A 288,358-nucleotide genomic window follows, 5' to 3' on the forward strand; every position below is an offset into this window, starting at 1 on the left:
CCAAGATGCTAAGGCTAGATGACTCCTCCACTATTCTGGATTCCGCAGAAGAATTTTTGAGCATTAGTCCTACTGCTGTTGCTGCTGCTGGGGTTGGATGTTCATCCCAGAAACAGACCAAGAAGAAGACTACTAGTACTTTAAAACAATTGACTGTTAAGCAATCCTTTGCAAGAGGAAGCAAGTATGAAAGTTGTCACCCAGTCGGAAAGAGGATCATAGACGCCATGGCAACTATGCTAGTATTAGATCTGTGTCCAATATCCACTATTAATGCAGATGGTTTTAGACCATTACTTGAGGTCTTGTGTCCCCGTTACCAAATTCCATTACAACACCATTTTACTAAAAAAGCTATTCCTCACCTCTACCAGAAGGTTCGTAAAAATTAAATTTTTGGCCTACAAGATGCCATTCTATCCACTGTACACTTAACCACAGATATGTGGACAAGCGGAACTGAGCAAACTAAAGATTATATGACTGTGACAGCCCACTGGGTTGGTGATTTGCCTTCACCAGCAGGAACAGCAGCAGCATGTACCCAAGTACGTCACATTTTTCAGAGGCAGGCTGCTCTGTGTATCACCGGCTTCGCTAAGAGGCATACAGCTGACAATCTGTTACAAAAACTAAGGAATGTCATTGCAACATGGCTTATCCCGCTTGAACTCTCCACAGGATATGTAATTTCTTATAACGCCACCAATATTGTCAGAGCATTACAGCTGGGTGAATTTCATCACATTCCCTGTTTTGCTCACACAATAAACTTGGTGGTGCAGAGCTTTTTAAAAAATGACAATGACGTGCAGGAGATGCTGTCTGTGGCCCGTAAAATATCTGGATATTTCCGGCTTTCGGCAACAGCATGCAGGGCCATCTTAACAACATTATATGCCCCCGGGCAAAGCAGTGCACCGGGGCCCCTAGATATAGATATAGATATAGATATATAGATGTATACAGATACAGATATAGATATATAGAGATAGAGATAGATAGATGTACTTGCTCAGTGACCCTTGAAGGTTTTTTTTGAAGGTTTTTTTCTTTTGCAGGATTATTTATTCTCATTAAGAGCCGTACCTATGGGGCCCCCTTGCCCGTGGGGCCCCTGGGCAGCTGCCCATTGTGCCCAATGGAAAAGATGGCCCTGACAGCATGTAGGAGATTGCATCAGCTACAAGAGCAATTTAATTTGCCCTGCCACCAACTGAAGCAAGAGGTGTTAACAAGGTGGAATTTCACACTTTTTATGCTTGTGAGGATGGAGGAACAGCAAAAAGCCATCCACGCTTACTCCACAAACCATGACATTGGGAAAGGAGGGGGAATGTATTTTAGTTCAGCGCAGTGGAGCATACTTTCTGTGTTGTGCTAGGTGCTGAAACAATTCAAAGTAGTCACCTGTGAACTGAGTTCAGACACTGATAGCTTGACCAAAGTGATTACCTTAATTAGACTTTTGGAAAAGCACCTTGAAAAATTGAAGGAGAAGATTAAACAAAGCAATTACACCAAGTATGTCTGACTTGTAGATCAAGTACTGTATTCGCTTCGCAGGATTCAAGAGTTATCAAAATCTTGAAATCGGATCACTGCATTTTGGAGACTGTGCTTTATCCTAGATTTAAGAGCTATGTCTTCTGTTTGTTTCCAACTGAGCCAGATCTCAAGAGATGCAAGGAGCTCCTGGTGAGCAAGATGACAGCTCAAGTTTTACGTGACAGGACAGCGTCTCCTCCTTCAGTTTCTCAGTCAACTGCTGCTAGGAAAATCTTAGCCTTCCCAAGAGTGATGCACATTTTGACATCTGGTCTTGTCTACTGTAAAAGATTTGACCAAAATTAGTGACACCTCTGCTGTAACTCCAGCTGCTCCTACTATCAACTATCAACATCCAAAGAATGGTGGAGGATTATATAAAAAAAAATTGAACGGTATAAAGACAACAGTTTTAATAGCAAAAAACACCGTTGCTTGCAGAAGTAATGTAAGCATGGATGTCTAAATAGACGTGTATATATATTACTCAAACCTTGAACTTTGCTGCTCTTTCATCAGTATTGCACTAAGTGTTTGTAATCTGCACTTTATGTAAAAGGTACCTAACTATATTATAATTTTTTGGGAATTGGGCTGATTCGAAGCTCAGTGATGATCTTTCTTTTTGCTGAGAATTTCAATGGGTCTTTTTAGTGTATTGTCTGTCACCCCTGATTGGTCTTCCCGGGGGGGGGGTCAGCACTCATCGCCATGTATTAGCTGTAGAATTGCCACAGTTATCCAAGGAACGGGTGGAGCGATCAAATAAACCATAACTGATTTCATGATTCATTCTCAGTTTCACTGTACCGGCCATATGCTCAGGGTGACAACAATCTCCTCGTCTTCATCTTCCAAAGCTTAGTCTGCAGGGGCCAGTGACACACCCATTTGTTTTCTCAGATCTCTTAGCTGTTTTTTAAACTGGACATATTTATTGTCCTGCCCCAGGGCCTCCTCTGTATTATTCTTCTGAAGCGTAGTGTATCTCTCGTGTACAAGCTCTCTTAAATCCGGGATCTTATCTGGCGGGTCACGTTTTAACATAAGTACAGCCTCCTCTACTGCATCTACATATTGGTTTAAATCTCTGTTCAATGCAGCGTATTCCAATATGACAGATTCCATGCTGCCCACATGTTTCGAGTCACAGCCTGTCTCAAGCAGATCTAATGCCACTCCAGTTGTAATATCCATTCCTGTGTATATATAAGTTAAGCAGTTCTTCAGGGATGAGAGAGAGAAAGAGAATAAAGATGCAGCACAAGCAGACATGGTTTAATAATGTAGAATTCATTGACAGCACTGTTAGGCTTAAGGCAGCTAAGCTATTGGTAGCTTGTTTTGTGGGGGCCCAAATAAACCAAGCACTTCAGCCACAAAAGTGGCACTGCTGGTCGCTGGAGTGCTTGCTTTGTTAAACTGTACATGTCCTTTTCAATATCTTAAATAAGGATGGGTGAGAGGTCCCAAGGACAATTATATCTTGTACCACTTTTCTTTACTAACACTGCTGTGTGCCAATGTTTCCTAGATTTGCTATGAACTGCCGTGTGTTTGTGCCATTGCTCTGTCGGTTAGCATCCAGCCAGGTTGCTGCAGTCTTTGTTTGAAACTGTATGAAAATAATATTGTGACCTGTGAGGTGGTCAAAATTGACTGAAAATGACTTGAAATTAGTGTTATTGAGGTTAATAATAATGTAGGAAAAAAACAGCAAAATTATGTGATTTTAGCAAAAAAATAGTGATTTTAGAAAAAAATAGGAATCCAAAACCAAAACCAAAACACGCAAGGATGGTTTTGCCAAAACCAAAACACGAAGTTAATCCAGATCCAAAACCAAAACCAGAATATGGGGGTCAGTGAACATCTCTACTGATTTAGCAATCAGAAGAATTTTGACATTTAGGTTGTGTGAATTGTTATCATTTTTTTGGCAAGCTCTGTTTAGCATTGTAGTTAAAATCTGTTCTACATTTCTTCCTTCTTGATCTATCATGTAGCTAGAACTGAGGTAGACCTGGACACATACACATATACACTGATCAGGACGTGTATCTCTGTGCAATGGAGAAAATATTATATACAAATGTGCTCTGCATTCATTTGTGTACTACTCAGTACAGTCTATATTAGAGAGCACATGAACCTGCTCTGCCAACCTGTTCCAACCCTTTCGCCTGGAGAATGAAGGTGAAGGTGGGGGATCCTGGATAAAAATTGCCCTGTTTCATGTAGTCCTCAATAGGCACAATAAATTTGTGGTTAAATGTCTGAACCTGCGCATTTCCTGAAAAAGGGTTCTGGGCAACTAGAAGCATCCCAAATGTGCAACTGGAGTAAAAAAGGGATGAGAAGCCGAAAGGATGTAAACACAACGGGGTGAAAACAAAGGGACAGACATGGGAAGGACAATTGTGAAGGGATCACATAAAAAACCTACTTCTATATGAAGGCTCAAGTTCCCCTCACCCAAAAAGAGGTGGTGCAGGGTCCACTGTCTCCTCAATGGAATAGGCAGCATGTGGTGAATGGTGTAGAAGAAGGGGTTCCGCAGCATTCTGTTAGGCGGGAGGTGTGTGCACTGCAGAAATAGGCTGCACGACCCCTACTATGACATAAGGGGAGGGGTTAAAGGGGTAGTCCAGTGAGGTCTGCACTGTATATAATTAAATAAATAGTGTCAAGCACCTTGTGATAAAAGTACATTGTTTGAAGAACTAACCTTTGTGTAATGAACACTAATCATTAGAGAGAAAGCTACAAATAGACCATGGATGGTAGATCTTGCTACAGTATATTAACATAAATAGTGGTCAAAGTGGGCTGTTATATCAATTCACGTACACTTTCTATATCATCACTATTTCTAAGTTTCAACTTTGAGCACTGTGACTGTCATATATTATATATATATATATATATATATATATATATATATATATATATATATATATATATTATTTAGAGTTTATAAGTTCAGTTTAATTGGAAAGTTACACAATAGCATTATCTTCTAAAGGTCAAAATTCATGTGACTGAATGATTAAAGTGTGTACCAAGGGATTTTGTGCTATAGGACTGTTGAAATTATATTCAAATAAAGTCTTGTATAATTTTATTGAGAAACAGAAAGGCAAATACATTATTCTCTGAAATAAGTACTGAATATTAAATAAACATTCTTGTTCAGAACCATCAATGAAATTGCTATAAAACATATATTATAAATTATAGTTAGAGTTTTAAAGGAGAAAATACATATCACACACATTATATAACATATACATTTATACAATGTTTCTACAATTTTCAAGAATAGTGTGCATATAGTTAGTGAAGATATGTCTTTCCCTATCTCTATCTCACTTTTTTCTTTTCTTTACTGCTTCCAGTTATTCTTTATAAAATATAAAACCTCATTTGTAGTTAACTTTCGTGATGCCTGATGACTTTGCAATTGCAATTTCCGATCACTGTACAATAATTTTTTTTTATTTTTTTTTAAATATATATTATTAGTGTCCCAATGATCTGATATTAACATGTGAGAAGATTCACAAGATGTACTTAACCCACACATTGCCAGATATGTTTATTTAATGCAATTATCTCTTTGTGAGATATTGTGCTTCAGTCCATAAGTATTTTACAAGCCCATCTGATGTTTCAAGTGCTCTAGGGGAGTACTAAATTATGTTAAATAGCTTTCAGTAGTTGAATTGACATTGTTTGGGTTTTTGATCAATTCTATATTTAGTGACAGATAGTTTGTTGGTTTTAATTGTGCAGCCAAATAGTCAAAGTTTGTATTGCATTATTAAAAATAAACCCATTATGTTTTACAAGAGCATTTGGCAGTCACATTCCTAGCTACAATATTATCACCCTCCACCAGTGGCAGAACTACTGCCCTGCAGCCAATATAGTATCTGGAGAGATGCATGTCAAGTTGGGGGCCCAGAAGGCTGGAGCTGCATCACAAGGCCTTTCCCCAAATGATGTTATGTGGCAATTAAATCTCCTACCCCTGTTCTCCACCCTTATCAAGATTTGTCAATAAAAACAGTAGCCATTTTTGTCTCTTTGAAAGTCTAACTCAGTCGTTTACATGTAAAAGACACCCTACCTCTATCCAGCTGCATTTTTGCTCTACTGTAGCATAAATTGCAAGAAGAATGTTTTTGTCAGATCCTACATTTATGACTCCTTATGTCTGGAGAGGCGGAGTGGTTGAGAATGGCAGAAAAGTGTACGCTGAGTACAGTATGTGATTGTTCATGTAATTGTGACTCAGTAGAACTGGTTAGACACACATACAGCAGTCATGAGGTTATCTCTTATGAGTACTCAAGTGCTGGCACAACGAAATGCAATGATGATGACGACTACCTAGCTGCTTCAGCTTTGCAAATTGACCTCTTCAGCTGATAATACTGTAAACATTAATGTTGCAGCTATATTATATGACGTGTTTTTTGCATTTTATATATATATATATTAAATCAGGTGTATTTTTATCACATTTCGCAAAACCAAACAGACAAGCAAAAGGAAAACTTATACGACCCCTTAAACTAAACTTATTCACATATACACAGTGGTGGCATTAAATCTCAAAATTAACCGACAAGTCGCATAGCGTATCCAAAGCAGAAGCAAGAGTTCTCTCCAATAAAAACAAAAGAAAATGAAAAAGACATGCAACCATGTTGTTCACAAACTAAGAACATGTGCTAGTGTAACAAGAAGGATGACCAGTGAGCCTCCCCCACCTCAATCCAGTGAAATGCAATCTAAACCTGGGGAACCAGGTCTCTGAGCATGCATACATAAATCTTTCATGTTGCACCGTATCATTGACTAGTGGTCTCCATTTATGAAAATTCTAACTTTAGTTGTAGGATTAAATATATATTTAGACACACATGTATTAGTTATATCTTCCAAAGAGATACCATTAAAACACCACTTGTCATCCAAAGGCAGAGCAGTCGGTACATTATGAGGAACACAGTGCCAGACAGGAAGTGGTGGACCATCCGACACTCTCACAGTGCATGCCAAAAGCCACTATTGCCTGAGCCACATTTCAGGCAGAAGGAGTCAACTCTTCTATGGGAGTAATAGACCCTATGCAACAAAAATATATGTATTTGCTGATAGAGGAGGCACAGGGTAGTGTCTCTAAGACCTTTAAGCATTTAGGCCCAGTCCTCATCTATGAGAGGACCCAAGTCCACCTCCCATTTAGATTGGAATGCGTTCAAACTATCAGGGGCTAATTCAGAATTAAGGGTAGCATACAATATAAAAGTAATTTTGAAGGAGCCCACTGAGGATGACAGATGTTTAATCAGCGAAGATTGAATCAACGTGTGAAGGGGAAAATTGTGTGACAAGGGAATGTTGGAGCTGGAGTTGTAATAAAAAGCAGAGTTAGGGATCCTAATTCTTCTGCCAACTGAGCAAAGGACTAGAAACATCCATTTTTTAAACAGATGGCCAAGAGTAGTCACCTCCAACCTCCGCCATATTTTGTATTCTCGCCATGTAGCAAGCTCAGGGAGAGAGGAGTTATACCATAAGGAGAAGAGAATTCGCAACCATCTTCCCCCAACAGGCAGTTTGCAAATCTCCAGATCTCAACAGCCTGCCTAACAAGTGTGGCCAAGGTTTTGGTATACTTCCCTACCAACAGGTCATTGTAAATGGCCAGTATGGTCCTAATAGCTAACTCTTTCCTAGCCAGACAAGCAAAATAGCTCCCCCTTCATATCTGCCTAAGAGTAGTGCAAATGCTTGGAGAAAAGGTGGCAGCATCTGAAGTTATCAGAAAGGTGCTCAATCTACTCAAGTTGTGCTGCCAGCCACAAAAGTCTATCTTGTTTCATATGTGACCTGAGATATGAGCATTCTAAATTCCGGATCTTTGTTCCAGAACTGAATCTATCTGCCTGTGAAAGCTTTTTATGCCAGAGACTTGCTTAACAAGGGTCCCTCTAAGAAATACCTTCCACAAGCCAAATCTAAGCATAGGGGAATGGTCTGAGATACCTCTAGGAAGATATTCAACTGAGTTGAAAAATGGACACAACCTAAGAGAGGGTAATATCAAATCTATACGAGATAAGAAGGTATATGTAGTGGAGTGGCAAGAAAAGTTTTGTGCTTCTGGATACCAAATCATGTGGGAGAAGAGAGTGGGGCGGAAAGGATAAAAGCTCCCTAGCCTGGCGCTACCTATCGAAGCCCGCATTAAGAACATTATTAAAGTCTCCCAGGCACACCACCGAAGAAACCAGTAAGAGTGTAATAAATGTTATTGCTTTTCAAAGACCCTCGCTACTATACGCTACTATACAGGGGGGATGTACAAAACTAATAATTGGCCTAATGATCACAAATCACCCATACATAATAATCTTAATGTGCTCTAGTGTAGAATTTAACAGTTTCCTAATTAAAATAAAAACACCCCAGGAATTTGGACAGTGAACCGAATGGTATGTCCAGCCAACCCAAGGCAGCTTCAGAGCCAGGACCTTACTGCCATATATATGGATTTCAACTACACAGGCAATATCCAGGTTGTATTTTCGAACCTGGGAATATAGAAGAGAACATTTTACCTTATCATTCAGGCTCCTAATGTTCATGCGAGCAGGCGAAGCCTTCCCCCAAATACCCTACTCACAACCATACACGGTCACTAGACATATCTTTCACTGTTGCTGTTATACCATCTACCAATATACTATATTGCAACGCTACTATCATCTTCTGTGTTTTGTGCAACCTCCACCGTCCACTGCTAATAACATCCAAGTAGTGGCAAAAGGGATCCATAAAATATCCTTAGCCGTGACAATTGTAGGGCAGGAGCTCGGAGGCCAGTCATGTACACAATAAAGGAAAATAGCATACATAAACACATAGATATACATTTTCAAGAGAAGGAGAGCAGAGATAACATCAACATATTGTATAAAATAAATGCCAAATAGAACTGTATTACACCTACAAAATAATATAAAACCCCCCATACCCATTAACTAGCCTAGTGAAAACTAGGGACTACAGAAGCTAAATACCCAAATACCACTCCCACCCCATATACCCCAATAAAGGCAACAAAGCCCAAAAAGAAAACAAAAAAATCCTCCACCCTCCTACATAACTAAAAGAGTTGTGAAATAAAAAAAAGTAAATACAGGCTTGATGAGCATAGATCTCTAGCTATAATTATCAGCAACTCTCCTCCAGTTTGATTCAACTAACCTTTGCTACCAATCTTAAGGAAAAAAACAGAATAGTAATTCTACACTAGCGTTGGAGGTGAAAATGGAAGAAACAAATAACAAGTCATGTAAACCGCCAATCATAATCAGGCATCTCGGGCTCTGCCAGGTCTGTGCCGCTCAAGCCACTCCATAACCTCCTGAGGTGAAGAAAACAAGTGATTCCATCCCTCCACCTCCACTTGAAGCCGGTTTGGGAACAGCATAGATTCAGGTCGCACAACTTGAGCTTAACATGGACAAATTGGGATCTCGTTTTCTGAACATCCAAAGCAGAGCCCGGGAGCACAGAAATGTTATGATTTTGTAATTGAAGAGGCCAACATTGCCTGCCTAATCAGAGAACAGTGTCCCAGTCTTTGAAATGTAACAATGTAGCAATGAAAGTGCGAGGAGATACATTAGGTTGTGGCAGCTGTGTTGGAAGGCAATGTGCCATCTCCACTGCAAAGTGAGAAGGAAATGCCCCTTTACCAAACAGATTGACAAGTCAGGATTCCAAAAACAGTTCAGGATTAGTGCCTTCAGCACATTCCGGAAGGCCAAGAAACCGGAGGTTGTTGCGCCTTAACCGACCCTCTAGGTCTGTCATTTTTTACTTGTATTGGTTGATTTGTACAGCCAGATTGTTCAGTTCCCCTTTGAGAGGGGCAGTAGAGTACTCCCAAGGTGGAGATAAGATTTTCAGCCTATCCCATCTTTTCACGCATTTTTTGCAAGTTATGTCGGATTAATGAGAGGTCCACATACACTTCACTGATTTTATCAGTGACCCGTTTCTCCAAAGTGATGGCAAACAACACTTGCTGGAAAGAGGTCTGGTCTTCCTGCATTGAATGCTCAGAAACAGTTGCGGATTTGGAGAGGATAAACAGTGGTATTCAGGGGTTGATGAGCATATAGATCAAGTTTGGCAGCATCTGCCTGACTGCTTTTTCCATGAATAGAAGACAAAAAGTACAGCGGCAATGTCTATCGCAGAACAAACATATTGAGGGTCACACAAATAAAGGAGAGCACTCACATCTATTGTAGAAGTGCCACTGTACCAGTGCAGCAAACAGGCCTCAGACTACAGAGCCAATGGAGAGGGCACCTCAGAAGGGACAGGCAAGAAGGATAGAGAATGAGAGGTACAGTTTATGTATAGGTTAAGTACCCACTGTGCCCCCAGAGTATAATGCAATCAGAGCGAATCCAAAGAGTCACTTGGGTCATCCAGTGGAAGCAGCAGCAACAAAAAGACCAGAGGCCCACTACAGTATATTGCTTCCGGTTTCTCAGAAGCAAAATTGAGCACATGTGAGAAGCACATGGTCTCAAGATGGTAGCAGCAGGCAAAAGGGGTTCCCCCCGATGAAGGGAGCAGCTGACCTACAGGTCCACCTGCACCGGAGGACTGCCGGGAATCCCACTGAGAGGAGGTAGCTCGAAGCCAGGCAACAATCAGGGCCAAAGGATTATCCAGGGAGTTCAGAGCTGCAGCCAAGCGAGGAGACGTACAAGATGGCGGCCAGAATTGGCAGGTGCCGATGGGACCGAGCAGTTCAGTGGCACAGCAGGGCAGCAGGTGCACAGCCACTCAGTTCAGCACCAAGGTAAAGTCCTGGGTAGCCAAGCCACTAGCAATGATCACCCGGCACAGTCAGTCATGGTCAGTAGGGGAAGGCAGCTAACAGTAGATTGTGCTTCCTGGGATGGTAGATACACAAGCAGACTGTGAAGCCATCACCCAGCATCCAGTACCGTGAGACCAGAGCACCAGAGCCACAAGTATAGAAGGAGGACAGGATCGCAGTGGCATGATACAAAGGCAGCAGTAAGTCATTGAATTTCAAGTGGGTTGAACAGATACTGGAGTTAAGCAGGAGAAAAGCACCCTACTCCATGCTACACCAAGCCACACCCTAATTTAATATAATTTAATATACTTTGTATTTGTGTTTGCATGTCATTTCATTTTATCCTAAAAATGCAACGTCATTTATAAATAATTGTCCAGACACTATTCTCTCTTGTTTACATTTTTATACATTAGCATTTACTACTAACTGTGTCAAGCCACATGTCTACTTTATCTCTATACCATCGTGGGGCACAAGTCTGTATACACACTTGTACTCTTTAAATAAGCCTTGCACAAACGCTACAGTTGTACAGCTAGATGTATCTTGAGACGTGTGTAAATTAAGTTTTTCTTGCGCGTATCTTTTCCTGCATATATTCAGAAGATGGAGTTTGTGGCTGGAAAAATGTGCCTGTCTCAGCCAACATTATTTAAATGCAACCATTATCAAATAATGACCCTACTTGGATAGACATCATAAGAGTTCACAAAGTGGTAGATAAATAAATTGGTCCTCATAATTTTCCTTATTTTAGGAATGTTGACTTAAAATGGGTCAAAGTATGTGAAGTTTGCTTGTGTTATGGGCCTCTTAGAACACTCTATTCAAAAATATGCTGGGAATGTGCATTCATCCCTTTTTTACCCATGCCCCAACCAATGTAAGATTAGAAGTGCAAACTACACATTAACACCTGAAGTAAATAGTTTGAGTCTTCAATGGACTAGTAAAATGAAGGTAGTTGATGACTATAATTTTCCTGAATGGCATTTACTTTTGTAGACCTGAACCCACTGACGAATTCAGCCTTGTGCTGAACAGGCTGTGGTTGTTTCCCATTATGACAGGTGAATCTCACACTGCAGGTTTGTCTGTTATGGTGTGTACTGGTCTCTAGTGCTGCTTGCAGCTTTTGTAAGGGGAACCCATGCTGTTTGTCCACTCACATTAGCAGTAACCACATGGTGCTTGTTCACATTTGAGGTGTGGGGGACACAGTTATTTTTATCTATTTATGTATTTATTTTAAATATCAACTTTATGAGGCATGTCTAGTATGCGACCACATCATGAAAAGCATATATTGATGTGCTTTAAGCACTCTAACACACTATTTTGAGTATCTTAGGAAATGTGCTGCTCAAATAACCACATAAGTGTGTCATTTTTTGTGGCACACATTTTACAAATGCATCCAAATATCTCCCATAATGTGCAAATATTCAACCAGTTTTCAGACAGTTATATTTGCAATGTTAATGATGTTAGATTAATATTTTAGGATATGTATAGACAGGAATATCTTCATTATCTACAGTTTATGCATAGTCATGCAGTGCATCTTGCCATTAGTTTAATGTTCTTGACACATATGCCTATAGCTATTGACATTTCACAATGTACTCGTTATATTGTGCCTTATAGTGTTATATTTCTTTTTGTGAATTGTATACAGTGTCAGTCAGTGCTTGCTGCTATTTCCTGATTCACATTTTTACCCTATTCTACTATGTAATCATTTAATGTAAAGTTAGACATATCTAGAATTGAGAAGCAGGGCTTTGACTGGCTGTCAAATTACACTGCACCTAATGTTATATATTATATAAGGCGGACAGAGCTATCACACTAGAGTAAGTAGAGCTGAGTACTGTATATTATATTAGACATAGTCTGAATATAGATAATCACATAAATGTGTTACTTCTCTGAAAATCTGCTGCCTATGAAAACTACCTCTTTGTAGGCCAATAACTGTACACAAATCTACTACATGCAGTAGGATGCCTCATTGGCATGTATTCATAGAGAAAACTACTGTACAATAATTCATTAAACATGACCAGAATTCAATGTAAACTCTGCAGAAAGATTGCGACTATGCTTTGGGCAACACTGAAGTGTATGATTGGCATAAACTAGAGAGATTCATTGTAATATTCCATAAATGTCAGGTTATTCATTTTCACTATCATATTAATTCACTGCACAGATCTTTCCATCTGACATAATATGTATAGTTTCTAGAGGAGAACATGATGAGATTGGTTTGGACTTTGTTGTGTGGGTGAGCCTCTGATAGTGGCTCTGCCTAAGGATCTAGGACATGGTGTGTTACTGTCAAAGGCAATCTCTGCTTCAGATTTTTGTTTATTGCCAGTAAACCCTGTAAGGATTTTGTATGTCCTCTGAAGTTTCCACCTCGCCAAGTTTTAGTGCATTTATTGCACAAATTATTATGTCAGTTATAATGTATTTTTATAAGTAGAGGAAAAGTTTTTATTGCCAAAGATAGTGTGGTCAGAATTTTAACCATTTCTTATTAGAAAAGTGATTTTTTTTTTTTTGTAGTTTTACAGAAAGACAAATAGGGCTATATATAGTCTTCTAATGAATTGTTCACCTAGTCCGTTTAATGGTTAGTTTTCCTGGGAACTTAAAAACACTCCTGTAAATAAGGAATGCACATATATTTGTGGACATGCATATACTACAGAAAATGCACTTCCTGGAACCAGTAAAATCATCACATAAAAGTGTGCCAAGAAATGTGTTTTCCACCAAAGGTACAAATTATGTCCCATTAAAAGTATAGGATGAGGCCTGGTTTACTGAGTAGGTCATACTTGCCAACCTTTGAAAATTTAATTACGGGAGATCCAGGGCAAGGGGTGTGGTTGGAGGGCGGGAGGGACGAGGTGCGGTCAATTGTGTCATTTTGGACCCGTCCCACACGACAAAAAAGGCATTTAGATGCAAGGGGCGGGACCAAATTGACGTGATTCACAGCGAATTGCGTCATTTTGACAAGCAAGTTGCAGTATTTGGGATACTTGCCTGCTCTACCGGGAGTCCGGGAGACCTACACGAATTTCAGGAGTCTCCCAGACATTCCGGGCGAGTTGGCAAGTATGGGGTAGGTTCTTTTGTAAAAAGTAAAATTCTGTGCCCCTCCCATAAAACTGGGAATGCCTTCTTAAATGCCCCCATCTCCACCCCACCAACTCATTTAAATAATCCCATTCCACAATGCAAAATCATTTTTTTCACTTAAAACTAGGAACATGTGTACACCTAATCTGTACATAAGAATGCACATTTCAATCTACTAAACTCCTCCCATCGGAAAGTGGAAACATTTGCAACCCCACATAAGTGATCACTTTAGGCCTCATATCCACCAAATTTCCATAATAATTGGCAGAGTTGCGGAGAAGTAGTAACAGAACAATACAGAAGAGCATTTGCAATGCCTGACAAGGAGACCCCAGCATTCTAAAGTGATGCTATGCGCAGTCAGAGTTAAAACAGCTGCATGCAGTGCATTGACAGAGGACTTGTTGTAGGGTGAACAATGTTCCCTATCCACTTTCAGGTTATGTTGATTAAGCTAATAATTACTTTAGAAAGCTGCAGCTTCCTGGTCAGAAAACCAAGTCATTATAAAACAGCCATCTCACACTAATAAGAAAACCATCTTCATTTAATAATTATATATATATATATATATATATATATATAGGTGGTGAGCGTTAACACAATTACCACAATTCCGACACCCACGAGACCTACAAATACAAAATAAATGTATTAAAAACCGATGTAAATATTAATACACTTACCTGAAAACCGACTGTGCAGATCACTGATGGAGCAGCATGATGACCGCAAGTGATTTTGAATGAAGAGCTGTCCTGCACTACAGTTTAGTGTCACCGCGACTTCTATTAATGTTAATTAAAGCGGCAATGTTGGGTTAAGTGCTTAAACACTTAACCACACATATATATATGTGTATATATATATATATATATATATATATAATTAACTTCTCTAATTATTGATTATGATTATGATTTATTTATATTTAATTATGTAAAAATGATTTATTACATTTCATATATATATATATATATATATATATATATATATATATATAATATAATATTAATAATAATAATAATAATGATAATAATCATACTAAAAGTAGATATCTTACCTGTGCACTACTGATGCTTCTTGTATGGAATTTTGAATACCCTTTACAGCTAAAGCAATGAATACTATAAAATATTTATTTTTTGCAGTGCTTTATATTTTTACCAATATATAATGGGTCTTTAGTTTGTCTTTGGATTTGTCATTATTTTAAAATATTGTTTTTGCTTTATAGTAATATTTCTCTAGATATATAATACTCAGTCTAAAATTAGAGCTGACAAAAAGACCACAGATTTAGCAAAAAACAACAACAGTATTAGAATTGGAAAACATAAACATGCCATTTGGATAACATATTATTATATTTTCACAAAGATATTATATATAATATAATATTAATAATAATAATAATAATGATAATAATCATACTAAAAGTAGATATCTTACCTGTGCACTACTGATGCTTCTTGTATGGAATTTTGAATACCCTTTACAGCTAAAGCAATGAATACTATAAAATATTTATTTATAAATATTATCTATAAAATATTTATTTTTTGCAGTGCTTTATATTTTTACCAATATATAATGGGTCTTTAGTTTGTCTTTGGATTTGTCATTATTTTAAAATATTGTTTTTGCTTTATAGTAATATTTCTCTAGATATATAATACTCAGTCTAAAATTAGAGCTGACAAAAAGACCACAGATTTAGCAAAAAACAACAACAGTATTAGAATTGGAAAACATAAACATGCCATTTGGATAACATATTATTATATTTTCACAAAGATATTATATATAATATAATATTAATAATAATAATAATAATGATAATAATCATACTAAAAGTAGATATCTTACCTGTGCACTACTGATGCTTCTTGTATGGAATTTTGAATACCCTTTACAGCTAAAGCAATGAATACTATAAAATATTTATTTTTTGCAGTGCTTTATATTTTTACCAATATATAATGGGTCTTTAGTTTGTCTTTGGATTTGTCATTATTTTAAAATATTGTTTTTGCTTTATAGTAATATTTCTCTAGATATATAATACTCAGTCTAAAATTAGAGCTGACAAAAAGACCACAGATTTAGCAAAAAACAACAACAGTATTAGAATTGGAAAACATAAACATGCCATTTGGATAACATATTATTATATTTTCACAAAGAGGAAATAAAACAAGGCACTTAGAAAAACTGGCCATGCCAATGTGTCTGCCAATTTAAATCTCTTCATTTTCGCCATCTGTAAAAACAATTCCATTGCCATGTTTTCACTTTACATAGTTATGGGCAGATAAATGTAATTTAAACTGCCAACAAAACGGTCATTTGATGTCACCATGTTGCATGGCTTATCTTTCCAACTTGGACATTGTAAACCATCCACGTTATTATTACCATGTAAAGGAGCACATAAATTGGGTTGTGTTTTATACTAGTTTTATGTGCTCAGTGCAAAAATAATGTGAAAATCCAAATATAATGTGATAATATGAGAATCCAAATATCTGTTTCAATAATAGTTGTTTTTTAACTATTGCTCTTCAAATGGGAACCATCAGGATATTGTATTCAGCTTGGATTTAAGTTTGTCTTAGTGCTCACTGAGATTTTTATTAAAAAATGTGCAGTATTAAGGCATGTAATTGTGGAAATGCCAAATGGCTCAAGCCTAGTCTGAGAGTGTAGTGTAGGTGTCTGCTTCATCATTGTTTTTATTTTGTATTGCTATATTTTAATATGGGCTGAAATTGTGCAGAGATAGTTTATTGATTATGATTTATTTATATTTAATTATGTAAAAATTATTTATTACATTTCACGTATATTCATTATTTATTAACTATTATCTTTTATTTATTTTTATATTTATATATGGGCTGAAATATTGCTGACATAGTTTATTAATTATCCTTTATGTATATAGTGCCTACGCATCACATATACCAGCAGGTTTTTGGAACGTGGGAGGTAACTAGAGCACTCAGAGAAAAAACATTCTTTCGGGGAGAACATACAAACTCCACACAGATAGAGCCCTGGTCAGAACCAACACAGATAGAGCCCTGGTCAGAACCAATATCATAGGCCAGTGCTTTGCAAGGAATGCCTCCATGGAGCCTTATAAGCCTTATGGAGCCCTACGAAATAGATAGATAGATAGATAGATAGATAGATAGATAGATAGATAGATAGATAGATAGATAGATAGATACTGCTTTTCAATTGATAAGAAAAAGTCAAACCCTTGTATCTCTAAACATGATTACATCTGCAAACATGTAATTGAGATTAGCATAATAAATCACTGAGAACACAATCTTTAACTTTACATATGCCCAAGGACCTTTTATTGTTACATTTTCACTTCAAAATCACTATACATGGTTTAAATAGATTGGAATTTGTAAAACCCAGTTAAAAAACAATCTTAATGAAAATGAAAAGAAAGTAGTACGACAATTATATCAGGCCTTTAATATTGTTATCATGGTAGATGATAAGTGGTTGGGATATAATTTTATCTAGTGAATCTTATCATAGGGAGTGCCCAAATATATTGTCTAATCAAGGTACTTATAACATTTTGAATAAAAATCCTATTGAAATCTTCATGGGAAGTTAAGAATTCTTTCGGAAAAAGGCATTTAGCAGCAAATAGTCACACAAATTTAATTTTATATACATTAAAAGGGCAGTAATCGTTCTGTTTCACCAATTGCCAAAAATCCATAAAAGATTAACAGAACCCCAGGGAGTCCATCATCTTGGGGATAAAATGATTTACTTTGCATCTATCTAAGTGTTTGATTTTTTTTTCTACACCCCTTGGTATAATGGTATAGTGATTACTGTCTTTTACCAAAGATTACTTTATCTACCTATTAATTAGATAGATTAAATTTATACTATGGAAATCCCATTATGTACTTGTGAACTGTGACACTAAATCTTAGTATTCAGTAATTTACCACCAACATTGTATTAAAACTGTCCTTCTGTTTTTGAATCAATCTAATTCTTTGGAGAAACAGATAATGTTTTGATGGAATGTATTCACTACTGTTGAATCATAATTATTTCAAACACATGGATGAATAACGGCTCAATGTTGCCATGGGGACTTCTGTAATTCTCCATTTGGCCCCCTCTTTATTGGCTCCTGGAAATTCTTTCACATTTGATCTAATAATCCTTCATGTGTATATATTGTGCATATATTATGAAATAGAAACAATATATGAAAGATAGTTTACTTGAATAACAATATATTTAATCTAGTTTTTTCTCACCCTATGAGTTATAAATCTATTGTTTTTTCCAAATTGGGTTTTGCTTAACCGCTCTCTTTAAAGAAGTTGAGGCAACCATTTATTTGCTTGCACAAACTGGGCAGATTATTTGCGTTAATCCATTTTTATTTACAGCTACAAATTTATATACACCAGAGTGTGTAATCTTTAATAAAAAATGCCCATTTCCTTCCTAGGAGAAGGACAAACTCTCTAATGCTAATTGGTGGATGACTTGTTAAAAGTGCACAATGTTGGATGCAGCAAAAGGGATAGGTTTACATTTCATGTCACAGGATGTTTCTTTCATTAAAAAAAAGAGAACATAGATTGCCAGTCATAATTTTCCATTTATATACTTGTAGAATCCTCTTATTTAAATAAAAGATTGTCCACTGCGATTAATGTGGTTCCAGCACACACAGAAATTTAATTGCTAAATATAATAAAGTATAACCGATACATTACACTGTGCACTGGATCCAATTACAGTCATCAATCTTGAAGCCTGTGAAGAGAGTGATACTGTATCCAGTGGCCTGTTTTATACAGTTTTGTGTAAAATACAGTGATGATGTCTCAATGTACACAAAGATAACACTGAGATCATTCTTCATTGGTTCAAGGTTCAGGATAGTTCAGTACAATGCAGGTCATAGGTCAGTTCAAACGATGAGTCTCCAAAGGTGGGGAAACTCACTCCAACAGCTGTGTACGTGCTTTGCCTCAGGGAACCAACGAAAATCTAGTTTAAACTAACCTATTAACATATATTGTACAGAGTATTACTGAGTAATCTCATACTAATCATAACTAGCAATCGCAAAATATGCAATCTCCTCTCTGATGATACCGGATTTCTACAGGTGAAGTTTTCATTAATATAAGACCAAACACAATACATTTTATGTCCGTAAACCATAAATATCTTTAATGTAGGTTTACCATATTTCGATAAATCTATAAGTGCTTTATATTAATGATAAAAGAATGTCAGTTGAATAGAATTTTTAAAGTGAACTTTTTCCAAGTATAGATGTGAATGTAAGTATTTTCCTATGCGATTGTGTAATTGATGTTTATACGCCATTGCGTACTAATCGCAATCGCCCAGGAAACAATAACAACTATATTTATTAATTTAAACAACTTCATCCATTTTTCTGATATCGACATACTACATTTTCATTCTAAAATACAGTATATAGGCTGGACTATTAGAAAACTTTGTAAACATATCTATGAACATCAGAGGCACATTAGAATTACAAGTGTGACTCATGCAATATATTGTCATTTTAGTGAATAACATCATGCTGATCCATCCCATTTAGAATTCTTTGAGATTGACCATGTCCCTTTAAATAATCAAATGTGAGACATATATTTTATATATGTCTCACGTTATTTATTTATTTATTTATTTATTAAATGTATCTGCATAAAGTAAGCCATTTTTTGGTAAGTATAAATATTCATTATTAAGGAGAGTGACAATATCCCATGTACTGGCCAAAGCACAGTAAATATGAGAAGGTTCCTGTCTTAGAGACACACATGATATTTTGGTGTCAGGATACATTGTATGCTCTCAGCATGAAGTAATCGAAAACAATGACTTACCTTCTGTTCATTCAGCCCAGGTTGTTTGTCTTACCTAGGACATGTATTCTTGCAGATGGATAGTTTGCTAACATTTACACTGGATTAAAGTATGCCTTTGGGTTAGTACATAATTATGGTCAATTGTGGATACAAAGTGCTTTTCTCAAATATGCATGAGCACAAATTAAAAATATAAGGCAATTATTAGTTGCTTTACCACTACCCTATGCTCTTACTGTAAGAGGTATAAAGAAGGAGCTGTGTGGCAGAAGAAAACTGCACACCTACCACCTTAAGGTCTTTTTGTAAACTCACCAATTGATTTTATTCAAATAAAGAAATATTGTCATCTTGAATATGTATTGGTTATTGCATGTATGTGCTCAGGTAGAAAGTTATGCTTCTGCACAAACAGATACTATCACTCTGATCAAAAGTTTATTGGGAAATGTCCCATTTACAGATGCCAAAATAATACATGGTGATAAATATATTAACTTTGCTGAACAGATTACAAAAGAAGTTTGCAAAGCATTCAGCAAAGTTTAATTGCCTTTATCATCAACAGGCTAGGGCAGTGGATTCCAAACTTTTTCAGTTCAAGGCACCCATAGGGTCTCCAATTTTTTTTCAAGGCACCCCTAAGCCAAAATAATTACCAAGTAGGCCCCCGCCTTGCTTTCCACTGGCCCTGGCTGAGGCACCCCTGTGAGATCTCCAAGGCACCCCAGGGAGCCTAGGCACACAGTTTGGGAACCACTGGGCTAGAGTGTTACAAAACGTTAGCAAATAAACAGCTCCAATAGAATAGATCACCTTGAAAGGATAGAATGGCTTTGGAGTTTATTCTGGCTAGTGAAAAAAGTTCATGAACTCAGTCTGACAGTGCTGGTTGTTCCCAGAAGGGAACTACTTTGCTGGCATCAGCGATATTTCTTCAGTGGTCATTGATCAGATAATGTGTATCAGATTAATACGGCCAGCTTGAGAGTCAGTGAAATACACACAAGTCTGGTGTTGCAAAAACTCTGATTTACTAAGGCAAAGACATCATATTTTGAAGTTCAGATTACATAGACACATCACAATCGCGCAAGCGTATAATATAAGGCATCATGCGAACGAATACCAAAGTACATATCTCAAGGCTAAGTAGACTAGAGAAAAAATACATTAGATGTGAGTATAATGATATTTTAATGTATTTATTGAAATATCGCTAATAAGCAGATGTATTATATATGCTCCTCATTAGACCTTGAGTTTAATAAGTAACAAAGAGCTGTTGTGTGTCTTACCAAGCACTGAGCCAATATATTATCTATACAAACCTTAAGACCTTGATTTTAGCAAGTGATAAAATACAGATGCAGACTATGAAACTAAACTGCTTGTAGTTTCATTTCATACTTCATTTTTGAACAAGAAAAATGTTAACTCTTTCACTGGGGTAGCTATCAGAGACACCCCATGACCAGCCAAAGAGTTTAGCCTTAAGAGGATGGGTCATGAGCGACAAACCTGAAGAAAATAGGTAAATAGGTTAGAGAAGATAGAATTGTGAGGGAAGGCGTAAAAGTCTATAAAAAGGTAAACAAGACAAAACTCTTTAAAACACTGGCCGATAAACAAGATTTCAGCAATACTTGTGCAAAAGTGAGTACCTTATTAGGGCTGCATACAGGTGAGGTATCTACTTTTTGCAGTAAGTGAAAAAGAATGTGCATTGTCAGTGTTTTTGGTGCCCTACAACTTGCCATCAGTAGCTGGTATTACTAAAGATCCTCACAAATTGCAGTAAGTGAAAAAGAATGTGCATTGTCAATATTGAGGGTGTTGTGCCACCTGTCATCTGTGGATGATATTGCGGCAGATCGTCTCACACACTTATAGGTCAAGAATATTGTATATATATTCAAGATACTTCCCAGGAAGGGATAATGCTACAAACATAAGGGAAGAAGCTGAAAAGTTGCAGCAAAGCAATTCTTGAAGTGGGTTTAGTTGGTTAGATGTACTGGGAACGCAATTATGTTATGTAATCATTATGTGTGTTTGTATTCTTGTACTCATTTATTTGCTTATTGCTTTTGTTAAATGTTGCATCGCTCACACATGTAAAAGCTTGATTGAGGATGCTGCTGCTTTTAATTTTGTTCTACTGAAACAAATTATGACTGTGGACTTTAACATTTTGATATGGCATCAGAAATGTGAAAATCATGTAAATGGATTAATGAGTAATGAATATGACAATGCTGAGCTAAATATGCTCAAAGGGAGGGTGTTAAGAAGCTTAGACCCCATAAGGCCATGTTTCTGGAACCTGATAGGCTAAGAAAGAATGGCAACGGAAATAAGTGTGAGATAATATTTGCAGTTATCAAGATCTATTGAAAACTTATGGGTACATCCCTGTAACTTTTTTATTTTAGTATATGAAGTGTTTGTAACTATCAGGAAATGTTAACTTTCTGAGAAATGTATTGCTGCAATAAAGCATTATTTTTATGCTATCATCAGCTTGCTACTGGACTATGTGACTTGTTTACTTTTTTCAAACAGTACTATATGAACTATGTAATATTTTCTTTAGGGAGTGACCTCATTGTCTGTCCAGTGAATAATGTGTCATTTATAAGATCTATCCTAGAATTTGGTGTGTTTCAGTAATTATTAATATTGAGGTCCAGTCAATGCATCTATAGTGTACTAACAAAATATATATAATCTGGTTACTGGTGTGAAACAGATCAGGGGGTAAATGTATCAAGCTGAGATATTTCCTGCGTGTTTTAAAAACCGATCTAATTCTAGCTATCATTTATTTAGCACATTCTAAACAATGAAAGCTAGAATCTGATTGGTTGCTATAGGCAACATCTCCCCTTTTCATACCCGCCGGAAAACTCTAAGCTTGATACATTTACCCCCAGGTCTTGAAGGGGCTAATTTTGTAGTTGCCCTGGCATTACAAATGTTAAATAGTGGTGTTAAAATTGTAATTATAATTAGTAATATGTGTTATTGTTTGATTATTAGAGTATGGTACTCATGCAGCTCCTCTAGTGGATGATGCAAATAGGCAATGTTTTCCTGAAAAGGAGACTGTCAGTTTGTTCCTGGAGTCTGTATCCTTGCTTGATGAAACAATACGTTTACAATCATCCTTTGAGAGTTCAACCATAATGACACTTACCCGAAGCTGTAACCACAACAATCACCAACTTGCTTCCTTTTAACAAACACCTCAAATAGTTAAACATATCTGAAATTATCAATAAAAAGAAACAGAATCCATGAAGGCAAGGCAAAAAAATAAATGAAATAATTCCTCAAGGTAGATAGTAAAAAAAATCCACTGGGCTCAAAAGGCTTCATCAAAGAATACTTAAAAATGTCATCACCTGGATCCGTGTGTTCTCAAAGAAAATTGTAAATATTTAACTACAAGCAACAGTGAATTGCTGTATAAGCTGATTAATGCCATAGTGGCAGAAATACCTTGCATAGGAAAAGCAATGCCCTTAAACATCAGAATAATGCAATAATGTTTAAATAAAAATATAATTTCAGAAGCGTAACCAACGATTTTGAAATTGAAAACATTACTTATAAAAATCTGCTTTTAAGCCATCAAATGGACAGCTTGGTGAGGCCAACATGGATGTAAATTGCGAATCTCTTGTGTTGAGATTTATTTTCATTTTGTTAATCTTCTCTTGTGTCATACTGGACCCTTTTTCCTATTTCCATTTTATGCAGTTCACTTTGCAGTTCATATTTTATTGTAAGGAGTCCAACATCAATGGCCTTATCTGGGACTCAAATATAAATATTTTTGCTTTATAAGTTCTGTAGACTGTATAAATAATTTTGTTTAAAAAAAGGAACCTTCTATTTTATTGCCTATATTATTAATGTTGAACTTAGGGGAATCTGAATTAAGTGTTATTTTAGTGTTCATTTGTAGGTGATAATACTCTTATTTTATTTAACATTATTTGTTAACACCATTTAGTGAATTGACCTAAAAAATTAAATTTCACAGGAAATATTAAGATAAAATACATTGTTTAATGTTAGCCTTACTTTCCACTTCAGTTTCATTAAAAGCAAAAATTCGATGGAATATTTCCCTCACTTTCCAAACAGCAAAGGGCTACTTTTATGGGTCAAAGAGCAAAAAAGACTAAAGGATACATTTATTAATGAGCGGTTTGATGAAACCGACAGTTTTAGTCTGTTTTTCTAATGGTCAAACTGCAATAAAAACGGCTAGAATGAGCATTTTTAAAAACCACCACTTTACAGATCGCCATCCCGATTTTAAAAAGGGTGAACATAAAACAGCCAGACTAACGAAGGTGGGGTCTGCAAAACTTGCCGGAAAACTGCCATTTAAATGACCAAAACAAAAGGGGTTGCTGTGAGAGGCGAGATTGCACATTCTGCATGCTGTTTGAGCTATCTGGCCTTTCAGAACATAAGAGGAAGCACCACTGATATCTAAGTGGGGGCAATCATTAGTTATTGATTAGGGAGTAAAATTAATTAATAATTAACATATGGGGCAAATTTTATTTTTCATTATATTATGGGATCATCATTATTGTATTTAATTATGGAGAATATATGAACATATAATTATATTAACTGTAAATGCTAATGGTGGCAATAATTATTTCTGAATTTTTTATGATGCTCACATGCGGTACTATAAAGAACTATAATAGTGTTCTTCTGATAAAAAATAATTGGAAATGTGAGTGATTTACCTATTGAGGCCGGTGGTAGTCAGCATATCGATGCTGACTACCCCGACAAGACAAACCCTGATGTCTTCACACCGAAGGACACCCTCCCGACAAGGCTGCAGGTCGGCTGATGTGCCCACCGACTGCAAACAATTGCGATGAATGAAGAAGCGGCTGCGACTTGATGGGAACCGCAAAGCTGTTATCGGTGCTGTTAAAGGGGTAATGCAAGTATGCGGCCATGGACAATGTACTTTACAAAGTGTTGTACATTGTCCATGGCCACATACGAACATTACCCCTTTAACAGCACCGGTAACAGTGTCGCGGTTCCCAGTGACATCATAAAGTTGCAACGGCTTCTTCATTCATTGTGATTGCTTGCAGTCGGAGGGCACGTCAGTCGTCCTGCGAGCCTCGTCGGGAATGACCCGTTTGGTGTGAAGACATCGGGGTAAGTCTTGTCGGAATAATCAGCATCATTATTCCGTACCCCACCCATTGAGGTGACATGTTGCACTGGACTGTGTGTCTATTTTACCTGACATTGTGATTCCAGTTTACTTGCCTGTTCATTTTCTATCACTCTACACAATCATTTTGTTCACTAGTTGCTAACCATATCATAACATATTTTCTCTGTTAAGTCCCTAATAATAAGTGTGCTGAAGAGTTCACAAAGGGGCTTCCCAGGTGAACCTGTGGTGTGTGAAACATTATATCACCGACCCCTGTTAGCCTAAGTGAGAGCGATCCAGTGAGTTACATACCAGAAATACTCTAGAGTAGGTTGTGGGGAGAGCGCGGTGTAACAAAGGGGAAGGGAAGGATGGATTACGGGTCAGCCAGCTTACTGCATACATCCACAGATCATCCTGATACATCCCTCCTATTCCCTCTATGTGGGGTTTCCAGGCAACTGGTGAATGACCTTGGACTCACAGTAGCGCCTTCTGAGTTCACAATAATAAAACAGAAAGAAAGGCACATTTATTGGATAAATGTGAGCGCTGTTACATATATAATTTAAACAAGTAATTAGCCTTTAAATTACATGAAAAGTCAAAGAAGTTTGTAGATTTAACTAAATGAAACCAAAGTTTCTTAGATCAACAATCCTGCTCTATAACCCAAAAATTAATTTTAATTAGAAATGGTTGTAGATACAGTAAACAATTGCACAGAGAAAATTAGAAACTACAGAGTATTACTTATTTCAATATAGTGCCACTTATCTTGAGCCATTGAACAATTAGCAACATAATGTCTCAAAGGGTGCCAAAGAAAACGTTTAGGTATGACCTAACAAATCAATTTATGATAACTGTTGTTTAATCTGCAAAGTAAACAGTAGCAGCTCTGAATGCTGGTATGGTCTACTGTAATTGCTCTTTTTATGTAGAAGAAGAATGCAATTCTTCTACAGAATTAACTACAGCTTGGACAATGTTTTCTGTAATCACTGTTACTGTAGATGTTTCGAAATCATTTTCTCAAAAGAACTTAAGAGACATATTCATAGTTTTCTTGTATTGCTTTTAAAGACTATCCATTTTTTTACCATATTCAAAGTGATAGGGTGTCCAATGACCAACAGTATAAAGAAAATGTTGGTAGATCCTTTAAGCATTCCATTCTCAAAATGAAGTCGGTTCTGAAGCAATGTTTCTGAAAGTAAAACTGTTATAGGCACATAAATATATTCATGATATTTAAAAACAACAATAAAAATAACAAAGCAGGTAAAAACTGTTCTCAGAAAAGTATTTCAAGTCAACATTGCTAATCACTGTGCCACAGTGCTGACCACATAAATATATACTGTATGTGTATAAGGAAATAAACTTGAAATCCAGTGGTGGGGTTCATTAGTACAAATTGGTGTCTAGAAAATATAAAAACTAATTTTTCATTTTCTTTCAATAAAATATACAACATAAACATTAAAAAGTAAATAAAGTGCATAGATGAAGGCATAAAAGAGCAGAAAAAAGATCATAGTGTTCTTACAAGCAAATAACTTAGAGCAAATATATGAAAGACAATGTCTGTTGAGTCAAACGTTACAGTAGGGAACTTCCCTGTTACATTTAGCACTATTAGCAACTACCAGTCCTTGAAGTATTTCAACTCTGGGTCCTAGGCAACATATTCTAATGTTTACAATAATTATATTATCAGTCTGTGCTTGAGTGAAAACAGTAACAATCATAGTATCACTTATGACTCCAGAGAAACATCTGTTGACACACATTATATAGTAGGGACCATCCTAAGAACGTTGAGCTATATAATTACTAACTACTTGTCTCTGAATCTGTATAAAATATAGTGATGTCTGCATCAGATGTATATTAGTTTCTATTTGAATGACAACAATATCATTAATGTCTCCAATTATATGGCTTCCACCTTAAAGTATCCACCATGACTCCTGTTAGACCTTTAACAGTTGCAGAGCACACTCAGAGATTAAATGAAAAGACGTTCTTAAAACCTAACTTTTTGCATTCGCACTAATCCTTCCATCTGCCACCTCGTATCTGCTTAGATAATATACATTTTTCTGATGTTTTTCATCTGAACTATCAGACTTTGTCAAAGCTGATTATGTGTGTAAAATATCTAATTAAATAGTACGTTTACACTCCCCCTCATTAATTGGTTCATTAACCTAAACCTCTGGTATAATGCAACAACTGGAGTGCTCACCGAGCTAGAATAATGTATAATTGTCACACACAAGTAAAATGAAATAGATACATTATTTCTATATATGATACATATATTGTGATATGGTGAGTGGCAAAGTCTGTGGAAGGAGGCATTTTTCTCTCATGACATTGGCATTTGTGTTTTAGTCAGGGTTAATTAAGTTAGAGATCACCAGGGGGTAAATGTATCAAGCTGAGAGTTTTCCGGCGTGTTTGAAAAACCAATCAGATTCTAGCTATCATTTATTTAGTACATTCTACAAAATGAAAGCTAGAATCTGATTGGTTGCTATAGGCAACATCTCCACTTTTCAAACCCGTCAGAAAACTCTCAGCTTGATACATTTACCCCTGCAGTCTGTTCTGTTATAAGGAGGGTGTGTTTTTAGAACTGTGGTGGACAGGATTTGTAAAATGGCCTGTGTTATTGTTTGATTATGCACAGACCAGAAGCATGATAACTTTTGTTTTGATGCCAATACAAGCATTCAGTCATATTCTGTCTGTGAATGTCACTGAAAGCTGCAGGGCCTACATGGAAAGGAGCTAAAACCCCACAACATAGATGTATATTCAAATAAAACTGTGTGTTCTGAGATGGGCCGCATATGCGCAACTGACCGGGTCCCGGCTGTCACAGAACTACATCTCCCAGCATGCCTGGCATTCAGAGACACGCAGAGGAGATGCAGACTGGGAAAGTGAGCAAGGGATGCTGGGGAGAAGAAAGGCAGGAGGAGAGAGAAAGGAGAGAGAGAGAGAGAGAGAGAGAGAGAGAGAGAGAGAGAGAGGGGCCATGCTGCCAGTGAAAACCAGTCCAGTGGGAAAAGTAGATAGTGATCATTATTTTATTGATTTAGATAAGCTTAGTCTTGTATTACTGATAATTAGACAGGAAACTGTTAGGGAGGCCTGACGATTAATTTGTAAAAGCACTTTTGCAGGACTATGCTTTAGTAACCAGGGTATAGTGCAAGGAGAGAAAGCTAGAAAGTTTGGGACCGAGATATTAAGAAGAATGACTGTGTAAAACTCTAAAAGCAAACTTATTACTGGTGTGCAATGTGATAACAGTTTATTATCAAATTACACCATTTATGTGACTAGATTATTCTGCATGTTTTGAAAAGTTTAGATAATGTACCTCTTAGTGCAATAGAGTATAGGAAGTGGGAAAGAATACAAATTGTGTTTAAGTATTCATACACACTTTGCTGATGTCTTAGAATATTGCTCTGTTAATTTTTGCCCAAGGTTTAAAGTGATTTCATTGTTATATATCTACCGCTAAATTAACCTTTTCTATGGTGAAATATATTTTTGATAACAAAATTTAAAATAATAAAAACTTTAGTGGCTTTTAGAAATAAACCTGTCAGTGTGGCTTCAAAAGACCAGTTTGGAGTATTGAGATTTTATTTGTATGTCTGAGGTCATAAGTAGGTGGGAAGAGGGTTCCTTAGTCTCCCTCTGGTGTTGAAGATTCACTCAACATTACCCAAGTAAGATACAACTGAATCCTGACTAAGGTGGAGGCACTGCTCAGAAGATATTAAGGTGAAGATTGTTATTCAGTAAACGTAAAAGTACACACACTTCTTCCCACAGACACGCTGGGGAAAGGGTTGTTACAAGCCTAGTACATAAACACCTGGGTGCAAGTTTGATGGAAGTTTCTGTTTCATATGCTTGGTGTAAACTGGGAGCATGTGCTACTGATGCTGACCTTAGAATTCGTATTACTCAGCATATGTGTGTAAGTACACTATTTTTACGTCCAGCTTCCTTTAACATAAATTAAGCCCATTTTTCGTCCAACTCTGCATCAGGCTCAATGTCTCTACCTTAGGGGTAGATTTGATTAGATGAATGGTGTCTCCGGAATGTCCCAGAGACACCTCGCTGCAGAGATTTGACACCCCATAGGAGTGTGAGGGAAAATGTGCAGAGATTTGTACATTAATTGTTGGCAAGTTGGGTAGTGCGATGTCCACGCCCCACATTGCCGGCAATTGAATCTCCCCCTTAGAGTAGGGATATGCTCAGGAGCCTTTCTATAAAGGGGATAAATGGATAAGGAAACATACCGAAAAGCAGTGTCAGTTGCAACAGAGTTTTGATAATGCTTTCTTGTACCCACTTCCCAGAACAGGCTATATCTCACCTTATGTCAGTGAAACTTGATAACTGCGGAGCCTGTGTGGAAGCTGGACATCCAGCGAAAGAATGTCTACAAATGGACTGTGATTTTGCCATTCTAGGTACATCCTAAACAGATATAAACCGGATTCCTCCAATTTTGTGAAGGTGACAACATGGTGTAATGAGGTCTGTGGGATAATTGAGTCTGACCATGAGTCAGCAAAAACTTTGGTCCCTGGTACTCCTTGGAGAAAAGTTTCCTAGAGATATGTTAAATGTCACTTACATTTAGGGTCAAACAAAGCCATAACCCATCACATCTGTTGAAATGAAGATAAAGGGAAGCCATGTAAGGATAGAGGTCCTATCAACAAAAGGAAGTGACTGGCCTTAAAGACTTCGGTGTCTGGGGCCGAAGAATCAGCTTCTTCTCTGTTGGGAGATATGTTTCCCCTCTAACTCAGTTTGGTACCCAATTGCATGTTAAAAAATTTCTGAAAAGAATACAAAAGATGAGCAGATGTGGGCTACACAGTATTCCTCTAAGTTCTAGGTTGGGGAAAAACAAGGAGTGACAAAAGCTGTATCTTTCCTTGTGTTCTGAGTTTGATCGAAGAACTAAGAACTGTACAAGTAAATGATCTAGAGTTACAATACATGTATAGTAATCTACAAGAAGTTAATGGGTTCGAATTTTAGCTATATTTTGTATATCTAAAACATATGCGGAAATTGCAGATATTGTTTAGTCTTCCCTGATTGTCAACTTACCAGTGACAAAAGGGTTAGTACAGATCCTTTGGTGCCACATTATGACCAAACAGTGATAACTTGTGGGGCCTCTACAGCCTTCTTCACAAGAGCATATGTTTATGTTAGTTATTGTGGATTATGTAACCCTGTTGCAATTACCTTACCGTAAATTTTGAAGTCTGTATTCAATAAAAAAATTAGCCTAAAGCTAGAAAGCCTGTCTAGGGATTTCATGTTTTGGAGGAATTCTGGCACTTAGCATTTCACTGTGGATTTGTGAGTTTAAGATTGCATTAGTATACATTTTGCAGAAAAAGGGGCTAATTGATCCATAAATCATTTATAATATTTGTTAGAGAACCTATCAGGGTGAGAGAACTTACTTAGTTTCTTGGGCTCTCTCATCATTCTGGAGGATATGTGTAGATAAGCTATCAAGTTTGGCTTTATAATGTTATGGATACTGGGCCTGATTCATTAAGGAAAGTAAGTCAAAATATGAGTACGATTCTCCTGGACAAAACCATTTTGCAATGCAAGGGGTGCAACTTAGTTTATTATTTTTCACATAAGTTAAATACTGGCTGTTTTTTCATGTAGCACACAAATACTTGATTGCTTTATTTTTACACTGAAATTTAAAGTTGATCTAGGACATGCCCAACCCGAACTATAAATCTGCCATCACATTTTAAATTTAGCTCCTTCTCCATGGTTTTGCCAAGGTGCAAAGTTACTAATTTTTTTTGCTATGGACAGTGCCATATCCCCTACCCGGTGGTAATCGTTTTCGCGATGCTGGGAAATCCGACAGCATTGAGTCCTACAAAAGAACAATGATTTGTGAAAAATACGACTACATTCTAAACAGACTTACCTGAACACCGAATGAGCAGCTTTCCGAAGGATCCGCCATGCTGACAGCCAGGACTTCCGAACACACAGGACTCCGCCACTTGAGTTTAACGTCGGTACGACTGACATCAATGTTTATCTAAAGTGGCAATGTGTGGACCCCCAGGCTAAGTGTTTAAACACTTAGCCTGTGGCGTGGCGCCACATAAAGTTCTGGGGGCCCTATAATGCGATAATACGGCTTTGTACACAGGTATACGGCCCTGCGTGAAAGACAGAATACGTAAAGGAGTATATGTGGACATGTGTGCACTGACCTGGGAGATATGGTAATAGCTCACTCGATGATTACAATTGCTCTTTAGGCCAAATGGTGTACACCTCATTGTAGAAGGGATATTTATAGGTCACTTATACCAGAATTAGGGCTGCTAGCTAGACTTTTTGATGGCAGGATGGGGGTCCGTTAAAGGTTCCTAACGGTGGACAGCAGAGCGGTGCAGTCAGTGACTAATCGAAGGTGCTACCATTGATTGACCGCACGTCACTGGTCCTTTTGAAGTAACATGACTCTTGGTCCTTTTGTGTGGAGGACCCCTTGACTGGCTTTGTGTGGGCACGTCAATGTTGAGTACAGAAGGGGAGCAGTCACGCTGACACCAGAATTTAGCGCTGACCAATAGTAAAGATTTAGTCTTGGTCCAGTGGTAACAGCTATCGCCACTGTTTTAGTAAGAAAGAATTCAGAAAGAATAATACTATGAAATTAATAATAAACTGCAACCTTTTTGTTAACAACATATCCTGGTTTTTATATTTAGTTAAGTTACAGTGTGAAACATATATACAAGGGTCATTTAATGTGCAGGAAAGAAAATACATTTAAAATATGTGTTTTATTAATTTTTGCTGTTTCTGCTCTTCTTTGCCATAAAATGTAATTAGCGTTGTTAAGATCTTTTTTTCCTTACCTTTACCCATCAACAATAATTCTGACATGCTGTGACATGCATTAAGGCAAAATAATGTTATAGCCCGAATCACTGGAAATCACTGATCATGTCTTCTTGTAGGTGCACTTTAAATATGCTTCAACATTGTTTTAATGTTGTATTTCATTGGTATATGTGTTCATAGAAATGGGCATTCCATATAATCTCAGGGGCGGGCTGGCCTGGTGGGCAGGGGGACAACGGCCGCTGGGTCAGACGGCTATTAGGGCCGGGGGGTAGGCTGGCCGGCCGCCCCCCCCCCCCCCGATGCAAAATACATAATTTCCCCCCGCGGCCGCATCTGATGATATCAGATGCCACCGTGTCAGCGCACAGGCGGCTGCATCACATGACTGGGGATGCGGCTGCGTCATCAATGACGCGGCCGCTTCCCCTGTCATGTTATGCGACCGCCTGTCTGCCCCCCGGGCTTCCATCTCCCAGCCCGCGCCTGTATAATCTGCATCTGTATGCTGGATTTGTTTCTCTAAGGAATGTGAAAATCAAGTCATTTTGTGTGGGTATAAAAGCACCAATTGGCTAAAGCTCATTTGAATATCTTGACCTGAACACAAAGCCAAATAATTGCATAGGCACAGTATAAGGTGCATTACAGTATTGTGTTTGCTATCAAAACCTGCCGATATGTTTGTGATACAATTGGGATTCCTATTGAGGGATGACATTCTAGGATGCACCCAGCTCTCCCGCCTCCCTGTAGTCATCACAATTTGATACGCTAAACCATGGTTGTACTCATGAAACTAGGCTTAATCAGGCAAAAATAAGCACAAGATAGCACAAAATAAAATAAAATTCTACTTGTGCCGTGTGTCTGCAAATCTGCACTTTTATTAATGCCCTTTTATTAATGTCTTGTACTTGCTAGATTTGGCCATGCCCAAATTCACTTTCAGTCATAGACTAGGTTTATGGGATTTCCACATACATGTTCATTTTTTGGGAAATGTCACTTAGGCTCAACATGCAGGGCAGTATTGATGGTTACTGAGGAAATAAAACCTTTATTCTGTCACTTAAACGATTTTGTGTCTGATTCATCAAGGAACGTATCTGCCATTGTGCATAATTAACCTGCGCATGGCCAGAACCGGACCATATGCAACTACATGCAGCAACGTTCAATTCATCTCCGTACGCAAAAGACACAAAAGCATACGATTTCTGGGAGACAACAGGGCAAGGAAGGTGCATTTGCCTGTAGTTAATATACAGTAAGGGCAGCCACGAGATTCAAGCTTTGAACTAGCAAACTTACTTGTTTTTCTGCCTTATTTCTAGCTTCAGCTGAGTAATAGTGATGACAGCTGTGTATGCATGTTATAACATCTGCTTCCAATAAGGAGCAACCGTAAACATGTATTTTATGCTTAGTAGACATTTAGAACATCCTAATAAATGTATTTCATGGAAAACAAAATATGTAAAAAAGACTTTTTGGTTTTAAACTGTTTTGTCATTAATGCTGATATTATTAACAGGTGACATTAATTGAATAGTTTTTTTTATCTGTGTGATCATTGTAAATGTATATTCCACGTATGCATTGGACGCATCCTGCAGTGTCTTGTGTAGTAGAGCAGAGATGACCTACACCCGAATTTATCACTGCACGTATCTTCAGATCTGTTCCTTAATGAATTCGGGAATACACAGAGACGATCTATATGTGTTTTTAAACAAACGCACATTGAGCTCAGTATGCGTGCCTTGATGAATCAGGCCCTTTATGTGCATAACTATAATTTGCCCAGGACATCTAGGCATCCATGATTCCTGTCTTCTCTTTTTTTTATTTTAGCAGCCATTTTTCATCTTCCACCTTAGATCTATGCCACAAGTGAAAAAAAATAAGTCATACACATGACTTTTCAGTTGCCCACAAACAAGTATTTCTTTAAGGTCTTTCCTTTGTTGACCCAATTATACTGTCAAGGATTCTAATGTAGTAGAGGATAACAAGCAGAGTACTTTTCCTATTATATTAAATATTTCAAATTTGCAGCAAATACTAGATTGAGAAGCTGAGAATTTCTGGGTGTAGTATTATATTCTCTCCTTTTGTTCAGATACAGGCAGATTACATAATCTTCTTATTTCTGAAAATATGACACCATTTTGTCTTCACTAAAAATCAAATCATGTGTCTCTATTATATTGCAAAGTAGGAGATAGCAAAGCCTAAAAATGGTCTAGCACTGTTCTCTTTGCACTATGAATGGGCTCTGTCTTTTCATGCATTACTTATGTGCTAGAGAGAGTCCCTGCTGTCTAAGAAAATCCATTTCACAAAATAAGACATTTAAAAATACAATACAAATTGTAGCTGACATAATTCAAAATCTGAACAAGACAGAAGGAGACAGAATACATCTCCAGGATCCTCAGTCATATTAATTTATGATAAACACCCAATGCAAAATCAAGGAAACACTCTTGTCTACACTGCATTTCCTAAGTAAGTTTCCAATGCATTACATTTGTGTGTTCCTTTCTATTGCTCTCTTTTGTATGTAGTTTTGCTTTACTACTCTGCAGCAACATCTAAGATTTAAGACCAAGTATAGCTAAGCATTGAATTTTCCACCTAAGACATTTTTGTAAATGAGAAAAATAAAATGCATTTACAATGTAACCCTTCCCACCCATAGTAGATCTACTTCCATCATAACAGGACTTAATGCAACATAGATAAAGGGTCTGTACGTTTGGTGGGGAGGTGTTCTCCTACTCCCCATCAAACTGGAACCAATCTGTACAGCCTTCATTTCCAATAGTGTATTAGTGTGCTAGGCTTGGCTCTGATCAGTAAAACATAGCACCATTTTTTCTGGAGAGGCTCCATGGCTCAGGCGGTATGCATGCTTATTAGGTAATTTAGCAGGCCATTTACCGCAGCTAGCATGATAAATAGCCCGGCCAGAATTCCAATTGTCGCCACTGCCATTCACCTGCTCAACATCAGTACTTTACATCACAGCTACTTGGTATTCAATTCACATTTTAAACATTGGGAGTTTCTATCTCTCCTTATTGTGGCTAAATTGGGAGGAATGTGAGATTGCTTTTTTTTGTGCAACATGAACGTACTTAGCAAAGGAGAAACTGTCACACCTCTCACACTAAATTTCATCCACTGTAGGGTGTTTGAATGCTGCAAATTACCCTCAATAAATGCATGTTGTGAACATAGAGAACTTACAGTTATTTATAAGGGTTAACCCATCACATAATTGTGGGGAATAAGGCCTAAATCATAACTGCAGTGTAAATATGGTATATCAAATAAATCCATTGATAAGTTGAGCTACTAAAGTGTAAAATGTGAAGCCAGAGAGGCTGTGGTTGGGTGTATTTGACGGCTCTGCACATCCCAGTGTTAGAAGAATATACTTTTAGGAACCACTCAGCATGGTATCTGGCTCAAAGAGTCCATGTGCCAACTTGGCTATAGTTTATATAGACAAAAATAATTCAGTTTTAAAACATGCCACTTAAAATCAATAAAAGTAGTGATCAACCACATATTTCTCAATAGCATGATGAAGGGCAGTTCATATGTCAAATTAAGCATTCTGCCACACAGAAGTTAAGGAAATGAGTGTAAGCTCTGCTAATACACTGTATCTAGGTGTGTTTGGTATCAAAAGATGATCACATTCCTAAGGGATTTATAAATAATAAATTTGGGTCGGTGTGACGGTCCACAGAAAAGTTAGGTCACATAGTAGAATTGGGTAGTAAATCAGACAACATGCAAATGGTGATTGAAAAAAATATCACAGACCACAACCCCCAAGAGGTGGGGAGATGTGTAAAGGTGTCTTTAAAAAGCTGAGACCAGTTACAGCAAATTGGCAGTCTTTTGGGAAAATCAATCCAATTTGATAAGCTGTCCATCTTCCTAGCCAATTTCCCATGGCACAGATTAAACAACTCATGTAAGTTATACTCTGAATGTAACCCCTTTTATTTTAAACTGCTTTGTTTGTATATGTTATGTTAATTGTTTATTAATTGTTTTTTTTTATATCTGAATGCCCTGTACCTTTGTATATTAAATCTATAAATTTAGTAAGTGGCGTACTTGATAGTCTAACAAATCCATTAGCCTGATAAGAAGAATATAGCTTGACAAAGTTAACCCCTTGAATGCCGGTGTGTGATTTGGTAATACATTTGACTAACAAGCCTAGTGTGTGCTTGCATTTATGATTGTGTAACAGTCTGGAGGTGTGACGAGTTAACCCTTTAATTGCTGGTGTGGGCTTTACTAACCTGTGGGTAGCCAGAAGCCTTGTGTGCCAGTGTGGGACAGTATATTGGGGTCCTATTGCCCGTTTTCAATAGGTGGTGGCAAACCTGAAGAGTGTGGGGGGGGTGTGAGCGCTGTTGTGGGGGCGATTCAGTAGGTATATAACCTGTGTGATAGGTAGAGAGAGACTGCGGACTGGAATCGTGTGTAACTTTATACAGCAAACACCTAAAGTCACAGAGCTGGGAGCGTGTTCATTACAATGCCTCTAAATGTAAAGGAGAAATTGGGTTTACCGTATTAGTCAGGATATCCCAATGGTCCCCCAAGCATTAAACACCTTGCAGCATGACTATTAAAGTTATAAATAGGTTCTCGGTAGGAACTATAAGCAGACAGAGGGTGTATTTCCGTTTCCTCTGTTGAACTCTAAGAGGCATAGTATTCCTCATATTAACTCTACGTAGTATCATGTATGTATCATGCAGTAGAATGCAGTAGAATGCCTAGAATTCTCCAAAAGATATATAGAGAAAAATCTACACTGTTCTTGGTATGCTGCAGCTCTAAATAGGTATAGTTAGATCGAAGTATAGAATTAAAGTGCAACCTGTGTGGCATCTGGTTTTGAAAGGTATATGTTCCTAAAGAGATTAGTGTCTGAGTGTTAAATTATCCCCATATAGGGATCTGTGCAATTTATCCAGAAACGGGAATTATTGTTGTTGCTTTTTGTAGTCTTTATCTGCATAACAATGTATGTTTACTAATAATTATTGACAATATTTTAGAAACTAATAGAATGTAACATTTGGCTCATCTCTGTGATGGAATTTTTTATTATAATATATCATTTTCATTGATAGTTTTGAGAGAATAGTGCTAGACTAGCTAGTGCTGCCTATTCTCCATTTTTTTTGTGTCTATCTTGTTGAGGATTGCAGAAAGCTATCAATATCGGTTCACCCCACAAAAAAGCTGCCTCCACTGTGAGTTAGACATAGGTACACTTTAATTGCTGTGGAGAGAGTCATCACTATTTAAGCACATGTGATAGGCACTGTAGAGGCTTAATTTTAGGACAAGTATGCAAGAAATATGGTCAAATATCCTCTCTATAGACCCTCTATTGTGAGCCATATTTATACTATAAAGAATATAATTGAAATGACTTTCTAAAGCATGTTACATTGTAAGGGATAAAGGCAAGTAAAAATAAATTGTTTATTCTGGGTCTGGAATGAGCTCTCTCATAATAAAAAATGCTACTGAATAGTGATAATGTTTTTTTCAAATAAATAAGTCCTAGATCATTATTCAAAGCACTAATTACAGCTGTTTTGTGTGAGAGCAAAAAAAAATGCATAAAATTGAACCTCATTACTTTTTATCCTTTACAGTAATCATTATTCCTGGCATTCAGCTTTTGTCTGCTCATGGAATAATGAGTTGGCATTTAAGTTGGTAAATTAGGTGCAATGTGTTAATACCCCTAAACTGAAATAAATCTTTCTAGGAGGCAGCATATACTTTTGATCCTTCTATATTTTAAGATGATTTATGTATAGTAACTGTTATTAAAGGAAATGTGGTAACTGTTATTAAAGGTAAATCACTGGGATGTTCACATTGTGTACAGATCATCAGTTTGCTTTATAATAACAAACATTATTATGAACATTATGGGTCTGATTCACCTGCATGCAACTTGCGTTTGAAAAACGAGCACAGAACTTGAGCGTGATTCGACCTTATTCAAATCCAAGTATATCTCAAGATACATTTCAATATGAATCTGCATGTAAGTATGCTCAGCCTAAATCTTACTTGGCGTATGTTAACAGACAGAACAGACTGCAGGATATGCACATGCAAATGTGCAATACAAAGTCCCTTCAGAACGCATGCAAAAAAACTATAATCTGTAAAACTAATAAACGACTCCTATAATCATTAATAAAAATATGTGTTTTAAAAAAATATTTTTTTCTTCTTACATACATAAAAATCATTGATCTGTTTTTCTGTTATGCAATCGGACACGCCTGCACCGATTGGGATGAAACCAATGCGAAGTTGTCCTGTTGGATCCTGGCCAGGATTTAGGGTTGTTAGGGTCTCAGTTGGACCTCCCGTTGGTATAAGCTGGGCAGAATTTTGACCCAGGGAGCCTGTTCTGGGCCTTCCGCTGGATGGATTTGGATGACATTTAATATAAAAACAAAAAACACAGGACAGCCACCTCATTGGTGTGTTGGAAGAGCTGCTAAGCTGCTCATTATTATTATTATTTTTGAAAGGTTGATAGTTGATAGTTGCATCCAACTCATTGATAACTTAATAATTTATTATTATTTTTTAAACTTGGGCAATGCGGAATACTTCAACTAGTTAAATACATAAATTAGGATGTCCCTAATGTGTACTGTACATGCAACACTTTTTTTCTATTATTCCTTCCTGCATAGAAATGCCCTTTGTCACATATTTATTTATTTAAAGGATCACTAAATGACAGTGCAGGTACAATCTAGCGTGCTTGGCAAGGGGGATTATATGTGCCCAGAATTCAAGCCAAAAATATTTTCAAAAGTTGATATGGAATTAAAAAAACAAATAAATTGAAAACGATTACAAATATCTATGACCATTAGGTTGAGATGCAAAGCCTTCCCATTTAAACTTTATGTTTGTGCTACAATGTAGTTTGCAGACTATATTGAGGCAGGATTCATAAAAAAAACATATTTGTATGTGTGTGTGCATGTTATGTATAAAAAGATGCAGTTGTTGACAAACTATAAGGGTGCAACAGAGTCTATGAAAATATCTGTAAAAATCTGTTTATTTCTTCTATATCTGAGGTGTCCAAGTTCAGTCCTCAAGGGCTACCAACAGTTTATTTTTACAGAATTTCTTTAATCATGCACAGATGAGTTAATCTATTTGGCTGGATCAGTAATTATCCCACCTGTTTCTACAAACAGAAATCCTGAAAACATGAACTGTTGGTAGTTTTTGAGGACTGAACTTGGACTCCTCTACACTATATAATTATTAATTATATTATACCTTTGGAGTTTTCACCCCAAAATCATGCTTGTCCAATACAAATAAAAAAGTCTCATGCAGATGTTTCACATTGTATATACACTGTCTTGTAGTAGTAGCAATTAATGTTCTTTAGTCTTTAAAATTCTAAGGGGCATATTCAATTCTTGTCGGCATAGCCAAAAATCTCGCGGCACGCGCACTATTACCGTTATTACGGTAATAGTGCGCGTAAATACCGTTATTATAGTAGTTTTCTCGCTGGATTTCAGATTGCGGCTCAGGGAGCTGCAAGCTGGAATCCAGCGTACTATTACCGTAATACCGGTAATAGTTTTAACACCGCGGGGAAACTAAAGAATTGAATATGCCCCTAAGGGGGGTATTCAATTGACGGCGGGATCGCCGAAAATCCCGCGCTCGAAAAATATTACCGTTAATACGCTAATATCTCTGTGGATTTCAGCTTGTGGCTCCCTGAGCCACGAGCTGAAATCCAGCGAGTAAATTACTGTATTATCAGTATTTACGCACAGGATTACCGTATTAACGGTAATATTTTTTGAGCGCGGGAGTTTTGGCGATCCCGCCGTCAATTGAATACCCCCCTAAAAGTCTTAGTTAACTTTCCACCACACTTACAGATGGGGACGGAGTAATTTATTATCTGGTTAACATGTGGCTCCTCAGCACATTTAATTATGTGCAAATGCACCCACATGTCCACTTACTGCATACATAGGTGCTGTCCCCTATTCAGTTTTTGAGAATTTCCCCATAAAAGTGATCTGTTTAGATGGAAATGCACCTTAGGACCATCCCTTTTAATGTTATTTGTTCTACTTTTCTCCTAAAACAGTGCACATTCAAGATTGAATTATGTCATAAATAACTTGTAGGCATGAGGAGACATCAGCACTGTCATTATTAGATTGGTTACTATCACTTTCAATGTTTTTATTACATTGATAGAACTGCACCTTTAAATGTGCTTTCTGAAATAAAATGTGCCTGATATGTGTAAAAGGCATCCCAATGAATGTGTAGGCAGTGGCCTGATCCTGCCACCTCCAATAACCTGTAAATACCTGTAAGTACTGCAATCTTTCTGCAGTAGGAATAAGGCTCTGTAGCCATCCGCTAACCTGACCTTCTAAATGGACTCCCTCCACCTTAATTAAATGTCTTGCTCTATAACAAGACCTTGGGCTAGATTTACTAAGCTGCGGGTTTGAAAAAGTGGGGATGTTGCCTATAGCAACCAATCAGATTCTAGTTTCATTTATTTAGTACCTTCTACAAAATGACAGCTAGAACCTGATTGGTTGCTATAGGCAACATCCCCACTTTTTCAAACCCGCAGCTTAGTAAATATAGTAACTAGTATTTGCATGTGTACACAATACAGGGTGCACAAGTGCACCTATCTGTATTCAGCATAACATGTCCTGATCTACTCAGTTTCAGCTAGCTCCTCCCATTAGAAGATGTAAAACTGTTACACTCCATTGCAGATGTCGCCCTCTTGACTCAATAAAAGGATAACATTGCAGGATGTCATTTGCAAAGACCGAACATGCAGCTTAGAAGAGGGGCCCATATGAAGCAGCTGCACTGGGGCCTGGGAATTTTCTTGGTCACCCTGCTATGATATACATAGAAATGCCTTGTGATCATAACCATAATCTTATATATCTTCAGTCTCAATTAGTTCATAATGAGACAGCCTGAATGTCTTTAATATATATTAGAATATGTGATATATGCTACATTGCAGAGAAAAAGAGTTGATTTGCTGAATTTGAAGATTTGGTAACGCTTGCCAGAAAAAGTTGAATAAAAAATAAATATCAATATTCCCTGCTACCATTAGATTAAAAATATTCTTATTCAATTTCTACCTTAACTATAAGAAGAAAATAGAAATTATTTTATTGCTTCATATTTACACAGAACAGATGGTACATATAACCTGTGCTGCAAAGAGACTGTTTATTGATTGCCCAATAACCAGCCCGTAGAAAAAATATAATGACATAAATGTAATATATTACTTGATTATGTCTTATTTGTAATCCTTGAAGGTAATCTAGATCGAGCAAATAAAAAAGAAGGAAATAGGAGAACTCACTTTAATTGCTATGCATTTATTACTATTGGAAATTAGATTTTACTTTGCTGCCTTTTTTGTTTCAACACTAATAAAACTTTATATATAACAGAAGTAACCAATACTTCAGACTGAAACCAGACCTTGGTTAGAAATAACAGAGACTTGTGTTTCCTCCTATGAGTACAGAGTTATCTGAAATAGTTTATTTCTGAAACGTTCTTGAAACAGTGTTAAAATACTTGTGAATATTAATAATAACTACTATCCATTATTGCATACTTGCCAACTTTTCCTCGGCTTCAGGGAGATCCCGGGGAGGTGGGCGTGCGGGGGCGGGTCTTGACGAACTGCATCATTTTGGCCCTGCCCCTAAACGATTGTCACAATTTTGGTTAATTACAGCAGGGGACTAGACTAAGATGACACCCCCCTTATCTATTGCAGGGGTGAGAACCGGGAGGTTACCCTGCTAATGGGAGGTCTCCCAGAAATGCAGGAGTCTCCCGGACATTCCAGGAGAGTAGGCAACTATGCGTTAAAGAAAAGCAACTAATGAGTCTCTGGAGACTGAAGTGTCTTTTACATTTCTGTCTCCATTACTGAAGTCATGTTTCTTACCTGTCAGTCTTTGATTAAATCTTGGTCTCCAAGAAAATGGCCACCTACATAGGCATCAATACATGGACATCGGACACAATTTCTGAACTGAGTCATCATGCCACAGATGGTAAAGCCAACCATGTCTTGTACATGTCAGCATCAGGGAGAATGCCAGACCCTTCAGAAAGTGAGGGAGATCACCCCTATTTCAGGGAGTCTTCCTGACATTCAGGGAGAGTTGGCAAGTATGCATTATTGCAGTTTAGCTTAGTCAGTTAGGGCCGCAGTCTCCTACCTGTTTTGTAGAGTGTTCTGCAGTGATGGGACTACTGCCGCTCATGCAGGAAAAAGTGCAGATGGTAGGTGGAGCCGCCTGGCAATGCTGTTCCATCTGCATAAGGGGGCTGCCACTCTGACAAGCAGTTAAGGCCCTTTGGGGCTATCAACTTTTACATGAAATAATCCATCTCACAAAATAGACCTTTTTATTTTAGTGTTTGTGGGCCTGATTCATTAAGGAAAGTTAGCAAAGATAAGCAAGTAAAACAAAACCATGTTGCATTGGAGGGGAGGTAAATTAAAAATGTGATGGCAGATTTATAGTTGGGGTAGGGCATGTCCTAGATCAACTTCAAATTTCAGTGTACAAATAAGCTATCAGGTATTTGTTTTCTACATGAAAAAACAGCTAGTATTTTCCTAATGTGCAAAATAATAAACTCAACATGGTTTTGTCCAGAAAACTTGAGTAAGAAAACTTACTCAGTTTTTTGCTTAACTTTCCTTAATGAATCAGGCCTTGTGCTTAATCTTTTTTAACTTTTTTATAATTGTATTAATTTATTTTTGTATTGTTTTCTAACACATTTTGGGATAGCATGTATTAACATGTACATGGACCTGGGGGCAAATTTAGTGTGTTTTTTTTCTAGTGCTAGTTTTAAAAATGCTACATTAAATATCGCCATTCCAATTTGTTTGCATGGCATGAAATTATTAAATCTATCAAGCTGATGTTTGAGAAACCACCACAAGTTTGTACTATCTTGCCTATCAGAAAGTGTAACAATAAATAAAATAATTATGAATGTAAAAATCCGGGATTGGCCGTGGAAAAAGTGTGTAAGATGGGCACGAGAACAAGAGGATTCTTATAATCAAATTGACTAGACTGTGCACTTGAATTTAAAATCTAACTACCATGGGGCAACATCACTAGATATGAGACAGGATGGTCTTGGTGCCACACTCTCCAGCAACGGTCAGGAGAGAAATTGCAGTAACCCAGATATTGCAAGTGCAAACAGGTCAGGAAGCACGCAAGCTGTCATTAAATGCAGATGATATCCCCCATACAATTACGAAGCCCCACGTGTCCCTTCCATCCCTTCTTGAAGAACTGCATTTATATGCTGAGCTTTCAAATTTCAAAATTAACGCCGACAAAAGAGAGATACTGCCTCTGAACATGCCACCAGGAGTGCTCCAAGTCCTTAAGTCTAATTATAATTTCCAATAGCAATTTGATAAGCTAAAGTACTTACCTGGTCAGATCTTATGACTCACTTTAAGCCACCAATTACCTTTACAAAGCATATGGGAAAACCTTGTTGTTGTTACAAACAATATATATCCTAGGTTGGCAAATTAGTAGCAATAATGATGAATATGTTGCCAAGGATACATTACCTAGTTCAGACACTCCAATTATAAGTCCCCTCTACTACTTTAAGGTTATTCCGAAAAACATCTTCAAGTTCATTTTGTTAGGTAAAAATTATGGATGCAGACCCTGCACAGATATCCCAATAAGGGTGGACTTTGTCTCCCCAGCACTGGAATACCCACACTAGAATTATGGTTGAGGACAAAGCAGCCTTACTTGATATCCATGACCCATATTCGTTCTTCTGGATTCCACCCAAAAGAAGGGCCCTAGTGTGCCATCTACCCCCTTTCACTAGCTTTGTCACTGAATATCTGAAATCATTGCATTTGGTTGTAGTACAATCTGGCCTTTCCACCTGGCCTAGACCACAAGACATTTCAAAGGTGGACTGAGTAAATTATTAAATTCTTATGTGGATTTTCTATGCGGTTTGAAAGATTGAACAGCGATTACATCAGCCATCGAACTGCTTTTATCAATATCTTTAAATAAGGCTTCTATACAGCTTAATAGCATCATTCCACTCCTCTGACCACTTATCCCCTTTGGAATCACATTGCCTCTTCAGAGCAAATTTGAGAGGCTTAGGTGTATATTTACTAAACTGAGGGTTTGAAAAAGTGGAGATGTTGCCTATAGCAACCAATCAGATTCTAGCTGTCATTTTGTGGAATGTACTAAATAAATGATAACTAGAATCTGATTGCTTGCCATAGGCAAAATCTTGACTTTTTCAAACTCTAATTTAGTAAATATACCGCTTAGTCTCATTTCTCTACCAATTATTGATAGCCAGTGGTCAACCATCTAAAGATCCCTGTGACCTGAAATGGAAAGAGGACATATGGAGATTCTCGATCAGGATACTGAATCAAAGATGACCACTCTTTAAAACTCTGTGAAGAAAACTTCATTGGTGAAACTTTTTCCTCCATGGTGTAGCGCTGGAAAAATAAAGAAGAGCAAAACATAGTATATTGCAGACAAAATTGATAAATTAGTGAGGTATAAGTTACACTAACCTAGTCCCAGTAACAGCATATGTAAAATGAGTACATCCTCCAAAATGCCACAACATGTTTCGAACTTTAGATCTAACCAGTTACAAAATGTAAATTGTCACAGTGTGAAACTCTATAGATTTTGAAGAAACATGGTGGAATTAAATTGCATTTTCATTTGGGGATGTCTTTCTGTAGGTAGCAAGTTTTGAATAGTTATATTTATTGTTCCATTGCAGAGCTCATTTATCAGTTGTGCCTGCAATACATACTGGGCCTGATTCATTAAGGCATGCAAAATGAACGTATTGTGTGTTTTTATTAAAAAAAACAGTCACAGAATACTATTTATTTAGAAATTTTATTTATAAAATCAAACATTGATTGGTACAAAACACATTCATGATGAATAATTTCCATCTGCAAGGTCACTTTACTTGAAGAATCAGAGAGGTACTGCTCACTTATTGTAATGATATATTAGGACAATTTAATTTAGTTCAATTTATGTTCAATTATTTTAAAAATAATTATATTTTTAGTGGACACCTCACTGCTGAGCTCTGCATACTAATGTACAGTCAGAAAACAGTTGATCCATGTTGATAGGTTTAATAGTGGTGGAGATCTTAAAGAAGAAAAATGATGTCAGTTATTCATTCATTTAAGATGCATTTTTCATGTAATCGTTAACTTAAAAAAATATGGGTCAGTAATTTTGTCAAAAGAATTTGTTTATCAATTGACAAATCCAGGTCACATCACTCCCTTACATATAATAAATTCAAAACAACAATTTAACACAGTGTAATATAAAAAAGATAACACTATACTCACCATGGATGATTTATTTATTTTCTTACCCATTATCCAAAATGTTACAAAATATCCCCCTTGGTGACAGCTAGACAGTTGGGCATCATTCCTGTATATTGGATGACAAGGCCATATTTATATTATTTAACACTTCTGGTACACAAATATAACTTTTTGTTTTAAAATAGAAATTACTTACATGAAAAGAAATCTTCTATTACACGTTGACGGACATGATTTCCGAGCTCCACCATCTGTCCAACCTCAGTAGAAAGGTCCAAATCCAAAGAAATCTCTGGATCTATATCAACCTCCAATCGGTTTGCAATACAAATATTGTGCAGAATAGCACAAGCAATAATTATATCACAAACTTTAGAGGGTGAATATAAAAGCACACCGCTGGACCTGTCGAAACAGCGAAACCGGCTTTTAAAGGCACCAAAGGATCGTTCAATAGCATCTCTGGTACGAATGTGTGCTGCTTAGTACCTTTTTTTTTGCGGAAGATACAGGGTTGCTTAATGGAGTCAGCAACCAGGACCGGTTTCCATATACAGCATCTCCTAAAAAAAACAAAAAATACATTATTTAGAGGCACTGGCATAATCTTAACTTTTTTTTTTGTAATAAATATTACATTTGAAAAAAAAAATTAACTTACCAAGCAGCCAGCCATGTGGAAAGGATCTTGCTTAAAAATTTGGGAACAACAACGACTATTGCAAGATGAAGGAGTCATACGATGAACCTGTAAAACCAACAACAACATTGGAGATTTTTTGGTTTGCGTCACAAACCATCTGAACATTTATGGAATGGAAGTATTTTCGATTGCGAAAACTTTCTTCCATTTGGCGGGGTGGTGCACCCAGCACATTGGACATTTAAACCAAAGCATAAAAATCAGCTTTGACCTCACGCCACTCATTGGCAGACTATGGGAAAGTAATAAAAGTTATAGTGTGCTTTTTGAGGGCTTTTAGGACCTGGAACAGGATCCTTGAAAAGGTGGGTTGGTAAAACCCAGCAAAGCACCAAGTAGTTTGGCAAGTCCAGGGACTGCTCGGTTAGTAGTGGCACGAGGTTCCAGGTACTCTTTAACAATCTCATACAGATTGTAAATTGCTGAAGAGGATAGGCGATAAAGTTTTCTCACCTCCTCCTCGGGCAATTCATCAAGCAAACATCTGTTGCAGTACAGGCGTGGCCTGGGGATTCTAGTCCTACTTGCCGCAATTGACAATGCTGCCATTGCCTGTCCACCACACTCTCCCACAGGCTCTCCCTCTTCCATACTCACATTCACACCACATGCATCAACAGTCTCTCCAGCCACTCCCACATTTGCATCGCCTTGCATTGCAGCCAAAGCAGTCTCCTCAATACATGCAGCATACATGAACATCCACACTGTGTCCAGGAATGGCTCCATTGAAAAAGAGACAATAAACTATTACTAAAAAGGATAATTTTAAACTAAACTAAACTATTAACTCTTTTTAACCAAAAATGTACGGAGTAAGGCCTGTTTGTGCAGGGGAAGAATGGGCCCGTGAGAAGCACTACTTTACAAGGATATTACTTTGGTTGAAGTGATAAATTTATATGTTAATTTAGCTAAATTTTAGGACAAACAACACCAAACAAAAAACAATACGATATGTGTCCTTGGAAATCCTCTATAATCCAGCAGAAAACACTTCAGTCAAATGCAGGAGAAGGTTATGTGCACAAAAAAAAATCACTCAGCCAACAGTTCTTTCTCCACAAAGCTGTCCTTCACCACTGTCCACTCAAGTGATTTTGAAAAAAAATATGTGTCAGTTGAATTTAAAATAAAGGACTGCACCACTAACTTATTTTTTAAAGGGGAAATAAGTAAACATTAAATAATATTTTTACATGCTTTTTTAAAATATATTTCATCCTTTTTGATTTGGAAATGTAATTAAATAACTTCGTATCATTTTTTTAAAATTATTTACCTGTTTTTATGTACTTTAAACCAATTTTTAATTTTTAGCACACCCTAAAGAGGTGTGAGCTAAAACAGCATATTGGCCTATTTAGCCCGCCGCGTTAAAAGACAATTGAATAGCTTTTAACACGGCGGGTTCTCAACCACCATATACTTTTAATAGACCTTCTACTGGAGCTGAATTGCAGGTAACGTTAACCGGCTCAAAAATGACAAAAAACAGCGATAAAATGGATTAATGTGTTGTTAAAAAATATCTTGCTGTAAATTGAATACCCCCCAATTAATGCCACCTGTTAATAATATAGTTATTAATGACAAAACCTTAAAAAATAATAAAAACGTTTTTTTTGAGGTGCCCAAAGCTTGGATCTGCTGCATGTGCTCAAGCTTGGCACATCCTTACTGTACATTACATACATTGTGCATACGCCCATTCACCTCCATGTTCTGTCTCTGAAATTGTAGGCTGTGGTGAGGGTACTTTGCACTCAAAGATGAATTATACCATTTTCATACTGCCGCCCCGGCAATATCCCGGGTTGTTAACCCGGGATATTGCCGGGGCACAGGGCAGTATAGATAAGAAGATTCTCGGGTTGGGCGGGTTAATACTGCACCTGCCCGACCCGGGTTTTATAAAAAAAAAGTGTAAAAAAATGATTTTAATTAATAAAAAATACATAACAAATGTTTACTTACCTTATTTTCAGCCAGCGGTGTCTCCGGTGCGTTGCCGGCTGTCAGGGGGACCTCTGGGTACTAAAATTACGTCATTTCTAGTCCATTAGAAATTACGTCATTTTAGTACCCAGAGGTCCCCCTGACAGCCGGCAACTCACCGGAGACACCGCTGGCTGAAAATAAGTAAAGTAAACATTTGTTATGTATTTTTTATTAATTAAAATAATTTTTTTTTACATTGACATTATTTTTTTTACAGTATGAATGGTGAGACCCGGGAATTACCCCTCGCAAAATCCCGGGTCTAAGTCCCGGGATTTTAGACCCGGGATTTTGGGGTTGGACTATTCATACTGCACCAAGACCCGGGTTTTTCAGCGTGCCCCTGCAAAAACCCGGGTTTTTGGTGCAGTATGAATGGGGTATTAGACTCTGCTGCGTTGTCAGGCATATGTTTTTTTTTCTGGGCAAGTGCACAACGATTTTATGCAAACAAAAAGGGCACGTAGCGGTCTTTACCTTCTTTAATGAATCAGGCCCACTATGTTTTTCTTCTTGATATTTTTCAAGCACTTCTCCATGAACTAATAATTTTCACCAATTAAGTTTTCATCACAGAGATAGAAAAAGCTGATATCTCACCAGGATCGGGTGAATAAGATTTAAAATGATTATTTCCACAGGTACATCATAGAGGATATTATTTTATTCTTGATTTTACATATAAAGGACATGAGCAATTGCTTGGGAACAAATAATCTATTACCTACATTGGGTGACATTGATTTATAAGAATTCTTCACTTCCATGCAGTTCTCAGATGTCAAACGACATATTTTTTTTCTTATTGATTTGAGGTCCTCTTGTGTCTGAACCATTGAAAAATATGTTCATCTTTGAAACTACATTATGATCCCCTTGATGTTTTACCGGCATCCAAGGACCTATTATATTGAGTACAATATAATTATTTGTGATTTATACACACCATCCTGTGATTGGCACTGTCGCTCACTATTTCTAAATGTTACAAGATCTGTAAAAGTTCAATTTAGAGTCTGGAGTTTAGATCTATCATGTCAGAGCTTCAGGTTGAGAGACAGTGGTAGAGGGGCAGAAAAAGAGAGATACGATCAAAAGGTGCTCCTAAGATAGAGATCCAGAGAGCTACAGGGCTCCATTTACTAGCAATGAACTGTTAGATTGTTACAGTTTAGTTACATGTGAGTTGGAATCTGAGTACATTGGAGTGTGCTAATGTGAGGACTGTGTGTGTATGTAAGAAAATTCACTCTGCTGTAATCAGCGGGAACAGTCAGGGGCAGGCTGGGCTGGGGGTTAGGGGGGCATCTGCCCCCCCGGGCTGGTCCTGTAGTTGGCTACTTTGGGCTGGGTCACTGGGCCACTTGCATTTTTTTTCCATTAAAATAGGCTGCTGAGTTGAGTCTTGCCCCCCGGGCTAAAATTTGCCAGTCCTCCCCTGGGAACAGTGTGGTTCTACAAGCAGAGTTAGGCTGTACCAAAGTCAGTTACTGCACAGCTGCAGTGCAGGTGAAGTGAAGTAGAGTGAAAGTGATATTACCAAAGTGAGTGAGACAAAGGGAGTCTGTTATCATTCAAAGGGGCATATTCAATTGTTAGTTTTCCGCGCCGCGGAAAAACTAGTTCAGTTAATATGGTAATATGTAGCTGGATTTCAGCTCGCGGCTCAGGGAGCTGCGAGCTGAAATCCAGCGAGATTTTCGGCGTTTCCGCCAAGAATGGAATATGCCCCTAAGAGACTGATGCTGGGTGGGATTTTAAAAAAAAGTTTATGTTCTAGTACTTAGGGGGGTATTCAATTGTTAGCGAGACCGCTAAAATACTCGCACTCCAAAAATATTACTGTTAATACGGTAATATCTCGCTGAATTTCAGCTCGCAGCAAATCCAGCGAGTAAATTACTGTATTAACGGTATTTACGCGCGATATTACCGTATAACGATAATATTTTTGGAGCGCGAGTATTTTAGCGTCCTCGCTAACAATTGAATACCCCCCTTAGTGTACCATGAAGTAAAGAGGCTGTGAATGAATAAATAAATTAATCTATATCATTTATTCATCCAAAGAAAAAGACCATTGATTATTTCTTTTCATCAGTTGTGACCATGTGTCACTTTACCTGCTGCCTCTCCATTACATCTGCTTACGTATTTTCAGACTAATATGTGCAGTATTACCTATATCACTGCTTTAACCTACAGGATTCTGAGCTGGGAGCAACTGAGCAACAGTGAGGGAGGTTGCTCCTTGGTAGGAGCAATACTACCACAGCACATTGAGCAAACAGTGGAAATTTACAACAATGCATTTTACTTCCATGGATCATAAAATTTTCAGTTTGGAGTTTAGTGGTCCTGAGATAAATGCATGATTGCTGATAAACCATTCAGACATACCCAAAAGACAGAGAGGTTGAAAAAGAATAGTGGGGTTTTAGTCCAAAAGAGGTGGATGTTGGAAGGAATGTAATTCACTGGTCAGTTCTACAGCCATCTGTTCTTAGTGCTATTTAAAAAAAAGATCTATGTTCTGATTATTTTACAGCATCTGTTCAATCAACACACAACCTTATGTAATTGGAGCTACAGTATCTATCATGTATTTTGGGTCTCCTAGCAGTAACCTGCAGCCTGCTGCTAGATAAATGAAAATTTAAAGAGATTCTGAGAAACAAGCTATCATTCCTAACACTGGCAGATTTGTAATCTCCATATTTTTCAAGCTCACAAAGTGCAGGCACACTAGTCAGGGTAATTTGTAACTCTGATGACATTTCCCAGCGCCTATTATAAGATGATATACCAGCATTATAGCATTTTTCCAGGCATGAGGCAGGGCTTAAAATTAGATAATATTTAACTTTATCCACCTGTGACAGAATATTGTACGAGTTGAATTTTTTACTTTATTATTTTCATTTTATTTATTTTTAGCCTATTTGCATTACAATAAAACTGATTGAATTTTTCACAATACATGTATAAAACTGGGTGCCTCGGCTTAAGAAATGGGATAGCTTTAGATGAGCACAATACACAGGCATTTTATCTGCACTGACCATGCTACAGCGCATCTAGCTAGAGACAAGAGAAACATTTTACAAATATCAATATTTTGCAGCTGGGGTGAGACAGTTCGAGACTGGTGCTTTAAATTTGTTTTTATAAGAAATTCTATAACAAATGTTATAAATCATTGTTTTATGTACAGTTGTGTAGTTTAGGTGGATTTAATTTTTTAATTTGAACCATTAGTAAAGGATTTGTGAATCAATTTGCATAAAACAGAATTGTTGGTCCAGTATTTTTCTGAATAGAGGGAGATGTTTTGGCGTGATGTATTATGGAGCACAGTACAGAGAGAAACCGAACAAGCGTGAGGATTGTTCGTCTGTGTCATGGAAGCCATTTGATCAGATTTCTATACTCAAAGGAAAAGTCTATAAGTGAAGGATCTTATCAAATGGATTTTCTGCTAATACATCATATGAAAAGCATGATCAGCAGCTGCTATTGAAAGGTAGCCACCAAGAAAAGGTAGTGTGACACTACTTGCATGTCAATTGTGGATTGTACAGAGGTTTCGCCAGTGCTAATGTTTGCTAAACGCGCTAATCATTCGGGAATTTGGGCATTTTGGCACTATTATACTATAGAGCAGCAATTTTCATATGGGGTTATAGCCACAAAGTGAATTAGATATCCAGAAGTTGTGCTTATCACTGTTGGAAAAATTGTCTTCTTGCTAATGTTAGACTATATATTGTATACAGTGGTACTCATTAATCAGGTGGACATTGCTCACACAAATTAAAGTACAACTGAATTAAGAGGGTTTACTAGTAAAGTTTATTTGTTGTTTTTATATATTTTATTTGCATACGTTTTTATTAAATGCATTTATTATTGTCAGTACTTCCATGTTGTGTCACCATTATTTCTGACATGTTTATTGATTAAACACCTATCGCAGGGTTTGAGTTTCTAATACTGAGCACAGTAATGGTAGCTCTCCCTCACAGGAGGCATTAATTGAAAAGGCACCTCTCTCTTACATATAATCAGCATCTTCATATAGTGACACTTGGGCCTGATTCATAAGGAAAGTATAGCAAAAAAAACTAGCAACTTTTAACCTTGGCAAACCCATGTTGTTTTGAAGGGGGATGTAAATTTAAAATGTGAGGACAGATGTATAATTGGGGTGTCCTAGATCAACTTTAAATTTCAATTTGCAAATAAGCTATCAAGTATTTGTCTGCTACTGTATATATCTTATGTGCAAAATAATAAACTAATTTGCACCCCTTGTATTATTTATTGTAACATGGTTTTGTCCAGGAGAAAACTTACTCATTTTTTTTACTTAATTTCCTTAATGAATCATCTCTGACTAAAGAGGCCTTGTGTAGTGGAGGAATGATGATGAGATGGTGCATCCACTTCAACGGAACTCTAACTTATTGTAGCACACTATCCATAAATCAGATAGTCCACTTAAGTAGTTGCAACTTATAGTAGAAATCTGTGACTCAAATGGCACTATTGATAACTGTTGATTTTCCTAATCCAAATTCTTACAACAATGTGATTCTCATACCGCCAAACATTCCAGAATGTTGCAAACTAGGTAACACATCAGTTCCAAATTTGGTCTTACCCTAATTCACCTGGACTTTGATCCTTTCCAATTACATCATAACCCTGTGCAATAATTTAAAAATTGTAGACTGTTCCATGAAAAATGTGACTATAGGGCAGTATAGATTCATACTCTAAATCTCTGCCTATGAATAACATAAACAGGAATTAAAATCTAAGGAAGATGTGTGCCCATAGAAACAATGCTATCAAATTATGAATGGGTAATTTGACTGAAACATGAGTCAGGCTCAATTCCCAAAAAGGAGACATTCTTAATTTCATTGCCAGATGACAAGACTGCACATATTTTATGGTTTAACCATTTGTCATATAGTTAGTTAGTAATTTATTACCTTCAGAAGGAAGAAAAGATGTTCAAATCAAAACATATTAAAATTATTACCTAGTTTGAACTTAAAAAAATGTTTCAAAACCTTATTTTATTTCTCCTTGAAAATATATTGCCATATTTCATTAAAATGTTACTCTTTCTTTTCATTATACTTTAAATGAATTCCAGTAATAAGACCTAAACGTGAACGTTCCACAATTATATTATTATGTGCAGGGTTATGTTCAATGTCACAGAAAAGCTCTTTAAAACTTTCAAATGCCAGAGTATTTAAATAATAGAATAATCCAACTAAATGTGAATACTATTTCATCCTCACAATACATATAACTATCAGCACTGAAATTAATTTTTGCTCACTTTCAAAAGTTTTATTTCAAAGAGACCCAAGTAGTCTCAAAAGCTTGCAATTTAAGTTTATTGAATTAGACAATATAGGGTAATATTTTAACTCCATTTTTCTCAATGTCTCTGAGTGTATCAAAATACATACTGCAACAAAGCTTATAGGCTTACCACCTAACTGTAGGAAAGGGTGTCAGGTTACAAGCAGCAGTACTTAGCTGACTGGATTTAAGAAGATCACAGGTAGCACAGGTGTGATAGTTAAGAAAAATGCTTAGATTCAGGAGTCCCGTAAGTATCAGCCAGGAGAGAGGTGGGATGAGTCATTACAGAGGCAAAGTTCTTCCAAAATATGTTGCAATCCATTGACATGGATGTGTGCCTTTGAGTGGACAGTCAGGTCATCAAAATAGATAGGGAAACAGTGGGCCAGGGATCAACAAATAGCATATTTTAAAGATCTAAGCAAAGTGGAAACCGTTGATTAGGACTGATTAAAGTGAGAGACATTTGCAGGAATTGGAGTTATTTCCTTTGAGAGGACCCAGCACTTTTATACCTTGCACTACAATTACGTCAGCTGGTTGCCAATACCAAAAAAAGATGATTCAAGTTTTGATTATGAATCAATTTACATGGGATATTGATCTGGTGCTTCAGCAGTGGGTGGAACAAAGGGATCCTCACATTTATGACCAGTTAACGTTGGCAGCTGAAAGGTTTGGTGCTGAACTAAACATTGTATACAGAGTATGCTGTGTACCCATCCCCATTTCTCTGGAAACGTGACAAACAGGACAAGCATTACATCACTTGCAATGACTCCTGTCAAGGGGTGGGATATATAAGGCAGCAAGTGAACAGTTAGTTCTAGAAGTTGATGTGTTGGAAGCATAAGGATCTGAGCGATTTTGACAAGGGACAGTTTGTGATGCCTAGACAACTGGCTCAGTTAATGCTGGCTGTGATAGAAGGTGTCAGAACACACAGTGCATCACAGCTTGCTGTGTATGAGGCTGTGTAGCCACAGACCAGTCAGAGTGCCCATGCTGACCTTTGTCCACATTGTAGGCACTGAAAGCCCCTACAATGGGCACGCGGGTGCCAGAACTGGACCATGGAACAATGGAAAAAGGTGGCCTGGTCTGATGAATCACATTTTACATCATGTGGACGGCTGGGTGTGTGTGCATTGTTTACCTTGGGAAAAGATGGTACCAGGATGCACGATGGAAAGCAGGCAAGCCGGCGGAGCCAGTAAGATGCTCTGGGCAATGTTCTGTTGGGAATCCTTGGATCCTGGCATTCGTGTGGATGTTACACGTACCACCTATCTAAACATTGTTGCAAACCAAGTACACCCCTTCATGGCAATGGTATTCACTGATGGCAGTTCCTTTCAGCAGGATAATGCACCCTGACACACTTCAAAAATTTAAGGTAATCATAGTGATTGAACAGTTCCTATGAAAACCCTGTGTTTGGCTGTGTGGAAGGGTTCATCCTGCTATACATTTTACCTTTGCAATCTTCCTCTCATGTGTATTTCCTTGGATTGTTTATTTCAGTTCCAAACACACATGTGGCTCTGAGTGTGTGTGTGTAAAAGTTGGGTGATGAGCTTTCTATTTTAGATGTCAGGTCCTCAAACTAGAATAGGTTTATAACAATGTAGTTATATCATATAGTAAGTCCAAGAAATGCTAAACTTACAGGTGGAAAAAAGGCCACTGACACACTGATGAGAAAAATACCAAGCACTGAATAGCTGAAATGCTTTACAATTATAGCTGGATTGTTCAACAGTTAATTTTCAGTTAGTTTAAATGTGTTTTATGTTTAGTCTTTAAAAGACTGTGGTTTTATAAAGGCATTCAACACATTAGGAAAATGAACCTACATAACATCATCTTTTTCTAATGGCCTCATACACAGATGTAATGGTTATTCACATTCTTATACGATAGATTAAAGTGTCCCTGGTCAGGGAGTAATCTTAGTCCTGAGGTTTCTACTTAATTTCATATAGTCCCAGTGAGACCATCATGCATTCAAGTACAATGCACCCTAAGGGCTCTACACACTCTACGTTCTACAGGATTATGTTTTATTTTTCACACAAGACATTTTCACGGTCAGTTGCAAAAAATAACAAAACTGATAACAACAAATAAGAATTTTGAACAGAAAACATTACTAATGCATAAGAGTAGATTATTTTAGACTTCCACATAGTTACTAGAGAGACAAACAGGATAATGAAATGTGATTGGGTGAAGTACTAATATCACTTAGATGCACACAGACATATCCATTATAATTTATCAGCTCCCAATCTGGCACTTCATTTGTCAGTGCATGTTCAGAAACTTTTCCATGACATATTTAGGTCCTCTATAATTTCAGCCTCATCTCAGTAATATTTGCCTATACAACAGGTTTGAGTTAGTGTCTATTGTTTTATACTGATCTTGGATTGTGTATTTGACTTTGTGCCTTGGACACTTTGTATCTTGGTGGCATAGCATTAAGCACTAAAAGCCATGATAATCCGGTTGAATTAGAGCACATCAGCCCCACTTTTTCATTACAAGTATAAGCAAAACATGGACTTATCCAGACACACAGTGGGTTTTGTGAGGCTGACTGCAATAAAGTGCTAACTTTAACTTTACACCGTATATCAACACTCATCCGTTACCAAATACCACCGGCACAAAAGGGGGTGATTTAGTAAACATTCCATTAGGACCCTCAACAAAGGAATGAAGCCCATTACTACAACATAATTCACATATACACATGCAGTAGGCCCCAAGAACACAGCATCCATGAGTAGTTTGAACAAGAAGATTCCATTTGCATTGTAAAGATGTGAACCCTTCCTCCCTTGTCTAAGTATTGATAATAAACAACATTTTTTTTTATTCCTAGAATAAAATCGTGTCTTTGTCTATCTTTATGTGCACATGGTATATGATCTCATGAAAGCAAAATATTAGGGATCTCCACTATAGATGGCAGTTGGAAATTGGATTTTGAATTGACACAAAAATGTGAGAATTTGCTGTAATGTCTCAAACGTTTGCAAGCTCAAAAGATTAGGTCACATTATGACCTGACCAAGTCTATTCAAACAGATTATAACCTATTTGAGCTTGTCTGAGCCTTTTTCGGGCAGGAATAAGCATGATCTCTGGCATTTACCATTCTTTCAGTTACCAATTTAAATTATTCTGTACCAGCAGATTATCAGACTGTAGAGGGTAAAGAACTGGTCTAGGAGGACACAAAACTATTTTTTCTTTTTAAATAATCTTTTTTTTTTTGTTTTTTTATAGAGTGGGACTAGATGGAACTAGGCAGGGACACACTTTAATAAAAAAATATTTAGGTTAGACACTGAGAAGTGTGAAGGGGAAGGGCAGGATCACATCTAGGGATTAGTGCCCTAATGTGCCATTGAGGAGTGAGGCATACAAATGTACTAAGGTTTAGCAGAGATGCTGCACAAATTATTACATTGTCTGAGCTCGCGCCGGGTCCAAGTTGTGGAATCATCTCTTCCCACTCTGTGCTTTGAGGTAGGATTTATTGTCCATGGAGGAAACCTCCATGAGCTGAAAGTAGCACTGATAATGGCATTATGTCCAGTGATGCTTTGTTGTTTACTAGTTACTTTGTACATTTCTCCCCACATCAGCCATCACTTCCACAGTGCCTCCAGGACATGAAAGCCAGAGAAGTAGAAGAACTAAACGTAGGAGTTGGCGGAAGGCAAAGTTATTTGTTACAAACAGCATACAAGGTTATGTGACTTTCTTGTGTTAGCTGGTTGGAAAGCAGCAGCAGCAGCTTGTTGGGTAATGTGAGCTATGCTGACTGATTTTCCAGTGCAGCAGTAGCAGCTGCTTAGACTTTCTATTCAGCACAGTTGATTGATTCGATTGGTTGCTCAAACCTTACATAACTCTCTACATTCCACCTGTGCTGGTGATAGCTCTGTCTGACCATGTGTGTGTTGTTCCTGTAAATTTTTCTGAATATTTTACTGATTCTCTGTGTTTGACCCAGACAATTTACTAACACTGCTTTTGACTACTGCCTGCCTTTCGACCTTAGCCTCTTTCCTGGATAGTCCTTAGTCTGCTGCCAGCCCTGACCTTGACTGTTCCATGACCTTGATTTGGATCTCTGCAATCCCTGACCAAAGCCAGTACTGCAATTCTGTTTTAGTTTACTGATAGCCTCTGTCTTCAGCCTGTTGCCGTTGTTTTGGGAACTTGCCCCAGCACTCTTCACCAGGCTTCTTAGTGCCCATGTATTTATCTGTCTTTGTCCTGCTTCCTGCCGGTCTCCTGCGTTTCATCCACACCCATGAATACCGTAATCTGATAAGTGTAGGGGTTAACTGAGTATTGGTATGGGAAAAAGCAATGTAAAGGAGCTAGGTTTGTGTGCTGCCAAATCTTCCCCTTTGATTATTTTTGTCTCACTAACCTCAGCCTCCATTCTAAGGTGTTATGCCTCCCTGACTCTTCACGCTAAGGTTCAGAACAATCTGGTAACCATACCAGCTATCATTGACTCAGGGTCTATGGGGAACATCATGGACAAACCCTTTGCAAAACAGCACACGTTCTTGTTCTAGTAGGTCATGTAAACTGTCTAACACCACACTTTTGTGGCATATATATGCATTTGGAACAGCTTTTGTAAGAGGGATTTGCTCTAATAACACCATTGTTATTAAGATTTTGCTTGTCCCTGCTGTACTATTATTATTATTATTATTAACATAACAAATCTCATATCCCCAGGCTGTCCTGTGCTGAGCCCAGTGTCCTTAATAAATGCTACCCAGCAGTTATGGTCCACAATATTCAATCAAGAAGAATCCAGCTAAAGCAGCCAGCAAAGAGGTGACACATCAACCAAGAAACATAAGAGGTTCGTAATGCCAGTGCATACATCTGGTGGTTGCAGAAATTTCCCTTCTACACCACCACATTAGTTAGCACAGTTGACACTCACAGTCGATGTCTGGCCGGTTTCACCAAGCATTGCCAGTAGGAGTAATCAGTGATGACTAGTGGCTGTAATCTAGCAAAATTCCAAAAACCATGGTGAAGTGGGGTAACACGCACAGTCCATCCTAGCAGCCTTGGCTGGCTATCATTGGTGGCATAATCCCAGACAGCTGCTTGAACATTATAGCTGAAGGAGAGCTAAATTACCATGGAGAGGAATAGCTGCATTGACTAACTGCAGCACCCCAAATCTCTCCTCATTGACAACTCCTGTTCCACTTCTTTAACCTGGAGACTACAGAGTCTGATGTGTGTCTTATAACTTGTTCCTTAAGATATGTTTAGATAATACTACAGGTATCCTTTCTGTAGGCATCCTGCCATCAGAGCAATTTGGAAGGAAAAGGAACAGATTTATTTGGTCCACAACAGCAGGGCCTGATCAACCACTAGGCTGACCAGGCTGCAGCCTGGGGCGCTGGGTCCCGGGGTGCGCTGCACTGTGGGTATTTTTATTTTTTTTTTAAAAAAAATTATTTTTTTTTACATTTTTTTTTTTTTTTTTACATTTTTTTTTTTCTTCATTCATTTTTTTTTCGGCGTGAGGGAGGGGGGGATCGCCGCGGGGGGGTGGAGGGCTCGACGATCAAAAGCATTGGTGGTCAGTGGTTAGCAACGCACAGCCAATCGCCAGGCTGCCTGTTTCTGTGCAGCAGACAGGAAGCAGGACGTCTTCACTTCCTATCTGCTGATCTGAGGAGAGGAGCGACGCTGGCACAACTACAGGTAAGTGAAGGGGGGAACTGCCCTGCATATCTATAGGGAGGGGGGGGAACTGCCCTGCATATCTATAGGGAGGGGGGGGAACTGCCCTGCATATCTATAGGGAGGGGGGGGAACTGCTCTGCATATCTATAGGGAGGGGGGGAACTGCCCTGCATATCTATAGGGAGGGGGGAACTGCCCTGCATATCTATAGGGAGGGGGGGAACTGCCCTGCATATCTATAGGGAGGGGGGGGGGACTGCCCTGCATATCTATAGGGAGGGGGAGAACTGCCCTGCATATCTATAGGGAGGGGGAACTGCCCTGCATATCTATAGGAACGGGGGGGGAACTACCCTGCATATCTATAGGGAGGGGGGGAACTACCCTGCATATCTATAGGGAGGGGGGGGGGGGACTACCCTGCATATCTATTGGGAGGGAGAGGGGGGACTGTCATGCATATGTATAGGGAGGGAGAGGGGGGCTGTCATACAAATCTATAGGGTGGGAGGGGGGGGCTGCCATGAAAATCTATAGGGAGGTAGAGAGGTTGATATGTATGAAGGAGAGCAGAGGAGGGGGCTGATATATGTGACTGGGGGAGTTTTGATGTGACGGGGGGGGGGATAGCTAGCTAGCAGAGTGGAGGTAAGGAAAATAGCTGCAAGGGGGATGGATGCAGGGTGGGAGGTAAAGAAAATGGCTGCAGCAGGGGTTAAGGAAAATGGCTGTGCGGGGGGGGTTGTGGTTGAGGAAAATGGCTGCAGGGGCTTTTTAAAAAATAGAGCAGCTTTGGGGGGCATAATCTCATAATTGTGTGGTGGTCACATGGATGGTCTCAGCAATAACTAGAATACTAAATATTAGTGAGATGGGGCTGGTAGAGGTTTGTATTTGATTGACAACAAATATTCAGATATTGCTTATATATGCCTGTCCAATGGGGTACTTTTAGCTGGCCATAATTGGAGTGTTTTGTTTTAACTAAAGGGCCTAATCATTCAGGGTTTGCATTATAATACATTTTTGCATTTTCAAAAAAGGACGCCAACTTTCCAGAAGCCAATGAGAGGATAACAAAGTTGCAAGAGAGAAGAGCAAGGACAGGTAAGAGACAATGGCACAATCTGTCTAAATTTGAATGCTGGAGAATACACCTGAACATTCATATTCAGGAGTGTTCCTATACACCTATATATTCGGAGGAGGGGGGGGGGGGGGCGCTGCGGCTGTATTAGCCTAGGGCGGCCAGAACCCTTAATCAGGCCCTGCACAACAGCAACAGTTTAAAGTATAGTATAGTACACCAGTTTAGAAAAGGCAAGCACATGCATTCAAGACAAATAGACAAACTTAGAGTAATAAAGACAAGGGGTAGCCACACAGACTCATATCTTGTTTCATAGACATTGTTTTTTGTCTCTGCTGCAATACGTGTTCCAAAGTAGAACACTTGCTTCCTTTAAAACTCAGCACTTTTTATTTTGTCCCTTCTCTACATCCATATATAAATGATATAACTAAATTCTCTTTGGTACATTTTTAGAAGTAGTGCATATCAGACCTTTTCTTAACATTTTCTAAACTGCAATAGAAAACATATAGAATCTAATTAATTGTTGTTGGTTATAGTAACATTTTTCTGTGTACCCTCTCCTTCTCTTTCATGTATCAGTGGCTACAATCATACAATTGCAGTGGTAGCTTGCGATCAGCTGGCAAACCTGTTTCTCCAGAATTTTCAGCAAGTTCTGAGTGCTGAGTTTGTTCTTGCTATAGGGAATGCCTCTCTCAACTCAATTCCCTATTCGCTCATGACGGTGTCCTCTCTGAAGCTGTAATCATTGCCCAGGGTTACAGACATTAGCCAAATATTCCTGTAAAATGTCATCCTAATATGGGTATTGTCAATATTATCCCATTCTGGCATTTCCAGTAGACGCACACGTTTATTATAAATAGTCAACCATAACTCATTTAATTTGCTTACAACACAAAGAATGCAAACAACCATTCTGGCATACAAATGAAATTAGAAATTCAATGAGCAGCTATGCCTCAGGTATGTCTAATTAATTATTTGTATTACAGAGCTATGAGCATGTCTAAAGGATCATCCTTCACAGTGGGAGATAAACAAAATAAACTAAATAGAAACAGAGCAAGACTTGCTGCTGTATTATATTGTAAATAAATACATGCTGAATCTGTTATCATATTCCAAATGTACGGTCCTTAATACAGATGGCCTCTTGCTGACATTTCCATATATATAGCATAAGACCACCTTTTTGTGATGGTAAAATGCAGAGGCAACACTGATTCCAAAAGAACGAACAAGTAAGGGTTTATTAGGTGACTAAGCATACCGCCTCTTGCAGTTTGCTCAGGAACGAAATTATAGCCTTTTAACTCAACAAAAGTATTTTCCTAACGCAAAGCTATCAATCTAGAATTAAACAGGGGATGCCGTTCAGTAGATCTTGTCTTGCCTCAAAACAATTATAGGAGTAAATAACAGGTGCAAGTTCTATTAAAGGCAAGCTGTAGTGTTATTCTTGTGTTATGCCTTGTTTGTGAAGTTAACATTTATTCTACCCTATTGCATTCCTGCATAGTATAGTTTTTGTCTTTTGTCTCCAGATCTCCTCAAATTACCATTCAATTACGCATTAGAGACAGTAATGTATAAATTCATGGGAGCTATAGCATAACATTACAATGTCAAGTTATTGTTTACAACAGCACTTGCATTGACATCCATTTGCCTGCAATATATTTCTCTTCCTACTTGTTGAAAATTGAAAAAGAATTGTGAAATCTGCAGTCTTTGCTATTAGTGAGGTAAAGCTTACATCCAACTGATCCAAAATGAAGAATGTTGTTTCTAGACTGTATAACAGGAAGAGAAGATAGGTAACAGAAAAAAAAAATATTTTTATATGTCAGAGGAAGGTGACCATTAATGATTTGCCAATCCAGAGGAGAACAATCCTGATTTAGTACTCATTGACACATAAATATACATGAATTTCCTCATCTATGTCATATGGTCCTGCAGGATCCATAACTTAGTCTTCCTCTTAGACAGTGTCACAAAGCCATGCACGGTTCAGTGAGACAAGCCAGGTACTACAAAGAAAATGTAATTTATGAACTGAAGGAGCAGAGCAAGTGTCTTTCAGGTGCTGTTATGAAACTATGATAGTCTATTTGCAAGTCATGTGCCTCTTTTTTATGAAACTGCCTATGGATGCTGTGGATGAAATAGAGGATCACTAAACATGGGGTGAATTTGAGAAAATCCTGGATGTTCCTTAACTGTGGGATACATTCAATGCTGTGCTTGCTGTGCACAATATTTAAATAAACTGTCAGGGTTGGCGGTTTCACATATCCTGTGCTCCTGATTGGATGTGGTACCATAGAGCTTATGACCTGAAAAATTTTCTATCACAGAGCTGGTGAAAAGTAATACAGCGAACTGTGGACTGTTATTGGCCTGAAGGTGTATACATGTCCAGGTGTTTGAAATACTGCATTTGGGTCATGCAAGAGTTAAGGTTTAAGGTAGAATGTGTTTGCTAGGAGTTGGCCAATCACAAGAGGGGAGAGGATGGCTCACAAAAGGGGAGAGGATGGCAAGCACAACTCATATTTCTTCTGTTGTATGGTCATGTGCACAGGTACCAGCCTAGGTCCCAGGACAGTGGGGGCCTGGGTTATGGCTCAGTAATCTCATTGTCCTTGCGAATGGATCACTGTGTGGGTTCAGGAGGTCTGGAGGACTTCCACCTTCTCCTGTAGGTTCAGTGGATAAATTATACTTTCTAGGAATAGAAATGGATTCCAGAATGTTGTGTTGCAGGTTGATGACAGCCAAAGTTCCTAAATTGAAGTGTCTTTTGAACATATTTCAGGATTGCAGTAGGGTTACCTTAAAGCAAGTATAATCACTCCTGGGCCTGCTTCATTTCACTAGTAGGGATATACTGATGGGCAGGATCTTCTGTAGAAAACTCAAAAAGGCTAATGTGGGGGAGTTGTGCGCATCTTTTTGCAAAGTTACCTGTGAAATAAAGACAATAAGAGGCTTTTGGATGAGAATCTGTCATCTCAGGGCCTTCAGGGTGAGCGAGTTGGTGGTATTCAGCCAAGTTATCCTCTAGCACTGAATTGCTGTGGTGTAATGTAGTCATGAATGAGTGTAGCTTGGTTTGCAAAATCCACAGATCAAAAACAGATCAGCTCAGTAAAGGGCACTGGGCTTCTTTGTCTAAGAGGACTAGCAGAGCAGTTTTCTTGGTACTTCTAGAATGGGAATATTTGCAAGTGATGTCAAATACATGACTTACCTGGCTGATGCATAGATATGGGGATGCCTTTACCAAATATCTGTAAAGAACGTTTTTTAAAAGGTGTCTTCGGACTTAACCAAGGGGACTATGGTACTCATTCTTTCAGAATAGGCATTGCTCTCCCTTGCTAACCATTGATGTAATTCAATATATATGTGACCTTTCCAGGATCATGCTGGCAAATTTTAGCCTTGAAGTGAGATTCGGCTCAGCAGCCTATTAGGAACATTTTAAAGAAAAAAAATGCTGGCAGCTCAGTGACCCAGCCCCTTGTTATGGGACTGGTCCAGGGGGCAGATGCCTCCCTGTCCCCCAGAACTGTCTACCCCTGGTCCATTTCTCCACCAAGCAAGTCTGTTGTGTCATTATTTCTTGGTTATGTCTTGGTAAACACTTCTCAGAAGGCATCTATGCTGTGCAGGTGCAAGTAAGCAACAAGTTAGACACATTGCCCATATGCAGTTGCAATCTATTGCATTTAACAAAAAATAATTAAAATATGTGTCACTTGAAATTAAGGCAGCCTCAATGTGCCTTTACTTTCATAAATTGTATCAAACATCAATGAGGGTCATACAAGCAGTATACTGGGACTAAAACAGAAAGTTCAAAGGTTTAAATTAATGAGAAGAGGGGCAAATGTGTTATTAGGTCATACGTAATGATTACTTTTTAGCTGTGCAAAACATGTGACTGTGACCTTCCAAACCGCAATGATTGTGCACATTGGACTGCAGGTGGAACATGACAGTGCTGAGTAATGAACATACATGCACTCTGACCTTGCTCTTCATAAATGACTCTTAGTATGTGATCACATAATTATACTTGTCATTAAGTGGAAATAAATCATCCAGCAACGTGACATCATTTTTTTTCCCCAGGACGCATTACGTGAACAACTGAGTGTCAACAATACCTCAGGTCTAGAATAAGGACTGTTGTCCAACTGCTATAGTAACTGAAATTACTTCTTCTGTTGGATATTCATACTGTAATACAAGCATGAATAAATAACTGACAGAAATGAAGCCAGGATAATTAATGTTTTACTTTCTTTATCCACTATTATGTGCTGGAGGCTCATATTGTGAGTTTGTTATATTATTACAAGAATTCATTGCTTTAAAAGGCATACAATTATGAGCATGCAGAGACTTTTTGTCCCAACTCTCAGCATTACTTCTACTCTGCTGGCATTAGCAAAAGTTCTCAATTCACTGATGTATTGACAATTTCTCAAACAGCTTGTTGAAAGCAAATCAAAATTACAGTCTGTATTTTTCTACATTTTCTTGCTTAGAAACCTTTCACTTTTTCTACAAATTATTATTTTCCTGAATGATAAATTCACATAACATCAAGAGCCTCTTACAATGGTTACCATGGCACTTAATGCAAAAACTTAATAGAAAAGAACATTTTTATGCAGATTTATTTTTAACTCTTTCATTCACTAGGGTCCAAAAAATTGTTTTGCATCCCTTTGAAGAGTCTTTCTACAGTTAATGGTTTTTTGTGCCATCTATCAAACCAAAGTTTTTTTTCTTCGAGTGCAATAGCAAAGCCACAAACATGATTTATTCATTTGCATTTCAATTAATTTGCATGGGAGATTAGAAGTGGTATGAATTATGTGTAATAAGAGGCCCATTTGATATCTTGTTTGACATTTGATTTTATATTACACAATGATATAGTTTATTCCATAATTATATGAAATGCTTACTGAGAAAGGCAAATTAATCCTGTATGATTGTGTAAGCTATTTTAGTCATTAATCATTTACAAACTTTTTACTTAATCTATCTAAATGTATTATTGTATTCTACTAGCAAAACATCATCTTGTTTGCTCAGCTGAACCTCATTGAATTTTGCCTGGGTTGAAGCAAGATACCAGTGGGATACTATTAAAATGTGCAGGAAGTCATGACAAGGCAAGTGTAAAACCCTATCCCTGCCTAGACATTCTCTGCTAACATTCCTCCACCTAAAAATAATAAGTAGACAACTTTATTGTATGGAAAAATGGACATGCCAGGGAATACTATTACATGTAAGCACACAGTAAATAAAATCATTAGTATTATAAAATTATTAGATCAGTCGGAAAATATTTAATCTGGCACAATGAAAGATAGAATCAACAAATGACTGGTTTACTATAAGGGAAGTATAAAGCAGCCAGATGCATATTAATACAGATGTGGCCATTAGGCCATGAGGCCAGATAACTGGATGTGCCACCAATTTTGGATAAACTTTCAAATTACTTATTTACAAGCAAAATTTAAATCCACACATTCATAGTAAACTAAATTTATCTAACCCCACAATGACCACACATTCACTCTATATTCTTACGGAGTAGTTGTTAGACCTTGTGTATATTTTCACACGAAAACAAGTCACAAAATGCTAAAGGGGAGGGTGTTTGTTACTGTTGGACTTTTACTTTCTACTAGATAGAATCTAAACTGCTATTTGCTCCAGACACCACTGTTATTATCCCCCCAATCTTCCCTAAGTTAACAATTCAGAACTACCCATGACCAAAGCAACATCAATAGAATAATAATGTTTTTAACACTTAATACTTGACACAGAGGCTTGGGTTAGCTATAAAAGGGTAGCACAAATAGTTTATAGCTAACCCAACACTATGTACCAAGTGTTCCCCACACCTCTTAGTATGTAAGATCATTAAGGCAGAATCATTATGTTTATTTTGACGGTATACAAATTACTTAATTACTTATATCGTGATCCCCTCAATGTGCAACAATACATAACATCATCAACATCATTGTTTATTTATGGGGCACCACAGATTCCGTGGTGCCGGACAATCATCTCGGTAATGACATACATGAATACAATTAAGTATAGTTACACATACATGGATAGTTATAAGCTAGCAATTACAGTGAATTCCAACAGTAGAAGATTGTGCTTAAAGCATAACAACAGGGTCATACAAAGGAGACATACATGAGACAGGGTAGAGTGGTAGCTGCCCCTGACAGCATACATTATAGAAGGAGATGTAATGAGACACAATAGGTGCAAATAGAACTTGTGTGTATGTGGTGGATGGAGGAAGTCGAAGGAATGGACATGAGTGTCTAGAAGGGGGTAGGGTAGGAAAGCATGAAGAGGTTAGTTTTGAGGAAGTGTTTCAATGGTTATAGGTTGACAAAGCATCAAAGGTGTAATCGCTCAAAGAGAGGGACTATCATCTGTTTATTTACGGGTTATTTCCTACATTTTATACAGGTGAGGTGCACTCATAACAAATATATCAAGATCATAAAGACAAAGAAAGAAAGAGGCACTCCAGTCCACTGGAAGTTAGCTAATGCCAAAAAAAACTTTTTTATTTGATATTATATTAAAATACATGAAACTCAATTCCATATATGATGGTGATATATTTAGTTAAAATACATGTATATGTATATGTAAACCTAATATGTAGTGAACCCGTAAGTAGCGGTCCTGACTAGTTCCATAGCAAAGATCAATTGTTATTATCAAATCTTGTGGTGAAACACCATTTGTTCCATATATCGGAGTATACTATACAAGGGAAAACTACCTATAGGTTACATCCATCCACCAGATTTCAAAGGTATACCATATGTTTCACATATTATATGAGATCTAATCACAAAAAACATTTTTATATGTTTTAACACATTGGTCTAGATGGAATTTATTGGCAGATCCTCAAATAACTCTTAATATACGGTTATAATAGTGTCAGAGGCTCAGATCGTTCCTACTCAGAGAGGAGTTTATTGCATAAATTGGCCAGTATATGCCTTGCTAATGGGAAAACTGTTTATTTGTATTCATTTATTATACTGGAAATCAGATTGTAATCTCTCATATTTTATCATATATTTTTTTATTATTGATTGAAAACTTTTTATACTATCCAGTACAATAACTCCCAAAACAGTTTTATTCCCTATCCCTGGTAGGAATCATATGTTTATGTTATATGAAGCCTCGTTCCTAATGGTAGTATTTATGCTGTTCCATTCATATTGGTCTCACACAATTCTAATCATAGGATCTTACATAGATGACACCTATTATGGAGGATAGTATATACAATTTCCTCATGCCCCAAAATGAGTCTTTGCCAATGTGCATTGCAAAATTCAATTGGAGCAGTCATTAATATTTGCCAATACTCGCGACTTTCAGCGCCGCTATCAGCCGCTACTTCCGGGTTCAGCCACGTCAAAGATTACTTCACTTCCCGACGTCCGTTTTTACCAATACTTCTTAAAGGGAGAGAATGTGATTATAGGTTGAACTGAATTCTGGAACAATGTTGAGCCAATGATGCTATTTACAGAGTAGGGAAGCAGATGAGGAATGGTGGGAGAGGAAGATTAGTCTAGCTGCAGCATTCAGGATGTATTGTAGAGGAGAAAAGTGGATGAGGGGAAGACCAGTGAAGAGGAAGTTACAGTAGCCAATGCAGGAAACAATAAGCAAGTGGACCTTGGATTTAATTTGTTACTGAGTGACGAAGGGGCATATTTTGGAAATGTTGCAAAAAAGGAGGTGACAAGCAAGAGTGACTGGATGTGAAGAGTTGGCTGAGGACAGAATTGAGGATGACACTGAGGCAGTTTGTGTGGGGTACAGGGTAAAGAGAGAAGTTGTCAAATGTGGGGGAGATGTGGAGAAAGTTAGTGGCCTTTCACGGGGCAATGATGGTAAGCTCAGATTTGGACATGATAAGATTAACACAGATGGTTTAACATGGCTCAAAGGAGTGGTTCTAACAGTATTTTTACATAAAATTGACAGAAGTGTTCACAAAACCAGAAGATGGTTATGATAGGCAAAACCAACAAAGGGAGAACTTCCACCAAGCTGACATTCTTTTTAACCCAGCGACAGTACAACATCATGGGCTGCAAGACGACAAACTGCAAAAAAGAAAGGATGGAGAGGAGCTAGTATCTAATGTGGAGAATGAGGAACTAAGCTGATCCTCTACCACAAATACCAAAAAGGAGGAAAGCCTGATTACAAAACAAGTAATGAAGACCTGCTATCAGAATTCAAAAACATAATTTAAACAAGAACTGAGTAATTCTATTGCTGTGCTGAAAACATATTTTAAAGCTCTGCTATCCAGAACTGAGTTCCTAAAGTCTTCCTATATGAAAATTAATAAGGACCAGTGCACACTTAAGCAATATTGTGAGCACCTAAAAGAAAGATTAGCCCTTGGAATGTAAAGCCGCAGTCTAGAAGGATGGGAATATATATGGCTTAGGGTGCCACCAAAGGAAGTCGCCCACAAGGGTTGATGCCATTCATGAAGATAATGCTACAAAATCTCCTAGCAAGCATATCTAAAGTGGCATCAATAATAGAGTATATAGGGTCCCCAAACTCAGTCTCGTCCAAGGGATTTCCTGGCAAAATACTAGAGATGTGCGTTGACCCTTGTGTTTTTGTTTCGAAACTGGTGTCAGTTCTAAACCATGCTTTTGTTTTGGCATTGCTACCGGTTTTACCAAAAAAGCATGAAAGGTTTTGATTTGGGATCTGGATTTAATTAAAAATTGTCAAAAACAGTTAAAATAATGTCATTTTGAACTGTTTTTGCCCCTGTATTATTATTTATAGCATTAGCAATCATTTCCAGTCATTTCCCGTCTATTTTCTTATGATCTCTTCACAATTGTCCCAATTTTCAACAATTCTGACCAAAGTCTGCAGTGATCAGTCTGGCCAAAATTAGTGACAGAGCAGTGGCTCAAATATATGGCAAAAAAACATGGCAGTTTAATAAAAGATACAATCCCTAGACTAGAGGACACAATAGATGATCTGGCAGCCTTGCAAAAAAGCAATTTACAGATCATAAGTATCTTCATTAATGTTCCAAGGTGTGATTCAGGAAAGAAGGAACATGCATTATGTCCTTTAAAAATCAACTAGGCAAATCAATTGATTTCATTGATCTCATTAAGACCTCTGAGACTTTGCAACTGTCACTCTTTGGCTTTGAGCACTTACTCTTTGATACAGCTAAAACAGAGCATCCATTATATAGACACTTATGCTACAGAAACAGGCAGCATTTATTGGATGCACAATGGTAGCATTAGTACAGTTAGACATGGCTAAAACTAAATAAATGATGCTGGATTGCACCCATAATAATAATAAATTAAAAGACTATGCACACTAGTAGAGATTTAGTACAGATTTACAGAAGTAGATAGATACCCAATTGCAATGTGTACCATAATTTGATGGCTCTATATAAATAAATTTAAATAATGATCGACAAAGGTGGAGTGCACCCACAATATAGAACTTCAAAGACGAGGCATGCAATATATTTGGAATGTAACAGTACATCTATCATAGACACTTATGCTCCAGAAACAGGCAGCGTTCATTGAATAGACAGTGGTATGATTAATACATTATACATTGATAAAACTAAATAGACAAAGATGGCCTGCACTTTCATCTGTTTATTTACTATGCATTTATCATTAGGAAGAGTACACATCTGGAGCCAAGAGTAGAGCTTTCAAACTCCTTGTTTTACTATAAGTGCTTTTTATGGTATAAGGTAGATCTGGCTAATTAAAAATTAGTATGTGCCGTAATGCTGCCCTTGTGAATAAAAGAGGGGACTTGTCACTTGTATATATTTGCAAGTATATTAATATGTCATGTATAAAATATGTTATGTATATCAATATGGCATGTATATAAATATGGAATACAAATACATGTATATAAAACATATATGTTATATTAGTGAAGTGTAAAATATGTTAGTGAAAAGTAAAAAATATGTAAACTAGACAGTTCAGATTGGGCAATAGTCGGCCTTCCCAGAGTATGCATAACTCACACCAATGCAGATTTGGTTGCCAAACATTTGTCTTGACAAGACAATGCAACTGAATTTGAAAGTCCACATTTTGAAAAATTAAGAGGCAGAAATTGGCATATTGGTCACCCAACCAGCAGTCAGTTGACAGTTGGTAGCACTAGTAAAATGCTTAAAACAGTTAGGCATTGCAATGAGTTACAAAAAGCCCCCAAAAAAGGGAATTTTGATGCAAGAATATACTTCAATGAAGGCTTCAGAAGATGCTTGGGGAAATGTGAAATAGCGAAAACCATGCAAGATGGCATTGTCCTTGGGGCCACCCACCCACCCATATGTTGAAAAGGGTATGCACATAGGTTAACAAACCAAGCACTCTAGTGACAGGCAGTCTTTTTTGTGGCTTAAATGCTTAATTTGTTTGGGCCACAGCAAAAGCCAACCTTTTGGTTGTTGGTTTTTCAACTGGAGATTAAATAGGAATGTGTCATTATCCCTGTCCTTAACTCTGTCCATAGATCTGTTCCTATACCTTCCCATAGACCTCTCCCTATTCCTATCTCTAACCCTGTAATAATAATTCTCGACTTTTGAATTGTCTACCTAATCATACTGTCCATATCTGAATTCGCAACCTAATAATACTGTTGACACCTGAATTGTGGACTGTTACACAAGCTGATAGACCTAGGCCAAAATGTAAAATAGTGCAAGATAGAACTCTCCTTGGGCCCACCTACCCACCCATATGTTAAAAAGGATATGCACATAACTTAACAAACAAACAAAGCACTTAAGCGACAGTGGCTGCCACTTTTGTGGCTGAAGTGCTCGATTTGTTTGGGCCTACACAAAAGTGAACATTTTGCTTATTGGTCGGTGAACTGGATAGAATAGATAGCAGTTTATATTTTTTTTACAAATTACTAATGGTCATTTGGCTAAAAGTGGTATTTTTCCTCTATGTTGCTGACCATGTAATTAATTATGTCATGATCATCATCATTACACAATATTGATTAATCCCCACTGGAATCTACACATTCTGTTGGTAATTGGCAGCAAGAACGGTATTCTTCATACAATTTGTAGTTCCTTTTGATAAACACCAGTTTTTATACATTTTTGGGAAGTAGACTCCTACACACATTACTCACAACATTCCCAGCTGCACTGAACACTCTTTCTGAGTATACACTGGAGGGAGGGCAGTTAAGTGCACCATAGCTTGTTTGTACAAGGGGCTCCAAATTTTCTTTTTTCCCTCCCAGAATTCAAAGGGACTGTCTGAGATGCTAACTTCTACTTGATCATTAAAGTAATCCTCCACCATTCTACTAAGACAAGGGGGTAAATATATCATATTCCGATTTGTACAAGTCGTCAGAAATCGGCGAGTTGACAGCTAAAATTTAAAGCAGCGCTGCCTTGTTAAGGCAAGTTTCCCTTTACAAGGCAGCACTGCTTTAAATTTTAGCTGTCAACTCGACGATTTCCGGCGACTTGTACAAATCGGAGTATGATACATTTACCCCAAGGTTTATTCTACTGAGACAAGTTAGAGGTGTTAGTAGTACAATTGGTCAATTCTTTTAAGCCTGACCAGATGTCAAAAACGTTCATATTGGTGTGCAGCTGTGTTGTTGACTTATAATCATTGTGACTATCAGAAAAGGGACGTTTTTTTCTGGCAGTAGCATTCGGAAGAGAAGCTTGAGTCGACAGATTGCTCACAAGGAACTGTTTACATCTGTGAAGATTTGTGTCATTCTGAAAGAAAGACATGACATATGAATTAAGCCTAGGATCAAGCATAATTGCCAAAATGTACATATTCAGTATCAAAATGCTGCAAACTCTTATGTCCTGGCCATTTATTGTTTATTGTGTGTGCAAAGCATTGTATGTATTGCAATTCACTAAACTGTAATACACACACAATGTTGGCTCCGTTTTCAGCAATGATGAATCCTGAGGAGAGTCTTAGCAGAGTGAGCCATTTTGCTATCACATTCCTGAGTTTTCCCAAAAGATTGACACAAGTATGTTTCTTTGTGAAACCAGCAATACACAGAGTAGTTTGCCTGTGAATGACCTGGCATTGAGTGCTAGGTCTACTATGCAGAAAGAATGAGGAGGATGATGGTGAAGCTAACGGCGCTGCTGCTGATGATGATGGCAATACACATACCCAGTGAACTGCCACGGTTATATAGTCTTTGTGCTGACGAGGACCGCTTGTCCACATATCCGTAGTTAAGTGAACTGTTGGTACAGTGGCATCTTCTAAGGACTGAATGACTTTTTGCTTAACCTCACAGTACAGCAGAGGAATTGATGTTTTGGAGAAATGGAACCTGATAGCGTGGACACATAACCTAAACTAATTGTGTAAAACCCGATACATTGATGGCGGAAATAGGGTGCCCATCCAGTGCTAACATAGTTGTCATGGCTTTAGTGATCTGCTGTGCAACAGGATGCTGATTGTCATACTTGTTTCCTCTTGCAAATGCTTGCTTCACAGACAATTGTGTAAAATGCTTACTCATCTTGCTCCCTTTATGTATAGATTTCTCCCCCCTTAGCAGCAGTAGAAGCAGCAGCTGTAGCATGCAAGGATGTGTCTTGGGAATCACAGACTGCATAAGGGAAGGTATTTGGAATTTGAAATTTAGATGCTCGACTGGTACTGAGGAGGTCAATGATGAAGGTGTTGACACCAGTAAGGATTGCAAGTGTATATCCATTCAGCTGCTAGCCAATGCTGGGCTGAAGGGGCTTAGATGATCAATGTTCCTACCTCTAATTATTTTGATATGACAAAGGCTACAGATGCCTTGACAAATGTTGCCTGGGTTTAGATAAAAATATTTCCAAAAAAAAGATGTCCTTTTTGTCGTCTTCTGCACTTATTATGAGCATCTGCTGGGGGTCACACTGGTGACTATCTTACTTCAACACAATCATCATCCTCCTTGTCCATGTACAACCAGTCTTTTTCAGATCCACAATTATCCCCCTCATCCTCTTGCACATTCGTTACTTCCATAGTAGCCACCTCAGTTTCTAAGGTTAACTCATCATCAACACTAATACTACTATAACCCATCCTCACATTTCCAAATGGTTTAGGACTTTTCGAAGGAGGCTGCTTTATTATTACAGTGGCTGAATCTGAAAACTCAGACTCGCATATAGCAGTCATGGATACCCTCCTTATTATTATTATTATTATCCTTTATTTGTTAGGCGCCACAAGAGTTCCGCAGCGCCGTACAATGCACAAACAGTAGACAGTACAGGGTATTACATTACTGAACAGTAAACAAAAAATACTGACATTTAAGGAGCGCTAAGCAGGCTAATGCGGTAGAGATGGAGCAGAAGAGCTGGTAAGGACACAAGAGGGAGGAGGGCCCTGCTCAATGAGCTTACATCCTAAGGGAGGGTGAACAAAACACAAGTACAGAGGGAGTGAATTGGCGTATAAAGGAGGGGAGGCAGGGTTAGGTGGAAGGTGGGTAGGCTTTGAGAAACAGGTGGGTTTTTAGTGCCCGTTTGAAGGAGCTAGGAGTGGGAGAGAGACGGATGGAGCGAGGCAGGTCATTCCAGTGAAGGGGGGCAGCGCGGGAGAAGTCTTGGATTCTGGAGTGGGAAGAGGTAATCAGAGTGGAGGAGAGGCGACGGTCCTTGGCCGAGCGCAGAGAGCGAGCAGGAGTGTGAATGGAGAGGAGGTCAGTGATATAGGGGGCAGTGGACTGGGAGAGCGCCTTGTACGTTGTGGTCAGGAGTTTGAAAAGGATTCTGTAGGGTATGGGGAGCCAGTGTAGGGCAAGGCAGAGAGGGGATGCGGAGGAGGAGTGGCGAGATAGGAAGATGAGACTAGCAGCCGCGTTAAGAATAGAGCGGAGGGGGGCGAGATGGGAGACCCTCAGGATTCTGGGAGTGCCAAAGTTGTTCTTCAACCTCAGTGTTATCTTCAGGCACTGATTTGACTGTTTTGGAAGTCTCCATAACAGACAGACACTCAGTGGCAAGGTGGTCCATGCAAGTTGAGGAAGATACACAATTGCGTTGGACACTCTTTTGAAATGACCATTCTAATACGTATACCAGCAGTAGCGGGACCCCTACTAGCAAAATGTGGACATAATTTGAGCCTTGTCTGCCACTGCGGGTGTTTTATGGAATGTTAGCTATTTTCCTTTTTTTAGTCAATTCACTACATTCATCAGAAAATTCCCTTTTAATCCTCCTCCTTACATCAAGAGCTGATGGTTTCTTTGAGATTAAATTTGACAAATAGTGTTTGGATTTTGAGAACACTTTCATCAACTTTCATCCTGCATTATCTTTTTTTACTAGTAGAGGTCCTAACAGTAGTACTACTGCCTGTACTGGTACTGAGCTGCTCCTGATCTGTACAGTGATCCATGGTTGACAAGAGGAGAATTGCTACTTGTGCAGATTGAAGCTACTTGTTCTTGCCTACCGCCACACCAGTGGAGCGCCCAATGAGATAAGGAAAGGAAGGAATGTTATCTTCAATTCTTATGACACTGCTCCACAATATACTTCCAACCAACAACTTTTATATTTTATTGAGGAGTTGTGCTGTTCTGAGTCAAAGACAAGAACACCCATTTTACATTTATTGAAAAATAGAAAAGATAAGAATATTTTGTGTTTATTGGGGTGTACAACTGCGTGCTGACCCTTACACACAAACTCCCTTTTATAAATATAGATTCCACTGAATGACCCTTTCAAAACTGACAAGTATTGAAAATTAGAAAAGATTAGATTATAATAATTATGTAACCTATCTTTGGGGTGTGTAACTGCTGCTGAATCTCACATGCAAACACCCAGTTGTTTCAAAATTATTTCAGTTGTCACTGCCCCACACAAGATTACTTTCACTAGAAAATCTTTCAATTTTAAAAGAAATAAATCTTTGTTTTTTGGATTCTGCTAATAGACATCAAAAGCACAAAGTTTTTCTCCAAGTTATAAAAATATACTAGTTAGTTTAGAATGATATCTAACTCATACTGTATATACTGTCTAGTACTTGTATATATGCAATGCATTAACAACAATCAGTAGCCACTAGTTCGTGTAAAGTGTTTTTAAGATTGAAATTAAAAGCAATTAATCAGCAAAATATTCTGTCAGACTAATCTCTACTAAACTGCTTTACAATAATGACATGATTCTATTGCTTTACTATGTGCCTTGTTCACCATGAATGCTATTTTCTGAGCAGAGCACCTCTGCTAACTTCCTCCCCACATTATATCTGTTCATATCACCTGTTTTACAAACAAAAAATTGACGGAAATGACGTATTGCCTGGTTTTGAGATCCGTTTTGGCAACTCGGTTTCCCTCGGATCCCCAACATCTGATTTTGACGTATTTCACATAATCCGAACTACTCATCTCTAATAAATACCCATTTTCCATGTAAAATAGAACTTCTTTAAAGAACTGAAAGGCATGTAAAAAAATGTTTGAATATGAAGACATCATGCTGTTTCCAGATGTATCTGCCTATATTTTAACAGCAAGACACAGCTTCCAGTGGTGCACAGATGCTGTAAGAAAGCAGAGCATCAAACAAAGGTTGGGCTTACCAGTGAAGTTGAAAAATAACGATGAGAACTTTATTTTCATATTTTTATTAAGAAATGTACTACAGTTTAAATCAATACAGCTGTATGCAGAGAAGATCAAATGAAAAGATTAGGTTCTATGACACTATCCCTCAGCCTGAGTTATCTCTCCATTGTAAATTTAGAGGTAATAGAATAGAGTAGGGTATGGTAGAGTAGAGTAGGGTGCTATTATTGTTGTTTGTTAACAACTTTGTTTGCAGTTAATAATTTTATGAATACTTGGGAAAACATGATGGGCTATAGAAATAGCTATTTAATGAACTGTTATAAATAAAGACCGGAGACAACAAGTGAAAGTCTATCAATAAATTAAACAATAAAATAGTCTTTATTCAGGAAACAAATTTAAGATGGGGCAAGAACCGTGATTTAAAAATAAGGACTTCTGTTGTGTTTTTCATAATAGCACACACCAAAAGAAAATGGATGGAGGTGGTTGAAATATAGATTCACAGGCAAATTAATTTCACACTAGCACAAGAATATAGAGATAAACATGAAATATACATATTTACAAAGGTAGCATATCTGCTCATAGAATCATACTAGCATACGTCTACAGAACAAACTCAAATCAACACAATTTCATACCGATCATTCTCAACAATTTATTGTTATTCCAACAGGGATTAGCGACTATAGCAGGAGAATGAATGTGAGCCTTATCACCTTAACTGACTGTTCAAGTGGGAAACCCACATTAAAAAAAATCCCAATTATCAAAATTTATAAAGCTCTATAAATATATGGAGATTTGCTTACCCAGATGGCAAGAATTCTACTTTTGGTACATAGATTGTATTACCGAATCGACAGAATTTTTATTTATTTTCTATATCAAAGACTTTAATGTTAGAAATATAACTTGAATGGATCACAGCCTTGTTGTATTTACCTTAAACTTCCTGCCACAGTATGGGGTACTAGAGCCATCTCTCATTATAAACACCACTACCTAGGTTCACAGATCACACAGGTATGGAAGATAGGAAAGCTACACCAGTATATTTTATTGCAAAATCCAATGATATAAAGCAAAGTAGCAACAACACTATGTACAAACATGCTTAACAAAAGCCAAATGGATCACCAACCCTTTCAGTGGTACCTTTAATCACACAGTCTCTGAATGATGCGGCTTTACTTTTGACAGCAGTACAATCCTCATGAGTGATGTATGAAGTAAGAGCCCAGGTGTAGCACAAACAATCCTCCCAAGTGATGCCAATTTCAGGCACTTCCTTATGAAAAGAGTTGTCCACTAGTGGATCCGGGCTGCTTGGCCAGGTCATATCTACCAGCTTGCTATGGAACTGACACCCAGTCACCCTAATCCTGTAGGCATCCCAGACATTAGAACCATGGTTATGAAAGCAACACAGGATCAGATGTCTATGCACAGCTTGCACAAATAAGGTATTTCTCACGATCCTTCAAACAGAGTTGTTAGAAGCCGAAACTTCTTCACCAGTCTCCAGCATAGAACAAATGAGATCCAGTTGTCTGGGTTGACTGGGATGTCTTTCTTCACCAAGGGCCTGACTGGGTTGCCTCTCTTCATTACTTCCAATTGCTTCTACTTTCTGATAGGCAGGAAACTGGATGTCTGCTGGGACACCTTACAGAACAATAGGCACTTTATCATGGTAACGAAGGGAATCCGTCTCCTTGATGAAGTGAATCAGAGTTAATCCCTTGCAAACTTTTTCCATGTAAATGAAGCAGTTGCTGTTCTGGGCTTCCTGTCTGGGAGAGAAGGCAAGGGTATGGGGGATGCAACTTCTCTATATGGACTTGCTGCAAATCTTTCCCCGTACAGCCTGTCAGAATTACTGGTAACCATAGCCACATTTAAGTAATAATAAAATACAACATGGAACAAAATAATACAGTATCACATAAATGATACACCTAGCAACACCATAATCTACATATACATGATAATACACCCAGGCAATTGTCTCCTTTTCGGCACCCTGGGGTCTGAGAAGCATCCAAAAGGCCTATAAGAGTACCAGTTCTTTAGTACATATTATGTGAAAAGCGAGGTGCATGCTGGGTAAGCTGAAATCAACACCTTGTTTCATCATACTTCCCAATTCATGTATACCAAGAATGGCAGTGGAAGCTAGATGATTTACTACTAAAAGATATAGACATACTGTATGTTAAATTGTCAAATTTGAAAAGTGAGGAGTTCCTGGAAGATAACCCAGTCGAAGATACATCAGCACTAGTACGCTGGGTGACACATGTGTGATTAGAGGGGAATTTCCTAATATAAGTTCAAAACAGAAAAGAGATGGGAGAGATTTAGGTGAAATTCAAACCTTAGAAAATTTCCATAAAACCACTTTAGATTACAAAATTCTAACCCAGTTGAGAATTGTAAGATATAAATTTAATATGTCAATACATTCCAGAAAAGAAAAATATTTCAAAGCTGAGAAACAAAACTCTGTGGAGTAGGTAACAAATGGGGGAAGTTACTAGCAAATGTAGCTAAAATTAGAACAACTTCATACAATGCAGAAATTAAGGACTTAAATAATAAAATGCATTGGTATTTTATAGATGTAGCAAACTTTTTAAGGAATGCTATGAATCCTTATATAACCTACATCAATTTTTACCATCCAAGCCTCTGACATTTCAAATTACCTGATAGACGTAAGGTTTAAATAAATTAGTAGGGAAAATGACAAAAGACGAGAAAGCTCCATTCACTCAAATGAGATCAATAAAGCAATAGAAAAATACAACAAATGGGAAAAGTCCTGGCCCAGATGGATTTAGATTAAAATGTTATTCCACGCTTTAGTAATTTACAAGAAAACCTGCAAAATACCTATACTGAATAAATCACGAGAATAAATAAATATTGACAAGCTATATACGCATATACATTTAAGTATATATAGAGTTTAAGTTATAGTAAATGTAATTAAATGCCTTATGTCCTCTCTCATTATAACACTTGCCAATTCGTAAATATACAGTATGCAAATAAAGATGCCACCCCACTGGTCTTGTTGGGAGTCAACAAAGAGAAAGCATTCAAAAGGCTAGACATTTCTTGATCAAGTCTTAATTAAAAGAATAAAGTGGTGTGAACAGCATGTTCCAATGTGTGTCACACATGATATTCCCCGAGGAAGTCACATGACTATGATGAAGCGCATTGGCACATCCGTAAACAGGATCCGTAGGTATCTATAAACTGGAGAGTACTGTGGATCTGTAAAGAGTACAGGGGGTAAATGTATTAAACCCGAATTCAGCAAATCGCCGATATTCAGAGATTTTGACAGTTAAATGTAAAACGTCAACGTAAATGTATTAAACTGCGATTTCTGTGAATCATTGATATTTGGAGACTGACAGCTAAATGTAAAATGGCAATGTCTTAAAGACATTGCTGTTTTAAATTTAGCTGTCAAAGTCGCCAAATATCGTAGATTTGCAGAAATTGCAGATTAATATATTTACCTTCAGGCCTCACATTGTAAATTCACACTCTATAGTTAACAAGGTCCACAAAGTCCACAAACATGGTCCACAAAGTTAGCAATATTACATAAATTGTTCACACATGTCTACTCAAGCGCAGCAGTTCAGCTCTTCTCCGGCTGTCGTTTATTTCTTCACTGACATTGAGACACTGAGAGTCGGGGAAGGAATGAGAGTTCAGCTCTTCTCCGGCTGTCATTTAGGATGGTCAGACTGCGTGCCAGGACTCTGGGAGCTGCACCCCTGGCACACCGACCCCCATTATAGATGTTGTTCTCTGAAAATTGCATCCCCCCCTCCCCGGAATAAGTTGTACATTACATTTTTTCAAGCCTTGTATTGTTTCATTTCCCTTCCACTCCTCCCTCAAGTCTTCCTTCCCCACATCCTTATTTTTCAGTCTATCAACCTTTCTCAGCCACCCTAATAGCATTTTCTAAATTTCATAAACTAAGACAATATAGAAGCAATACAAACTCATTTATATTGATTGAAAATGTTCTTTATTTTGTATGCTGCTCACAATTTTACATGCTGGCCATGTTTTTGTTTGCATTTTCTTGTTGAAAAGAAAAAAAAGCAAAGAGCAGAGGGCCGCAGTTGAAGGCTCCCAGGGATTTTCCACCTTATAAGACTAAATAAAAAATATCTAAACTTTCTTACTACAATTATCTTCCAAGGGGATTAATCTCTTAGCATATTATGTGAAACATTTTAATGAATCAGAACTGGATTTTTACAATGAAAAAGACAGAGGGCACAAACTTTCAAGCAGAGAGAGTTAGAGGAACAAAACACTCTCAGCCACATTAATGCCAATCCGTTCATTCTCCATGGCATCTTCATGAATAAATGATCAAGGTTCATTACTATGCAAATTTATTACAATATATTAGTTGCTTTCAGGGATGCTATTAATAATAAAAAGTTAGCATGAAAATAAAGATAAAATACAGTAAACACAGGAAAGAAAGAACCCAATATATTATGCACTAGAAAAATAAGTTACATCTGCAAGATTTTAGCAGCAGGAACAGGGCTGTTACAAAGCTGGTAATGGTAATGTGAAACTATTATAATACTTGAAATCGTTGGTATGTTGGAATTAAGAAGGTTTATTAAGAAGGTGTATTAAGATTTACTTGCAATGCATGTTAGCTGAAGAATAGCAAACTCTTATCTGTCCTCAGGAGCCAGAAAATGGCTTAATCTACAATTGAGGCTATGGGGCCTTCTTATGCATACTTACCTACTTTCTTCAGCTCCCTTCCGGGAGCCAGCCAGTGGAGGTGGGTGTAAGGGGGCGGGGCAGCCGAAATCTCGTCATTTCATTGATGTCATGACGCAAATCGCGTCATTTGACAGCGGGGGTGGGGGCGGGGCCAAATGCTGCGATTCACCGGGAATCGCGGCGTTTGGGATCTAATTCTGCCCACTTCACTAGGAAGTGGGGCACTTCCTAGTGAAGTGGGCAGAATTCGGGAGATTGCCACACTCACCCGGGAGTCCGGGAGACTCTCGCAAAATGCGGGAGTCTCCTGGACATTCCGGGAGAGTTGGCAAGTATGTTCTTATGTTTTAGCTGGAGCTAGGGCTTATCCTATCTATCAAAGTGTTATCCCATGATGAGCGAAAGCAGAGGAAGATAAGGATAATAACAGGGGAAAACATTTTTTCTAAAGTGAAATATATTAAAATAATTGTTATTTTTTAAATATTTTTTTTTAATTTTCCCAAATTGAAACTGAAAACACAAGTCTGGAATTCATATTCCATTGCGCATGTCCGGTCATGTTCTTCTACCACCAGTGTCGGATCCAGGGCACATTGTGTGCAGCCGCCGGCAGCCTTAGAAATCAAAATGGGGGCGGGGCCTAAATCGCCCCCCCCCCCCCTAAAATCGCCCCGGGTATATCAAGAGTCTAGATCCGCCCCTGTCTACCACTGCCAGTTAGTATCGTCAGACAGCTGGATATCAATCAGCTGCTCTGCCTATATTTTAATGGTAAATGACAGTGATACATGATTTTCTATCCCTGTGATAATCGGTACTAGAAAATCTATGTTGTAGCTGCAAATTGATAAATAGGGGCTTAAGTGTCAGAAATTGAACACAGCAAAGGTAGTTTATAAAAGTGCAAAATATGTGGAAGCAGAGAGAGTAAATTTTGGGCAATGAACCTATCTGTACGCCTCACACATACATCTTTGTATGTTCACATTCTAGTTTTGGGAATTGTCCCTGGAAAGCTCAATCTACTTTTGTAGGATTGCGGGTTCAACTGGAAACACACATGCTGGAAAGTGTAAAAACCTTGTTTCAGAGTTCATCCCACTACTACCTTCGGATCACACTCTCCTTTTATTTTAACTTATCTTTTTTGCTTAAAACACTGCTTTGTTTGGCTTTATGCACATCTTAAATTAATCATGGGAATGCAGGAACATTTTAACTCTCTTTATTACTTGTCCCTTTTGTGTGTTTCAAATTTTTTTATTACCTTGGTCAAAATGCTCCTAGAAATGCATTTTCTTATATAAAGTGAAGTGTGTTTGTAAGGTGCAAAATAAATATCATTGAAATTATAGGCCATGGACTGGCTTCGGCCATCTTTGGGTATGTGTAAAATTAAAAGCTTTCTGCGAAAAGAAAATATTTTAATGCTACCCGTTAAACAGGGTATATCCCCTAAACATGCTGGGCCTGATTCATTAAGGAAAGTAAAGCACCTTGGCAAAACCATATTGCATTGGAGGGAAATGTAAATTTAAAATGTGATGGCAGTTATGTTGGAGAGGGGACAGCAGTGGCAATATCAGAGCTCATTAGACAGACAGCTTCAGCATCAGTAGAAATTATTTAACAGATGATGAGACAATAAGGGCACAATGTTAAATGATGCAAGATGGCATTGTACTTGGGGCCATCCACCTAGGTATGATATATATATGTGTTCGACAGCCACAGGATTGACATAATATGATTGGTGGTCAGCAGAATAGACAAGTCAAAAGTATAATGACATTGACAGAAGTACTAAGACAAAAATTTAAATGTAGACAGTATTTATTAGGTTGACAATTCAAATGTAGACAGTATTATGCCTAATGCTATCTCTGTGCCTGTCTCTAGACCTTTCCCTATCCTTAACCCTGTCCCTGTCCCTATTCCTTTTCCTAACCCTGTCCCTAGACCTCTCTCTATCCCTAACCCTGTCTCTACACCTGTTCTTAACCATATCCCTAGCCCTAGCCCTAACCATGTAATAATCAGGGCTGCCAAGAGGAATTCAGGGCCCCGGTACAAGAACATCATGGGGCCCACCTCATAGCCGAGCACGTTAAAAAATGTTGTGCCGCCGCCACCAAAATTAATAGTGGGTGCGGTCATACAATTGGGGACATGGCTATTCATCATTGGGCATGTGGCTAGAAGGTCAATTTCACTGCCCTGAATTTGCCGAAGCCTGACATATGTCCAGGCACTCCTGACTTTCAGAACATCTAGCACCACAGTGTGGTATATAAAGAATGCAGTATGTACAGAAAGAGTTCACAGTCTTGGCCTACAACTTAGATTGGGCACAACACTCACCAAAAATTGGCATTGTCCCTACTAGAATCACAAAATTTCACACACTCTCCTGCTCTCTCCTACCTGTTCTTCTCACTTTCACCACCTTGGCTGCAAGTTTCTTTAGTTGTGGCTTGTCTGGATCCTGGAATGCTGGGGGCCCTTTTTAAAAAAAAATGGGTACATTTAGATAATTCCAAACAGCCCCAGCGTTAAATCAGTACCACCCACGATTAATAATTAGGCCTTCCTCCAGCTCCAACATTAAAATAATAGTATTCCCATTTAATAATTAAACATATTTCCCTCCTTACAAACAGCCCCAGCAATAAATAAATTAATAGTATTTACATTTCATAAATATACCTATTTCCCGCAACCATCACTGCCATTAAATAATTAATTGTCACATTTAATAAAGAGACCTCATTCTCCCCAAACTCACCCCCACATTCAATAGCCCCAAACCAACCAATCTTAAATTAGTAGTCCCCACTATTACATTGCCCCACCATCACCCCACAAGCAAAATATCACCTACTTCACACACACTACATTTACAAAAGCTCCCTTTGCCATCACACACACATTATTGTGCCCCTTCTTCATCACCACACTATGCCCCCTTATGATCACACTGCGCCCTCCATGCTGCTTCTCCCCCCTTCACCTGGTCCCCCTTTATCACACTGTGCCATGCTGCTTTTGCCCCCTTCACACTCTGCATGCTGCTTTTGCCTCTCTTCATACTCTGCCATGCTGTTTTTGACCTTCTTCACACTCTGCCTTGCTGTCCCCCCCTTCATCACTCTTTGCAATACTGCTACCCCCTCTTCTTCATCACCACACTGTCATGCTGCTCCCCCCCTCTTCTTCATCACCACACTGTGCCTTTCTCTCTCTCCTCTCTTTTTTATCACCAAACCAAACTGTGCCTTTCTCTCTCTCCCCCCCTTCTTCATCACCAAACTGTGCCTTTTTCTCCCCCACTCTCTTCATCAAACTGTGCCTTTCTCTCTCTTCCCCCACCCTTCTTCATCACCAAACTGTGCCTTTTTCTCCCCCCCCTCTCTTCTTCATCACCAAACTGTGGCTTTCTCTCTCCCCCTCTTCTTCATCACCAAACTGTGCCTTTTTCTCCCACGCCCTCTTCTTCATCACCAAACTGTGCCTTCCCACCGCTCTTCTTCATCAAACTGTGCCTCTCTCTTCCCCCCTCTTCTTCGTCACCAAACTGTGCCTTACTCTCTCTCTCCCCTCTTCTTCATCACCAAACTGTGCCTTTTTCTCCCCCACTCTCTTCATCAAACTGTGCCTTTCTCTCTCTCCCCCCACCCTTCTTCATCACCAAACTGTGCCTTTTTCTCCCCCCCCTCTCTTCTTCATCACCAAACTGTGGCTTTCTCTCTCCCCCTCTTCTTCATCACCAAACTGTGCCTTTTTCTCCCACGCCCTCTTCTGCATCACCAAACTGTGCCTTCCCGCCGCTCTTCTTCATCAAACTGTGCCTCCCTCTACCCCCTCTTCTTCGTCACCAAACTGTGCCTTTCTCTCTCTCTCCCCTCTTCTTCATCACCAAACCGTGCCTTTTTCTCCCCCCCCTCTCTTCTTCATCACCAAACTGTGGCTTTCTCTCTCCCCCTCTTCTTCATCACCAAACTGTGCCTTTTTCTCCCATGCCCTCTTCTTCATCACCAAACTGTGCCTTCCCACCGCTCTTCTTCATCAAACTGTGCCTCTCTCTTCCCCCCTCTTCTTCGTCACCAAACTGTGCCTTTCTCTCTCTCCCCCCACCCTTCATCATCACTAAACTGTGCCTTTTTCTCCCCCCCCTCTCTTCTTCATCACCAAACTGTGGCTTTCTCTCTCCCCCTCTTCTTCATCACCAAACTGTGCCTTTTTCTCCCACGCCCTCTTCTTCATCACCAAACTGTGTCTTCCCACCGCTCTTCTTCATCAAACTGTGCCTCTCTCTTCCCCCCTCTTCTTCGTCACCAAACTGTGCCTTTCTCTCTCTCTCCCCTCTTCTTCATCACCAAACTGTGCCTTTTTCCCCCCCCTTTCTTCATCACCAAATAGTGCCCCCCCTTTTCTTCATCACCAAATTGTACCTTTATCTCTCTCCCCCCTTCTTCATCACCAAACTGTGCATCCCCCCTCTTCTTCTTCAAACTGTACCTTTTTCTCACCCCCCTTCTTCATCACCAAATAGTGCCTTTTTTTCTCCCCCTCTTCTTCATCAAACTGTGCCCTTTTTCTCCCCCCTTCTTCTTCGTCACCAAACTGTGCCTCCCCCCCTCTTCTTCATCAAACTGTGCCTTTTTCTCACCCCTTCTTCTTTGTCACCAAACTGTGCCTTTCTTTCTCCCCCCTCCCCTCTCATAACGCTATGCCTTTCCTTTACTTACTTTGTATTGCCATCTTTCATTTTTCTTTTCTTTTCTTCTCTTCTGTCTTCTGTTCTCTGTTCTCTTTTCTCTTCTGTCTTCTTTCTTCTTTGTGGCGCTACTCACTGAATGTTGGGCGTGATGACATCATCACGCCACGCCTGTCATTCAGTGAAAACTGAGGAGAGATGACCCCGTGCCGCGTCTACCTCCCAACCCCCCCAGCGCAAAAAAAATGACAGATTAAAAAATAAAGTTAAAGAAAGACAAAAAAAACGCAGTCGGCAGTGAGGGCCCGGGCTGAGCCCCCTGGCATGCCCAGGCCCGGGTAAATAGTACCCACCTCACCCTCTCGGGGGCCCTGATAATAATACTCGACATTTGAATTGTCTGCCTAATCATACTGTGCCTTTTTCTCCCCCCCCCCCTCTTCTTCATCACCAAACTGTGGCTTTCTCTCTCCCCTTTTCTTCTTCATCACCAAACTGTGCATTCTTCTCCCACCCCCTCTTCTTCATCACCAAACTGTGCCTTTTTCTCTGCCCCCACAGTTTGGTTCATTATGTGAATTGGCAACCTAATAATACTGTTGACACTTAAAATGTGGACTGTTACACAAACTAATAGACCAAGGCCAAAATGTAAAATAGTGCAAGATGGAAATGTCCTAGGAAAGATGTTAAAAAGGACAGGCACATAGTTTAACAAACAAAGCACTTCAGCGACAAGGGCTTCCACTTTTGGGGCTGAAGTACTTGATTTGTTTGGGCCCACATAAAAGAGAATATTTTTCTTGTTGGTAGATGAACTGGACAGAACAGGTAGCCATTTATTTGTTTTTTGGTTTTTGTTTACAAATTACTTATGGTCATTTGGCTAACAGTGATCATCTTCCTATTTGTTGATGACCATGTCATTACCCTCATCACTGATGTAATGATCATCATCATCACACAATATTAATTCATCCCCACTGGAATCTACACATTCTGGCAATGATTTATTAAGGAAAGTAAAGCAAAAGAAATTAGTAACTTTGCACCTTGGCAAAAATATGTTGCATTGGAGGGGGAGGCAAATTTAAAATGTGATGGGAGATTTATAGTTGGGATAAGGCATATCCTAGATCAACTTTAAATTTCAATCTACAAATAAAGCTATCAAGTATTTGTGTGCTACATGAAAAAGTACACAGTATTTAACTTATGTGCAAAATAATAAACTAATTTGTACCCCTTGCATTGTAACATGGTTTGTCCAGGAGAAAACTTACTCCTTTATTTGCTTACTTTCCTTAATGAATCAAGCCACTATATTTGCTCTTTCAATCTCATTAAAACTATCTCGTCCTGCAAAACAAAATCTAATTTTTATACGTGAGTGCATAATGAGGCATATTCAAGCGTCCAACCTGCACTCAACAAGGAGCGCCCTATCCACGAGCCCCTGCTATCAGAAGATGCTAAATATTGCATCCTCAGAGTCGCCAGCATATTGACTTGCAAAATATATGCTTGTTTCATAGAATAAGTTATTTTGCACAATTACAGTCGCAAATGGCACATACACAACCAGAGACGAATGTATGTACTTTTCTAAATGACCTATATTATGTGCAAAATTAACATAAATAAAAAAAATAGAGCTGAATATGTCAGCAAATCTAAACCATATATCAAAATGTAAATATCTACTAAACTTTGATTATGTTTTAACCCTAGACCTAAACCATTTATTTTATTTTATTTTTTACTACAGATGAGCAAAGCAATTTCCATATTAATGGCTTGGCAAAAAAAAAATACATTTGTAGAAAATATATTTGCATATTGATGTCAATCCAGATTTTCCACAGTGCTGTTTCAGATCCACTTAAATGTATTTAACTATTTAACTTAAGCAGTGCTAAAAATATATATGATATTTTGAACACTATTATTAGTTCTCTTTGTAATATGACACATGGAAATAAAACTAGGTAATTCATTACAACATGGATTTGTGAGTCCGCAACAGATTATACTGATTAAAATTGGGCAATTAATTGTGCTTTAGAGGATCAAGACCGTGCAGCTTAAATCTGGCTAACAAATAAGCCAGTTTGATGAACAGTTCGTTTTGAGGACAAAGTCACCATATCTATCAGTTATAATGCTGCTAGTTAAGTGTACAATAAATGCAAGAACACACAATTAAAACCTGAATGTCCATGATTGTAGCCTCTCTTGCAGGTACAGATGTTGATTGCCATTAGTAGAGTCAAATACACCCTTTATATACTATATGTTACTAGACAGAAAACTTATTTTAAGACTAAAAGCTATTTAATAGTTTACAGAAATGCTGTAACAGGTTTTGAAAGGTTGGAAAAGAACAGACCAATGTTTATTTACAGATACCACAGAAGATGATGCATATATATTTACGACACAAGGCAGCGTGACGCTTGGTTGCTTACTTACTCTCACCTGCCAGTCTTACCTGGGTATGGCGCGTTACTGTTTTGCAGCTTTGCATTGCAGCTGGGCCCTCTTCTCCTCTGCGGTGTCTGCTCCAGGTGGCCATGCCGGTTGTGCATGTGTGGGCACGCATACATTCCATTTTCTTAAAGACCGAATCACGTAACCAAACGGGCCTCCTCCCTGCCCGTTTTCCATAGAGTTCTCTATTTAAACTTGTTCTTTGCACCGTTTGGCATTAGTGTTCCTGCTGTTTCATATCCAGCGCTGCATACCAAACGCTGCTACATTCCTGGTACTAGTGTTCCTGCCGTCTCATATCCAGTGCTGCAATCCATCTGCTGCTACATTCCTGGTGTTAAAGAAGAAATGGATCTGCACTAGGTCAAGACTCACCTCTTAGATAATTTCTTTGAACATCTAACTACTAATGTCTTATATATAAGTTGATGGGGTCCTCTTCCAACATTCCTGGTGCTGCTTTTCGCTACCAAATTACAAGTGTTGCATTTCATCTGTTGCTATATTCCTGGTGCTGTTTTCCTGCTGCCATATTATGAGCTACCGTTACTTGCTTCCCTATTACTAGAGATATTTTCATCCCTGCACAGACCATCTGCACAGACACTCAGGATCCATCCCAGCGGCCGCGACCATGGTGCACACAGCCAAACCCATACCTCGTTGTGGGAGTCCTCAGTGAGGACTAGTGCCATGATAGACTCTGCATCCTGGGTTTGAGCACTGCGTATTTGAGCTGGTTCATATTTTTTCCTGTAGAGTTGCCTACTTTTCAAAACGCATTGCACATATTTAACTGTCCTAACTCTAGCAGTTGATACGTACCACAAAAAGCTTTGGTTTTGTACTGTGGGGCTTGAATAGTCTACCTATTACATATTGCATAAGGTGCACGCTTTTTTATATTTTATTGTCTAACTAAACTTTAGGTTATTGTATAAATTTTCATTACTATATTATACAGCAATATATAAGTAAGCCATTTCAATCTGTTAAATAAAATATTAAAATATTTTATATTCTTTGTTATCCCTGCTTTGTTTAATTTACATTTTAAGTATTTGTATATTTTCTAGGGGTGTGCACCGGCCACTTTTAGAGTTTTGGGTTTTGGGTTCTGATTAGCTTGAGGTTTTGGGTTCTGATTGGTTTTGCCAAAACACCTCACTCAAGGTTTTGGTTCTGATTTAGGGTTTTGGGTTCTGATTTTTTTTTAAAAAAGCATAAAAAGTGCTAAAAACCAGTTTTTTTGTTTTTTTTTCACTCCTACGCTATTATTAACCTCAATAACATTCAATAACAATCATTTCCACTAATTTACAGTCTATTCTGAACACCTCACACCTCACAATATTGTTTTTAGGCCAAAAGGTTGCACCGAGGTAGCTGGATGTCTAAGCTAAGCGACACAAGTGGGGGGCACAAACACGTGGCCCATCTAGTAGTGGCACTGCAGTGGCAGACAGGATGGCAGTTTGAAAAACTAGGCCCCCAAAGAGCACATAATGCCAAAAAAAGAGGTGCAAGATGGAATTGTCCTTGGGCCCTCCCACCCACCCTTATGTTGGTGAAATAGGACATGCGCACTTTAACAAACCAATCATTTCAGCCACAGGGCCTACAAAACTCTGTCTGAAATGATTGGTTTGTTTGGACCCCCACAAAACAAGCTGGCAAAGAAAAAAAAGAGGTGCAAGATGGAATTGTCCTTGGGCCCTCCCACCCTTTAGTGTTTGGAAAAGTTTAATATTGCAGTACTAATATTTCTGGACTGCAGGAACAGTGAACGTAGTTTAATATTGCAGTACTAATATTTCTGGACTGCAGGAACAGTGAACGTAGTTAAATATTGCAGTACTCATATTTCTGGACTGCAGGAACAGTGAACGTAGTTTAATATTGCAGTACTCATATTTCTAGACTGCAGGAACAGTGAACGTAGTTAAATATTGCAGTACTAATATTTCTGGACTGCAGGAACAGTAAACGTAGTTTAATATTGCAGTACTAATATTTCTAGACTGCAGGAACAGTGAACGTAGTTAAATATTGCAGTAGAAATTTTTTTATACTTTTTTTTAAAAAAAATTATAATTTTTTTTTATTATTTTTTTATAATTTTTTATAACAATGGACTTAGCAGGACAGAGCACAGGACACAGCACCACTGGACTCAGCAGGACAGAGCACAGGACTCAGCACCACTGGACTCAGCAGGACAGAGCACTGGACAAAGCACCACTGGACTCAGCAGGACAGAGCACAGGACAAAGCACCACTTGACTCAGCAGGACAGAGGAGAAGGACACAGCACCACTAAAAACCCATCCTCACGCTTCCCTGATCAATGCCCGACTGAAGATGGCTGCGGCAAGTGGGGAATTTATAGAATCTGAGTATCACGAGATCCGACGGCGGGATTTGGAGTCAGAGCCTCGTTTTCATTGTTTCTCTCCGCCAGAAATACCCGAACAGTGCTCGGATCGCCCTCGGATCCGCACTGTTCGGGTGGGCTCGGATTGCGATAATCCGAGCCCGCTAATCGTTAATATTTTCATGCATTTTTGTTATTTTTGTGATCTCTTTACTGTAAAATACTATACAAAATTAATATTATAAAAGGCAAATAACAAAACAAAACAAAAAGCTACCCCCAAAATCTATTCTTTGTGACATGTTTAATAGACTTGAGAAGATGATGATAAAATTATCTATTTACATTATCATGCAGCGCTCACTGGACTAGTACATATTTTATGGAATAGATTGAAATAATTGAATTGTATAATATAATAAAAATAAATAAAAGTAAGCTAAAATTGAATGGTACAATAATACATATTAGAATAATATTAACACTTTGATGAAAAATATAGCACTTACAGTAAGAGAAAGGACTACTTAAAAATTATACTCATCCATTTGTCTTTTAACTCACAGCATACTATGTATATATATATATATATATATATATATATATATATATATATATTCTTTTGGATTTTGGACATGTGGTCATGTGACTGCTGACATCAGAAGACTGTCCTCTTCAATCTGATTAACCTACTCTGTGCACAATTCTGTGTCAGAGTATTAGGTTCCATACCTGTACTCCAGCATTCGTGTGCATCTTGTGGCTGATTCCTGTGATTCCTAACTTGGGCTGTTCCTAACTTCTCTTCTGCCTGTAGTTTAGTACTGCATATGTTCCAAATTGTTGCTGAGCCAGATTGTTCTGATATTGCTTCCTGTTATCCTATTTGGCACAGTCTGTCTATCAGTCCAAGCTATGTCCCAGTCCCATTTTCTGTCCAATACCCAGGGCAGAGGGCCTGTTAGGATTTAAACACAGGGCTTCTGCCTCTGTGGACTGCTGCTCTACTGGCTGAACTATTCTGGCTGCTGGACAATTCCTTGCCTTTACCCTTTGTTCCAGATTAGTCCCAGTGATCTTCTAATGTTCCAGCATGCCTTAGCTCCACCACCTGACTTCTTATAAAAGTCTAGCCAGTTCCTGTCTCCAGTGCCTGATTTTTGTGCCCCTTGCCTGTGTTGTAGCTCCTGTTCCTGTTGCTTTTCCTACCTGCAGACATCTACTACTCGTGTACCGACCTCAGCTTGCCCTTGACTTTGCTTCCTCCGTAACCATTGGAACTTATTGCCTCTCTGTGTACCGTACTCGGCTACGTTTGACCATTCTTATCATCTAATCTCCAGGTAGCCAGCCTTCCTCCTTGCCACAGGGCTCCTATCCAGTTTATGGACCGTGACAGGGCCATGACTTGTGAGCCCACCAGCAGCAAAACCCAAACCCCCTTGCTGGTGTCCCTGGTGAAAACTGTGGGTTTGTTAAGCTATGTGCACTAATCCAGGTAGGTGTAAAGGGAATCCACTAAAACTGCTAGAATTGTAACATTTATAATGCGTTCCCCACCTCTTAGATTGTAAGCTTATTTGGGCAGGACATTCTCTACCTTCTGTTTCGTAGGATGCACTTTCTGTAAAATGGAACAAGATCCGAGGGAGTCTGCAAAAATTCAGTCTTTCCTTTAAGGGTGACTTGGAGGCTGAATGGAAAGCCCCATCTATATTTTATGTTCTGATTATGAAGAACATCTGTCATTGAGCCGAGCATACGGCGTAACTGGAGAGTTTGCCAGGAGAGGTCCTCAAATATCTGAATATTTTGTCCATCACAATCTATCCCATCCAAACACCTTGTTTTCTGAAGAATTGCTTCTTTCTGGATATAATAATGTAAACAACAAATCACATCTCTCGGGAGGTCCAACTGAGCCACCCTAGATTTCAGAGCTCTATTGCTGTGTCAAATTGGATGCGTACAGTCGGATCCTGCTCCAGGATTTCATTAAAGATTTTAGTGAGGAAGGCGATCAGGGGGTAAATGTATTAATCTTTGTTTCTAGCAATTCATTGATATTCAGCGACTTCGATGGGCAAGTTATAAAAACAGCAATGTGTTTAAAGGCAAAACTTTGGTAGAATCGCAGACTAATACATTTACCCCTCAGGTCTTGTGTTGAAATTCCATGGAGTCATAAATTATTTCTATGGCCTCTATTATCGAGATTGTGGACCCTGTGTTACAACAACTAGAAGTCCTGTGCCTATCACACCAAGGAGTCACAAAGTTAATTATGACAGTCCTCCGATTCCTCTCTATGGTCCCTCAGGGCTGACATATACTAGAGGCCAGTTGGATAAAGTTAACCTGAAGGTTAGCCATCTGGTTTTGCTGCCGGAGGCCCGCAGGTAGCGGCCCTTAGGTTATCCCCCTGACATAATAGGTGAGAGGCTGTAGATGAGAGATCTGGAGAGCAGACTCTGAAGCTGTAAGGCATGGCAGGAAAATTGACCGAGATAGATCAGCACGCACTGAAAATCCTGTCACATTTCAATAAACGTTGATTTAATCTCTATACAGAAAATTATCAATTAAACTGATTTTGTTTATATTTAAAATAAAAAATCTTTTTGTGGACAGGAGTGCCTCACATACTAACTCTGTTCAGTTGATATCAATCATCAACTGATCTCCCTCCCTTACTTCTAGATTCGTCTAGTTTGGAGAGCACCCCCTCACTTTATATATCACATGTACTTGAGGTTTGTCCTTACCTTAGAGCGGATTGGAAATTTTTCCTTTTTTCCTTGGCTTCCCCATGCTGTAATTTCAGGGGATAGTTTATATGTGCCTACCTTATTTTTTGAAGTTAAGTGAATCATTTTCCTTTATAATCTTTAGTGTCCGTGTGTCATTTTTACTTTGTACTACAATCTCAGGATTGTAATCTTAGTAAACTAGTACACTTGGTCAGATTTTTTCCAATTCTCCTTTAGAATCTGCATCTTCAATTATGGAATCTTTGTTTCCAACACCGCAATGTCATCTTGTGAATCTGTAAGCTCTAACTGTTGCAGCAATGGTACTCTATATCTCTGGATTTTAGCTGTCCTGTTGATGCAATCAGCTACTGTAGTTTCATATGTATGGTCAGAAACGACTTTCTGTTCATGTAACTCCTCTAGTTGTGTTTGAAGCAACTTGGGTTGCTTTACTGAATTGTGGCCACTATAAAACCTAGTCCCAAATTAGGTGGCTACTACACAGTACATATCCCAATAAGTGTTAGCTAGTGTAGAACACAGACCTGTCTCCCCTCTCACAATGAATTTGGGTACTGACTGTTGGCTGCTGCCCTGACATAGGTATTCATGCTAGTGGGAAGTTCCAGGGGCTGAAATACTGACCAATATTTATATGTCTAATGGTAAATGGTAAAGTTGAAATACAGTGGAATCTAGTTGAATGTCAGAGTGCACTATATAAGTGTCAACCAGCAACATCCCTCAATTAGAGTGCTTGGGGCTAAAGAGTTTGTCATGTATTTGTTACTAGCATTTTTACCAGCATATGGAACTCACTTGTAATTCTCTCTAGGTTTCTACAATTCATTTATCCATGATAAATGCAAGTGGATAGAATAAGATGTGTTACAAAACCTGGAAGGCAAATGGAGTTCAGAATAACTAACAAACATTAGTAACAGTTGTAGTGTCACCCCCATTTACATGTATTTCCATATCCTTTATTATCAGATTCAGCCTCAGATAGTTATAATTCACAAGAGTCATAACTGGTGGAAAGATCTCTTCTGTCTCTTCTTCTAGTATTTTGGATCTTATTCCATTTGAATATTTGACCCATGGTATAGTCTCTCTGGTCTCTAGAAAACTTCTAGAAGACCCTCTAGCACTAACATGTCATGCTTCAAAATGATTTGAATGAATTCTCTAGAGCACTTTAGGACAGCATTCTCCCATTCAAATTTAAGTTCAGATGTGGCAAGTACATACAACGGATAAACTTTAGGTCGCAACTCACATGGTGTTAATGAATGTTTGATATAACTCTGGTTAGTAGTCATATCCCACCAGATTTTAGTTTGTTTGCGGAGCAAGATCTGTAGCTTATTAAGATCTTCCTGCCACATATTATGTGTCAATGTCCTATTGACTGATCCTTTCTCTTGAAATATCAAATCTATATCATCCTTCCACTTCTCACAATGTTTGATTAGATCGGCTTTAATATTGAATCTCGTTAAAGCTGTAGACGCAACGTACGTCAGGTCCGTAATGATGTCATTGTTGACGTCACAGACCCGGAAGTAGTACTCGATAGCGGCTTTGTAGCCGCGTCGATTATCAGACAAACGTTTGTAAAATCTACCATCTCTAGCACCTCTAAACAACTCAGTAGTAGAATTTTGTCTATTCATTAGTGGCTTCATGAATTTACAATAGCATTAGGATGATGCACGATTATCGGGCACATTGAAAATCCTGTTGCTCTATTAATATCTGTCAAATAGGACTTCCACTTGGATTTCAATGGAAATGAGAGTGAATTTGTGTGACACAGTGTGGCCTATATTTATTTAGAATTTTAGACCAATGTACATCCCACATTAATAGTTCCATAATTATATATAAAGTACAATACCATCCATCTCCGATGAAATACAATGTAACATGCGTTCATTAACATATGAAACGATGGGATATGTTCAACTGAGATATAGGATGTCTGTCAATTAGGGAACAAAGTGTGATACATTATTGTTATACTCCTGGTTATTTCTAGCAGATGAAATTCTGGGAGAAATATGGTCTGATAGGGGCATTTTTGCTTTATATATACAAGAGCTTAAATCTATCTAATTATTATTGTATCAATCACGCACTTTGCAAGATGATTACTGTGTTCCTATGATTAGAAAGATCAGTATTACCAATATAGGTCACATTTATTATATAGGCTATATTCATTTTATCTGATAAATACAAGATATATTTCTGGTAAGAGGTCAGGTGGAACTAAGTTAATGGGCTCTAAACTCACAGGAACTGTACAAAAACACTGAAAATACCCACAACTGGATGTACAGTAATGTAATAAATATCAAATCCCAGTATTAGTGATATCAAGAAACCCATTATATTTATTTTACAGTACACTGAAGGGTCTGTGTAGTTTTTAAATCTTTCATTGTTTTGTTTGTATACTCTCTATTTTTGTGTTTTTAATATTTCACCAACATTTGATCTCTGGCATATTTGGTCAAGTAATTAGAATATAAATGTTGATTATCTATATGATATTTAATTCATACAAAAAAGATTAGTAGACTGGAGTGCCTTCCCTTTATATACTTAGACCTCACTCTGGCCTATTTGTCCACTTCTTTACAATTGTAATATTGCATAACAGTAATTCTACTAATAAATGAAAGGATTGCTGAAAAACACTTCATTATTTTCATTTCTGCTAAACAGCTCAAAATTGTTGCCCTAATTAAACTATTGTACTGTTATAAATAATTAAGATCAATATGCACATACTTAAAGATTCTGTAAGAGTTTTTTTTTACATATTCTGAATAGTTTAGCTAAAATATTATTTTCTGTCCTTTTCTACAAACAAGTTGACAAAGTGGAACAGAATTCAGTCTCATCAAAATCCAGAGCTCAGAGCATCATATTGCTCTTATTCTGTTCCAACACAGCAGGAAATAACTTCTATAGCACAGCAGGTAAGCAAAATATTTAGTCTGATAAAGCACATACTGTAAGTTTATCTATGTGACCAAACTCTGATTCAAATATACATTTTTAACCCTTTTCATTGAAAACACTGAGGAGTTTATGGCAGGCACTCTCAGTCAGGAATATATATATTATTTTTTATCTCTATCCTTAGAAATAGGTATTGGTGATTTAGAGCAGACTGCAGTTTTGAGGTCCAAAATTAAGTGTAAAATGATGGGCAAAAATTTGCAACCTAACGTGTATTTTGCGTTGCACATATCTTAAGGTAAACTGAATGATGAGGACTTGATCCTAATATAGCTGCAGCACAAATTATTGAGCTTAATTGACCCTGAGAGTTCAAAACACAAACAGCCAGAGCGGTTTGCCCACAGTCCAGCCAATCCGAGGCAAGTCGTTGTCATTGGCTGTTTGAGAATTGACCCAGTTAATTGATTTGCATCACTGCTTAAGGTGCTTTTTTACATTACTATTAGGTATATTTGTGGAATTAAATGTTCTAGTAGGCCCTCGCTACCAGTAGTTCTATAGAACCCAGCATGCCCCAGCAGTCAATAACTTACAGAGCAGGCTAGGACTTAGAACTGTAGTTCCACAAATGTACCTTAATGATTTTTTCTTTTAAACTATTACCCTTGTACCCATCCATCAAGTGGTTCAAAGATGAGTCCCAGTGCTATTCAGCACAGGTCTGGGTTGTCCAGGGCAGATTCATGTTTTTATTGCATAGCTTTATTTCCCTTGTTAATTTCGCCCCATGCTGACCAGGCCGAGGCTGATATCACATTACAACAGAGGAACCTCAAACAGTGTACAACCTGATATAGCCTGGTGCTGTTTGGTGTTTTTGCAGAGGAATCCCATCAACATCTTGGGCCCCCGGGGCACAGCAGTGCACCTGGGCCCCTATATATACAAAAAAAATAATAATTATTATATATATGGGCCCTGCAGCCCAGAGGGGCCCGTCGGGGGCAGCAAAAAAAAAAAAACCTGAAAAAAAAGAAAATACTTACCTTGCGGTCAGCTGGCCATCCGGCTCCCTCCATGGTCTCCTCCTCCATTGCGCTCTGGAATAGATATCGGGCGGGCGTGATGACGTTACGCCCGACATGCACTGCGAGCGCCACATGGAGGAGGAGACCATGGAGGGAGCCGGATCGTCAGCTGACCGCAAGGTAAGTATTTTCTTCTTTTGTTTCAGGTTTTTTTTTTTTTGCTGCCTCCGACGGGCCCCCCTGGGCTGCAGGGCCCCCGGGCACCTGCCTATTGTGCCCAATGGGAAAGACGGCCCTGTGCTTTAGGTGTAGTCAGCCACTACTATAGCACTGGTTTTGGTTACTTGTTTTAAGAGGGACAATTTTTACTTTTATTTTTAATAAGTAAAGATGTATGCTGATGATGATCATCATCAGCACATAATGTTACACTGGGGCTTCAGTAGCTACAATAGAGATACACCAACTCTAAATCAGGCCCCTAGTGCCCATTAAAAATATGACATTTTACTATTAGTAAAAAACTACACATAAATGCCATAAGTCAATAGTATATAAATTCCTCATTCGTAATTTTTGAGATCCATTTTAAACTTAAATTTATAATTTTAGTCTATATTGCTAAAAAATAATGTTAGAAAAAGTTGCTGATTGTCGTTATATTATTATTTATCAGCAAAAAGTAAAGAGTTAGCAACTGATTTATAGAAGAAGGGGATCATAATTCTAGTCCATGCTTTGCCTAGTAATGTCAGGAGGATGTTGAAAGCTTTTCTGATAAACAAATGGAGACTTGGGTAACGTTAAATGGAGACTTGGATAACAATACTGACAATTGTCAATAATATTCCATGACTCATTTTAATTTTACACTCTTCTCTTCCCCTCATTTCACCCACATCTTTTAACCTTTCTTTCTCCCTTTCTATATTCTATTCCTTCCATCATACATTCTCTTACTATAATTTAAATCCTTCTGCTCATACAGACCTGTATCCAAATGTAAGAATGTTTTTTCGCCTGCTGAATATCTTAAGGTAATTTTAGTTAGGGTTTAAGGTATACTTAAGTTGGGTGGAGTATACAGGGTGGGGGTATGGGTTTAGTATTAAAGTTATTTAAGTTGTGGGTAGTTTTAATATTATCGCAAATATATAGACAAGGATTATATGTGCTTATAAGTATGTCAATGTATGCTCTGCAGGGGTGTGGGATGCGGGGTAGTGAGATAAGAGGGACTACTATTATATGTATTCTGGTACATCTGATAAGGAGCTGAAAATTCTCTCCTGGAATGTGCGGGGCCTAAATAATGCTGTGAAACATTCTCTTGTACTAAGACAAATTAGAAAAAATGATCCTGATATTGTTTGTCTATTGGAAACTCACTTACACGGTGATAGAATACTCACCCTTAAAAAAGCATGGGTAGGTAGGGCATACCACTCTACGTACACGACTAATTCTCGAGGGGTCTCTATATTGGTACATAAACGTCTCTGCTTCTCCTTGGAAAAAATTCAAGTGGATGCAGGGGGAAGGTTTGTACTGATGAAGGCTGTCATTAATTGGGTTCCGGTGATTCTGTTAGCTGTATATATACCCCCACCGTATAATGGTGAGGTGTTAAGTAAATGTGGAGAATTCATGGCATTGTTCCCAGATGTTTCAGCCATTTGTATAGGGGATTTTAATAATGTGATAAATGGAGAGGTGGACAGATGGCGAGAGAAAAATGCTATAGTTGGCAACTCTAAATCGGCTTTTTCTGCTCTGGTTGAGGAAATGGGGTTAGTAGATGTATGGCGTTTGAGGCACTCAGAAGATGTCCAATTCTCCTGCTTTTCTACATCACATAATGCATTTTCAAGAATTGATCTGGCTCTGCTGTCACACTCTCTGGTACCGCTGGTGAGGAGCGTGGAATATAGGCCTAGTGGAATTTCTGACCACTCGCCCCTCTGCCTATCTATTGATTTTGCAATTGATAGAGGCCAGTCCTTTTGGAAATTAAATCCCTTCTGGCTCTCCTTGATGGGTACAGGAGCGACCTTGGTGACACAGTGGGAAGGCTTCTTTGTAGATAATCTGGAAACAGCAAGGCCACCTATAGTTTGGGACGCTTTTAAGGCTTTCCTAAGGGGGACATTAATTGCTGGCATAGCTGAAATTAAAAAGTCGTAGCTTCCTGTCTTATCTGACAGGGCAGATGCAGCAGTACCGGTTATCTGTGATGACAGTGGGGTTAAGAAGTATCTGATGCCTGATATTGTTGAGGTATTTCATAAATATTACACGAATACATATAAGTCACAGGTCAGATATGACATGGATACGTTACAGCAGTATTTGAATGGTATCTCCCTTCCTGTCCTCTCCGATGATAGTAGGGAGTTTTTGGACTCACCCTTTACTCTTGAAGAGATTGATATAGCTATTATGTCATTCCCTAATGGTAAAGCCCCTGGAGTAGATGGAATCCCAATTGAATTATATAAAAAACACCGGCCCTTTTTTGTGTCTAGGTTGTTGGATACATTCAGCGAGCTGGGTGAGATTGGCGCTCTTTCCCCTTCAATGGCAGAGGCAATAGTGGTGGTGCTGCCTAAGTCAGGGAAAGATTTGTTGTACCCTGAGTCCTACCGCCCGATTTCACTTTTGTCAAATGATGTTAAGATTCTAGCAAAATTACTGGCTTTGAGGTTAAGTAGAGTGGTGCTGGAATTAATTCATCCGGATCAGACGGAATTTATGCCGGGCAAATCCACGTCTATCAATCTTAGAAGGCTGTATACTCTCCTGCAGGTGTGGTCACCCTCTTCTGAGAGCGAAGTTGTGGTGTCCTTGGACGCAGCCAAGGCGTTTGACTCGGTGGAGTGGCCATACCTGTGGGAGGTATTGTCCCGATTTGGAGTGGGCCCGGAATTTATAAAATGGGTTAAACTTTTGTATTCACATCCAGTGGCGCGGGTCTGTGTCAATGGGCATCTTTCTCAACAATTTCAATTAGAGCGGGGTACTAGACAGGGATGCCCGTTGTCTCCGGCCCTGTTTGCATTAGCAATAGAGCCGCTGGCCTGTAAGATCCGGCATGATAGAGAAATTGTGGGACTTAGATCAGAGCACAGAGAGGATAAGGTGGCATTATATGCAGATGATATGCTGTTGTTCCTTTCAGATCACGACACTTCCCTAAAACATTTGCTGCGGGTGGTTGATGGATTTGGTTTTTTTTCCGGCCTAAAAATTAATTGGGATAAATCTAGCATGTTCCCTCTGGGATGAGAGTGTCCCGTGACAATGACAGAAGGCTTACAGTTAAAATGGGCATCGAAATTCAAATACTTGGGAATATGGATCTCTAATACCCCCGCTGAATATGTAGAACTTAATTTGCGGCCCCAGATCAAATACATTAAAGAAAAAACTCATGTATGGAAGAAGCTCCCACTTTCTGTCTCCGGTAGGATAAATTTAATTAAGATGATGGTGCAGCCAAAGTTTTTATATATACTCCAGCAGTCACCTGTATATATTCCACCCTCCATTTTCCGATGCATTGATAGCTATTTGATTTCATTGGTTTGGGGAGGGGGAAGGGCTAAGGTCAAGCTCAGCTCGCTGTATAGATCCAGATCTTCTGGTGGATTTGCACTTCCTAACTTGAAATTATATTATTTTGCCTCTCAATTGGTCCACCTTAAGGCATGGGTTTCGGACCCCGATTACCATGAGCTACATTGGGTGTTGGTACACCAATTTAATTCTAATCACACTCCCTTACAGTCACTGCTGGTGGGGCGGCTTGATATGCGGGCTCCTCCGCTCCTGATTCAGGCAGTTAAGATTTGGACAATCTGTAATAAAATAATGAAACAAACTGACATTGATCCATATACTCCTATCTGGGGGGCAAAGAAATTTGAGAAGTTGAATACAGTGAAGAGGGCCAGGGAGTGGTCTCGGTTGGGTGTGGTGTCGGTAGGTCAGCTTTATGATACAAATGTACTTAAATCCTTCGAACAGTTGGTTGGGGAATTCTCTGTACCCAGAACAATGTTTTATTCTTACCTTCAGTTACGACACGCCCTAAACACACAATTTAAAGGGGAGACTTTGGTGTTTGGGGTGGATCCACTGAGGAAACAAATACAGGCCTTGGGTTATAGAGGTCTGATCTCTCGAATGTATTCATGTCTTCTGTATGAATCCACTGCAGATGATTTGGATGGTTTGAGGAATCAGTGGGAAATAGATATTGGCTCTTTATCAGACAAGGAGTGGGAAATGGTTACAGACAGTACTAAAGGTTATACTTCATCATTAAAATTTCAACAAATACAGGTGTTTATCTTACACAGGGCCTACTTTACCCCTATTAGATTGGCAAAATTTCGCCCGGATGCTACCCCTAACTGTCCGAAATGCAATTCGATTAATGCTAACTTTTGGCACCTTCTATGGGAGTGTTCATGTATACAAATCTTCTGGCGAAGGATCAGGAGATGTATTCAGGTTACTGGAATTGAAGTGTCTCTTAGTTCACCGGCCACTTGTCTCTTTGGGCTCCGATTGAAGGGGAAAGTTAATAAACTGACAAAAATGTACATTTCACAGTTATTGATGTTGGCTAAGGTCTGTATAGCGAGGCTGTGGTTGGCCCCGACGAGTCCCACGGTTAAAAATTGGAAGGTACTGGTCAATACCACCATAAGGCACGAGAAATTTGTTTATACTAGCAGACAGGCTCTGAATGAATTTGAGAATATATGGTACAGATGGTTAGAGTCTCTATTCTATCCTATGCCATCTAGTACAGATGCTCTATCTACTTAAATGTATGGCTACCGCAGTTCTTATAATAAGTATCTGAGTCCATGTAATAAACCCTGCATGTGTAACATACTTATGTATAAGCATTTACGATGTATGATCCTGAATGAATATAGCACATTTATTATTATTATGCTTTAATGTAATCTTGTAAATTCCGTCATTTAATTCCGATATGTATGCGATTGTTTTTCTTTTCTTTTTGTTGTTAAGTATGTTTATATCTTAAAAAATGTCAATAAAAATACTGGATTTAAAAAAAAAGAATGTTTTTTCGAATAACTTCTTGTTTCTTAAGTGAAAAATCCTAAAGTAATTGTGAATTAATGTATTGTGTTCTGTTTGCTCCGGTTTGCTGACGGTCTATGTTTTCATGGTGGTGCCTCTAAGGTGGTAGTCAGGGAGAGTTTCTTCACTAGTACCATTCACTTGCACTTAAACATTGTAGTTACACACACTACAAGTTGTCAGTGTATGAGTGAAGCCATACACAGGGCTGCCAAGAGGAAATTGGAACCCTTGTACAGCAACATTCTCCCCACCCTCCACACATAGTAGGAGAAGAGATGTGGCGGGTGTGGCCACATAGTGATGAAGTCGTGACCAACATGGAGTGTGGCTGCTCCTCTTTTGGCATGATATATTATGTATCAAAATGATGTTGCTCTCACCTACCTGTTATTACAGCTTTCACAACCTAGTACTGGCTTCTTGTATGGATCTTGGAATGGTGGGACTTGTTTGGAAAATGTATAGTTATATTAAACATGGAAAATAATAAGTGAACACAGTACACAACACTGATAATCAGTATATCATCATTTAACAAGCAAAATATATGTGATAAAAATAATCACATATATCAATATGTCTGGAAATGGTCAGATAATGAAACACAATTGTAAGTTTATAAGAGGAATGGCTGCCTCTAGGAGCTTCCTCCCCCTAAACACCCCTACCTCACCCATTTGTGCCCCCCCTCCCCCTTCCACACAAAAACTTTTAAAAGTAAATAAATAAAAAATAATTATCAGACTGCAGGATCAGGGCTCTCCAGCGTTTGTACCTGCCCTCGCCCCCTCTTGGGGCCCCTGGCCATACAGCAAGTAGACTATTAAAGAACAAGTTACAGTAGGAAGCTAAAAAGCAACAAAGTGTACAAATAAAGTAAGAAATAGCATAGTTCAGAAAAAACAAAAACAGGCAGATTAATAGCAAGCTAAAGGAAATTAAGACGTACATATAATAAACAGCTGGTTTAGCATAGGAGGTTAAAAGGGAGGAAGAAAAAACTAAATTGTAAGTAAAAACAAAATTATGCTACAAGGAAATGTAAGTATGGTCAAGTTACAATTTCAAATGGTTTCACTAGCTTGCATAAAACAGGAAGAATTCTCAATGTTCTGGAGTAAGGTAGCATGTCCCCCTTTCACTATATCATGGCTTGATGTGAAGGACTTGATGGCTTGTTGCTGTTCTTTTAGTCGCCGAAGCATCTAAAGTGAAAAATTCCACCTTGCTACTACCTCTTGTTTCAGTAGGTGACATTGCAGATGTTATTTTTTTTTTGCAGCTGCTGCAATGTTCTACATGCAGTCACAGAATTTCAAAAATGGGCAGAGTTTTTATGAGTCACGGACAGAATCTCCTGCACTGACCTCTAATTTTTTAAGACATTCTGCACCACTAAGTTTATTGTATGTGCAACGCATAGTACATGTTGAAATTCACGCAATCGTAATGCACATACAATGTTCGCTACATTATCGACAATAAGGAAGTCAGAGACTTAGTGGGGTGAAACATTTTGCTATGACATTCCTGAGTTTTCCAATAGATTGACACCAGTATGTCTCTTAGCTGTGAATGACCAGGCATTGTGTGCTAGCACTACTATGCTGAAAGATGAGGAGGATGATGATGAAGTTACCGGCAATGCTACTGCTGGTGCTACACCTATCAAGTGGGCTGTCATGGCCATGCAGTCTTTTGTTTGACTAGTATCGGTTGTTCACTTATCCATAGTTAAATGGATAGTCTGTACAGTGGTATTTTCTAGGGACTGAAATTACTTTTTCTTTAACCTCCTGGTACAGCTAAGGTATTGCTGTTCTTGAGAAATGGAATAGAGATGGAATTTGGTAGCGTGGAATCAAGACCTCAAATAATCGGGTTAAACCTGATGCATTAATGACAGAAATTGGACACATTTCAAATGCTAACATAGCTGTCACGGCTTTAGTGATCCGCTGTGCAACAGGATGCTGACTGTCATATTTGGTCCCTCTTGCAAATGCTTGATTCACAGACAATTATTTAAAACTATGCTTACTCTTCTTGGCCCCCTTCTGTATAGAACTATCACCCCCAACAGCAGCTGTAGTGCACAAGGGTGAATTTGAAAATTGGATGCTGAATAATGATGAAGGTGCTGATAGTGAAGAATGCTTGAGGTGTCTAGCCATTCGGCTGCTTGTTGATGTTTGGCTGCTTGTTGCTATACACAATTTTCCACCTTTTGAAAAACTACTGGATGTAACTTACTGCAAATGATGTAACAGGGAGGTGGTGCATAGATAATCAATGTCCCTACCTTTACTTATTGTGGCATCATAAAGGCTACAGATGCCTTGACAAATGTTGTCTGGGTTCAGCTAAAAATATTTACAAACACAAGAGATGCTTTTTTGGGAATTAAGTCCTGACAATTCATTTATCAAGGGAATGAGGTGGTGGCTGCCTTACTTATCCTTACTACTCATCCTCACATTTCCAAATGGTTGAGAAATTGGTAAGGAGGTTGCTCCGTAATTACAGTGTCAGAGTCTGAAACAGAAAAAGCACTCATGGATACCCTAAGACTCTCCTCAGGGTTCTTTGAGTGCCCAAGTTGCTCTTCAACCTCAGTGCTCTCTTTATGCACTGATGTGGCTGTTTTGGAGGTGAAAGACTTACACTCTGAGAGTGAAGGTGGTGCATGGGAAGTAAAGGAAGATGTTTGACTGTGTTGAGCAATCTCTTTTGCAATGGGCATTCTAGTACATGTACCAGCAGTAACACGACCCCTACTAGAAAAAAGCGGGCATGGTCTAAGTCTTTTCTTGCTACTACGGATGGTGTATGGAATGTTAGCTATTTCCATTTTTTTGACAAATCACCACATTCATCAGGCACATTTCCCTTAATCCTTACATCAAGAGTTGATGTTTTCTTTGAGACTGACAGCACATGTATTTTGAGCATGATTTATTACACTTTCTGACCTTTTTTACTAGTAAAGGCCAAAAAAGTACTACAACTGCCAGTACCGGTGTGGTGGTCGAGTACTGATGGGATTTCCTTCCCTTACCTTGTCCTCCAGACACGAGTCAGGTTCTTTTTTATTCGGACATCCGGTGGTCAGGAGATAAATACTTCAATGAGAGGGACAAGGATTGGTCAAATAACTTGGGTTTAATAATAATGCGGTAAAGATAATTTTGGTAAGCCACTGACCCCTTCAACTCATTGGCAATGACAAAACACTCATTTGATCAACATAGAGCACAATAGTATTTAACATATAATAATAAATCAATTTTCAGGTAAATCACTTAACATTAATATTCAACTAAAACATTTGGTGCACCAATATTATCTTGGTAATGTTACCATATTTTACACTCAGTCCTGGGTTGAACTGTGCACAGGAATTTAGTAGAAGTGCTGCACGTGGTTGGGGCCCATAAATTACTTTTTCACGCCAAATAAACTGATGATCTTTTGTATTGCACAGTCTCTTTTGTGTGTATTCACAGACCTCTCTATTTTCTCTCCTCTCACACTGTTCTCAGTACATAGCTCAGTCTGTTTAGTGTGATGTCACAGATCTCTATACTGCTTATTTGTTTTCAGTACTTTCCTTTCTACTCACACCTCTCTTTGGCTCCCTTCTTATGTTCTTCTCTCTCAGTCTATGCAGACACAGGGATCTCTCTCCCTCAGAAGTCTAGAACTTTCCTCTTCCCACTGCCTTCTGGGAGTTCACAGTTATTACCAAAATTAGTGGACTTGTTGCTATGCCACACACTCCTCCTTCCTGTTACTCCCGGCAACCACCAACCACTCCCAACTGTCACTTCTCCCTCAAGAAAATATAAATATTTTTTTAAATCTTTATAAACACTTTTAAAAATTAACAAATTAAAAACATATAGAACACCCCAGGGTACTCAGATTTTGGGGCACCACACTGGTACTTGGATGCTCCTGATCTGCAGACTGATCCATGGTTGACAAGAAGAGTAAAGCTACTTGTAACTACCACCACACCAGGTGAACACCCAATGAGATAGGGAAAAGAGGGATTGTTACCTTACAATTCTTCTGACACTGCTCCGCAATATAATTCATATTTAGAAAATATTTAAAAAATTGATATTTTTTTTGGGGGGGGGGGATTGCTGCTCAGAGTCAAACAGCACCCTGTTTTTTGGCTGCTTAGTAGTAAAGATGTCACTGATACTGCCCCTCACACAATTGCATTCATAGTGAAACACTTGGGATTTTAAAAGCAAGAAATATATATTTGTTTTTTTGGGTGTGCTGCTCACAGTTATACAGAATCCTGCTTTTGTTTGTTCTGGTCAGAGTCAAAGATCACCCTGTTTTTTGGATGCTTAGTACAAAATATATCATTGATACTGCCCTCATATAATTGCATTCACATTGAAACACTTGGAACGTTAAATGCAAGAAATCTAATTGGCTTTTTTGGATGTGCTGCTCAGAGTCAAAGAGCATCCTATTTTTTGGCTGCTTAGTAGTAAAGACGTCACTGATACACAATTGCATTCACATTGAAACACTTGGAATTTTACAAGCAAGAAAAATATTTGTTTTTTAGGGTGTGCTGCTCACAGTTATACAGAATCCTGCTTTTTCTCTACTATATAGTAAATATATCAAATAGCGATTTTTGCAAATCAACGGTATCTGGCAATAGTGCCTGATAAATTTAAAGCGGCAATAGCTTTAAAGACAAGTTTTGATGATTTTTGCCCCTTAATCAATAAATAATGATTGCTTCATAATTTCTAAGTCAATGATGCCTCATGTTATGCTCTTAATGGCAAGATAACTCATGCCATTCAGAAGCAGGTGTAAAAAAAACTGTAATTTTTATGGCGGTTTTGACCAAATCACTGGCGGTGTAGCTGCTTTCAATCAACCACACATCGCCAGGTATTTTACATCGCCGTCTCATACCGCCCTATAGTAAATGCGGCAGTTTTGAGCACCTGGCGTCTGGTTACCCGTGATGTGGAAGACTGTGTAGAAAAAGCAGAGGTCATTGGGTCAGCAGAGAGTAGCTAGATTTGTGTTGGTAAGGGTAGTGGGGCAGCAGGTGAAAAGTGGGGACTATAAATAGGGGAAAATGGTGCAAGATGGGGCCAAGGGTCTGGTGTGGTTAAATCAGTCCGATGGCTAGGATAATTATTGAGATAATGGGAAAGAAGAGTAGACTTGGGACACATGGGTAGGAAAGTTGGAAGTGACATAGTGGCAAACCAGGTCAGTGAAACATGAAAAGATGTTGTGGCTTTCTGTCATCGTGAAATTAATAGTTGTGAGGTTAGTGTCCAACTTCTGGTGTGACAGGCCATTGTACTCACCAATAATATTGAAGAGGAAAGTACATAAATGTCAAAAATCTCATAAATATCTGAGCTTCTGAAGTCACAAAATGGCAGGACTGAATGAGTTATCTCCCCAAGGCATGCAGATGCGTTTTAATGTGATTTAATTCAGGTGCATTCACTAGCGAATGTCGGTGTATGATTATCAAGGGGACAGACACGCCCCTAATTGCTTTGAAACCAAAAATAATTGACAGGCGACAGGCATCTTACATACGGAATTGAAGGGATCCGCGAGTAATGTACCAACACCTATACGTGTACCGAGAACAAATCACAGTGCTGAATGTTGAAGAGTCATTCACTTGCAAACATAAGGTCTGCTACATACTCACTGCCACCATGGATGATTTGCACCGGCCTATGGGGCGGTACATCACAAATGAAGATAAGCTTTGTGCTTATTATTCTGTGAGGAGACGAATAAGGTTCCAGCTGAACTGTAGGCGCTCTGTCCTGCAGCTCCAGCATTGCTGGAGCAATCTGCAAAGGTGGCAGCCATGTCTATCAGAGGATCTCAGGGGTGAGATTCAAAGAAGTGAGATTGCTAGTAATGTCATTTTAAAAATTTACATGATAGCTTAACTTAGATTTGTTTAATGCAATGCTCTAACTGGTAATAGCCTTAATTTGACAAAGTGTATTCATTTCTTCTGACTCCCCCTGTCCTCCTCTCCCGCCCCTCTGCTTCAGACGATTCTTCGGTCCCCCCTACTTCTTCCACTCCTCCCCCACCCCTCCCTCACCTCACCATGCCTCCCTGTTCACTTGCCATGCCCATACTCTCACCTCGCCCAACTTCCCGCTCCTGTCCCCGCACTCCCCCGCGCACCGCTAACCTTGCCAACCTTTTCCCCATCTCCCCTCTCCCCTCCCTCCCTTTCTCCTGTGCCCTCTGGAATGCTAGATCCGTCCGCAACAAACTCCCCTCTATCCATGACCTCTTCTTATCTAACTCTCTTAACCTTCTTGCCATTACCGAAACCTGGCTTACCGATTCCGACACTGCCTCCCCTGCCGCTCTCTCCTATGGCGGCCTCTCCCTCACCCACTTTGCCAGACCTGGAGACCGCCCAGGCGGAGGAGTGGGCATTCTCCTATCCTCCACCTGTACTTTCAGACTCATTCCTCCTGAACCCTCCCTCTCCTTCTCCTCTTTTGAAGTCCACTCTATCCGTCTCTTCTACCCCATCCATCTCCGTGTCTCTGTCATATACCGCCCCCCTGGGCCCTCCTCCCTTTTCCTTGACAACTTTGCTGCCTGGCTCCCACACCACCTCTCCTCTGACATCCCCTCCATTATCCTTGCCGACTTCAATATCCCTATTGACAACCCCACCGACCCTGCTTCCGTCAAACTCCTTGCCCTTTCTTCCTCCCTTGGCCTCTCCCAATGGACCTCCTCTTCTACCCACTGCCTTGGTCACTCCCTTGACCTTGTCTTCTCTCACCGTTGCAGTCTGTCCGACTTCTCTATCTCCCTCTTTCCACTCTCGGACCACCATCTCCTCTCATTCTCTCTCTCCTCTACTCCTGCACCCCTCTCCCCACCCAAATCTTCCCGGTCCAGGCGCGATCTCGACACCCTTGATCCTGCTATTCTATCCTCTTCTCTCGAAACTCTCCTCTCTCCCCTTTCCACCCTGTCCTGCCCTAATCAGGCGGCCTCCCTCTATAACCAAACCCTCTCCTCCGCCCTTGATGCGCAGCCCATCCACCTTCGCTGGTCCAATCCCCAACCCTGGCACTCCAAACTTACCCGTTTCCTCCAAAAATGCTCTCGTACTGCCGAACGCCACTGGAGAAAATCTCGCTCCCTGGCTGATTTCCTCCACTTCAAGTTTATCCTCTCCTCCTACAGCTCTGCCCTCTCGCTCGCTAAGCAATCCTTCTTTAAATCCCTCATCTCCTCCCAGTCCTGAAACCCCTGCCACCTCTTCGCTACCTTTAACACTCTCCTGTCTCCCCCACCTCCCCCCCTCCCTTCCTCCTTATCTGCCACTGACTTCACCTCCTTTTTCTCCTCTAAAATCGCGGCCATCAGACTTGAAATCTCCTCCTCCACCCACTCTTCCGCCACCCCCCCCTTGCCCTTCCTCCCCCCTCCACTCTCCCCCCCTCTCCCCCCAGCCACCAACTCCTTCTCTCCTTCCGCCCCACCTCGGGTGAGGAAGTCCACTCTCTCATTTCTTCTTCCCCCCCTTCTACCTGCCCCCAGGACCCCATCCCTTCTCACCTTCTTCGCTCGCTTTCCACCTCCACCTGCTCCCACCTCGCTCACCTCTTTAATCTGTCCCTCTTCACCGGCATCTTCCCCTCCGCCTTTAAATATGCTCTCGTCTCAACCATTCTCAAGAAACCCAATCTTGACCCCACTTCACTCTCTAATTACTGCCCCATTTCCCTTCTCCCATTTGCCTCCAAAATACTCGAGAGACTTGTCTGCAACCGTCTCTCCACCTACCTCTCTGAACACTCCCTCCTTGACCCTCTCCAATCAGGCTTCCGCCCCCTCCATTCCACTGAAACTGCCCTGGCTCAAGTTACGAACGATCTCCTCTCGGCTAAAGCCATGGGCCACTACTCCCTCCTGATTCTCCTCGACCTCTCTTTGACACCATTGACCACCCCCTCCTGCTTCACACCCTTCAGTCCATTGGCCTCTCCGGTACCGTCCTCTCCTGGTTCACCTCTTACCTTGCCGACCATTCCTTCTCTGTTTCCACCTCTGATTCTCTCTCCCCTTCTTCCTCCCTTCCAGTCGGGGTCCCTCAGGGCTCTGTCCTTGGACCCTTACTATTCTCACTATACACCTCTTCTCTGGGTGCACTCATCAGCTCCTTCGGCCTCAAGTACCACCTTTATGCTGATGACACTCAACTCTACCTTTCCTCTCCGGATCTCTCTCCCTCCCTTCTTTCCAGGGTATCCGCATGCCTCTCTGCCATCTCCTCCTGGATGTCCTCTAGATTTCTTAAACTCAATCTTGCTAAAACTGAACTCATTGTCTTTCCTCCCTCTCGTACCTCCTTCCCCTCTGACCTCTCCATCACTGTTGACAACTCATCTATCTCCCCTGTTCCCCAACTCCGCTGCCTAGGTGTCCTCTCTCTCCTTTGCCCCTCACATTCACTCTCTCGCCAAATCCTGCCGTTTCCAGCTTCGCAACATTGCCCGCATTCGGCCCTTCCTCTCCCAGGATGCCACCAAATCTCTCGACCACTCTCTGATTATCTCCCGCTTGGACTACTGCAACCTTCTCCTTATCGGCCTCCCCCTCTCTCATCTCGCTTCCCTCAGATCTGTACTTAATGCCGCTGCTAGGCTTATTTTCCTCTCTCACAGTTCCACCTCTGTATCCCCACTCTACCAAGCCCTTCACTGGCTCCCCTTCCCCTACAGAATCCTTTTCAAGCTCCTCACTCTGACTTACAAGGCCCTCGCCAACTCCACTGCTCCCTACATCTCTAACCTTATCTCTATTCACACTCCCTCCCGCTCACTGCGATCGTCCAAAGATCGTCGCCTCTCTTCCTCTCTGATTACCTCCTCTCACGCACGTATCCAAGACTTCTCCCGCGCCGCTCCCCTCCATTGGAACAAGCTCCCCCGCTCCATCAGAACTTCCCCTAATCTGTCCTCTTTCAAACGAACATTAAAAACCCACCTTTTCCTTAAAGCCTTCCAGTCTCATGCTTGTGGCAGCAGAATGGCGACCAGGTGCAAGTAAGTGGGGGCGTCTGACATATATGAAGTTTTCATTCAAGTCAATCCATTGGAAGGCTCAGAAAAGGCTCTCCGGTTCAAAGTTCTGCCCTGTGCGACCGGGACCTCAACCCGCTAGTATGTGTTCTTGGATCCAATGTTACCAGTCTGTGAAGTTTACATATAAATCCATCCAGTGGAAGGTTCAGAACAGACTCCCTGGGTCAAAGTTACGCCCAGCATCCATCAACGGGAGGTCCTGCCGGGTCCCTAACCCCCCTAAAACCTGGCCAGGATCCAACTTAACCAGCTTGCATTGGTCTCATACCAATCGGTGCAGGGGTGTCAATGATATTCCTCCCCAACAAACAAACTTCTTCTTTTAAATAAGTATATATATATATATATATATATATATATATATATATATATATATATATATATATATATAGTGAGATTGGATGGGGTATTCATTAGGGAGACAGAGATTCTGTGCCTACAATGTACAGGTGGCAAATTCACTCTTGTACAACTTTTATTCTACTACTGTATAGGAAAACATTTTATTATGTACGGAAGTTTAGCATATTGGAGTTATTGTCATTACTGTTTATTTCATGGATCCACATGCCTTATCATACAGAGACAATTTTTTTCATTCAATGACTTATATTTAACAGGAAAAGTTTGAATTGCCTGTCATGATGCATAATTTCTAATACTTCCTAAACCTGGGTAAATAGCTCCCAGCTGAGTTGGTAACTGTGTCTATTTTCCAGGGACAGTTCTAATGTTTTCAAGATTTGTTCCTGGTAATGCTTCTACATTCAGTACTGACCAGAACAATTCCTGTTCTATATACTGTATAAACACACCACTTTCATTAACCTTCTCCAGGCTGTGTGAGATCTTCAGAAGATGAGTATTTTAAATACAATAAATTATAATTATGGATTGTGGTACATAAAGTCTACCTAGACAGAACACAATGTTCTTAGATGAACCTGCTTATAAGCAAAGTGTTAGCTTATTTTAAAATATTGACTCTCTTAACCAGACCCGAGTTTCCTTTCCTCTTTTACACAACCCTGCCTGAAATGCAGTGTTTTTATCGTGTTCAGTCCTGTTTCACACTTTATCAAATAGTTAAACAGCATAAAAAGTTCTTGTAGATATTGCCTGCAAACAAAAGTGCATCATATAAACCACATACTGTACATATTTCAGCAGCTCATACAAGCCTTATGCATAATCAAAGCTTGATAGCTACTGGTGAAATAAATAAAATTGTGTTTTAAACTTTATTATCAATTTTTGTGTAAGATAAAAATAGGATTATTTTTAAAGGTAGAAACAATCAGTACACTCTGAAAACGTCTTTTTTTGTTAGCAACCTGGTACCGTGGCAAAGACGTACAGATGGGTCAGTAAGAGCAGATTAATTCAATACTACAGAAAAATGCCACAAATATCTCCTAAACACTCTCTTCGAGTCAAACCCCTAGGGGTATACATACTAAACTGCGGGTTGGAAAAACTGGAGATGTTGCCTACAGCAACCAGTCAGATTCTAGTTATCACTTATTTAGTACATTCTACCAAATGACTGCTAGAATCTGATTGGTTGCTATAGGCAATATCTACACTTTTTTAAACCCGCAGTTTAGTAAATATACCCTCTAGATGGTTTAAAAAGCCTGATGATCAGACAGGTGTTTTTTATTTAGACCTAGCTGATAAGCTTGTCTGCTTATGAACAGGTCATATCCAGCGGCTGTATCTTTATTTCATATTCTAATATAACTATGATGGCATGATACCTGTAATATCTGTAAGTAACACCGAAATGTCAAAAATGGTAAATTGATCATTAATGTGAAGATGAGGGAGCTATGGCATTAGTCTTATAACTGAATTCAGTATACTATTATTAGTCATTTTCTCAGCTTGTATTGCTTCTTTTACCCTGTTCTTGTGGAGGGTTCACCACCCCTGTAAGTCACTGTCAGGGTAAAAAGATATGTAGGAAAGCAAATAATAAGCAGTGCTAGATCATCTGGTGACTTTAAGCAGAATTATAACTGACAGACTTATATTTGAACCCAATTATTGTTCTTTAACCGTTTCCCCACTTAGATCATGTGTCGGTCTTTCCAGGAATATCTAATTTTTTTTATTTTTCAGCTTAATTAAATGATTTTGAGAATGTGTGTGGGAGCTGGCCAGCACTTTAAACAATGAACCAATCACACAAGTCTTTTGCTACACAAACAAATCGGAGTACAGCCGATGTAATTATAGGTTTTTGAATATGTTTAAACTTACAATCCATAGATGGAAAGAGTGAATGTGTGAATAAGCAAAGTAAAGCAAGTAGACCAACAACCAACACAAAGGTTTTTACATATACACAAATGTGTATGCTGTATAAATTTAATTAGAGTGTGAAAGTGAATGACTGCAACTAATGAAATAATTATGGAATTGAGCAAATAGGAATGTTTACCTGTAACCTGGAGTGCAGCATGAATAATGACTGCTCAGGACACATAAAATAGTTTACAAAATGAACAAGTCGTTTGCACGTGGAATTTTGTATAGATTAATATATGCATAACTTGTAATTTGCATGATTAAAAAGTGAACATAAAAATACTTTGTTAATATAAGTAAAATAAAAACTGGAATGAATTGACACACTGCAGTTATTCAAATAACAGTAGTAAGTGCTTGAATAGGTATAATTATAAGAGCATTAAATCTAACTGGTCACAATGGGGAAAAACAATATATACTGCCAACTCCAAAAGTGGTAGTAATAAATAAGAGAAGCTAAAGCACATACTATTATCCTTCTCAAGGTGAGCCATAGCCATAATATATATAAAGACTCTACATGGCGATAATATATATAAAGAAAATAATCAAGTCCAACAGAGTTCTAGCATAAAAGATGTCAGTGGCAATTTTAACTCTCAAGCCCAAGGTAAAAAATATACAGTGATAAAAATATCACAAAAAGCAGCTTAATGGGATGTTTTCATTGAGGTTTTTTTTGTTGGTGAAATTGTATTTAAATGGCAAATGAATTTCACCTTTAATTGTAAGAGGACAAGACCCCTAAACCCTCTATCCCAGTCCCATTTGTAGCAGAAAGTGCCTAGAATATGTTCAAGAATTATGTGGCCACAGGTTGATCAGATTTCCGTTCTGTCTTCCCAACATAATGTAAGCCACATGGACAAAAGATCATATATACTACAAATTTCCTCATGCAATAGAATCCGTATTTAATTGTAGTCCTTTTGCTCGTATAGGGAAGATAGTCTTACTGGTGAGGCAGTAACTATAGATTATGCATCAAATACATTGAAAGCAACCCAAATCTGTGCAAGTAATAGTAAAGCAGGTTGGCATCTGGCAATCAGTGCACACAAGTGACCTGCAGTGGTTTGCTGTCAACGATTGGTGGCAATAACGGGTCAGTCTGTAGTATATGCCAGTGCTTTAGTACTGTACTCTTTATGTCTTTTGAAACATTGGTAAGTGTAGAGTTAAATAGAATCTGGTTACTCTTCTCACTGACTACATAATGGACACTATTCATATACCTGGTGGCCCTAACCATTTTATTGATATAAAACCCCAAAATGAAATTGCTTAATTCCAACTCAATTTCAATGTCATTGATAGTAATGTAACCATAGGAAATGTGAAAATGGTAATAACGACTGCAATACATTTAAACAAAAACAGCAGAATTACATGTTGGTGGGACAAAAAGTTTGGGGTCTCTTCGAATTTACTATTGTCAGTTATAGACTTTGCCAACCACTGGGAAACCCTCAAGCGTGTGGTCTTCCTGCCATAATGACAAATCATTTCCCAGGCTGGTCGGCACGATTGAGCCCACAAAAAAGGCAGACCATCTCCATTAGGGGTACACAATCCTGTGCTGAAAGCACAGGAATGTCCACACACCTGGGAATTGGGTGTGGTGTAATTAAAAAAGGTTTAATAGTTTAATAGTAAAAAAAAAATTGTCTCTGGTACACTACAGGAGACAGCAAGGCCAGGCTGCCATTAAGTACCTGGGCATGATGGCACTTGGGGAATCACAAGTGCCAGCATGCCCTGGTAACCAGGGCCCACTGGGACCTGTGGTGCACAAAACAAAAATGTAAATAAAACACACACCATTGTAAATATTACTTTAATTGAAATAAAAACATCTCAAAACATCCCTCATTCACCATATTTATTGCTCATCCACATTCAAGGATCTTCATCTGAAATAGATCCAAACGACCTTTACTTGGAAAAACAAAAACCCAAAAACATCCAGGGGTCTTCATACATGCATTGAGCCAAGTAATCCTTGCTTGGCAAAACAAAAATCCCTGAAGTGCGATGCTAAACTAGCTCTATTAAGCTGCTGATGCAAAGTGAGCTCTTAGCTGGTCCTATTGTTTACTCAGTTCTGATTTGTCCATAAATAATTTTTTTTAGAATAATAAAGCATGCTATTTGTGTACAAATCAATAGAAACAGGCTGAAAAATCTAAGTAATGGAATATGCCATGTGTTTGACATGTTTTTACATTACTGGTTAAATATTGATAACAATCTTCAAAAATTAATATTGTTATTGTTCAGCGTGAAAAACAAAACAATGACATCAAGGGCCTGATTCATTAATGCATGCATTCTGAGCGCAACCCGCGTTCAGTATTATACACACATATGTAGGCTTTGTACACTCCCGAATTCCTCAATGGACGAATCTCTAGATACGTACCCTGTTGAATTCTGGTGCTGGGCTGCTTTGTTCAGCCCTACTACACAAGACACTGCAGGTACGTATGTACCTTTCAGCTCCTGCAGAGCCACTGGGTTATTACAGCTGCAGACTCTATACAGTGGTGGTAAATATAATTTTTTTAAAAAATGCGTGGGGTTCCCACCTTAACATTTTTATCCCCTGTGCTGCCAGCCTAGTACTAGTACTCGCAAAATTGGGTGCGGTCCCCCCGATTATATGAAAATTAGCACAATGCAAGTTTCCAGAGTTTTTTTTGTGGAGCCCACTCGCTAGGGAATTCAGCCCCTGGGGCTGGTTTTCATTATGGCAAGAGGACCCCCTGCTATAGTGCCACCACTCCTTGCTGGCTTGCCTAGTGCTAGTAAAATCGGGGGGCCTTCATGCACGCCCCCCATTTTTGCAGTTACCAGCACTATGCTGGTAGTACAAGGGGCAATATCGATAGGAGGTGGGTGGGCAACCCATTTTTACATCTTTTTACCCTGTATAGAGGCTGCGGGTCCCGCTAACTGTACTTAGACTAGCCCTAGAACTGATGCAAAAGATACGGCAGAAAAACAAGTAACTTTGACGGCCGCAGAGCCAAATACGGCCGAGGCTGCGTGCGCTCAACTTTGGCATGTCCCTACTGTAAAATGGCAACAGCAACAGACCTCTTCCCCACCCAGTTTACTCCCCGTAGTGGGCTGTAGCATGTGTGCCATGTGCTCGCCAGCGCACAGAATTTATGTTATGGCCACATCTGCCTGTTCTAGGCATGTGCAGAGTGATTTCGCGTTTGATGGGCTCAAAATTGTCAGATACGTACCTTGATGAATCAGGCCCAATGAGTTCAGTTTTGGCCATATTAAGTTTAAGAAAGTGTAAGGACATCCAGGAGGAGATGGCAGAGTGGCAACTGCCACCCAAGAGAGTAGTGAATGGAAATGATCAGGAGATGAGAGGTAGAGTTGAGTGTCATTGGCATAGCGGTGGTACTGGAGGCTGAAGGAACTGATATTCTCACCCAGGGAGGAGGTGTACAGAGAAAAGAGCAGAGGGACAAGGAGAGAACCCTGTGGAACTCCTACGGGAATGATGGATGGGTTGGAAATGTAGGAAGTAACCACGAAAGGATGGTGTCAGAAAGGTGTGAAGGGTGTGGAGTGGGAGCAGGTGATCCACGGTGTCAAAGGCCACAATGAGGCCTAGGTGAATATGCAGGGAGAAGAGGCCCTTGGATTTGGCCAAGACAAGATCGTTGGTGACTTTGGTCAAGGCAGGTTTCTGTTTAGTGTAGGGGACAAAAGTCAGATTGGAGAGGATCATGGAGGGAATTATTATTATTATTATTAATTTTTATTTATAGGGCGCCACTAGGTATCCGTAGCGCCGTACAGGGACAGACAGAAACACGATACAGGGTGAGACAGCACAGTACAGTTAACAGAAATCACAGTAACTCAGAAGCTCAATGAACAGCTAGATTAGAGGTGAGAGCCCCCAGCGGGGTAGAGACAGGGGCCGGAGGACCTCGCGGAGGAGACAAGGAGCTGGAGAGCAGAGTTAAGGTGGTGGAGAACAGAAGGAGAGGAGGCCCTGCTCGGAGGAGCGTACAATCTAAGGGGAGGGTAGGACGGACAGAGACACAATGGTAGGAGGAGGCAGGGACGGAGGGGGGGGGGAGAGGAGAATGAAAAGGAGGGAAGTAGGAGGGGGACAGGAGAGGGAGGGGGGTAGGGGGAGACTGGGAGGAGGTCAATGGGTGGGGGACTGAAGGGCTTTAAAGAAGAGGTGGGTTTTTAAGGCCCGTTTGAAGCTGGACAAGTTGGGGGAAGTTCTGATGGAGCGGGGGAGCTGGTTCCAGTGGAGGGGGGCAGAGCGGGAGAAGTCTTGGATGCGAGCATGGGAGGAGGTAACCAGGGGGGAAGAGAGGCGGCGGTCGTTAGCCGAACGAAGAGGGCGGGATGGAGCGTGAATGGAGATGAGGTTGTCAGAGATGGAGAGATGGAGATGAATTGTCAGAGAGGTAGCTGCTGAGATGGTTGTAGACAAGCCACTCAAGTATTTTGGAGGCAAAGAGGATAGGAAAAATGGGGTGTTAGTGAAAGAGTGAAGTGGGGTCAAGATTGTTTTTTTCATTGTATGTTTAAAGGATGAGGGCAAGGTGCCATTGAAGAGGGACCGATGGAAGAGGTGAGCAAGATGGGAACAATCAGTGGGGGAGAAGGAGTGAAGGAGGTGATCTGGGATCCAGGGGGTAGTTTCAGGGTGGAGAGGATAATGTAAGAGAATATACTTAGCCATCTGTAGTGGGGCAGAGGGAGCACAAGAGGTGGTGACTGGAGGGAGAGAAGGGTGTAGTGGTATGGGTGGCAGAAGAGTGATGGAGGAGATGATGTCGTGTCTGATAGCCTCAATTTTGGTAGTGAAAAAAGAGTAACATTAGGGAAGGATGGGAGAAGAGTGCAAAGGAGTGTGTTGAAAGTGGCATACAGGCGGCGAGGATTGGAGGACTGTGAAGAAATGAGAGACTTGAAGAAGGATTGTTTAGCGAGAGAGAGGGTGGAATAGTTGGATGAGAGGATGAGCTTTAAATAAAGGAATTCTGCAAAGGAATGAGATTTCCTCTAGTGATATTTGGTGGTATGTTTGCATATTTGAAGGAACCGGGTGAATTTGGACTGCCAAGGATGGGGTTTAGAGTGATGAAGGTGGACAGAGAAGAGGTGGGGAAAGCAGAGTTAAGAGCGTTGGTGATGGTGTAGTTATAGATGAAGGCCTGGTTGGGACAGGCCAGTGTGAATAGAGGAGAGTTTCAAACGAAGAGGCGAAAAAGACAGGATCAAGAGCATCAAGATTACATAGAAAAGTACATTTTGGCATGGGGAGGGGCTCAGGAGAGGAGGAAAGATTGGTGCAGGAGAGGAGATGGTGGTCAGAGAGTGGGAACGGAGAGTTGGAGAAGTCAGAAAGCTCACAATATGGGAGAGGACAAGGTAGAGGGGGTGACCAAGACAGTGTGTGGAGGAAGAGGTCCAATGTGAGAGGCCAAAGGAGGAAGAAAGGGCAAGACGTTCGATGGACGTTGGGTCTGTGGGGTTGTCAATGGGGATTTTAAAGTCACCTAGGATGATGGAGGGAAGTTCTGAAGAGATGTAGTTGGGAATCCAGGCAGCAAAATTATCAAGAAATTGGGAAGTGGGACTGGGAGGTTGGTAGATGACTGAAAAATGGAGATTGATCTGGTAGAAGAGACAGATACAGTGGACTTCAAATGAGGAGAATGAAAGGATACAATTGGGGAATTGAAGGATGCCCACCCCATTGCCTGGATGGTCATCAGGTCTGACGAAGTGGATGAAAAAGAGGCCCACGTACAGGCGCGGGCTGGCAAAGTTCAGCCCGGGGGGCGCACAGGCGGGCCGCATTGCATGTCTTGTGATGTGGCCGCTTGTAGTATTCATTAAATATTGTTTTTAACAGGGGGGGCAGCCCAAATAGCTGTCAGACAGAGCGGCCCGGGGACCCGATGTCCCCCTGCCCCCAGGCCCAGCCCGCCTCTGCCCATGTAGAAGAGAGCAGTGGGGAAGCTGGATCAGTGGGAGAAAGCCAGGTTTCTGTGATGGCAAGAACGTTAAGAAATGAAAATGATGTGGATAGTGCACAGTTTGCTGGAATTACAGAAAGGACAGGAGAAAAGGAGAGAGGGAATTGAGGTGATCTTGTTGATATTGGGGAGGTAAGAGGTGCCTTTTATAGATGAAGCTATCCGGCAATCAATCAATGATTTGAATGAAGGAAAATTATAAAAGCCAGGTATGTGCTTACGTGGAATCGCCGGCAAGATAGCGCCCGCCAGTAAGAGCACTGTGCAGTTTACCGAGAGGTGAGCTGCTGCAGGAGGGGACAGGTAGGTGCACTGGACCCCAACTGCGGGGAAAATGGATCTGGTGCGTGACATAAGTTAAGGTAGGTTCCAGGTAAGTTCCAGTAATCTCAGGATATCAGGGAGGATCAGGGTAAGTTCAGGAGGGTCCAGGGGAGGGGACTTGTGTTCCAGAATTAGCAGTCTAAAGGATTTCCATAGGATCAGTGGAAGGAGTTTGTGCTATTTCCGGAGGTCAGAAATGATTGAAGGTAGACAGGGGTTGCAGTTAGCTGGAGTCCAGGGATTACAGGTGAAAGTTATCTTGGGAGATTCGAAGAGGATGTCATGAGAAGGTGGGAGGACAGCTTCAAGAGAAGGCTCAGTAGAAAGATATGAAAGATATCAGGAGAGGGCCTGTAGCTCTGTAACTGTCACCCAGATACTGCTGCTCTGTAACTATCATTCACATGCTGCTGATTTCTAACTGCCGCTCAAATGTTGCTAATCTGTAATTGTCACTCAGATGCTGCTGTCCTGTAATTATCACACAGATGCTGTTGATCTCTAATTGTTACACAAATGCTACTGATCTGTCACTCAGATGGTGCTATCTGTAACTGTCACTCAGATGCTGCTGCTCTGTTGCTGTCACTCAGATGCTGCTCTTCTGCAACTATCATTCAGATGCTGCTTTGTTACTGTCACTCAGATGCTGCTCGGACCTACAAACGGGTTGAATATATTTTAAATCACTAGGAGCACTTAATTTTTCAATCTTTTTCACTTTTATCTATATAAGTTTTAATTTTTCGCCTCAATAGGTTTAAGTATGTATAATTAACTACTTTGATGAAATTTAAAAAGATTGTATTAAAGTAATTTCATCGCTTTCCAATAACCATTGTCTATGCGATTTGTGTGGTTCCAAAGTGCAAGCAATTTATTTAGCAAAGGCAAAAAGAATAACAGTTCAATAAATAAGTACAGCCGATACATATGCTGCATGGTGCTGCGCTCTGCTGGATCCAGCTAGACAGTCCTTCAGTCTTGATGACTGTGGTCAGAGTGACTGACTAGCTGATTCCAGGGAGCAATATATATATACATTTGGTGTTACAGTAAATATAATACAGATGACTTGGCAAGTTTCCATAGGTTCAGGCTTCACAAAGGTCCAGTGTAATGCAGTCCATAGGTCAGTTCAAACGACACCCTCCAAGGCTGGGGGTTAACTGTCCAATGGTGGGGGTCAGCTCTCCAGAGAATGAATACTAATCTTCCCGCTAAGTACTAGTTTAAACTGGTCTATTAGCATTACACAGACAATACCATTCTAATAATTTATTCCTGTCTTCCATAACTAGCATACGAAGGGAGCGATCCTTTTAGCGAATGAACCGGACATCTGCGAATAAATAGGGGATTAGAATGATACCAGACATGACATGTTTCCTGTGACCTGAACCTTAGATCTAACTAATATGTACATATAACCTTATAATATTTCACTATAAACCAAATAACATCTTCTCCTAAACAACTGTGTATTGGAACTCCTATAAATATGAACTATATACAAGTGAATGTGTAAGTGCGAGTGTATGCGTGCGTTATTTATCGTGTGATTGTGCCATAACACGTGGCGTACTGATCGCAATCGCACGGTAAAACAATCTTCATCAATATTCTTTCTTTCATCCAATTTTTTGACTTTGACAATTGTATTTTAGCTATCCTCATGCCATATATTGTAAACCAAACTATGTATGCACAAATGTAGTTAAATATGCATAATAGTCATGTAGTTTGAAAAAAGTATAACACACAGACAATGGTAACTGAAAGAAGCATGTTTGATCGAAATTAAGTTAAAGAAATGCTGTGATATAAAATTCATTAGGAAGTGAAAACCTTCCACTTTACAGATCCACTTTTTTAATTTTGGAGTATCTGTTCCTTTAAATAACTACCTCTTTATACTTTTTCTATACCAATAACGTTTAAACATATGAGGCAGGATAGTCAAATGTTACAAATATTGGGTGATATAAAAACAGTTAAAGGAGAAAGGTCACCTGTTGATTACTTCCCTCTATAAATATGGGGAAATCAGTTTGCACAAAAAATACTGTATTTTTACCCTTATAAATAGCCTCTAAAATGTCTTTAGTGCCCTATAAAATGTCATCTGCTACAATAGATAACTATGCTGCTAAACTATCATTGCTCTTGAACTGTAATTCTTTTGTTTCTAGTTCACAGTTAATTTTGCAACAAAATTATCATGCAGCATCAATTATTCTGATTACAAAAGATGTTTATGTAGTGCTTACATTCCTAACTAAAATCTAATTGAGTCGGTCAAGTTTTAATAATACAACACAAAAAAGCTGTTTCCTCAATCACAGTAAATCTAATTGACTTGCAATAAGTTGAACATTGGTGTTGAAACCACAAGCTACATATTTAAGTTCAATTAGTTCCTCACAATAATTTGCAAGCAAATTAGGCAGACAGGAAGTTTAAGCAAGAATGTTTAATTCAAGTACAAACATTTACTTTCAAATTATTTGGCACTGCCCTTCAGAAAATTCAGTTTTAGCATCTATGTTCACCATAATCCCATGATAATACCTTTACATTAGAACTGTTAGTTTTTCATTATTTATCTCTGTAGGTTTTGAATTGTATCATTAGCATTACCAATTGTCAGTAGATTAATTATTATTATGTAACTCCCTTATACTCCCACTTTCTATTATCCCAACTCTTTATAGCATCCTATTTCCTATTGGTCACGTGATAACAACAAAAGTGCCACTCTCATTTAAAAGTTGCTCCTTCTGTTGCTCAATGTTAGTGTCCATGCTTCTGTACTATAAGTCACAACAGGGAAATTGTCTGATTCTGCAATTCAGCTAAATTTCAGAAATTGCATAATAATTGTCCAATTAAAACTGCTTAGTAGTTAATAGTTAGTCTTTTAGTTTCAATTGGCCTCAGAAGCAGATCCCTGTCCATTGAACGTAAAAAGACAAGCATCACCAATTGTTCCATGTTAATAGACCTCACTGCCTCTCACACATTCATTTTATCTGAATAGCATTAGGAGAAAGCATATGTGGATGCTGTCTGTGACTAACTACATGAACTGTGACTGTCTGTGGTCCAGAATTTTTTACATACTGCATTTGGTAAGGTAAGATTGCCCTTTACCTTCACAATCCATCCCCTTCTATTTAGTAGTGTCCTCAGTCCAAAACCCTTTTTTTTCTGTAGTTAGCTGTTCATAAGCATGGAGCAATGCATTGAGTAACTGGATGTCCTGGGTACGGATGTTCATAGAGAGGTTGGTGAGGTAGAGAAGTCGGATTGTTGAGATTTAGGTGTTAGCTGCAACAAAATACAAAAAAACATGAGACATAGGAAAAGATGTTTAGCAAGTATTGTGTAAACTGTGAGACTGTGATGTGATACAAGAGTGTGATGGGCAATAGTAGGTGATTATATATATATATATATATATATATTGCTCAGAACAGCGTTCCGGCACCTTTTTTCCATGGGTTTTGAAAGTTTGATGAACTTTTTACCATTTTTTATTTTTTCCCTGCGGTGCTGCTACAGTGCAGCACCGCATCTTAGTGTGTGTCCTGCTTCCGGCACCCGTAGCCTCGTGACGTCACGACTCCGCCAGTGAGAGGAGCCGTGATCAATCAGAGAAGAGAGAAAAGAAGCATAGAAGGTAAGTACAAACTACAGAAAGCGGGGGAGGGGCGCAGAAATAGAGGGCTACAGAAAAATGAGGGGGCAGAAAGAGTGGGCTACAGAAAAACAAGGGGGACAGAAAGAAGGGCTACAGAAAAACGATGAGGCAGAAACAGGGGGCTACAGAAAAATGAGGGGGCAGAAAGAGAGGGCTACAGAAAAACGAGGGGGCAGAAAGAGGTGAGTTCCGCCACCTTACAAAGAAAGCACTATATATATATATATATATATATATATATATATATATATATATATATATACATATTGTAACAAAGGGAGGCATTTATCTGACAAGATGCAGAGAAAGCATACAAGCAGAGTAAGACATTGGCGCAGTTATGCACCTAGATTGAGGTTAAACCAGGTAAAGAATTATGTATAGTTTGGTTAACTTACATGATTTGAAAGCTCCTTCCTATCAGCAAACAGACAGGGTGTGTCTGTTAGTGCAAACAGAGCCAGTGATGGGCGTTTCCTCTTAAAAAGAAGGTGGGTGTGTCATCTGCCCATCAAGCTAAGGCTGGGGGAGGAGTATCATGTATAAAAGCTTGATTGTGTCATTTGTTCACTGAGACCAACGCTGGGGAAGCTGGCTGGTCTTGAGAGAGCTGGTCTATGTCTAGCTAGCGTTTAGGGTCTCCATAATTGCTGTGAAAGTCATACGGTGTCAAATACATTTGTACGTGCATGTGTGTCAGAACCTTGCAGTCTATTGTGTGGTTATAGGTGTGTCCCAAACTTCATTGCAAGTTCAGCATCAATCATGACATTCACCATTTTGGCTCACCACCATTTTGATTAAGCTATCTCAACAAGTTTCCATATACTACAAATACAGTCTCATTTTTCAAAAAGCAGCTCTGTACCACCAAGTTGATTGTGTGCGCTGTACAGAGAACTCATTCACATCAGTCCCTGCCCCATTTGAGCTTACAGTCTAAATTCCCTAACATACACACACAGGCAGACAGAGACTAGGGTCAATTTTGATAGCAGCCAATTAACCTACTAGTATGTTTTTAGAGTGTGGGAGGAAACCGGAGCACCCAGAGGAATCCCACGCAAACACGGGGAGAACATACCAACTCCACACAGATAAGGCCATGGTCGGGAATTGAACTCATGACCCCAGCGCTGTGAGGCAGAGGTGCTAACCACTTAGCCTGATGATAAATCATTTTGAGTGGGATAAACCATAATGCAATGACATCCCTTACTTTTTCTAACAGGTTGCCAGCAGTATGCCTCTTAGTGAAGCCAGTGATGCACAGAGTAGCTTGCCATCAAAAAATCTGGCGTTGTTTGGTAAATGCTGTTGCTGTTCCTGCAGCTGAAGGTGGTTCATCAACCCAGTGGGCTGTCACAGACATATAATCTTTAGTTTGCCCATTTCCACTTGTCCACATATCTGTGGTTAAGTGTACAGTGGGTAGAATGGCATTTTGTAGCCCAATAATTATTTTTTTTACATTTTCTAGTACAGGTGAGGAATTGATTTTCTAGTAAAATGGTGTTGAGATGAAATTTGGTAACCAGGACACATGACCTCAATTAACTGTCTAAAACCAGCTGCATTAATAGTGGATATTGGATGCAGATCTAATACTAGCATAGTCGCCATGGCGCCTGTGACCCGCTGTGCAACTGGCTGACAGCGTTCATACTTGCTTCCCCTTGCAAAGGATTGTTTAACAGTCAATTGTTGTAAACTACTAATAGTCTTCTTGTTGGTCTGCTTCTGGGATGAAGATCTACCTCCAGCAGCAGCAGCAGCGGGCCTGACACTCAAGAGTTCTTCAGAGGAATCCTGAATAGGCAAGGAGTAACTTGGATATAGGACTAACTCCAATCACTAGTGAGGATATTGATAATGAAGGTGTTGTTGGTGTAAATTGCAGGTTGTCATGAATCGGGGTCTTAGTCCTGTTTATGGCACTCGGCGGTGTCTAAATCCTGGGACAAGGCATGACTTCTTTCTGCTGTTCTGGAGGCTGCCATCTTGGGTGAGACATTTGCTAAACATCCTGCTGAGACTGAACAGCTGATCTCATCCCCTAATTAGCTTCCTCTGCAGACTATAGGAGTCTCCTCCTATACTCACTTAATTTCAGTGCAAAACTTTCCGAGTTCCTGTTTCCAGCTTACCATTGTTGCTGTTTGTTTGCTGCTTCATTCTGCCTGCTATATATAGATTTCAGCCATTTAATCCTTTGTGTGAATTAATTTTCATTCTGCCTGCTGTATACAGATTTCAACCATCAACCCTTCATGTGAATTCAGCTTCATCCTGTTTGATGCTATACGGACTTCAGCAATTTACCCTTTGAACTTCATTCTGTTTGCTGTTATATGGACTTAAACCATTTACCCTCTGAGTGACTTTAGCTTCATCCTGTTTGTTGTGATGCAAACTTTAACCATTAACCCTTTGTGTTAATTTAGCTTCACTCTGCTTGTTGTGATACAAACTTTAACCATTAACCTTTTGTGTGAATCCAGCTTCATTCTGCCTGCTGAAGTAAAGACTTTGGCTTTTTATTCATCTTGTGGATTCACCTTCATTCTATCTGCTCGTGTACAGATTCCAGCTGTTAAGTCTGCGTGGATCCTCCTCTCATCAATCTTTTCCTGTCTCTCCTACTGGCTATCTGGGGTAGTAGGTTGATGTTCTGTGTCACCCACTCTCTGGAGCCAACTCTGTGTCTTGGGGTACCGACTTCCAGTTGCAGGCCTACCTCAGCTTCTGAGTTTTGAGTTGTTCCAGGCCAGTTCCAGGCTTATTCTGTTTATTAGGTTGCCACCCCTGTATTTTCACTGCCTGTTGTGTTGTGGTACTATATTCCTCTGAGTTCTGAGTTCTTGGGAGTACTGAGTCTCTGGTCATGAGTTCAGGTCCTCCCTTTTCCTACATCCTGGTTCCAGTCCATCAGTTCCAGATTCCAGTCATCTATTCCAGTACGAAGTCCAGTCCAGTATTTCTCCTCCTAACATCCGGTATACAGGAATAGAGTAACCACTATGAGCAAGACATTCATCCGGCTTCCTAGTTTCCACTACATTCCTGCCACAGCTAATCCCAAGGGTCCAGAGACAGATCCCAGAAACCCTATTGCCGTGACACAGGTGTTGCAATCTAGCTGAGAGAAGGGAGCTAGCTGATGCTGGACTGCTTGCTGTTATTTTTTTAGCATAAGTTTCTGATTTTCCCAAAAGCTTTGCATGAACTCTCTTCAAATGGTGTAACATGCATGAGATTCCTTGATGGTTAGATCCCCACTTCTACTGATTGTGGCTTTACAAAAGCTACAAATGGCTAGACAACTGTTGTCAAGATTTGGCTAAAAATAATTCCACACATAAGAGGTGGATTTTTTGGGCTTGTGCCCAGGCATGACAATGGTCTTTATCTTATCACTGGCAAGAACTGCTTCCACTGGTGCAGGACTTACACAAACACCATCATCATCAACAACATCCTCATTAGCGCTGTTGTCAACTACACAAATATCCCCCTCATCCTGTTGCAAATCCAAAGATGAATCCTCAGTTTCTATATCACCACCAGCTACACTTGGGCTGTTCATCCACACATTTGCCGAAATGGTGAAAGGAGGCTTCTTTATGAGTATAGTATCAGAAAAGTCAGGCCTAGAAATAGCGCCCATGGATGGACTCTCCTCAGGGATTTGTGTCATTTCCGATCATACAGTTTCTTCCTTACTGTTTTTTTCCAGCTCAGCTTTAACACATTAAATCTTTTGACACCTCTTTTTGACTCAGAATGACAAGGTCTTGCATCCTTAGAAGTAGATATCTTACTGAAAGTTGCAGAAATAGCACACAAACAAAAAGGTGAAGGTGTGTAGATTTTATGTTTTTCTACAGTTAACTTTGCCTTTATTAGCGGTGTTTTCTTCTTTACCAATGTAAAAGGTTGTTTTTGGATTTCCGTTTCCCTGACTTAAACACACTATGCACTTGAGCATAGGCTTTAGTACATGAAGTAGAGGGACAAGTATCATCTTGACTGGTGCCAACAGCTGTGGAGAGAGGAGATGTTTGTTTCAGCTCTGACTTCCAGAAGCCTTTTTTGCCTAACCCAACCTTGATAGAGCCTCCTGGGGCAGCATTCCAGGGAAGTCTCTTGCCTACCGAGCCTGGTCCGAGCCTAGTCCCAGATTCGTCCAGGATCCCTGATAATCAGCCTCCCAGGATGAGTGGTGCTACTGCTGGTGAAAATGCAGGAAAGGCCCCGGCTTCAACACCTCCGGGTGACAAAACAACAGACCGTGATCAGGATAAAGCTGAAGTTAAAGCTCCTGGCTCGGTGCAGCCTGTGGGAGTAAAGAAACCTGCAGAAAAGGTAACTCCCTGTTTTCAACTTACCACAGTAAAGGGATAGTATGGTTCGGGAGTGGGCTGGATCCTGGGGTGGAAGTGCCTGTTTCATCCAATCAGGGTGGTCAGGAGGCTGGGCGATGCCCGGTCAGTGCCTGACTCCAGAGATTATCTATCCTGGGGAGACAGAGTGGAAATAGAGGATGTGCAGGTAGAAGTGCAAAGGGCAGAGACCTCAGTTGCAAGATTGTGACAGAGAATTGCTAAAAAGAAGCTAAAGAAAAGTAAGTTGTTTAGCCGTGACAGAGTGGAAATGCAGAGGGCTATTGATGAATTGGCAGATAACCTAAAGTATAAAGAATCTCACTTGGAGACGTTGCATAAGAGAATGGCATATTACCAGCAACATGCCAGCTATTAACATCTACTGATTCTTTTACTACTGATCCGTCACAAGGTATGATACAGCTGACTGTGGGTACTGCATGTGAAGCTGTAAAGTGTGTGGAACTTGTCTCTAAATAAAACCTCACAATCTGCCTCAGTCCCTCTGCCTGCTAATATTCCTGTGGCAGAGATGGAAAATATGGAAGGAGAAAATGCCCTTTATTCATCCATAAGGGCATTGGAAGAAGGCGTGGCATCACAGAGTGTGGTCGTGAGTGCAGTGGGGTCTATAGGCCTTACAGTGTCTAAAGTAAAACAGTCACCTGAAGTCCAAGATGGTGGTTTGTCAGCAGCGGCTGGGAGCACTGAAGAGTCTATAGTTGGCCCTGTTATACCTCAGTCAGGGGTCACTCCTCTCCTTGGTGGTCCGGTGGTAAAATTGGAAACCCAAGATGGCGGCTTTGGTTCAAGCGCTGCGACCGGAAAGATGGCGCAGTCTGTAGTGGACTCTGTCACATCTGTGTCAGCAGCTAACTGTGTTGTGCAGCAGGAGGAGGCTCAGGTTGATCTTGCAATGAGTGAGTCTCCTGGAGAACTAATGTCTGCAGCAGCCAGCGTTGCCACCGGTGTAAATAAACTGAGTTCAGAGACTGAGGCACCAAGTGCTTTGGACACTGAAATAAGTGGTGAGAGACCTGCATTTGCTAGTTAGTGCAGGTACTGTGTCTGTGCAATCAGTCTTTGGGCCTGTTAGTATTGAAAAATTACCCAGTGGAGCTCAGTGTGTAAAAGATATTGCAATTAGTGTGGTTGAATCCATTTTGGCTCCTGCTATGCCTAGGGGTGGGGGTGGTGAGATCCCTGATCCTCCAGTTACTTCTTTAGAGCCTCAACCTGGAACTTCAGGTGCTATGGATAGGCCAGCCCTTGTGTCACAGGTAGTTTTTGGAGGTGATTTCAACACCATTATTAGGCCCAAATACAGAGGAGGATCCAATTCTACGCTGGGCTATGATTCCCTTTTTCTAGTTAGCATGGTTAGACAGGCAGGTCTGGTGGATGTGCACATTCGGCATTCCCCAGACCTCACAGGTTTCACTTTTTTTAGAGGTAGGGGTAGGTCTAGGATAGACAGGTTTTTTTTGTTAAGTAGGGCTCTGCGACTTCGGCACCTGTGCTGAGGCCTGTGGAGTTCTTCGATTATGTTTGTCTGTGTGTCAGCTTGAACGCCTCAAACACCCCTCAGAAAGGCAGGGGCCTGTGGCGCCTGAGTTCTCAGCTCCTAAAGGAGAATGAGATTAGACAGTCCTTTAGGATGGAGTAGGTCAGATTGGTGTGGGAGGTTTGCAAGAAGCGAACTCGGAGCTTCTTCCACCGCCTCGCAAATCACAGAAACTTGGTAAAAATGAATACCTACTCAGCTTTGAGGTGGAAACTTGCTTTCCTGATCTCTGAAGAGGGAGACGGTGGGGAGATCTCCCGGGTGAAGGCTCCCTCGGTTGAAGGAGTGTCAGTATGATCGGTATGCTTCCTTAGTTCTGGAGAGTGATTATGGTCAATACCACTCACCAGACCCCAACCAGAGCTGTAGGAACTCGATCAATGCTAAGGAGGTGAGAGGGCTGTGTGATTAACATGGTGTCTTTCAAGAGTCTCGAGAGGGCATTCTTGACATAATTTATTCTTTCTACTCTGGCCTCCTCTCTGAGAAGTTACTTAACAGAGGAAGATGGAGCAATTTCTGAAGGAAACTCCTGGTGTGAATAAAATGCATGCTGCGCTTGCCACCCTGGATGGTGATATAACAGTAGATGAGGTCAAGGATGCCATAGACAGTCTGTCTATGAAGAAGTCCCTAGGGCTGCACGGTGGCTAAGTGGTTAGTACTTCTGCCTCACAGCTCTGAGGTCATGAGTTCAATTCCCGACCATGGCCTTCTCTGTGTGGGTTTCCTCCGGGTATTCCAGGTTCCTCCCACACTCCAAAACATACTAGTAGATTAATTGGCTGCTATCAAAATTGACCCTAGTCTCCCTCTCTATCTGTCTGTCTGTCTGTGTGTATATGTTAGGAAATTTAGACTGTAAGCTCCGATGGGGCAAGGACTGATGATTATGATGATGAAGGACTGGATGGCTGGGCATCCGAGTTTTATAAGACCTTTGTCGACATCTTGGCCCCTGGCCTTATGGAAGTGTTTAATGAGTGCCTGGTCGAGGGTTTATTCCCTCCTTCTATGAGGACATCTGCTCTTATAGCATTGTCCAGCGGATCGGACCAATCCAAGATTGAGAACTGGCGCCCCATCACCTTTCTTAATGTGGATCGTAAGACTCTGGCAAAAGTGCTGTTTAACAGGTTGATTCAAATTACTGACCTGGTACTTTCTCCCTCTCAGCATTGCACCGTGAAGGGTTGTAGCACCTTTAGTGCTGTCCTTGGTGTCTGGGAGGCCGTTGAGCGGTGTCGTGCCGAGAAGTGGTGAAAGTATTTGCTGACACTGAACCAGTCGAAGGCTTTTGCTCGGGTCAATCATGAGTACCTCTGGTGCCTACTTGACATGTATGGGCTCCTAGAGCGGGTGGTCAATGGGATTAGAGTGATCTACAGGCAAGTCGAAAGCTTCCTGCTTGTAAATGGTTGGGTAGGTCCTACTTTCTTGGTGAGTTCGGGAGTCAGACAGGGATATCTCCTAAGCCCCATCTTGTATGTGTTTGCAACCGATCCCTTCATCAGGAGGGTGGAAAGCGACACAGTGAGAGGGGTGCAACTGAGCCTGGGGAAACCGTTGAAAGTGATGGCTTATGCAGATGATGTCACGATTCCTGATGTGAATGAAGCGAAAAACATGACGGTTGATATCTGTACATATTCTGAGACCTCAGGGTCCAGAATCAATCAGGATAAGTGTGAAGCTTTCTGGATGGGGGAGGAGGGTCGACATTTCGACCTTTCAAAACAGCCTTCCCCAGGCGAGCAAGGAGATTAAAATTCTTGGTATCCAATTTGGCCCTGGTGATTATGCCAAGCGAAATTGGGAGATAAGGCTTGGGACAGCTTTCGCTAAAGTGGCACACTGGAAAGGATGGCATTTGTCGCTTAGGGAAAGGGTGAACTTGATCAAGACGTTCCTGATTCCAGTCTTTTTGTATGTCAGCTATGTATGCCTTTTGCCAGAATCTTTATGGGACTGGGTGAATGCAGTGTTCTTCCAGATGCTTTGGGGGAACAGGCTGAACCTTGTTAAGCGTAGAATAACCTATAGATCTAGGGGGAAGGGGGCCCTGGGTATGGTAAACCTAGTGCTCTTCTTTATGCTCACCTTTCTTAAATTACATCTGCACAGTCTTGTCTTGGAGACTCCCACTCGATGGGTAGAGGGATTTTGTGCCTGGGTGCATCCCTTCCTCAATTCCTGGGTAGAGGGAGGAGCGGTAAAGAGCTTTCGAGTTCCACATGTTTACCTCCTGGCCTACGTGAAACTGGGTTTGAAGGTGACAAAAAAATGGCAACTGGAGGTGGGAGAGGTCAAGAGCTCCTCTAGAAGGGAGTTGGAGAGGAGAGTCTTGTGGACTCACTTCTGGGAGCCTCTGTCACTGAAGGACTGCCCGGTCAGTGTCTTCTCAGATGGCATAGCTATGATCACTGATCGGAGGAATCCACTGAAGCTCAGGGACATTGCCTGGCTCTCCTTCCATGGAAGACTCTATGTTAGAGGAAACCTCAAGGTAAGGAATGCCGATGATCGTGGCTGCCCACGGGAGGAGTGTCCAGGGGAGGAGGAGATAATGGGTAATTTCTTTTTGAGGTGTCCTTTTAACATAGAGGTTTATGATGGGGTCTCGTGTGTCTTGGGAACCCCTAGTCTTTCAGGGCTTAGTTATCTTGTGTGGGTTTACGGGGCACTCAAGAGGTTAAGGGCTTTTGATTTGGTCACTCTGTTTTTAGTTACATTAGTGGTTAGGTATCACACGTGGAATGCACGGTGTTTAGTGACAATCCGCAAGAAAGTTCTCCCTTGCAAAGAGGTGGTGGGAGATATTCTTAACAAGGTTTGGAATATACGGTATATGGAGAGGCAATGGATGGATGCTGCAAGCTGGGCCAGGCTTTGGCATGGCTTGAAATTCCCTTAGTGGGTGACGGAAATCTGGGGCCTCTCCATCTGCTGGCTTTCTATTACTTCACCCCCCAGTACCCCTGTATCTGTGTGAGCAATGGCACTGGTGAGTGACAAGGACACTGCTACCCCTTCTGTTTCTTTCTGTGTGAGCAATGGCACTCAGCAATGTCAATGGAGACTGGGGAGTGACAAGAACACTGCCACCCCTCCTGTTTCTGTGTAAACAATGGCACTCAGCAATGTGACTGGAGAATGGAGAGTGACAAGAACACTGTTACCCCCTTCTGTTTCTGTGTGAGCAATGGCACTCAGCAATGTCACTGGAGACTGACAAGAACACTGCCACCCCTCCTGTATCTGTCTGAGAAATGGCGCTGGCTCTCCGGTGAAGGGAGGTACTTATGGAATTCAAAACTCGCAAGACCCACTGATGCAACAATGACATTTTGCCTCAATTTCAGTTCCGAGGACGCGGTCATTTGGGATTTTTGAGTGGGCTCTGTTTCTGGAGAAGCCGATCCTGAGCATCCCTAATTTTAATATGGTAGTCTGCTCTGTGAGACTGGTGACTCTGTCTATAGAGTGTCAGTCTCTATGAGAGGTAAAGTCTCTCTACTCTCCTGTCTAGCTCCTAGATTCTCACATTCACAGTACACACGCGGTGTGTTGTTTTCCTCAGCAGCTCCAGTAGGTAGGTTCTCTGCAGGCTCTCTGCTCCTCTGATGTGCAGGCTCACTGCTCCTCTGAACATTTCCTTGACTCCTAAACATGCATAAGTCACATTTGCTAGGTGCTCATTTACCTTTTGCGGACTCAGTTGACTCATAGACACTTGCTTAAGGACTGATTAGACTCCCTAGGGAATGGGTGTCAAGCTCACTAGGCTGCACCTACTTTCTGCCACTGTCCTGCATATCTCCTCCCTTTCTGGCATTCTAGCACCCAAACCACCAATATCAATAGGCTCTGATGTCAGTCCCTTGCCCCTTTCCGCTTGGGGATGCTGGAAAATGTAGATCTATTAAACTGCCCCCCTTTGCCTGTAGCTCTGCGCTCTTGTCAATTAACTCCTGGGAACTGTGCCTCCCCCTGAGGTGTTATGCTATAATATTAAAAGATAATAACTCATTTTTATATACAGTAAATTGTACAAAGGTTGTGTGAACGGAAATAGCACATACAAGTGCCTATTATTAAAATTATAGCAATTTTTTTTTCACAGCAATAAAAACCACCAACTTGTCTTTCACAATCAATTAGAACTTGCCAAGATTGCTCAGATGAAAAGTGTCTGTCTAAGGGAGTTTATTCTTCTGTGAAGATAACTTTTTCCCATCCACACTTTCACTGTGACGAAGATTATCTCGTTGGCAGCTGTGTTCTCCCTCTAGTTTTTTATTTAGTGCCCTAGATAGGGCTTGACTCATTTTTTTTTTTTTTTTTAAAAAAAGCAAACATTTTGCTCTCTCCAAAGGTTAACGCCATTTTGAGATGGAAAAGAAGAAAATCTTTTTCACCACCTGATATACAATATATTTTTGATAGACAGTGAAAACTTTATTATCGCCAATGATAAAGGGGTTATCACCAGTAGTAACCCCATAAATATATAGGGCAAAGCAAAAATAGGGTGTTTTCTGACAGCAAAGGGACTCTTAAATATACCTCCTAGTGTCGCTGACAATTTTCTAAAAGTTCAATAAATGAAATGTTGCTCAAAATATCCTTCATATATAGTTTTTGGTACATCTGTCCATTTAAAACAGTAATGTGCAGGTATACATTGGACTGATATTGAAACAATTCAGTTAAAAGTCTACTGGTCTACCGCATGAAATGTAAAATACACCCAGTACTTTCTGTTCTGACTCAAAGACTAAATCACAAATTAATTATGAAAGACTGACAGGATATATGAAAAGAAAATATTATTTTCCTACAATCTTGACAATGTTTTCTCTATAGCAAGGACAAATTAAAATGAGTTTAGCAGCTCAAAGGCAAGTATATTAATGCTGGCAATAACTGTTCATCTATCAAGATTTATTGTTTTGTTTTGCTTACATATTTTATTTTTTCAGATGCATCACTGCATAGTCACCTAAAACCTAAGGGTTTGTTCACAGATCAAGTTCTTTTGGCATTTAAGTTTTTATCACAGTAATAATGCACATTTTTTAAAGCAGATTTATAACAGCTCATGCTCTAGCAATGATGAGCATATTTTAAGAGTAATTTTATGTTGTTTCTTAACAAGAAAATTATAAAACTGTGAAAAATACAGTAATAATATTATTCTTTTCAATGTGTTCATAGTGTACTAAAGTTGAGCTATGACCTGCAACATTATAGCTCCACCCCTTACCTGAAGTCCAAAGTGGTAATTTTCTGAGGTTCTGTGGTTGTGTTTGACATTTGGATGGGTGTGTGAGAGGTAGAGATGTTCATTGACCCCTGTGTTCTGGTTTTGGTTTTGGATCTGGATTAGCTTCGTGTTTTGGTTTTGGCAAAACCACCCTTACCTGTTTTGGCTTTGGTTTTGGATCCCGATTTTTTTTCTAAAATCCCTATTTATTTATTTTTTTGCTAAAATCACATATTTTTGCTTTTTTTCCACCTACATTATTATTAACCACAATAACACTAATTTCAAGTCATTTGCAGTCAAATTTGACCACCTCACAGGTCACAATATTATTTTCATACACTTACAAACAAAGACTGCAGATTTAGACCAATCCTGCCAGACCTATTATTTCTATTTCAGCAATGACAATTAGCAATGGAGCAATGGAACCCTCCTCTTTGTGTGTTACCTATATAACACAGTACAATGTGGCTGCAGATTTAGAAGACCAAGCCTGCCAGACCTATTATTTCTATTTCAGCAATGACAATTACCAGTGGAGTAATGGAGCTCTCCTGAATATCACTGGAGACTTTGAAGAACATTGCTACCCCTTCTCTTTCTTTTCTACCTATGAGGCTGCCCAACTGCACTAGAGACTGCCAATAACTGTGCTACCCCTTCAGTGTCCCTCTGTGAAATGGTGCTGGATCGCTGTGGAGGGCGGTACTTATAGAATCCAAAGCTCACGAGATCCAAGATCCGACGACGTAACAATGACGTTTTGCCTCCTTTCAATTCCGTGGACGCGCGAAAGTACTGCGCTGGCTCGGTTCAGTACTTAGATCTGCTAAGTTCGGGTGTGTTCGGTTCTCGGGGAACCGAGCCTGAGCATCTCTAGTGAGAGGTGACTACAAATGAGAAACCACAGTCATGTACATTGTGGCTTATGGCTGGACCTATTCCTGCAGAAATATAATTTTTCTTCTAAGTCCTAGATCTCCCGCTGACTACTAGCTCTCCTACACCATCTATTTTTATCTCTATTTGCACAAATTTTCTGAAGCAAGGAAGCATCTCTTTAGCACTATGCTTCCACCCCATGCAATTATGCTTTCTTTCTGATGGGCTTGACAATGCTCCAGGAGATATTAAATGTATTTCAGGTGGCCCTCAACCTATCGTTAACTTCCCAAGCGGTTGAGGGACTTCAGCAGGTGTTTGGATTCCAGAGGTGCCCATCACACATGAAGTACTTGGGTGTGCTCATCTCTAAATAACTGACCCAACTGTTTAACCTTAATTTTGGTCCTCTCAAAACTAGGCTCCATACAGATTTGAGAGAGTGGCAAGGGAAAGCCTATTCCTGTATAGGACGAATTGAATATAATCAAATGAATATCCTCCCATGCATTCTATATCTCCATTAGACACTCCCAAATATGCCCAACAAATGGTTCCTTGACTTACTGAGGCTATTGAGAGACTTTGTGTGTGTGAGGGGTAGACCTCGTTTCAAACATGAATGTTTGTATCGAAGTAGATACCTGGGGGGATTCCAACTCCCACACTTCCCTTCATACCATAATGCCGTCATGTTGGGAAGCATCCTGGAGTGGTCCTTAACTGTAAAACACTGTGGATTGAAATTGAGGGACCATATCTACCCTCTTCGCCCTGGTACACCCCGTGGCTAAGCAAATTACCTCATACCAGGCTCCCCACCATCTTAAGATGGTCCAGACTTCGGACTCTTACCGATTTATCCTCACTTATCTTACCAATGTGGTCCATATTTGAGAACCCACTGTTTCCAGCAGGTCTACAGGTTGGTCCATTTAAGACATGAGTTCAGGCGGGAATCACACGTCTTGGCCAGCTGATTAAACTCTGAGATGTGTCTTCCTTTGGGCAGATCCAGGCTAAATGGGAGTTACTGAACAAGGAAATATGGAGATATCTCCAATATTTGTACTTCTTGTCCCCCGGGGCTTCCTCGCAAGGATGCAGCTAGAGACCCAACAGTGTTTGAATCAATGTGTGCAGCAACCAGCTGCCCTCCTCATCTACTCTCTAATATTTATAAACTTAGAACTGTTTAGTTCTATGCCCAAGTTACCACAGCTTGGGAACAAGACCTGTGTGATCTGATTCAAGAGGCAGATTGGCTAGCTATCTTTGAGACCACCCATACATGCTCTACCAGTGTCTCTGTTGTAGAAACCCACTACAAAGTTCTGTCAAGATGGTATAGGTGTCTGGCCCGATTAGCAAATATCTACCGGGGAGTTCTTGACTCTTGTTGGAGATGTCTGAATGTCTCTGGCACCCCACTACACATCTGGTAGTATTGTGCTGCTCTCTGACCTTTCTGGAAACAGGTCATAGAGGTATCTACTGAATTATTAGGGGATGAGTCTGCTGATAAGCCTGCTTTTTAGCTCCTTAACAAAATCAATTCCCCAATATCTAGCTTAAAAAAATCCTTCCTGAAGCATCTCATTTTGGCCGCGGAAGCAGTGATACCGACCTATTGGAGATAACCTAATCAATTAGGGACTGGTGTCAGAGACTAAAATTCTACAGAGCAATGGACAAACTTTTACTCTCAATGGCCGATAATTTAACAGAGTACTATTCCACTTGGTGTCTCTGGATCGAATTCCATGACTCAGGAAGGCTTGATTCCATGAGCGACCCAGCCCCTCCATCCTCCCATCTTGCTGTGACATGAGTTGATCACTCTCTATATCAGATAACAATCCCCCCTCCCCCACCTATTCCTTCTTCTCCTTTTTCTTAATCTTCCCCTATGGTGTCAGGAGGGCACTGTCCCTCTCTCTCTTTCTACTACTCTGTTTATTCTTTCTTTTTATAATACAATATGTTTCTGATTGTTTTATTACAACATATTGCATTTATTATTTTGGACTTGTTATACGTGTCTATGCTTAAATGTTCTATTGATGAAATTGCCTCAACTACTCAATAAAGATACATTACATAAAAAAAAAGTATTTCAAATCTTATATCTACACCTTTTTATTGTAGTTTTGTAGTTTACAATTATATTAACTTAGTATTAGAAAAACCACATGCCATATACATACCGTATGTACACACTATACACAGAAAAAAACAAATACACACAAATTAAATTATAAATGATTGAATTTATTTTTCTCTCCTCTAAATAAATTTGAGAGTAGAGATGAGAAGCCCATATTAAAGTTAATGATAAAGAAATAATTAATTTAGTTGATAAACTGTAATACAATTAATAATTATAAATTATTTTAATGATGCAATCCTGTACTTGTAAGCCAATCAGCTTAACAAAATAGTTATAGAAACATTGTGAATAAAGTTGGATTCTATCTAAATAGGATGCGATATTCAAAACATGTCTGACTAAACTGGGGCACTTTGTGGACCACACAATGAGACAACTGGTTACCAACTTCTGGCTTAGAAGTGCAAACAGTGATTTAATCTAATATAACAATCATTGTCCCACAGCACAAATGTAACTATGGAAAACTAACTCCATGGTGTAAGCCTAATATAGGTCTAAAAAATTCACTATTGGATGTAATTCAAAGCAAACCCCTTTAATAAAAACATTCCAATGGAGCAATCATGTAGAAAATATGCAGTGTATCAATGAATGGGGTAATGAGATGAATACTATATAGAGAGCAAAGTGTCATCAGAATAGTTTGAAAAAGTTGGCATCAGTTCTGTTCCCTTTTCAACTGGATTCTATTTTTATTTCTATGAGAAAGCATCGCTACCATCTCCAAGGAGTTTTTGAACATTCTGCAGAAAGATTTTGATCACACCACCACTCTAAGCGTGTATGTCGAGCTGTTAACACAATACGAGACAGCTAATTAGCTGGACATTTGTTCTTCGGCAAACCACTTCTCACGCTAGAGAACCATCACCCTATCCAGCCACATTGTTTTGGATGTTTACGTATTTATCCATTAGCCGGGATCCAATATTACATGGTTTCACTCTACTGATTGACTCCACAGAGTGGAATACTTACACTTCAGTGTGCCTTATGTCGAGGAGGATCTCGGAGGAGACCGATTAATGCTACTATTTCAGGCACTGTATTAAGTGACGTATTATTTCCATATTATGGACAATGCTATATTATTCTAATATGGAATAGGAGACATCATACCTTCACGATACAGACATATTCTACATATGGGTGAGACCTTTTCCATTTATTATTACCTGTATATACAGGTTTAGTACTCTGAATTTATAAATACATATTGTGATTTATGGTGTACTGGCCAGGCACCTAAATCAATATATTCTACAGAGACTCTTCATTTCAGCATTGTGTTTTTCCATCTGTATATTTTTACTCACTCCATTTGGTGATAAGTTATTACATTTCATCGATGTTATACATGTGAGATCTACTATTTTTTACATTGTATTTTTTATGCATTTTTAATTATTAAATTACATTTACCCTTTCTGGACGCACCCTGTATATTCATTTATATTTATCTATGTTTGGAGATTGGCCCTCTCACACAGGAGATGCGACAAGAGGATAAGTTATATTTTATATTTTTATATCTTTAGGAGTATACATGGTTTCAGCACAATAAGCCTTTTTTGTCCTTTTGTCATCAGAATTGTGCCTTCTATTGGGTAAAAATAAAAATAAATCAAAAGTTCAATACCTACAAAGTCTATATCCAATGGTCCAGGTTCTAAGTAAAATTCCCAGTCTGCAGTCCCACATTGGCAGCTACTAATTCGCCGTTATTACTCTACACCCACCGCCCAGGGGTGTAGGAAGAGCCATAATGCTTTCAGCACTGGGAAGGGTGTCCCAAGAGGGGCACTCGCTTGTTTTTTCCAGTGGACCTCACTCCCTAGGGAATTCCGTTATTGCTGAACAGCCTGGGGTGGTTGTCATTATGACAGGGGGACCCCTGCTGCGTGTCCCCCTGCTATAGTGCCAATCACCCCAGGCTGGTTTGCCTTGTGCTGGCTGCGTGAAAATCAAGGGGACCCCATGCAAATTTTCCCCCGATTTTCACGCAACCAGCAGTAGGCTAGCAGCACTAGGGTTAATAGTGCTCAGACAGGGGGACCCCACACATTTTTTTTAGAACATTTATTAATTTTTTAAACTTTTGCCAGCCACCGGACCTCCGGTTGTATAAATAGACAGTCTAACAGTGATGTGTTTACTAATCACGCTGCTAGGATGCAGCATGTGGTATTTTGTGACTTGTATAGCTAGAGTGGAAAACAGTTGGGACTTTAATCTCTATCGAAATAGCGATTTTGACAGGAACACATCTCTGGCAATTTAACAGCAAATCTCACTTTGATACATCTGCAAGATGAAACACCCGTGAGACAATGACTGGATTTTCAAAATTGGAACTTGATACATTTACCCCAAGTTTTCTCCGATTTCTTTCCTTTATAGATACACAATCTGAGGATTTGGAGATGGGTTATTGGAGGCCTAGCATGGGTTAATTGACCAAATACCCACTTAAGTATCAGCAGAGAAATTTTCACTCTTGGATTGCAAATTTCAACCATAATTACAAACTGTAACTAAAGCTAGAAAAACACTTTTAGCATGTTTGAAATATTAAATATTGAGACAAAAAAAGATTTGGCATTCCATCTGTTACATGTTTCCCATTAAATGAAACCCACTCCTTAAGTATTACGGCACCAGTCTCCAGAATAGTTTGAAAATTGGGTAAAAACATTCAACAAAGATTGAAATTCCCTAAATTTCAGTGACTTGGAGCCAGTGTCGGACTGGGGCATGAAGAGCCCACCGGAGAATGCAACACTAGGGGCCCACCAAAGGGGGTGTGGTCAGACATTATAGAGGCGGAACCAGACACTAGAGGGGGAGTGGTCAGTCAACGGGCCTCCAGGTAAGCTCAGCCCACATCTAAAAGGGGGTGTGGCCGTAAGGTAGCCGGGCCTACCCGTAATTTTACCGGTAGTCCTGTGGGCCAGTCCGACGCTGCTTGGAGCTGTTAAATCACTTATTGAAAAATTAAAAGAATTTGGAACAAAATTGTCTTAAATTGTTCTTCTCTTCATCACCAGCCCCTAAAAGGCTTTAATAAAAGTAAATTACAAAAAAGAATAATGAACAAGCACAGGGACATGATTTGAGCTCTTGGGAGTTTTGGGCAACTGGAAGCTCCCCAAGTTAGCTCATGAGGCATAGATGTCGACAATCACAATGCCAACATGAAAAGACCAATGCCAGCATTATAATCATCATCAGCTATTTATATTGCGCCACTAATTCTGCAACTAACAGAGTTTACTCACATCAGTCCCTGCCCATTAGAGCTTACAGTCTAAATTCCCTAACACAAACATACACAGACCGAGAGAGACTAAGGTTAATCTAATAGCAGCCACTAAACCTACTGGTATTTTTTTGGGGTGTGGGAGGAAACCGGAGCATCTTGAGGAAACACACTGAAACATGAAGAGAAACTACTTATCTTTTTAAACTACTCACACTAATCCCCTGCTCCCTGCAATACTTTCACTCTAACTACTGCAACCCGTATCAACTTGGTCTGGGGGGGAAAGCAAACCTGGACTGGGGGGACGGAGTCTCTCTTCAGTGATATTAAAACCACGCCCACCAACCCACGTGCCATGACATTGTTACATGTGAATTTCCTGATGGGGACACCATTGAAAATACAGATTTGTGGCACTACATGTGTCAGCATGCACATGAGCACTGGTAATGCCACAAGTCTGTACTTTTAATGGAGTCCCCATCAGGAAATTTTAAGTGCTGACATATCATAAAAATATACCCCACTGCTCATGAAATAGTAAGCTACTGTTATTAAAAAAAAAAAGAAAAAAACAGTTACATTTAATCTATAATTAAGCTACTAATTTATTATTAAAATAAATCATCCCTCGTAAGAAAATTCATAATCATTTTTGACCCTCTACAACAAAAAAGATGGTTTATTTAAACTTCCTTTATGTCTCCTGTTATATTAACATTGCCCTGCAGTGTAACAGTGATGTGTTTGGCAATCTCACCTATAGAAAGCAGCATGTTGTATCTGACGATTTTGAATTCAAACTCGGGCGAGTTTGATTTTAATCTCCCGCGAGTTTGACTTTAACATCAGAGAGATAGGGGTTTCAAATCAAAACAAATCGCTAGAGATTGAATATAGGGAACTCACAATCGCTGGTTAATACATATAGCAATTTTGCACTTCAAATCGCCAATTATCTCCCACAATTTGCGGCAATTTTAGATCACCGTAAAAAATCGCAACTTGATACCCCCAGATGTTCTTTTTTCTTTTCTGCCAGCCAGGCCAGAGACTTGGGTAGCTCAGTAAAAAAAAAATGAATGGTGGGCAGGTGGGCCCCTATTCAGTCCAGTTGCTCTAGTTCAATCACTGGCATAATTGACTGGGTGTCGTCATCATCAACATTTATTTATATAGCGCCACCAGATTCCGTAGCGCTTTATATTTGGGAGCAAACAGTAATCAAACAATACTGGGTAATACCAACAGAGTGGTAAGAGGACCGGAGTAAATTACACAGCAGGGGTTTACATCATTGTTGGGATGTGGGACCAAGAAGCGTGAGGGTCTCCACTTGCAGGATAGGCTCTAGAGTAGATCTCAGGCTCAGTAACCAAGCTCTTTCCTAGAGTCAGCCCTAACAACTTGGATGTTTAATTAGTCAATGAATAGGAAACAGAGAAAAGGAGAGAGTGCCTGATACTACATAGATGAAATGGTGTACTGTCTGAACATGACACAGGGAAGTGAAAAGAACTACATGAGTGTGATATTGAGATGTATGAAGAATGTACAGTGTATGAGTATGAGACAGAGAAGCAATTAATTTGCCTGTTTTCATTTTAGTATCTAGGCTTGATGGGCAAAAATATTTTTGCACTAGGGCAAGTTTTGTTCTGCCAGCACCTTGCAGAGAGAGAAAGATAAACTGTTGTATCCAGTATAGGTGCTGCGCATGCACTGCATGACCACCATCACCATAGCAACTATTTTCCTGTCCCCTTACTGTAATCCAATCATTCAGCAGATCCGCACTAGATGGGAGGCAGAGCCAGAAGGCTAGATGTTAAACGCAAACTTCTTGCTGGATAGAACAGGAATTTGAGTCCACATAGCTCACTGTGACTGGTGGCCTAGAGGCTGTCCTAAACAAGGAGCAGACCAGAGGATAACATTCTGATAATCAACTGTCAACAGGTAGGTTCATTTTATTTTTAAGCACTAAAATGTATAGATAGATAGTATCATATGTGTAATTCATATTTATATAATATGCATATGAATTACCCATTATTTATGATGATGGCTGATTGTTAAATTATCTATTATAACATTTTTGAGTTTGTATATATATATATATATTATATAGCAATACAAATCTTGGCACTCAAGTCAATCCAAATATTTACTGACCCAGGTGCTCACCTCAAGCAGGATGAAAATCGTGCTGTATAAAAGTTCAATAGGGGTGTCACTCAAGGAATTAAGCCAGAAATAAAGTGTCAAAAATCATTTTTAATCCACAATTATGGATTAAAAAACATTTTTGATACTTATTCTTGTTATTTCTACTTATTTTCTACCCTCTTTTTACCACACATCCCTCCCCCTAGCATCACCAACCATGGTGCTGCAGACCAGTCAAGGAGTGCATGTTTCCTAGAACGGGTATCTGCATTCTGATGAGGAATTCCTGGCCTATGCTTGACCAATTTGAAAGGCTGAAATGTTAAAAACCAGCCAGTAAATTTGGCATTCACCTCTCTATTACTGTGCATCCATTGCAAAGGTGAATGATCAGAAAAAATTCTCTTCCCAACAAATCGGAGTGTTTCTGTAGCCCACTTGATTGCCTTTCCCAAAGTAGCACATTTCTGCCCTCCAGGGAGTAACTTATGGCATAAATACAAAACTGAGTTATCTACTCCATATTTCTCCTGTGACAACACGGCACCTAAACTGACCACAGAAGCACCAGTTTGGAGAAAGAACCTCCTATTAAAGTCAGATACCTACAGCCACTGAGGATAAATAAAGAGCTAGATGCAGATCTGACCAAGCAACTTCTACCAGTTAAGGCTTCACTAACTTGTCTGGGTAATGCTTTCTCAGTAAATTAGTAAATGAGTGCAGATGCTCTAGTGAAAATATTATTTATGAGTTTTCTATAACAGCCCATTAAGCGAAGAAGTCTCCCAAATCTATCCTTTTTCATAATTCATACAATTCAGCTTTCAATTACTCAAAACAGCTTCATGGATGTTTATCCTTTTATCACATGCTTGCTTTACTTTCCACATTTCTTTTTCAAGCCAGTGTTTTTTTTCTCTAGATTCAGAAACATATTTTCTCCATGCAGTCAAACTCTTCCCTGGCCACATAATCTGCTCCAGGTAATTACAGGTTTTTGCAGAGAGCAAGAGGTTTTTCAACTTTATCTTCCGCCTGCAAACTCAAGTGCAGGTTTTTTAAATTTGCTTCCTGGGAATGAGCTTCAGACACACCCATCTGCACACTTTCTTTTTCGCACACTTTACTCCTTTTTTTGCCCATGTTAACTAAAGTAAAGCCTTTAAACAACATGCTTCATCTTTACATACATCCGGCACTTTCCATGGGTAAATAGCCTAACTTCTTTGTATAGGTTTCTGGACCACACCACACTCACAACATAGTGAATCAGTGGGTGTGGCATTATAATAAACAGAAGTTTTAAAAACTTTTGCTTTCTTTGCAACACATTTCACTCGCACCAGTGTATCTGGTTGGTTAACGCTTTGGCTGAATTAAGTAGTCCCACTTCACACACCACTTTGACACTGACAACTGGCAGATGACAGGCGGATGACAGTTGTCAGTTGTCTCTTCAATGATGGCATCGGTAGCGTTGCACAATGCAATAATACAGGCTTAAATATAATCAACCCCACCCCTAATTACCTCATTATGTCTAACCTAGGTGTTTCACTGCGCAAGAATTTAATCCTATCTGTCACCTTATCCTGCAGATTGACAGTCACACCCTTCCAATCTCTGTAGAAATATGCCAGTCTATCCCATTATTTGCCATCTATAACACATATATATATATATATATATATATATATATATACAAGTTAACCCGTGTATGATACTCATGCATTCTAGTCAAATCAAGCTACTTAAGGTGTTAAAAGGTTCTTGTCATGCATTTGGGCCATAGCCCAGGCCTCCTCAGGGGAAGAGCGTTACTTCCCGACGTAAGCGCCCTTTTTTAACGTGGTTTTGTCCACATGTCACCACCTCATCATTCTTCTCCATCACCTCATCCTTCATTTTCATCGCCACATCTATCCAGATGTCTATCCAGACACAGGGATCTCTCTCAGCGGTCCTGAGTATCACACTCCTCTCACTCTGTCACCCCCGGCAACCACCAACCACTCCCAACTGTCACTTCTCCTTCAAGAAATATATATATATTTTTTTTAAATCTTTATAAACACTTTTAAAAATTAACAAATTAAATTAACAAATTAAAAACATCTTAGTATACCAAATTTCAGCCCTTTCTGAATTTTTTTCCCCACACACACTAAGAATTTAGTAGGTCAGTGTATAACTCCGCCCAGCAGGTGGCGCTGCAGCTTGGTTTTATTTTTTCCACACAGACACACACAGACAGACTAACACATGCCACTAAGCATTTATATTATATATATATATATATATATATATACATACACACACATGCAGTATAAATCAGGTTTCAAAATCTGAAGGCTGTTGCTCTGCTAACTGAACTATTTTAGCGGTTTGGCAGCTTCTTGCTTTTGGCCAGTGTCCAGCTCAGTCTGTTACCGTGATGTTCGAGCACCACCTCCTAACTATCTATATAAGCCAGGCCCTGTCACTTCCTCCTGCTGTTTTATGTGGCATTCTTTCTTCAGTCTTTTTCTACTCTTTACTGGCTTTTTCTCGACTTCACCTCTGCCTCAATCCTTTTATATTGATCTGACTTACTGTATACCAAACCTAGCTGCATCTGATCCTCCTTTGTTCTAGTGAACCTATTCCAGACCATTACAATATTATAAACAATCGTTTCTATATAGCTTGCCTTTATCAAAAATTGTATGCTTGGATGTTCAATATTTTATATTTATATATGTATATTCTATATATAAATATTTTTATATATTTAAATTAATGAATCAATTAAAATAACTTGATTTTAGATGATAGAAATATCACTTAGTTGGACTCCAAGGTTCAGACTGCACAGCGCTCTGTCAGACCCACAAAGAGTATAATTACTTTTATGATATCACACAGTAAGGTATGTGGTGGTAAATGTCGTAGTTTCTCTACAAACTGCACACAGATGCAAAACTACCAGGTGCACAGATCTTTAGGCCAGTGGTTGGGTGACTAAATGCTCTTTTGCAGGTTTGGGACTATATATTGCATGAGAGTCACAGGAGTGGTGCTGCAAAATAGCTGGTTCTGACAGGACAGTTATTCAAAGAACCCACTAGGGGTAATTGGCGCACACTAGAGACCACCCGGGGATAACTCCTAATAATAAATTGAGAAGTGAAGGGAAAAGGAATAAGGGAGACACCGCTAGTGATTACACTCCTCAGCTGCTGCAAACCCGTGGTGGATTGCTACCAGTCACCAATAATAGTCATAGACACAAAAAACAAAAAGTAAGGGTTGCGCTGCTGATGATCTAAAAATAAAAATAAAAAATAAAATGTAAAAATGGGCATATAATATATTACTAGATGTTATACGGGTCTCCTGAGATATAGAGAGAGGCACTCCACAATAGTACAAAACAAATATTTATATATGCTCATAAGCACCAATTAACATTTGACACATTTCACAAATTATATAAAAGACATAACAATTCAAATAACACGTTTTAAATACCAAAATAGGTATTCCAATAATGATTTAAAATAAAAAACAACCGTGGCTGTAAGCTAAAATGATATAGATGATTGAATGCGCAACCGGAGAAATAGTGTGCCCATCACTCATTTAATCCAGTCATAAGTGTGCATGCACATCCAAATGAAAGTTCGCTATAGAAACTATACTCTTCGAAAGTGAAATGGAAACTAGTGTCCTTGTATGTCGAGACTCCTCCGTCAATAGGTAAATAATAAAGCAAATAGCGATCACTTAGTCACCTGGTTCCAAGAAGTTCGTCACGGTGGTATTCTCACGGTTTATAGATCTTAATAATCCCTTGAGATATAGCCGGCTTAGCTCCACACAGAACTCCAGTATCAATTCACAGTCCTAACGGTACAATGTATCACTTCAGACTCTGGCGTGATCCATGCCGCAATTGGGCAGAGTCTTGCCGGATAAAGCTCTTGCTTGACATATAAGCCGGCAATAATGATCAGACGTACCGGACCAGCAATGTCGATGAAATAGAAAAAAGCTTTCCAGTGAAAGGACTCAGGTGATAATGAACCAAATAGGAGGAAGTCTCACATCCGAAACCAACACACTAAACCCCGCTGACGCGTTTCGTGCCTGTGCAAGGCACTTTCTCAAAGCTGTTAGGGGTTAGTGAGACTGCTTTAAATAGACATCCGGTCAACAGGTGAGACAGTTAATTACTTGAACATCTTAACCGTAGTCATTGAACATCCACAGTGTGATTCATTTGGTGAAATCCACTTCGATAACATATAATGTCTGTAAAACATATATACATATAATACAATAGGCAAGCCTGTCATGCCAAATGACACATTGCACAAATCAATGCGATAGAAAAATTAGAAATAATTAAAAATAATTATTAAATAAGCAAAAATACAATAAAATAAAAAAGAAGAAAAAGAAAATAAAATAGAAAATAAAATAAAATAAAGATGAAAAATGAATAACAAAAAGAACATAATTAAACAAAAAAATATATAATAATAAACATAAAAATAAATGTAAATAAAAATAAAAATAAATATAAAAATAAAGAAGATAAAAATGTGGATAATAATAAATAATAAATAAGTATGTCTCTCAGAAATGTGATAAATACATACAGAATACTAAACTAAGTTGGAATAGAGACACATAGACACTGCGAGCCCAATGACTAAGAGTCTGATAATAATATTAAATCCATATGAATATATAAAAAATATGAAATTGCCAAAAGGAGAAAAATTGCCTTATTCATGGAAAACCTACAGAGTCTGAGGCGCATAAACAAGTGTGGAAAAAATGTAACCTAATAGTGAATACATAAGTATACAAATAAAAACACATAAAAAACATAAACAAGTGTGGAAAAAATGTAACCTAATAGTGGATACATAAGTATACAAATAAAAACACATAAAAAACATAAGAAACTCTCTCTCATAACCCTAATATTGCTGACAGTAAATATCACGCTACATTAATCACCACACTTAAGAAAATACTGGAGGTGCTTTAGTTCAGACAGTAATGGTCCAAAGCTTCATTGAGGCCCAACGGACTTAAAGTCGCCAGTTTAAAAATCCAAACGGATTCACACAGACAAAGTTTAGAGAATCGGTTACCTCTCCTTTCTGTGTTCACAAATTGCTCTACCCCTTTTACTGAGAGGCTGCTAGGATCACCTTCATGATATTCTGCAAAGTGCCTGGAGACACCGTGATTTTGAACTTTGTTACAGATGTTCCTGTTATGCTCTCTAAATTGTGCTTTTAAAGATCTTGTGGTTCTCCCCACGTATTGGAGCTTGCATCCACACTCCAATACATAAACGACATACGTACTTTCACAATTGATGAACCCTTTGATCGGAAATGGCACCAGTATGGGTAGATGTAATCATTTTTTATTTATTGACAATGTGCTTACACGTCAAACAGACTGTCTTCCCACATTTGAAACAACCTTCAGGTGGTTTCGGTAGCCAACTCTCATTAGAGTCTCCCTTAACAGTTTTTAAAGAGCTAGGTGCCAAAATTCTTTTCAAGTCCATATTTTTCCTAACAATGACAGTTGGTTTCTCTTCTAAACAATCACATAAAATATTATCTATTTTTAGTAGATCAAAGTTATTTTTAATTATCCTAGTAATATGTGACGATTTAGAGTTAAATTTAGATATAAAAGTCGGTGTCTTGTTAGAACATATACCGTTCCCTATTGATTTTTCATTGTTATTTTTACTTATATTTTTATTTTTATGGGCAAATAAAATTCCTAAAGATAACGCATATTTTATAGTATTTTCTAATAAGTCTTCAGGATATCCTCTAAGCTTGAAGGATTCCAACATGGTCTCTAATTGGTGACTAAAATCTAGGTCATCCGAACAGTTTCTCCGGAGACGTCCTACCTGGCTCTTTGGAATGTTATTAACCCAGGGTCTGTAGTGTCCACTTCTGAAGTGCAGAAAACTGCAAACATCGACAGGTATATTATAATTATTTGTTACAATTTGACCTTCTTTGATAGATAAACTAATATCCAAAAAATTAATCCTGTGTTCACTTATCGAGTGAGTAAATATTAAATTAAATGAATTAAAATTAATAAAGTCAAGAGCCAAATTTAGGTCAGAATTCCATATTATAAATAGGTCCTTGATGTAGCGACCGTAGAGGACCAGTTTCGCGGCGAATGGGCCCTCCCATATGAATTTCTGTTCAAAGGCACCCATATACAAATTTGAAAAACTCGGCGCGAACCTGGTCTCCATTGCGGTCCCAGTGGTCTGTAAATAAAAACGTTTTTCAAATACAAAACTATTGTGTGATAAAATAAAAGCAATTGACTCTAGAATGAATTTCTTTTTATCATCAGAGATTGTGTTATCACCCTGTAAGTACCTCTTAGTGGCTTCAATGCCCTTTTCATGGGGGATGTTCGTGTACAGAGCCTGTATATCCAATGTTAAAAAGCTTTAGCCAGTATCCCATTTAACCGATTCCAAAAGTTTTAACATATGTAGTGTATCTTTGACATGTGACCTCAGCCTGGAAACATGGTCCTGAAGATAAAAGTCTACAAACAACGATAAGTTGGAAGTGAGAGACCCTACTCCTGATATAATCGGTCATCCTGGAGGCATTGTGGGGGACTTATGGACTTTGGAGAGGTGATAAAAGACAGGGACAATTGGATAATCACTATATAGAAAAAGAAATTCATCTTTGGTGATAGTTCCCTGACTATAATATAACTGAAGAAAATTCTTTAGTTCCAATTGAAAGCTAGGGGTTGGATCCCTATCCAGAATTTTATAAAAAAGGTTATTATTAAGTTGCCTATAGGACTCGCTGTATACATCTCCTGGTCCATCACCACAACCCCTCCTCCTTTGTCAGCCTGTTTTATGACTAATGAGGAATCTTTCTGTAGGTCTCTCAAAGCTGCTCTTTCTTTTCTGGTGAGATTGTCACCTCTGATCTTACGTGACACTTTCTCTATTTTGTTGGATCCGAGTCCCCTTTGTTTAAGGACTTTACGAGATGCATTACCACAAAAGGATCTAAAATCTTTAAGAGTTTTATTGTAAAATAGGGTTATGGCTGGACTCTTATGTTGGATAGGGAAAAAACTTGATTTATTTTTATACAACGGTTTAGCAATAGAGTGGTTATCTTCACTAGTTTTGTTAATATCAAATAACAGACTCGGTTCTCCTTCATTGGTACAGTTTTCATTAAACAAGGATTCCAATTGGGATAGACATTCTAAATCACCACTTTCTAAAAGAATGGGCATGGACTCCTCCCCTAATTTGGTCAATTTTTTATTTGCAAAGTATCTTTGGCAACACAAATTACGTACAAATTTATTGAGATCCAAAAAAAGATCGAACAATTCAGGTTCTCTGGTAGGGGCAAAGCTCAATCCTTTAGACAATAAGCTCATTTGATCAACACTAAGTGTTTTACTTGATAGGTTAAAAATGCCACCAGTTACCGGTCCCACCTCTTTCTCCTGGGGCCTTCCTCTACCTCCTCTCTTTCCTCTCTTTCTCTTCATGTCTCCACTGCACTTGCCTTTATGCTCAGCACACACTAATGTGAACAATGTGGAGTTGGATGAGTTTGTGCCCAAATATAAGCAGGAAAAGACGAAAGAATGTAAAACTGCATTTACGTGCTTATGTTCAGCCAGATTCATATTAGGATGCATCCAGCTGTACATCATTAGCATTTGCACCAGATGCATGTTAGGAGCAACAAGGGTGTATATGCACATCTCAAAATATTGCAGAGAAAGCAGTTAATTTGACAGTGCTAGCAGTAACTGTTAAAGTTGCATTACCCTATTTGTAAACAATATAATAAGTTAATGGCCCATATAAAATATAATTAAATCCAAAATGCAAACTAAATTAATTACAAACATGTGTTGTTTTTCGCTTTAAAAATGAATAGGAATCTTTTTTCCTGTAATAGTCCAAATGAAAAATCAATGATGTGATGCAAATAAATGGTGGTGATTTCATACAATATATCAGCAATTCTATTCATTTAAGTATTAACAGCTAAAGGGGTCAATTCGCAAAAAAAAAAATCAGAAGCAGTTAGATAGTATTGATGATGATCATTATTATCAATGCATTATGTTGCACCAGCCCTTTAGCATCCACCAGAAATATGCCGCCAGACAGCTGTGTATGCATCTGTGGTCCACAGACTTTGCCATTACTTTATTCGCTCTCTGCTCACCCACCCCTTATCTCCCCCATTCTACTTTGTAAGATGTGGTAAACTCTGCATATGTATATATGTGTATGTTCAAGTGGTGCACATGCGTACTATAGAAATGTGTGTCTTACACAAATAAAACAGATGTACGTCCAAATTTACTTGAGCCCCAATGTCTTTACAGCTCTCAGTGCCTTTTCAAATGTAGTGGCAACTTTTTTTTCAGCTGGGACCCCAAATGTCAATGTACTTAAGTTCTGGGACCCAACAAATAATGTCTGTCAATCAGGTTACTCCTCTGCTCTAGCGAAATAAAATGTAAGAAATTTTAAGGACGTTTTATGAAAGATTTTATATAAACAAAGAGTGCAATCAGCGTTTGGAGAATTTAATTAGACCAGCAACTCTGCACTTTCCACAACTAAGCATTATCAGCAGATACTATATAAGCTCATAGTTTATGTATTATAAATGTAACAAATAACATGAGACAAAAAAGTTAAAATATGTTATTGTAAGCAGGATTGAATTTGTGGAATATTGTCATAGGAATTCAGGGGCAACAGTCTCCCCTGTGTTCTATTATCTTACCGCATATTTTTTATTTATGCCTGCTAGCAGGAAAAAAGCAAGGACCATTTAATATTGCTTGTAGAATTATTGTTTCTTTTATACAGGTGATATATTTGGGAGGTTGGGGCCATAAATCTCTATGATGAAGGGGAGGAGGAGGGAAGAATTAAAAGTGGCCCAGAGAGACCACAAAGTTAAAACCAGGTCTAATTGGAAGACACAGTAATAATCATGACATGGCTATGCTTTATGTGTGTGTGTGTGTGTGTGTGTGTGTGTGTGTGTGTGTGTGTGTGTGTGTGTGTGTGTGTGTGTGTGTGTGTGTGTGTGTGTGTGTGTGTGTGTGTTGTTCTCTTTAGGCATGTGAGTTAATTGCAATGTAACCATGATTTTATATGTACGTAGTATTGCATAATTAAAGTTCTATAATTCTAAAACACTACCATGCTGAGCTTTACTATTTCTTTAAGTAAATGCACATATTTAACTAACTTTCATATATGCCTGCAGTCTGGATATGCCCTTTTAACCAAAACCAACCCCATCAGAACTACCATCTTGAATAGCTACTCTGAGTAATAAGTACATAATAGTGTTGAAGGAATTGGCCTCAACCCTTATTGTATAACATTTTTTTATTATTATTATTATTATTATTATTATTATTATTATTATAATTATTATTAATAATAATTTGTAAAGCACCACAGTGCTCTGCATTTGGGAAAGTAGGGCAGGAGTGTGAAGGTGAAAAAAGAAAAGAACTAGGGGACTTAGGGCATATATGTGAACATGCATGGAGATTACACACAGGACATAGGGATGAGTTAAGGAGAGTCTGTAAAGTTATCCATCTACCCCTTGATGATTTATCTGTCTTCAACCTCCTAATGAGAAAAAGCTTGATATCTGAGTCTCTAAGATGTCCCAGGGCAAATAAAATAAATGCAGACATGAATCACAGAGCACATCAGGAACATAAACAATCAAGTCACCAGACAGAGTTGGTCTTTGAGTTTTTATTTCCATACTGAGCATGAGCATCAAATATGGGTGTGCATATACCCATATATAGTCTTTTGCGTGTGACTGTGGTTGGTGCAGGAAACAAAACAGTTTATGGGTGCAGACTAGCAAGGAGGTAAATGATGATGAGAGAATAACAAAAAGGGAGGGAGAAATAGGATGCTAGATAGCCAGAGGAGATTGGAGTGAAGTGTATTAAAAGTGAAAAATAGAGAAGGTAGGTTCCACTGCGACAGGTTCCACAGTGCACGTGCGCCCTTTATTCGGTAACAGGACACGCTTCTGCCCCGGCCAGTCAGCAGATGTCTATGCACATGCGTACCCATTGCCAGGCAATGAGATGCGCTTCTCATTGGCAGGGTCGGCCATCAGTGATGTCACTGATAGCCTAATTGAGCTCCTGTTTAAGGAAGCCTATTGGGACTACTCCGGCTCAATCTTTCCTGTATGTTTTCTGATTGTCCATTGGTATTGAATTCCTGCTTGTTCCTGACTATTCTTCTGTTACCTGATTTGGCTCTTGTTTGGCTCTCCTGGTTTTACTCAACTCGCCTGACTACCCTCGTGGATAATGATTTTGCTACCTCGTGAACGCTCGTTACCGACCAGCCTGCCTGACTATTCTTCTTCGGTACTGCTATCAGCAACTGACTCAGAAGGCCGCAACCTGCACGTCCTTTGCAGCTAAGTTCAAACTCCTTTGTGGGGGACCCTTGTGAATACCAGAGGCATGTTAGACACTGCGTCTCCCCTGCTTGTTATTGGACCTGTGACCCTTCTCTTCTGACCTTGACCTTTTGCCTGGAATTCGGATTTTGCTTCTCTGCCTGTGAGTTTGACCCTTCGCTTGCCCTTGGATATTGCATCTGTGCCTGTGACCTTTTGACCTAGGATTCTTCTTATACTACAGTCCACCAATCACTCCACTCCTGGGAACTCCTTTAAGTCAGTTTACGTTACTCGACCCTCGGTCGGCCCGCAGCCCAGTCTGTCCCCACCACTAGGGGCTCCAGCGAACACCTGGCCTTCTGAGTAGTTCCCGAGTTTCACTGTACTGACTTGGGAGTTCCTAACAATCTCCTTATATATCAAAGGGAACATCTGCTTTCAGGAACGCACTTGAGAAGGAACACACACGTCATTTCACTCCCTGGCTGGCACCTCTATTCCAGAACCCAGTCTTAGTTCCTGACGAGCTCATGCAGTTCATTCGGTCACGCCTTAGTTCAGAAGAGTACGGTAGAAGATTCAAGAATAATCTCTGCCTCTATTGCGCCAATACAGGACATGTATTATCCAACTGCTCCAAAAGATCAGGAAACGTAAGGTTCTAGCCGGTGGTAGGGAGGCCGGTCTAGGCACTAAAAATATATCTCCCTATCTTTGGTAAAATACATCTTCTGCCCATAGTCATTCACTCTTCCAAGGGGCCACATTTGCTCAAGGCCTTCAGGGGCTCCTCTTCTGCCGGGAATTTAATTGTGGCTTCTTTGGTCTCAGAACTTCAATTGTCCTTAGAATCCCTTTATCAGCCTCTGTCCTTAACAGCGGTTGATGTAAGTTGGGTGGCCAGCGGATTCGTTCCCTTCACTACACGTTCTATGTGTTTACAAGTCGGACGCCTACATTTCAAGTGGTTAAGTTTCTTAGTTCTCCCTCAAACTACTAACAACATTATTTTGGGCCTAACCTGATTAAGGGTCCACTCACCTCAGTTCAACTGACAGTGTGCAACAGTCACTGTCTTGAGTCTGCTTTGTAAGCGTTGTTTACAGTCACCTTGCCATTGTCACTCCGTTAACCCAATAACTGTTCTGCCTTTTGCATACATATATTTCAGCCATGTTTTCAGCAAAACTGCAGCAGAGACTCTTCCACCTCATCACCCATGGGACGGTTCCATTGAACTTATTCCGAGAAAGAAGATTCCGAGAGCCAGAACCTATTCTCTTTCTCTACCTGAGACCCGGGCCTTGTCTGAGTACATTTCAGAAAATCTTAAGCGTGGTTTTATTAGGAAATCTTCTTTCCAAGCAGGAGTCAGGTTTTTTTTGGTAAAAATAATGGTTCTTTGAGACCATGCATTGACTACCGGCAGCTCAATGCTATCACCGTGAAGAATCACTACCCTCTACCTCTCATTTCTGAACTCTTTCAACATTTGTGGGGTCAAAATTTTTCCAAGTTAGATCTTCGAGGGGCCTATAGTTTGATAAGGATCCGCAAAGGGGACAAATGAAAGACTGTCTTGAACACAATAGACGGGCACTTAGAATATCTGTTAATGATCTTTGAGTTGTGTAATGCCTCAGCTGTCTTCCAAGGATTTGTTAATGAAATTTTCTGGGACTTACTCTACCATTCTATAAATGTTTACCTGGATAATATATTAATCTTTTCTGAAGACTTGGATTCTCATTGGTCTCACGTTAAGGGGGTTCTCCATCATCTTTGCAACAATCATCTATACTGCAAGCTGTAGAAATGCATCTTCGAAGTCCCCAAAGTTTCTATTCTGGAATATATTGTGTCAGGTTCTGGTCTGTCTATGGATCCTGAGAAAATTGTTGCTATTCTTAAGTGGCCTCAACTATTAGGACTTAAGCTGATTCAAAGCTCTATTGGATTCGCTAATTGTTATCGGCACTTTATCAAGGATTTTTCCTCTCTCATTTCTCCTATTAGAAACCTCACTCGCAAAGGAGCATCTCTTAAAACATTGTCTCCTGATACTCTCAAGGCCTTTCAGTCTTTAAAAAGGCCTTCTCTTCTGCTCCTGTGCTACGGCATCCAGATCTTTCTTGACCTTTCTTTTTAGATGTTGTCACTTCCTCCTTTGGAATTAAGACCATTCTTTCTCAAAAGGACTCTTCAGGGTAGTTCCACCCATGTGGGTTCTGTTCTAAGTGATTTATTCCTAGTGAGTGCAACTACGGCATTGGAGATAAGGAGCTTTTAGCCAGTAAAATCACCTTGGAGGAGTAGAAACATCTTCTTAAAGGGGCCTAACAAGCAGTCACGGTTTTTACGGATCATAAAAACCTTAATTACCTCCAAACTGCCCAATGCCTTAACCCCCACCAGGCCAGTTGGTCTTTGTTTTTTGCCCAATCAACCTTTTTGTCACTTTCCGGTCTAGGGTTAAGAACCCTGGTCCCACCACCATTGTAGTTTTCACAGGAGTTTCTCCTAAAACTCTTCATGCAGAATGCTCGTATCTGGGTGCTAGATTGCATATTAAGGTGCTTAGATGGGCTCACGATTCCAAATTTGCAGGCCATGCAGGTATCAAGAAGACCTACACTCTTTTATCTAGACATTTCTCTGATGTCCAATAGTACGTCTCAGCTTGTGAAGTCTGCGCCCGGCACTAGTCTCCGACCTCTGGTTCCCTTGACACTACTTCCTATCCCAGACAAACCGTGGGTCAGCATCTCAATGGATTTCATCTCTGATCTACCATTTAGTCATGGGTTCAATACCATTTGTCTTTTGTTGACCGGTTTTCTAAGGTAGCACATTTCTTTCCTCTCAAGGGTCTCACTTTTGCTCCGGTTCTAGCAAATTTATTCATCAAAGAGATTTTCTGTCTTCATGGGTGGCCCTGTAAAATTATCTCTGATCGAGGGGTTCAGTTTATTTCCAAGTTCTGGAGAACTTTGTAAAGAATTAAACATTGAACTTAAGTTTTCTTCGGGCTATCACCCTCAAACGAAAAGACAGGGAGAGGGTGAATCAGGATTTGGAGTTGTTTCTCTGGACTTATTCCTCTGAAAACCAATCTGATTGGAGCCATTTTCTTTATTGGGTGGAATTTCCCCATAAGAACCACATACTCGAGTCTACGAGAACTTCTCACCTCTTCATCATCTATGGATTTCATCCCTTGCTGCTCCAATTTTTTCCTCACTCAAGTCCTGCTCTCCCCACTGTGCAAGCTTTGGTTTAAGACTTTTCACAAATTTGGGCACAAGTCAAAGATAAAATAATTGAGACTACACAACAATGCAAGAAAAATGCTGATCGATACGACAGATCAGTTCCTCTTCGCCGAGTCAGTGATAAGGTATGGCTAGCCACCCAAAATTTGAGGCTACATGTTCCCACAATAAATTCACCCCCTGCTTCAATGGTCTCTTTCGAAACACACAAGTCATTAACCCAGTCACAATTGGACTCTGTCTTCCTTCTTCCCTCAGGATTCACAATGTCTTCCACAACTCGTTATTGAAACCTCTCATCTTGAACAAAGTTTCCAAAGACCCTTCTTTCCTCCTCATACAGTAAATTCAGCTTGTTTTTTATTGTATGTCTTTTAACCCAGCCATGATGTATTCCTCCAATTACAATGGTCAGTGAACCGTGCAGTATAATTGCAAACCTAGTTATTCTACATGTAAAGACATTGTAAATCTATTATTATTAAATCTACCATAATTATGGCTTTTCTTTTAAAATTTTAATATCTATTGACCATTCTGATGCTTATTTTAAAATTAATTACCAAAATATTCTAAAGCAATATTAATGTTTTATCACTAGTGTATGTGCCAAGTCATAATTCATGTCATGTTTTTCTAAGCACTGTTCTTTCAAGGAAATCTTATTATCTAATATTATTTCTTGTGGGTCCCTAGAGCAAGGGTGCCAGGAGGGAGGGGGTATGGTGGGATGATTGAGGCTTCCACCACTTGAACTGATTCATATTATAAGCAGGGGGAAATCCAAGAAAGTGTACCAAGAATCCTCTTCGTGCACTTTTGTAACAGTTCAAAAATACCTCATTACAGTAAGAACTGTTTTCGGTGCCTACTGTTTGCTGTTATCCTATTACCTAACAGTAAAATACAGTAGTTTATAGCAAGTATTCAGATACTTTATTTCATTGTCTTTGCTATGGGTTATTGAACTTTGAACTTTTGCCATTTGTTTTAAAATAAATCCAACTGAAGCACTGCTGACCAAGGAACTTTCACAGTTTCAAATCCTTACACTGTTGTATGCACTTTTAAATCCACCCATGTGACAGCTGTAGCAGGACTATATTGTTAATTTATTTGTATTGTATTGCTGTAATGATCAATATATTTTCCCACTTCTATTTCAGTGTTCTCTACCACTTCCATCCAGTTCAGTGTTATCTACCATTTGCCTCCATTAAAGTGTACCCTACCTTGCATGACACTGTATTTTAACAGTTAAAATTGATTTCATAACAATATATTGTCATAGCTGCCCACTATCACTATTTTCCAAGAGCAGTCCCAGGTTTTAAACATTTATAACTTACAATTTTTTGCCCTTGGAAATATTCCTATATTTAAAAAATTGGTCAGCTGTACGGTATAATTACTGTCATTTAGTCTATAAAATATCTATTCATATCTATTTTCTTGCCCTTCCTTCCTAAGTTAATATTTATTAAACAGGAGCATTTATATTGGCAAAAAGTGAGAGTATGATGGTTTATAGTAAATGAAGGTGTGTCTGGACTGCAACATGCAGATAACAGGATCACCATTAAGCAACCTTGACTCCTGCCTAAAGCCCAGTGGGCTCTGAAGAGCCCAGATTACCTAACATTGTTTTTATTTTGTCAGAATTTCGACAAATCAGAGATGGGGAGGGAGCCCTGGGGTTCTAATATGACTACTTGCATACAGCTGACCAGAAGCAAACAGTCACTGGAAATAATTTTCAAATGTAAGCAACTATGGGCTGTCTTTCAAAGCATCTGCACTATTACTAACAGTGTCTACTGATCTTATATCAGCCTGTGATTAAAATCACAACAATAATTGTACATGTCAGAACAAGCCAATGTACAGCATTTCCATATGCCAGAAAATGTAACTGTAGAAAATGTATTTGTTTATGCTCTTCAAAAAAATAGAGGAATAAACCAACTTGAAATGAATACTGAAATCTAAGAGAGGAATATTCCAGTTACGTTTGACTTGATGTAAATAATGGCCCTAAGCTCAAGTAGGGCAGCACAGTGGCTAAGTGGTGAGCACGTCTGCCTCACAGCACTGGGGTCATGAGTTCAATTCCCGATCATGGCCTTATCTGTGTGGAGTTTGTATGTTCTCCCCGTGTTTGCGTATGTTTCCTCCAGGTGCTCCGGTTTCCTCCCACACTCCAAAAACATACTGGTAGGTTAATTGGCTGCTACCAAAAATTTACCCTAGTCTCTCTCTCTCTCTCTCTCTCTGTGTTTGTGTGTATATTAGGGACTTTAGACTGTAAGCCCCAGGGACTGATGTGAGTGAGTTCTCTGTACAGAGCTGCAGAATCAGTGGCGCTATATAAATAAATGGTGATGATGATGAAGTACACAGTAATACCATGGGGAACTTGAGTGCAGTTTGTATGATGCTGATTGTACATGAAATTGGTGTAATACCAGCAGATTCATACACAGAGTAAATGTGCTAAGGTAGCCTTTGGTACTAGTGCAATAGCCTCCTGTATATCCACTGAGACATTTTGTCCCTATATTTAAGAGCAGTTTCAAGAGCTGAAATTACTAAAATTTGATTTTATCAGAATAAATGACATGTCAGTGCCAAAGCGCATATTTATAGGTGTTCCAGATGAAATTCTTCAAATCTAAGCACATATGGTCTCATTTAGAGTAAGGAGTAAATCCAGCTACAAGGTGTAATGTTGCTTCTTGAAAAACCATATGCAGTATAGGTTGGTGTCAGGAATAACCCCCTATAGCCACTCCCTGATTTAGTATCTTATCATATATTCACACAGTCAAACAATATATCACCTCTATTTTGTCAGGAAATCTCTCCTAACTACATTTACCAGTCACAAACCGCACGCTGCGCACTCTTGACTTGGAAGTTTACTGTAAGGTAGAGATGGTCACTGACCCCCGTGTTTTGGTTTTGGATTCGGTTTTGGATCTGGATTACCGTTGTGTTTTGGTTTTGGTTTTGGTTTTGCAAAACTGCCATTGCGTGTTTTGGTTTTGGTTTTGGTTTTGTTTGGTTTTGTTTTGCTATTTTTTTGGAAAATCCATGTTTTTGGGCCTAAATTAACCCAATTTAGTGCTCCAACTGTTTTAGAGACAAGTAATCTAATTGTTGAGGTAATAAACCATCCAAAAAAACAGTTTAATTCTTCGTTGGTAGGCCTATTCTACACACAAAACAGATTGTCTTCCTCTCCATCTATGCATATTGGCAATGCAGCCATCGTCTTTGAATGTATATTACACCCTACACTTATAGTTAAATATGTAAAGAAATGGAAAAAGCCAGTTTGGTTTCTGTCTCTCAAGGCCCCCCTCCACTTGTATAAAATACCAAAAAATTCAGCCATTATAGACTGTACAATATTAATTGACATGGAGAAAGCCAGTTTGGTTTCTGTCTCTCTAGGCCCCCCTCCACTTGTATAAAATACTAATAAACTCAGCCGTTATATACTGTACAATATAAATTGAAATGGACAAAGGCAGTTTGGTATCTGTCTGCATCAGATCCTCTCTCCACTAGGAGTAAAATAGAAAACTATTCAGCCGTTATATAATCTAGAATATAAATAGAAATTGAGAAAGGCAATTTGGTATCTGTCTGCATCATAATCATCAACATCATCATTAGCGCCCTCGTCGCCTACACAAATCTCCCCCTCATCCTCTTCTAATTCCAAAGTGGCATCCTCAATTTGGGTATCACCAGCTACACTCGGGCTATTAAGGCACACATCAGCAGAATGCTCACGATTAGACATCCCACTGTTGGATGGACTCTCCACAGGGATTGTTGTCATTTGTGAATCAGAGCAAATATTCTCCTGTAATGCCTCACTGTTATCTTGCAGCTCGGCTTTGACGCGTAACAGTAGTTGTGCACCAATTGTAGGCTGGGTAACTTTTTGGGATCTGCCACTAATAGCCAAAGGTAAAGGCCTCATTCTCTCTTTGCCACTGAGTGTGTAGAATGGCATGCTTGCAATTTTTTTTTTATCGTCACTTAACTTTTGCTCAGTTACACTTCTTTTTCGCTTCAATACAGTAAATTTTTTTTTGGTTTTTGTTTTTTGCACTAATTTGAAAACACTCTGTTGTTTGACATCGCCTTGGCCAGATGACGTACTGGGAACACTAACATCAGGACTGGTGACAGAACCTGGTTGCTCATTCAGATCATATGTGGACTGCTTTGAATCCATTCTGAGCGCAAACCACTGGGGAGTGCTAAAAATTATTTAGTAGATACTGCTGACAGATATGACTTTTGACAGCCAGAAATATTAATGCACAATTAGGGAGGACACCCCAAAAGCACTGAGGAGTGCTAAAAATTATTTAGTAGATACTGCTGACAGATATGACTTTTGACAGCCAGAAATATTAATGCACAATTAGGGAGGACACCCCAAAAGCACTGAGGAGTGCTAAAAATTATTTAGTAGATACTGCTGACAGATATGACTTTTGACAGCCAGAAATATTAATGCACAATTAGGGAGGACACCCCAAAAGCACTGAGGAGTGCTAAAAATTAGTTTAGTAGATACTGCTGACAGATATGACTTTTGACAGCCAGAAATATTTATGCACAATTATGGGGGACACCCCAAAAGCGCTGGGGAGTGCCAAATATGAAGAAAAAATAATAAACCTCTATCCTCCTCTCTGCACTAGCGATTTTGGTTAGAGCAATTGCAAGAACAATATTGTATTCTCTGTCCCTGCTCTAATTAGCCTATGACTACACCCTGCTCTCTCCCTCTGTCAAATGGCGATGGATTGCTGTGGAGGCGTGTATTTATAAAGTTGAAGTATCGCGAGAACCGAGCCCCGAGATCCGACGACGTCACAATGACGTTCGGCCTCGATTTGGATTCGGAATGGGCGGGAGAGTACCGAGCTGCTCAGCTCGGTACTCGGATACCCAAAGTTCGGGTGGGTTCGGTTCTCGGAGAACCGGACCCGCCCATCTCTACTGTAAGGGCACACAAATACCTGATAGCTTATTTGTACACTGACATTTAAAGTTGATATTTGTGTGCTACATGAAAAAACAGTCAGTATTTAACTTATGTGCAAACAGAATACTAATTTGCACCCCTTGCATTGTAACATGGTTTTGTCCAGGAGACTGAAATAAGAAGTTTCTTAAGTTAAGATCCTTAATGAATCAGGCCCCTGGTTGTTATCTGTGTTATATAACGTGTTTTTCCCTCTATATTGTGCAATATGTTTTTTGTTCTTTCCCTTAAAAGCACAGACACATAAAATTCAAGTTCATTAGTTAATTCATATAGGCTTTGTAATTGGTAATGTACATTTTGGTTAATTATTACTTCGACCCCCCCTCACCATCCCATCACAGTAAATATTCCGCTTCCTCCTTTTCATCACTGTAAATGCTTCACTTCCCCCATCTACATCCCAGTAAATGCTCTGCTCCCACCTCTCTCCATCACAGTAAATGCTCCGCGCCCCACTCTCCTATTATAATAAATGTTCTGCAGTTCCCCCACTCCCCTATAATAAATGTTCCACAGTTCCCCCCCTCCCCTATTATAATAAATGCCCCGCAGCCCCTCCCTCCCTTATTATAATAAATGCTCAGAAATCCCGTCCCCTATCATAATAAATGCTCCGCTGTCCCGTTCCCCTCCCCTATTATAATAAATGCCCAGTTAACTTACCTTGTTCTTGAAGTGTACAGACTAGGAGCGCGGTGCGCAGTGATGACGTCACTGTGCTGTGCACTGCCAGTTTAGTAGTGCCTGGGAGCCATAGCATAACAGGGGACAGGAAGATGGTTGATCAGACTAAGGGGCCCAGACAGTCCAGTGGACTCGGACAGATGGAGGTGTCTGTCCCGGCCCCCTAGTCTTTCCAAGTCAGCTGTACTGGCCGTACCCCCCGATGCGGCCCTGATTATAAAATAACAACCAGACTTCCTGGCTAGGACGCATGTATGCTGTTAAAATTGCGCTATTGCCAAAAATATTATATCACTCTTCAGTCCTTTCCAGCCCAATAGAAATACAAAGCCTCAACTCCCTCCAAAATGCAATCCACAAGTTTATCTGGAAAAACAATCACTCTATAATATCAAGTTCGACAATGTAGAAGCACAGAGAACAAGATTATTTGTCAGCTCGAGTAGAAAAAAATGAGAATTCCACAATGTGACAAATAATCAGCAAATCTGACATATCTTAGAATCATCTTATTCAAATTGCAGTACCATAACAGCGCTCTAAAACAAACAATATATAAATCACTATGTGTCAGCATATACATAAATAGAAGAACTTTGTACACAATATAGCTTTATTGGAAAAAGCTCACCTGCCAACATCAAGGCATCTCCTGTAGGTGAGTTCCTAGCAACCCTAGCATGTGAAACAAAAGTATATTCATGTTGTTCCATGTTAGGGATGGTAGAAAACAGTATGCAAATAACTTATGTAGGTATGTGGTTTGAAATGATATACCTGTGAGATTACAAGACAATTTTTATGTATCCCAGTGTTATGAGAGTAGAAACAAAAAAGTAAAACAATTAAAGAATGCAGAATGATAAAATCCTACTTACATATTCAGAGATATGTAAGAACCCATTACACATAAAACCTGTAATCACTAAGGATAAAGAGTAAATTTTATTATTAGTAACCAAAAAGGTATTTTAACTAGGGGTGTGCACCGGCCACTTTTCGTGTTTTGGGTTTTGGGTTCTGATTAGCTTCAGGTTTTGGGTTCTGATTGGTTTTGCCAAAACACCCCACTCAAGGTTTTGGTTCTGATTTAGGGTTTTGGGTTCTGATTTATTTTTAAGAAAGCATAAAAAGTGCTAAAATCCATATTTTTGTTTTTTTTTCACTCCTACACTATTATTAACCTCAATAACATTTATTTCCACTCATTTCCAGTCTATTCTGAACAGCTCACAATATTGTTTTTAGGCCAAAAGGTTGCACCGAGGAAGCTGGATGTCTAAGCTAAGCGACACAAGTGGGCGGCACAAACAGGTGGCTCATCTAGGAGTGGCACTGCAGTGGCAGACAGGATGGCAGTTTCAAAAGCTAGGCCCCAAAGAAATTGTCCTTGGGCCCTCCCACCCACCCTTATGTTGGTGAAATAGGACATGCGCACTTTAACAATTTTTGACTGCAGGAACAGTGAACGTTGTTATATATTGCAGTAGTATTTTTTTTATACTGCAGGAACAGTGAACGTAGTTAGATATTGCAGTAGAAATTCCTTTTTACTGCTGGAACAGTGAACGTAGTTAAATATTGCAGTACTAATTTTTCTTGACTGCAGGAACAGTGAACGTAGTTTAATATTGCAGTACTAATTTTTTTATACCTTTTTTTTAGAATTTTTTTTTAGAATTTTTTTAGAATTTTTTTATACCAATGGACTTAGCAGAACAGAGCACAGGACACAGCACCACTGGACTCAGCAATACAGAGCACTGGACAAAGTACCACTGGACTCAGCAGGACACAGCACCACTGGACTCAGCAGGACACAGCACCACTGGACTCAGCAGGACACAGCACAGGACACAGCACCACTGAACTCAGCAGGACAGAGCACAGGACACAGCACCACTGGACTGAGCAGGACACAGCACAGCACGAGAAAGAGCAGGACAGAGGACCACCTAACACACCCTCCCTCTTCCCTGATCAATGCCCGAGTGAAGATGGCGGAGGCATGCGGGGAATTTATAGAATCCGAGTATCGCGAGATCCGATGGCGGGATTTGGACTCATAGCCCCGTTTTCAGTTTTTCTCAGCGCCGGAAATACCCGAACAGTGCTCGGATCGCCCTCGGATCCGCACTGTTCGGGTGGGCTCGGATTGCAATAATCCGAGTCCGCTCATCCCTGATTTTAACAATACACATCACAAGAACCATAGAACTCCCAAACAAAAATGAACAAAGAATAGAAAGAGGGGGAGCCTTAGCAGGAACCAAAACAGAAGAAGTCAATCATTCGGTATTGATCCTAGCTTGATAGAGTCACAAGTTGCCTAAGATTACTAAAATGTACTTATGAAGTAGTGAAGAGACTATATGGAGAGTGAGGAGGGGGAAGGGTGGCAGACAGAGTTACTGTTAGAAGCCCAATTAATATATTCATCTTAAATCTATACTTCAGCTTGTAAAGTATCTTCACCAATTGAGGGGTCACTAAGTTACCGATATAGAAAGCAATCTGTGCTTTCAAACATTTTCAATATATTATTTTGAGTAGTATCTTCTAAACTTTCTATATCAGGGTCCTATTTAAAATATAAGTTAGTGACCCCTTCCTCAATGTTGAGGAGATTTGCCTGTCTGTCAAAATAGACTGCAGTGGACACAAGCACATCGAAACTGGACAATTGAAGAATGGAAAAATGTTGACTGGTCTGATAAATCTCAATTTCTTCTGTGGCATTCAGATGGTAGGGTCAAAATTTGGCATAAGCAACATGAATCTATGGTTCCATCCTACCTTGTGTCAATGGAGCAGGCTGGTTGTGGTGGTTTAAAGGTCTGGGGAATGCTTTCTTGGCACACAATAGGGCTCTTAATACCAGTTGAGTATTTTTTAAATGCCGCATACCTGAGTATTGTTTCTGAACATATGCATCCCTTTATAGCCACAGTCTACCCATCTTCTAATGGCTACTTCCAGCAGATTAACACATCATGTAAAAAAGCACACATAAGCTAAAGCTGGTTTCATGAACATGACTATGTGGACAGTGTACTCCAATGGCTTCCACAATCACCAGATCTCAATCCAATAGAGCACCTTTGGGATGTGGGGGAATTTGAAATTTGCAGCATGAATGTGCAGCTGACAAATCAGCAGCAACTGCATGATGCTATCATGTCAACATGAACCAACATCTCCTAGCAATGTTTCCAGCATCTTGGTGAATCCATAATCTAAAATAGATATAGAAAAAATAAGTCCTGCGCTGAGCTAGTCAGGAGCAGTATAAATAGAAATTACAGCAGCTGTAATAAATGAGGGGTTGATGCCAAACCGTCTGAAAGGAAAATACTCAAAAACACATAACAGCGCTAAAAATGTAATTACTTGGAGAAGTAAACTATTAGCTCACTATGGCTGAAATATACAATTCAAGCTGGGAATGGTAAATCTGATTATTTAATAATGCAAGTTATTAAAATTCCACAGATGCATAAAAACGTGAGTAATAACATGTGCAAAAGAGACCATTCTCAATGTAAATCAAATCTGAATTGTCCGATGTTTCACCGCATCAAAAATAGTTATATCCAGTGATTAAAAATATATTTAGGTATAAGTGTTATGATACCTTCATAAATTGTTGTAATATAGCTGAATAAGTTATAATGTGTGGCAAGAGCCCGCTACTGCTGAAGCACACGCGAACAACTTCTTCCTTTTCATGTAGTTTTATTGTTAGGATGGTAAATGCTTTTGACACCGTACAGATTTCACAGCAATTCTAGAGACCCTACATGCTAGCTAGACAAAGACCAGCTCTCTAAAGACCAGCCAGCTTCCCCAGCATTGGTCTCACTGAACAAATTATACCAGCAAGCTTTTATACATGATACTCCTCCCCCAGCCTTAGCTTGATGGGCAGGTGACCCACCCACCTGCCCTTTAAGAGGAAACTCCCATCAATGGTTCTGTTTGCACTGACAGACACACCCTGTTTGTTTGCTGTGAGAAAGGAGCTTTCAAACCATGTGAGTTAACCAAACTTAAACTATTGTTTGTCACACATACGTCTTTACCTGGTTTATCCTCAATCTAGGTGCATAACTGCACCAATGTTTTACTCTGCTTGCATGCTCTCTCTGCATCTTGTCAGCTAAATGCCTCCCTTTGATACAAATGATTATCCACTATTGTATGAAAAAATGATTGAGCAGTAACCATTTGGATAGAAACAGACTTCCCAATAGGGGTCATATTATCAGATCACGGTCTTGATATATTTGCAGCAGTTGGCACAGGTACAATGTTGTCAGCCCTAGAAAATAATCATAATGCTCACTTGCCTTGTAATCTGAATAATAAGTATAAGGCTAATTTCTACCGCTGTTTGGTGGTCACTTTCGATAGAGCGAATTGTTGCAAACATGATCTTGCTGTGGTGGGGCTAGTCGAACCTGGCTCTGCATGGATGTTTGTACACAGCAGCCAGCATAGACACAGTAACGTTGGCCCCACAAATCTCCACATGTATAGCGTGATAAATAAGCTGCTTGACTTGCTTGGAAGTGATTAGTACACCATCCAGTGACCTTAATAAAGGAAATCCAGTACCAAATAAACTCTTTTGGATTGATATGTTGATATTCCAAAATCATACAAAGATTAAAGCTTCCTCTTACTCCTCACTGTCGACATTTTTCATTGAGCTCAGCCAAACGTTATCAAAGACAAGGTACGGTAAGTATTAACAAAATGGCTACACTTTACCCCAAGTACAGGTCCTAATGTATTTGATCTTTTTTACGAACTCATTAGATTTGTGAGAACTTTGTGTCAGAAAATATACTTTTCTCAAAAGAATTAGATAGAGAGGATGAATCTAGTCTAAGTATTTTGCAGACCCTGTCAGACGAAAATAATGTAGAGAATATTGAGAAGGTTACTCTCCCAATCTTTTAAATTAATCAGGACCCTATAATCTACAAAGGTCCTGATAGAACTCATTTCAAGAACAAATCTAATTTTTTTCCTATCAATCAAAAGGGTTCATCTATACAAATCTTTTACAAAAAAAATCTGGATGAATTTTAAAAAAAATTGTGATTCTCACAATAAGAGATGTATAGGAGAAAAAAATGTATCAAAGGGTGATAGACTAGCCCTTAAACAACTGCAGAAAACTTATTCTATCACCATTAAGCCAGCTGATAAAGGTGGGGGAGTGGTGGTTATGTCTACCCCCTACTATATTGAGGAGTCAGTTAGAGGACCCCTCATTTTATAGGGTACTTACCAATGATCATACAATAGAGTACCAAGGGTTGCTGAAAAAACATTTGCAGTTGGCCCTGGCGGAGGGGGTGATCTCTAAAGATTAATTTTATTTTCTGTATTCGGAGCACCCTATTACATGAGTTTTTTATTTTTTACCTAAAATCCAAAAAACCAACCCCCCAGGCAGACCTATTATTTCTGGAATTGGTTCTCTTACCTCAAATCTTTCTTTTTATATTGCCTACTTTTTGCAACACCACGTAGTGACTCTCAGATTGTATATTCGTGACACTATTTCTTTTTTTATCTCATTTGGATACTTTGGTGTGGGAGCCATAATTTGCTTTTCTCACTTTGGATGTGCAAGCCCTCTACATATACCACATTCTAATTTGTTTTAATGTGTGTTTATTTTGTTCATCATGTCTATGAGCAATGTAATTAATTAGAAGAAGGTTTCGATAATATGAGAAAATATATGAACCATTTACCATCTTACAATATATATGAGGTGTGCCTTCCCCAGTTAGTAACCTTTTTTTCTCCTTCCTTTTTTCAGCACAATCTGACCCCTATTGGAAGGTCTGTTTCTATCCAACTGGTAACTGCTTAATAATTTTTTCATACAATAGTGGATAATCATTAGCTATATTATGACCATGTATGAAGGTATCATAACACCAATATCTAAAAAGACTTTTAATCACTGGATATAACTATTTTTGATGCGGAGAAACATTGAACAATTCAGATTTGATTTACATTGAGACCGGTCTCTTTTGCACACGTTATTATTCGAGTGTCTATGTTTCTGTGGAATTTTATTAAATTGCATTACTAAATAATCAGATTTACCATTCCCAGTTTGAAGTGTATATTTCAGCCATGGTGAGTTAGTAATTTACTTCTCCAAGTAATTACATTTTTAGTGCTGTTATGTGTTTTTGAGTATTTTCCTTGGTGAATCCATGCCACAAAATATCAGGCTTTTCTGGGGGGAAGGGGGGGAATTTGGGGTCCTACCCAGTACTAGAAAGGTGTACTAGAAAGATGTATCCAATAAATTGCCCACTATGTTTATGATAGATCTACAGGCGCACCAATATACAAGCCCAGTGATGCATCTTAGAATAGTTGCAATAATGAAAATTGCTGTCCTCTGAAGAAATCAATCAGCACAATCAGGTTCTTCTGTAGTGTATTAATAGCCTAGGGTAGGTAGGCACATTAGAATTGAAAATTATAAATGACAATAAGTTTAATAATATACAGTGCTCCCTCATTTTAATACACCTCCCAAGAGGTGTGTTGAAAGCATTTTTCGATTGTAAGCTTTGTGTGCCATGGGAAGGTATGTATAAATTGCTCCCAACATTGGTAAAGGGGCATTATTAGAAGTTCCTTATTGTATGTTGTTTCTATCCAGTCCATTTGAAATACAAAGAAGAGTCTGGAGGTATCCATGTCTAAGGATGGTGGGGCAATGTGAATCCACTGTTGGAGGATGACTTTGGGACCTGCAGCGGCCAAGATCATGTAGCGCTGGGAGGAATCATCATCATCATTTATTTACATAGCGCCAGCAAATGCTGTAGCACTTTAAAATTGGGAACAAACATTAATAAAACAATACTGGGTAATACATACAGACAGAGAGGTAAGAGGGCCCTGCTTGCAAGCTTACAATCTATGGGACAATGGCACTTTGAAACACAAGGGTACGTGCTACATCATATTGCACATTGCTCTAGCTAGAATTCATTAACTTAGATCTGACTTGATACCAAATTTGTAAAATGACCCACTGTGGGAAATTTATGAAAGGAATGCCAAGCTCAGTATTGCATTAGGCAATTAATGTGTTCCAGAGTGTTCTTATATGCTGACATTGTCACAAACAGTGATACAAGTCTGCTTTGGGTTTCATACATTTTGAGACTATCTAAGGAGAGGCTAATTCTGTGTTGGCGCTGACGGGATAGGTAGGCTTGGTGTAAGATCTTGTAAGTCACATCTTGGTAGCTGCTAGCTGATGTGGTTTTAAGCATAATTTGGAAGGTGTGAAGTATGTCTGATTTTCTTAAGGTAGGGAAGTGTCGTGACCATTTTTGAATTCCCGATATGTCATCTCCCAGGATAATTTCAGGTTTGATGGCTGCATAAATAGTGGAGATAGAATTGGAGCTATTTGAAATAAGAGAGTCTAAGGGGTTGGTGAGAACGTTTTGTTATAGATGTTGAAGGGGAGCCCTGAGATAGTGTGCAGCTTGCATCTACATAAATCGGTGATCTGAAAGAAAATTTTATTTTTCCAGAGCCTGTGGGTGAGTAAGGGGATGTTTAGAAGAATCAAGAAGGTCTCTCACATGTACAAGACCCTGCTGGGCTCACCCGGTAAATGGAAGGGTAGTTAAGCCATCCTGAAAGTCCAGGTTGCCCAAGAAAGGAAGAAGCAGCGAGGGAGTTTGGTGAAGTTTGTGGGATTTTCTAGCTATCTTCCAAGCCTGGTAAGTGGCATTAATGAGAATATTATCAATCTTAAGTGCATGTATGGTAAAACTAGAGAGGGGTGCAGAATAGGGAATTAAGGCGAATACCAGTGAATGTACTTTTGCCCCTGATCCAATCTAACGCAAAGCAAAGCTAGCAAGCAAAATTATAGTACTGAAGGTTGGGCAGGTTAATCCCACACTTCTGGGATGAATACTGCAGCTTATCCTGACCTTTTTCTTACGCCAGAAAAATTCCCTTATGCTTTTGTTCAGACTGAAAAGGTCTGATTTTGTAAGCAAAAGAGGTGTCATTTAGATGACATAATAAAATTTGTGAAAGCAGACATTTTAATCAAGTTACATCTCCCAAGGAAGCTGATATTAAGATCCTGTCAGTTATTTAGATTCTATTGGACCTTACTGATAAAACGTCTAGCATTGTAAGTATACAAGTGATCGTGATGTGAAGGGAAGTTGATCCCCAAATAGGTGATGAAGTTTTTGAGCCCTATGAAATGTGAAGGAAGTATGCCAGCCTCGGTTCTCAAAGCTATGCATCGCTAAGGCTTCGGATTTATCATAATTTATTGAAAATTAGGTGGCTCTGTTAATAGTGTTTATTAACAACAGTATATATCAGCGGGCATTAGCAGTGAAAAAGAGAAGATCATCAGCAAAGGCTGTAATTTTCACCTCCATGTTTACTACCTTGATGTCATGGATCGCTCTTTTGGAAAGGAGATGTCTAATAAGGGGATCTAAGTCTAGGTTAAAAAGAAGTGGTGAAAGGAGGCAGCCTTGTCTAGTACCTCTGTGTAAAGGGAAGGTGTTCGAATTGAGTTTGTTAACTGTCACGTGTGGAGGGGTTAGTGTAGATTGTACATACAGACAGGTCCACAATGCTGAAATTGCAGCAGTAGAGTGATGTGGGGCCATGCAATTTTATCAAACGCTTTTCGGCATCTAAAGTAATGATAATGTTATTCTGCTTTTGTATGTGGCATTGATAACAGATATGGCAGCTCTTATCCCCGTCATGACTGTCTGTGCTTGACAATACCTAACTGGGCTGGTGAAATCATATATGGCATAATGTGTTGTAATTGATTTGCCATTATTTTGGTGAGAATTTCAAAATCTTGCTTAAGAAGAGAGATTGGTCTATAGGAGGATAAGCATGGGGTCTTTGCTCGGTATGGGTAGGACAAAAATCCTAGCATCGTAGAAATTGTGTGGGGTAGTTCCAGTGGTAAGTATATGGTTAAACAGTGAGGTGAGTATTGGGACAAAATGGCTTTTCAAAAGTTTATAATATTCTGGTCCAAATCCAAAACCAAATAGTATGTGCAACCTCAGCTTCGGTAATAGGGTCCTCCAAGATTGACCTAACCTCAGGCTGGAGCTTGGGCAAAGCTGCATTTTGCAAGATACTGATGCCTTCCTCCTTGTTATCTGATTTGTAATAATGCATAAAGGTATCACAAAAGGTATCACAAATAATGGCTGGGTCAGATATCGATGTGTCATTTTGCTTCAAAAGTGTTACCCAGGTTTTGGATCACGGGCTAGGAGTGTCCATGACTTTTTACTCCATCTGTGAAATTTGTTCTTTTGGTAATCGCACTGATGCTATGCCTTCTCAGTGAGGAAGGTGTCATATATTTGTTTGGCCTGTAAACAATTGGTCTTGTTGATTATAGAGTATTGTTGTTTGTATAAATGATACCCTGCTGTGAGGCTAGTGCCAAGTTCAGAGAGCTTGCCTGTGAGTTCTTTGTTTTTGCTATGAACAAAAGAGATAACATGACCCCTAAGGACAGCTTTTGAGTCTCCCAAAACAGAATGGAATCATCTACATGGTCAATATTTTCATCGTTATGCCAAGTAGTTTGCAGGAAGTGATTAAAGGTTTCAGACTGGTACAAATTAAACTGTAAATCAAATTTTTTTTACTACTTGTCTATGGTGAAACTGAAATTGTACAAATCAAATGCACCAATTTTTTATTTTAGTAATACCAATAAGTAGCATAACTATTACTAATATACTGCCTATGTCTATGTAATCTCAAATCCTGTGTATCACTTTTGTAGAAGAAACAGAAACAATTTTTAATATATTTACTATTATTTATTTATTTTGCCAGTTGATCTGTGTCAGCCAAATATGTATTCATTTAAAATTTATGTAGAAAGCTGTGTTGGCGTTATATTGGTATTTACAATTATTAAATCTCTGGTCATCTAATACTTTGCGGTTATAGTCTTATTTTTTGGGTATCTTAACTTTGTTCTGAGGTTTTGGATGATAATTTTTTTATTATAAATTGAAATCTCCTGATATCAACTATTTGTATTGTATAGATATTTTGCAATTCCTAAACATTTCATTTTGATTATTTGAAAACTTACATTTAATTCAGCAGTTCATCTTAAAGGGTCACTAATTCACAAAATATACATTTTTTATATATGAATTAAGATGACAAGTAACATTTTTGCTACTCTACTTACTGACAATTATTTTTCTCTATTCCTTGTTCCTCACCATTATGATTTTCATACTTTCTCATTCATATTTCTTAATCATTTGATATTATTGTGAAGTTAAACATGCAAAGTAAAAATGGCCAATGAGATGAATATTCAAAGGGCAATAAAAAGAAAAATATACAAAAGGGGGGTAAAATGTATAGCCCTATACTGATGCTATTGATATCACAGTAATATGTTAGAGATCATTGTTAATGATAAGTATTAAGTTCCAAGTGAAACTAATCAAATGGAGCACTAATATGTGAACAGGTGAGGTGAAACCAGATTGTAGCTTGGGATGTTACCAAGCTCCCGTTTCATTTCAGGTTTTGAGGAAATCCATGTTTGTGCACAGATTGTTAAATCATAATAATTGAGGTACTAACTAAATTACACAAGGATATCCTTAAAATCTGGACTGTTCTACCCGAATCATCTCTAAGATACAATATAGTTTTGAGATGGAAACAATAGACACGCCCTATTCCTCATCTGCATCAGCTCCCATCATGAGATGGTTTAGGTGGCATGAATACATCACAGATGGCCCTGGGGCTCCTCAAGAGATTTCCGACTTCCCAGCAGCTCACTCTCCAGCGGCCCTCATAGAATCCCCCCAGCCTGTCGAGCAGTTCCAACCCCCCGATACCCCTTCCATGGTAGAAACATCTTGAGGAGGTCAAAATGAAGGTTGATATGTTTTGCTGTATCATTTTTTTTTTCTTTTAACACTAAATGTTAAATGTACATTGTTTATATAGTGTGCCTTATGTTAATCGAGTGATTACTTTCCCCCTGCGTGGGGACCCCCTATGTGCTCCCCTTTGTTTGTATTCTTCTCTTCCCCTCTTTTTTTTCTGTACCCCATATATCTTTAAAAATGTTCAATAAAAATATTGATGAAAAAAAAATAATGTGGACTGTTAAGTGAGGCTTGAGTACTGGAGTTGGGGATCACTGCTCTAGACCATAACACTGGCAGTGAAGATAAACATAGGAAAATTGCAGTATTATAGGTGGTAGAACAGTTTTACACTCACAGAGATAAGCTAATGAGTACTGTGTAGTCTACATGGGTAATTTCAGGTGTATCCTTACCTGTACAGAAAGTGGGGGAGATTGTAGGATCAATGAAATCAGAGCCAATTCCAAATGTCAGATTGAGAGCAGATTATGAATATTATTTTAATGGCATTTGCTTCTGTACATCTGAATTTACCCACCTGTGTTATTCAGTACATGGGACCTTATCTCTGTAAGTACAGTATCTACCTTAAATATATTTACTTCTACATTCCTTGTGATATTGCACCATTACTACTCTCCTTCCTTCTTCCAGATTCAAAAAAGAATGAGATGGTAACCTTCATAATACCTTCATCCTTGTTATGACCTTTTCCTCTTCACCAATATTATTTTCCAATGATATTTTCCCCTCGTAATTCCAAAACCTTTCCAAGCACAAAAAAAATTCTTATTACTAAGTATTTTAAAATATATTAAAATACATATTTCTTCTTTGTACTATATTTTTTTGTTATTGTCACCAGGTTAGAGATAGTGTAAGGTTCTAGTCATACATCTTTACAGTGTTTCTATTAAATAAGATTTCCCTGGTAAGACTAGAATTGTTAGTTATATTTGTTAATATAATATATATTGTTTTTATAAAATATTCTTTTTACGAGGATGAAATGGGAATTAAAAACATACAGTGAGAATTTTTGTTAAAAAATCTATTTATTTCTAGAAGAAAAGTCTCTTCCCACGGCTTACAATCCACGTAATAATTAAATGACCTAAAGGAATGTTGAGAAATACTTTTACACACAAGCTAAATTTAATCTCTAATAACTACTCACTTTAAGAGGGACCACAGCAGTAATATTCTTCTGAGTGACATAAGTTACATTAACTTGAAATGTTAACCAGAAAAAAAAGTATTACTAGAAAGAATGCTAACATAAAGAACTACAAATATAGTCCAGTGATTTAAATTACACAGAATCACTATATAAAGACTGTAATTTTAAACCACTTAACCTAAAATAGTTCAACATTTTTAATGTCAAGAGGAGATTAAAACATCCTACAACATTTGTAACTCACTTAAAATGGATAAAGCCATCTGTTCTACAAAAGAAAATATGTATTTATTCAGTAGTCACTGCACTCCCTTTGGTAAATATCTATTCCCAGTGTGGACATCTTTTCATGCTGATTTTCAGCGTAGAAATAAATCTTTAGATTCTTTGAAAAGGTTTTCCATTCATTAAAACAAAGTATAGCCCTTAGTGTTAAGTAGCTCTTATTCCCATTCTGTTACTGAAGACATGTAAATTAGCATTTTCATTTCTGCCTTTCAGAATATTGTATGTTGCCTTAGCTAGGTGAACTAGCTTGAAGCTGCACAACCAAAATATTTTCTTTTCTAAGGTTCTCCCTCCTCTCAAGTCTCTCACAGCCTGGCAGAATTTAGGTGGGACCAAGGGATTGCAGGTTGTGATTGGTCCTCCCACTCTCAACACACACATTCCGTGGCCATTTAAAGGTGGTTAACAAAATTTGCCAGTTCTGTATTATAGAGCCAGCAGGGGCCCCAAGAAAGATGGGTGCATTGTGGCTTCGGCTAGGTAGATGAGGCACCTTAGTTTCCTATGTGGTATGGCAGCTTTAAAGAGAAATGTCACTCAAAATGGAGTTTCTCCCTTAAGCAAACTTGCCTTTTGCATATATGTCCATGTTGAAAGAACTTCACAGGTTGTTTAACTTTCCAATTATTACGTATTATTATTAATAAAAATTAAAATAAAAAATAAATACATACATAATAATACAGATGGAGCCCATTGTTATAAACAGCATCAATTGCACATTTTTGTTTAGCTATGCTACACTACCATTGGTGTACAGTGGGCAGGTTATTGCAGCACATTGCTTACTATGGTAGCCTCTGGATAACATTGAAATAATAAAAGAAACATGCTTCTATATTGGTTCTGTGGTTAATAATTCAAATAATCAATTAGGCAATTGTTTCGCTAGCAGAACTGGAAAAAAGGTTAAGCCAAATCTCAAAATATGGTCGTCCGTGATCGTCTATTTTAACACATTATTTAGACATAAATACAGAAAATAATTTCACTATTAAATACTTGGTTTAAATGAGCAGACAAATGAGACAGATCTATGAAGTGCTGCTTTCTACTCATCCACGCAATATTGTCAATGTCATCATCTAAATCCAGGAGTGTTATGATTCCTAGCGAATTCAGGTAGCGGCAATAGAAGTATAAAAACCAAATGTCTTTATTCAGGCAAAATATATGAACAAGGATTCAGTTAGTGGAATATGCAAATTTCAGGTAGCAGGATAAACAAGTATACTCCAATACACAATTATGAACAAGTGTGATGAATGGCGGGAATAGTTCAAAAAAATTACAGGTTCCAAGCATTGACAAATGCAGTTTGGATGCAGGAACAAGTATATTGCGTTACCCATTTGCCAGGAGGCACGAGGCAGTCCAAGGAAGCAAACAGAGTAGCTGAGTCCAGTGACCAGGAAGAGGTCAGGGCAACAGGAGTTCAAGCAGAATCCAATATCCAGGCAGAGTTCAGGGCCACAAGCAAACAAGCATAATCCAGAAATCAGGCAGAGGTCACAACGGGAGATCAAACAGCAGAAGAACAAGACTGTAACAGGGAAAAACAAGAAGCAGCCAGGGATAAATGATGAACTGCACAGAGCACAGACTGAGGCAGGTATTTGAAGCTGTGAGACAGGTGCAGTTCTAATCAGATAAGGAGATTAACTCCTACAGGCATGGTGTAAGGTTCAGGAGAAGAACAGCAGCACCTCTGGTGGATTTAAGGTACTGCTGCCACATACAAAGTATAGACAGAGTCGCAACAAGGTGATCATGTAATGATAAAGTTATTCATGAGACGCAGACTATGGTCTGATCGGTGGGAAGGATCTCGTAATGTCTTGAACTTCAGTAAAAGTAGGAGAGAATTCAACTAGGATACATGCCTATCATTGATAGAAGATAACTTTACTGCAGGAAAAAGATGATATTCTCGCAGATACTTCTCTTTTTGCGACAACAACTCCAGGTATATGGGCATAATTAACTCCAGCCTGGATTTGCATCAAAAAGTCAGCAGCACATAGCCCTGGGGTTAAATAGAAGTCCCAGCTGTGAAGAAAAGCAATGAATTGGACCTAATCCAGATAAAGGACTATTGGCATGCTTGGCAGCAATATCTGTCTATCTGTCTGTGTTAAAGAACTCATCTATATTTTGGATGCATATTACATGTTTCCTGATGACGATACCTTATTTTTAGCCCTGCATCAAATCCCTACCTGCCTTGGCCCTCTGAAATGAAGCAGCAGAGGTTTACAGCAGAGCTGTAACTTTTAGTGTCTGGATCGAGAAACAAAATATAAATATAAGATATTCATAAACTCTGCCCTCCCTTCAGCATTGCACCCTGGGTGGTCGACCCTACCACATAGCCTTAGTAATGGCCCTGGTCCACAGTAAATGGAGTGGTGTCAGTGTATAGTACATGATAAGTTTAAGTACATTAAGTTTAAGTACATTAACCTTATATAACGGGAAAGGAAAGGAAAGGAACTGAAATGCATTGCTGTCTTTTATCTTAATAATATCTAAAGGAGAAGAGTATCCCAAGAGTAAGTAGGAAATATCCACCAGGAAAGCATTTAGTTATTTATGAAGATAGATTATACAAATGATCTTTAATAATGGTTCTGATGGTCCATTTTTCACATAATAATTATGTTTTTTCTTCATGGAATGAAAATATTCTTTGTGATTACAAATTTCATTGAAAGTCTCATCATCACACTAAGCACCCCATGGAGACACATGTACATAAAGTCAATGATAAAATAATGCTAGCTATTATCATTGGAAATGCAGAACAAGCACATAATGATAATACACAACTTCAGTGGCTTTAACGTCTTTACTCATGAAAATTGTTATTTAAATCCTGAAATCAATGAATTCAGTAAAATAAACTTGGTTGCTTTTATGTGAAACTTGTTCCCATTATACTTTTGATTGGCAGACCACAGTATCTACTTTTTTACTTCCTTCATAATAATGATAATCATTTGTAATAGAAAACGGTCACGAGGGATGTAATTTATTTCACACTTCACCAGGTCTAGAAAAACCTATGTGCACTGGTCACTCTTGCATGAAATACATATTTTTTCCATCTGATTAATCTACACCTCAGTATTCACATTGTGCTTTTAATATGATGCAACTATATATATTGTTTCTTTCTAAAAGGCACAATTTGTATATTTAATATTAATAAATGTCTATGAACACATGTATTTAAGGTCAATTGAGTGCACTCAATACAGCAGAAATACATTTTACACGGTAAAAGTACTGAAATGTGCAACAAAAAAACACAATGGGAACCCAACTATTTAAACTATTGTTTGTGTATATATACATGTGCTTTATATATTCAAAGTATATATATATATATATATATATATATATATATATATATATATATATACTGTATATATATCCTTTGGGGTGCTCCACAATTGCTCCCATTTCCATGGCAGCACAGACAAATTATTCTTTATTCTCAATCCAGTTCCTTTATATTGTAGTGGATGTTTCGGTCTCGCATCCAGACCTTTTTCAAGACAGATTTACATAGAACAGCAGACAGAACAAGCATAGACAAAACAATATTATAATTACTTGACTCTATGTTTTGCCAAAGGATTGTCAGCTGTTGGTCATCCTAGTAAATTGTCAATCCTCGTGCATGTATCGACCCCTCACTGTGTTACAAACAATATGTGTTCCACCCTGGAACGCATATGAAGGTCGTATGGTTTTTAAACTACTAGTTGATACTACATTCTACCACTACACAGTAAGTATCATCTCCCATTATTCCACTAATGAACATACCACCTTCTCCAGATTTCATTTCTAGCTGGACAAGAAATTAACAATAAATTCTTTAATGCAAGTTCATAATTCTAATTACATCATGCGAAGGCAGGAAGTGGATTATCATACTTCCGGTTAGTACTTATGCCAACCATATTATAATTTTTTAAGCTTCTTATTTATGCAGAATATTTCCCACAATAAAGCACATTTAATTGGGGATATCCAAGCCTAAGCATAACCTAAATAGGGCTCATGTATAACATTACTATGTGTTCCACCATGGAACGCACAGTAGGGGGCGGCACAATGCACTTACAGTACCAATAACTGACAATTAGTTAAGTTTGTGGCATTTGGCAAAATATATAGTATTATCATATTTCTTCACCAATATATAACAAGGTACCTTTATGGTTCCTACACTTTATTATTATATATTGCACAGCCCCAAATGTTATAGTAGCCAATAATTGGCAATATAGTTTATAATATCTATACTTCAAAAATTGCTATATATTCTCACACAACCCTAAGTATTGTAGAATTTGACAGATGACACTATATTCTCTGATATCCTTAATACATTTCATCATTCCATCTATACTCATATTAGAAACAAAACTTTTGTCAGGGAATTATTATATATAAAATATGTGTTTTGTTAAAAACAAAAGAACAAAATCTTGTGAATTTGGGACCCTATAGGTAGATCTAATATCCATACATAGACAAGCTTTTTATGTTAGAAAACAATAAAGCGTATCCAGATTTAAGATTCGTAATCCCTCAAGAATATATTTAGAGGATTATTTTCTTTAAATCATTTTGGCATTATAGTGTCCAATTGATGGATCCATCTAGCCTCTTTCTTTCTTAATATTAGTTCTCTATCACCTCCTCTGGATGGTTGAGGGACAAAATCTATAAGAATACATCTCAACGTTGACAATTGGTGTCAACATAGGGCATGACTACTAGGACATGTTAGAAAATAAATCACATAGTCCATTGTACAAGTTAATCTGTATTTAATTCTACTTTCCTTCCACTTTGTGGATGTGAGAATGTTGTTCCCATATTCATACTTCTACATTTTGTGCAATTTGTGCATCTGTGGCATCCCGGCTTTCCAACTCTCAACCAGTTTTTAGTTTTTTTCTACAGTAAATTTCATTTCTGGTCTCATCAATAATCGTTTGAGGTTTGAGCACTTACGGTAGGATACTAATGGTGGTTTTTTACATTTTTTTCTTTAAGTAAAGAATGCGTGGTAACAATTGGTCAGTATTGTTTTATGGCCTTTTTAATCCTATAAGGATTGTTTATTAAAGGCTGTTCGAAAGACTATCCGATCTGTAAGGTCTTTATTTTTATTATGTCTATTTTCTCCCAAATTATATTGTTTTTTGGCTATCATGAGGCACCTCTCTATCATTTTCTTGCTGTACCCCCTTTGGAGTAAATGTAGTCTCATTTCTTGAAGTTCTTCTTCTGCCATATCCATCTCTGTGTTATTTCTTAATACACTTATGAACTGTGAAATAGGTAGACTCTCCTTCAATGCTTTGGGGTGATGACTGGTAACATGTAACATTGTATTCCAATCAGATGGTTTTTGATAAAGTGTTGTGCCCAGGCCAATAGTTTTTCAAAAAATTGTGATAACCAAAAAATCAATTTTATGTCAATTCCCATTATTTGTAAATTTTACAGGTGTATCTAACATGTTAGTATCCAAACAAATCACAAAAGCATCCTCTATATATCTCTTGTAATATAGCATTTTTGAACCATAGTTAGGGTAAACTTGATTTTTTTCAAATTCTGACATATACAAATTGGCATGTGCTGGTGTCAGGTTAGACCCCATGGCAGTACCAGCTAGTTGTTTATAGTAAGTATTTCCATATTTGAAATAATTATATTTCAAAACTATTTTCAACAGATTTAATAAAAATTCAGTCAGAGGATTAGTTATTCTGCTAACTTTAGTACTGCTTCAATAACAGCTTCATGTGGTATAATAGTATATAATGAAGTAACGTCCATTGTAACTAGTCAGGCTTCTGGCGGAATGTCTATCAATTCATAGATTTTTTTAAGTAAATCTGTTGTATCCTTTAAATAGCTTGAAATCTCTTTAACATACATCTGTAGATATGCATCTAAATACAGTGCAATTGGTTGTAATATAGAATGAATTGCCAATATAATCAGGCGACCAGGAGGGTGATCCATTGTTTTATGTATTTTTGGGCCTGTATAGATGATCGGACACTTGGAGTGTTCAGTTTTTAAACATTCCCCAACTTTTTCATCTATCCAGCCACATTGTATACCTTTGTTTATGAGGTTATCTACATTAGTTTTTATCATTTGGGTAGGATTATATTTACATTTTTTATAAACTGTTATAGCTACCATAATCATTAATATCTTGGATCAGAATTGCACCTCCTTTGTCACTAGGTCATATCACTATGTGTTCATTATTTATAAGAGACTTTAAGGCCACTCTCCGCTCTCTAGTTAGATTGTCAAAATGATAAAATTTCTGTTTAGTCTTTTCCTGATCTAATAATCTAAGAAAGTTTTTTATACTTGGATTATTTGATTGGGGGTCAAATGTATTGTTCTTTTTGTTTTCTGGACTCAAATTAAGTTGAATGCCTTTTTCTTTCATATTTGATAAGAAATTGTTTTACGGTTCTAACGAACCCCCCGGTCTTCACCAAGAACCGCCGCAAGGCGGGATGGATATTGGTGCCGGAAGTCCGCAGCTCGATACCCTTAGGTTAGCCCACTGACGGGATAGGTGACAGACAGTAGGTAAGAGATCCGGCAGAATAAAGGAGAATATACTCTGTAGAGGTAGTGTAGTACGGCACAGAGGAACAGGATCAGTTGGCTGAAGAAACACAGCTCATACAAAAGAATCCAAGCCGTATACAGTGGAACTTCGTGTCGGATACACTGAGGATACACCATGCTCATAGACAGGTTGGATACACATGTGAACAGGCAGCAGCGTAGTCAGTTAGGATAGCCAGGTCAGATACACAGCTGCGTAGGCAGCAGATTAGTCAATAGGTATAGCCGGGTCAGATACACAAGTAAACAGACAGCAGCGGATCCAGAAGCAGAGACTAAACAAGCCAAAGTTCATACACAGTGAAACACCAGAAACAGCACAGGGAACACAGGGAGAGACAGACACAAAGTCGTAACTTATTGCTCTGACAAGGCTGCAGTGTTCAGGTGAGCTTTGTATAGTATGCAGATAGTATATGCCGGCTCCCAGCCACAATCACATAACCGCCCAAACCAGAAAGTGCTGAGCTGTACACAGAGGCAGGGAAATCAGCAGCACAGGAGCAAGTAAGTTTGTGAAAGAAATATTCTCTAAGTCTTAATTTCCTCCTCATTTTATAGTGATCCACTGCCAAAGACAGTAATGATGTCTCAGTCTTGGTAAAAGTGTATGTGGATAGATTTAATATTAATCCTGGGTCTTTTTCCTGCTGTATTTTTTTTTATATCCCCCTCTCCTTGTATGTGACCTCGCCCTCTTTTTGCATTTGTAAACTGTTTGGAACTGGTGGCTATCCCTAAACAAGAGCTAGAGGTTCCTGTTGGGGACAACATTTCTATTGAGTCTGTTTCTGGTGCTCTATGTCTTTGATTCCTTGATGTTCTAAAGTTTTGTCGGGCAGGGGTATCACCCATCAACCAGCTATAGACTCTATGTGTCTTACAGTCACTATTGACTGTTTCTATTTTTTTCTTTTTAAATATGATTGTCATGTTTATAATTTTCAGTTTGGGTTTTGATTTTATCCATCCACTTATCTGATTTATCCTCTATCAGGAGTTGCATTTTGGAACTAATAAATTTATCTAGTCTCTCTCTAGTATTAGATAGCTCATGGCCAACCTCTTCAACCACCAAAAGTATAAGGTCTAGGAAACATTTTTTAAGTATCCTACACCATTTACTACAAAATGTAGGATTTTGTCTACCAATTGTAGGTATTGTACCAATTGTGTATTCTGAAGCCCCTCGGGATCATTTTATTTCTATGATAATCAGAGAGAAACTGGCCATGTAATATCAGATCAATCTCTCTCTTTTCTAATCTTAGTAGTGTCATGCCTGAGACTGGGTTGTGCCTCTTGAGTTGGACTGGTGACTACGTGGACAAAGCTGAGTGACCTGATAATGTTGCTCTGCATGTAGTGAATGAACTGGTGTGGATGGTAAATACACTAGCAGAGAAGAGCAAACAGGAACTGGATTGCTGGACCAGACTGGAACCGGAATGCTGGACCGGACTGGAACTGGAATGCTGTAATTGGAATGCTGGAAGTGGATTGCTGTAACCGTAATGGAACCGGAATGCTGTAACCGGAATGCTGGAAGAGGATTGCTGTAGCCAGAATGGAACTGTAATACTGTAACCGGATTGCTGTAACCGGAATGCTGGAATGGAACTAGAGTACTGGAATCAGACTGAAGCCAGAATGCAGACTGCACTGTCAGAGCTGGATTAATAGCAAGGCTGAAGCAAGATAGATAGAAAGACTGCAAACTGCTGGAAACCAGGTTGGCTTCTGAAATACAATGTTGCACTGGCAACAGGTAAGGGCTGCAGGAAGTTCTTTTATAGTTGTTGCTGATTGGAGACTGCAATCAGCTGTTATCATCTGATTAGCTGAAAGGAATTATGTGACTGAATCCAAGATGGCCACACCCATACTCAGATTCTGGAGGGATCTCTGAAGTGGAGACAGACTGGACAGCATCTTACAGAGAGGTCTGAAACCAGCAGAGCCTGAGAACCGCAGGGACAACTTGGAAAGGCAGCGAAGAGGTAAGTGACAGAACCTGAGAGCCTGGTGTTTGTGACAAGTAGTTTATGGTATAGATCTAATGGAGTTTCTGCTGGTAAATCCAGAAATTCCTGTTGGCCAAAGAGAATTTTCTCTGCATCTGCTAATTTGGGTACTTTCTGCCTCTCTTAATGCATCCTCATCCAGAGATCTAGTCCTATTTTGAGACATTGTTTAAGCAGACTCAGTATAGACTTATTCAAAAACCACACCAATTTTACATGTACAGGGATAAAATTAAAAAATGTCTGCCTCTGCATATGTTAGTTGGCAATTGCAATCTATATTGACTACATATGTATACAGAAGGTAATCATGGTCATAAGGATAAAGTAATATGTATTTGAAAGTAGTAGTACATTTGGCCTCTAGTTACCTCTCAATGATTATACCACTTATTTATTAATTATCCACTAAAATTCCTATTTTAAATCCCGAAACAAAGGTTAGTATTTATCCCCATCTTTAGGGTTACCTCTCAATGATAATACCACTATTATCTCAACTGTCCATAATATTCATATTATACATCCTGAAAAAAGGTTGCTACTTAACATCATACAGATCTATTTATAAGGTATATAATAGATTGAAGGTCCTAAAGCCAATTTGCTAAATTAAAGGTAGATCCAAAGATTCAAAAATCATTTATCCACATATGTAACATAAATTATCATAGACCCTCATATATAACATATATTATCATTTATGGTCATATGTAGCATATGCTGTTACCATCAAAAGTGAACTTTAGGTCTTCCAATATACTCAATAATTGGAGTTACATCCAGATAATCAAACAATATTTATCATGATAAATTAAAAGGTATCATCACTTACATCTTATTTATGAAATGTAGTATTTATACTCAAAGAAGGCTTTAGATCCTCTGATATTTATGAAACTTAATAGTATGTCCATAGACCCAAAGAACATTTGTTATAGTAGATCACCGAAAATTCTCATATAAATGTTATTTGTAGAATTTTTGGCAAAATAAGATGCGATAAGACTTTAGGTGCTCCAATATTCATAGGCATTGCCCATAAAAATAGTTCTTTTAGTCCTTTCACTGTTCCACTGCTTTTCACATCCAGCAATCATATATAGATAAATTTATTTTCTTTCTTCATTTTCTTTAAACAAATCGATGGGTGCAAGTGAATATGATATCTAAATACCACCAGGGTTAATATCAACAATATAGATAATAATTGGAAAAGACTGCACTCACATCTTCAAGTAAATCCTCCTTTGGGGTGATCCACAATAGCTCCCATTTCCATAACACCTAATACATATTCAAAAAGTAGAGAGAGCACTCCCCATTTAAAACAAATAGATTCTTCTTTATTTTCAATCCAGTTCCCTTATATTCTAGTCGACTGAAATTTCGACTACAATATAAAGGAATACACACTTTTGCCTCTCCACTATCACACAGCAGCCTCCTTCATCACATTGTGCCCCCTTCTCTCTCATACTTAGCCACTCCCTCCCTCACACTGTACCCCCACTTTCAGCACATTGTGCCCCCGCCTTCATCACAATGTGTCCCTTCCTTCATCACACTTTTGTCCCATCATCACTGAGCCCCCCTTCATCACACCTTTGCACCCTCCTTAATCACAATTTTGCATCTTCATCACTGTGCCCCCTTCATCATACTGTGTCCCTTCCTTCATCATACTGTGTCCACTTCCTTCATCACACGGTGCCCACTCCATCATAATTTTTCCCCTTCATTACACTACTGCCCACCTCATATCACTTCTGCCCCTTCATCACGCTGAATCCCACTCTGTTATTTACTTACTTTTCTATGACTTTCTTTTCTTCTGTCTTCTTCTCTTCCTCTTCTGTTTTTTCTTCAGTGTGCTGGCTCCTGTCTGTGCTGCTCCTCATTGATTGAGTGTTGGGATATGATGACGTCACGACCGACAGTCAGAGATAAGTGAGGAGGGAGCTACCACTGCACAATTTATGTACTTACTGGGTCAGTGGACAAGCGGGGAAGGCAGGCGGACAAGAGTGCCTCTCAGGCATGGCGCACCCCCAGCCTTGCTTACCACAAGTTCTGCCAGCCCTGAATACCTGTAAGGAAATGCGGTTAAGAAGTGGTGGTGTGTATATAGTTCCTATTCATAGTAGGCAACAGGTAATTCAAGAAATATCACTGTAGATATGTCAGATAATCAAATAGTAATGAAAAGTTCATGCTGCTTGATACATAGAGTTTGTTATTGTAGTGGATTAAAAGGAATGCACTCATAGAACTGTTATGACAGCCAGGGCCGCCGAGAGGGGGGGGGAGCGGGTACATTTTACCCGGGCCCGGGCTTGCCAGGGGGCCCGGGCCGGGCCCTCGCTTTTAATTTTTTTATTTTTATTTTATTATTTCTTCACCTTACATTTTTTTTTTATTTGTTTATTTATTTATTTATTTTTCCCGCGGGGTGGGGGGGTGGGGGGGGTCGGTCCATCAAAGATCGTTGGTGGGGGGAGCTGGATCATAAAAAAAAAAAAGAAAGAAACAATACTCACGTGATCGGCGGCGCGGTCCTCCTTCCTCTCTTCTCCATTCACACTGACTGCCGGGCGTGACGTCATCAAGTCACGCCCGTCAGTCAGTGAGGAGCGCCGCAGCCAGGACACAGCATGAAGAAAGCAGCATGAAGAGAAGACAGAAGAGAAGAGAAGAAAAGAAAGAAGCTGACAAAAGGTAAGGAAAGAAACGGAGAGGCAAGGGGAGGAAAACAGAAGGGGACAGTACTATAAAGAAGAGGGAGTAAAAAAACGGGGGACAGAGCCTGACAGTAAAAGAAAAAAGGGGACAGAGCCTGACAGTAAAAGAAAAAAAGGGGACAGAGCCTGACAGTAAAAGAAAAAAGGGGACAGAGCCTGACAGTAAAAGAAAAAAGAGGACAGAGCCTGACAGTAAAAGAAAAAAAGGGGACAGAGCCTGACAGTAAAAGAAAAAAGAGGACAGAGCCTGACAGTAAAAGAAAAAAGGGGACAGAGCCTGACAGTAAAAGAAAAAAGGGGACAGAGCCTGACAGTAAAAGAAAAAAAGGGGACAGAGCCTGACAGTAAAAGAAAAAAGGGGACAGAGCCTGACAGTAAAAGAAAAAAGGGGACAGAGCCTGACAGTAAAATGAAAAAAGGGGACAGAGCCTGACAGTAAAATGAAAAAAGGGGACAGAGCCTGACAGTAAAATGAAAAAAGGGGACAGAGCCTGACAGTAAAAGAAAAAAGGGGACAGAGCCTGACAGTAAAAGAGAAAAAGGGGACAGAGCCTGACAGTAAAAGAGAAAAAGGGGACAGAGCCTGACAGTAAAAGAAAAAAGAGGACAGAGCCTGACAGTAAAAGAAAAAAAGGGGACAGAGCCTGACAGTAAAAGAAAAAAGGGGACAGAGCCTGACAGTAAAAGAAAAAAGGGGACAGAGCCTGACAGTAAAATGAAAAAAGGGGACAGAGCCTGACAGTAAAATGAAAAAAGGGGACAGAGCCTGACAGTAAAAGAAAAAAGGGGACAGAGCCTGACAGTAAAATGAAAAAAGGGGACAGAGCCTGACAGTAAAATGAAAAAAGGGGACAGAGCCTGACAGTAAAATGAAAAAAGGGGACAGAGCCTGACAGTAAAAGAAAAAAGGGGACAGAGCCTGACAGTAAAAGAGAAAAAGGGGACAGAGCCTGACAGTAAAAGAGAAAAAGGGGACAGAGCCTGACAGTAAAAGAAAAAAGGGGACAGAGCCTGACAGTAAAAGAAAAAAAGGGGACAGAGCCTGACAGTAAAAGAAAAAAGGGGACAGAGCCTGACAGTAAAAGAAAAAAGGGGACAGAGCCTGACAGTAAAATGAAAAAAGGGGACAGAGCCTGACAGTAAAATGAAAAAAGGGGACAGAGCCTGACAGTAAAAGAAAAAAGGGGACAGAGCCTGACAGTAAAAGAGAAAAAGGGGACAGAGCCTGACAGTAAAAGAAAAAAGGGGACAGAGCCTGACAGTAAAATGAAAAAAGGGGACAGAGCCCGACAGTAAAAGAAAAAAGGGGAGAGAGGCACAAAGAAAAAAAGAAGGGGGGAGAGCAGCATGGAGGGCGCAGTGTGAGCATAAGGGGGCACAGTGTAGTTGTGATAAAGGGGCACAGTAATGTGTGAGTAATGGCACAGGGGGCTTGTTGCAATGTAGTGTGTGAGGTAGGTGGTGGCTAATTAATGGGCGCTATTTTGTTTGTAGGGTTATGGTGAGGCAATTTAATAGTGGGGACTATTAATTTAAGAAGGGGTGGTTTGGGGGCTATTGAATATGGGGGTGAGTTTGGGAAGAATGAGGTCTATTTATTAAATGTGACTATGACTTATTTAATGGCAGTGATGGTTGCGGGAAATAGGTATTGCTGTTTGCAGGAAGGAAATAGGTTTATTTATTAAATCTGAATAGTATAATTTTAATGTTGGGGCTGGAGGAAGGCCTAATTATTAATCGTGGGTGCTATTGATTTAACGCTGGGGCTGGCTGTAATTTTCTAAATGTAGCCATTTTTTTTTTCCAAATAGGTCCTTGAACATTCCAGGATCCGGACAAGCTGCAACTAAAGAAAGCAGCAGTCACAGGTGGTGAAAGTGAGAAGAACAGGTAGGAGAGAGCAGCACAGTGTGTGAAATGTTGTGATACTAGTAGGGACAATGGCAATTTTTGGTGAGTGTTGTGCCCAATGTAAGGTGCGGGCAAAGACTGAACTCTTTGTTTACACACTGCATTCTTTGTATACTACACTGTGGTGCTAGATGTCTTAAAAGTCAGGAGTGCTGGGACATATGTGATGCTCTGGTGGATTCGGGACCTAGTTATTTTGATGTGCTAGCCACGCCCCAACGGTGCATTGCCATGCCCCCAAATGTATGACCAAACCCCTGTAATTCTTGGCGCCCCTGTTAGGCTAGCCACGCCCCAATGGCACATTGCCACGCCCCTGAATGTATGACCACACCCCCGAAATTTTTTGCGCCACTGTTAGGCTAGCCACGCCCCAACGGTGCATTGCCACACCCCTGAATGTATGACCACACCCCCGAAATTTTTGGGGGCTTGCTCGACTATGAGGGGGGGCCCCATGAATTTGTTGTACCCGGGCCCTGAATTCCTCTTGGCAGCCCTGATGACAGCAGATAGAAGCTGGAAGGCTGTACAGAAGCACAGCCCCATTACTTGCTGTAGAAGCTGCGATCACAAACAAGAAGCTGATGAGCTGCAGTATAGCACTGGTACTTATAACAAGCTGAACTCACGCAATCTGGAATGGCAACAATCGACTGAGAAGCTGATGAGCTGTAGTAAGTACAGCGCAGACATTGCATTAGAATGCACAGTGACAACCACAAAGTAGAAGCAGGTCCCATTGATGCTATTGATCCCAAAGATCTTCAGACAATGACCTCTGCTGGGGGGAATGATGAAATTGTGTAGTGCATATATTCAATGTTGTAGCAGCATATGTTTAAACAGGTGCCTGTTTAGCAAACAATCAGCTGTGATTCCAGCTGATACACAGGGCGGAAGAGATGTAGCGCAGTGACGATACATGGCATGCAATCAGTGGTTTCTTAATAATGAGCAATTTGGCAATAATACTTAGTTCCCCCAATAAATGGTACAGTTCTATTAAAGTTGGCATTAGCGTCAGGTGCAAAATGAAGTACATAGGAGTACAATGCCGGCACAGAAGCATATATAATGGAGGACCCAACTTTAGGCATGCAAGAGAAATTGTAGTCCAACCTTGCAAGGTCACAATGGCTGGCAGCTAGCTCAATACAAAGCTGGGTCAATATATAGGATACAGGCAACAGATAACAGGATTGCTGGACACTAGTCTAAGAGACTCAATCATCTGGAATGATTTCCTTGCATTGACCACTTCTTTTAGCTGCAGGTATGCACCCCAACCCCTGCATGACATCACTGCTCCTCAAGACACACACAGCATTAACCCTTCCTGTGTTTCTTTTATTTAAACCAGTTGCCAATTTGGAAAATATGAGCCATAACTTTTAGCATATTTCTTATATTGTGCTTCCTTAATAATATAAGTCACTTTAGGCCTCTTAGATGCCGTAATGGCAAAAACAGTTTGTGAGATAACTATTACCAATTAAACTAATAGTTACAGGAAATAATATAATGATATAGATAGATATAAATTTCCTAGGCGGGTGGTCAGTACACCCTAATTTCCAACTGTATTAAAGGTGCTACACTACTGTAACTGAAAATACAATGCACAATCCAAAATAGAGATGCAGGTGCACACTTAGGGCTAGATTTACTAAGCTGCGGGTTTGAAAAAGTGGGGATGTTGCTTATGGCAACCAATCAGATTCTAGCTTTCAGTTGTATAGTACCTTCTACAAAATGACAGCTAGAATCTGATTGGTTGCTATAGGCAACATCCCCACTTTTTCAAACCCGCAGCTTAGTAAATCTAGCCCTTAATGTACAAAGAACATATTTATACATTATTAGAGACAGATTCTTATTAAACTCTGCAGTAATATAAACTCTATAATATGACTTCTAGAATAAACATGAGGTTCCTAGTGCACATTTTGATCAAACTGTGGATGCACATCTACCATGACAAGGTGACCTCTTTCAGAGGGGTACCTACAATGACAATTTATAATTTTATAATATAGGACATTACTCATTTAGTACCTCTAAACTTACAAGTAGTATTGGTAGGAACCAGATTGCTCGGATTCAAAACAACTAAGGACAGATGAGTGGAGTGCTAGGCTAAAAAGTAATATTATAGAGTTTATATCCCTATAGAGTTTAACATATATCTGTCTCATATATAAATATGTTCTTAGTGCCTAAACTGTGCACCTGCACCTGTATTTTGGATTTTATATCTATCTATATATATATATATATATATATATATATATATACACAAGTTAACTCATGCATTCTAGTCAAATCAAGCTACTTAAGGTGTTAAAAAGGTTCTTGTCATGCATTTGGGCCATAGCCTAGGCCTCAACCACCAACCACTCCCCACTGTCACCCCCGGGCAACCACCAACCACTCCCAACTGTCACTTCTCCTTCAAGAAATATATATATATTTTTTTAAAATCTTTATAAACACTTTTAACAATTAACAAATTAAATTAACAAATTAAAAACATCTTAGTTTACCAAATTTCAGCCCTTTCTGAATTTTTTTTTCCACATACACCAAGCATTTAGTAGGTCAGTGTATAACTCCGCCCAGCAGGTGGCGCTGCAGCTTGGTTTTATTTTTTCCACACACACACAGACAGACTAACACACGCCACTAGACATTTATATTATAGATATGTATGTATATATATATATATATATATATATATATATATATATATATATATATAGCTGCTTACACAGGTTTGATGAACCACTTTGCTGTTTTATTCAGGCTTGTCCGGGTGCAATGATCAGGTACTGTATTAGTTTTAGAAATCAAACTAAAAAATATGTACAAAATCATGAGACCCTAACGCTAACTAGACAGATAGTCCCCTAACTAGACACTGGGAGTCGCACAACCCATAGCACAAGTACAGCTATGTCAGTGTTCTCCCAAGCATCAATTTCCTGGGTGTTCTACCCATCTGATTTGCTACCCGGCTCTTGAAGCCCAATAGAGTCCTATAATAATAGAATAGACCATTGCTTTTCCTATTAGAACAGGCTCTATGTGAGCACTACAGCTAGCAATGCGTGTTAGACTACTGACCACCAGTATGACCAGTCCTGACAGGTGTGAGCAATAACCTCCAACATTTTTAATTATTACAGTATTACACTGCCCCCACTCGACTGCTTCTTAATGTCACCTGGCTGCTTCTTAATGCTACCCAGTTAGCAAAAGTTTCTGGGATGAACACTGTATTTATGTTTCCTCTCAAGCACTACACTAGCTGTTCCATTAATTAATTACACCCAGGTGCTCCACCAGTGTTCCTGTGTTGTGTGTGTGGTAGAGTGTGCAGACTTAATGCTGTCTGTAGCCTGAGCCTTCAGATTCCCAGGGAAACTATTAGTCTCTTTGTCACGGGCACTAGGAGTCTTTACCCAGGGATCACCAGGTGATAGGCTTACCAGAGCAGTATAGGTGGTAATATGGTACTCTGGTAGCAGGGTGATCACGGAACAGGAAATAGCAGATGATGAGATGCTCAGGAAAGTCTATGACTAGCAGCACTGGCAATATGGAGGTAGTAATACACGAGGAACTGTATGACAAAGGACACGTGAAGGTAGTCAGTGGTCTGCGGTAGCAAGTTGTACCACTGCTATAGTGAGGAGGAATGTCCAACAGAAACGAGGGGGTGATGAGAGTCAGCGGTCTGCGGATAGCAAGTTGTACCGCTGTCTGAGTGAAGGAATAGAATCCAAGTGGAGGTATCCGGGGAGTCAGTGGTCTGCGTTAGCAAGTTGTACCACTGCTATGTGAGAGGATACTGGAATAGGTGAAACTGGAAACAGGGGTCAGTGGTCTGCCACCAGCAAGTTGTACCACTGAATATATATGTGAGGAGGTGCACGGGGAGAGACTGCAACACAAGATATACACGGGCACCTTGACTTTGATCCACAGTAATATGCACAATATAAATGTATAAATGACTGAACAACACTGCCAATATAGAAAGTCTCTAGAAGGAATCCAGCACGAGATAACACAGTCAATGATGGCAATAGACTCAGCGGATAGCACACTCCAGAGAAGAACCAACACAGTCCAGCAAGGTATGCAATACACAGCACAGTCAATGGGAAGTATGCATACCGTGGTTCAGGAGAAGGCAGTCAGACAGGAGTGCAGAGATACCTGAACGGCAGGAGGCCGGCAGGATGCAAAGTCCCTGGATGGGTGAAGCGGTGGTCTAGCAGGTGCAGCGCACAGGTAGGTAGACCAGCAGGGAACACAGGAAGGCGTGGAGAGCGGATCAGCAGTAGATGGATGAGTAGCGCTGAGGAGTAACAGCAGCGGGTCTCTGCGGGAACACGGAGGTAGCCAATAGCAACCAGCAGGTGCAGTAACGATGGGACACGGGAGAGCAGAGTTGAACTGGAACTGTTGATCACGGAGAATAGCGGGTAGCAATAGTGGCAGCAGACTCAAGGAAACACGGGGGAGTTGACAAGGACTGAAGACTGAAGCGCACAGAGGCAGCGGATAGGAATCAGCCAAACAGTCACGATGAAACACAGACGGGTTGCAGGTTGCAGACTGTAGTGCACGGAGGCAGCGGATAGGAATCAGCTAGCAGTCACGATGATGAACCACAGACGAGTTGCAGGTTGAAGACTGTAGTGCACGGAGGCAGCGGATAGGAATCAGCTAGCAGTCACGATGATGAAACACAGACGAGTTGCAGGTTGAAGACTGTAGTGCACGGAGGCAGCGGATAGGAATCAGCTGGCAGTCACAATCATGAACAGGTGAGTGGATGTGAATGAAAGACTGTAGTGCACGGAGGCAGCGGATAGGCATCAGCTAACAGTCCCAATAATACATGGTAGAGTTGAAGTGGTTAGAAGACTGTAGTGCACGGAGGCAGCGGATAGGAATCAGCTCACAGTCACGATGATACAGTAGATGGTAGAAGTGGTATGGGAACCACAGTAGTAGAAGTGGTTTGGAAACCACAGAGGTAGAAGTGGTTTGGAAACCACAGGAATCAGCTGGGCTGAATAAACGAGGAAACACAGGAACACCTTCAGAGACTCATGCGGAATGAGACTCCAAGATCAGGCAACGTGGTGTTGACCACAGGTGCTTAATATAGGGAGGTTGCCTGATCTGCCAATTAAGTTAAAGGAACATACACTGAAGGTTTAGAAAGGGCTGCGCATGCGCAGTCCCTCAGGATGGAGGACGGCCACGGTTCCTAAATGTCCGGGAAGAAGCACTCACAGTCCGGTGAGTGACAGTACCCCCCCTTTTAAAGGTGGGCACAGAACGCCTGGAACCGGGCTTGTCCGGATTTTTGGAATAAAACTTCTTCAGAAGGGCAGGAGCATTAAGATCTTCAGCTTTGATCCATGAACGCTCTTCAGGACCAAAGCCCTTCCAATGAACGAGGAAACGGAGGACTCCTCGCGAAATTTTTGCATCCAATACCTCAGTAATCTCGAAATCCTCCTCCTGATGAACTTGAACTGGCTGCGGTGCTGAGGGAGGAGTCGAGAAACGGTTGATGATGAGAGGTTTGAGCAAGGACACATGGAAGGCATTGGAAATCCGAAGATTCTTAGGAAGAAGAAGTTTAACACATACTGGATTGATAACTTGAATGATCCTATATGGACCAATAAAACGAGGGGCGAATTTCATAGATGGAACCTTCAAACGAATATTTTTGGTAGATAACCAGACACGATCTCCAATTTTTAGTGGTGGAATAGCCCGCCTCTTCTTATCTGCGAAAGACTTATATTTGTTAGATGTCTTCTTTAAACAGGTTTTGACCTGAGACCAGATATTTTTGAAGGTCTGACAAGCAGTCTCCACAGCAGGAACTTGGGTGGGCGGGAGGGCAGGAAATTCCGGAAAAGACGGATGGTGACCGTAGACCACAAAGAATGGAGTTTTGGATGATGACTCATGGTACATGTTGTTATGGGCGAATTCAGCCCAAGGGAGAAATTCTACCCAGTTGTCTTGGTCGGCTGAAGAGAACATCCTAATAAAAGTCTCAAGATCTTGATTGACTCGTTCCGTTTGTCCGTTAGATTGCGGATGGTAAGACGATGAGAGTGCTAATCGTATGCCCAAGGTTTTACAAAGGGACCGCCAGAATCTGGAAACGAATTGTACTCCTCTATCTGACACAATCTCAGACGGACATCCATGGATGCGGAAGATTTCTTTAATGAAATGTTCAGCCAGAGTAGACGAGGAAGGTAAACCGGACAGAGGGACGAAATGAGCCATCTTCGAAAATCTGTCTACCACTACCCAAATAGTATTGTGATTCTTACTTGGTGGCAAATCAGTAACGAAATCCATACTAATATGGGTCCAAGGCTTGGACGGAATGGGTAGTGGTCGCAGCAACCCTGCTGGAGTTCTGCGGGAGGATTTGAACTGAGAACATAAATCACAGGACGCAATAAACTCTTTGACGTCTCTCCTCATTGAAGGCCACCAGTAACTTCGAGAGAGAATCTCAAAGGTCTTGTGTTCACCGGCGTGTCCAGAAAAACGAGAGGCATGGAACCACGAAAGGATTTTCCTCCTCAGAGTAGGAGGCACGAGGGTCTTCCCAAATGGTAGCATTTTGGTGGATGAAGCAGCCAGAGAAATACATTTGGGTTCTAGAATAGCATGGTTGGGAACCTCTTCTACATCAGAGGACGTCACAAAAGCTCGAGATAGAGCGTCAGCTTTCTTGTTCTTAGCGGCTGGTTTGAAGGTTATAATTAATTCAAAACGGGAGAAGAAAAGAGACCATCTTGCTTGACGAGGGTTCAAGCATTGGGCAGATTGCAAATATGACAAGTTCTTATGATCCGTGAAGATCGTCACCGGATGGCGAGCTCTTTCCAACAAGTATCTCCATTCCTCTAATGCAGCTTTGATGGCCAGCAACTCCTTGTCCCCGATAGTATAATTTTTCTCTGCGGGCAGAAGACCCCGAGAGTAGAAGGCACAAGGATGTAATTTTTGTTGCTCCGAGCGTTGGGAGAGAATAGCTCCTAAGCCCACATTAGAGGCATCTACTTCTAGGAAGAAGGGGAGTGTCACATCAGGCTGTCGAAGAATGGGAGCAGACGAGAAGGACTCTTTGAGAATTTGAAAGGCTTGGAGAGCCTCAGATGACCATTGCTTAGTATTAGCCCCTTTCCGAGTTAGGGCCACAATAGAAGATGCAATGGATGAAAAGTCTTGAATGAAGCGTCTATAGTAATTGGCAAAACCTAAAAAACGCTGGATGGCACGAAGAGTAGTTGGCTGAGGCCAATGTAGTACAGCATTTACTTTGTCTGGATCCATCTTCAGGCCAACTCCGGAAACTATATACCCCAAGAATGGAATCTGGGGTAACTCGAATGAACATTTTTCCAATTTACAGAACAATGAGTTTTTCCGTAGTCTGGAGAGGACCTCTGCCACATGTTGGTGATGAGAAGGCAGGTCCTGTGAGAAGATCAATATGTCGTCCAGGTAGACAACGACACATACATATAATAAGTCCCGAAAGATCTCATTGATGAAACCCTGGAAAACAGCGGGGGCATTACACAGCCCGAAGGGCATTACTAAATATTCGTAATGCCCATCTCTGGTGTTGAACGCGGTCTTCCATTCGTCACCGGAACGGATTCTAATTAAATTGTAGGCACCACGAAGATCCAACTTAGTAAATATCCGAGCTCCCTTGATGCGATCAAATAGCTCAGTGATCAGCGGAATGGGATACCGATTCTTGATAGTAATGGCGTTGAGACCACGAAAATCTATACAAGGGCGTAATGATCCATCCTTCTTTTTGACGAAGAAGAACCCAGCTCCAGCGGGAGAGGTGGAAGGTCGAATGAACCCACGCTGGAGATTCTCCTGTATGTACTCAGATGTGGCTTGAGTTTCAGGTAACGAGAGAGGATAGACCTGACCCCTGGGAGGAGTCTTGCCAGGTAGAAGGTCGATCGGACAATCCCAAGAACGATGAGGAGGAAGACGTTCAGACTGAGCTTTATCAAACACATCGGCAAATGAAGCATACTGAGGAGGGAGTCCCGGGGAGGAAGATGAGATGGAAGATTGCTGTACTTTAAGAGGAATAACTTGAGAGAGACAACGATGGTGACATTCAGACCCCCAAGACGTAACTTGAGGGGTGCGCCAGTCAATCTGGGGAGAGTGACACTGAAGCCATGGAAGGCCTAAGACAATCGGACTTGTCGTAACTGGAAGAATTAAAAACGAAATTTCTTCATGGTGTAGTACACCAATCTGAAGGGTTACTGGAGACGTACTCTGGGTGATGAGACCATTGATGAGGCGTGATCCATCTATAGCCGTCACAGTAATGGGTGTTTTTAAAGTGATCACTGGTAGGGACCATTGATTCACTAGTGATTTAGAAATGAAATTTCCTGCTGCTCCGGAATCAATCAATGCCTGTGACTCAAAGGATTTGGTAGCAAAGGAAATCGTAACATCAAAAGCGCAGACTTTAGATTTCATAGACAATGGAGAGGACTCCAGGGACCCTAACTTCACCTCTCCAGAACTAGTTAGGGCCTGGCATTTCCCGATCTCTTAGGGCAAGAGCTGAGCATATGCGTGGAATCAGCACAATAGATACAGAGTCTATTCTTTACTCTTCGTTTCCTCTCCTCTGAAGATAATTTGGAACGTCCTATCTCCATGGGAATCACAGAGGATGGAGCTGGACGAAATTGAGGGTTTAAACGAAGAGGTGCTTTAACAGCCGTTGTTTTCTCAGACTCTCTTTCACGAAATCTCATATCTACACGATGGCAAAGAGAGATCAAATCTTCTAGTGACGAAGGAAGCTCTCGGGTAGTCAGTGCATCTTTAATTTTATCGGAGAGCCCCTGCCAGAAGGCGGCAACTAATGCTTCAGTGTTCCACTGAAGTTCAGAGGCTAAGATCCTAAATTGAATGACATACTGTCCTACTGTATGGGAGCCTTGTCGCAAACGAAGAATGCTGGAAGCAGCGGAGGTCACACGACCTGGTTCATCGAACACACTTCGGAACGTGGAAATGAATTTGGCACTATCTTGTAGAATAGGATCGTTTCTCTCCCACAGAGGGGAGGCCCAAGCCAGGGCTTGTCCAGAAAACAGTGAGATAAGATAGGCCACTCTGGAACGATGGGTAGAAAAATTTTGAGGTTGGAGTTCAAAATGGACTGAACATTGGTTAAGGAAACCTCTACAAGTTTTGGGGTCCCCGTCATATTTTGACGGAGTAGGCAGGTGAAGCGTAGGAGCTGTAGACACCTGGGATGGCACTGGGGAAACGGAGGAAAGCACAGGAGCTTCAATATTAGCTGTAACAGTCTGTCCAGATGTTCCTTGAGAGGTTAACGATTGGTAACATTGAAGTAACAGCTGTTGGCGAGCATCCTGTTGCTCCACACGGCTGACCAGATGCTGCAGCATCTCTTTAGCAGTAGGTTCCGTATCTGGGTCTGTCATGGCCTGATCTTACTGTCACGGGCACTAGGAGTCTTTACCCAGGGATCACCAGGTGATAGGCTTACCAGAGCAGTATAGGTGGTAATATGGTACTCTGGTAGCAGGGTGATCACGGAACAGGAAATAGCAGATGATGAGATGCTCAGGAAAGTCTATGACTAGCAGCACTGGCAATATGGAGGTAGTAATACACGAGGAACTGTATGGACAAAGGACACGTGAAGGTAGTCAGTGGTCTGCGGTAGCAAGTTGTACCACTGCTATAGTGAGGAGGAATGTCCAACAGAAACGAGGGGGTGATGAGAGTCAGCGGTCTGCGGATAGCAAGTTGTACCGCTGTCTGAGTGAAGGAATAGAATCCAAGTGGAGGTATCCGGGGAGTCAGTGGTCTGCGTTAGCAAGTTGTACCACTGCTATGTGAGAGGATACTGGAATAGGTGAAACTGGAAACAGGGGTCAGTGGTCTGCCACCAGCAAGTTGTACCACTGAATATATATGTGAGGAGGTGCACGGGGAGAGACTGCAACACAAGATATACAAGGGCACCTTGACTTTGATCCACAGTAATATGCACAATATAAATGTATAAATGACTGAACAACACTGCCAATATAGAAAGTCTCTAGAAGGAATCCAGCACGAGATAACACAGTCAATGATGGCAATAGACTCAGCGGATAGCACACTCCAGAGAAGAACCAACACAGTCCAGGAAGGTATGCAATACACAGCACAGTCAATGGGGAGTATGCATACCGTGGTTCAGGAGAAGGCAGTCAGACAGGAGTGCAGAGATACCTGAACGGCAGGAGGCCGGCAGGATGCAAAGTCCCTGGATGGGTGAAGCGGTGGTCTAGCAGGTGCAGCGCACAGGTAGGTAGACCAGCAGGGAACACAGGAAGGCATGGAGAGCGGATCAGCAGTAGATGGATGAGTAGCGCTGAGGAGTAATAGCAGCGGGTCTCTGCGGGAACACGGAGGTAGCCAATAGCAACCAGCAGGTGCAGTAACGATGGGACACGGGAGAGCAGAGTTGAACTGGAACTGTTGATCACGGAGAATAGCGGGTAGCAATAGTGGCAGCAGACTCAAGGAAACACGGGGGAGTTGACAAGGACTGAAGACTGAAGCGCACAGAGGCAGCGGATAGGAATCAGCCAAACAGTCACGATGAAACACAGACGGGTTGCAGGTTGCAGACTGTAGTGCACGGAGGCAGCGGATAGGAATCAGCTAGCAGTCACGATGATGAACCACAGACGAGTTGCAGGTTGAAGACTGTAGTGCACGGAGGCAGCGGATAGGAATCAGCTAGCAGTCACGATGATGAAACACAGACGAGTTGCAGGTTGAAGACTGTAGTGCACGGAGGCAGCGGATAGGAATCAGCTGGCAGTCACAATCATGAACAGGTGAGTGGATGTGAATGAAAGACTGTAGTGCACGGAGGCAGCGGATAGGCATCAGCTAACAGTCCCAATAATACATGGTAGAGTTGAAGTGGTTAGAAGACTGTAGTGCACGGAGGCAGCGGATAGGAATCAGCTCACAGTCACGATGATACAGTAGATGGTAGAAGTGGTATGGGAACCACAGTAGTAGAAGTGGTTTGGAAACCACAGAGGTAGAAGTGGTTTGGAAACCACAGGAATCAGCTGGGCTGAATAAACGAGGAAACACAGGAACACCTTCAGAGACTCATGCGGAATGAGACTCCAAGATCAGGCAACGTGGTGTTGACCACAGGTGCTTAATATAGGGAGGTTGCCTGATCTGCCAATTAAGTTAAAGGAACATACACTGAAGGTTTAGAAAGGGCTGCGCATGCGCAGTCCCTCAGGATGGAGGACGGCCACGGTTCCTAAATGTCCGGGAAGAAGCACTCACAGTCCGGTGAGTGACACTCTTCTTTAACACTATGTGAAAAACTGCCAATACTGCCACATACCCCTCCCCTTAGCTTTGTCAACCTTGGCGAAACGGATACTGTGGGGAGCGGAAAACTGAACTTTTTGTCCCATACCCCTCCATTTAGCTTGACGAATCTAAATGAAACAGATACTGCAGGGAGCGAATTTTTATAGGAGTGGGCATCGGCATGTTTATGTCTAGCTCCTGGTCTATACCCTGTCAGAGTAGTACACCTAGGGATGAAGAGAAGGTGTCCCTGTTTCAAGCCACCAACTCTACCACCTGTTGCCTCTCAGACAGTGTCAATGAGGTCTCAACAGGTACGTCACACCCTTCTGTTTTAACAGCTACCAACGCATACAGTAGAATTTCCACACGCCAAAGTTTAGTAAATTGACGTGATAAATTTGCTGTTTTCACCTTCTACCCAACTGACAGAGTCTATAGTTCACTGGGCCAGCTGTCTTTATGACCTCATAAGGTCCCTGCTAGTGTGCAAAGGTCTCTGTCACCCGGGTTGAAAACATTAACTAATGCGGGAGTGTCATAATGCCTTTTCTGATGCTCCTGGGCATTCTCTAAGTGTTGTTTCCCTAGAGGACCTATTTGTCTCATCCTTCTATACAACAATGGGGCCCTGTAATCGGGTTTCGGAGAGGTTTTCTGATGTACCGGGCAGAACATACATTATCTTTTTACTGCCATGCGTATTCCCAGGCAGTAAAACTGTAGTTGTACTCTTTCCAGAGACTCTTTCCAGAGACTTATTCTCTCCCAAATGACCCCTACAAAGATGTGTGTGTACGCCTTTCAAAACTAAAGGTACGTGTACCTGTGGTATCAACTATTGTTCAACATTTCCTCCCTGACCAACCCCTGCACTATACAACAAATCCCCTTTAACGAAAAAATAAGGTACACGTTCTGCCGGCCTGGCAGCTTTCCCCACAACATTAATTTCCACAACAGATTTAAATGCATTTTCTAGGGAGACATCATTAAGCTGATTCCTAGCAAAGTCCTGTAATGAAATAAGCCTTTGAATTGGGGAAAAGTCCTCAGTTTCCTCTGGTGGCCCCAAATTCAGTGTTACAGTGTTGACAGTGTTACTGGCAAATGATTGCCTCAATGTCTCCTTTGTTTCCTTGGGCGAGACTTGGGACATCTAGCGGTCGTGGACCTGGATTCAGAATCCTTGAGCAACGGTTTTGTTGTCTCTTTCCCGGGCCCAGTAAGAGTTGGACATGTTCCTTTAAGATTGGACTTTCAGCTGGCGTATCAGTTGCCGACATTTCCCAGCCGGATCCAGTCAGTAAGGACATTCTGGAACAGGGAATAGTCTCACCACCGGATAATGGGGTACAGTAGTTTTTGGGCTATGGTAGCCACTACCTCAAAATGTTTGGCCCTTTAGGATAATTGGAAGGCAAATCTGCTTGTATTCCTTCGTAGTTCCATGGATGCAAAGCACCTTTACCTTAGATAACCTTGCAGACACTTCTATTGTAACCACAGAACTGGAGACCAATGTCAACTCACTTCCAGAGTCTCCCAGGGTGAAAATAGCATGCTGATTCACCAGGACAAACAGGTCACCCAAATAGTAACGGATTACCCATGGAGGGGGACATGGTGCAGCAACTAGGAAAGTCTGAGCCCAGCCGAGCAATAGAACAATCCATTTGTTCATGTTGCTTTGGACATTCAACAAGGAAATGCCCAGGTTCACCAATTTCAGAATAGACAGGTGGAGAAATTTTTCTTACTGGCTCCACCAGCCATAGAGGCAACTTTTGCTTGAGCAATAGCTTTGGATTCCTCTCTGGAGCCTTACACATATGTTGCAGTGCTGAAAAAATGTCAATCGCTATAGCAAGCTCCTCGTAAGACTGCTCCTCGTAAGACTGCTTGTAGCATCCAAGTTGCGATCAAGTCCACCAACACAGTGGTTAATTGCTAGATCTCCACCATATAGCCAGGTGAATTGGTATTTGGCTGCAACCAGCTCTTTAACACTTTAGAGAGTTCTGCCTGCTGTGAGCGCACCTCTTTCCCCGGGAGATACCGCAAGTAATGGTAGCGCTGAGATCTCCTCTGTCCTATCACACCTATCCAGGCCAAAATTTCAGCAATTATTTGCTGCTAGACAGAAGCCTGTTCACCAGACATATTAACATAAGCCCGTTGAACTTCACCATTTAACTATGGGGCCAGTTTTTTGCCCAAACTCCTGGCAGCCATTAGTGCTACTCCTGGCAGCAGTGCTACATGAAAAAACAGTCAGTATTTAACTTATGTGCAAAACAAAAAACTAGTTTGCACCCCTTGCATTGTAACATGGTTTTGTCCAGGAGACTGAAATAAGATACCTCTTCATTTAAGATTCTTAATGAATCAGGCCCCAGGTGCACACTGAAGAATTTTTTTGACCGACGTGTTATCTACAACGACTTTACTTCGACCGAACGTCCGATCGCTCGGGTGAGTAATGTGTACACACTAGTCACGTTTTAGACGATTAATGAAAGACCGACCGTCTAGGCAGTAACTTTCCACAGCCATATTGTCATGAGCAAAGATTAGATTTTTGTACACACTGAAATGAATTATGAGATCCATGCAACGATATACCCAAGAAATTTAAATAAAGGGCAGAGCATGTTCAATAGTACCCACCCCAAACCTCATACAAAAGCGAAGGTAAAACGTTTTCTTCATACATTCTTTAGCACATGTACAGTGTACGTTCGTTCTCAATCGCACATAAACAATTTTTGTTTACTAATGGGGATATTATTGAAGAACAAGCAACTGTTCTTTGTCTGCTCGCTGTGGCAAGAAGACTGCAAGACTGAGAAAAAAAAGAGTATGATATAAAAGGCATGTAATTAAACTATTTCACACCTCTTTATATTTCAGTTTCCTGTAACAATAGAATAATGGCAAGTATTTGTGAAAGAATTTGAGAGGCAATGGAATTTTCTAACTGTGGCTCTGCCGTTAATGGGAAACATTTCGGAATTATGCCTCCATCCAAAAGTGGATCTTTTTATTATATTTACAAAGGAATTTTCAACATCATTCTGTGAGCTATGAATTCTTATTTGTGGACATTCGTAAAAATGTGAAAGTGTCTGATGGTGGTGCATTGGAGCAGACTCCCTTTCATGCAAAACTAAAAAACTATGAACTTAATATTCCAACTGGAAGTAGTACAAAATATGGACTAAATTTTGTGTTTATGGCTGAAGAAGCATTTGCATTGCACAACAATGTATTGAAACCTTACCCGCAACACAATCTGTCTAGAGAAAGGCAGATATTTAATCATAGATTGTCATGAGCTAGGTGTGTTGTTGAAAATGCATTTGGAATTCTCAGCAACAGATTAAGAGTTTTTCATTCTGCTATTAATCTACGTTTGCACAAGATAGACAAAGTGGTGATGGCCTGTTGTGTGCTGCATAACTTTCTAAGAGGTAAAACCCCCTGTGTACGCAGTTCACATAAGTATGAGTACAACAATGTAGAGGAAACGGAGGTAGTTGGATTAACACCTCTACAATCAGGGCACTTTAGAAATGCAAGTGCCAGTGCAAAATTAAACAGGGAGGCATACGTTCAATATTTTAACGGGGAATGTGCAGTGTCATGGCAGAATGATATTGTGTAACAAATTGTTTATAAGCATGTTATATGTGCAAACTTTATTGTTATGTATTTCTACTTTAATAAACCTGTTACACAGCAACAGCAAAACATACTGAACTTACAGTTCCACTAAGAGGTCATCTGCTTGGATCACATCAGTAGGTGAACTACTGTCTGTATCCAGGCTGCAGGTGGACTGCCGTGTAATTTCATTTTCACGGATGAAGGTCAAAGTACCACAGCTTTGGTACATAAACATCATCTGAACCTGCCCCAGATTTTTTTGAGGCCTCAACCTTTAGTTTTTTCTTGTATCCAGTCCGAAGGTTCTATATTTTGCTCTTTGCCCATTCCAAATTTGCTCCAGGGTAATGTGGCAGGCACGCTTTCATAAGTTCTTGCATAGCCACTTTACGTAACGTTCGGTTACCATATTCCTTTGATTTTATCTTCCACAAACAGGGGTGCACCCTTTATGTCTCAATGAAATCCTTCATCAGCTCCACATTGCGGTCATATAACATTTTCAGGTTCTCTTTAAAAATAAAAATTAAGAGTCATGTTAATCTTTTGTCCACTGATGATATCAAAGAAAATGTAAAATATATTGTAATATTTTTACCAAATATTTTCACTACTATTTTAGCCATTGTGTGTATCATAAATAAAACTAATAAGTATAACAAAAGTATTTTGCATATACATATTAACATTCACAAAATATATATTTATGCAGTTGTTACGATAAGCACAATGGTACAAGAAAACATTCTAATCTTTCCATAAGAAACTTACCTTATATGGCTATGGATGTAAGGTTTAAAACGCTCGTAGTATCCGTTCGTATTTCTTGGACCACTAGGGGTTAAATATATTTATATATTTGCCAAACACGAGTGTAGTATACATGAATGGCCTTCACCCACAATGCTCCATTCTGTACAGGTATCACCACTGATTGGTCCACAACTGAAACGAACGCCAATGTATGAGTGTATTAAATTACAGAGGAGCCTGTCTGGCGCCGAGGGACGCAAGAAAAAGGCGGATGAGGAGCAGGTGTCGGTAGGGATGTGAAAAGTTGAGAAAAAAATTGTAGAATTAGTGGTGGGGGGTGGAGAAGAAAAAGAAATACAAGGTGGAGATGATGGTAAAAGTACTGGACCAGTACGACTACGATTGCCAAAAGAGAAAATATTGAAGAGTGAATACCAGACAGGAACTAATAATGCAGAAATTACTAAAACAAATTAAGGAGAAACTTGGAAAGAAAAGAAATAAATTTCAAGTGCAGAAGCGTTGATCAGGCCTAAAAAATAAAGAACAAAGGTGACTGATGCGAATCTGTAGAAACATTAAAAAAAAGTGAGTTTGTCATGCAACTGTTTAAAGGACTTGTTAGTAAATTTGTAGATGAACGACTGACAAAAGTATATAGTATATTGAAAATGTTGTATTATTTCCAGAAAGCAGGACGCACATGTGCTGCGTAGGTACCAAAATTTTTTAAGGCTGAGCATGTACTTGTTAAAGCATAAAAAATAGATACCGAATTAGAAGAAAAAAAAGATGTATTAAAAGAAGGTATTTGAAGTCACATGTGGAAACAGTAAAATATTTTTGGGAGAAACATATACCATTATAATAAGCAAAATGGCGCCTGTTTTACAGAACCTATGGAGGTAAAGGGCACCTTCGCTGAGATGCAACAAGAGGGACCACAACATAAAGTTATTATGAGCAGTGTAGAAGGTGAGTAAGAACTTAACTTTATTAAAGATATAGAAGTCAAATGATAAACTTATTTTTTTCCTTTTCTCGTAGACACCATCATCATATTGGACAAAGGTTCTGAGGGAGAGAATGTTGGTAGTTCTTTGTAGGGTGTGGTACAGAAGTTGGGAAAGCTTGACGAATATTTTAAAGCAGGCCTGTCCAACCTGCGGCCCTCCAGATGTTTGTGAAACTACAAGTCCCAGCATGCCCTTCCAGCTATCAACAGGTTGTCTACTGGCAATGCATGCTGGGGCTTGTAGTTTCACAACATCTGGAGGGCCGCAGGTTGGACAGGCCTGTTTTAAAGAATTAAGAGAAAACATCAATAATGTAAAAAAAAAAATTTAAAAAGTTGAAAAAAACTTTACTGAGATCTTTCAGTTTTTTTCATTAGCTTATGCCACAAAGCACTAGCCACTTTCACCATTAAAAAGTCCAATGTTATATTACTAACATAAATATGTTGAAACTTTTTGTTTTTCCAACTGTTCATTTTTTCTACAGAATTCAACAATAAATCTGTTGGATGTACAATGTGTGGTTTATTCTGTGTGTTTTACAAATATATACATTAACAAGTAAAAAAAAAAAAAGTTTGATTATAAAACATGTTCATTGTACATGTAAATGATTACAGAACACAGGTGCAAGATGCATTGCCATTTACACTGGTGTACTAATATGCAATCAGACATATAAAAAATTCACATTTATACACAACTGTAGGAAACACAAAAACGTGTTATATACAAGAATTTATATAATTATGCACGTAGACAAATTTAATATGCATATTTTTCATTTTTATTTAATGTGTATTGAGTGTACAATAAAGTGACACATAGCTATAATTAAGGAGGCAGACATAAGCAAATGCTTCAGTTCGTACCCAGCCTAAGTGAAGCTGAAACATTCATTGGTAACAGTGACACGGTCAGTAGCAAACACAAATGTCACAAGGCCACAAACAAGGACAAGACCAGCACTCAGATACACCAATTCCACAACAGGGATAGAGGGTCAAGGGGTTAAGCCACAAAATGAGGTCCTGGGTTCAAAACCCCAGCAGACCCTTAAAACCATTAACATGTTCTTAACTGGGATGAATTGCCAACCAAAGAACAGCACATTAAAAATAATGTGAACAAATGTGTCTTCCTTTAAGTATCATCATATTCTCAGAAAGACCCCTTTGGATTCATAATGTGAAATCAGTACAGGGTGGAGTAAAGAAAAATGTACAGAGACCAAAAGGCAGCCCAGCACCATGGTAAACAGCTCCTGGACTTACATGGCACCATTGGTTAGTGGGTACCATGGTAATAGACTTTCCTTTAGCCTCCAAACCTTCAAGTGTTCAGTGACAACAACCTTATTCATGCAAGCTTCCCTCACCACCCTGTTTTCTCACTAGGATATTCTCCACAATTACCACCTTTCTACACTGTTTATGCAAACTTGTATTTTCTTTCTTTGCTTAATCAACCTACTGATCCTAAAACCAACATTGTTATGTGAATACATCATATAGCACCACTAAGCAAGTTTTTCCATTGCAATGTGGCTGGAACAATATACAATTCGTGGCATTGCTCATGTATGAAACACCTTAGGTCTGATTCATTAAGGATCTTAACTTGAGAAACTTCTTATTTCAGTCTCCTGGACAAAACCATGTTACAATGCAAGGGGTGCAAATTAGTATTCTGTTTTGCACATAAGTTAAATACTGACTGTTTTTTCATGTAGCACACAAATACTTGATAGCTTATTTGTACACTGAAATTTAAAGTTGATATTTGTGTGCTACATGAAAAAACAGTCAGTATTTAACTTATGTGGAAAACAGAATACTAATTTGCACCCCTTGCATTGTAACATGGTTTTGTTCAGGAGACTGAAATAAGAAGTTTCTTAAGTTAAGACCCTTAATGAATCAGGCCCCTTTTTCCTTTAGAGTGTAAGCTTGCAAGCAAGGCCCTCCTATCACTTTGTTTGTTTGTTAAATCTTAATATTGTTTCACTTATGTGTTTGTTTCCAATTGTAAAGCACTGTAGATTATAGTGATACTACATAAATGAATGTTAATAATAATCATAATAATAATAATAATAATAATAATGATAATAATGTCTTCTTTGCAGTAATACCCATTACTTGTTCTCTGCAGTTTTCTTCCTACTGTATGTTGAAAGATGACATTAGAAATATTTTAAAAGGTCAGTTTAGAAGTGCTGTTTATCTAAATACCCCAAAAATATACTGTGTGTTTCTAAATGTTTCTAAACTTAACAATTACAGCATTTTTGCAAAGAAAATTTTCCAATATAGTGATGACATGATTAGTGAAATAAATGTTTAGTTGCAATAAAAGAATTTTGTATTTTTGTGTTAATGCACTTAGGGGCCTATTCAATTGTTGGCGTCACAGCCTAAAGTAACGCGCCACACGCACTATTACGCGTAAATACTGTTATTAAGGTACTTTTCAAGCTGGATTTCAGCTCGCGGCATTGAATTGCGGGGACGGGGCTTAATTATGTGATTAGCCCCACCTCCCGATATTATAATTTCTGCATTTTTTTAATATCCGGGAGTTGTGCCTACTCTCCCGGGAGTCCGGGAGAGTAGGCAAGTATGCTCTAGTGACTGTCATCTTGATTAGCTCTTCAAGGCCCTACCGATATAAACAACCTGAACCCCGTAAAAAAAAGATGCACGTCACAAAACAACATCTGCACTGTGCAATCAGTATAAGTGGAGCATTCACAGACAGTCAATCACAAGTTGTTCACTAATGCTAGGGGTTGCCATCATCATCATCATCATCTGCTATTTGCACCTGCTTCTGATCACCAGAAAATAATATTCCCCGGCTCATATGCTTCTATTTGTAAGTGCACAAACACACCTTTACTCTACTCGGACTACATTAGAATGCCCCAAATCTGCATGGGTGCATAAGCTAGTGCTCACTTTTCTGGGCATATGCAAAACTATTTAATGCAGATTTGCTACGCAAACTGGCAACTTATTCATTCTGCACCAACCCCTAATATCTAGTTAAGGAAAAATTGTCTATACAAAACAAATTAATATCAATCATAAAGTTCAAGAGCAAAAATTAAAATTAACAATTGTCAGGCATGCAGTACTTAGAAGCAGGACTCAGTGTTCAACTTTCAATGCACAGCAAAGCAAACACAGATGATGCAAAATTATTGAGTTGGAATCAGGTGATTGCTGACATCACAGAGGTAGAAAGTTGAACTCCCAAACAGTATATAAACCTGCTCCACCTGTCATTCTCTGTCAGAATATCAGCTTTGCTATTCTGAGCACCTGAGCATGTTATCATGTTTACTGCTTGATTCCTAATTTTCAACTTTGCTTGTTACTGACTTTGTGATACCTGGATCTTGACTTTGTACTGCCAAATTAGTTTTGGCCTTTGGCTCTTCCTGGCTATTCTTCTGCTTTCTGATTCTGTTAATTTAATGTGCACCCTGCTGTCCTTAGCTTGTCTGACTATTCTGCCTTCAGAGCTACTTACCTGTAGTGCTCTGTCCACCACAGTAAATGCCAGTTCAGTGAAGTGCAACATGGTTACTACATGCAGCCAAATCTATCCCGATTTTCAACAGGATGTGGTGAATACCAATAATAGACTCTGCACCATTTCTCTCTGGCTTTGTCAATCTTAGCTGGTGCTGTGTCCAGAATCCCGTAACTGATAATAGTGAATATTAGCCCAATTGAAACCTCATATTTACTGCAATTCTTTAATTGTAACTATTTACAGAATGAATGATTTGGTGAGCCTTGTACATTAGAAAGTCTATGGATACTTGCTGTACATTGGTCAATAAGGAAAGGTCAGTTTTACAAAAGGGACATACACAGGAGAGAAGTGGAAGAGGCCATGTATTATTAGGTAGCCATAACTTTGAGTTTACAAGTTGACATCCCATTCTGTGAGGGAGAAATTACAGCAGTTGTATTGGAATTAAGTTCTTCCAACTGCCATTAGTCGAGAAGAGTCACTCTAAATAGTATGAGGTAGACATGGGGTAAATAATAACAATGTATAGATAAGTACAATTAAACAAACCAATTTTAGAATCTAGATTTAACCACAAAAAATATTAGAAAGTCTGTAGAATTCATATATGTACATATATATATATATATATATATATATATATATATATATATATATATACTAGGCATTTATATAGTAGATAGATATATATATATTAGAGATATTCACTAACCCCCGTTTTGGTTTTGGATCTGGATTAACGTCATGTAGAAATATCAATTACATTCTTATATTGCCATGTTAATGTATGAATGGTAAATTTTGTGTGTTTACCGTAAGCAATTTACTCCTCTGAAAGTAGATAACAACACCACTTCCTATGTGGTTGTAAACCAGACAGTTTGCACTATTCTTATGAAACAGAGGGGCAGAGGGCTTTCGGTTTGCAATTATTTGCCCTCAGCCCTTTATAAAAGCTAATGTCATAAAGGAGAAAATACCAGCTACCAATGTGCTTTTTTGAGCTTTGCCAGTAAACATAACCCCTAATGACTCAAATGACAAATATTCCTAATTATTCTAAACTGCCCTTTATCCAGTCAATGTCAAAAGATTAAAATTGAAATGCAAATTGGAAGTAAACTCTGTTAGATGAGTGCAAATGCAGCAGGCAGGTCAGGACACAATTGGCCCCTATTGTAAGTATAATAAAGTTAACTACATGATATTAATTCGACAACAGAATGTTTGATATTTATATTGTTGAATTCATGTCAGTATTTAGAGACTAAAGCTAGTCTATAAGTCTATTTTTATGTAATCAGTTATCATCCTCATTTTCCTTAATTGAATTATTAAACTGTTAGAATATCAAAAACTGTTTTTTTAAAGGGAGCAACAAGAAGCTGACAATTCTGCTTGTATCAGAATGCTATTATTTCTGATGATACATTTACCTATCATTTTTCAAGAGGGAGATTTCTGCTAACACTGAACATTCAACAAAAAAGTAATAGCAAAAAAAAGTAATATAAGTTGCTGCAGTCAGATAAACTATAATAGCATTATTTACATTTATATAGCAGCTTTTCAACGAAATACAATTTCCAAATATTTCAGTGGCATATATAGTAATGGTTACAAATTCAACCACTTTCATGGAATTTTTTGACACACACAGAAAAAAATTACATGGATTTCTTAGATAAACAAGTATTTGATTAAATATCAATATATAAATATATTCAAATATGATAAAAGCTATTCTAACTCCAAATAGTATATAAAGATAATCATAAATAACACACTAAATTCTACATTTCGAGTCTTCAGTGAATTCAATTCTATTAGAACCTCAATGAAACTCAACTCACTTAATAGGTTACTTTCAATCAGATTTTATTATTAATTCTTCTAATTATTAATTAATGATGTCACACCAACCAACAGTTCCAATTTAGACGGGACAGACACTATCGCCAATGGTAGAAATGGAGCTTCTAAATGTTTATGATATGTTTATGTGATTGATGATGTGCAGTCTGTATATAATCTGTATTAGTTTGATAATACGGTGAGGGCTTATTTGTCATTGCTGTTATGTCAATGTGCAACCTTCTGAGGTTAATTTTTTCTTTCTGGTTTTGTGTTGTACCACCAAAAACTCACAAGATCTCTGGCGCTACAATTTTGAATGTTGCTAATCAGTATAAGAAGTAAATTGCAGCAATTCAATGGAGATAGTGTCCAATCTCCTATAGTACAATATAGAAAGAGAAAAAGGATGAATGCGCAAATCCACTTCTTATTAACTGTATAATCAAAATTTAATGATACCAAGTTATTAGACCATCACAATCTCACATATGTATAAAAAATGGAGAACATGCCTATACATAAATCTCTAAGTATATCCCCTTAATAATTGCATATACACAGCATCCAATCAATACTCTTTAAAATCTGGAGAAAACGGACTCTAGCGTCCAGAGATCAAGGAGATACATTGTTGCCGTATATGTCCATACTGATATAAGATTTTATTTTATTTTATTTTGTCTCATGAAAATGAAAATGTGTTTCACTCATTATAATATTGAGTTAAGACGCTAGAGTCCGTTTTCTCCAGATTTTAAAGATTATTGATTGGAGGCTGTGTATATGCAATTATTAAGGGGATATACTTAGAGATTTATGTATAGGCATGTTCTCCATTTTTTTATACATATGTGAGATTGTGATGGTCTAACAACTTGGTATCATTAAATTTTGATTATACAGTTAATAAGAAGTGGATTTGCGCATTCATCCTTTTTCTCTTTCTATATTGGTTTTGTGTTGTGACCCTTTTGCCCGACACGGTGAATGGGTCTTGCTAAGTCAGAGGTGGTTTGTTTTGTCTGTGGTGCTGTGGTTCACAGGGCCCAAGCAAAGGGTTTAAATATTATGATTAGCATTATATTGTGTTGGGTTAAAAACAAGGTTTGTTAAAGGGTCAGTTGCTAGTCACTTGTATAGGAAGAATGGTTTAATTACTGTTAAGTACCTTACATGGGCAGATTTCTGGCAAACTAATCTTCCCTGTAACATGTACCTTTGATGTTGAATGAAAGTAGAAAGTAAGCAACTAAATGAATGTCCTACAGATGTATGTATATAAGAATGTGAGAGAAAAAATATACAGTGTAAGTGAGGATGAGCTGCACAGCAGAGAGAAAATGGAATGTACCCCCTTCTTTTTTCTGTGTAGAACCTCAGCATGTTGAAAAGTGAAAGGGGCAGATTCTTTCCTTCTATCATTCAGTGTGAAAGAGATTTTGGGGAAGGACTATGTTTAGTTTGACAATGAACATGTGGTTGATAGAAAGGAGTTTTCCGCGTGTTCTTCAATGATTCAAGAGTAATTAAAATGTATTCAGAGTGATAAGAACTCATTGAAGCAGATCAGTATTCAATTTAATAAGTGATATAGACTCTATTGACTAATGACTACAGTGTTTTAGAGAAGAAACAAGATTTTATGTAAGGATGAGCGCACTCGGATTCCTGGAAACCGAGCCCCCCCGAACATTGCGGATCCGAGTCAGATCCGAGCACTGTCCAGGTATTCCCGCCGATTCCGAAACTTAAAACGAGGCTCTGAGTCATAATACCACTGTCGGATCTTGCGATACTCGGAACCTTTAAATTCCCCGCTTGCCGCCGCCATCTTCACTCGGGCATTGATCAGGGAAGAGGGAGGGTGTGTTAGGTGGTCCTCTGTCCTGCTATTTCTCATGCTGTGCTGTGCTGTGCTGTGCTCTGTCCTGCTGAGTCCAGTGGTGCTTTTGGCAGTGCTCTGTCCTGCTCAGTCCAGTGGTGCATCAGTCCAGTGCTCTGTCCTTGCTGAGTCCAGCGGTGCATTTTGTCCTGTGCTTTGTTCTGCAAAGTGCATATTTCTTTCAAAAGTATTGAAAATTCTTCCATAAAAAGAAAAAAAAAGAAAAATTCTCCAAAAATCCTTTTAAATTAATATAAAAAAAAATCAAAAAAGTCCTTGCTGAGTCCAGTGGTGCATCAGTCCAGTGCTGTGTCCTTGCTGAGTCCAGTGGTGCATCAGTCCAGTGTTCTGTCCTTGCTGAGTCCAGTGGTGCATCAGTCCAGTGCTCTGTCCTTGCTGAGTCCAGTGGTGCATTTTGGCCTGTGCTTTGTTCTGCAAAGTGCATATTTCTTTCAAAAGTATGAAAAATTCTTCCATAAAAAGAAAAAAAAAGAAAAATTCTACCAAAATCCTTTTAAATTAATATAGAAAAAAAAAATCAAAAAAGTCCTTGCTGAGTCCAGTGGTGCATCAGTCCAGTGCTGTGTCCTTGCTGAGTCCAGGAACTGCCCCTTCTATTTAATACTTTAATTCTATATGTAGTTCCCAAAAAGAGGAACTGCCCCTTCTATTTAATACTTTAATTCTATTAGTAGTTCCCAAAAAGAGGAACTGCCACTTCTATTTAATACTTTAATTCTATTAGTAGTTCCCAAAAAGAGGAACTGCCACTTCTATTTAATACTTTAATTCTATATGTACTTCCCAAAAAGAGGAACTGCCCCTTCTATTTAATACTTTGATTCTATTAGTAGTTCCCAAAAAGAGGAACTGACACTTCTATTTAATACTTTAATTCTATATCTAGTTCCCAAAAAGAGGAACTGCCATTTATATTACTACGTTCATTGTTTGTGTAGTTCAAAAAAGAGGAACTGCCATTTCTATTTATATTTTCTTTCTATATGTAGTTCCCAAAAAGAGAAACTGCCATTTCTATTACTACTTTCTTTCTTTCTGTATTTCAAAAAAAGAGGAACTGCCATTTCTATTACTACTTTCTTTCTTTCTTTCTGTATTTCCAAAAAAATATAACTGCGGCCTTAACTGCTATGTTGGTGTTAGACGTACATCCGGTGTCCACCATCTGTGCAGTGGTATTCAGACCAGTTGAGGGTTTTATATTGTGGCCCCGGTACCAAATTGGGTACCGGGGCCACTACACTACGCAGTCCAGATAGCTGTGCAGTGGAATTGAGAACAGTATATTTTATTTTTTATTGTGGCCCCGGTACCAAATTGGGTACCGGGGCCACTACACTACGCAGTCCAGATAGCTGTGCAGTGGAATTGAGACCAGTTTATGTTTTTTTATTGTGGCCCCGGTACCAAATTGGCTTAACTACTTGTCTCGATTTGAGAATAAATTGATAGATCTGTGAGAAGACCCATTTGAAGCCTTTGCCATTCTTTTGTGAATGTGATCTGATACGATCGGAGCAGTGTCTTACAGACCTATGACAGGTCACCACGGAACTGCTATATCCTCATGATGTGAGAACGGAGATCTACACGGAGAGTTTCAGGTTAATGTCTGTAGACATATAGGGGGATATTCAATTGACAGCGGGATCGCCGAAAATCCCGCGCTCTAAAAATATTACCGTTAATACGGTAATCCTGCGGGTATATACCGTTAATATGGTAATTTACTCGCTGGATTTTAGCTCGCAGCTCAGGGAGCTGCAAGCTGAAATCCAGCGAGATATTACCGTATTAACGGTAATATTTTTAGTGCGCGGGATTTTCGGTGATCCCGCCCTCAATTGAATACCCCCTATTGACTGATACGAATGATATAAGGAGCATTTTTATTAAATGAGCTTTATTGCTGATTTTGATGATAGGATCATTTCTGGGAGGATCCATATCTTCAATAAGACTCCTTATTGACTTTTATGTGTACATTTTTGCTATAATGTATTGAAGATCTAATGTCTTCTTAAGTATTGATTGGCACCTGTCAGTTTATCCCTTATTTTTGTGATGTTATTTACTTTTAGGGTATGGGTATGTCCTTATTGATTTAGCTACAAGCTGTCGTTCTGAGCGCCTGTTTGACTGAAGTGACATTTTATTTGTTAGTATATTAAGTTAGTTACAAATAAAGTGTAATATTTAAAATCTCATTTGATAGTATACCTTTCCACATTTTGCTACTTAATATGATGTCAAACTCTGTTTTTTAAACTTATCTCATTGCTAATAATATTAAATGTTTAGTAGAGGCTATGCTTATTTAATGTTAATATTATGATTTAGGGCTTAGCAATGCTGGAGTCATTAGCTTGATTCATTTTAGAGTTTCAACTTTAAAATTCTGTTTGAATGTACTTTATATTAAAGACATTATTTTTTATAAATTAAGGTGATTTTTAACATTTTGCTACTTAATATCATGCCAATCTGTTTCCTAAATATAAACATCATTGTTGACAATTTAAAATGTTTACTAGACAAAATGAAAAGTTAATGTTGTATTGTGCACTAATAGTAACTGCTTGATTATAGCCCTATACACATATAATATCTGATAAATCAATTAAATTAGTTTTGAAAATGCATATTTGAAGACACAGGCTACGTTATGTGATCTATTATCCATTTTAGAATTGTTGTATTTAAATTATTTTTGTCTTCTGATTACAAAACAAAAGCTGATCATTAATGAATTAGTGAGAAATATCTATATAAGAGAACTCAGGTCTTTGTAACTTCTCTCTGAATAAGTCACAAACTATTGTGATGAAACATGTGACAGGTTAAGGTTTTTTTGAGAGAGATTTTCCAGAAGGATATCTTGACCCTTCGTTGCTAAAGCAATACTACTTTACATTGTCATGGAGCAGAGCAACCATTGTGATAACAGCATGTGTGTGTGCTCTCCTACATCACAAAGCTGCATAAAGCCTTGAGAGCGTGTGTGTTCTTTACAGCACAGAGCTGCCTTAAGCTGTGCATTGGGATCATTACTTGAATTAAAAAGCTCAAGATTGCTACAAAAGCCCTGACAGACTTAGTTCAAGAATAGAAAACCAGCACACAAGACTGGTTAGCGTGACCGCCCAAATGCATTACTTACATCATATTACTAGAATCTCTACCTACACCACAAGCTTTTCGATAATATATAATTTGGCTCTTAAATATATAACTTTGCATTTATAAAGCTCTATATTGAGCGAGAATTGTTACCCAAGATTTGGAAGGAGGATTTAATGTGACCAAACCTAAGATAAGATTGTATTGAAACTCAATTGCTGTGTAATTCTCTCTCTACTATTATTTGTCATATATGTGGATTGAATCATGATAATTTAACATTTTGCTTTATCATTATTAAAATAGTATTTTACATGTTAATTCTATGGTGTTTGAATTCAGTTACTTGAGTTTTATTATATCCTATATCTTTTTAACCCACACATCACTGTTACTGTTGAAGTTTTTATGTTAGAAAAATTGCTGGTGGGGTTGTGGCTTGGACGCCATCTTTAGTAGACATGTTTTACTGGAGTTCTGGCAATTGAGTCCTTCATTGTGTACCCAGGGGACACTCTGTCTTTCCATTTCAGTCTCCAGTCCCTTCTAATGGTCCCCCACACCATCTGATAGCCAATTTGCTCATTTTCTAGATGCTAAAAGTGGATGTGGTTGTGCTCAGTGACCTGCACCTACCGCAGAGGACTCTCCACTCATCAGGGGACAACTGGCATCCTGCCTTGACTGGCTATATCACCAGCATAGCTTGACCCCAACGGTCGCTGCCCCCCACCCCATCGTGGCCTCCTACAGCATGGGATCGGCTCCACTGCTGGACCCTGCTTAACAGATCGAGGGCCACCATTTCGGAGTTGCAACTTGATTGCCAAACACAAGGGTCTTAACTAATCTCAGAGTCAACTGTGCGTCCTGCAACTGCAGTTAGGCCATGTGCAGTGCTCCATTGTGCTCTCTGCTGTGCTATCTAGGCTCTTCATCCCATGAGTCAGCTTAATTTTGGTCATCATACCTGGCCTGGAGTGCGGAAGGTCATGGTTGAGTCTTCCACATTGGACACAGTCTAACTATTGTAACTCTGGCCCGTGACGGTGACATACTGTGGGTCCTGCCCATCAATTGCTGAGGCACGACACTCTCCTCTCGATGGCCCTGCTGTCTACATACCACAGAGACACAAGAGGTGGGTGTAATAGTTCAGCTCCCATCATCTGGCTGTCACCCCCCATTACTCACCAAAGTCATACGGAACAGTACTCCATACCCTTGTGTCTGATTATTGGGAACCATTAACATTCTGAGGCTACACCCCCACATCTGGGGGCTTCAAATATCCTGATTTCCTTCAGGCACCCTACTGCAACTCCTACACTGATTAAGTTGTGGGGACCCAATTTTAACCTGTGCCACCTCCGCTTACTCAATCTTAGCCTTGACTCCCCATAATTTTGTCTGCTGTTCAATTTTGTTTTGAGAACGTAATTCCCGTATAACATAGGCACCTTAGGAAGCAATGACACAGAATGACAAACTAGAGGAGGACTGTAGTATAGAGAGTAGAGGCTCCAGTTGAAAAAACAAGGTTATTAGTTTGATCCCAACAGAAGTAAGTTGGACTTATAAAATGTAATGAAGTTCTCACATGCTCATTTATTTTGTGAAAAAGCCCCTAAAATAATAAGTGACTTAGTTTGATGGAAGATGCATTTCAAGGAGAAAACTTCTTTGAGAGGTTGTTGTAATAATGGATGCACAGTGGTTGAAAGTACATGATTATCTTTGCTATATACTATATAACATGGGATAACATGAGATGTTTGTAAATAATATATTGAAAACAGATATATTTTCAAAAGAGTTATTTTTCTCTTGCATACTCAGGGAAAAAATATGTATGTGAATGAACTGGTTCAGAATGCAGTTAAAAGTACATGTTGCAAGTATTAAGAAATCTATTGGCTAATGCGGCGGTTCCCAAAGTGTGCGCCGCGGCTCCCAGGGGTGCCGCGGCGCTGTCACTGGGGTGCCGCAAGCCAGCTATAGGAAAAAACAAAGAGCACATAAACTTACCAATCCGCGCGGCGCCGGGACCCAGCAGACTCCTCTCTCCCGAATATCGACGTCAGTGACTGCTGCGGGAGAGAGGAGGCTGCTGGATCCCGGCGCCGCGTGGATTGGCAAGTTTATGTGCTCTTTGTTTTTTCCTATAGCTGGCTCACGCGGAGGAGTGAGAGGGAGCGTGACAGCGGGCAGACAGAGGGGCAGACAGAGGGACAGACAGTGGGCAGACAGAGGGGCAGACAGAGGGGCAGACAGAGGGCAGACAGAGGGGCAAAGGTGGGTGACAGCGGGCAGACAGAGTGGCAGACAGCGGGGCAGACAGAGGGGCAGACAGCGGGGCAAAGGAGGGTGACAGCAGGGCAGACAGCGGGGCAAAGGAGGGTGACAGCGGGGCAAACAGAGGGGCAAAGGAGGGTGAAAGCGGGGCAGACAGAGGGGAAAAGGAGGGTGACAGCGGGGCAGACAGTGGGGCAGACAGAGGGGCAAAGGAGGGTGACAGCAGGGCAGACAGAGGGGCAAAGGAGGGTGACAGCGGGGCAGACAGAGGGGCAAAGGAGGGTGACAGCGGGGCAGACAGAGGGGCAGACAGCGGGGCAAAGGAGGGTGACAGCGGGGCAGAGGAGTGTGACAGAGGGGCAGAGGAGTGTGACAGGGGCAGACAGAGGGGCAGAGGAGTGTGACAGTGGGGCAGACAGTGGGGCAGAGGAGTGTGACAGCGGGGCAGACAGCGGGCAGACAGAGGGGCAGAGGAGTGTGACAGAGGGGCAGACAGTGGGCAGACAGAGGGGCAGAGGAGTGTGACAGAGGGGCAGACAGAGGGCAGACAGAGGGGCAAATGAGGGTGACAGCGGGGCAGACATTGGGGCAGAGGAGGGTGACAGCGGGGCAGAGGAGGGGGACATCGTGAGAGGGGCAGTGGAGGGGGGACATCGTGAGAGGGGCAGTGGAGGGGGACACAGCATGACAGGGGCAGAGGAGGAGTACAGCCTGAGAGGGGCAGTGGAGGGGGACACAGCCTGAGAGGGGCAGTGGAGGGGGACACAGCCTGAGAGGGGCAGTGGAGGGGGACACAGCATGAGAGGGGCAGTAGTGTAACAGAGTGCAGAGGAGGGGGGGACATCGTGAGAGAGTGCAGAGGAGGGGGGGACATCGTGAGAGGGGGCAGAGGAGGGGGGACAGCGTGACAGAGAGCAGAGGAGGGGGGACAGCGTGACAATTTCTTTCCTGACCTAAATACTTATTACATTTTTTTGACCCAACTACTTCTAAAATAGGACTGCTCAATAATTATTTTGAAGGGGTGCCTTGAAAAAATTTGGAGACTCTAAGGGAGCCGCGAACTGCAAAAGTTTGGGAACCACTGGGCTAATGAGTAAATTAGTAAAGAGGGTAGATGTTTCAGTTGGGAATTAAGAGATTACAAGTTCGGAACTGTGAGGCAATGTGGCCGGCACCTGCTGATATCATCTTTCAGCGATTGAGATCCTTACATGCCTGTTATATGCTTAATGGGGTAAGAGTCCATCTTCATAGGGACTGGAAAGAAATGTTAAAACTGGATGTTGGAATGTTTTTTATATTTTTTATATATTATGAAAAATAAAGAATATTTGGTTTCTTTTTAAGCAAATTGCACAATTGTTGCTTTATTTGTTTATAAAACCGATCTGTGGAGTGATAAGTGAAATGAAAAACAGAAAAGTTTGGCACATCTGTAAAAGTAAATAACTCCTTTAAAAGTCAGACCTCTGTAAGAGAGGAAAGAAAGGGAGATTTATATTACACTTGTGAATGAAAGCATTTATGAGTTTGAAATATAACTAGAGATGCCCAGGCTCGATTCCTCGGGAACCAAACACACCCGAACTTAGTGGATGCGAGTACTGATCCGACTCGGCTCGGTACTATTGCGCTTTCTTGGAATCGAAAATGAGGCAAAACGTCATTGTTACATCATCTCGGATCTCGCAAGTTTTGGAATCTATAATTACCGCCCACCATGGCGATCTAGCGCCATTTGAGAGAGGGTCACAGAAGGGGTAGTACAGAGTGTAGAGCAGTTGGGCAGGGAAAGTAATAGAATTGAAAGAAAAGGGTGATAGCAGTGTTCAACAAAGTAATCAGTGACATTCAGGAGAGCTCCATTGCTAATTCCCATTGCAGAAAAATACAAATAATAGTGCTTACAGGGTCGATGTAATCCTGCAGTCCAATTCTACTGTGTTATATAAGTAACACCCAAAAAGGAGAGCTGCGTTGGTAATTCTCATTACAGAAAAATACAAATCCTAGTGCTGTCAGGGTTGGTGTAATTCTGCAGACAAATTATACTGTGTTATATAGGTAACCCACAAAGGAGAGCTGCGTTGCTAATTGTAATTGCTGACATACAAATACTAGTCCTTGCAGGCTTTTCTTCTGAATTTGCACCAAAACATGTACAGTGTTATATACACCCAAAGAGAAGAGCTCCACTGCTAATTGTCATTGCTGAAATACAAATACTAGTCCTTGCAGGATTTTCTGCTGAATTTGCAAAAAGGCCATCAGACTTTTGTCTGATGGAGTGGAGGCTGCCATCTTGGAAACAATTTGCTACATCCAGCCTATTCTGAGCACCTGACTTTGTCCACAAATTAGTTCCCTCTGTTGACTATAAAAGTCACCTCCTACTTTCAACAAATTTTCAGTGCAACAAATTCCTAGTTCCGGGTTCAAGCTTACCACTGTTGTTGTTTACATGCTGCTGTACATACTCCAGCCATTAACTCTTTGTGTGGATTCAGCTTCCTTCTGTTACATCAGTGTTACCATCTGCTGTTGTACAGACTTCAGTCATTAACTATTCGTGTGGATTGTGTGTATCTGTTGCTGTTCAAAGTCCAGCTAATTACCCCTTGTGAGGATCCATCTTTCTCCTACCTATTCCTCTGAGTCACTTACTGGCCATTCAGGAAAGTAGGTTACTGTAGTTAGTCTCCAAGATTCTGGAGCCATCTCTGTGTCTCTGGGTACAGCTTCCAAGTCCTAGGCTTGACCAGTTTGTGGGTTCAGGGGTGGTCTGATCCCTTTGGGGTTGCTCATTCCGAGTCCCTACTTTCTGATGCAGGTCCTGAGTCAGGACACATATAATGCTTATAGCTCTTTTTGCAAAATTGCGTTACTGAAGCTAACTTATAAAACAATTTCAGGAAAAACGGGGCTTTATACCCTACATGTCTCTATTGAGATGTTTGATTGTTGTCCCGATGAAAACGCCAATGTGTAGAGTATTTTTCGGCTTGTAGTTATTTTCAGTATTGCCGCGGAAAGAGTATGAGCCAAAGTGGAACAGAGTGGAATGCACGGCTACGGTGGCAGTGAGGATTAAGACCCAACGCGTTTCATCCAACTAGCGGACTTTGTCAAGGATACATACCCACTATTTTGGGACTGATTTATACTCTGTTTCCAGTTCTCATTCGGTAAAAATTCTTTATTTCAATTAGGGTTTTTAAAAACATATAAAAAGGTGTTAAAATTATATAAAAGGTGTTAAAAATAGGATTTATGCATCCTGATTCATATTAGAAATGGTCATAATAAATGAAATAGTACTAAAAAGAAATAGTACTAAAAAGGATATATAAAGATTATAGTATTAAGAATATATTAAAAGCCGTATATTTATAACTGCAAGAAAAAACCTAAATCAAAATCACTGTTGAGACCGTGGGGTATCAGTGTTTTCATCTGATATATCCACTTTGTTTCAATGCATGATATATTTGCTATAAAATCTCCTCCTCGCCAGAATTTCTCTGTGTGTTGGATCCAACTTCTTTCTTGAAGTTGGAATTGATACTGATGGACAAATGGACCTTACAACACTATGGCTCTGTGAAAATCTTACCTGTTACATGATCAGACCACGCTCTTGTTGAGTGACCCTGGAACCTGCACCAAACTAGGGTTCCCCCTAGGCCCTGGAGAATGCCATCTTATCTCCTTCACTTCTTTTTGGAGAAGTGCCCTCTTGGAAGCCCTAATACTTTACAGTCAGACCAATAAGCCAGCTGACCCATCCATTTCCACACTTTGGTGTACCCTGAAGGAAGTATTCTGGGGAAAGGCTATCCAAATAGGCGCCCGCATGACAAAGCAATACTTACACCACCAAATGGACCTTGAATCTCAGTTTGAAAAATTAGAACTTCAAAACCAGACACATCCTTCCAAACCCCTTTAAAAGGCGTTAAATAGTGTGAAGAAAAACTTAATATCTTGTTTAGTGCCTGCATTATATCTGCAACTAAACTGTGCCGAAAAGAGAGCTAGCAAGTTGTTGGTCCGCAATCTATTTTGTGAATCTCTTTGCCAAAATATTATGCAAGCTTGTTTAACCTACATAATTATAGTAGTATCTCTCAATCCACTTGTCACGAATAGCCACCTCTAGCCACTCTCTGATTTAATATCTTATCATATATTCACAGAGTCAAACAATATATTACCTCTAATTTGTCAGGAAACCTCTCCTGAAACCTTTATATGTCATAAACCGCATTTGTGACTTGGAAGCTAACTGCAAAGTTTCAGCCTAAACCTCACTCTAACCTACTTCTTAGGCTACAGATTTAGCTGGTCCCATTCCTAACACAGACACACTCTCCCCACCTCCCCGGAACTGCCATCAGCTACGCATAAGGCCCGCAGCAAACGTATGACTTAATTATCCAATTGCGCACACTCTGTGCTCTGGTAGCTAAACAGTTAACACTTTACACACTTGTTTCTAAAGAGTTAACCCAGTCAAGCAATGTCTCTCTTTTAAACAGGCAGTGAATTTATTTTAGGGCAATAAGAACATCAGAATTAAAATTTTTGCATTTAATATACAAAAAGTACAATGCTTACAAGTTATGAAAACAATTAATAAACAATTGACATACAAATAAAAAATTGCATAACAGTTATTAAAACTAATGGGATAAAAGTACAGAGCATAACTCATGTATAATAATTTGTAAGCCTGGGGCAGGCAGAAGAGATGGACAGTCCTTCAATTAGATTGATCCCCAAGAGCTAACTACTTGTCCATTCACAACACAGGTTTTTAAGCAAAAGCAAATGTAACTCATTCACAGGGGCAATGTGGATGCTAATGTGGGGTCGGAAATATCTCTTGGGTGTCACCTAGTGTTTCTTCAAAACTATTCCTAAAGTTTTGACCTGTCTTAACTTTTCTCAAATATATCGCAGAAACATAACTCCCCAGTCAATAAACCAGTCATAATCTCCTGCACATTTAAATACAAAATATGATGAAATTATAACAATATGACATACCTTTCCCAAAGACATGTAACTACAGCTGTTTTCTAGTACCGCTATTACTTGTAATTCACTACCCTGGTGTGGTTTTCTGCCCCTCAGTATAGAGTGTCACACAGATTTCCCAAAATATGAAATTTGAAGGCATTTTCTTTGAAGTTCATATTTCTATATACCTGCATAGATAGCCTTCCTGTCTCTATCTACAAGGATCTCACCTAGGCACATTTCTTTCCCTAATTTACTCCTAGTGGTTATTTTGTTTTTACAAGACCTATTGAAATGAAGTCTCCTCTACTTAGGAAGGGGAATACATGATCAAAGATTATGGATGTCTGTGATCTGCATATCTTAAGTTGGCTTCCTCACAGAGGATCTGCTCTACCTAATTACCTCCCACTGGGCTAAATGACGAAATGTTTTAAAGAAAAAAAAAACCAACAACTTTTAACTGAGGGGAAATCATGGTCATTTCTATTTATCAATTTAATGTTTTATTTTTGGGCCCTCATCCTGACACCACTCCAGATTCCATTTCTGCCTTTCTCCGCCATTCCTCCGCTCACTTGATAGCGATAACCTGGCCTCCCTTAATCTCCCCTGATCTCCACAGCAAGTTGAAGCAGTTATTAACAGCCTTACAAAGATAAGGCCCTTGGTCTCATTCTATACCACCTGCAGGGAAGCTCTTGCTCCGCTCATCGCCACATTGCTCAACAGTGTGATGAGTGGGGGTAGCTTGCCTGTTGAAATGTTCAAAGCACAGATCATCATGATCCTGAAACCGGGTAAAGACCACTCGGATTACAAAAATTACAGGCCTATAGCCTTACGCAATACTGACCTGAAGACATTCTCTAAATTATTGTTACCCGTCTAAATCCTTTCCTCCTTAACTTCGTCCATTCGGACCAGGTGAGTTTTTATACCCTGAAAAACTGTCTGCGCTAAAAAGTTAATTGATAATTCAAATAAGTCGCATTCTCATACATAAAAAATATATGCATTTATTCATCAAAAACTTAAAAAAACATAAACATTTGATATCAAAGTAGCAATGTTTAGAAACAATACACCAAACATAAGCACTTGTAAATACAATGATGTCAGATGAATAAATTGAAATCTACATTAGAAACCATTCAGATGTGCAAATATAGAGATCTCAATGTCATAATAGAAAATATATATATATTTTTCCTTTCAGATGTTTCTAAGCAGTGTGTATGGTGAATGTTTCTAACGTAGAATAGAAGGACTTTACTGATAGGTCAGCTGAATGAAAGATCCTTTTGTTGTACAATTACTGCCAGAGTATGCAGTGGTCGTGATGTTATACTGTGTAGGAACCAAACTGACATGCACTAGATTGGCACAGGTGATTAATGCTGAAGCCAACGTACGGCTGTGAGGAATCCCTCTGAAGGACTGCCCAGATAGTGGCTCCACAAACACCACACTGTTGAAAGGGGAATTACCGATTGATCTGCCAGTAGTGAAGCTTCCACCTTTGTAGAAATTCCTAGGATCGATATAGATAAGTGAAGACAATGGCAAAGTAAAGATGTAACGAATCCTCTCCACCATGAAAAAATGCAATCTGTTGACCTGTGTGCACAGTCTGATAAATGGTAAATGCCTTGATGCGTTTCTGTGCCCTGAGGCACTTTCATCAGAAGGATTAGCTGGTCAAGATAACCAGAAGGTTATTTATTCAAATCCAAGCCAATCACTGGCTAATTGGATAATTAAAATAAGTTGTGTTAGTAAAGAAAAATATCAAACATAGGAAACCAGGAAAATGCTACCAATATTAAGTAATAAAATTATAAAAATAAAAAAAATATAATAAAATCAATGGATCCCTCATATGAGAAACATACATTTAAAAATTAACAATGTATACAGTGTTCAAAAGAACCACAAGAATAGATTATGTCTCTTTATATCATCTGTAAGTATTCTGTTTTACTCTTACAATAATCTCATGTAAGGATAGCTAAGCAGGCAAAGCATCTCACTAGTACATCTCCCCTAGTTCAAGTCCCCCAAAAGACCAATATATAGAAAATATCCTAATGGACTTACAAATTTATTATAAATATCAGACATTCAGTATAATATATTTGTTATAGATATTAATATATCTATATGTTGAATACACTATATTTACCACATTGAATCAAAATTAAGATCTGTATATTTAATTAAACCATCCGGTTTCAATGTATTCAAACGATAGATCCAGTGGGTTTCACGAAGACATAGACGTTGAAGTCTGTCACCTCTTTTAGCTGTAGCGGGAACAGATTCTAAGCTAATTATTGGTAAATTTGCAGAATTATTATTGACATATGTCAAAATGCCATGGAACACTGTGAACTTGTTTATTGTTCTTAATATTATGTCTATGTTCCATGAATTGAATTTTGAGTTTTCTTGTTGTTCTGCCAACATATTGATACCCACATGTACAATATAGCATATACACACTAAATTCAGTATTACAATTATGATTATGCTTTTATATAGAACTACCAGGAAGAAACAGTATTATTTGATCCAATAATTCGGCGTTTGACATAGTGGCTTGGAGCTAAATAATTGCCAAGATTTTTGGCTTTCCTGAAAACTATTTTAGCTTTTGCTCCCAAAGAAGGTTTTAATAAAGGATCTAAATGTAAAATGTCAAAGTTGTGATTAATAATGTTTCTAATTCTAGTTGAACATTTGTTATATCTGGAAATAAAAAGTGGTTCACACTCAAAAGAAGATGATGATGCCTGTAATTCATGAGACTTATCTGTTACTAGTAAGTCCTCTCTATTTATGGCTAGAGAGGACTGCAATGAATGATCTAATAAGGAAGGAGGATATTCCTTTTCTCTAAAAATAACAACTAATTCTTTAGCTTGTTCTTTAAATTTGATATAATTTTTGTACCCGTCCACCAGGTGTCAGACAATACCTGATGCATTCTCAGCATTATAGACTTCATACAACTCTCTACAGAAGAGTTAGTTCTGCTCTTACTAGATGCAGAGCAAGCCTTCGTTAGGCTTCACTGGCTATATTTGCGATAAATGTTAGTTAAAGTTGGCTTCCAGGTGTTACATACTTACCTTCCATCACTCGTCCGGAAGCCGCACTTCCGGTTTTCGCGGTCACGTGACCGCAACCTGGAGGCGGTCAGGTGATCACTTCTAGAGGCGGGGAATTTGAATCCCCAAATGTATTTAAGACTCTCTCTGACACTCGCTGAGTGTCAGAGCAACACTTACCTGTTCCTGGCTCCTGTGCTTCGTGGATTGCTGTGTCTTCCAGTCACCTGTGTCTTCCTGTGTTCTGATCTCTGCCTGTTTGGACTATCCTGGCTCTCCAACCCCTGTGTACCGACCCGGCTTGCTGACTATCCCTCTATTCTTGTGACCCGTGTACCGACCCCGGCTTGATTGACTCCGAGTTGCCTCCTGATTCTGCCTACTTCCATTCCTGTGTACCGAACCGGCTTGATTGACTCCGCATCTTCCGCTCCACTCCGCTGCACTACATCTTGGGGCGAGCCTGAGGACCGCGACCTGCGACTCCTGGCAGCGAAGCCCACCTTGCCTTGCGGCGGTTCTTGGTGAACACCGGGGAGATCGTTAGACTCCGCACCTCAGGTAAGCCAGCGCTAATCAAGATTAGTATTAGTAATCCAGTATCTGTTAAACCAGGGTGATATTCTCCATGTTAGTCTAGCTTTTTACCAAGGACCATCAGCTAGGATCTTTAGCAATGGTATTTTTTCCCCTTTTCTATGTCTATTGGTACCAGGCAGGGCTGTATGCTCTCGCCCCTTATAATTGAACCTTTAGCACAAGCGATTCCATCTGCATCATATTTTCCAGGGATCACTTTCTATTCTTACTAAATTGTGTTTGTTGCAGGTGTTTCTGTTTGTCACCAGGCCGGAGACCTTGTTGACAGCTCTAAAGCTAATTTTGAACCAATATAGCACTGCCTTTCTATAAATTGAATATTATTAAATATGAGGTATTGTCTGTTAATATCTCCCCGTCATCCCTTGTTTTCTTACAATGGAAATTTCCTTTAATCTGGGCACATAAATCCTTGCCATATTTGGACATGCATATCACTACCTACTTTGCACCGCTACTTTCACATCTTACCTCATTGGCCAAGAGCTGGATCAACTACTAGGTCAGCTGACTGGGACATGTTGCTGCTTCTTATGAAATTGATGTATATTTTCCACACTATCCCCTATATTGTCCTTAAAATGTATTTATACCTACTCTAAAAATTGATGATGTTATATGTCTGGAAACAAAAGTGCCCACTCCTGTCTTATCAACATATGACCCTCTCCAAGAGACAGGGCGATTTTAGTACTACCCAACCTTAGGGATTGGTACCTATCCCCTAAAATTAAACCATGGGTGGACCTGAAAATGGCCTTGTGCCTAGCCTATCCTATCCTTAAGTAGAGCTTTTGTGGACCACCAGAACTGCCTGCCCGCTCTCTCTACCTATGACCTCCTCTCCATTTTGGATGCTCTGCAGATTTGGGATAGAGTAACAGGACACAAAGAACTAGCACTCCCTACTCATAATATATCCCTTCAAGCTCTTTCAAAACTAATTCTGGGGCTCAATTTTTCCTCCTGGTGCACCAAGTGTCTGGCCACCCTGAAGAACTTATATGCTCAAGATCTTTTTCTTTCTTTTGCCCTCCTTCAGGACCATTTTCAGATCCCTAACATAGACATGTTTTAGTACACTCAAATTTTCTCTTGGGTAGGAGCAGCCTCTAAATCCCCCCACTCCCTGACCTTAACCTCGGTCCAGGTCCTGGATGGGTTGATGAGGGGCTCCAACAGGGGTGGGATAACTTACTGGTTTCAGAAAGTAAAGATCATCATTACCACAATTTACAAGTCGAACAGTGTTAATGTGAGGTACAAAAGCTCATTTAATAATAAATCTTTTTGTGTCAAAAAATAATTCCTGCACATCAGTTCAGTAAAATTCTGTTTCATTGTTCTATAGCCTTTATCTTAAATATGGGTCCAACATATAGCCATACTCTTTCTTCTTGGTTGAATAAAAAGAAAATCTATATATGTAACACATATTCAGCGTACAAGCACCTTCATATAAATATTACAAACCAAACATTTTGTCACTACTGTTCATTAGCAATTCAGTCAGTGTTCACTATACAGTGGGGAAGCTTCAACCTTTCTGTGTCTGTGGGATTTTTCTTTCATTATTGTCTAATCTGTATAACAGTCATGTTAAATCCTACTGTCCATGGCACATTTTGACCTATTTTGTATATATTTTTTGTGTATTTTAATACTTTATGTTGATCTCAAGAAAATATATATGTATTTAATGCTATGAATGTTATATTGGCATATTATAATTATCTTCAGGGGCTGCTTAACTAATATATGAGAAATGTGCACATGCCCGACTGCACACCTGTCGGAACAAGTTTAATTGAATGAAGAGCAGCATCTCGAACGTTGACTAGATGACGGCCGGGGCAATAAAACCGGAAGTAACGTCCCGCAGTCTGCAGCAGCTCATGATTCATTAAAAGGTTATAGTCTGCATATAACTGCAAAATATATGAGGCAATACCTCCCTTGTTTTCTCTATGAGACACCTCCAAACAATATGCATTCCACCCTTGAACGTATACATCGGACGTGCCAAAGCCAAAAGTGCAAAAAATCATACCAAAGAGGTACAATAACGTACCTCCACTATCAAATGCACAATCCGTCGATATGCATTTCAGCTTAGAAGTGCAATGACACACTTCCTCTATAACAAGTGTTTTGGTTCCATATTTTGATGGAAACTACGTTTTTTTCAGAAATTATATTGGCACAAAGAATTGAGTTGTGTTTTGTATCTACTTGGAACCCCAAATCTCAGATCTGTTGGATTTCTCTGAATCCGAACTGCTGATCTCTAATTTATTTATTTAATTTTTGACAATTTGTTTGCCCATATTGCATTTAAAATAGAAAGATATTTGTTCCAATTTGTAATTTATCCCAAAATGCCACTATTGTTCATTAGCAATTCAGTCGGTGTTCATGGGCAAGCTTCAACTCTTCTCTGTCTGTGGGATTTGTCTTTCAACAAGTTGATCAATGTCTAATCTGCATAACAATCATGTTAAATCAATGTACATATTTCCAAGTAATCAATTATCTATGGCCTATTTTGCATTTATTTTGTGCATTTTTATACTTTATGTTGATCGCAAGACAATATGTATGTATTTAATGTTATCTTGCTTTTATCTCTTTTACAAATGGCTTCAATATTTTCAGATTCTCTGATCAGCTCCTGGCTTGAATGTGCATCCGTGGGAGGCGGAGAACATATCTATATAAAGGGGGAGTTTTGATGTATATAATGGGTGTATTGCTGGTTTCTAGTAAGTCATTAGACAGAAATCTTGCATAGCTTCAAACCACTGATGTCTCAGTAAAATCTATTTCTTCATTCTCAGAAGACTGTTCTTACAGAGTTTCCTTTGGACTTCAGATTGTATATTTTCTATTCACACATCTTCTCATGTTGAGCTGAGTTATAATTTAACCAGCAAGATTTTCCAGAAGGGCAACAAAACAAACAATATTTCTGATAATATTACAGCAAGGTCCAATTACTGTCATGCATAATAAGATCTCCTCAAAGAACTACTACTATTTCTATTTGATAATGACACCAAAAAAAACAACAAAAGCAGCATCACAATGCAAGTGTCACTGCGATACTTGACCTTGGTTTACAAAACTGACATGTGACTGTAACATCTCACCAATGAGTTTACATGTTTAAGATGTTTTAAACATTTGACACATCAAGGGTCTGATTCATTAAGGCACGCAAAACAAACATATATTGCATTTTATTAAAAAAAAAAAACGCAAATCGGGCATACGCATGTCCGTATACAACAAGGAGTGGATCAGAAGAATTATCTGCTGTTGATTACGGGTCTGGGTACGGTCTGCTGTGACAGACAACACAATGCAGGACACGGCCAATACATAGGTAGAATATAAAGTTTTAAAAGAACGCACAGAAACAAAAATCAATTAATGTCACCTGCAAATAATATAGTCATCAATTAAAATAAAAGGCACATGTGCACTCAAAAATGGATTATTTCACAGGTGTATGGTCTGGTTCTGGGCAAGTATCAGCATTTACGTTATGAAGCTTAAATAGCTGTACTTGAGGGTGCTGCAACTAATGCCAGTGAGTGACTTCTGTCCCGTTAGGGGACTATCTGTCTAGTTAGTGTTAGAGTTGCACGACTTTGTAAATATTTTTAGTGTGATAGCTGAAACTACCACAGTATCTGTTCCTTACATCCTGACAAGCCTGAATAAAATAGCAAAGTGATTCAGCAAATCTGTGTCAGTAATGTTTGTTTGGCTTGCTTTTCACAATATATATTGTATTACATTTTAGTAAAATAATAACTCTTTTATTAAACACACTATGATAACACTCTTTAAATATATTTGAAGTCCTATTATGTGAGTGAGTTTTTCCCACAAAGGACAATGATACTTCTGTAACCTTGAAAGCAGTTTGTAAAGATTATAGACTAGTACAAATCTTATTCCCTTGATACAAAACATTGTCAGTCAAATTGATTGGTAGAGTAGTCAGGACAAGATGTTATTTTTAGGCTTGACAAATGCAAAAGGACAGCTTCAGATAAAAGATAAAGCAAATGATATTATACAAATACTGTATCTCTTCTGGCTTATTTTTGTCTTTCTCAGTGAGCCATATGACAGAATACAGAACAATTGGTTGATCACTCAACTTATTTTTCATTTTGTGATTGGATTGAATCACATGTGATGTGGATCAAATATTATGCTCTGCTTCATGCAGAATAATTCTTAGTATAGTGTGCTCGAAAATTTGTGCATTTTTTCTTGCAAACACTAACAGTATTGTTCAAAGGAGGAACTTATGTCAAAGTGTGGTCATCCATTTATGTCATCTTCTTCAGTATTAAAATAATAGAGATTACATGTGAAAACAGTAAACATGGTGTTAGAAACATGTTGGGCCTGAGTCATTAAGGAGAGCAAAGCAAAAAAAAGGTGTAACTTTGCACCTGGGCAAGACCATGTTGTGTTGGATGGGGAGGTAAATTTAAAATGTGGGGACAGATTTATAGTTGGGATGAGGCATGTTGTAGATCAACTTTAAATTTCAGCGTAAAAATAAAGCTATCAAATATTTGTGTGCTAGATGAAAAAACTGCCAGTATTTAACTTATGTGCAAAATAATAAACTAATTTGCATTGTAATATGGTTTGTCCCAGAGAACATTTACTCTTTTTTTTTTGCTTTACTCTTATGTCTATCCTCAATGCTGCTGCCTGCCTCATTTTTTTGTCACGCTGCACTATCTCTGCTGTCCTTTACCGCCAGTCACTACATTGTCTCCTCATGGCCTACAGAATTAAATGTATAATTAATTAAATAAAACTTCTCATCCTCTCCTTCAATGCTCTCAATCAATCTCCCCCCCCCCCCACATCTCCAACCTCATCTCTACCTTCACTCCTTGCCTCCCCTCCACTCTGCCAATGATCACCTCTTCCCACTCCCCCGTCCAGGACTTTGCCCGTGCTCCTTCCCAGCTGTGGATCGATCTCCCATCATCCATCAGGTTACCCTCTACTCTCAAAGGCTTCAAGAGTGCCCTTAAGACTCATTTCTTTATTCAAGTCTATCACCCTTCCTCCAAACTCCCTTGTCCTGGTTTCAGCCCCAGTCGGTACCACCCTATTTGTGTCTCCCCCTTTCCTTTAGGATGTAAGCTCTCACAAGCAGAGCCCTCTCTCCTTGTGTTCTCCTTCTAATATTATCACCCCCTGTACCTCTTGGCCTGCTTCCTTAACCCTGTTTTCTTAAGCTTAGGCCTACTTTTCACTGATTACTATCATCAATCTCAGTTGCTGTCTCACAAATAATTTGATCTACATTACCATGTTACCTGTATTTTTTATTCATTCAGTATGTCTGGTCTTTTTATTTTGTTCATGTATCGTGTTATGGATCACTGCTTTCCGTATATGTCATGTACAGCACTGTGAACCCTTTGTTGTGCCTTATAAATAAAAGATAATAATAACCTTGCTGTAAAGTTATCAGAAGTATTGTTTGTTTCACTGCTCTTCTGGAAAATCTTGCTGGTTAAAATATAACTCAGCTCAACATGAGAAGATATGTGAATAGAAAATAAACAATCTGAAGTCTAAAGGAAACTCTGTAACAACAGTCTTCTGAGAATGAAGAAATAGATTTTACTGAGACATCAGTGGTTTGAAGCTATGCAGGACTTCTGTCTAAAGACTTACTAGAAACCAGCAATACACCCATTATATACATAAAAAATTCCCCTTTACACAGATAAGTTCTCCGCCTCCCACAGAGGCACATTCAAGCCAGGAGCAGATCAGAAAATCCTAAAATATTGAAGCCATCTGTAAAAGAGATAAACAAGATAACGTTAAATACATATTGTCTTGAGATCAACATAAAGTATTAAAATGCACAAAATAAATGTAAAATAGGTCATGGATAGTTGGATTACTTTGAAACATGTACAAAGATTGAACATGATTGTTATGCAGATTAGACATTGATCAGCTTGTTGAAAGACAAATCCCACCAACCCAGAAGAGTTGAAGCTTGCCCGTGAACATTTACTGAATTGCTAATGAACAGTAGTGGCAAAAAATGTTTGGGTTGTAATTTATCTCAAAATGACATTTTGGGATAAATTGCAAATTGGAACAAATAACTTTCTATTTTAAATGCAATATGGGAAAACAAATTGTCAAAAATTAAATAAATAAAATAGACTCTGAGAAATCCAACAGATCTGAGATTTGGGGTTTTACGTAGATGCAAAATACGAGTCAATTCTTTGCACCAAAATCATATATGAAAATGAGGCAAAACATAATTTCCAGGAAAATATGAAACCAAAACACTTGTTATACAGGAAGTGCATCATTGCACTTCCGATTAATGCACTCCAAGCTGGAATGCATGTCGCCGGAGTGTGCATTTGATAGTGGAGGTACGTTATTGCACCTCCTTGGTGCATGTTTTGAAACTTCTTGGTTTGGCACTTCCAATTTATACGGTCAAGGGTGGAATGCATATTGTTTGGAGTGACTCATAATTAAAACAAGGGAGCCAGTGACTCATATATTTTACAGTTATATGCAGACTATCACCTTTTCATGAATCATGAGCTGCTGTTAGGAGCTGGTGCGGCTTGTTGCGCAAACTGCAGGACGTCACTTCAGGTTTTGTTGTCCCTGCCGTTACCTAGTGTCAGAATCACTAGGTGGAATTGATAATACCTGCCAGCAGTTGGCGCTACTGAGTACTGAGGCGCGGAGTCTAACACGCCCCTGGTTTTCACCAGGAACCCCCGAAAGGAGGTATGGACTTCGCTGCAAGGGACGTGCAGGTCGCGGCCCTCAGTATCAGTCAGCTGGTGAGGTAACAATTGAGGCAGCGGTGAGAGCCCACCAGGATGCAGGATGGAAGAGTAGTCAGCAAGCTGGGTCAAAACCAGAGGAACGGATATAGCCAAATCAGAAGCAGGAGAATGGTCAGGAAGCCGGGTCAATACCAAATATCAGTCTAAGCCAGAATCAGGAACCAAGGAGAAGTCAGGAACAAGCCGGGGTCAGAATCCAAATAACAGCAACACAGGAACAAACGCTGGAGCAAGGCTGAAGACCTAATACTCTGGCACTAGACATGTGTCAGAGGCTGCCTTATATACCCTAAGGTGCCTCCTGATAGGGTTAGGGAGATTGTGGCGGTAAGACATGCTGGCTGCAGACAGGTGAGCAGAGATAGTGTCCCGCTGCTAGGCAACAGGACGGTGTTGCTTGGAAGGTGCAGGTGTCCGTCTCCTGCACCAAGTGTCAGCGCGGAGATGGTGCCTGACACCTAGGCAATGATCAAGACGCTCACCATGCAATTAAACTTGCAGTGCCTCCCGACAGGTATGCAATCAGGCACGTGCGCATTTCTCATATATTAATTAAGCCGCCCCTGAGGCTAATTATAATATGTCTGACCCTGGTCCCTGATTGTATGCATTTAGTATTTAAGGCAGGGAGGGCCTAGCTTGCCTCCTAGTTATAGCGACTGTGTGCTGCACAAACTGCTGACCAGCTATGTCCTTTCCTGTGGATACTCAACATAAGAATTGATACCTGTAGTGACCTTTGGCTTAGTCCCTGAACCTGCGTGTACGCTGATTGCCCCTGACCTCTGCCTGCTTCTGGATTACCCCTGCTCGCTACCAGCCCTGACCTTTTGGCTTGTCCCTAACTGCTCTACCTGCTACGAACCCCTGACCCTGGACGGTTCCCAACTATTCATTTCCGTCTTGGCTTCTGCGTCCTACCCACCTGCTGTGTTTTTATAAATAAGCTTCACTGCGCAAGAGATTAAGACCTGTGTGCATCTATGTAGCTTTGATTATATAAAACTCTATGGCAAAGGCAGCTGCTAAAGGTCCTCTGTCTCCTGTTCTGTAACTTTAACTTTTACTTTACAATAACCGCAAGTCAAAACAGCTGCAACTAAAGACAGTCTGGGATTGCATAAGAAAATCAGGTAACTACATTTTTTCTTAATATTTGTCTCTTCCATTGTTCTATGTGGTTGTCTTGGTCAAAGGTCCAAATGTAGGACCAAAGCATTGACTTGTGAGATATGGAATTAAATTGAAAGAATATAAAATCAGAAATGGTGATCGTATCTTTTAGCAAACTGACATGTATTTTTGCCACTACTCTGTCACTATATTTAGCCAGCTTGCTGCAGACTTTGGCCAAAATTAGTGAAAATTTGGATAGTTGGGAAGAGATCATTAGAAAAAAGCCTGTAAATGAATGTTAATACTATAAATTGCAATATAGGAGCAAAAATAGCTCCAAATCACATTATTTTACCTATTTTTAACAATTCTTAATGAAATACAGATTCAAAACCAAAACCGAAACCTTTCAATATTTTTGGGCAAAACCTGTAGCAAAACCAAATAATGAAGATGTTTTAGAACCAAAATCAAATCACGGGGGTCAGTGCATGCCTTTAAAATTAATACATTTTAGGTTTCATATGTGCTGTAGTATTACTTGATACACCTGAACCATTTCTCTATTATTGTCTGTTTTCAGTTTCAGATGTTTTAACCAGTGGAGACTTATGTAGAAAAAAGATTGTAAAGCAGATATTTCATAAGAATTTGCTCATATCAGAACAAAGGCAAGCCACTTATTTTACCAGTACAAGGAATACAGGATACAGCAACACAACATGTAAATTTAATAAGCACATGACAAATAGGGCTGTATAAAGCCCCAAAATTTTGTTTCTGTGATACTGCCAAATTGTGAACCAAAATTTGCAAATTGCAGTCAATAATTATTTTAATACTGCTTGCAAATCACAAAAATTTTCCAATTTGTGGAAGTACTGCTATAATTTCTAACTGCCCTTTTGCAATCAACCATCTACTATCTCTGTGGCAGCAGAACACAGTAAGTCAATGCTAAAGAGGATGTTTAATAGTTTTAATCTAGAGGTTTTTCTGCTGTTGTAAAGCTATGTTTGAAGAATAATAATAAGTAGGTACTTACCATCTTTGTCCCGCACAAGCTTTTAATTCCCAAAATTATGCAGTTTTTACAAACTTGAAAGACAAAATTTCTAAAATTATTATTTTTGTTAAGTGTGAGTTTGGAGAGAGTGCTCTAGGATGTGTTCTGCTGTACTTTTTCCCTCTATGTAGAACAGGCATTTCAAACTCGAAACCCCAATTGGGCCAAATAATCAAAGTCTAAGACTGTGTGAACTACAAGAAAAAGAAAAAGTCTCATATGCATTTTTGTGCGTTATATTATTAAGAAAAAACAAAAAAGTTTAATGTTTTCTTCCCGATGCTTGACACTGTGCCCTCCATGCTACTTTTGCTTCCCTTCATCTGTCTCTCCTGTTTCACACTGTGCCCTGCATGCTGCTTTTGCTACCCATCAAACATATGGACAAAGGTGTTCGGACGCTTGAGCATTACACCAACTGGGACTATAATGATATTACACGCAAATATATATACTTTAATATAGCTTTGAATCCCCCTTTTGCAGCGATGACAGCTTACAATCTTCTTGGAAGGTTTCCAGAAGATGTGGGAGTGTTTCTGTGGGAATTTGTGCCCATTCATTCTGTAGAGCATGTATGAGGTCAGGCACTGATGTTGGACGAGACAGCCTGGCTTGCAATCTCCATTCCAGTTCATCCCAAATGTGTTCGATAGGGTTGAAGTCAGGGCTCTGTGCAGACCAGTCAAGTTCTTCCTCACCAAACTCATCAAACCATGTCTTTGTAGTTCTTGCTTTGTGCACTGGGGCACACTCATGTTCAAATAGAAAAGCGACTTCCTTAACCTGCTGCCACAAAGTTGGAAGCATTGCATTGTCCAAAATGACTTGGTATGCTGAAACATTAAGATTACCCTTCACTGGATATAAGGAGCTTAGGCCAAACCATGAAAAACAGCCCCACACCATTATCCCTCCTCCACCAAACTTCACAGTTGGCATAATGCATTCAGCAGGTAACATTCTCCTGGTATCTGCCAAAACCAGACTCACCCATCTGACTGCCAAACAGAGAAGCGTGATTCATCACTCCACAGAACATGTTTCCAGTTCTCCACAGTCCAGTGTCAGTGTGCTTTACAACAATCCATCAGACGCTTGGCATTGGTCTCAGTGATGTAAGGCTTGCATGCAGCTGCTCGGTCATGGAAACCCATTCCATTAAGTTTCCGCTGCACAGGTTTTGTGCTTACACTAATGCCAGTGGAAGTTCAAATCTCTTCAGCTTTGAAATCAGCAAAGCTTTGATGACTTTTATGCATGATGAGCCTTAGCAGTCATTGACCCCGCTCTGTTCTTTTAAGTGGTCTTCTGCTTTGTGGTTGAGTTGCTGTTATTCCTAAACGCTTCCACTTTCTATTAATCTCACTCACAGTTGACTGTGGACTATCCAGCAGAGATGACATTTCATGAAACCATCTTATTGCAAAGGTGGCATCCTATCACAGTACCACACTTAAAATCACTGAGCTATTCAGAACAACCCATCTTGTATCACAAATGTTTGCAATTGGAGACTGCTTGGCTAGGTGCTTGATTTTATACACCTCTGGCAATGGGTCTGCCTACATAGAAACTCTTGCTTACAATATTTAGGGACCTACTTTTTAGTTCCACTACATCTAATATGGTATCTAATTCTGCTCTCTTTGCAGACATATGCTGGAAACAAAACTAAGACAATCAACATAAGCAAATGGTATCGCTTCCTATTCTTTTGCTAAGGAAGATAATATAGGTTAGATTATGCTGCTGTACAATCACATTTATGCCCTTCATATTGCATCACTTGGTGTAAGAAGTATCATTGTGATACCTTTATACATAAGTTGGAATCCTCAAATAAACAATTCATATGGCAAACCTCTGGGAGAATATTCCCAGTCCTTTATTGTGTATTGGGGATGGGCATTGCCTACAGAAAGATTTGTTTTACCTTACAAACTGTCTACTGCTTTAGTTAGTCTGAGTCATCTTTCTCAACAGATGTAAGGAATTTGGAAAAGTAACTTAACATTCAGTTCTTTTGGTTTTGTACAATTATGGCTTTTCATCCTGCATGTACTTAGATGAAGAAAGGTAAATCATTCTCTAGACGATCTAAGGGAAAAGCTTGTGCAAATGACAACTTCTAATATTCCCAACTATAATATAGATTCATAATGGTGCAGCCAGTGACAGCTGGAATTTGATCTGTCCTGAAAAAAAACAATATACCAACATTTGCTTGAGTAAAGAAAAACATTTAAGAAGTTACTGCTGAAGAATCCGATGCAGTGTGAAATATCATCACAGATAAGGACAACTGAGGTACAATATTAGCATTCCTGGCAGTTATATTTGGCATATCAATATACCAATTTAACAATGTAAACTATTGTTTAAAGTGCTATATTACTGTAGGTGTTTTAGTTAATAAACTAATAAAAAAGTGTTCCCTCTGTCATTTTTACCCTTTGTTCCTCACTGGCCCTCTTTCCCCTAGTTCAACTTTCCCCTATAAATAATGATAAAATTGAAGGAAATGATTTGTGTGTTTGTATATATATTATAGGAAGTGTTCAAAAAAAAGAAGTATTTTTTACCCTTATATTTGCTTGCGTGTGAAACTATGTTCCAATGTCTACAGTACTAAGAGTTCACAGCAGAGGCCTCTTTTGAGCACTTGCTGGACCCACATATTCACAGAAGAGGCTTTCACTATGGGGTCCTTGCCAAAAGTATATGCCACAGTAAATCATTTCACATATTTGATATTGGCCTCGTGACCAATAATCACAAAGCGTGAAGACATCATCTACAATGGAAAACACTGCTAATAGAAGCTCAGCAAGGGTTAAGAACTAGAAAAACAGAACTGTAAGCTTCTCATAGGACAGGAGAGGGAAGGGTATGATTTCCTATGTGTGCTAGAACAGAGGATATTGAAATGGAGAGTACAATTAATCCCCCCCTTTGTCTGTACAGGATATTTATTAAGGGTCTAAATGAAAACTCTTAGGAAATGTTTTAAATGTCAACAAAGAATAAAAAACAATCAATAGTTACACTACAAACATGTAAAATAGACATAGCAGATGTCTCAACCCATATAAACACTTCAAGTCATCAATTGCCCCTTCATTTAAAACTTCCTGACACGCCCCACTAATAACACTTTTGACAATAGAGTAGGTGGGGAGTGGAGCTCACCTGAAGTGTTGGATTAATGGAGCAGAACCTCTGCAATGCAGGAGCAGAACCTCTGCAATGCAGCTCAAAAAATAGGTAAGCTGGTAGGACATATGATAAGCCTACATCCTGCATCCATCCACTAACCATGTCCAACTATAAAAAAATTTAAGAAAGAGGTAGATAAAACACACACTACTGCTGTACATTGACAGCAAGATGACCTAGAATGATAATTAAAGCAAAGTTAGTTTTCCAAGAGGTCCTTATTTAATTGCTAACTTGCCCCTTATCATGGGATATTATGCAAGAACCCTTCATAAAAAAAATAACACAAACTTCTAAACAATAATTACATTTATTAAGGATCAAACATTTAAAACATCAAAAAGTATACATAATGTTTGTAAACTATCAATATTTGAACAATAAATACATACATAGGTTTAGCCAGGTACACCTCAAGCATAAAACTGTCCATTACTTAAAAGCTGTTCACACAGCTTTAAACTGGATGACACAACCCAGAATTCTCACCAGCCTAATAAAGATGTAGGCATACCCTCCAAGCGCTGTGGCCTTTTCAGTTATGGATTGCAAATTAAAACTGAAAATATCTTAGTTGATATCAGAGAGATGTGCCTTGTCACTCTTGACAAGCCACAAATATTTTCTTCTGTATTAACATATCTAAATGATTACTCACTGATTATAGGAATACTTTCCTGAATCAGTTTGTTCACTTACAGTTGTCAACCAGCTGAGACTGGGAATTACGTTAAAGAATAAAATCACTTTGGATAAACAAACTAGATAAATAAGGTCCTTTTTTAATATTCCAGATTAAATCCTGTCAAATATCATTGTCTACAAAATGAATAATAAAACATCCCGGGCCTGATTCATTAATTCACACAAAACGAGCGTAAATTGCGTTTTTTCTTAAATGCACTTAATTCGGCTATACTGTTACAATCTGCCTCTGACTGCTCTGCAGCAACTTCCATTAGGATGCTGCTTGCCTCCTGCAGCTCCTTTCTCCCAAGGACTATCTTGGAATTTGCCATTATATGTATCCAGCCTGCAGTACAGCTGTTCCACCAAAGGGACCACTGTGGTATTTGGATTGTTCTCCTACCTGCTTAGCACCTGTCTCTAGCCTTTAAAAGACTGTCTCTCCCAGTAGTCTTTGCCAATTCATCTGTTGCCTTAACTTCTGCTAGTTCTCCTGTGTGTTATCCCTGATTGATGTCCTGGTATTGACCTCTGCTTGTCCCTCCATTTTTGGATCTCTTGCTTTGACCCCTGACCCTGCATTGTTGTGACATCGCACCTGCTTTTTTCCTGGTATCGAGGTGGACCGTCTGGCTTTGATCCTTGGCTTGTTTGACTCTCATGTCTTACTGTGTCTGCAGTGTATTGCTTCCCTATCAATCCAGCATCTACAGTCTGTAGCAGATATCCACCTATCTAGCTCCTGTGTTCGCAGTTGTTACGCCTTCGTGTCTGATCCAATCTCTTAGCTGTCTGCCTACCTAAACCTCTGAGTACTCCGCCCTTCAGACCACACACTTTCTCTGCCTGCTGATAATACGTTGCCTCATGCCTCCCGAGTAGCCTGAAGTCATGAGATCCAGGACTCATCTGGTGTCTCATGCCTCCTGAGTAACCTGAGTCTTGACACCCGTGACTTATCCGGTGTCATGTGTCTCCTGAGTAACCTGGAGTCCTGTCATCCATGGTTCACCTGGTGACTCATGCCTCTTGATTTATCCAGGTATCCTGGCAACTATGGTTTATCCTGCTACTCCACCCTCTGAACCAGACCTTGTTATCTGGCTTCTCAGGACTGACTCTTTGAACTATATTATTATTGACCATTCTCTGCATCTGCAGCTTCCTGAGTTATCCATGCTATAACTGCCATAGCCTGATGCACTTGTTGCCCCACCATTTATTGAATTCTAAACCTGTGTACCTGTGTCATTAATAAACCACTTTGTTCCACTTAGGCTTTCTCATTGGTCTTCATATTGGGAATCCTGACATATACGCACATCTCTGAAGAAACTTGTTGAATAAGGGTCTAGGTGAACTCTGGCTTGACAGACACAATACACTGCAGGATACGGCCAATACATATGTGGAATATAAGTCCCAAAAGAATTTACAGAAAAAAATAATGTCACCTGTTAATAATATAGTTATTAATGATAAAGTATAGCAAAATAAATCTTATTTTTTTTATGTCTATTGTATAAAAGGCATTCTTACAGTTGCTTCTTATTGCAAACATGTTCTAGCATCACACACATCTGTCATCAGTATCGATTTGCACTTACATCTGCCCTCTAGCTGGAGCAAGTGATATGACAGAAAAACATGTACCTGTGAGATGCCCAAAGCTTGAATCGGGCAATGCTGTGTGTGCTCAATCTTGGCACACTCTTACTGTACATTTTGTCTACGTGCATATGCCCATTCCCCTTCCTGTTCCGCCGATTAAATCATAGCCTATCGTAAGTGCCCTTTGTGCTCAATGATGAATTGGATGTTCTTGCCATCCCTGGCATACAGCCTGGTTCTGGGCATGCGCAGAGCGATTTTACACAAAATACAGCACATATCAGCATTTACGTTCCTTAATAAATCAGGCCCCCAGAAGTTTCAAACATGCTTGAAATGGAGTATAAATTTGAAAGGTTACTGCAATAACCTGTATATTTTGATGGAATAAAATAAACTTTTATTTGGTACTTTATACACATACATTCATGCTTTCTACTCTGTACAGTTAGGTAAAAACTTGTCCCAATTCCTTCAATGATTTTTGTTTTGCCATGTTGATGCTTCATTGCTGTCCAATTTCCTTTTGCCTCTTAAAGGAGATGGCGGAGAGTATCTCCTCCTCTGCTACTATATTCTGTTCTCAGGTCACTACCCCTTGTCTGCACAACTTCTCAATCTTGCAGCTGCCTCCCCTTCTTCTCTTCCCGCATCCACCATGGGGGTATGGCGTATGCTCAATAAGGGTTTTGTTTGGATTCTGCTTCTGCTATTCATTTCTGTTTCTATTTACCTTTGTGTGAGAACTGTTGGCTTTCAACTAATTTGAGCTGCAATGCAGGTGTGCCACGTGTATGTGTTTAGATTCTGTTGTTAAATGTCAGGATCTGCTGTATTTTCATGTGTATGAGAGATCTCTGCTTTCAATTATGCTGAGCTGCATTCCAGGTGGTACCTGCATTATCCTGATTGGTTGCATGCACTATTTAAGGTCTGTCCTGACACTCCATCTTTGTCAGTGATAGCTTTTTGCTTATAGTCCTAGTAGCATCCTGGTTTCTGAGCTGTATTATCCTGTGTCTGCTTTCTGGTTCTGATCCCTGGTTATATCAGATTTTGATTCTGGTTCTGATCCCTGGCTATGTCTGACTACAATTCTGATTCTGATTCCTGGCTACATCTGCCTATGATTTTGGTTGTGATTCCTGGCTCGGGTTGACCATTCGTGTTTCTGTTACCAGCCTGGCTGTATAATACTCAGCGTTCCATTCCTGGCTGAGTTGGTGGTGTCCCGAGAAAGCCACGTCAGCGGTACCATTACATCTCTCTAGTGTTCAGCTACTCTACATTCAATCCAGGGCTGCGCCTTGATCACCAGTTGTGCAGCTCCACTCAATCCAATTTGAGTGGTAACACTTTGCATTGACTTTTGTACTGCTGTACGTGGTGTTGTGGCCGCTTGTTCGAGGGACTCTGGGTCTGTCTCAGAATGCATTGGATACTCTGGACTTTGTAATATATTGCTGATAAGTACCCTGTGAAATTCCGCGCTATCACGTCTGCTGATTTGGGTTAATCTCCTGCTCTAATATTGAGACTATCTGTATCCTGCATTTTTGCTTGTTGATTATAGAATCATCTGCATATGATTCTGAACCTGATAAATTTGCACCTAATTCTGCACCTGAAAATCTGCATATAATTCTGAACCTTATAATCTGCATACGATCCTGAACCTCGTAAATCTGCATATGATTCTGAACCTGATAAACTGCATATGATTCTGAACCTGACAATCTGCATTTGATACCCTGCATATACTGTTTCTTGCTGATCAAGTGTGTTATAAAATAAAGGCTGTCTTTTTTAGACACTCAATTACTGCTGCTAGCCTAACAGGTTTGATGCAACCTTCAAAAGTGGTTATAGCTCAGATCATTTGAGAGACTGGTAACTGGGAGAAGATAGTGGAAACAAATAGATCTTACAATATATCCCACATGGAGGCCCTATTTAGTTGGTAGCAGGGCCGTTATCATTCTATTATATATCAGTTCAGCCTTCAAAATAACTGTCACTGTTTCTTTAGGTAATAGGTGCTCCACAAATCTATTTCTATATACTGTACAAGCCCAGCAGCCGCTTAGATTATTTCATTTCATCCCACATCATTTCCTGAAACTATGTAATGTTATTTTATGATATGTACATCTGTCACTACATCCTGGTAATAATTAGATTTATCTACTTGCTGGCATTTTGCTGTTTAACAATGTAACAGGCAGCCATATATTTTTGTCACATTGTATTATCTTTCACTATATTTCACCTCTAGAAAGCATGTAAAATTTTACCATTGTTCTATGCTGCATTCAATCTTTCAAAACATAACAAAATCAAGGAGCAACTGGATATGCCCCACCGGTATTTTCTATAATGATGATAAATGTACTGAAGCTAGCCAGATGTAATCTCAGTCACTCTGGTTATTTCTTTTTAAAGTTTTCTTTGCCTCCGAAACAACCTTTTCAACAACATTTATGAATCAAGGGACTGAACTTAATAAAATAGTTCTCTTCACAATTAATTTAATGGAGGATTTTTAGAACTCATTATCAACACCTGCAGGCATCAAGTTAATAGTTTGTCTTATTGGTTTTAAATTAGCCACTGCATATTAAAATAGTGAGCAGTTAATTAATTTTCTAAAACCAGGTTTCGTATTTTCTTCACAGGAAAAAAGCACAACCAATCTGTGTGTTTGAAATTGGATTCCCTGATGCCGCCTGTAACAATAGGGGTTCCCAGACCCTAAATGCTAAATAATGGGGGGAAGAAACAAAGAGTCCAGATGCACCTTAAGGATAGTAAATATACATATTTAAATATGTGTATAAATGTCTAAGGACTGGGAGCAAGACCAATGGAGCTTAGCCAGAGAACATAAACGGAACAACCTATTCCGTACAATCCAGACCTATTTAGTAAGTGTATCCATCATTGAGACCCAATACAATATTCTATTCAGGTCTTACTAGTGTCCCAGACTTCTTGCCAAAATATACCACAGAGTTGCCCACACTTGCTGGAGGTGTAATGTGACTACTAGGATGCACCAGAGCCGTAACTTGGAATTCTAGCGCCCTGGGCGAGAAAGACAAATGCCGCCCCCCTAGCCCTCAATTTTAACCAAATTAACCTAAAATATTCCTAAATTGCGCCCCCATTCAGCGTTGCGCCCTGGGCGGTCGCCCCTATCGCACAGCCCTAGTTACGACCCTGGGATGCGCCTACACATTTCATGGGATTGCTCCAAATTCCACTATTTTTGGGTAGAGGTCATTCCGACCTCAAATCAAATCATGGCGAGTGATGTCCCTGACTGTCCAAGCTTTTGGGTTTTATTCCTAATCAATAAACCAATAGCTCAATATAAGAAGTCCCTGTTGAAGCATCTAACAGTGCAGCGAACTTTCTGATCTCAGTCTACTGGAGAGCCTGCTCTCTTCCCACAATGAGATTGTGGTTTGGGAGACTAGACTTTTACATGAGCATGGATGATCTTCTTTTTTCTTCTGCAGACAAATTTGATGAGTTCTGTACAAATTGGATCAAATGATTAGAGTTCAAAGAGACAAAGAGGTATTCCATTGGACCACACACCCCTACCTCCTCCTCTTGTTCAGGTTAATGTTGTACTGTTTATATTTCATGTACTGTTATTCTAAGAGCGCACCATCAGGTCCAGATCTGATGGTGCAATTACCTTTCAATTCTTACTATGTTGAGCTTTCACCCTTCCAGTCGGGGTCCCTCAGGGCTCTGTCCTTGGACCCTTACTATTCTCACTATACACCTCTTCTCTGGGTGCACTCATCAGCTCCTTCGGCCTCAAGTACCACCTTTATGCTTTACACTCAACTCTACCTTTCCTCTCCTGATCTCTCTCCCTCCCTTCTTTCCAGGGTATCCGCATGCCTCTCTGCCATCTCCTCCTGGATGTCCTCTAGATTTCTTAAACTCAATCTTGCTAAAACTGAACTCATTGTCTTACCTCCCTCTCGTACCTCCTTCCCCTCTGACCTCTCCATCACTGTTGACAACTCATCTATCTCCCCTGTTCTCCAACTCCGCTGCCTAGGTGTCATCCTCGACTCCTCTCTCTCCTTTGCCCCTCACATTCACTCTCTCGCCAAATCCTGCCGTTTCCAGCTTCGCAACATTGCCCGCATTCGGCCCTTCCTCTCCCAGGATGCCACCAAATCTCTCGTCCACTTTCTGATTATCTCCCGCTTGGACTACTGCAACCTTCTCCTTATCGGCCTCCCCCTCTCTCATCTCGCTCCCCTTAGATCTGTACTTAACGCCGCTGCTAGGCTTATTTTCCTCTCTCACCGTTCCACCTCTGTATCCCCACTCTACCAAGCCCTTCACTGGCTCCCCTTCCCCTACAGAATCCTTTTCAAGCTCCTCACTCTGACTTACAAGGCCCTCGCCAACTCCACTGCTCCCTACATCTCTAACCTTATCTCTATTCACACCCCCTCCAGCTCACTGCGATCGTCCAATGATCGTCGCCTCTCTTCCCCTCTGATTACCTCCTCTCACGCACGTATCCAAGACTTCTCCCGCGCTGCTCCCCTCCATTGGAACAAGCTCCCCTGCTCCATCAGAACTTCCCCTAATCTGTCCTCTTTCAAACGAACATTAAAAACCCACCTTTTCCTTAAAGCCTTCCAGTCTCATGCCTAAACTCCCACCGGTCGGCTACCTCTCTTTCTCATCCCTTCTTCCCTTCTCCCCCTTCCTCCCGTCTCTCCGTCTCATCCATGTGTCTGTCTGTCTTCCCCTCCCTTTAGATTGTTCGCTCCTTTGAGCAGGGCTCTCCTACCTTCTGTTTCCATCACTTTTAACTGCGCTCTCCAGCTACTCAGCTCACCTCCTCTCAGTCCCTCTGCCCTCTGTCTCCTGTCGCTTCTCTCCGCTCCCCTCAGTGACTCTCAACCTGTCATCCGTGCCCACCCTCTTGGGCCATAGTTACCTGCCTGTACTCACTTTTCCCCTCCCTCCCTCTCTTTCATGCTGTGCCTGAGCCCCCTGAGTTATAGTGCTTACTGTTACTTGTACTGTGCTGTTTCACCTTGTACTGTGCCATTGTTTGTCCTTGTACGGCGCTACGGATACTTTGTGGCGCCCTATAAATAAAAATTAATAATAATAATAATAATAATAATAATAATAATAATAATAATAATAATAATAATAATAATATCATTGGTTATATGTCATCCATATTTACCAAGAATCAATGAAGACGCTTGTCTTTCTTGCATCATATATATATGACTTACAATATACAGTTTCTCCTATGTTGTAAAATGATTTATATTTTTCTCTATAGTAAAAATTGCAAAAATAAATAAATATGTCTTTAAAATATATAATACAAATGGACAGAACAACCAGCAATGATATTTTCTGTGTTCATATTTTCTATGTTGCAATCACTTCAAAAGATATAGAAAGGGATCCTAAAGGGAAATATAATTAAAACAAATATTACTTTATGCTTTTAAAATTAAGGGCACTGTATAGAACAATCAAATTTCAAATTCACTTTTGTTTATTTGGAGTCACTAAGGCTTATTTGCGAAAGTTCTGTGATAATGCAGTTTTGTGATATCACGTGCTTACTTTGTGCAAGTGCACCTGTTTTCAAGGGGAAGCACATTGATTTCAAAGGTGGTGGTTTCTTTTGGGGATCCAAAATGTTTCACCTCCCAATTGGAAAAAATGGCCAAATTGGAAGCGTTCATTGGTATGTGGTTAGGTGTTTTAGTGTTTGGATTTGCTGTATTACGTAACCACATACATAAACAACATTTTGTTTTGCAGGATTACTTAAATTAGATATAGAAATGGAAACAGTGTATTTGGGGGACTTTGTTCGCAGCATATTTCTACCTGCAAAAGGATTTCATATTTTTCCTTTCCACATCCTCTAAAGAGGCTGATTATAGGCCACGTCGTAAACTTTAAAAGGGATGCACTTGGCATCTAGGAGCGCACTTTATACAGGAACACACATTTGCAGGTGCACTTTAACCAAAGCAATCAAAAAAATAATCAGATGTACAATAATGATGCATATAATAAGTTCAGTCCAGATCATGGTCAGATCCATCCAGAGAGGCTGATCAGGGTGATCTCTCCCGTAGAAACTAACTTAGCCCAAGCTCTGTACACCACAATGGTTTTATTTTTATAAAGCAGAGAGTAAGACCTAACACGAACAGAGAGGCCAGCTTCCATGTCATGGGATCTCCTATGCACACTTCAGAGAGATCACATCCAGTAGGAGGAGAGGGAGTGCACTGTGTTCTGCACCACATGCTCGCCCTCCTTCCTTTATATGTTCTGGCACTGAAGTTAAATATTTTTAGACTCTACAGTAGTCAGTGAGTTGGGGCATGTGAGTAGGTGCAAGTTGATGTAGGGTGCATAAGTGGTGTGGCATGTGGGGAGATGTGAGCGGCATGTGAGGTGCAAGTAGAGAGGTATGAGGCACATTTAGTGAGATTTGAGTGACGTGAGGAGGTTTGAGTGATATGGGGGGTGCATATTGCGTGTTTTGAGTGACTGCAACTAGCACTAGGGTAATCCTGGCTGGACAACACCCCTTGCCGGTGGGAGGTAATAAAGTTAATATTTACGAGATTTTTCAAGGGCAGGAAAGCCAGTTTTGGTCAGTGATAATATATTTTTAATTTCAAAGGGGTATCATCTGCAATATCACTGGTATTGCCTCATTTCTGTTATTGAAATCTCAGGATAGTAAGAGGTCTCTGCTATAGAAAGCTTCAAAAACAAACTCAAGACTTACCTGTTAACTCAAGAATTTCATAAATGCACTATTGCTTTTCAAGTGCTTTGAGCCTTACTGGATGAAAAGCGGCATATAAATAAAATTATAAATAGGGTTAATTAGTAACTCTCTCTCCCTCTTGTGAATGATGACCCTATGCTCTTAATTTTAGGCCATAGCAGCCCCCTTGTCTTAAGTACCCTGGGCTTCTCAAAGTCTTAATCCAGCTCTGGCTGAGCCTACTGGCAGCATGTGGACAGGACATATCTAAGCTGACACTAATCAACAGATAAAAGGCACAGCCGGGTTTGGTTAAACATGGGGTGGAACTAGTTTACTCACTGACTGCCCTGTGTATGAAACTATATAAGAAAAGAGATGTAGTAGTAATAGCAAAATGGTGTCTACAATGCTATTTTGCTGTTAGCACTAGTGGTTTTCTGTGTACCTGACTGTTTACGCAAGTGTAAATTGGCTGACAGCCAGATAAACTTTAGCTTACTTAATTGAGGGTGTTGGCTATTGCTTACTGAGTATGTCTCAAATATAGGTTGGGGAACTGTGCCTAATTATGATGATGATGATCATCATCATCATCACCATTTATTTATATAGCGTCACAGAGAACTCATTCACATCAGTCCCTGTCCCATTGAAGCTTACAGTCTAAATTCCCTAATATACACACACAGAGAGAGACACTAGGGTAAAAAAAAAAATTGTGTTTTTTTTTATAGCAGCCAATTAACCTACTAGCATGTTTTTGGAGTGTGGAGTCCTGGGAATGCCACTTAAACAGCTATAAAAGCTTTGTAACTGTAACAAAAGACAGTCTCACCTTTTGGAATGTCTGCTGCAGTGTCAAAGGAACTTGTTTTTGTTGTTTAAACAACTTTCCAGGTTGATGAGATGGGGCTTCAGGAAGCAATCTGATTAATCATCTATACTAATCCATTACCGTATAACTGTATTAATCTGCACCACATGCTATTTAAATCTTAACTGTGTTTGACTTTGTTCAACCAGGAATATTTTGTGGCATTGTCAGCAGGATATAAAGGGATAATCACTGTCACAATGAATGTATTATGTAGATGGTTTAAAGGGAGTCCTGAGGACCAACACAAATATCCTCAATGGTGTAGCAGATCCAGACGCCACTGCACCGTGATGGAGAAATGTTGTAAATATGTTCAGCATTTTAAATGTGATGATTCTGTTGCTATACAAAATATTGATGTGCCTGTATATAATAAAATGGAAGCACAGTCTGCTGCTGCATTGATGAGCATAGCAACTCAAGCTCTCATGGAATTAGAGGGAACGCATACAGAGCTCCCCACTGAGAAAGATGCATTACCGGAGCAGTGTATGGAAGTGCTGGAGACAGATACTCAGACATTACAGCAGCATTTTTAAATATATGTAGTGAATACTGTAAATAACAAAAAGAGGCAAATGGGGACACAGAGAAGTAAAAGCAGCATACATTGATTGTAAAACAAGTTTGGGATAATCTGCCCTCATCATTTGATGTAGATTGTTCCAATGATGAAGTGGAATATAAAGAGAGGACTGCTGGACAGCTTCTCCCTATAGTCACACAGCATCAGACAAAAGAGGTTACACTGATAATAGTGGAAATGTTACTTCAATACCTCACTCCCTCTATACAGAGGAAACCCACTTATACTGCCTCAGAAATATATGGTTTAACAGGGAACTCACTTGAGGGAATGGCACCTTCTTTGTTACATCTTTTGGGAGGCAGGAACGGATTCAGTCAGATTGACAAATGAAAAGTGTCAGGGTTTAGGATCTGTAAATTCTTTTTTTTCAATACCAGTTGCAAGAGTGTCAAGATCAGTTTGATTTTACCTGGGATGGACGTCAGCTTACCCTAACTGTAGTACTGCAGGGCTATAAACATTATCCAGTGATTTGTCATAGACTGGACTCCAGGGACCTGGAGATGGTTACCCCAGAGGTACAGTGTGTAGCCTATCACTAAGTCGATTATATCATGCTGTCCGGGCCTACAGCAGAACTGGTAGTAGTTGATTTGGACACATTGGTACATCACATGCAAAACCGTGGCTGGACAATAAACAAAGACAAGGTTCAGGGCACAGCCCAAAGTGTCAAGTTCCTGGGATGATGTGGACAGGCCCAAAGAGGACCATCCCACAGTGTCATGAATCACGGTCTTAGTCCTGTTTACGCCACTTGGTGGAATAATATCACCATGTATCTCCCTCCTGTCAGAATGCAGCATTCTAAATCCTGGGACTAAGCGTGACTTCTGTCTGCTATACTGGAGGCTGCCATCTTGAGTGAGACATTTGCTAAACATCCTGCTGAGTCTGAACATCATCATCATCACCATTTATTTATATAGCGCCATTAATTCCGCAGTGTTGTACAGGGAACTCATTCACATCAGTCCCTGCCCCATTGGAGCTTACAGTCTAAATTCCCTAACACACACACACACACACACACACACACAGACAGACAGACTAGGGCCAATTTTGATAGCAGCTAATTAACCTACTAGTATGTTTTTGGAGTGTGGGAGGAAACCGGAGCACCCGGAGGAAACCCACGCAAACACGAGGAGAACATGCAAACTCCACACAGATAAGGCCATGGTCGGGAATTAAACTCGTGACCCCAGTGCTGTGAGGCAGAATTGCTAACCACTAAGCCACCGTGCTGCCCAGCTGATCTCATCTACCAATTAGCTTCCTCTGCAGTCTATAAGAGTCTCCTCCTATACTCAGCTAATTGCCAGTGCAACATTTCCTAGTTCCTGGTTTCAGTTCACCACTGTTGCTGTGTGTTGCTGCTTTATCCTGTTTGTTGTAATATGAACTTCAACCATTTCACCTCTGAGAGAGTGTAGGTTCATTCTGTTTGCTGTGATACAGACTTAAACCATTTACCCTTTGAGTGAATGCAAATTCATCCTGTTTGCTGTCATACACACTCCAACCATTTACCATTGTATGAATTCAGCTTCACTCTGCTTTCTGTGATACAGACTTGAACCATTAACCCTTGGTGTGAATTCAGCTTCATTCTGCCTGCTGAAATAAAAAAAAATTGCTATGTATCCCTCTTGTGGATTCAACTTCATTCTATCTGCTCATGTACAAGTTCCAGCTGTTACCTTCCGTGTGGATCCTCCTCTGTTCAATCTCTTACTGTCTCACCTACTGGATATCTGGGGTAGTAGGATGTTGTTCTGAGTCATCCATGTTCTGGAGCCACCTCTGTGTCTCGGGGTATCAACTTCCAGGCCTACCCCAGGTCCTGAGTTCTGAGCTGTCCAGGCTTATTCTGTTTGGGAGGTTGCCACCACTGTATATTCACTGCCTGAGTTCTGAGTCTTCCCAGTCCCAGTTGTGGTACTATATTCGTCTGAGTTTCTTTGAGGTACTGAGACTCTAGTTGTGAGTTCAGATCCTCCCTGTTCCCACGTCCAGGTTCCAGTCCATCAGTTCCACATTCCAGACATTTATTTCAGTATGGATTCCAGTCCTTCATTCCTCCTCCTAACATTTAGTATACAGGAATAGAGTTACCTCTATGAGCAAGACATTCATCTGGCTTCCCAGTTTCCACTATATTCCTGCCACAGCTAATCCCAAGAGTCCCGAGATTGGATCCAAGAAACCCTATTGCTGTAACACACAGACAGTGATGGAAGCAATTACCAAGATGCAGACTCCTATCTGAGATAAAAGAAGCACAGCGAATGCTGGGTACACAGTATTATTGGAGTTCCTTTGTGCCTCATTAAGGCCTTCACCTTAGGTCTATTTACAATGTGACCAGAAAGAAGACAAAGTTTGTAGTAGAAGAGTTAAAAATGATAAAGAAAGAAAGAATACAACATAAAATGGTGTTGGATTACACTACAGCTAAGGATGGGGGTTATTGTCTCACTCTAGCTACTCAGTTTGGTGATGACCAATAACCATAATTAACCAACATATCCAAGAGATTGAGGAACTGAAAATTAACTTTGTCAGTAAACATCAGGGACAGGATGGATGGTATAGCTGGTTGAACCCTTCTAATTTGTTCTCTTTAATGGGAGGATGGTTTAGAGGAAAATTCCATATACTCTTGTATGCTATAGCTATTTTCAGAGCCGTAACTTAGAATTCTAGTGCCCTGGGCGAAAAAGACAAATGCCGCCCCCCCAGCCCTCAATTTTAACCAAATTAACCTAAAATATTCCTAAATTGCGCCCCCCTTCAGCGTTGCACCCTGGGCGGTCGCCCCTGTCGCACAGTCCTAGTTACAGCCCTGGTTATTTGCATTGCAATCTATGTCTGTATCAGGGTATTTCTGTGATGCATGTCCTCTTGCTGTAATAGCGTGACTCCTGCAAAGATGATGCAAATTCGAGTAATGCACTTTCGTACATATCAGCCTGCCACTTCATAGAAACCAAAGGTGGTTTGTAATAGTAATAGCAAAGTGGTGCCTACAATGCTATTTTGCTGTTAGCATTAGTGGTTTTCTGTGTATGTGACTGTTTACACAAACAGCCAAACAACCTTTAGCCTACTTATTTAAGGGTATTGGTTATTGCTTACTGATCATGACATGAAGATATATTGGTGAAATGTGCCATATAGTCCAGGGGCAAACGCAGGATTTGTAGAGGGGGGTTTCCATACCATGCCGCCAGTGGGCATGACAAGCATGGATAGGGGTGTGGCTATAATTTTAGACAGTACTTGGCTGCTCTCGAACACTTTCTATCTCCATAATATACATAGGCAATGCTGCGTGTACTATGGTTAGGTGCACGCAGCTCTCCCTTTTCAACCAGAGCCGTGTTAAGCGGGGGCAGGGTCCGGCCACCTCTATTATACAGTGCCCCAGGCTTGGAGGGGGTTTTCCAGGCACTCGGTTTGCCTATGTAGTCAGTGGATTTACTTAATTATGTTTATAACCTAAAATGTACACTGTGCCCTGGGAGTGCCACTTGAAGAACTGAAAAAAGTTTGTAACTGTAACAAAAGACAGCCTCATCTTTTGCAGCAGCGTCAAAGGAACTTGTTTCTGTTGTTTAAGCAACTTTCTAGCTTGATAAGAAAAGGCTCCTGGAAGCAATCTGATCATCTATACTAATCCATTATTGCAGCTTGGTATAACTGTATTTTAATCTTTTTCTTTGCAATTGTGAAAGAGCGATTTCTCCTTGACATGCCCCCATGCGATTACATCATCATGGGGGTGTGCGAATGGCCAAAGGGAATCCCTGAGGGATTTCCTGTAATGACCTTTGCGTCCTCAATTACACTGCGACACAAACCGACTTCCTGTCGGTTCATATCTAAGAGCTGCACAATGCAGCTCTGCAGGGGGCCAGGAAACCACAAGTTTTTGGAGCTTTAAAAAGCCGCCTAGCCTGTGCATTCACACACACCTCTCTGGACCCCACTACACTACAGAAAATTTACCTGGCTACTGTTTACGCTTCTCAGCATCTTCCAAAGATATATATTCTAGCTTGCAATCCATATTAATAGCCTGCAGTATCTTAACATTTACATTATGTTATCTACATTATCCTATACAATATACTATTCTCTATACTATCCTGCAATATACTAAGCCTACAAACTATACTATAACCATGAGCCTGCTATTAACTGTGACTGCAATATACGGTACTGTTCTATCTAACCCTGCAATATATATATTGCATTTATATATCCTGCAATGTACAACTATAATATCCTGCAATGTACTAAACCTGCAAACTATACTATAACTACTATCCTGCTATTTGCATAGACTTTATCACTGACTGCAATATATATATATATATATATATATATATATATATATATATATATTGTGGCAATGGGAGTGATTTTCCACAGGCCTCTCAGAGTGGAATTAGCTATAGAGCTAACAATCTGCAGGTAAAAGGCTGTAAACCAAGTTTTATACAGGTGTAGCACTGTGCTTAAGTTCAGTTATGTACAGGTCAGAGACATGTGATAAAGTGGATGTAGAATGTGATTTGCTTACATGCTTTAACGTGTTTGTTTCCACAGCTAGCAACAGAGCTGATAGGGGTGGCTGTACTGCATAGATGTTACAGATCACCTGAGGAGATTTCCTTTTAAAGACAAGGTGGGAGTGTCGCCTGTCAGTCATCCAAGCCTGTGGGAGGAGACCTGTGTATTTAACCTTGAGTTGTGCTCTTGTAAGATATGACTGATGCTAAACTAGTTGGCCAGTCAGTAGTGAGCTGGTCTGTGTCTATTTATAGGGGGGTCACCGGGAGGTGCAAGCAAAAGGTAGTTGCTTGCTGGTGTCATCCTGACAGAAGAAGTGTTATTTATTGTGATGCCAACAATAAATATATTTGATTTAAAACAAGAAGTTTTTGTGTTACTGATATCTGATGGGTGTTCTTGTAACAGAAGGTAACAAAAGGGCCATGAGAAGGGTGCGGTTTTGTTACAATATATATATATATATGTATATATATATATATATATATTTCTGGAATCTATAGACTGTCCTTCTTTAACATTACCATTCACATTTACAAGTTCCCTTTTATGACATGCCTACTTCGGTCCTTTAAACCTAATTTATATATATAGTATCAATACATTATAAATTCATAACCACTACGCAGATATATATATATGAATGAAATAAAATATTTACTTGCACAATAATGCAATAATATAATTTCAATAATACTACACACGATACATACAATACAAAATCACCACCCAAATGTCTGGCTTAACAATGCTTTGTTACAACCACATGTTAGTTCGAAGGTCTAATTTACTAGCAGTGCAACCTTCAGAAACAGGCCTTTAGCGTATTTTTCTTGGATAAGTAAAGTAATTCTAAAGCTAATAAATTAGGAAAAAAAACAGTTTAATCCCTGGTAGGCCGTTCTTAATTCTGCACACAAACCTGATTGTCTTCCTCTCTATCTATGCCTATGGTCAATGCTGCCATCGTCTTTCGGTGTATATTACACCCTACACTTATAGTTAAATAGTTTGGTGTCTGTCCGTAATAGCCCTCCACTTGTAGTTAAATAGAAAAGAAGCAGCCTGCATAGACTGTACAATATAAAACAAAATGGCCAAAGGTAGTTTGGTGGCTGTCTATGAGCCCCCCTCCCCTCCACTTGTAGTAAAATAGAAAAGAATCAGCCTGCATAGACTGTACAATATAAAACGAAATGGACAAAAGGTAGTTTGGTGGCTGTCTATGAGCCCCCCTCCACTTGTAGTTCAATAGAAAAGAAGCAGCCTGCATAGACTGTACAATATAAAATGAAATGGACAAAGGTAGTTTTGTGGCTGTCTATGACCCCCCCCCCACCACTTGTAGGTACATAGAAAAAAAGCAGCCTGCATAGACTGAACAATATAAAATGAAATGGACAAAGGCAGTTTGGTGGCAGTCTGTATCAGACCCCCCTCCACTTGTAACGAAATAGAAAAAATTCAACCGGTATAGACTGTAGAATATAAATAGAAATGGACAAAGGCAGTTTGGTGTCTGTCTGTGTATGACACCCCACCCTTATCGTGAAATTGACAAAACAGCAGCCTTTCAAGACTGTACGTGATGTAGAAATGCCCCAAGTCCCTTTCCTATTTGGGGGTAGATTGCACCCTACACTTATACTTGTACTTATACTTATTTTCTTGGGGGTGTGTTTTTTTTCCTGATTTAAAAAGACTATGTACTTTTACATAGGCTTTACCAGATGACGTACAGGGAACATTACCATCAGAACTAGTGCCAGCACCTGCTTGCTGATCCTGCTCATATATGGACTGCTTTGAATCCATTTTAATGAGCCCAAAGCACTTGTAGTGTAAAATATTAAATAGATAGTGCTGCTAGATAAGACTTCCAACACCAGAAAAATTGTAGTTTCACACTGGCGATTATGGGACACCTCAAAGCACTTGTAGTGCAAAATATTAAATAGATAGTGCTGCTAGATAAGACTTTCAACACCAGAAAAATTGTGATTTCACGCTGGGGAATATAGGACACCTCAAAGTACTTGTAGTGCAAAATATTCAATAGATACTGCTGCTAGATAATACTTTCTGCAGCCAGAAAAATTGTTGTTTTACACTGGGGAATATGGGACACCCCAAATCACTTGTAGTGCAAAATATTCAATAGATAGTGCTGCTAGATAATACTTTCTGCAGCCAGAAAATAGTTTCTGTAGGAGGGAATATAACACCCCAAACAGTTGGTAATGTTGGCAAAAATGCCTCTATCCTCCTCTCTTACTGCTATAACAATTGCTAGAAGAATTGCTAGAAGAATTGCAAGAATAATTGCTCTGTCCCTGCTCTAATGTTCCCTTCTCTAATGTGGCCTGCAACCTAACCCTGCTCTCTCCCTTTGTCAAATGGCGATGGATTGCTGTGGAGGCGGGTATTTATGGATTTCAAATATCGCGAGAACCGAGCTCCGAGATCCAACAACATCACAATGAAGTTTTGCCTCGATTTAGAATCCGAATTGGCGCGAGATTACCGAGCCTGCTCGGATAGGGGAAGTTCGGGCGGGTTCGGATCTCGGGGAACCAAGCCCGCCCATCTCTAATTTAAAATAACATAGCTACAAACATTTCTAGAAACCAAAGACTATCATTTCAAACGTTACATCATTAGTAATGTAATCTGGTCACGAATCAGATATCATCACTCCATGCTGATCCATGTATTTCACTATAATTTACCCTTAAACTACTAACAATATACAGTGTACATTTTACTCATATTTAAGTCTATTTACTTATGTTCAGAATGTCACCAGAGCCTTATTAAAGGGCTCATATATACTTTACTGTTTTTCGGAGTCCAAATGAGGAGAGAAATCCTGTATGTGTGTGTCTATTTCAAAGTCAAGTTATCAAGAAAGAGCTATCTATCTCCAAAAGTGTGTGTATTTTCCAGTTCATCCTCCAATGGTAGGTGGAGTCCCAAAACAGGCTGGCTGGTCCTTAAGACATGTTAATTAAGTAGCTAGCGGCTTCAAAGTATTTCAGCATACCATAAAAAGTGGAGGGATGAAAAGAAGTCAGCTCTCTTAAAATTATTTTGTGTGAAATGGAGGATGGCAAATATTATATTCTTTCTCACAGTACTATATCTATATGGTGCTTATATTTGTATTATATCTATACTACAATATCCTGTAACATACTACTGTTTCCATTGTACTAAACTATCTATCTAATATAACATGGCTCACTCTGCATTATCTATACTGTCTAAAACTGCAAAAATCTATATTATATTGTACATTAAACTCACTATAATTTGCAATATAATATGCCTGGAACATACTCTTAGCCAAACCCTGCTAAACCCAATAACAGAGTCTCTTTCTTTGTCTCCATTTTGTCTTTTTCTCATCCACAGGGCCTGTCCTCAATTTTGTCTTTGTCACACATGCACAACCTGTCCTCCATTTTGTCTTTGTCACACATGCATGGACTGTCCTCCATTTTGATTTTGTCACACACTCACACACACGTCTGTCCTCCATTTTGTCTATGCCATACACACATGGCCTGTCCTCAATCATCTAATGATATTGGGCATGCCCCCTCTCTCTTAGGCACAAACCCTCTCTCTCAGGCACACACCCCCTCTCTATCACACTTAAATAACATACATTGACACATCAAGAGGACCTACTGATATCTCACTTACATACATTATTTTTATTCTCTCACTTTCCCACTCTCACATATTATACATACATGCACACATATAGAAAACAGAAATTATATACTTAAGCAAGGACCAATAATATACCACGTTAACTTAGTAAGCAAAAGGGATAGAGCATTACTGGAGACAAACTGGAAACTCACTTCTGATAATGACTTAATAGTATTGTATGATCCTTTTACCCGTTGAATTGCATCATCTTGTATGTATGATATATGATATGTATTGTCATATTTTCTCGAAGTTTGTGAAATAAAAGATTTAGGTACTATGTATTTTCTCTGTATTATTACTGAAAGAATAAGTGAATGGTTTTAATTATACTTAAATATGTTGTGGGTGAGTTATCAACAAGTCTGTTATTGGAATTGCATATAAAGTGGGTTACCTCGACAGCATTGTCAAGCATGTGTGATACTAGGGCGAGGGCCCGGTCAAAAAGGGGATTCACGCAAGTTCTCATGGACTTCTGGTTGTAACGCGTTAGTGTCATAGCTGGGATTCCTCTGTTTATGACTGGTCGTTGTACAAGACGAAGGTTTAGGAAGGTTGTGTATAGATGCCATCTAAGAATATCTAAAGTTTCATGGATAACTATTTGTTAGATACAACGTAAATATCTTTGCAAATATCGTGAATAATTAAGGAGATTGGTTATGAAATTATCATTAACATATTTGTCTCATCATTAGACCTTTACGATAACAGAGCAATAGCAGTCTCTCAAAGGAAAAATCTCCAACATTAGAGGTTGAAATAGACACCCTATTACAGCAATAAAGATGTTTAAATCTTAGCTGTGTTTGACTTTCATTAACCATTTGTATCCGAGAACCTGGTTCCACTAGGAACAAAGACTACAGGCCCATGTAAAATAAAGGCCACTTTTGACAAGTATCGTGTATACCAAACAACAGTAGGTATTTGTACACATAACAGTGACTGTTTACAACATTAACAGTTGGTCACTGTACTTTATAAAGGTGATATGCTGCCCATTGAAATTTCAAAATGCAATAAGTTTAGCCACACTGCTTATTTCAGTACAAGTACGGCAAGCATATACTATTTTATATAAGAATGCCACCTAAATAACATCATGCATTATTTTTGAGCATTTAATATATTAATTATACCATAATGTATATTGATCTGTATTCTTGTATGACTCACAAAATATATTTTGACAAGTATTTCAAGAATAAAATGTATATTTTGACTAAGTCATAAATGGCTTAAGTGTTCCAGCAAAACTAGAAGCAGAAGGTTATAGAAAAACAAAATCCTATTTTAGCTATAAAGTACAGTACTTAAAAATAGTCTTTGCAGATTGGTTTTATAGACTGACAGCTCTCTAAAACATGTATATCTGCAGCCTTATTTTGCCAATCTTCATGATCACTTTGGAAGTGTTAAAGCCTTAGATAATAAAAATAAAAAGTGATTTGGATCGCATGTGCGCTTGGTAGAGTCATTACTTTTTATTTCTTTTGGCTTCTTTTTCATTAAATTGTACTGTAGATTGACATCTGTCTTATCTAAAGAAAGGACATATATCATTGGATAGGATTTATGTCAGAAGGAAATGGGACAAGAGAGAACATCAATTAGATAATGATAACATAGCACATATCTACCTGCTCTGTTTAGAATACTATGAATACCAGTTAGAAGATATCTTGCAAAGTCTACCACTTTTAATCTATTTACATAAGTTACAGGTCAATGGCTATCCATCTTATGATGACAGAGGAGCGTTAAGCCTCATTCAATCTTGTTAAAAACAGTGATAGCTTCTCAGCACTGCTTAAAATCTGCTCATCCTTTGATGAATTGCTATAGTCAAAAACAGAAAAAGATATGGTTTATCTAAACTAAAAAATAATTCATTGGAATGAACAGATAATCAGAGTAAAGAGCATTGTACAGCCTATGTAGCTACAAAGTTTTACAAACCAGTTTTCATACTATATATTATTTTTTACCCTGATTATGTATAAAAAATAATAATTTTAGGTACAAATATTTTGGGAAGCATTAGTAAGCAGTGTAAACTTCAGGCAGATAGTGCCCTGGTTGGAATCAAATTCATGACCCCATAAGGAATGTTAACCACTGTGATGTCCAAGCATTGCTATTGTTATTGCTATCTATGATAAATGCTTCATAGCTAGCAATAGTAACAGCGAAACCTGGTGTATACACAAGTCATTGTAATGAAAGAATGGCATTATAAAAAAATCAATATATATAGTCAAAGTGTTGAATGCATATCCCTAATTAAATAATGTATGGTATAATCATGATAATAGACAAAGTAAGCTTCTTTAATACATTTTATTTTGGGGTGGGGGTATCGACTTATTTCATTTTTGTTTTCACTTTTAACTTGTTAGTTAAATATCTGGGTGAATGTGAAACTGATTAGCCATCTTTAACTGTTTCTCGGTATCATTGTTCCTACAACTAACACATACATCAGTGCCATGATATTCAACTAGGTCTGGTTGGCTCTGGGGAGTAAGTGTGTCTTTATTCTCTCTAAGACAACAATAGGACCGCGCTCTACTTCGGATTCTGCAAGAGCGACAATAATACAGGGTTTTCCTCCCTGGGGTATTAATAGAAAAAACAATAATTATGCGCTCTATTGACTTTTATAGGCCTTTCTTATGTCACTAAGTTTTCAATGTATATCTATAAATATCTGGTATTGTGGTATAGAAACGCGATGGTGTGTTTAGAGTGGTGGGTATTCCTACGTGGATATTATATCTATGATTAATAGTACAAGTCATACAGCAATTGATGATGCAAATCTATATTAGGAGCAGTAGGTGTGATGATTCCAACTAATTAATAAATACATTTGTCCATAACAATTATTACAATTAAATAGGATAGCTAAAAAAATTATCAAAACTAATTTATAGTAACACTAAAATATGTTCCATATCTAAAACAATACTCAAACAGATTGATTCGCAAGAATGATAAAAGGAAATTCATCACCAGAACACCAATAGCTCAAATTCATTATGGTGTCAAATAATACATAAATTAATGAATCAAATTAAAATATTTTAAAATAATTTGTCTGCACAAGTCGAACACTTAGAAAACAGTAAAACTGGGCTTTGTCTGTGTTCTGGTGATGGATTGCTATTGTCATCCAATTTGGACAGTTTCCCCAAGTACGGCATAATGTGTATACAAGGTGATATTGTAGTAAAAAAAATAATGGAGTTTATTGCAGTTTACTATATAGAATGATGGTTTGAATATAAGCACGCTGGATATTACAGTAATCAAAAGAAGCCAGGTGAAGACACAGAATCTGAGGTAGTGCAGGGATAAGTCACAGCCAAAAGTATATGCGTGAAAATAACAAAATCTTTGTGATAATGCTGGTATATAACAGTTTTTCTAGTGTGACACAGGATTACATACCTGCCCAAAAAGAGAGAAAAATGAGCCAAAACAGTAATAGCCAAAGTAATAGAACCACTTGGCCCATCTAGTCTGCCCATTTTTTACCTATGGTAACCTCCAAACCTATTTAATCTAAGGCAGGTTTAGATTTCTTTATCATATTTTAAATTGTTCTACTGTATGTAAGGAGAAATCTGAATGAGGTACGGTTGAAGGTAAAGCTGAGTGAGGAAGACACCGAGTTGTGAGAGGAGAGAAAACATAACTGAAGTAGAGAGAGACAGCAGCAAAGCAGTGAGAGAGATGCTGTGAAGAAAGAAAAAAACAGAAGCTTGAAGCTGCCATTTGGGACAGAATGGAAGACAGCAGTCATTGAAGGAGAGTTCAAACATGGACCTTTGGAGTGCAGAACTTGCAGAAAAGTATAGCTGGCTATATTACTTATTTGTTGGTGGACTGAAATACTACTTTTAGAGTGAAGAGTATAGGGATAGTGTGGGGAGTCCTGAATATGTGGATTTGTGTTATGCCCTTTTGCTAGAGTTGGAATGAGATTTCTTTTGAAAGGGGAATAGAGATTAGAGAGAAATTGAGGCTGCCTCAAATTATATAGATGTTTTCTGAGCTAACAAATTTGCTACTGCTGTTAGTTCTAAAACTACAGGAAAAATAAAGATGCTGAACAGACAGAAGTCAGTTTGCCACCTATTTTGTGTGAATAGAACTCAGCCCAAAAGAAGAACTTATTGATTACAGAAAAAGTTGTGGTATTTGTTATGGATATCTGCAGCTGCATTTATTTAAGAGTCAAGTAATGTATCCTGTTACCTGCTGTGTGTGATTACACATCATTAATTCAAGTGACTGTGTTTGAATTCAAGTTGCTCTTCTGCATCAACTGTGCTATTGTTTCTAAAGATGAGTGATAATTGGATCATCAGGGATGTAATAAGTCTCTATCCAAAGGCATTGAGTGTGGTACAGTGTGTTGAGAACTGTGTAAAAATGCTGTCAAATTATTGCATAACCTGTGTAAAAAGTTAAACTGCTATGGGAAGTACTGCTGCCAGCTGTTGTCAATCAAACCAGCTAGTATAGTTAGAGTATCAGAGGTGTATCATCTATAGGTACTGAGAAGTAAAGGTAGTAGTGTAAGGGAAGTTATCGAAGTTTACAGCTTTCTAATATTCAAGAAATCATTGCCTTTTTTCCTGTATGTTAAATTGATTTATGCCATGTCATTATTTCATGTCAAAAATATATTTTTGCTATAAAATACAGAAATGTGGTTGCTGCCCAATCCTCATTTATTATATGTGCCAATGGGGCTTCTACACCATTCTTGTGTCCCAAGATGATTTTGTGTTTGTGGTCATAGTTATAGTGGTGTGCACGGGGTACCCTGAGTCTCCCCGTGGTGTTTTTGGTCCTGGACACCCACCAGAAGAGAAGCCAATTGTCAAGATTTGGGTGGAGGCACAATACTGAATAAGCGAGGTGAGAGGAAATCCTACACCCACACCATTAACAAACACCAATTCACAGAGAAGTGTCAAAAATAGGTGTTACAGTAGTAATGCAGAAATATTCACAGTTTTTATATCAATGCAAGTTTGTAACTCTATCTCTGAGGCAATGCTAGTAAATAGCAGTCTTTGCAACAATGCAAAAATATACACAGTCTTCATGGAAATGCAGGTATATAACAGTCCTTACTGTGGATGCCCAGCAGAGTGAGCTGTAATATTTACCATAATTCATGCCTGAGGATATTGGGTAGAGTTAAATGAATAGCATGCAGCCAGAAATTAGGAACCAGCAGATTGTACGTAGCAAACCAAGGTATCGGGAAGCAGGAGAATGTAAGTTGCAAATTCAGCTGCTATCAACCAATTCATCTTCCATAATTACTTGTATATCTTCTTTTCCATTGTGAATTAACCAGAGTAACAAATTACAGTAGTAGGTGCATTTATGATACCCTTGTACATCATTTTGCATGGCTTGATCCCCCTCATTCATGTTTTACATTTATCTGATCTGGAGCATGTCTCTTGTACACATGAACAGCAAGGAAAAGCTCTGATGATTTTTTGGAAAACTACAGGTATGTTTTACTGAGAAATCTTATAACATCAAACTATTGATAACTGCAAAAAATGTGTCTAGGAAAATAAAGTAATGGACAATCATCTTTTAATATTTATTAACATATTTTAATTTGTTTCTTAAATGCTATTGTGATGTTTAAATGTCTTGAAAAATGTTATGCACAAGGATATTCTCCCAGTCAGAGTTAGCGCTGGCTTAGCAAGGTATGAAGTCTAACGACCCCCTGGTCTTCACCAAGAACTGCCACAAGGTGGGATACACTTAGCAGCGGGGAGACCGCAGGTCGCATCCCTTGGTTTAGCCCACTGACGTGAGAGACAAATAGGAGAAAGCGACTACAAGAGACCAATAAATAAAGAACAGTACCTGACAGAAGTACAGTAGGACTGTACAGGATCTGAAGTAGCCGAGGTCTGGTACTTGGATCTGATGGCAGCCGTACACAGGGAGAATCCGTGAGTGTGGTCAGTGGATAAGTCGAGATACGGTACACTTAATCAGAAGGCAGCAGTACACAGGGGAATTCCATGAGCAAAGTCACACAAAAGCCAAGGTCTGGTACACTATTTAGAAGTACTATGAAGTAGGAACAAGTCACAGTGAGAACAAGTACCTAGAAGGCACAGGGGAGTCAGACACTGGCTAACCTATTGCTCTGACACCATATAAGTGTCAGAGCGAAGAGGAAGTTCAAATTCCCCGCTGGAGGTCACATGACTGCCAGAGCCGTGTACCCTGAAGTCCCTGCGCCACAGACAGAACAGAAACAGGAGCGTGGAGCAGGTAAATTTCTTACAAAAGGCTTATATTTCTGGTATATTTTTCTTTGTAATAGGTGCAATGGACACATGACAAGGATGACAGATTGAAATGACAATCATATCTTAGACATCTACCGTATTTCCCCATGTATAAGACGCACCTTTTTTCAAAAAATGTAGGGTCTAAAAACGGGGTGCGTCTTATACAGGGGAAGTGGGGGATCCAGAGAGGGGGGGGGTGCAATTGGCAGGTCCGTTCAGCTATAGTGTGCTAAAGGGCTTGCTGCCGGCGGCTGCACACTCTCCCTGCCTGTATCTGCGGAACGGACCTGCAGGGAGAGTGTGCAGTCGCCAGCTGCTCACACGGAATCATCCAGCAATACACCAGGGGAGGGAGAGATGCGGTGCAGAGGGTTGGCTGTCTTACCGACTCTCCATAGCGCAGAGCAGCACAACCTCTGTCTCTTTCCTCCGGTGACTTGTGCCAATTGATTACAATCAGAGCAGCCAGCTGCAACATTCTCCCTGGCTGTCTCTGCCAAACGGACTTGCAGGGAGAGTGTGCAGTCGCCACCTGCTCACACGGAATCATCCAGCAAATCATAACAGCAAATATTTTTTTTTTGAGTTTCAGAGAAAAAATTGGAGGTGCGTCTTATACAATGGAGCGTCCTATACATGGGGAAATACGGTATATTTATTTCATCTTCTTCTTTATGTTACTCTTTTCTCTTCTTCACGTTCTTTATTTAGTCATCCACTTTCAGGCAAATTCAACATTTTAGATTGTGGAAAAGTGGATAGCGTTGTTGTCTAACAGTGCTATGCCATGGGTTGGATTTCAACCAGGACATGTATGTGTAGAGATTGTATGTTTTTCCTATGAACTGCTTGATGCAAGTTCACAATCACACAGGATACAGATACAGGAACCAGGAAGCTAACATATAACTCTGTCACTGACAATGAGTGTATGACAGGTGAGAGCTTAAAAAGACAAGCCTCTCAATCTCTGTGCTCATGTTAGTTTCCTCTGGGTGCTCCGGTGTCCCCCAGGATTCCTGAAACATACTTGTTATTTAGTTGGCTGCTGACAGAATGGATCTTACCATATGTGTTTGTGTGGCAGAAAATATAGATTGTAAGCTCCAATTATAAAAGCCTTACATAATTTGGTGACACTATTTAAATAAACAATAATAATAATAATAATAATAATAATAATAATAAAAAAAAATGCAATGCATGTATTTATGTTATGTGCAATTTGAAATCTTACAGTTTATGTGTTAAGAGCAGGAGGGGTATTTCTGCAACAATGGGAAGATGAATGATGTTGATGTGATGACCAACACAGACCATCTGTAACATCACATCTCATAGTGCAATGATCCTACATAAATAGTTACAAGTAGTACCAATATTGACATAGTATAAAGAATGATATTTGGTTAAGCAATTGGATTTCTTATAATTATTTGTTTTATTATATTAATAATTAGAAAATTTGAAATTGTAGAAACTGATTTTTATGTATATATGATTTAATTTATTGGGAATATATTCCTATAATAAACCATGTGTTATGAGGTTTTAATGCTACTGTTTACATGACTTAATAAATATTTATAATTAATGTTGAATATTTAATTATTTCAACCAAAGGGATTTTATATAAGCACTGACATTTCTCCTTACATTGTTAGCGTGCAACAAGAACTCAAGCATCATTTCAACAAATCATGGAAACTTTTCAGGAGATTGCACAAACATGAAATGAAATGTTGATCAATCGAGTTTGGCAATAGGACCAAAAACTACCACAACCACAACCAAAGGCCCTGGACAACATGGAAGGTCAAAAGGAATAGTACATTTTCCACATCAGTTGGGTGACAGTACATCCTCAAGAGAATGAGAAGGCTGTTTTAAAATGTTAAAACTTTTACAATTTGTTAATTTTACACTGTATAAATTATGTAGTGTATTCATCAATATTTATGTAAATTATTATATTTTTTTTAATGTAATGTTTTTCCTATTTAATGTTCATATACTCTTTAATTAGTGCACTGGAATGTCAAAATCATTTTTCAATTTCACATCTAAAAATTCATACATTATTCCATTCAATGATTTCCCTGTCGCCAGTAATGGTGGATGAACATTCAGAAGTGAATGAAACTTCTCCAGAACAGCCTGCTACACAACATGATGAAGAATAACATGGCAATCTGGTGGATGAAGTTCAGGCAACAGACATAACCAAGAAAAGTGATGTTGTTGGGAAAGAGTCGACTATTACCTTGTATATTATAGAGGGGACATCCAGCAGTTTTGTGAGGAAATGCCAACAATAATGGTCACACCAACAGCTGTAGACACACAGAACCCACAGTTAAGAGAAATAAAAATAAAAAACAAGATGTCTGATGTTCAAGCTTTGATGGAAAATACAAATGTCAACAAGAATTGGTGGAAATGATGTGCGTGCTTTGTGACGGCCAAGCTGCGCAAGAACAATATGATGTGAGCATGCTGGCTACAATGAGTCAGGTAGCTGAAGGCTTTCTGCTGGCAATGTGAAACCAGCAAGAAAATCTTTATTTGCTGAGGGAAGTACAGAGTCTCCACAGTCTTATGTGCAAGGTAGTGGAAGCAGTTTCTTTACAACATTGTCACCTGTATCCTCGACTGGCAGATCTCAACACCATACTTCTGGAAGGGGAAGCCACTATCCCAAGAAAAATATATTACTTCTATATTTCTAAAAGTAAGAGAGGAGGATGTCTGCATAGTTTGTATAGGTGTTCATATTTTGATTTTAGTTGTTGTCTTCTTACCCAATAGTTTTATTGTTCTATTAATGAATGAAATGCATTTGCAAATGTCTTTTGCATATTGCTTTTGATTATGTATTTTTAAAATGAATTCAAAATTGATTAAATCATTTCTTTTAGTATTTTATCTGGTGTAGTTTTTAAGTGGCAACACATTTTATATATTTCTTCTTTTTATTTCTTGTGTTTTTGTTCTTATTTTTTTTGACCAGGAAAGTAGAACACATAAAACCTGCTATAGTTACAATAGGATTTACTACAAAAGAAAGTTCTGACATTCTTACATAGTTCTTAATGCTGTTAGTTTAAGAAAGATTAGAAGTCACAGACATGATAAAAAATAACACTGACTGATAAATTTTACCCTTTTCTAAAATCATTAATCTCAATAGCAAATTCCATTTTGCTTGGTGACATGAGCATAAATACAGGATCCAGAAATTAAATGAATAGATTTCTGGGAAAGAATGCCTACCTGCCATCCCCCATGATATATATAACATTATGTGATTACAATAAGTAGTGGTCATAGTGAGTAGAAAGGTTTGAGACTAGGGGTTTTAGGTTATATTTCAAGTTGTTCACAATCAAGGTATATTGAGCATATGAAACCTTGGCCGCAATGTCCTTTTATCTTTCCTGGGAACTTGACATGAAAAAGCCCCACTGACTCACAGGAACACAGGGACAATGAATGAATGCCCTATAATAAAGAAAATCTGAAATTCCTTAATTTTCAACTGCTGTTGTAAAGATGCTGCTGTGATAGAGTTTAGGCGGTTAAGGAGCTTTCAAAAGTCTTCCACAAGCACAGTGGACTATTCGATGACTTTGAGTTTGTAAAGGCTGATTCATATCCATATTCAGGTACTAAGCAGCCAGACAGAGAGGTCAAGTAACAGCTTCAGAATACTCAGAGAATGCAAGGAAGGCCTTGCCACACCTCAAAAAATATTCCTCCACAGAGAAGACAAATTTGTTGCCTCTGTTTGTGACAGGAAACTTAACTGCAAACACTAAATATTTCCTCTCTCTTTTTTCCTTTTACACAATTAACAGATCAATAGCAACAATCAGGGCTTACCCATACAAGGTAGGCAATGAGGATCTGCAGCCATGGTCAACCTAGAGAGGCAAAGGGTGAAAAGACTAGGTCAATCTGCAACTACGGAGTATTCAGCGAATGCAAGTATTGCACTTAAGAAAACAAAAATGTGAACTTTTACAATGGTGATAGATTACTGTACACTGCTTTTATAAAAAAAAAAAACATCTGTACATTGACTGACGTTAGTCAGTTCTGTTTTGAAACTCCTGCTATCATGACTATTCTATTTTTTAGAATTGCTGAAGTAATATTGAGCCAATCATAAAGTTGAAAAGCAATTGTTGTGCAATAATGGTTTTTCTGTTTTATATTTCTTGAGATGTTGTGACTAAAACATACTTGCCTACTCTCTTAGAATGTCAGGGAGACTCATGAATTTCTGAGAATTATCCTGGACTCTCAGGAGAGCAGTGTGTGCGATTGGGATTGACTACATGATTCGTCATGAAGTGCGTTAACATGAACCTGCCCCCGCCATGTAATTCCACTACTATACATGGCATTACATATGGAATAGAGGCAATGATGACATGTTTTCATTATCATGCCCCCCCTCTCCCTGCACCTACCTCCCAGAACTACCTGTGAGATTTCCCAGAGGAGAGTGGAACAATATTGTCAAGAATCAAATAAAACATAATAATTTGTGCTTAAGAGGCATGTTTTTGTTATAGATTCAAGTCTCTAGCGATTAAAAGAAGCATGAATTAATCAATTTTATATAATTATGCATAGGATTGGTCAGTGCTTGAAATGGTCCGGTATATGCCGGTATATTATACTACCGATTCTCCACTTCCTTTCTGGCACTTCCTTTCTGTATTTACATGGTCGCTTCAATACCCATGTTGGGTGATATCTTTATTCATTTTAAATTGTTTACATAAAATAAAACTATGTCTAGTGTTTTCTTTACATACATGTCAGCAAACAAGTTATTAAAATTTGTTTGTCTATATACAATGATTGTAAGAAAAGGCAGGAACAGTGGCAAAATGGCATCATAAATGTTAGTGCCCAGTATCTTGGGAGCTTGGTGAAAGACAGTTTGGACATGCTGGTGCTTGTAGTACTACAAGCACCAGCATGGCCATGGCTACCAGGGCATGCTGGCACTTGGGGAACCACAAGTGCCAGCATGCCCTGGCACCTAGGGCCCGCTGTGACCTGTAGTTCACAAGACAAAATTTAACTAAACTACAGACCTTGGGGTAAATGTATCATAGTCTGGTTTATGCATCCCGCACGAGATCGGCGAGATGACAGCTAAAATTTAAAGCGGCGCTGCCTTGTAAAGGCAAGTTTCCCTTTACAAGGCAGTGCCGCTTTAAAATTTAAGCTGTCATCTCGCCGATCTCGCGCCGGATGAAAAAAACGGACTATGATACATTTACCCCCTTGTTTCCTAAATAACTTTATTGGAAAGAAATTTCAAAAAATACCGGATTCCTTGCTCTTCTTCTGTAATTATCCCAATGGTTCGGGTTGTCCCAAAAAAATTACCAAGTAAGATTAATCCCAGCTTGGAAAAAAAAAATCTGACACCGACATTGCCTTTTGAATTTCGAGAGTCTGACTGTCATATTTTGGTTTCGCCATCGGAAATATGACTACATCCCCTATACACCACAGCCATATACACTGCGTAACTGGTTCCTAAGAGTCCATTTATTTCCATCTCTAAGTCGGAATCACACGCACTGCATATTTTGAGTAAAAAACAAAAATCACTTTATGTTAATCTAACAAATGTTTATGTTTTATTTGTGACTGTTATAACCTATGTGATACCCTGCTACGCTGGGTACACTTTGGAGTATCCTAATGCAATGCAATGTGCACCCATAAATCAGGGCTGCAATGATTGACAGTTCATCAACTGCTTTAGAATGTTGTGTTAGCCAGTCAGTCGGGGAAGGTTCTAGTGAGTTGGTATGACAGTTTGTCACTGAGGTTAGTGACAGTTGGAACTGTGAGAAAAGTGATGGTGGTCAGAAAAGATGTGAGGTGACGGTCCTAGAAGTGAGATGGGATAGAGCGGAAGTATGTGAGAAGTATAGTAAAAGAGAGTGACAGAAGAAATAAACATTTAAGAAGTGAAGCAAGGGAGAAATATTATTTAGAAACATTGTGACCGAGTAGAATGTGTCCTGTATATGAGTAGTATAAACGACTTAAAGCACATTTTACCATAGTTGCCATGGTAACGTGAGCTAAAAAGTCGAGCAGTGAAATACAGTCGCTAAAAATAAAGTTACAATGCCATTCATTCTGCCATGTTTAATACTGAATAAACTGTTATACACTAATTCATTGGTTGCAGCATTATATGGAAAGATTACAATACAATCAATTCATTAATGTTTGCAAACAATACATTTTCTGCTTGCGTTATTGAATAATATACAGTCATATCATGTCTTCAGTGATCAGACTTCTCCATAGACTATAGTGTTGCCCATCATCAACAGACCAAATAGCTGCATTAATGTATTAGTGACATTATCACAAGAAAATAATGCATAGTGAGAACCATAATTTATTATCCATACATTCACTGGAGTTTGACCAAGTATCACTCAGGAGTGAAGTAATAAAGAAAATGACAAAACCAAATAAATTGCCTTTATGTGTATTATACCTTTGTTTATTATTCTACAAAAGATAATACAGCTCCCATAGAAGTTCTGATAACCAGTTATAAACCGTTGAATTTCCACTTACACCCGTTAAATTCCTCACACATCACCAATATATCTTATATATTAAAATTACATGTATCTAGTAGGATTCATTTATTTTGTATTATTTCAAGCTTGTAGATAATTGTATAGATGTATAAGTAAGAATAGATTGATATTAGAATAATAACTGAGTATTGCAATTATTAAAGGTTTCAGAGTAACATAGCATAACTACATTGTTAATAAATAGCTTAAGACAAGAAGATTAATAATAATAGTTAATAGTTTTAGAAAATAAGACAGTAAATTAGTGAGTCTAGTGATTACATTAAGAAAAGGTAAATCATAGCATATTAATTGTAAACCTAAGATTTATTAATGCATCTCAGATCACAAACATTATTATAGTAAGTTAGACATACTTATTTAGGAGTTTGTAGTTGCATGAATATCTATCGCATTATCCTAATTGAATTGTAAAATAAACAGAATTATATTTTTGTTCAGCCCAGAAACTTCACGTCAGTTGTTTAGTGTTGCGGACATCCTTGCCTTTTTCGCCTTGATGAGTGTTGTTGCAGAGTCGACAAATGTAACCCAGGGACTAGAGTCACGCAGGACCAGATCAGGAGAAAGTAAGAGCCACACATATTACACCTGTGTGCCCATTTATCACTCTACAGAGTACCACAACTATGCAGAGTTTTTCTGGAACAGTTACCCCCAGAAGTACATTTACTAGCTAGTAATCCAGACCCTTTCTACCCAGATATCATTCCCTGAGCATTTTGGAATCCAAGACATAATTTTTAGCATTTCAATTGACCTGAGTAATATTTAGATTTATTAAAAGAAAAAAACAAAGCAACTTTTTAATTTAGTTTGCAATCAAAGACATGAAAAACCTAAGTATGTAATGCCACTTTGGGTCCAATAGTGTATCTAATACACTGTAGTGTTTGCATTTGGATAGTTGCAATTGCAACCCGTTGGACTTGTTTTGATGTGACCTTGAGATACAGTCCCTGATCCATCCATTTCTAAGATTGGAATTGTCCTTAACTCTCCAGTGAGTCTTCGGTGAAAATATATGTGATTTGCTTTTTTATCAGGATGTATTATAACTTTTTTCTCTCACTGGGGTATTTATTGCATTCCTTGAAGTGAGTATAATGTACTAAGGGGTATGTATGGTATGTTTGTTTGCTGACTGCACGGCCATCCTAGCTAGTCAGCAGGATGCTTGACATTTATAGCATTAATCCAAAAATCAAGTATCGAGTATGTGGCTCATGTGGGTTGCAAAGGCCTGATTGCTGATTCTGAGTCTCTACTGCTGATCTTAGGCAACAAATAGGCTACCACGCCTGTCCGTGGGATGGGATCCTGCCGGATGTGTAGCAGGGACTTTTAGTCTCCCGCACTTCAAACTTGGGAGACTTTGTTGGGATGTGGCCATCTCGAATGTCCTGCTTACGGGAAATCCTACCTGCGATTTTTTCCTACATCATAATTCTGAGCGTGTGTGCTCATGGGTCCACTGTAGTTAGTCAAACATCTATAGTCCTGCAACAATAATGTGATACATTTGCCTCCTAATATCAACAATAGAAAAGTATAAAGGGAGAGTTTTTAGTACAGTTTTGCTCCTTGGAGCAATGTTAGTTAATGCCCCTCAGCGTGGTAAAAAAAAAAAGTAATTTAGATCATGTAATTACAATTTTCACACTAACAGATTACAACCATTGCACTTCCACTGTAAAATTATTCAAATAATTATTTGCATAGTAATAATTATTTGCAAAGAATTCTCTCATCCACCCAATGAAATGAACAAGATACACTGCTGCCATCTAAACGTTGGATCTGTCTGATCTCCCACTGTGTGTCTGGTCTGAAGTGATAATTCAAATGATCAACGGACTTTTTTTGAATTTCAGATGAGTGCACATTCTTGTATACTATTTATTTAAATATTAAAGCTAGCAAAATGCCATCTAAGAGAAAGAAACCTATATCAGCCAAAGAAAACACCTTTAAAAGAACAATATGATTGCTTTCTCATCATATTTAAAGCAGTCTTTGCATGAACAGGTGTGAACTATTTACACTAAAAGAAAGAAAAGCACATTCATTATCTTGAAAAATGTGCGGTGTCTCTGTGCTGACATGTTAAATAATGCTAATTAATAAAGCTAGTCTGTAGGGATTTATTAAATGTTTTCTTCAAAACAATACAACATTGTTATTTTTAGACATTGGCATGTGACCCAGAACAAAGGTACACAACCTTCAATAACATTGTTGCTCAGCAATCCATAGACCTATTCTCAGTATGCAAATTACATTAAACATAATGACCATTCACAACAACTAACTTTTGAATTTTCTAAATTAAACCTATATTATGAGAGAGATTATTATAACTGGATAAAGGGCTGGATAATGCGCATTTTCAGGTGTGATCCTTTCCCTGCACTGCCATCACACATTTTGTAGGCGCAACACTGAAAATAAATAAATTTAAAACGCCCAGTGTGTCACCTCCCCCATTTCCTCAACTCGTTCCTGCTCTAGCTTGGGTCTACTTCCACTGTAAGTTGCAATGCAATTTATATTATATCTTATAGTATATCAAGAATTTGGAACAGCGCTCAGAAATGGGAGAAAACTGTATTAAGCTGATGTCTATCACTTTATACAGAGGATTGTCCTTTCTCTGTTCTTTTCTCTTTAATTAGAATGTTAACCACAATATGCGGCAGTAAGGATCTGGCGCTGGTTAAGCTTTCCAATGTTCCCAGTATTTTCGCTACCGTTATTGTTCACTCACTATAGCTTATTGGAGTGATGATGTACCTAGTACATTCATACAATTAATTGTGTGTCTCATTTCTAAATTTCATATATGCATATGTTGTTATTTGTATAGTCCATGCCACATACATTTATTATTATAAGTTTTGTCTTACAGTTCAGTAGTAATGTTCGTAAATTGTCTGGTCCAGAGTAGGTTTAGATCTCCTGTTTCCTTCCCTCTTATTTGCTGGGTGCCTCAGAATTTGAGTATTTACAGCATCTGAAAGAAATGGACATACATGGTGAAGAACGTTTAAACATTTATTAGTGCTTTATATAGATTACACTTGCATCAGAATAGTTTGGTGCAAGTGAAATAGAATTACATGTTTCCTCTGTGCTGCTCGTGACAGGCTGGTGTTTCTGGTGTTCGGCATGCCTTCTCTGAATTCCCGTTTGTCGGTGCTGTCCTATGGTTTCCTGTGTGGGTCAGTTCATTCAGTCAGTCAGTCAAACAGTGAAACACCCCCTATCCGTTTCATCGGGTAATCAACTTCATCAGGGGATAGTGTATCCCACTCACAGTGTCCTTTACATAGTGGTTACTGTTTCCCTATTGGCCCATCTGTATTGATCCTTCTGTTTGGGCAAATTATACCATTATGTGCAGTATTATTGACTATTAGTCCAATGTTATAATAAACTGGTTACATATCTAATTTGTGGTCATAAACATTCCATAAATACATTGAGAGCCTCCACGTCCTTCAAGGGGTTTACCTATACATTTACCCAGCTCTCTACCTGTTCCTACTCTCCCCTGCCTGAAGTGATATGGGTTGTAAATTTTGTTCAATCGCTACCAAATAATAATTTTCCGCTGCGATCAATGTGGTTCCAAAACACAAAAGAGATTATTATTATCCTTATTATCCTTTATTTGTTAGGCGCCACAAGAGTTCCGCAGCGCCGTACACAGCACAAACAGTAGACTAACCAAGGTGAAACATTACACACAGTAAACAAAAAATACCAAAACTTCAGAGACTCCAGGCAGGCTAATGCAGTAAAGACGGAGCAGAAGATTTAATAGCAAGATGTAATAAATCCCAATAAGATAATAAAGTACAGCCGAAACATACGGAACGCACTGGATCCAGCAAACAGTCATTCAGTCCTGAATCCTGTGGTCAAAGTAGACTAAATGATGGTCACAGTGCTTGGTTTATATACAATTTGTAGTACATAAAAAAACAGTGGTGGTGCCATAATGTAAACAAGAGAAATGTAAAAGCATTCTCCATTGGTTCAGGATTTAGGACAGTCTAGTAAAATGCAGGTCATAGGTCAGTTCAAAAGATGCTCTCCAAAATGAAAATATACCCCTAAATTCCCTAACATACACACACACACACACACACACACACACACACACACACACACACACACACACAGGGAGAGAGAGACTAGGGTCAATTTTGATAGCAGCCAATTAAACTACTAGTATGTTTTTGGAGTGTGGGAGGAAATTGGAGCAATCAGAGGAAACCCACATAAACGCAGGGAGAACATGCAAACTCCACACAGGTAAGGCCCCGTTTAGGAATTGAACTCATGACCCCAGCACTGTGGGGGTGAGAATATAAAATCCGGCTTATTGTCTCCAGTTAAAACAATGTTTTTTTTATATTTAAAAGTTGCAGCTGTAATATAGGACCTTGCTGTCTGTCATATCACTAACCAAAACCAAGACTAGAGAAAGGTACAGCGTTACCAAAACCCAATATAAAATATAAAAATTAAATAAAGATAAAAATGAATTGATAAATGAGTATGAGCATACTGCCTTAGTGAATCATCAGATGTAAATTTGATTCAATTATTTATTTATTTGTCATATTTATCTCCATTTTACATATATCTATAAATACTGATTTATCAATTCATTTTTATTTTTATATTTTATATTGGGTTTTGTCAGCGCTGTATCTTTCTCTTGTCCCAGTGTAGTGAGGCTCAGCCACCATGCTGCATACTCATATGTTATTGGTTGTACCCAGAATCTAGCTCTTCCTGTATCAGTATCACATTATCTTTATCAGACACAGGGGTATATTTACTAAACTGCGGGTTTGAAAAAGTAGAGATGTTGCCTATAACAACCAATCAGATTCTAGCTGTCATTTTGTAGAATGTACTAAATAAATAATAACTAGAATCTGATTGGTTGCTATAGGCAACATCTACACTTTTTTAAACCCGCAGTTTAGTAAATATACCCCTCAGCCTCTTACCTCATAGTGCATTTAATTTTTCTACCACTGAAAGAGGCGAGTGATACAAAATATATCATCTTCTAGAAACATGTCTATGCATTGCAGTGCTCGGCTGATGGCACATAAAATGTACCTGACCTGGATCTTGGTAAGTAGTGTTGAAGAGTAAAGTTACATAAGGCAAAGAAGTTTCACTTAAAATGTACATGCTTGGCACACACTACATATTGTACCTTGACTAAAATCCAAGGTAACTGTTTTAAATTCACTCACTTTTGCGAAAATTTACTTTCTAACCATGTGTTTGTGATGCAGAAACTAGGCTTAAGTGCTAAAAATACCCAATAGAAAACAGATAGTTTAAAGAAATATATGTAAACGTTACTTGGATTGTACTTTGCAATTAGATGTCCCATCGATTTTTACTCAGTAGCTAATTAACCTATCAGTATGTCTGGGACCATGAGAAGAAGGCAGATCACCTGGAGGAATCCCACAGAAATACAGTGACAACATCCAAACTCTACTCACAAGGTACTCTACTCAACCCCAAGGGTCTACTGCTACAAGGCAGAATTGCTCACCACTCTGCAACCGTACCACTCTTTAGAAAATAGAAATATGTACAGATCAAATTAAACTCAATGCATATTGGACAAGGCTAGTATAACATAATCAGACATAGCAAGAACATATTAAAATTCCTGCCCTGAAGAGTTTGCAATATTTATGTTGTATTTGAAATGTACACTAAGCCTCTACTTTTCAAAGGTCTTGCAACATCAATTGCAAGGCTCTGCACATTAAATCTTGGACAAACTGAAGACAGAATTTTTATTATCTTCAATGTTTTGTATGTAGAGCGAGAGGCTCAGAGACAAACTGCAAATTAACATTTTCCCTGAAAATAGCAAAAAGAGAGAGTTCGCAAAGATGTAATTGTCATTTGTAGAAGATAAATGATGGCTATCCCTGGAGCAAAGCTTTAAATATAGTGTACATGTACATTCCAGTCACACTGTGCCATTGTTAACTAGTGTTTTTCCCCCAGCTCCAGAACCAAAGTACAGAGGCAGACAACTCTCATACATTTAAATTAAGATTTTCGCTGCAAGTATAAAAATACCTTACAGGGCTTCAAATGATAACTGTAGGTATGCAGACAGCAACATCACACCACTATGAAGAGAATTACCTAAGCAGGAAGTATCAAGAGTAAAAATGTGCAAATAATATAAAAAGATCTCAGAAACATATAATAATCCTCAAATTGATATAGTATAATACAGATTTTGTGTATCAATGTGTAAGTAACTTAGCTGTACAGGGTTGAAACATTATACTCTTATAAGAGACAAGCAGGGTCAGCCGGCATTGCCCGGATCCGATTTGTGATGTGTAGCAATTTTTATATATTAGCAAATTGTTTGGTGAATAGTCCAAAAATGCTATTTAGAAAATAAGATTTGTTGCTTTGACGCGTTGTTGTTATGTTGCGTTGTAGTGAGGATTCCTTCCAGCAGTCAAACAATTTTTTACAACTTAAAAATTATGTTTTCACTATTTGTCGCTCTGTTACTTTCTTGCGTTGTCGCGCTGTCACTATGTGGCCTAATAGCTTACTTTTTTGATACTAAATAACCATGTAAGGTTTGGCAACTTTATCATGAGAGCTTTCGAAGATATTTGACAAACAAACAAACAAAGAAACAAATTAACTTATATTATTTATATATAGATATATATATACACATGTATGTATACATATATACATTTATTTATATATACAAGGTGATTCAAAAGTCGCAGTACACCCTTTTATTTCAAAAACTCTACAGGAATTGGGCCGATTGGCCGATTTCAAGATGGCGCCCATGTTTGGTACATACCGTAAAAGATAGACCACGTCACCCATACCTTACTGGAGTATTCAGGTTTCCCAATTTCCTGTAGAGTTTTTGAAATAAAAGGGTGTACTGCGACTTTTGAATCACCCTGTATGTATATATATATATAGATATATATATATATATATATATATATATATATATATATATATATATGCTTAGTGGCGTCTGTGTGTGTGTGGAAAAAAAAAACAAGTTGCAGCGCCACCTGCTGGGTAGAGTTATACACTGACCTACTAAATTCTTAGTGTGTGTGGGAAAAAAAATTCAAAAAGGGCTGAAATTTGGTAGGGCTCAAACTCATTTTCGTGAGGTAATTTTACCTCATGAACACACATGTGTAGAGGCGTGCGTTAGTGTGTGTGTGGAAAAAACTATTTTCTCAGAAAGGGCTCATCCAATTGACCTGAAATTTGGTATACTAACATTATTTGACAAAAAAATTAGAATAGTCAAGTCAGTTAACTTCCATCATCCCCCCTTCCCCCCGTGGGAGGGGTAGTAAAGGCTAAATTTACGAGTTGAGGGGTCAAACTCATTTTCGTGAGGTAATTTTACCTCATGAACACACATTAAAAAGGCCGCTTGCGTCGGGAACTAACGCTCTTCCCCTGAGGAGGCCTGGTATAGGTCCAAATGCATGACAAGAACCTTTTTAAGACCTTAAGTAGCTTAATTTGACTAGAATGCATGAGTATCATGCACGGGTTAACGTGTATATATATATATATATATATATATATATATATATATATATATATATATATAAAAAGATAGCTGTAATATTTAACCTTGCATTTCATCATACTTTATTTTATCAAGAATTTTGGAAAAAATTGAGAATGTGCAGTGTTTGTTTCTTGCTATTTTTTGTGCTGCATTGTCTTGGGTAAGACATTCACTTTTCAAACCTGGGAACACACAGGTAAGCAGAAGATGAAGTGACCAGGGTTAGAATAATCTGTAAATCCAAAGCATTATAATGTTAATGTTATATTATATATTCCAAAAAAAGATTTGGTGTTGGAAGTATTTTTCAGCTAAAATACATTTTGTGAATATATATATATATATATATATATATATATATATATATATATATATATATATATATATGCTAGATGAAGTACCCGGCATTGCTCAGTTTTAAATATTATAAGTTATTAAGTTATCAATGAGCTTGATGTAATTGTCAACATTTTAACAATTATTAGCAGCTGTGATGTGATCCACATCTATCCAGTGGACATCCCAGAACAGGCACTCTTTGTCAAAGTTCTGCCCAGTGTACACCAATAGGAGGTACGACCGGGACCCCAAACACTCCATTAGGCATTCCAGACCAATTGCCACCCCTCTGTGAAGTTTTCATCCAAATCCTTACAGTGGAAGGCCCAGAATAGGTTCCCCGGGTCAAAGGTCTGCCTAGCAGACACCAACGGGAGGTCCTACTGGGATCTCAGTCCCCTAGTATGCCTTCTGGGATCCAATGTCAACACTCTGTTAACTTTTCTTCTAAATCCATCCAGTGGAAAGCTCAGAACAGGCTTCATGGGTCAAAGTTCTGCAAAACGTACAGCAACGGAAGGTCCAAACAAGACCCTAACCCCCCTAAAACCTGGCCAGGATCCAATTGGTCCACCTAACATTGGATTCATGCTAATTCGTACAGGGGTGTCTAAATGCATAAACCGGACAGATAAATAAACAGACCAATGCATTTTATATATAAGATCCAAGGAAGGACACCTGGCGTTGCTCGGGGAGATATGTATTATGTAGCAGTTTTTATATATTGGAAAATTATTTGGTAAATAGACCAAAAATGCTATTTAGAAAATAAGATTTGTTACTATGTCGCGTCATCGTTATGTCATGTTGTGGTTTCCTTCCAAAAATTATGTTTTCAATTTTTGTCGCTCTGTCAAGCTGTCGCTCTGTGGTCGAATAGGTTACTGTTTGATGCTAAATAACTATGTAAAATTATATATATATGTATATACAGTGTACATATGTATATATATATATATATATATATATATATATATATATATATATATATATATATACACACACTGTGTATACCAATGCTATTTCCCAATTGGCATCCTATTAGCTTAATACAACAGAGATTTCAAATGTGTTTTATGTGACAATTAAGCTATTATTGAAAAGCAGCTCCGAATGTTATAAAAGGCAAGATATAACAAATTGAAAATATTGTGAATGCTAGAACAAGGAAACCTTAGGCTATGCCTGGCTAAATTTCTAGATTCAATGTGACCTTGTGTAGCAGTATTTTTACAAACTGATTATCAGTTCTTATTATTATGTCTTCTAGGTGGCTTTAAAACCAAATGTTTTAGGAGCCTATTAACATATAGAGCTGTACCATGATTTGGATCACAAACACAGAATAATTGAAAATATTTAGAGAAAAGGAAAGGTGTTTTTTTATAGCAAACAATTACAAAATTATTGTAGGTGTAGTTAATAAAATAGTCTATTATAGCCAGTTTAGACACATCTGTCATAGCAAATGCAAATATATATTTCTCCCTGCATTATGCCACTATGCATATATAAATATATATATATATATATATATATATATATATATATATAATAGAGGAAAGAGTGGTGTTTTCAATAGAGACCACAGCCTAATGGTGCAGAGAGGGTCAAATCTACACACACACACACACACACGTGGAGCCCTTGGTCTAATCAATTAAGGAGTCAGCCAGATCAATGCCTGACAGGAAGCTTAAAAAACTGGGTTTGAACTGATTGTGGGAGACTGCTGCCACAAAGTGGCCAGTGACAAGTTGTGGACCTAACTGTGATAGCCAGCGTTTAGGGCTATGTGACTATGTTTTTTCTGTGAATGTTTCATTTGAATGCAGAAGACACTGCCAAGACTGTTTATCCAGCCTGACAAGTAAATAAACGTAAGTGGTTCAGCAGTAACCTGTGTAAAGAGCCATTTGTATGCATGCTTTTCACAATACATATATATATATATATATATATATATATATATATATATATAATAGAGATATCACTAGTTATTTTCTTACAATGGGCTGAAGATACACATAGTTAAAGTACAGTATTTCAGTTGCTACAGCACAAATAAAAAAAATAAAACTGTAAGCTTTATCACAATATACTTGTATCACAATAGTTATTGCTTGGGATTGATGCTTATGAGGAGCTCAAGATCCATCTACATAGATTTTCGGAGCAATGCATCAGTATAGATGATAAAAAAAGTGGAAAAATACTCTGTACTCTGTCTCCAAACATCCATGTGAATCGCAGTTTCAATCCTTATCACTACATTTACAGCACAAGCTAAAATTATGCAAATTGTCTGTTCAAATGCATTAAAAAATGCAAAAAGGAGGCATACAAAGCAAGTTGCTGCAAAATATGGTAGTTCCCTTGTTGCAGTGACATCACCTGCCCTGCCCCTGTGCATAAATTTACCAACCTACAGTCTGCATAGAACATTTCATATATCTTAGAGACTTGCTAGATAATCACACTTGTACTACTGTAAGACCTCCCTCTCTAGCAATGTCTGTTTCCTCTAAAGCAGTTATATGCAACCTGATACACGTCGGGGGCCACATGGTGCGGCTCTCTAAACTTTAAAAAGGCCACACATTAGCTTTAATCTCAGTAATAAGTTACAAAAATCCATTTCATCTTAGAAAGAGACACCTATCTGTAATAACAAATCAGCAGCTTATTAAACAAGTGTTACAAACAGGGCAGGGGGAACGCAGTAAGCATGGTAAGCAAGGTTGGGTGGACGTCATGCCAGCGGGGCGCTTCCCCCGACCTGCCTTCCCCGATGTCCACGGGGCCAGCTACAAAAAAAATAAAAATGAATTTGCTGCAACACCCTCCTCTCTGCTCTGGCTCCCTGCTCACTGACAGTGTGGGGTGTGACGTCATCACGTCCCAACACTGTCAGTGAGGAGACGCACAGGGAGCTGCACAGAAGATAAGAGGAAGAGGAGAAGATCAGAGAAAGTTAAGTAAAAATGGAGGGTGTTTACTGTATTTATTGGGGTTTTATTATTTTTAATAAAAGTATGTGGTTTTAATGAGGGTATAGTGGTTTTGTAAGCATTTTGTTTTGTGGAACTACAGGTCTCAGACAGCCATGGGTGTCAGGGAATGTTGACACTTGTGGTTCTCCAAGTGCCAGCATGCCCTGGCTGCCAAGGGTATGCTGGTGCTTGTAGTTATACAAGCATTAGCATGTCCATACTGTTTATGGCGGCCGGGCTGGCTGGGACTTTTGTAGTTCCACAAAACAAATGATGTCCATTTGTTTCTTTAAATACTAATTCACCATTATTACCCTACACTATCCGTCCAGAGATGTAGGAGGAGCTCTAGTGCTTTCAGCACTGGGCTGGGTGTCCCTAGAGGGAGTGTCTGCCCATTTTTTTTCGGAGGACCCTACTCCCTAGGGAATCCAGCCCAGCGCTGAACAGCCTGGGGTTGGTTGTCATTATGGCAGGGGGTCCCCTGCCGCATGTCCCCCTGCTATAGTGCCACCCACCCCATGCTCATTTGCCTAGTGCTGGTTATGTGAAAATCGGGAGGACCCCACACAAATTTTCCCTGATTTACACGCAACCAGTAGTAGGCTGGCAGCACTAGGGTTAATAGTGGTCGGACCCCACACATTTTTTTTTTAGAACACTTATCTATTTTTTAACTTTGACAGCCGCCGGACCTCCGGCTCTAAAGGCAGTGGCAGTGTAACAGTAATGTGTTTACTAATCACATTGCTAGGATGCAGCGTGTTGTATTTAGCGATTTTTAAAGCAAACTCAGGAGAGTTTGCTTAATCGCAGCTTCATACATTTGAGACTTGTATAGCTAGAGTGGCAAACAGTCGCATCTTTGATCTCTATCGATTTGGAAAATAGCGACTTTTACAGAAACACATCTCTGGCGATTTAACAGCAATTCTCACTTTAATACATCTGCGAGATGAAACACCTGCGAGAAAATCGCTGGATTTTCAAAATTGGAGTTTGATACATTTACCCCCAGATATCAAAATGTTGTGTTGACTCATCTGTATCCCCACTGGGTGTCTTGGGAAAGCAGTTGCCAGAGAAACTGAAGGAGGAGATGTTGTTGTGTCATGTACCACTTAAGCTGTCAGCATGCTGACCAGGAGCTCCTTGCATCTCTTGAGATCTGGGTCAGTTGGAAAGAAAGAGAAGGCATAGTTCTTAAACCTATGATCAAGCACAGTTGCCAAAATGTAGTGATCCGAATTCAAGATGTTGATAACTCTTGGATCCTGGAAAAGCAAATATTTGATCTACAAGTCCAACATAGTTAGTGGAATTGCTTTTTTTTATCTCCTCCTTCAATTTCTCTAGTTGCTTTTTCAAAAGTCTAATTAGGGGAATCACTTGACTCAAGCTAACTGTGTCTGAACTCACTTCACAAGTGACTACTTTGAGTGGCTTCAGCACCTTGCACAACACAGAAAGTATTCTCCACTGCGCTGGACTAAAGTACATTCCCACTCAAATTCTATTCTTCTTGCAGCTTCTGCAATCTCATACATGCTGTGGCAGAATGCCGAAAATGTCCCAAAATTTTCAGGCCACCTGCATGTCACTGTCATTTTTTAAAAAGCTCTGTACCACCAAGTTGATTGTATGAGCAAAACAGGGAATTTAATGGAAATCTCCCTGCTGTAATGCTCTTACAATATTGGTGGCATTATCAGAAATAACATATCCGCAGGAGAGTCCAAGCGAGATAAGCCATGTTCCATTGACTTCCCTTTGTTTTCAAACAGGCCGTCAGCGGTATGCCTCTTAGTGTAGCTGGACATATACAAATTGAGGATACCACTTTGGATATTTGTGTAGCTGATGAAGGCACTAATGAGGATGTTGATGAGGATGATGTTATTTGTGTAAGTCCTACACCAGTGGAAGCAGTTCTTGGCAGTGATAAAAAAAAAGACCATTGTCTTGCCTGAGCATAAGACCAAAATATCCATCTCTTATATGTGGAATTTTACCCAAAACCTGACAACAGTTGTCTAACCATTTGTAATGTTTGTAAAGCCACAGTCAGTAGAAGTAGCGACCTTAACCATCTAGGAACACCATTCACGTTATGGCATTTGAAGAAAGTTCATGGTAAGCTGTTGGGAATATCTGAAACTTATGCTAAAAAACAACAACAAGCACTCCAGCATCAGCTAGCTCCCATCTCTCAGCTAAATCCAGCACCTGCAATCTACACCGACAATGCCTTCCGCATCAATATCCTCACTAGTGAGTGTACTAAGTCCTGCATCCAGGATGCTAAGGCTAGATGACTCCTCCCCTATCCAGGATTCCTCTGAAGAATTCTTGACCGATAGGCATGCTGCTGCTGCTGCTGGGGGTGGATTTTCATCCCAGAAGCAGATCAAGCAAAAGACTACTAGTAGTTTACAACAATTGACTGTTATACAATCCTTTGCCAGCGGTAGCAAGTATGAAAGCTGTCACCCATTTGCAAAGCGGATAATAGATGTCATATCGACTATGCTAGTATTAGATCTTGACAATGTATTTTATATGAAATGTAGTGTACCTTTAAGGTTGCTTCACATTGTAATATGATCAGGGATATATGTATATTTTTTAGAAATTGAAAGAAGTTTTGCACAGGATGTTAGAAGCAGAAGTAATGATGGCATTTGCAAAAGTAGCTGATTACAGATAAGCAGTGCTACCTTTAAGCTTCTTGAAAAATTGCACCATAAGGCTGGAAAAAGTACAACCGCAGGCTTGTCAGGAAACTGATCTTGTAGCACATCAACTCTTTTTGTACAACAACACGCTCTTCAGAGTATTATAAAATGTGTAACCTGGTATGCATTAAATAGAGCAGAATATTCAGACAACCACTGACTGCATTGTGGAATTCTCGTTCTCCGGCTGTAAAAAAGGATATCATCCTCTCTGTTTGTGTATGGATCAAGCATCGGTCCATTGGTAGCCTACTATGGATCCGACATTTCCTTTGAGGTCCTCCCCAGAGATGGTACATGCACAGTAACCCACGGAGCAACATCAGGCTAAAGAAGAGGACACAGACACTAAATCCACGTGGTGAGTAGATTTCTACCTAGGGTCTGTGTTTTCTGAAACATCTTGCTAAATCCATGTGTCTCTGTACTACTACCATAATGAGCCCAATAGACGATCATTGAAAAAGGTATACCATATTGTATAGTTGTTTATCATAGTATTGTTTCTTTCTGTATCAAGGTTTGATAAATAAAACTGAGAGTGTTGAACTCATAAACCCCTAAGACACATAAGAATAGAAACTCATTCTTTGAGACCCAAGTATGGGTTGAAATTGTATCAATTGATATTTCATAAGGTATTTTGACTAGATCATAAGGTATTTTGATCACTAGAAGTAACAATAGAACAGAATCAAATGTTTTAGGAACACCCTTGGATATAATGAAATACATTCATGGAAAGGAATTTTAGGCAGGAATGGGTGATTTATTTAAGAAATTTGGTTTGACCAAAGATTCTACTCTTGATCCAATTAAGATACAACATATGATGAAAACTATGTCCAGAGATATTGATAGAAATAATTTAAGAGAAAAATGTGAAACATGACTGGAAACCACAGGGAAATTGATTTATGAATATAGATGTGCAGAGATGGCAGATGTAAGGGAAGGAATTGACATGTGTGGATAGAGGGATGAGAGTGTTGCAATTGGTAATGTGACAAGAACAAAAGGGGTATTGAGCTTAAACCCCAAGAGATTGCTTTAGGTGGCACAGGGAAGTTAAGAGATCTGGAAAATCAAAATATATGTGGAGATGTAAATGTGAGACAGGACTGGATTATTGGAGAGTAAAGGAATGTGTAAAATGTGGAATGCTGCAAAATGAAGGACCCAGACAGAAGGTCTAAATATTGTGACTAGCATTATTTGTGCATGAATCTGTCATTAAATAGAGTTCAAAACAAGTTTACTAAGGGTTAATTGCTAGTCACATGTATAGGAAAAATAGTTTAATTGTTGTGAAACATTTTGTGCCTTTGCATAAGGCAGACTTCTAACAAACTTACCTTCCCTGTAACAGGTACTTTTGATGTTGAAATTTAAAGTCATATAATCTGTGTACTGTAAATGTATGTATATAGGAGAAACATTGTACTGTATATGTGTGATGCTGTGTAGCTGAGAGAATGTAATCTCCCTTCCCCACGTATTCTGTGTTAAAGACTTCTGTGTGTGTGAAGAAAGGAGGGGGGGTTGGTTTTGGTTATCTGACAATGTATGTAAAATTGATAAAAAAAAAAAAAAGGTTCTTCGAGTAGGCTTCAATAATACAAGAGTAATTTAAATGTCTCTGGAGTAATAACAACACATTGAAGCTGATTAGTATTTAGTTTAATGCTGGGACTTGTAGTTCCACAACTGTAGGCTGAAAGATATCATTTAAATTTTCTTCCTCTATAAGTGAGGGAGTGAGTATTGTTTTATTTTTGTTTTAAGGTCAAAAAAGTTGTATATTCGTAAATGTATTGCCTGTATTGGTTAATTGTAAGTTTTTGAAGAGATGCAAAAAGTTTTAAACTCCGTGGCCCGTTACTGCGCAAATCAACAGACAGACAAGACTGTAATTAATGTACAGACAGCTGGCTCGGCCCAAAAGCTATTTCTGTTTTCAAAGTAAAGAAAAATAATTATCTCTGTGAAGTAGAGAAAGGTGGAAATTAGCTTTTACATGTAGATATTCAAAGTGGTTTGAATCTGTGTAAAATGGGGCTAATGAATGTTTCTCAGAAATCAGGGGGTTTGCTATGTTCATAAAGAAATGTTACAAGATAAAATCCCATCTGTGAGTGAGACTTGTTCAAGTGAATACATTTGTACTTTTGATAGGGAAAACACAGAATCTGAAAATATGCGTGAATGTTTGGTGATTGGGAGATTCTGTTGAGAAAATGCTGAGTGATTTGCAGACACAATGCGAGGTGTCTAACGAGAGTACTTTGATATGTGAGATAGACAGTGTTGCCTTTAAAATTGCTGAATGCCTGGAACCTTTTGAGAGGGCTGTGTGTGATACAATGATTGAAATCCAGGAAGAGACATCAGAGTCAAGGGGGCTGTGCTAGGTGATGATGAGATAGGAGTGGCTTTGAGCAAGCACCCAGGTCCCGTCACTTTGACATTTGCTGTTTGTGAGATTAGGGACTGCCCCTTTGAGGAAATCACTTTTTCATGGCATGGAACGCATAGCGTCACAGATAAGGTACTCAGCGAAACGCGCATACAAGTGTTCAATTAGCAGCCACTCATTGTACAAAATGTTCACTGCTTACCTGATAATGGTTTACAGGATAGTGAGTGAAACGCAGTGATAGGGGGTGGACACACACTGATTGGCAACTTGTTTAATACCAGAGCTGACAAAGTAGTAAAGTCAGCAGCAGAAAAAGGATTGAAGAACAAAAATGTAAATTTAATGACAGTTACTGTAATCCCTAATCTGTATGTAAAAAGTTTGTTTTTCACAGAATGTCTCCAGCTGGCATGCAAGGAGGATGTGAACCTCACCACACAGGTTTGTGGCACAGTAATAATGGTAAGCTTGTACCCTGTTTTGGCACGGCTTAGTCATGGTTTAACACACTTATCAAAGACTGCTATGGCTCATTTGATTATGGCCTATTGGTATGCTCCGAGGTTCTTTACACTAGCTGTAAATTTCTGGTAGCTGTTTAACCTATTTTCAGGCAAAACTTGGACGCACTGTTCTCACAGAACCAACACACCTCCCAGCTACAGAGAAAGACCCTTTAAGTAATCCAGGTTGAATTTACCCAACTATTAATGAGTAGAAGGTTGCAATATGTGTTTGGGTTGTGTGAGTGAACAGCCAC

The sequence above is a fragment of the Mixophyes fleayi genome, chromosome 7, assembly GCF_038048845.1.
Source record: "Mixophyes fleayi isolate aMixFle1 chromosome 7, aMixFle1.hap1, whole genome shotgun sequence".
Lineage (NCBI taxonomy): Eukaryota > Metazoa > Chordata > Amphibia > Anura > Limnodynastidae > Mixophyes > Mixophyes fleayi.